The 226105-nt window shown below is 51.6% G+C and overlaps 12 protein-coding genes across 20 annotated transcripts; 8 read left to right on the top strand and 4 right to left on the bottom strand.

Moving 5' to 3' along the window:
* Nucleotides 1–7459: 7459 nt before the first annotated feature.
* On the top strand, nucleotides 7460–15183 carry FAM221B (family with sequence similarity 221 member B; the record flags this gene model as incomplete). The annotated part of the gene is made up of 7 exons (XM_083353532.1): nucleotides 7460–7952; nucleotides 8100–8264; nucleotides 8450–8593; nucleotides 8994–9104; nucleotides 12283–12486; nucleotides 14256–14375; nucleotides 14984–15183. The coding sequence occupies 7 exons, from the start codon at nucleotides 7460–7462 to the stop codon at nucleotides 15181–15183; spliced, it is 1437 nt and encodes a 478-aa protein (XP_083209658.1).
* Nucleotides 15184–21724: 6541 nt separating this feature from the next.
* LOC310636089 (sperm-associated antigen 8-like) lies at nucleotides 21725–25546 on the top strand. Of its 2 annotated transcripts, XM_083355608.1 has the most exons (4): nucleotides 21725–21861; nucleotides 24848–24965; nucleotides 25067–25129; nucleotides 25369–25546. In XM_083355608.1, the coding sequence occupies exons 2-4, from the start codon at nucleotides 24891–24893 to the stop codon at nucleotides 25522–25524; spliced, it is 294 nt and encodes a 97-aa protein (XP_083211734.1). In that variant the 5' UTR covers nucleotides 21725–21861; nucleotides 24848–24890; the 3' UTR covers nucleotides 25525–25546. The 2 variants fall into 2 exon arrangements, with proteins under 2 accessions (XP_083211734.1, XP_083211733.1); XM_083355607.1 differs by lacking the exon at nucleotides 21725–21861 and having other exon boundaries at nucleotides 24512–24965.
* A 16748-nt stretch (nucleotides 25547–42294) lies between these two features.
* LOC310636084 (avidin-like) lies at nucleotides 42295–66354 on the top strand. Of its 2 annotated transcripts, XM_083355595.1 has the most exons (8): nucleotides 42295–42358; nucleotides 42846–43050; nucleotides 43371–43448; nucleotides 44255–44290; nucleotides 46879–47025; nucleotides 64921–65119; nucleotides 65369–65489; nucleotides 66195–66354. In XM_083355595.1, exons 2-8 carry the CDS (start codon nucleotides 42871–42873, stop codon nucleotides 66226–66228), a joined length of 795 nt encoding a protein of 264 aa, XP_083211721.1. In that variant the 5' UTR covers nucleotides 42295–42358; nucleotides 42846–42870; the 3' UTR covers nucleotides 66229–66354. The 2 variants fall into 2 exon arrangements, with proteins under 2 accessions (XP_083211721.1, XP_083211722.1); XM_083355596.1 differs by lacking the exons at nucleotides 42295–42358; nucleotides 42846–43050; nucleotides 43371–43448; nucleotides 44255–44290; nucleotides 46879–47025 and adding an exon at nucleotides 64106–64435.
* A 3845-nt stretch (nucleotides 66355–70199) lies between these two features.
* Nucleotides 70200–75188, top strand: TAF1C (TATA-box binding protein associated factor, RNA polymerase I subunit C; the record flags this gene model as incomplete). The annotated part of the gene is made up of 11 exons (XM_083355573.1): nucleotides 70200–70622; nucleotides 70741–70811; nucleotides 71025–71260; nucleotides 71356–71487; nucleotides 71580–71697; nucleotides 71871–71942; nucleotides 72277–72412; nucleotides 72556–72684; nucleotides 72918–73095; nucleotides 73192–73329; nucleotides 73987–75188. The coding sequence occupies 11 exons, from the start codon at nucleotides 70200–70202 to the stop codon at nucleotides 74991–74993; spliced, it is 2640 nt and encodes an 879-aa protein (XP_083211699.1). The 3' UTR covers nucleotides 74994–75188.
* Nucleotides 75189–75311: 123 nt separating this feature from the next.
* On the top strand, nucleotides 75312–76869 carry HINT2 (histidine triad nucleotide binding protein 2). Of its 3 annotated transcripts, XM_083355605.1 has the most exons (5): nucleotides 75312–75418; nucleotides 75726–75860; nucleotides 75943–76047; nucleotides 76268–76340; nucleotides 76720–76869. In XM_083355605.1, exons 1-5 carry the CDS (start codon nucleotides 75353–75355, stop codon nucleotides 76809–76811), a joined length of 471 nt encoding a protein of 156 aa, XP_083211731.1. In that variant the 5' UTR covers nucleotides 75312–75352; the 3' UTR covers nucleotides 76812–76869. The 3 variants fall into 3 exon arrangements, with proteins under 3 accessions (XP_083211731.1, XP_083211732.1, XP_083211730.1); XM_083355606.1 differs by lacking the exon at nucleotides 75943–76047; XM_083355604.1 differs by having other exon boundaries at nucleotides 75726–76047.
* A 7481-nt stretch (nucleotides 76870–84350) lies between these two features.
* Nucleotides 84351–87059, bottom strand: LOC310636092 (uncharacterized protein). Of its 2 annotated transcripts, none has more exons than XR_014491601.1 (2): nucleotides 86855–87059; nucleotides 84351–84547 (listed from the first exon to the last, which is right to left on the bottom strand). XR_014491601.1 is itself a non-coding variant. In XM_083355612.1 (2 exons), exons 1-2 carry the CDS (start codon nucleotides 86983–86985, stop codon nucleotides 85416–85418), a joined length of 369 nt encoding a protein of 122 aa, XP_083211738.1. In that variant the 5' UTR covers nucleotides 86986–87053; the 3' UTR covers nucleotides 85402–85415. The 2 variants fall into 2 exon arrangements, 1 of the variants encoding a protein (XP_083211738.1); XM_083355612.1 differs by lacking the exon at nucleotides 84351–84547 and adding an exon at nucleotides 85402–85653 and having other exon boundaries at nucleotides 86855–87053.
* Nucleotides 87060–87136: 77 nt separating this feature from the next.
* Nucleotides 87137–93855, top strand: SPAG8 (sperm associated antigen 8). Its single transcript, XM_083355597.1, has 7 exons — nucleotides 87137–87244; nucleotides 87385–87652; nucleotides 88079–88253; nucleotides 90282–90327; nucleotides 93099–93216; nucleotides 93322–93384; nucleotides 93625–93855. Exons 1-7 carry the CDS (start codon nucleotides 87231–87233, stop codon nucleotides 93733–93735), a joined length of 795 nt encoding a protein of 264 aa, XP_083211723.1. The 5' UTR covers nucleotides 87137–87230; the 3' UTR covers nucleotides 93736–93855.
* A 519-nt stretch (nucleotides 93856–94374) lies between these two features.
* NPR2 (natriuretic peptide receptor 2) lies at nucleotides 94375–130708 on the bottom strand. Of its 3 annotated transcripts, XM_083355572.1 has the most exons (22): nucleotides 129940–130708; nucleotides 106557–106759; nucleotides 105126–105239; nucleotides 101987–102122; nucleotides 101618–101712; nucleotides 101292–101418; nucleotides 101022–101106; nucleotides 100406–100526; nucleotides 100180–100254; nucleotides 100012–100089; nucleotides 99774–99878; nucleotides 99607–99678; nucleotides 99195–99354; nucleotides 98928–99089; nucleotides 97975–98143; nucleotides 97060–97206; nucleotides 96839–96962; nucleotides 95597–95665; nucleotides 95311–95485; nucleotides 95125–95223; nucleotides 94634–94725; nucleotides 94375–94490 (listed from the first exon to the last, which is right to left on the bottom strand). In XM_083355572.1, exons 1-22 carry the CDS (start codon nucleotides 130694–130696, stop codon nucleotides 94431–94433), a joined length of 3225 nt encoding a protein of 1074 aa, XP_083211698.1. In that variant the 5' UTR covers nucleotides 130697–130708; the 3' UTR covers nucleotides 94375–94430. The 3 variants fall into 3 exon arrangements, with proteins under 3 accessions (XP_083211698.1, XP_083211696.1, XP_083211697.1); XM_083355570.1 differs by having other exon boundaries at nucleotides 100012–100254; XM_083355571.1 differs by lacking the exon at nucleotides 94375–94490 and having other exon boundaries at nucleotides 94498–94725.
* Nucleotides 130709–142225: 11517 nt separating this feature from the next.
* On the bottom strand, nucleotides 142226–161949 carry RGP1 (RGP1 homolog, RAB6A GEF complex partner 1). Of its 2 annotated transcripts, none has more exons than XM_083355594.1 (8): nucleotides 161885–161949; nucleotides 152172–152308; nucleotides 148282–148365; nucleotides 147931–148080; nucleotides 147702–147851; nucleotides 147000–147127; nucleotides 146738–146915; nucleotides 142226–146556 (listed from the first exon to the last, which is right to left on the bottom strand). In XM_083355594.1, the coding sequence occupies exons 1-8, from the start codon at nucleotides 161932–161934 to the stop codon at nucleotides 146333–146335; spliced, it is 1101 nt and encodes a 366-aa protein (XP_083211720.1). In that variant the 5' UTR covers nucleotides 161935–161949; the 3' UTR covers nucleotides 142226–146332. The 2 variants fall into 2 exon arrangements, with proteins under 2 accessions (XP_083211720.1, XP_083211719.1); XM_083355593.1 differs by lacking the exon at nucleotides 161885–161949 and adding an exon at nucleotides 161210–161343 and having other exon boundaries at nucleotides 142229–146556.
* On the top strand, nucleotides 161470–171254 carry GBA2 (glucosylceramidase beta 2). The gene is made up of 17 exons (XM_083355574.1): nucleotides 161470–161770; nucleotides 161881–161972; nucleotides 162072–162187; nucleotides 162312–162530; nucleotides 164957–165196; nucleotides 165467–165569; nucleotides 165643–165796; nucleotides 166235–166360; nucleotides 166705–166880; nucleotides 166995–167099; nucleotides 167306–167413; nucleotides 167899–168050; nucleotides 168135–168241; nucleotides 170040–170182; nucleotides 170273–170388; nucleotides 170468–170659; nucleotides 170743–171254. The coding sequence occupies exons 1-17, from the start codon at nucleotides 161532–161534 to the stop codon at nucleotides 170971–170973; spliced, it is 2619 nt and encodes an 872-aa protein (XP_083211700.1). The 5' UTR covers nucleotides 161470–161531; the 3' UTR covers nucleotides 170974–171254.
* A 5328-nt stretch (nucleotides 171255–176582) lies between these two features.
* On the top strand, nucleotides 176583–178963 carry LOC310636091 (avidin-like; the record flags this gene model as incomplete). The annotated part of the gene is made up of 4 exons (XM_083355611.1): nucleotides 176583–176684; nucleotides 177221–177431; nucleotides 178052–178172; nucleotides 178930–178963. 4 exons carry the CDS (start codon nucleotides 176583–176585, stop codon nucleotides 178961–178963), a joined length of 468 nt encoding a protein of 155 aa, XP_083211737.1.
* A 31669-nt stretch (nucleotides 178964–210632) lies between these two features.
* Nucleotides 210633–216505, bottom strand: CREB3 (cAMP responsive element binding protein 3). The gene is made up of 9 exons (XM_083354598.1): nucleotides 216204–216505; nucleotides 215877–216123; nucleotides 213489–213577; nucleotides 213299–213391; nucleotides 212890–212996; nucleotides 212664–212732; nucleotides 212338–212422; nucleotides 212114–212198; nucleotides 210633–211478 (listed from the first exon to the last, which is right to left on the bottom strand). The coding sequence occupies exons 1-9, from the start codon at nucleotides 216297–216299 to the stop codon at nucleotides 211075–211077; spliced, it is 1275 nt and encodes a 424-aa protein (XP_083210724.1). The 5' UTR covers nucleotides 216300–216505; the 3' UTR covers nucleotides 210633–211074.
* Nucleotides 216506–226105: the final 9600 nt, after the last annotated feature.

Here is a 226105-nt window from a genome sequence, read left to right as displayed (position 1 = left end):
TCTTGCATTTCTTTTTCTTTGGGATGGTTTTGGTTGCTGCCTGTTGTACAATGTTGCGAACCTCTGTCCATAGTTCTTCAGGCACTCTGTCTATCAGATCTAATTCCTTAAATCTATTTGTTACCTCTACTGTATATTCAACAGGGATATGATTTAATTCATACCTGAGTGGCCTAGTGCTTTTCCCTACTTTTTTCAGTTTAAGCCTAAACTTTGCTGATCCACAGTCAGCTCCTGGTCTTGTTTTTACTGACTGTATAGAGCTTCTCCATCTTTGGCTGCAGAGCACATAGTCAATCTGATTTCTGTGTTGACCGTCTGGTGATGTCCATGTGTAGAGCCGTCTCTTGGGTTGTTGGAAAAGAGTGTTTGCTATGACCATCATATTCTCTTGACAAAATTCTATCAGCCTGTGCCCTGCTTCATTTTGTACTCCAAGGCCAAACTTGCCTGTTATTCTGGTTATCTTTTGGCTTCCTACTTTAGCATTCCAATCCCCCATGATGATAAGAACATTATTTTTTGGTGTTAGTTCTATAAGGTGCTGTAGGGCTTCATAGAACCGGTCAATTTCATCCTCTTCAGCACCGGTGGTTGGGGCATAGACTTGGACTACTGTGATATTGAATGGTTTGCCCTGGATTCGAACTGAGATCATTCTGTCATTTTGGGGATTGTATCCCAGTATTGCTTTTCCTACTCTTTTATTGACTATGAAGGCTACTCCATTTCTTCTGAGGGATTCTTGCCCACAGTAGTATACCTGATGGTCATCTGAATTAAATTCACCCATTCCTGTCCATTTTAGTTCGCTGATACCTAAGATGTCAATGTTCAGTCTTGTCATCTCTTGTTTGACCACGTCCAGCTTTCCTTGATTCATGGATCTTACATTCCAGGTTCCTATGGAGAAAAAATCTTTACAGCATCGGACTTTCCTTTCACCACCAGACATATCCACAGCTGAGCATCCTTTCGGCTTTGGCCAGGTCGCTTCATTCTTTCTGGGGCTACTAGTACTAGCCCTCTGCTTTTCCCCAGTAGCATACTGGATGCCTTCTGACCTGAGGGGCTTATCTTCCAGCGTCATATCGTTTTGCCTTTTAGTACTGTCCATAGGGTTTTCATGGCAAAGATACTGGAGTGGTTTGCCATTTCCTTCTCCAGTGGATCACGTTTTGTCAGAACTATCTGCTATGACCTTTCCGTCTTGGGTGGCCCTGCACGGCATAGCTCATAGCTTCATTGAATTACGCAAGCCCCTTCGCCACGACAAGGCAGTAATCCATGAAGGGGCTGGATGGCTTACAATGTAATAAAAGTTAAAAAGTTCTAAAAACAATTGAAACTAGAATAAAAAGATTTAAAGTTAAGATCCAAGGTGATGGACAGCCTGGGGGTAAGAAACATCTCTACCCCATGAGACACCCCCAAGGTACCCTACTCTGTCAGGGCCCCAGGCTGAGCAGCAGAGCTAGGTTTTCAGGCTCTTCCAGAAGGCCAGGAGTGTGTGGGGGGGGGTTGAGGGGGAAAATCTCACCATTGATGGTAGAATATTCTTTGGGGGGGGGTGCACAGAAGAAAAGGCTCTTCTCCTGGAGCCCAGCAGCAGAAATTCTTTGGCTGATGGGATCCAAATTAGGCTGCTTTCACTGGAACGAGAAGGACCAGCTAGTCCAAGTGGGGTGAGGCAGTTCCTCAGATACCTCACCTTCACTAAGAGCACCACCCCCCCATGCTTATTATGGGTGTTACCCAGCTGCATGTGTCTTCAGCAGATCAGGAACAGGTAATGAAATACCAGGAAATTCTCATCTGTTTAGGACTTACATTACTTTTATTACAAAGTTACAGTAACAGAACTTTGCAAGGCTGAATCCACCTCCCTCTCTTCATCTTTGTGAAAAGGAAGAAAGTCCTTAGGTCTGAGACCCTTCCTCAAATTTCATTTCCGCCTTGGACACATTTTTCCCCCCAGAGATCATCATCTCTGTTGAGGCTCTTCCTCCTGTTTCCTCTTGTAGCCCATTACATCACCATGGAGGTGCACCAGCAAATAGGTAAGCTGAGGCACAACTGGAACAGATGCTCACAAGAGAAGATAAAAGCAAAGGAAAAAGGTGGGCAGGCGGTTCGCTGGGTCAGTCGTCCAAGGAAGGGAAAGGAAAGAGTGGATCTGCTGCCAGGAGGACCTGGTTGGAGATGAACAAGGAAGATGATAAGGTAAGGTGAGATGAGATGAGATAGGACAGGACAGGACAGGACAGAACAGGACAAGACAAGATAACCTCTATTGTCATTTTTTTACTGTGGGCACAACGGCACACATCAAAAATGAAATTTAGTTGCCCGCTCTCAAAGTGAAACACATACATGACACACACCTAAAACATACTATATACAACATATGTATAGACCCACACCCCTACATATGCATAACAATAAAATATTAAATACTGTCCATCTTGAATATATAACGGAAGGAGGAAGCTTGAGAGATCACAAGGTTAATGCTGTATGGAATGAAACTATGGCTGAATCTGGATGTTCTGCTATGGATACCACGAAGCCCCCTCCTCCCAAAAGGTAACAAGGAAAACAGGTCGTGAAGAGGATGTGTAGCGTCCCAGACAATCTTGCGGACCCTGCTCATGAGACGCAGAAAATGCAGGCGCTGCTGTGCCCGCTTCACCAGTTTCTCACTGTTGAGCGACCAAGCCAGCCTACTGGTTAGCTGCACAGCCAGGAATTTGATGCTGGTAACCATCTCCACAGGTGAATCATTAATGCACAGAGAAGTGTGGCTGTGCCTGCCTTTTCTGAAATCGACAATCATCTCTTTGTTTTTTCCGGTATTTAAAACTAGGCTGATTTCCTTATACCAGTTCACCAACCCTTCAACCTCCTTGCGGTAAGCTTCCACCTTGTCATCATGAATAAGGCCCATGACTGTTGCATCATCTGCGAACTTCACAATATTGTTGGTGGCAAACCTAGCACAACAGTCATGGGTCAACAGGGTGAACAGCAGCAGACTTAGGACACAGCCTTGGGGAGAACCTGTGCTCAAGAAAATGGTATTAGAGGTATTTGTTCCAACTCGCACATATTGGGGCCTGTTGGTAAGAAAATCCAGAATCCAGTTGCACAAAGGAGTGTTTAAGCGTAAAAGGCCAGTTTGTCTACTAGATGCTGGGGAATGATTGTGTTAAACGCCGAACTGAAGTTGACAAACAACAAAGGCACATGAGTATTTCTTTCCTCTAAGTGCTTCAAGCTCAGATGGAGAACGGAAGAAATAGCATCCTCCGTAGAGCGATTTGGTCGGTAGGCAAACTGAAGCAAATGCTGGCAGGAGGCTAGATACAATAATGTCCTTTATCAGTTTCTCAAAGAATTTTATAATGGTGGATGTCAGTGCAACCAGATGGTAATCATTGAGGGCTGTAATTGTGGACTTTTTTTGCCACTGGCAAGATGATGGCCGTCTTAAAGCACAATGGGACCACTGTCTGCTGCAATGAGAGATTGAAAATATCTGTGACAACACAAGCCAGCTCATCTGCATATTCCCTAAGTTCACGTCCCGGGATATTATCTGGGCCTGCTCCTTTCCGAATGTTAAGTTTCTGGAGTGTTTTCCCGACAGAGGTCAGGATGGGAAACAGTTTTCGTGGCAGGAGGGCAAAGAGCAGAGCTGCTGCTTCCCTGGGTCTAGATGGAGCTGGGCAGAATCACCAGCAGGAATCAGGAGACAAGAGAGAGGGAGGGGGAGGGAGGAAGGGAGGGGGAGAGGGAGACAGAGACATAGACAGAGAGCATAGGTGAGTCGAAGTCTCCAACTCAGGTTGTCCAGGAGTCTGGAAGGAACTCGTGGGGGCCATCTCAGACCCATCATATTTTAGTGCTTAGCAAGACAAACATGGGTTTGGGGGTGACCCCAAATCAACTTGATATTTTTTGACACGCTCTCTGATTTAGTTGATTATGGGAATGCAGTGGACATAATGTACCTTAACGTCAGCAAAACTTTTGACAAATATCCATGAAATCCCGGTGAAAAAGAGGAAGGCAACTTGTGGCTGACCTACGCTACCATTAAATGGTTTTAGCCGGTGGAGAGATCAAAGCCAACAAGGGCGTATCGAAGGCTCCAGAATATTGGACACTATAAATTTCTGTTCCACCTAACAGAACGTTGGCCCTGGTTTTAGACCTTAATGGGTTTAAAGGCCCCCCCCTTTGGGGACCCACTACAAGGAGGTCTTTTTGCTACCTCTATTAGTGTTCCCCCCCCTTTTTTTGGCTTTATAGTTTAAAAGCTTGTTTATCAAGTCTCCCTGACCAGATCAATTTTTAATCTTGTGCTAGTAAAAATGTGTCACCCACACTGTTATGGCACAAAGGGGAGATTGTGGGAAGTCAGTCCCTCCCAGAGAAAGAAATATTTCGGGGGATATTAAGAGGCAGAATATTATATTTCCCCAAAGGATCTTAAAGGCAGAACCCCCCACCCCCCAAGTCTCTCTGCCCCAAACAGAAACCAGGCCTGCAGAAATGCAGATGTGATAATTTGTCAGAAAGATTGAAGCCAGGAAGATGGGATTAGAAAGAGAAAGATCCCTAGAATCAACAATCCCTCAAACCAAAAAATCCAATACAGGACATAGTCATCGACCACAGCCGCAGGGAAGCAGGATATGACCTTTGGGACATACCAGGATTGACCCACCACCATCAGAATACCAGAAAGGTACACTCAGACTCAGGTCAAAGTTCATGCCACAGGAACAACTCCAAACAAAAGCTCAAGAAGGTATAAAAACCCACCACTCCCTACTACAGGTGTTCAGCTTTTCAAGAGCCATCTTTCTGTCTGGCTCTCCTCTTCAATAAACTACAACCTTCTTTCTAAAGCAGTCTCCATTTTGTTTTTTCCCAGCTTGGACCCTGATGAAAAATTTTCTTTCAACACCTGGAACCCAGCTGGCCGCTGCTATGCCAATAAAACAAGGCTTCTGTTGCCCTGGAAACGTTTCCTCCCCCCACCAGGGAATCCAGGCCTCTACACCACCGCTGCTCTTCTGCCCAACGGGGAATCCCACAAAGGTAGAGGAGCTATGGGGGTGGATGAGACTCCTGTTCACCTTCCACACACCCCCAGCTGCCCAATTCCGCCCCCTGTGCCCCTCCCGGCCTGGTAATTCACCTGTCCTCTTCACTGCATTGGCAGGAAAAGGCACCTCGGAGTGCCTGGAAAGTGTCCAATTGCTCCACTGGCAGGCAGATCACAAGGCCGGACTGGGGCTCGGGGCTCAATGGGCTGGTAGTCGTCTCAGGCAAGGAGGCTCTGGCGTTCACACCACAAGGGGCAGAACCCAGCAGCAGAAAGCCTACTAGTGGGCTTTGCATGATCTGCTGGACGTAGAACACCCAGAGGGAGCTGGTTCCCTCAACTCCCTATGGGAGAGCCCGGCTGCCCAGGGATCCTTGGCCAGGCACAAATTTTTATTTATTTATTTATTATTTGGATTTATATACTGCCCCTCTCCGAAGGACTCAGGGTGGTGTACAGGGCAATTAAAACACTATAAATAACACATAATGTATAAAAATTAAAATAGAATTAAATTAAATAGCCCTAAACAATAAACACATTCTAAAATTTAAAATTTTTAAAATCTAAAATCCCAGTCCCTCAGTCCAGGCCGGCAAGTTTAAATAGCCAAGTCTTCAGGTCACGGAGAAACGAGCGAAGGACGGGAGCCATCCGGAGCTCAACCGGAAGCTGATTCCAGAGGGCAGGCGCGCCCACAGAGAATGCTCTCCCCCTGGGGGCCGCCAGTCGACATTCCCTGACCGACGGCACCCCGAGGAGCCCCTCTCTGTGGGAGCATACAGGGCGATGGGAAGTTGACGCCGGCAAAAGGTGCTCCCATAAATAACCCGGACCCATGCCATTTAGGGCTTTATACGTCATCACCAGCACCTTGAATCTCATCCGGAAGACAACTGGAAGCCAATGCAGCTCGCGGAGAAGAGGTGTTACATGGGAGTATCGGGAGACCCCCATCACAACTCGCGCAGCCGCATTCTGCACCAGCTGGAGCCTCTGAGTGGTACTCAAGGGCAGCCCCATGTAGAGAGCGTTGCAGTAGTCTATCCGAGAGATCATGAGCGCATGAGTGACTGTGCGCAGAGCATCCTGGTCCAGATAGGGCCGCAACCGGCACACCAGGCAAACCTGGGCAAAAGCCCCCCTGGTCACAGCTCCTATATGATCTTCAAAATTGAGCTGTGAATCAAGGAGGACGCCCAAGTTGCGAGCTCTATCTACGGGGGGTAACACCTCACCCCCTATAGATAAAGATGGAATAGAATGGACAACCCGAGATGCCGGTATGCACAGCCACTCAGTCTTGTCGGGATTTAGACGAAGCCTGTTCCTCCCCATCCAGACCCTCACCGCCTCCAGGCAACGGGACATCACGGAGAGGGCATCACTGAGTTGATCTGGGGTGGAAATAAAAAACTGGGTATCATCAGCGTACTGATGATACACCACCCCAAAACCACGAATGATCTCACCCAGTGGCTTCATATAGATGTTGAACAGGAGAGGCGAGAGGACCGACCCCTGAGGAACTCCGCAAACGAGAGGCCTCGAGGTCGACCTCTGTCCCCCTGCCAACACCGACTGCGAACGACCCAGAAGGTAGGAGGAGAACCACAAACAGTGCCACCCACTCCCAACTCCCTGAGGCGCTGCAGTAAGATACCATGGTCGATGGTATCAAAAGCCGCTGAGAGGTCTAATAGGACTAGGACAGAGGAGCAACCCCTGTCCCGAGCATGCCAGAGATCATTCACCAGTGCGACCAATGCCGTCTCCGTGGTGTACCCAGGCCTAAAGCCCGATTGGTAGGGGTCCAGATAATCCGCTTCCTCCAGGAACAGAGGAAGCTGATGAGCCACCACACTCTCAACAACCTTCGCTAAAAAGTGAAGGGTGGAGACCGGACGGTAGTTATTCAAAATGGCCGGGTCCAGAACAGGCTTCTTGAGGAGGGGCCTCACCACCGCCTCCTTCAAGGCGGGGGGGAAGCTACCCTCTCTCAAAGAAGCAGTTATTACTGCCTAGAGCCAGCCTCGTGTCCCCTCCTGAGCTGCATAAACCAGCCAGGAGGGGCACGGGTCCAGTAAACAAGTGGTGGAACTCAGCTTCCCCATGATCCTGTCCACTTCTTCCGGAGTCTTAGGATTGAATTCTTCCCAAGTAATATTCCCAAGACTGCTCGATTCCCCATCGTCAGACTCTGCCCAGTCGGAGTCCAAGCCGGCCCGAATCTGAGCGATCTTGGCCTCTGCCCAGCTCCCTTCCACCGAACTCTCCGTGTACCCTTGCTATGGCCATGCGGCCATCCGATTGCATCTCCTGCTTGTATCCAACAGAACCAGCATGGAAGTGGAACCCATGGAAGCAACGTCTCAGTCTTGGGAGGCAACAGCAGTGGCGGCGGAGGAGGAGGAGGTGGTGCCGATGCCCAGCAGCACATCACCCACGGCTCGTGAGGTAGAGGAAGAGCTGATCCTGCCCACTTCCACCTCCCTGCAGAGCGATGAAGACACAGTCTTGCCGCGCTCGACCTCCTTGGAAGGGGAGGACGAGCTCCCAGACACCTCTCTGCCCTCCTCGTCCGAGTGGCCAGAGCCACAGGGCATGAGTCTCAGCGAGCCATCCTCTGTGCCACTCGAGAGCTCCCCTCTCACCTTCTCCTCACTTTCACTCTCACCATCGCCACTGTCCTGGAAGGAGCCCTCCAACGGGCTGGCGCCACAACTGAAAAAAACAGAAAGCCATGGGGAGCAAATCAGTGCCCCGGCTGGGTTGGACCTGGGTGAGCAGACGAAAGGCAAGAAGAAGGGTCCACCAGCGAAGAAGGCCATGCCAGGTCAGTGGGACTCGGCCAGGGCAATGGCCCCCCAGAAGTGCAGCCAGTCCCAGGGCAGGCATAGCTGGTGGTCAGAGGGGGGGAGGAGAGGACAGAGTGCCAGAGCTGTGGCTCTTTGCCCAGATTGTGCTTCCCTTTGGCTGCCAGGCTGGGCTCTGACCAAAGAACAGTGGGGAGTCCGGCAGCAAAGCGCGTGGTTTCTGACAAAGGCCCAAGCCCAGCAGAGGACAAAAAGGGCACCCACCACCCCGGGCAGGAAGCTTCAGGGACAGGGAGGGGAGAGGGCTGCCCTGGGGGAGAGACCGAAGCAGGGTAGCAGTTTCCACAGCCCCCCAGAAGCAGCACATAGGCAGGGAAGGGAGCAGAAGGAAGGCGGGGCTGGAGAGCAGCAGTGGGAGCGAGGGCCTCTCTGGGAGCCCAACACTGAAGGCAGCAGACACAAAGCAAGGCTGGGAGCCAGGCTGGGGAGCTTCTGAGGCCGGCTGCTCTCCCTACAGGCTACACAGTGAGGACCATCGTGCCAGCTGAGAAGGAGGAACTGGTGTCGGTGGCCAAGGCCATGCACCGAGAGAAATTCACCAAGAACACCAAGGAGCTCTTCCACCTGGAGAAGGAGGCGGCCCTGAAGTCCATCCAGACAGGTGGGTGGGAGCTTCCCTGCAGGGACCCACGGAGGGAAGGCGCTAAGAGTCTCTGTGGTGATGCCAGCCACAAGGACCCTCAGCAAGGACCCTCTTCACAGAATTCTGGGCAGTTGGGCACAGCAACCAGGGGCTGCTTTCTGAGAAGCAGCTTGCATGCTCTGCTTCCTTCTGGTGATGATGAGGAGGAGGACACTGGGCAGAATCCAAGATGTTTCCTAGTCTGGCATCTGGGATGCCCTCCTCCTCCCTCCAAGAGAGAGGAATGAGTGTTGAGGCTGCTGGGTGGGATTTGAGCTAGCTGAGCCAGAGATTGGGCCCCTAATGGCCATCCAAACAGTCCCCCAGCCTTCTGCAAGTCCCCCCCCCCCACTGAGCTGGCCCCACTGTTCCTTTGCAGGTCTCTACATTGGCTGGCGCTGTCCTGAATACCTTTGGGATTGTTTCCGGGTGGGTGATGAGTCCAAGTGCTTCTGTGGGCACCTGCTGAAGTTGCATCAGGTGAACGTGGGTGAGTATCAAAGCAGGAGATGGGCAGGAGAGGGCCTGGCTGAGAGTGGTGCCTTGCATCCTGCATAAGATGTCAGCTGTTTTCAGGATGCCCAGATAAGGGAGGGGAGCCCAGACATGGAAGAAGCCTCAGCCACCAAATAAGCCGAAAGTCAGGAGGAATCTGGCTCTTTTGCCACCATAGATGAACATGGCTTTCCTCCGGCAGAATCCACGTTTTTGTTCTTGCTGTCTATTTTAATGTCCTTTCACACTTGTTGTTGTTGGTTGCAAAGTCCTGTCTGACCCATCGCAACCCCATGGACAACGTTTCTCCAGGCCTTCCTGTCCTCTACCATCTTCTGGAGTCCATTTAGGTTCACGCCTACTGCTTCAGTGACTCCATCCAGCCACCTCCTTCTCTGTCGTCCCCTTCTTCTCTTGCCCTCAACCTTTCCCAGCATGAGGCTCTTCTCCAGTGAGTCCTTCCTTCTCATTAGGTGGCCAAATTATTAGAGTTTCAACTTCAGGGACTCACTGCAAGTAGTCCTTGGCTTACAATGACTGTGACCATACTGCTTAACAATGGCAAGTCCCACTTGTGGTCATTAAGCTATGACAGCACTGTTGTAAAGGCAGGACTTATCAGTTCTGCTCTGCAACACATTGCTTCTTTCCCCGACCCTGCCATTTTGGCCATTCCACACTCTGCTGCTGACCCTTGTCTCTTTGCTGCTGGCAGCCAGCTGTCTTCCTCCACCTGCTGCTGCTGGCCTGGGATCCAGGCACTGAGCCAGGGTGCAACGCTGAGACATGCACAGTGAGCTCAACAGGGTGGCGGAGCTTTGTTTTCCAAAGGGAGGTTGCAGATGGGGAGGGGGCAGTGGGACAAGGGGCTATGGTAGCTCATGTGGCTAGGACACAGAGTCTGAAGACCCTTCTATCGAAGGTTGGAGGAAAACCCAGTGCTGGTGGAGTCTACTCACAGGCCCTCTGCTTGCTCTCAGCCCTGCCTGCCTTCCTCCTGCAAAGCCTTGCCAACGGCCAGCAGCTCTGAATGTGCTGAAGGCCACAGACTGGCTCTCCAGGAGGTCTTCTGCTACATGCCCCCACAGCTCCTGTTAGGCACTGCTGGCCATTCTCCGTGGGTGCTTCTGGTGCACACACTGCAGCTCACTCGGAGGCTGCAGTGAATAGGCTCTGCTGGTGCGTGGCTGGCCTTCATCCCTTGTGGAAGCCCACGGGGTGGGGGGAAGTGGTTTGCAGAAACATCAAATAGGCCAGACAGAGCTGATAGACCATGTGGTGGTCCTCCTGGAGGAACAGAAGGCAGACATGACTAGGGAGGCCTTTGACAGACAGGTGGTGCCCATTCCTGGACTGGGACCCATCGTTTACGGTTGCTCATGCCTTGGTCACCTCCTGGTTGGACTATTGCAACACACTGGACTTGAGATTGTCTTTGAAGACTATCTGGAAGTTACAACTGGTTCAGGACAGCTCATATGGTACTGGGCACTCCCCAGTTTGGCCATATAATACGGTGGCCCCCAGTTTCCTCCTGGGTGGAACTGAAGGTGCCCTTTCTATCTGTTATGACCTCTGGTGGTGCAGTGGTTGGAATGCAGTACTGCAGGCTGCTTCTGCTGATTGCTGGCTGCCAGCAGTTTGGCAGTTGGATTCTCACACCCTCAAGGTTGACTCAGCCTTCCATCCTTCCCAGGTTGTAAAATGAGGACCCAGATTGCTGGAGGCAAAAGGTTGTAAACTGCTTAGAGAGGGCTGTAAAGCACTGTGAAGGGGTATATATATATATATCTAAGTGCTATTGCTATCATGCTTAAAGCCCCACGTGGCAGTCAGTCAGGTCATCTGCACTTTCCTAAGGATGTCTTAGGGCTTTCTGTCCAGGAGATCATATGGATGAGTGAATGTTGCTGAGGGAGACGGAGGTCTGGTTCTTATGTTCTTATCCTGTTGTTTTTATTGTTGTCATCGCTGTTGTTAGGTTCCCAGAGTTGTGTGGTGCAAGACGTGTCCTATAGAAATCTTTAAATAAATACAGGAAGTGGACTTACGAAGGTTGCTTAGTGACCATTCAGGGTTATGGGGGTTCCCCCCAAAGTTACTGATGACCTGATCCTAAAGTTCCAAAGGTGGTCCCACTTCCCACAGTCACATGAGCACATTTTGGGCACTGGGCAGCTGGCCTGGATGGATTTCTGGGCCTTTGCAGCATCCTCCAGACCAGCAATTTGCAATGTTTCTGGCAAAAATGCCCCATAGTGAATAATGGGCTCACTTAAGGACCATGGCATTCACTTAATGACATTAACTGGATTCTTTTAATGACCATGGTGATTTGCTTAATGGCCACCGCAGAAAATGCTCGTAAAATTGGTCACATGATGATTGGTGTTAATTATAATGATCATGACATGACGTTAATGGTCAGGCTCCATTGTGGTCATAGGTTGAGGACTTCCTGTAACTAAATTTCCAGCTCAGATTCAGGCCTGTTATCCGATGGAAGGGATCCATTGTTTCTTCCAAGGGAGGGTGGGAAGCGATGCCAGCCTGTGCCGCAAGTCTTAATGCACGGGGCAGCAGACCTGCGTCTCTTTCCCAAATGGGCAGAAGAAGGCAGAGCTGCCTTCCAACTATCCAAGCGGTGCTGTTTGCCTCCGTCTGCAAGCCATCGTGGCTGTTTCTGTTCCAGGGAGTCGGGTGCATTCCTGGGTCTTCGGAACTGAGCTTCTCTGGTCACAGGCAGGAACCGGCTGCCACAACCTGCTTTCCGCTCTCTCCACCATGAGACTCAAGGATGCATATAGGAGAGACAGGCATCTTGTGGAGCTCATTACCCAGCCCAGAGATTCTGGAGTCTTAAAAAAAAGGGGCACCCAACAATGGCCTTAATGAACCCTCGCCCCCATCTTGAATGCAGGGTGGGGCTTTTAAGAGGACTTTACATACCGCCTCTTCCTCTGTCAAATACTGTACCTTGTCCAAAATAAAGCCAAATGTGAGAACTCGAGGGTCCTTTGCCTTCCTGCTTAGAGGGGGGTCTTCAGCCAGCTGGCCAGGGTCCCCCCTCCAGAGGAGGCTTTGGGGCCCAGAGGCACCCCACTTGCTTTGCCGGGAGACTTGCCATCCTTCCTTTTGGATTCTTCTGCTGAGCGGCCTGTTCTGTGTTTCAGAGAAACGAGCCACTGTGCCCTGCACTGTGGCGGGCTGCCGATGCCAAGGATTCCTCTTTGTTCCTTCATGCCCCGAGGAGGTGGGAGAATTCTGGCTTCGGAGAAGAACTGGCTTTAACGTGGCAGACTGGCGAGCAAAATGCCGGTGCACACACACGCATGAAGAACATGCGCCCATCGGAACACGGGGATGCTGTGTCCAAGGTGAGCTGCTGGCTCTCTGGCCAGTTTGGGCACCTTCCTCCTCTTAGTGAGCATCTCGAGCAGAGAGGATGTGCCCCCGTGCCCTGGGGCTGCTGAGCATGTCCGGAATGCAATCCCGGTTGCTGCAGCCTTTTTGGACTGGGTTGAAGCCACCTTTATGAGCTCATTGCTTTGGTAACTGCCCTTCCCTCCATCTGCTAAGACCACCCTCTCTATCCAACACACCCCAGCCTGCTGCTCCTCTGCTTCCAGCCCCATCTTGTCTTATTCCAGGGTTTGCTCATCCTGACACCTATCTCTCACCAAGGCAATGTAATGTCCAGCAAGTCCAGGAGCAAATCTGAGCCTCTTCCAGTCACCTCTTCCAGCAGAGCTCAATTGGCGGACATAAATGACCTTTGTTTCCTGTGGCCCTGGCAGCCTGTCAATTCCAAAGTGGCACCATCTCCCTGAGCTTCACAGCTAGAGCCCCCCACCCCCAACCCCCAACCATCCCAGGCATAGACACTCCGCTCTGATCTGGGCACCGTCCCGCAGGAGCATTTCACTTGGGGCAGCAGCTACTGCAAAGGGGCTCCCCTCAACAAGCCTCCGGGAACCGCCTGAATAGCAGCAGCAGCAACCCATGCCTGACAGCACTGGTGGGGGGCTCCTTTCTCCCTTCATCCACCCCCTCTTCCCGGGCTGAGAGATGGGACGGGGGGGGTTACTTCTGATGGTGAGAGTGGAAAGTTATCCCTCTGTGCAAAGCTTGACCAAGAGGCAAGGACAGCCCTCCTGCAGGCAAAGTGGCACCCAGCTGAGGTGGGGGGAGGGGACAATCGGTGCCAGTTCAGGGTCCTCCTGGGGGCTTTGGCATCTCTTCTTGCCTTCTGGCCAGGGGGCTCTTGGCTTATTTTTCCAGGAGAGGAAAAGGAAAGGAGTGGAGGAATGCATTCAGACAAGAAGCTGAGCCTACCAGTGCATTTTTATTGTGAGGCTACATTAAGAGAAGCTTGCAAGACTCGAAGTAACCCTGACCCTGACCCATCTCTGAAGATCATCCCCACATACAATTCAGCTGGCCCTCTCAAAAGCTCTGCAGCAGCAGGATGGGAGGCCCTCCTTCCCACCCACCCCCTATTCTGAATCAGGCTGACATGTGATAACCAGCAGACATGTGATAACCAGCAGACATGTGCAGAAGCTGGGAATTATTAATATCTTCTGACTATTCTGAATCAGGCTGATTGTATGTGAATAATCCCCTGTAGTCTATATAAGCAGATGCCATCACCCTTAACCGCCCTCTTCAGATAGTTGAACTCATGGAAAACACCTTTATCATCTAGAAATACTTTTATTGCATGTAGAGTAACTTACAGCATGGTGAGTTGCATTAAGATGATGTTGGTAGTATTTCCAAGGTCAGAAGATATTAATAATTCCCAGCTTCTGCACATGTCTGCTGGTTATCACATGTCTGCCGGTAATGGAGAAAGAGAGTCCCCAGGGGAAAAAGAAGGAGGAGCTCCATCCCAGCAAGGGGAGGGGTGTGAAGGCACATGGTTAAGAAAAAGAAGAAATACGTCATAGGGCAGCCACAGGGCAAAAGGCTCTGGCTGACCACATTAGCATATTGTAATTTCCCCTAAAACTTGGTGGCAGCACACCCCCACCCCTGTGCATCTCTCCAAAAGGCTCTGTGGTTGCTTCAGGTGCCAGGCACTGCCCCCCCACCTGTGCCTGACTATGCTGACCCTAACTTGGTGGCCCTCCTGTCCCACCAGGCTGTTCCTGCATGGCCTTCACCTCCAGCTTCCTGTGCGCAGCCTGCGACCGACGCTGGGAGGAGCACGAGACCTTCTTTGAGTCAGAGGAGACGCGGCGCAGAGGTGGCCGGCCTTATGGTATGGGGGTGGCAGGCAGGTTGTGGCCCCTCCCTGACCCAGTCCCTGCCTTCTTCCCACCCTTTGCCCTTTCCTCTGCTACCCAGTGGCAACTGCAGGTCTTCCTCCAGTTGGGGGGGGAAGGGGTGTCTGTTCCTCGGGCCTTGGCAAGGACCTGCCCACATCTTAGCAGCCATTCCTGCCAAGCGTGGCTCCTTCCTCTCATCCGTAGAACCGCTAGCCAGCTCCTTCCTCCTCCCCCTTTCAGCAGGACTCTGCTGAGTCTTGTGACCCTCATCCAGGGCTGTCCCAGGGAGAGCCCCTTCTGGGGGTCTAGCCCTGGGGTTTGCTCCCTGCTTGTCCTCCTTGTTGAGGGAGCCCAAGCTGCCCAGGCGAAGATGCAAAGCGAGCCATGCCCTAGCTTTGTGGGGCCAGTGGGTTTGAAGCCCTTTTGGCTGACCCCAGCTGGATGAAGACCTGCTTATGAGCTGAAGCAGAAACCTCCAGGGCCGCGGGTTCGTTGGATGCGGGAGCCAGGATGCAGGCTGTTACCTGGGGGCCCATGTCTGCAATACTGTATTGGGGCCCTCCGTGGGTGTGTCCCACACCTGTGGCCTCTCTTCCCCCAGGAGAAGCTTACCTGCCCTTTGCCGAGCTGCCCGAGCTGCGTGGGGCCGTGCTGACGGGGCGCTCTGAGGACCCTTCTGCCTCCAGGGCTCTGCAGGGCCAGGCCTCTCAGGCCCTGGCCACCTCCTCCGGCTCAAGGGCTCTGCCTCTTCCCCCCCCAGGACCCCGGCGGTTCCTGCAGAAAGACGACAAGAAGGCTTGAGACGGCCTTCTCCGCCCTATTTCCTGCTGCACATTGGAGGCACAATAAAGAGAGCTTACTCGGTGGGGGTCTTTGTGGCTTTGTCTTCGGAGTCCCGAGTGGGGGGGTCTGAGCTTAGTGGGGATTCAAGACTGAGGGTGGGATTCTTCTCCCTTGAGAGGTGGGGGCGGGGCTGGTAGGATCCCCTTCTGTGCCCAGCAGGATGTGAACATCCCCTGCCCTAGCTGCCAGCCCTGCAGGGATGTTGGGAGGGAAAAGTGACTGTCCTCCCCTTTAAAAAGGAGCCCCGCCCTCTGGCACTGCTCTGTGCTTACTAGGGTGGTGGGTCCTGAATTCTCATGGAGCCGTATCCCCCTTCCACCCCAGACTTTCCACTATCAGGGCAAAGGGGCCCTCACCTTGGCTGGAGTCCAGCCACTCTGCTTTTGTGCAGCTCCAGAGAAGCTGCAGCATATCCAGCTGAGGAGCTGCTGCTGCCCTCTGGCCACTAGTGACCTGGCCACTTGTGACCACAGGGGAAGGGTCCTGGGTCTGGCCCGGTGAGTGTAGCTGGCAGCATGCAAAACTGTTGGGTTAGTTCAGGCCCTCCCTACTGCCCAGTCCATTGAGAGCCAATCCAGGGGTGCGAAGGTGTTGTGAGAATTTCGAGCTGGGAAAGTAATAAGAAGTGGTTCTAAGACGCCTCGACCTTGGTTCTCCGGAGATGAAACAAAACAGATGGCCCAGGCTCATCCCTCCCCTCTCCCATTTCCCTAACCACACAGAAGGTGCCCCTAGTGGCCAACAGGAGAACTTCCCCAAAGTCTCTGACCACACAGAAGGCACCCCCTGGTGGTCAAAGAGCAAAGTTCAACGAATTTAGTCAAAAATATCTAGGAAGTTTTCTGTATCTGTCCTAGCCATGGCAATTGATGAACTAAACCAGCAAAGAGATCTCCTAGTGCAAGATGCAAAGAATAAGGCAAAAATCCGTATTGCTGAACTGCAGGAGACCAGATCCCATAGAACCACATCAACTAAAGTCACAGTACGCTCTGCTAGATCCTCTCGCTCCAGGACTCCAACAATAAGTAACAAGTTGGCAGAGGCACGTGCACACCTAGAAACAAAGAAAGTACATGCTTCCTTTGCCAAACAGGAAGCAGAGATGGAAGCACAGGAGAAAGCCCATCAAGCAGAGTCAGAAGCCAAAATAAAGATTCTGCGAATTGAAGGGGAAGAAGCAGTTGCCCTAGCAAAGCTGAAGGCCTATGAACAAGTGATGCAGGAAGGCACCGATCCAGATTGTTTCATCTCATAGATGTGGAAGATCCAATGGAACACACCAGTAAATATGTGCTAGAGCATAATATTTGCAACGATGCAGAGCCATCTTCCACTCTGCCTACAAACATCACAGAGACCCCACAACTGCAAAGGCCTTGTACTCCTTCAGCACCACAACACAAGTGCATCCTCTGCACTTCCCACTCACCACTCAGAGACCACAGAACTGCAAGGGCCTACACCTCTTCAACAACACAGCACAGGTGCGTCAGCTGTGCTTCCTACGAACAGCATAAAAGTCCCGCGCCTGCCAAGGCCTACACCTTCTCCATGCCTGCCAAGGCCTACACCCTTTCCACGCCTCCAAAGGCCTACACCTTCTCCACGCCAACATGCAGGTGCATCAGCTGTGCTTCCTACGAACAGCACACAGACCCCAAGCCTGCAAAAGCCTGTACTTCTTCAACGCCCAGAAGCAGGTGCGCCAACACTTCAAACTGCATCACCTCTTGCCGATGACAATGTAATTTCCAGCAATGATCAACGGTTGAATCGACAACCAGCACAAACCTTACAGAATACACTGCAGCTGAATGCTTTTACAACATCACTCTATCCTGGTGCACCTCATCCTTATTCACCAGAGAATCTCCACACCCAAGGGGCCCAACAAGTTTATTTGGCATCAAGGAGTGAGGGGTTAGACCGTTATGACCATGCCAGGTACATGATTCGACAAGAGCTTCTCAACTCTAGCCTCTCAAAGTTTAATGACCATCCAGAGACCTACAGATCCTGGAAAGCAACCTTCAAAGCTGCTATTGCTGATCTCAACTTCAACATCAGAGAGGAACTCGATCTACTCTTTTCCTTCCCCCCATTCTTATATTTTTTGCAGGTTCATAAGTCACCATGCCTGGACGAACAATGACCCCAGCTTCAACTACCCTGAATCCAGTGTGCCTGCTCCATTACCATCACCAAGGTATGTTAACACAGCAGCTCAACACAAAGACTCACGTGGAGCTGTGTCTACAAGAAAGACGGACATTTCACCTCCTGTATCATCTTCTCCTCAATGGAGTGATTCAGGTGGTGGCAACTCACATCCTGTACCATCTCCTCCTAAATGGAGCGATTCAGGTGGTGGGGATGAAGATCCCAATCGTCAGTGTCCTATTCACAAACTGCCTCACCCTCTTAGAAAATGTCATCAGCTTAGAGCAATGACTATACAAGAGCGGAAAGAGGTTCCTCAAAACTTGGAATATGCTACAGGTGCTGTGCTTCATATGACCATTTTGCTAAAAATTGTAAAGCCTTCATCAAGTGCACAGAATGTGGTAGCGACAAACACAATACAGCTATGCATCCTGCTCCACTTCTAGGCAATCCACAGCAACCACCTGTATCCAACCCTGCTTCAAATTATGGCGGGGAGCAACACGGCGGGGAGAATCAGAGTCACGCTCCAGTCACAAAGGTCTCATCTTAACTCCTATCTTCAAGTTAGAGACCTTGTTCTGTTTAAGGACCAACGACCTCAAGAATCGAAGGGCACCAAAATCTTTCATCAGACCATCGCAGAACTTGTGCTGCTTTGCCTTGAAGACTGAACTCGTTGTTTTCCTTGTTTGAATCCTGACCTCAAGAAGAAAAGAGCCTTCAACGTGATCTAGACTATTGAGGCCTGAAAAGGCAATTGTTATTATTGCAATATATATGCATGTTCTTTTATATCTTTCAGGTCTTGAACACAACAAGCAAAACCTCAGCCTGAAATGGCAGTTTTTATTATTGCAATATGTATGCATGTTATTTCTTGTATCTCTCAGGGTTCATGTCTTATATATCTCATGTTTTTTTATATCTTTCAGGTTTTATGCCTCATATATCTCATGTTGATTTTTATATATCTCTCAGGTTTACATTTTATATGTATGCATGTTTATTTTTTATATTTCTCAGGTTTATTACTTATATTTCTTAGGTGTTTTATGACAACAGCAAACCACAAACGTGTATTTGCATTTGTATAACTACCGTTATACGTCTTTATATGGTGGTATTATGTAATACCAGATGGGGAGTGTGCTGCCACCATGTGGCTGTTTTGGAGAAATTACAATGTGGGCAGTCAGACCCTCCTACCCTATGATGTATTTCCTCTTCCCTCCCCTTTCTGGGATGGACTTCCTCCTCCTTTGTCTCTGGAGAGAATCCCATCCTTCATTATTCAGCTAACATGTGACAACAGCAGACTTACACAGGCGCTGGGAATATTACCATCTTCTGACCTTGGAGATACCTTGGAAATATCTTGGAAATGCTGTACAAACGTCATCTTAATCTACATGCAATAAAGGTATTTATATATGATAAAGGGTGTTTCCGCGAGTTCAAACTATCTGGAGAGAGCTGTTAATGTTAAGGAAATCTGCTTATCTAGACCATAGAGGTCTTATCAAGAGATTAATTAATGCACAATGGCTTTGGATCCAGAATATGTTGTCTCCCTGGAATAAAAATCAAAGATATAATGGAGAAACTTACTAAAATAATCAACCCCACAGATAACTACCCCTTTCTTCTCCTATACTTGGGGACTAATGGTACAACAATGAATCTAAAAACAATAACAAGATATCACCAGCAGCTAAGAAAGACAGTTGAAGAATTGGGAGCTTGTGGTGTTTTCATCTATATTTCCAACAAAAGGCCAACATCCAATGAGGGAGCAAAGGCTTTTAGAAATGAACCACTGGCTTAAAAATTGGTGTCCTCAAGAGAACTTCGATTTCCTAGACCAGCATTTCCCAACCTTAGGAACTTGAAGATGCGTGGACTTCAACTCCCGGAATTCTCCAGCCAGCTTCTGGGAGTTGAAGTCCACGCATCTTCAAGTTCCTAAGGTTGGGAAACGCTGTCCTAGACCATGGTCTGCAAAACCTAGATGAAGGGCTACTGGGAAGCAACGGAGTGAACCTCACAAGAACTGGAAATAATATATTTGGAAAATGACTGGTTCATCTTATTAGAAGGGCTTTAAACTAAAATTGGGGGGGAGAGGGGGCAATCTTCAAGACCTTTAGAATCTGATTCCAAGCAAAAACCACTAGATAACCAATCATATAAGGAAGCAGGGAATAAAGAGAGAAGAAGGAGGAGGAGGAGGAGGAGGAGGAGGAGGAGGGGGAGAAGGAGAAGGAGAAGTAGTAGTAGTAGTAAAGAGAACTAAGGAGAAACTTCCTGGCAGTTAGAACAACTAACCAGTGGAACAACCTGCCTCCAGAAGCGGTGAATGCTCCAACACTGGAAGTTTTTAAGAAGAGATTGGCCAGCCACTTGTCTGAAATGGTATAGGGTTTCCTGCCTGAGCAGGGGGTTGGACTAGATGACCTCCAAGGTCCCTTCCAACATTATTATTATTAATTAATTTATTATTATTATTATTATTATTATTATTATTATTATTATTATTAATAATAATAATAATAATAATAATAATAATAATAAGAAGAAGAAGAAGAAGAAGAAGAAGAAGAAGAAGAAGAAGAAGAAGAAGAAGAAGAAGAGGAAATACAGTGAAGTAGAGAGGGATGGAAAGGATGGAAAACTCAGATACAAAATAGGAAAGATAAGAAACATACCCAAGATCCATAAAGGACTCAGATGCCTATACACGAATGCTCAAAGTTTAGGGAACAAACAGGGTGAACTTGAAATACTATATAGGCTCTCTTGCTTGAGCAGGAGGTTGCATTAGAACAGGGCATTTCAACCTTTTCACCGGTTGTACCACTTTTTGGATATGGCAATATTCAAGTACCACCTAGCAAGGTGTCAAAAACTTGATGATCCCCCCCTCAAAAAAACAAACATGCAGGCCATTTAGCGAAGCCAGTGAAGGGCCAACGTTGGGCCAAAGAGGGTGCTGGCTAGGTTAGCCCCGGCACCAATGACAGGAGCCAGAATCTCTTCAGGAGGAGGAAAAGGCAGTAAGCAGTAAGGACGCTGCTTGGGCCTCAGGGCTGCAGGTAACAGCCCACCCACCCCTTTCAGCCCTTCTTTCTCTTTTACTTTACTCTTCCCTCCTTGATGCATGAGTGCGTGTGTGTGCACACACGCACGCAGAGAAACGTGAGGTTACAGGACAGTCCAAACTCTCTCCACGGAACGACATGTTAAAAACTGGGTAGACTTTAAATCGCACTGTCGCAACTGCCATCTTCCCTTTTTTTGACCGTGTTATTTTACCGAAGACAAAGAAGCGACGACCCCCGCCCACCAGAGCCCCCAAAACCTCCAGGCAAGCAGCAAAAGTCAGCACAAGCGAAGCCAGAGACGCGGGAAGCACGTAAGAAGCCACCCGCTGGGCCTCCGCTTCTGGGAGGGGCAAGGCTCAACTGCAGCCGGGCGGGGCAATCCCTCCCGGGACCGGAGGCAGCCGGGTGCCCTGGACCTCGCCTCCTTCGGGGACTCTCCGGGCCCGCCGGGTCTCCGGGCAGCGCTGCCGGCTGCTTCGCTTCATCCACGCGGGGCAGGGAGTCGCGTCCTGAGCCGGTTGCTCCGACTCGCCTCGCCCTGCCCTGCCTCGCTCACCTGCGCCGGGCGGGGTGGAGGGCCCGGCAAGGAGGGAGAGTCCCGAGGCCCCGCCCCCTGCCCCTCCTCCTCCTCCTCCTCGCCCTCGGCCAACCAACGGTCGCGCCGGCCGCTCGCCCGCCTCCCAGGAGGACCGCCCGCGGTGGGCTTCGCGTCTCGTGGAGACCAAGCAAGCGCAGGAGCCGCCATGGAGCCGGACAGGTGAGCCGGAGCGCGACCCTCCCCTGCCCCGTCCTGCCCGCGGCTCGGGGAGGGGGGCCCGCGGCGCTCTGGGCAGGGCGCTGGTGCGCCGGAGCAGCCGCGGCCCCTTCCCAGCGGTGTCCCGTCTCTTCCCTGGCCAGAGCGCAGGTGCCGAGCGGCGGAGAGGCCGGCCCGACCAGCGCGGAGCAGCCCCGCGGGAGCCCGGGGGAGATGGCGCCGGAGCCCGAGGAAGAGCTGCACACAAACACACACACACACACACAAGCGCAGCCTCTCCAGGGGCTGGAGCAGGACCCTTCTGCTCCTGACCTGCAGAGCGAGAGGGCAGGAGCCAGCTGTGCCCTTCCCAGAGGTTGGGGCAGAGCAAGTGCCCTCCCCCACCCGTAGCCCCAAGAGGAAGGAGCATCCTTTGTTTTCCTTTTTGCTTTCCCCAGAGAGCCACCAACGATCTGGACCTCGTGCCAAGACCCAAGTATGGCACCGAGGGGTTCTTCCACCGGCACGGGCATCCTGGACTCCTCACGCTTGACTTCGGCGCCGGCATGCCCGCGACCACCACCATGAAGGACTCCTACCCTCCTCCCGTGAAGACGGGGCTCCCTGTGCGAGGTGGGCAGCAGGACAGTAGACGGGCAGAGGCCAGGAGTGGAGCCCAGGATGGGCTTAGCCAACAACACCTGCGCAGGGATTGGAAGGGGGTCCAGCTCAGGGTTGGTTGCAATGCTACTCCGGAGGATTAGTTAGGTGGAATTCCTTCTCCCCACACTTGAGGCACCTTGTTTTCCACTCACATTAGAAAGCCAGGCAGACACACACACCCAGCCCATCTCGAGGCAGCAATCGGTGAGTTTGGCTGTTCCCTTTGGGCAGCCCAGGTGTGCAACTGCGGCCCTGCCCACTTCTTGGCCTTTCCCCCTAAACAGCCCCCTCCGCAAGTCTGTGAGGCTTTCAGTCATACAGGTCAGGGTTGTCCCACAGGTACCAGAAACACAGGTAAGGAACAGGACCTTCTCCGCCCCTCCCGTCCCCCCATACACTTAGCAGCCAGGTCTTGTTGTGCGCCTGTCAAGGTCAAAGGGTGGCCTCTTTCCTCCAACTGGTCTGGACTGTGAACTTGCTCGGCCCTTTTCTAGAGCCACTTGCCCTATTGCAGATCAAACCCTGACCCAGAAGTAGAGGAGCCTGGGGGTACCCAAGGCCACAGAGCTGGAGAAGACAAGAAGACCTCCACCTTAGCCATTCTGAGCACTGTCCTCCTGGGTCAGATTGCTGGGTGAGAGTTTAAATACCGTACCAGCCTGGGAGTCCTCCTCCACTGTATCTTCAGGGACTTTCCCAAGCCTAGGTGGAGATCTTGAGCCAAGGCCACCTTGCTTCAGAACAACAGAGTTGGAAGGGACCTTGGAGGTCTTCCAGTCCAACCTCCTGCTCAAGCAGGAGACCCTGTACCATTTCAGACAAATGACTGTCCATTCTCTTCTTAAAAACCTCCAGCGATGGAGCCCCCACAACTTCTGAAGGCAAGCTGTTCCACTGGTTAATTGTTCTATTAGGAAATTTCTCCTTAGTTCTAGGTTGCTTCTCTCTTTGATTAGTTTCCATCCCTTGCTTCTTGTCCTGCCTCCAGGTGCCTTGGAGAACAGGTGGACCTCGTCGTCTTTCTGACAGTCCCTTAGATATTTGTAAGGCTGCTATCCTGTCCACCCTAGTCCTTCTTTTCATTAAGCTAGATATACCCAGTTCTTGCAATCGTTCTTCATCTTCAGCTGCCTAAAAAGGTTTTCTGGGGTGATAATAGCTGGCACCTTTGAGCCTGCTTAACAGCTCCTCCCAAAGGGGAAGCCTAGGCGTGAGCGGTCGAGTGCCAGCCTGAGGTGGTTGGTGCAAGGACTGAAGCTAGAGAGTGGGACTACACGGGCATTTCTTCCCTTGGACAAGGGAAGAGCCAAGGTCCTCCGAAGGCCTTTTGCCTGGCAGCTGAGCAGCAGCCGCCACCACGGAAGGCCACTGCCTCCTGTCTTGCCCAAAGACGGGTGGGACGCGTGGCCTCACTTTGGAAGATGAAAGGGGGATGAAGGGGAACCAGGGAGAAAGGGCTAGGGTGGGATGTGGGACACGGGAGCGCGAAAGTCAGCGGGGCAGAGCAGCAGCAGCACCACAGGAGGACCAGGGTGCAGAGAACCATCTCCAAGGCAAGCAGCATCAGGAGGATGGTCCATTTCCATAGAACAGCCTTGGTGGAGCAGTGGGCTAATGCCTCCTTAAGTAACACCAGCTGCCTGCAATTAGTGCAGGTTCGAGTCCCACCAGGCTCAAGGTTGACTCAGCCTTCCATCCTTCCGAGGTAGGTAAAATGAGGACCCAGATTGTTGGGGGCAATTAAGCTGACTTTGTAATAATGCCGCTTGGGGTGTGTGTGTGAAAGCCCTAATAAGCAGGCATATACATAGAATGAAGGCTACTGCTAAGCTTGTAAGCCACCCTGAGTCTTCGGAGAAGGGCGGGATATAAGTGGAATTTTAAAAAAAAATTTAATTTTTTTTTTTAAAAAAGGGACGGGCTGTTCCCACAAAACACACCGTCTCCCCTCCCATTCGATTAGGGTTTCCTCGAGTTGAGACAACCTCAGCAGGCCGATGGCTGCAGAAGTCCACTGTAGCTGGCACACGTGCAAGAACACTCCCCGTGGCTTGCTGCAGCTGCGGGAAGGCATCTGAGGAGAGCAGGTTGGAAGGTGGAGCCGTGCAAAGGAATTCACTCCCCCCCACCATTTTCACAAGAAGTACTGGAGCCGCTGTGGCTTTCCCTGCTGAAAACAACTGATCCGCGCGCAAGGCCCTCTTTTCCCCCAGTCACAGAGGGGGGGACCTTGGGCCTAGCAGAAGCTCCCTTCAGTGGTGCTGCTACTGCTGCTCCCTGGTCTTTTCTTGTTGCCCTTCTCCCCCAACCGGCAGGCAGGGTGGACACCATGGCACGAACCAGCAAGGGCCGTGCCAGCCCTTTACACAACCTTTCCCTGTGCCTGAGGGGAAATCCCGCCCCTTGGCTGTGGCGATTGGACGACAAAGGAGGCAGTCAAGTTAGCACTTGGACATACAGCCCAATAAATATTTGCGGTGTTGCTCCCAACCTTTTACCCAGCCTGAGTGGCAGTCTTTGAGATTAGCGCACAGAAATACTCCCAAGAAACGCTCCGGCAGTGCCAAAACCCATTTTGTTTTGGGAAACCATTGAAATAACCATGCAGGGTGCTCTCTTTTATTCATAAAACACTTGGGACCAGCTGAAAAACGAAGCCTCGTCCTTCTGCTCTCTGCCTAGAAATTGAATGTATAAAATCTCTCCAGGGTGAGGTTTCCATGGGGCTGGGGGCTGCACTGTCCCCACTCCAGCCTCCCTCCCTCCCTCTCTCCACCGCTGAGAAAAAAAATATATATTTTCCTAGGTTCAGTCCCACAGGAAGCACTGTCACTCCCCCAGGTGGTTTCTGCCCCAGGGTGGGGGTGGGGAGGCAAAAGCCCTCTGTGCCCAGCCCCCCCCCCCTTCTGCCAGTGCAGCTCCTGGCTCATCTGCTGTTGTCCCTGTTGATTTGCAGGACGAGCCTCCTAGCAAGCGAAAGGTACCCTCCGCCTGCGCCCATGGAGTCCCTCTCCATCACCCACCGGGACTACAAGCAGGAGGGCTTCCGTTCTGTGCCCCTGCCCCCCACCCAGGTAGGGGGCCTTGCAGGCCAGAAGAGCAGCCAGACTCCCCACCCACCCACCCCTCCTGGACACACCCCAGCTGCTCCCTGTGACTTCCTCTCCTCTTGCAGCCCCATGACTACCGGCTGGAACAACCGCAGACATTCTGGCTCGAACTTGCCCAGCAGGTGCCGGTGAGTGCCATCCTGTCCCACACCAACCTGGTGCTGCCATGCCTTTCCTGCCTCCTCCCATGAGGCTTGTCTTTGAGAGGCTGCAAAGGACATGGCAGGCAGCCCGGGCACCTGTTGTTCTAGCATGGAAGGTATGTTCTGGCCAGGAGCTTGAACCCACCCAGGAGGGTGAGTGACGCACGTCTGGAGGGCAGCTCTGCCCATTGACTGCTCTTCAGCTTCTTTACCCCTCTCCACAGGGCACCTCCAGCATCCGAGCCCAGAAAACTACCCCAAGCTCTGAACATTACCTTGCCGCCATCTGGGCCAGTTGGAAAACACCAAGCCGTCTTCTCTTCTCCCAGCAGCCAATGGGTCCTCATCTTCCCTTTGCCCTGCCAGAAAGCAGACACTAGAAGGGCTCTTGCCCCCTTTCTTGAAATGCATCCCCCCCAAGAGCAGTGAGAGTGAGAGGCGCACCTCCACTTTGCACTCCTTCCTCTCCCCCCTGCCCCAAATGCAGGGCCCAGCCCCTTCCTTCCCATACGCACTTTCATCTCTATGTCCCCCCAGAGCTCCAGCAGAAAGCAGCCAAACTCATCCAGGATCTCCTTGGTGGCGGCAGAGATGTGGATCTTCAAGGCTGGAAGGAACAGGGGCAGGAGAGTGAGTGCCCCCCACAATCCCCTGCCAAAGGGGCCCAGTGGCCTACTTGGGAGTCTCGGGGTCCACAGCAATTACAGAATACCACAATAAAGTTGATTCGCCTAAACTAGTGAAGCTTTAACTGTTCCTGATGGGGCCCCTCTTGCCTTCAGGAGGCCCTCAAGGAGAAGCAAGGTCTCAGTCCCTCAGCCTCCCAGAAATGGGGCACAGCTGGGCTGGATTGCATCCCACTGGAGCATCTACCAAAGGGGAAAGAGTGCACAAGGAAGCAGGGGCGGGGGGGGGGGGAGGCTAGAAAGAAGGCCGGGTGGGGAGAAGCACCAGTAACAGGCTCCAAGGGAGGGGAGGTAAGGATACACTGGCCCTACACAAAGAGCATTGGGGGGGGGCTATCTCAGCCTCACCATTGGACTCCATACTGCCCAAAGAGGCAGTAGCGTGGCAACAATTTTACCTTAATTTTTTCTGACCTCGGAAGGATGGAAGACTGAATCAACCTTGAGCCGGTCAGGATCAAACTGCCAGCAGAATTGAACTGCTGGCAGTCAGCAGAGAGCCCGCAATACTGCATTCTAACCACTGCGCCACCATGGTTCTTGACAGATAGGAAGCAGCACATTATATCCTGAATGAAGACAGATATAGGTATCCCAGGATAATGTTGCATGGTCCAATCTGAGTCGGTCATTGGGACCAAAAGTTGATTCTTCCAAGTTTTCAGGCTCATGCTGGAGCCCATGCTCAGAGAACTCTCTCTCCAGAATATGTGCCCTGGACTGTTCTACGCATTGTATTTATATGGTTGCTGGTTGTGTGTAGCTTTTAGTTATTAATTAGGGTCTTGGTGGCTTGTTATTAAGTCACGGTTTCCTTGTGACTCCTCGCTGGTAGGCCAGTGGCAAATCAGCACTCCTATTCACTGACAAGAGGCCCATTTCCCAAACTTCAATAATTTGTCTGGTTATTTTTGTTCCTGCTTGGCCAACAATCTTAGTAGCTGTGAAACTGAATGCATGTCCTTGTTCATTGCAATGTGAGGCTACCAATGAGTTCAGGTCTCCATCTAACCACTGGCTGGTGTTCTTGCAGTCTGGTGGTTAGCTTCCTCCCCACCTGTCCTACATAGTCACAGGAGCAATACGTGCAGGGAATCTGGTAAACTACCTTCAAAGTTTCTCCCACTTCCAAACAACCTTTGTAGTGCACGATTTGTCCTCCTATGGTTAGCCTCTGGGTGTTTAGAGAAGCCCACTTGCGCAGCGATCCCCAACCTTTCTGGCTCCGGGGGGGGGGGGAGACCCGTTTCAAAAGAAAAAAATGGAGCTGAGGGTGAGAAATAGGAAGGAGCCGATTCCCGGGACGTTTTGAGCAAGCGAGAGAAGACCCGTCAAAGGAAAGGAAAACGCCTTTAAAAAGCGAGGCTGCTGCGGATTCCGACGTTAGGAAGAGGGGATGATGAGACTCTCAGCCGACACAGCTAATGGGGAGGGAATACCTCCGCTTTCTCACCTCCCGTGTCCCTGGCGAGCTTTCTTCAGCGGAGCGCTTTGCATTCTGTCCTTCACTCGCTCTGGGTTTTTTTCGGAGAAATTGCCAGCCCCCACCCCCACCCCCCCCACCCCGCGCCAAAACGGCAAGGTTAATAACGAACCGATCAGGCTTCGCTGCAGGGCCGCAAAATCCTGCAAGGCCAATATTTCCTTCCAGATATTAAGGAGAAACAGCAACGCTGAAACAATTCCCAATTCCTTCAAACGGCAGGTCTTTAAAGGGAGAATCCGCAATCGGAAGGAGGCAAGACAGCGGGCAAAAAAAAGATCGGCTACTTTTGAGTGAAGGGTTAGACCAGGGGTCTTCAAACTTGGCCCTTTTATGACTTGTGGACTTCAACTCCCAGAATTCCTCAGCCAGCAGGAGTTGAAGTCCACAAGTCATAAAAGGGCCAAGTTTGAAGACCCCTGGGTTAGACCCTAACCCACGCTGGCTGAGGAATTCTGGGAGTTGAAGTCCACAAGTCATAAAAGGGCCAAGTTTGAAGACCCCTGGGTTAGACCCTAACCCACGCTGGCTGAGGAATTCTGGGAGTTGAAGTCCACAAGTCATAAAAGGGCCAAGTTTGAAGACCCCTGGGTTAGACCCTAACCCACGCTGGCTGAGGAATTCTGGGAGTTGAAGTCCACAAGTCATAAAAGGGCCAAGTTTGAAGACCCCTGGGTTAGACCCTAACCCACGCTGGCTGAGGAATTCTGGGAGTTGAAGTCCACAAGTCATAAAAGGGCCAAGTTTGAAGACCCCTGGGTTAGACCCTAACCCACGCTGGCTGAGGAATTCTGGGAGTTGAAGTCCACAAGTCATAAAAGGGCCAAGTTTGAAGACCCCTGGGTTAGACCCTAACCCACGCTGGCTGAGGAATTCTGGGAGTTGAAGTCCACAAGTCATAAAAGGGCCAAGTTTGAAGACCCCTGGGTTAGACCCTAACCCACGCTGGCTGAGGAATTCTGGGAGTTGAAGTCCACAAGTCATAAAAGGGCCAAGTTTGAAGACCCCTGGGTTAGACCCTAACCCACGCTGGCTGAGGAATTCTGGGAGTTGAAGTCCACAAGTCATAAAAGGGCCAAGTTTGAAGACCCCTGGGTTAGACCCTAACCCACGCTGGCTGAGGAATTCTGGGAGTTGAAGTCTATGAGTCATAAAAGGGCCAAGTTTGAAGACCCCTGGGTTAGACCCTAACCCACGCTGGCTGAGGAATTCTGGGAGTTGAAGTCCATGAGTCATAAAAGGGCCAAGTTTGAAGACCCCTGGGTTAGACCCTAACCCACGCTGGCTGAGGAATTCTGGGAGTTGAAGTCTATGAGTCATAAAAGGGCCAAGTTTGAAGACCCCTGGGTTAGACCCTAACCCACGCTGGCTGAGGAATTCTGGGAGTTGAAGTCCACAAGTCATAAAAGGGCCAAGTTTGAAGACCCCTGGGTTAGACCCTAACCCACGCTGGCTGAGGAATTCTGGGAGTTGAAGTCTATGAGTCATAAAAGGGCCAAGTTTGAAGACCCCTGGGTTAGACCCTAACCCACGCTGGCTGAGGAATTCTGGGAGTTGAAGTCCATGAGTCATAAAAGCGCAGAGTTTGAAGACCCCCTGCCCTAAGCCCTCCCCCTCCCAAACGGCTCTCTCAACAGCCCCGCAGGTGATTTACACCCACCCACACCGGCACGGAACCGCAAGCGAGGACTCTAAGGCCTTCGCACCCCAAAAACTTCGACAGTGGGGTAGATGGGAAAGCGAGTATTTTGCCTCCTGGTGAAGAAGGGAGAAATTTGAACCTGGTCCCGCGACAGGTTGGGCCAACAGGGGTCGGAGGGCGAACTCGTCCCGAAACTGAAAGGAGACAAGGGAGCTTCCCCATTCTCCCCCTTCTCTCTCCCCCCCCCCCCGCCGTCTCTTTTTTTTTTAATCTCTTCCCACTCCATCCACGTTTCGCTGGAAGGAAAGGGGAGAAGGGGGAGAAAGCAGGGCGTGTGTGTGTGTGTGTGTGTGTGTGTGTGAGAGAGAGAGAGAGAGAGAGAGAGAGAGAGAGAGAGAGAGAGCGCCAGGAGGGAAGAGGAAGAGGAGGAAGGCGAGGAGCTGGCCAGCAAAGCTTTAGAGAACCGGGAGACTCACAAAGGGAGCAATCAAACTTACAAAAAAAGGGGAGCTCCCTCCCTCGCTCGCTCGCTCTCTCCCTCCCTCCCTCTCCCTCTCTCTCTCTCTCGCGCGCACACACCATGCTTTCTCCCCCTTCTCTCTTTCTCTCTCTCTCTCCAAAGGCACCTGGACGAAGAGGGTGTGTGGGTGCAGCCATGCAGCCTTATCGGATTGTTATTAAACATGTCATTATGGGGCGGGCAGCTTCCTGAAAGGCTGTGAAGAGAAAGGGCCTGACCCTGATCCCCCCCCCTCAACCCGACACTGCTTTTCCCCCCTCTCCTCTCCTTGCGTGCACATCAAAGCAACGTCCCCGTCTTCCTGCCTCCCAGGCTCCCCATCCCTTGGCGTGTGGGTTGGCCTGCCGGCTGCGCGTTTAAATGTCCCACGCAGCCAAATAGCCTTAGAAAAAATGTCCCTTCGTGAAACGGCCGGGAGGAAGGGGCGAGGCTGGAGCGCTGGTGGAGAGCCAGCCGAGTAAGAATGCCCGAGTAAGAATGTTGTTGGGTCAGCGGCGGTGGGGTGCCCGAGAAGAAGTGCCCCCCTTTGCTGCCGAAGCGCTGCTCAGCGTTAACAGCAGGGCTGGCGATTTCTCAGAAGCGTCCGCCCCTCGGGCGGGGATCCTGCCCCTCCCAGACGCGGGTGTGTGTGTGTGTGGAGGGAGGTGGCAGCTCAAGTGGAAGGGGGGTGGAAGAGCCGGTGCGAGCGGGACTTTATAAGGGGCATCCCTCCTGGGGCTGGCACCTTTCGATTCCTGCAGATCACCATGGCGATTGGCCTGGCAGCTCCGGTGCTCTTCGCTTTCCTGCTCGGCTGTCCCGGAACATTTGCCGAAGCCCAAAACTCGAAGCCAGCCGCCAAGGTAAGAAGCGGGATGGCGGGCGAAGGGTCCCAGCTTCCCCCGTGGAAACCACCCCCGCCACCATCCTCTGCTCGGATGGGCGGCAGGAGCAGCTGTGGGAGTCGGCGGGCTGCACAGAGGATGCCGCTTCCTCGGGGTTGATCGCACCCGGTGCCGTCGCGCTGAGCGCCAGAGGCCCTGGGTCCTCGACGGACGGACGGCCGAGGGTGTCCTCCTCCGTGCTCGGCCGGGACTTTGGCAGCCTGCCGCCGGGGCTGGTGCTCTCGCTCGCTGCGCTGATGGCAGAGCGATCCACCCGCGGGGGGTCCTCCCGGAGGCGGTCTGGCAGTGGCCTCGACCGACGGACTTGGGGATGGAAGCCTTTGCCAGCCCCACCCGGCGTGGGCATCCCCGGGGGACGGGCACCTGGGAGGAGCGGGTGTTTTCAGATCGCCTGGAGAAAATGGAGCCAGAGTCTTTACCTGTTGGACAGCTGGGCTTGGCTAGCGCCGTGACCCGTTTTCCTCCCCGCTCCTTTAGTGCGTCCTGACTGGCAACTGGAGGAATGAACTCAACTCCACCATGGAGATCAACACCGTCGTTAAAGACGGGGTGTTCAGCGGTGTCTACAGAACGGCAGTCTCGGCCTCCACCAATCGCATCCAGCCATCCCCGATTGTGGCAGTCGAGCATCTGGGGGACCCGTCCCTCTTCGCCTTCACCGTCAACTGGAATTTCGCTGGTAGAACCACTCACTATTTGGTGTAGAAGAAAATAGAACGGGGGGAGGGAATCTAGTGGATCCCCCCCTTCCTTAGATCTACACCTTGCAGATTATTTCTCTGAATGTCCTCCCTCCCACCCACCCCCCATCAGCGGGAGCTGCCGATGGTTTTTCAAGCCCATAAAACATTCCCAATCTAAAGGTAGCATATGTGAGCGGGGTCCTTATAGGAAATATCCCCCCCCCAACAACTGGTACCGCAACTTTGACCTGCCAGTGAGTCTCTGGCTGATTCCTCCCTCAGAATCCATCACCGTCTTTGTGGGTCAGTGTCTGCTGGACAAGAACGGAAAGGACCAGCTGAAGACAACCTGGCTACTGCGTGAGAAAGTGGAATCCGCGGCAGAGGAATGGGGCGCGACCCGGTAAGGAAACACAGGGGCTGAACTGCTGTGCCCCCTAACTGGAAGGGCCCTGGGGACCTCTCTTTTTCTCTCTCTCTTCCCTCCCCTCCCAAAGTGGCTCTTGAAAGGACAGCCCAACGGTTTCCCCCTCTCGGGGATCTTTCCGCATCCAGGGCTGAGCAGCTCCTGCGGGAGAGGCTGGAGACTCCGGTTCTGCCACTTCCCCCACAGAGAAACACAGCAAAGCTTTTGATGAGGTTCCCCAGGTCCCTCTCACTGAGAAGTGTGGTTTGGGTGGCACCACAGTCTGGGTTGCCCACAGCTGGCAACACTTGGAGAGTTGGCATGAATTGCTATACTCAAATTGGAGAGCAGTAGCCCAGCACGGGGGGGCCCCCATGTTTGTCTGGGGCAAAGAGGCCACCTGGGTGCCTTCCTGGCCTACAGCTCTTCTGCTCCTCTCCAAAGAGGCCACCTTCTTGGCCATCTGGATGGAACTGCTTCAAGGGAGGCCCCCAAAGGCCGAGGAGAATTTGCCCAGCCTGCTTTGGGTCAGTGTCCTTCCCCTAATCAGACCTGGCCTTCAATGTGTGGTTGGGGATCTACCTGGCCCTGGCCACCCCTGAGAACCAGCAGCATCCATTTCCTTTGGCCCCCCTTTTCGTTATCACTTGAGTGGGTGGAAGGAGGGAATGGGGTGGGAGTGGGTGTGATGCTCAGCGGGGGGGGGGGCAGGGAGAGAGAACAATATTGCCACCATGAATTTTGACATTTCCCTCTTTCCTGCTTCATTGTAGAGTTGGCACAAACACCTTCCACCGCAGCAATTGAGAGGATGAAGAGAGCAAGGTTTCCCCATTTCTGCCTTGGGGGGCCATGGGGAGGTGACCCTTCCAACATCACCCATCAGATGCTGTTCTCCAATAAAATGTTTGCCTGAGCAGCCTCGGCCTCCCTGGTCTTTCAGAAGCTCCCTGGGTGTCAGTCTGCAGGTTTGCAGGAATGGCTGGTTAGGACCCCCCCCCCCCATCTGGAGGGGGGGGATCAAAACTAACCCTGCGGTACAGAGGCTCTACTTGTCTCTACTACTGCTCTGCACTTTACACACACTTTTGGAAACTGCAGCTATTCCACTGAGGATCGGCCTTATTATTTATTAGGAAATTATTAAAGGGTTTTTGCAAAGGAGCCATGAATTAGCTTCAGCCAGAGCTGGTCCATCTTAAGCTTTGCTTGATAGAGTCATTTTGAGAACCAGCAGTTAGCTAGAACCTATTTGGACACTTACCTGAATAAGCCAAAGAGGTTGGCCACAAAGGGTTCAGTTATAACAATTGGATTTGCAATCAAGAATTTTTTAAGCGGGGCCGTTAGAGGAACAAGAAGAAGTAAGGTGGCATTTTTGCTTAAAGGTCCACAGGCAAAAAGCTGCCCCTTAGCATGTAAAAAAAACACCCCCAGAAGTGGAGAGCTTATTTTATACTGCAACTCGGGGAGGCTTACAGTGTAATAAATGTTAAAAAGTCCAAAAAGAATTGAAACTAGAATAAAAAGATTAAAAGTTAAGAACCGAGGTGATGGACAGCCTGGGGTAATCTTCTCCTCTACCCCATGAGACACCCCCAAGGTTCCCTGCTCTGTCAGGGCCCCAGGCTGAGTGGCTGAGCCAGGCAAAGAGCAGAGCTGCTGCTTCCCTTGGTCTTCTCCAGATGGAGCTGGACAGAATCACCAGCAGGAATCAGGAGACAAGATAGAGGGAGGGAGGCAGAGAAAGAGAGAAAGAGAGAGATGGAGACAGAGAATGAGTTGAAGTCTCCAAGGCAGGTTGTCCAGGAGCCTGGAAGGAACCCATGGGGGCCATCTCAGACCCATCATATTTTAGTGCTTAGCAGGAGCATCAAGGGTTTGGGGACGACCCCAAATCAACCTGATATTTTTTGACACACTGACTGATTTAGTTGATTATGGGAATGCAGTGGACATTATGTACCTTGACTTCAGCAAAACCTTTGACAAATATCCATGCAATCCCGGTGAAGAAGAAGAAAAAGAAGGCAACCTGTGACTGGACTACGCTACCCTTAAATTGTTTTAGCCGGTGGAGGGATCAAAGCCAACAAGGGGTATGGAAGGCTCCAGATCTGATTGAAAGGAAGTGAGGAATTGCAGGGCTCCATTATAGACTTTGAGCTGTTTGACATATTTATTTATAATTAAGTTAGTGCGGGAGTTAGAAAACATTGTAATCAGTTTTGGACTTGATAGGAAATGGCGGGGGGGGGGGTGTAAAATACTTCAGAGGGCAGAATGACCATTTCAAAGGATCTTTAAAAGCTGGAATAATGGGCAAAAGTCAGGAAGATGAATTTCAACAGGGATAAATGCAAAGTCCAACATTTGTGTAGAAAGAAGAATGGAAGGCATTAATGCAGGATGGCAGGTAGTAGAGAAAACCTATACGGGATCATGCCGAAGGAGGTTACTATGGACCCTCTGGGCAGGCAGAAGATACAGGACACCAGGTCTTTCTGCCTCAGATGAGCAGAGAAGCTTTCAGAGAGGCAGGCAAGAGTGATGGGCTGGGTGGGGGCAATTATCCCAGCATCCTGGTCCTCCCTTGCTGATAACCTCATTTAGTGGAAGAAAGAGCAAGAGGAAATGCGATCCTGGACCTAATGTAGAATCCCAGGCCGAGTTCAGCACCTCGGAGCTCCCTCTGGCTTTGCATGATCTGCTGGATGTAGAGCACCCGGAGGGAGGGGGTTTCCTAGACTCCCCCGTGGGAGAGTCCGGCTGCCCAGGGATCCTTGGCCAGGCGCACGTGAGTAGTTTTGGCCTCTGGCTGGCTCCCTTCCACCGAGCCCTCCCCGCACCTTTGCCCGGGTCACACGGCCCGCCCGATCGCCTCTCCTGCTTGCATCCAGCCGAGCCAGCATGGAAGTGGAACCCACGGTGTCGTCTCAGTCCTGGGAGGCGGCGGTGGAGAAGGAGGAGGAGGAGGAGGAGGAGGAGGAGGAGGAGGAGGAGGAGGAGGAGGAGGAGGAGGAGGAGGAGAAGGAGAAGAAGGAGAAGGAGAAGAAGAAGAAGAAGAAGAAGAAGAAGAAGAAGAAGAAGAAGAAGAAGAAGAAGAAGAAGAAGAAGAAGAAGAAGAAGAAGAAGAAGAAGAAGAAGAAGAATGAAGTAGAGAGGGATGGAAAGTATGGAAAGTAGGAAAGTAGGAAAGATAAGAAACATACCCAAGATCCATAAAGGACTCAGATGCCTATACACGAATGCTCGAAGTTTAGGGAACAAACAGGGTGAACTTGAAATACTATATAGGCTCTCTTGCTTGAGCAGGAGGTTGCATTAGAACAGGGCATTTCAACCTTTTCACCGGTTGTACCACTTTTTGGATATGGCAATATTCAAGTACCACCTAGCAAGGTGTCAAAAACTTGATGACACCCCGCCACATCAGCACGTCAGCACACACACACACACACACACACACACACGTCAGCACGTCGCCCACGGCTCGCGTGGTGGAGGAAGAGCTGATCCTACTCGCCTCCACCTGCCTGGGAAGCGACGAGGACACGGTCTTGCCGCGCTCGACGAGCGCCCGGACCCCTCCCTGCCCCGCCTCGTCGGAGTGGCCGGAGCCGCAGGACGCGCGCCTGAGCCAGCTGTCCTCCGCACCGCTCAAGAGCTCCCCTCCCACCTTCTCCTCGCCCTCTCCCTCTCCTGGAAGGCGCCCTCGGACGGGATGCGTCCGTGGCTGGAAGAGGTGGAAGGCCGCGGGGAGTGGGAGTCGGCCAGCCCAGCAGCCCCACCAGGGCAGGGAGTGTTGGTGAGCGTGGGGGAGGAGAGAAGAGAGAGCGCCGGATCGTCGGCTCTTTGCTCAGTTGGTGCTTCCCTTTGGTCGTCGGGCTGCAGTGGATAGGATCTGCTGGTGCGTGGCTGGCCTTTAACCCTTGGGGAAGCCCACGGGGTGGGGGGGAGGTGGTCTGCAGAAACCTCAAACAGGCCACACAGAGCTGACAGACCTTGTGTGAGGGTCCTCCTGGAGAGCAGTGGCAGACATGTCTGGGGGAGGGGGGGTTGATAGACAGGTGGTACCCATTCCTGGATTGGGGCCCCTCGCTTATGGCTGCTCGTGCCTTGGTCACCTCCTGGTTGGACTACTGCAACACGCTGGACATGAGATTGTCTTTGAAGACTACCTGGAGGTTACAACTGGTTCAGAACTTGGTAGCAGTAAGAGGGCAAAACATAATTTCTTTGAAAACGCTAACTAACCGGGTAGGTGGTGAGCCTACAAATTGAAAAAAGAAAGAGAGGGGGGGAAAAGATTAATAAACCGCAAGACTGAAAAGGCGAGTTACCGTTCCAAAATGACATAATTAAAAAAATAATCAAAGATTTTTATGAGACACTTTATGACACAGAAGAAACTTCTCAAGAAAAAATAAAGCAATATATAAAAAGGCTGAGTTACGAAAAATTCCAGAGAATATACAACACATGCTAAATGAAAAAATATCAATGATGGAAGTAATAGAGGCTATAATAAGGCAAAAAATGATAAGACTCCGGATCCAGATGGGCTACCTGCAGAGTTTTATAAACGTCTACAAGAGGGGTCCCCAACCTTGACCACTTTATGACTTGTGAACTTCAACTCCCAGAATTCCTCAGCCAGCCTGGCCAAGGTTGGGGAACCCTGGTCTACAAGATACATTAAAGCCAATAATGAAAGAACTGTGTAATGAAGTCCTCTTAGAGCAGGGGTGTCAAACTCAATTTCATTGAGGGCCGCATCAGCATTGCGGTTGCCCTCCAGGGGCCGGGTGGGTATGGCCAGGGTGGGCGTGGCCTACTGGGTGGACGTGGCTAGAGTGCATATGGCCTGCTGGCTGGGCCTGGCCAGCTCTACATCGTTCGCATCAAGGGTGCCTATGGGGGCCTGGGCAGGAGTGGGACAGATCTGAGGGTCTCTGGCAGGAGGAGGGTCTCTGGGCCAGGGCCAAGGCAGTGGGGGCCGTTCCCTCACTGTTTCCAGGATGGCTTCGCGGGCCACATGAAATTACTTCGCGGGCCGGATCTGGCCCCCGGGCCTTGTGTTTGACATGTCTGTCTTAGAGGCTAAAATACCAAAACCGTGGTTAGAAGCCAACATTACTTTAACACCTAAAGAAGATTCAGATTTGATGCAAATAAAGATTTATAGACCAATATCTCTTGTAAATGTGGACTATAAAATTTTTGCTTCAATAATAGCAGAAAGATTAAAGAAATTTCTGATTGAATTTATACATACAGACCAAAGTGGATTTTTACCTAAGACACAAATAAAAAAATAACTAGAATGAATTTAGATATTTTGGAATACTACGAAATGCACCCAGGGAAGAAAGATGGCACTAATATTCCTAGATCCACAGAATGCTTTTGATAACCTAAATTAGCAATTTATGATTAAACTAAATGAAATGGATTTTGGAGAAAACTTTATAAACATACTTAAAACAATCTATCATAGACAAATATCTAAAATAATCATAAACGGGGACTTTACAGAAAACTTTAATATTAAAAAAGGCACAAGACAAGGATGTGCATTATTCCTATTATTATTTATTTTAACATTGCAAGCATTGAATAGAAATCTTAGGCAAGACTCAGAAATTAAATTATTGGAGATAAAAAATGAAAAATATAAGCTACAAACATTCACAGGTGACTTGGTCTTTGTGTTAGAAGATCTGCTTGAGACAAGCCTCAAGCTTATGAAAAAGATAGAAGAATTCGGAGAAGTGGCAGGACTAAAATACAGAAAAGACCAAAGTGATAACTAAAAACCTTACAGATAAACACAAAAAAAATCAATTGTCAGATAGTTAAGAAAAAATCAAATACTTGGGGATATATTTCATAGCAAGACGTGCAACAGTAAAAGAAGACAACTACATAAAATTATTAAAACAAATAAAATTAGACTTGGAAAAATCTACAACTAGGGAGAATAGGAACGGTGAAGATGAATGTTTTACCAAAACTACCCTTTTTATTTCAAGCAATACCTATGAAACTGGGGAAATTTATTTTTGATGGATTAAATACATTGATTTTGAAATTTATTTGGCAAGGAAACAAAGCTTGAATAAGATTAAAAATGCTACAAGAAGCAAAAGAAAATGGAGGATTTGGGCTGCCAGATTGGGCTTCATATTATCAAGCGTCTGTATTGCTTAAAATAATGGATAACTCTTAGACATAAAAGATTACTATACCTAGAGGGGCATGACCTACAACTGGCATGCCTTTTTATGGTAAAGGTAAAGGTAAAGGTTCCCCCGCACATGCGTGCTAGTCATTTCCAACTGTAGGGGCCGGTGCTCATCTCCATTTCCAAGCCGAAGAGCCAGCGCTTGTCCGAGGACGTCTCCGTGGTCATGTGGCCGGCATGACTAGACGCCAAAGGTGCACGGAACGCTGTTACCTTCCCACCGCAGTGGTCCCTATTTTTCTACTTGCATTTTTACGTGCTTTCGAACTGCTAGGTTGGCAGAAGCTGGGATGAGTAACAGGTGCTCACTCTGTTATGCGGCACTCAGGATTTGACCCGCCAAACTGCCGACCTTCTGATCGACAATCTCAGCATCCTAACCCACTGAGCCACCGCGTCCCTCTTTTTATGGTATGGGAAGAATAAAATGCATAGATGCTTTCAAAATCACTACATAAGAAACACACTTCTCTGAGAATGGGAAAAAGTGAAAATTTACGTGAAGATACCTGGATGGCTTTCAACAATGGAAACGTTTGTTCACCCAAACGTAATTAACTATAAGGAAATTGAGACCTGTAAAGACATTGTGAATACTGAAGGGAAACTAAAACCCAGACAACAAATGGTAGAACAGGGCACTGATTTATCATGGTGGCCATACCTGCAAATTCAAATGAGGTATGAAAAAGAGGTTAAAACATCTAGATTTTATAAAGAACAGACAGAATTTGACCAGATGTTATTGACATCAGAGGAAAAACTGATTAAGAAAATGTACAGGTATATGTTAAGTTTAAAGATGGACGATGAACAAGTTAAAGAAACTCTGGCAATATAGGCAAAAAAACTTTGGGCATAACATAGTTAGAAAGCTGGCAAAGCCTTTGGGAAAGAAATTGTAAAATAACAAAGGCCGTGATTTACAAAGAAAACCTGTACCTTAACGCTTGTAAGGTTAGCGAAAATGTTTAAAAGTATGTCTAGCTATTGTTGGAAATGTAGACAAAAATGAGGCATATACTATCATCTTTGGTGGTCATGGCCTAAAGCCAAAAGATTTTTGTCAAGAATACATTGTGTTGGGGTTTTTATTGTGGATTTTTTATTACCATCTATTGTTTTAGCTCGGGCTCCTATTTAATTCTTTTTTAATTTTTGTATTCTGTATTTTTATATGTGCCCTGTTCACTGCCCTGAGTCCTTCGGGAGAAGGGCGGTATACAAATATAATAAATACTAAATACTAAATACATATATGGTTAGAGAAAATGACTAAAAAACAGATAGATTTTTAAGCCAGAATTATTTTTGTTAGCTATAATTGTAGGAAATTGTGAGAAGGAATGGGTATATTTAATGTTGCACGTATTAACGGCAGCAAGAATTGTATTTGCTCCACATTGGAAAGAGGAAGAATTACCAGGGGAGGAAGAGATAATTAAGAAATTTTTAGATTGTGCAGAAATGGACAGATTGACACTGAAAATGAAAGAGAAAGAAGATTCAGAATATATCAGAACATGGAACACATTTTATCAATGGCTAGTAAGCTAAATATTGAAACCCAGAGAATATCTTGCTGATAAAAAATTAAGGAGTTGTGATTATAAAAAAATTAGTGAACTATTGAACAACAAAAAAAAGAACTTGGTAGCAGATATGGTAATGGGCACCCTCCCAGTTTGGCCTTGTTACACGGTGGCCCCCAGTTTCCTCCTGGGTGCAACTGAAGGTGCCCTTTCTATCTATCATGCGCCGTGGTGGCGCAGTGGTTGGAATGGAGTACTGCAGGCTGCTTCTGCTGAGTGCTGGCTGCTCGCAGTTTGGGGGTTCGATTCTCACTAGCTGACTCAGCCTTCCATCCTTCCCAGGTCGGTAAAATGAGGACCCAGATTGCTGGAGACAAGAGGTTGTAAACTGCTTAGAGAGAGTTGTAAAGCACTGTGAAAGGGTATATATATCTAGGTGCTGTTGCTACCTGGCAGAGAGTCAGGTCATCTGCACTTCCCCAAGGATGTCTATCATTCTTCTAGACTGGGTGCAGCAGGCATGTGCCATTTTGTTTGACCTGGGAAGTCACCCTTGGCAATAGCTCCCTTGCCCTGGGGAACCACAGGCCCCCATCCTCATGGTTTTCCAAATAGCTGGCAAGAGCTGGGTTGCCCCCCAGATGCTGGTGGGGTAGGGCTGCTGTCCAGGGGATTGTATGGACGAGGGAGTGTTGTTGAGTGAAAAAGGAGGTCTGGTTCTTATTTTCTTATTGGGTTGTTTTTTATTGCTGCTTCCCTGGGTATTTTCCCCCAAGACTCCAGATGGAGCTGGGCAGAATCACCAGCAGGGACCAGGGGACAAAATAGGGGGTGGGGTAGGAGGGAGGGAGGAAGGGAGAGAGAGAGCATGGGTGAAATCAAGTCTCCAACTCAGGTTGTCCAGGAGTCTGGAAGGAACTCATGGGGGCCATCTCAGACCCATAATATTTTAGTGCTTAGCAAGACAAACATGAGTTTGGGGGTGACCCCAAATCAACTTGATATTTTTTGAGACACTGTCTGATTTAGCTGATTATGGGAATGCAGCAGACGTAATGTACCTTGACTTCAGCAAAACATTTGACAAATATTAATGCAATCCCTGTGGTGGTCTCTCATGAAAAAAAAGACAGAGTCTTTCCTGCCTCGGGATGAGAGCCCAGAGCAATGTCCAAAGCTCCCTTTTATTCACAAGGAAATCACACTCATTGGATTGAGCTCGTGTATAACAAAAAAATCCTTCTTTCCCATTGGCTCTGAACCTCCATGATAGTCCCCCGGCTTAGTTATGTCAGCTGCATCTTAATAGCCAACAATTAGCTGATTCACCTTGTGCTGAACAGGTGGTTTATCATGGCTTGTTTCAGGAGACTGAAAAACAATTGTTTCAGCTGCGCTTCTGCAGCCTGCAATAATTTCCCTACACAAGAAGGCAACTTGTAGCTGGCCTACACTACCATAACATGGATAGAGCCGGTGGAGAGATCAAAGCCAACAAGGGTGTATGGAAGGCTCCAGATCTGATTGAAAGGAAGTGAGGAATTACAGGGCTCCATTTGAGGCTCAGTGGATTAGGATGCTGAGCTTGTCAATCAGAAGGTCGGCAGTTTGGAAGGTCGTATCCCAAGTGCTGCGTAACAGAGTGAGTGCCTGTTACTCATCCCAGCTTCTGCCAACCTAGCAATTCGAAAGCACATAAAAATGCAAGTAGAAAAATAGGGACCACTCCGGTGGCGTCTAGTCATGCCGGCCACATGACTATGGATACGTCCTCGGAGGGCAGAATGAAGATTTCAAAGGATCTTTAAAAGCTGGAATAATGGGCAAAAATCAGGAAGATTAATTTCAACAGGGATAAATGCAAAGTCCAACATTTGTGTAGAAAGAAGAATGGAAGGCATTAATGCAGGATGGCAGGTAGTAGAGAAAACCAATAAGGGATCCTGGCGAAGGAGGTTACTATGGACCCTCTGGGCAGGCAGAAGATACAGGCCAGGTCTTTCTGCCTCAGGTGAGCAGAGAAGCTTTCAGAGAGGTGGGCAAGAGTGATGGGCTGGGTGGGGGTAATTATCCGGGCATCCTGGTCTTCCCTTGCTGACAACCTCATTTAGTGGAAGAAAGAGCAGGAGGAAACGCGATCCTGGACCTAACCTAGAATCCCAGGCCGAGTTCTGCACCTCGGAGCTCCCTCTGGACCTTCTCAGGGCGGGGGTGGGTGGGAGGGGGGAGACTCTAGCTCAATCTTCACTCCTGGCTGCCATTGTCCTCCCTCCGCTCCTCGCGGCCCGCCAATTCGCCCTACCCTCTTCACCGCCTCGGCCAGAAAAAGCACCTCGGGGCGCCGGGAAAGAGATCAATTGTCCCGCTGGCCGGCAGATCGCCATCGTTTCGGGCAAGGCGGCTGTGGCGTCCGAACCACAAGGCGCGCAACCCAGCCGACGGAAAGCCTACCGGAGGGCTTTGCACGATCTGCTGGACGCAGAGCACCCAGACGGAGGGGGTTCCCTCGACTCCCCAGTGGGAGAGCCCGGCTGCCAGGCTCGCGTGAGCCGTCTTGGCCTCTAACCGGCTCTCTTCCACCGAGCCCTCCCCGCGCCCTTGCCCGGTCCACGCGGCCCGCCCGACTGCCTCTCCTGCCTGCATCCACCAGAGCCAGTATGGAAGCGGGACCGACGGAAGCGTCGGCCTCGCTGCTGCCTAAGCGGTGTGCTCTCAGTCCGGGGACGCGGCGGCGACGGAGGAGGAGGAAGTGGTAAGAATGCCCGTGCTAGGTCAGCCGCGGTGGGGTGCCCGAGAAGAAGTGCCCCCCCGCCCCTCTTGCTGCCGAAGCGCTGCTCAGCGCTCGCAGAAACCAGCGATTTCGCAGAAGCGTCCGCCCCTCGGACGGGGATCCTGCCCCTCCCAGCCCCTCCCAACCGCGGGGGGGGGGTGGAGGGAGGCGGCAGCTCAAGAGGGGGGGAGAGAGCCGGTGCGAGCGGGGCTTTATAAGGGGCGTCCCGCCTGGGGCTGGCACGTCTAGATTCCTGGAGACCACCATGGCGATTGGCCTGGCAGCTCTGGGGCTCCTCGCTTTCCTGCTCGGATGTCCCGGAACATTTGCCGAAGCCCAAAACTCGGAGCCAGGAGCCAAGGTCAGGTGCGCGGTGGCGGGCGGAGAGCCCCAGCCTCCCCCGTGGAAATCCCTCCCCCCCCCACCAGCCTCTGCTCGATTGTGGAGCAGGAGCAGCTGGTGGGAGCCGGCGGGCTGGGCAGAGGGTGCCGCTTCCTCGGGGTTGATCGCGCCAGTGGCCCTGGGTCCCCGCCGGCCCGCCAGCCGAGCGTGTCCTCTTCCGTGCTCGTTGGGGACTGGTGCTCTCGCTCGCTGCGCTGATGGCAGAGCGATGCGGCCACGGGGTGTCGTCCCGGACGCGGTCCGGCAGGGGCCTCGACCGACGGACTTGGGGATGGCCGCCTTTGCCAGCCCTACCTGGCATGAGCAGCCTTGGGGGTCGGGCACCTGGGAGGAGCGGGTGTTTTCAGATCCCCCGGAGAAAATGGAGCCAGATTCTCTACCTGTTGGACAGCTGGGCTTGGCTAGCGCCTTGACCCGCTTTCCTTCCCCCTCCCGCTCTCCTTTAGTGCGTCCTGACTGGCAACTGGAGGAATGACCTCAAGTTCACCATGGAGATCGACAACGTCGATGAAACGGGGGTGTTCAGCGGCGTCTACAAAACGCCATTCTGGAACTACATCAGGCCTCACCCCCCAGCAAACCCGCTTGTGGGCATCCAGCACCAGGGGCGCCAGCCCGTCTTTGGCTTCACCGTCAGGTGGAAAGTCCCTGGTACAGCCACTCACTATTTGGTGTGGAAGCAAATAGAACGGGAGGAGGAAATCTAGTGGAGGAGAAAATCTAGTGGATCTCTCCTTCCTTAGATCTGCTTCTTGCAGATTCTTTCACTGAATGTCCCCCCCCCTCCGTCCCCATTAGCTGAGGTTTCCCAAACTTTTGGAGCCCATAAAACTTTCTCAACGTAAAAGTAGCATCGGTAGGTAAGCGGGGGTCTTAATGAGGAATATATTCCCCCCCACAATTGGTACAACACCTTTGACCTGCCAGTGAGTATCTGTCAATTCCTCCCTCGGGATACACCTCTCTCCCAGGAGACACCTCGTCTTTGTGGGCCAGTGTCTGGTGGACAAGGACGGAGAGGAGCAGCTGAAGGATTGGGGGGCGACCAGGTAAGGAAAAGCAGGGTCTGAACTGCTGTGCCCCCTAACTGGAAGGCCCCTGAGCACCTCTCTTTTTCTCTCTCTTCCCCCCGCCCCCCCAAAGTGGCTCTTGAAAGGAATCCCCAGTGATTTGACTTGGGGCGGGGGTGGACCTTGTGGGAAAGGCTGGAATTTTGAGTCTAGGAGACTCTGTTTCTGCCACTTCCCCCACAAAGAAACACAGCAGAGCTTTTCAGGAGGTTCCCCAGGTCGTTCTCGCTGACAGGTGTGGTTTTGGTGGCACCGCAGTCTGGTGGCCCAAACAGCTGGCAACACTTGGAGAGTTGGCATTAATGGCTCTACTCAAGTTGGAGAGCAGTAGCCCAGCACAGGTCCCATATTTGTATGGGGCAAAGAGGCCACCTGGGTGCCTTCCCTGAGCTCAAAGCCTGCAGCTCTTCTGCTCCCCTCCAAAGAGGCCACCTTCATGGCCACCTGGACGGAGCTGCTTCAAGGGAGGCCCCCAAAGCCCCAGGAGGCTTCACCCAGCCTGTTGTGGGTCAGTGTCCCTCCCCTCATCAGACATGGCCTGCAATGCATGGCCAGGGACCTTCCTCGCCCTGGCCACCCCTGAGAACCAGCAGCATCCATTTCCTTTGCCCCCCCTTTTCATTCTCACTGAGTGGGTGGAAGGAGGGAATGGGGTGGGGGGTGGGATGCTCAGCCTGGGGGGGGGGTTAACACCAATCCTGCCACCATGAATTTTGACATTTCCCTCCCTCCTTCTTCATTGTAGCATTGGCACGGAGACCTTCTACCGCACTTCTTCATTGTAGCGTTGGCACGGAGACCTTCCACCGCACCGAGTGAAGGTGAAGAGAGCAAGGCTTCCCTGTTTCTCCCTTGGAGGGTCCTGGTGGGTGGGGTGGCCCTTCCAACTTCTCCCATCAGATGCTCTTCTCCAATAAAATGGTTGCCAAAGCAGCAACTTTCTCCCTGGGTGCCAGTCTGCAGGTTTCCAGGAGAGGCTGGGTAGGAACCCCATCTGGAGGGGGGCCTCAAAGCTAACTCTGGGGTACAGAGTCTCTACTTGTCTCTACTATGGCTGTACTATTGATCTACACTTTACACAGCCTTTACCCTTGAAGACTTTGGAAATCTGCAGCCAATCCACTGAGGATCTGACCTATTAATTTATTAGGAAATTATTAAAGGGTTTTTGCAAAGGAGCCATGAATTAGCTTCACCCAGAGCTGGTCCATCTTAATCACTTGGCTTTGCTTGATAGAGTCATTGTTAGAACCAGCAGTTAGCTAGAACCTATTTCAACACTTACCTGAAGAAGCCAAAGAGGTTGGCCACAAACGGTTCAGTTATAACAATTGGATTTGCAATCAAGAATTTTGCAAGTGGGGCAGTTAGAGGAACAAGAAAAAGTAAGGTGGCATTTTGCCTAACGGTCCAGAGGCAAAAAAAAACCCTCCACCTTAGCATGTCAAAAAAACACCCCAGGAGAGCTTATTTTATTTTAATAACATTTTATGCCACCCACCTCACTAATACAGCAACTCTGGGTGACTTACAATATAATAAAAGTTAAAAAGTTCAGAAAAGAATTGAAACTAGAATAAAAAGATTAAAAGTTAAGATCCAAGGTGATGGACAGCCTGGGGGTAAGAATCTTCCCTATCCCATGAGACACCCCCAAGGTCCCCTACTCTGTCAGGGCCCCACGCTGAGCAGCAGAGCAAGGTTTTCAGGCTCTTCCAGAAGGCCAGGATTGTGTTTGTGTGTGTTTTGGGGGGGGCAACCTCACCTCTGTTGGTAGAATGTTCTTTCGGAGGGCACAGAAGAAAATGCTCTTCTCCTGGAGCCCAACAGCAGAAATTCTTTGCCCAATGGGATCCAAATAAGGCTGCTTCCACTGGAAGGAGAGTAGCCAAAGGATAATAGCCAGCTAGTTCCGTTGGAGTGAGGCAGTTCCTGAGATACCCCAGAACTTCACTAAAGTGCACCACTCCCTCATGCTTGTTATGGGTTGTTACCCATCTGCACATGTCTTCAGCAGATCAGGATGAAATACCAGGAAATTCTGATGTGTTTAGCACTTACATTACTTTTACGACAAAGTTGCAGTAACAGAACTTTGCAAGGATGAACCCACCTCCCTCTCTTCATCTTCCTGAAAGGGAAGAAAGTCCTTAGGTCTGAGACCCTTCCTCAAATTTCATTTCTGCCTTGGACAGATTATATTTTTCATTGAATCCTCATTTAGTTTGAGGCTCTTCCTCCTGTTTCCTCTTGTAGCCCATTATGTCACCACGGAGGTGACATGAGTAATCTGAAGCACAACTGGAACAGATGCTCAGAAGAGAAGAGAAAAGCAAAGGAAAAGGGTGGGCAAGGGGTTGGCCGGATCGGTGGTCCAAGGAAGGGAAAGGAAGGGGTGGATCTGTTCCCAAGAGGACCTGGTTGGAGATTAAAGGCTCCAGATCTGATTGAAAGGAAGTGAGGAACTGCAGGGCTTCTCTTTTAGGCCTTGTGCTGTTTGACATATTTACAATAAAGTTATTTCAAGAGTTAGAAAACATTGTAATCAGTTTTGGACATGATAGGAAATGGGGGTGGGTGGGTGTAAAATACTTCAGAGGGCAGAATGAACGATTTCAAAGTTGCGGGTAAGGGGGGAGGCATTGAGACTCCTACTCAACCTCCACCCCCGGCTGCCCCTGTCCCGTCCATCCCGCGGACCTGCCCATTCGCCATGCCCTCTTCACCGCACCCGCAGGAAAAAGCACCTCGGGGCGCCGGGAAAGTGTCCAATTGCCCCGCCGGTCAGCAGATCGCGAGGCCCTCGGGGCTCAATGGGTCGTGATCCTCTCGGGCAAGGCGGCTCTGGGGTTTCCGTCACAAGGCGCGCAAGCCAGCGGCACTTCGCACGCTCTGCTGGACGTAGAGCACCCGAAGCGAGGGGGTTCCCTCGAACCTGGATTCCTCGGCGGGGGTAGGAAATCTTTCCAGGGCTTGCGAGGGGGTGGGTGGGTGGGAGGGAGGAAGCGTGTATGGGGCAAGAGAAGCCTTGTTTCATTGGCATAGCAGCCGCCAGCTGCGTTCCGGCGTTACCGCTCCGCTCCTCCCGCCTCTTTTCCCGCCGCCGGAACCCGGGGTCCCCGCCTGCCCCTTTCCGAATTCAGCCCCTGCTGGGGCACAGACGGCACCCACAGGAATGAGGCGGCTCGCCAGCACCAGCCCTGCCCCGCGCCCCACAGCAGCTCTGTGAAGGTTTCGGAAAGGAGCCCAGCCTGGGGAGGGCAGCAGAGACCGCCCTGAGAAGGCCCAGAGGGAGCTCCGAGGTGCTGAACTCGGGCTGGGATTCTTCACGCCGGGGAAGCCAGGTTCGAGGGAACCCCCTCGCTTCGGGTGCTCTACGTCCAGCAGAGCGTACAAAGCCCTCCGGTAGGCCTTCTGCCGCTGGCTTGCGCGCCTTGTGACGGAAACCCGAGAGCCGCCTTGCCCGAGAGGATCACGGCCCATTGAGCCCCGAACCTCGGAGGCCTCGCGATCTGCTGACCGGCGGGGCAATTGGACACTTTCCCGGCGCCCCGAGGTGCTTTTTCCTGCGGGTGCGGTGAAGAGGGCATGGCGAATGGGCGGGCCGGCAGGTCCGCGGGGGGGGGGGACGGGACAGGGGCAGCCGGGGGGTGGAGGTTGAGTAGGAGTCTCAATGCCTCCCCCCCACCCGCAGCTTTAAAATCGTTCGTTCTGCCCTCTGAAGTATTTTACACACACACCCCATTTCCTATCATGTCCAAAACTGATTATAATGTTTTCTAACTCCTGAACTAACTTTACTGTAAATACGTCAAACAGCACAAGGCCTAAAGAGAAGCCCTGCAGTTCCTCACTTCCTTTCAATCACATCTGGAGCCTTTAGTCTCCAACCAGGTCCTCTTGGGAACAGATCCACCCCTTCCTTTCCCTTCCTTGGACCACTGATCCAGCCAACCCCTTGCCCAACGCCTCAACACCTCCCCCCCACCCGCAGCTCCTCTACCTTCGTGAGGTTCCCCGTCGGGCAGAAGAGCAGCCTCGGCCTGGATGCCTGGATTCCCCGTCGGGGGTGGGGGGTGGGGAGGAAGCGTTTCCAGAGCAAGAGAAGCCTCGTTTTATTGGCATATCAGTTGCCAGCTGGGTTCGGCGTTACTGCTCCGCTGCTCCCGCCGCTTTCCGGCCACCTAATCCCGGAGTCCCCGCCTGGCCCCTTCCGGATGAGCCCTGCCCCGCACCCCACGGCAGCCCATTATTGCCGATTATTCCAGTGTTTAAAGCTACTTGGAAATTGTTCATTCTGCCCTCTGAAGTATTTTGCATCCCCCCATTTCCTATCATGTCCAAAACTGATTACAATGTTTTCTAACTCTTGAAATAACTTTATTGTAAATATGTCAAACAGCACAAGGCCTAAAGAGAAGCCCTGCAGTTCCTCACTTCCTTTCAATCAGATCTGGAGCCTTTAATCTCCAACCAGGTCCTCTTGGGAACAGATCCACCCCTTCCTTTCCCTTCCTTGGACCACCGATCGGCCAACCCCTTGCCCACCCTTTTCCTTTGCTTTTCTCTTCTCTTCTGAGCATCTGTTCCAGTTGTGCCTCAGATTACCCATTGGGTGGTGCACCTCCTGGTGACATAATGGGCTACAAGAGGAAACAGGAGGAAGAGCCTCAAACTAAATGAGGATCAAATGAAAAATAAAATCTGTCCAAGGCAGAAAGGAAATTTGAGGAAGGGTCTCAGACCTAAGGACTTTCTTCCCTTTCAGGAAGCTGAAGAGAGGGAGATGGGTTCATCCTTGCAAGGTTCTGTTACTGTAACTTTGTAATAAAAGTAATGTAAGTCCTAAACACATCAGAATTTCCAGGTGTTTCATCACTTGTTCCTGATCTGCTGAAAAGAGATGGTGCTAGACCTCCGGAGGAAAAAGGGGGAACCTGCCCCACTTTACATCGGGAAGGACTGTGTGAAGACAGTTTCCTCCTTTAAATTTCTGGGAGTCTACCTCTGTGAAGATCTGACCTGGAAAGTTAATACAACCCAGGTTGCCAGAAAGGCCCAACAGAGGCTTCACTTTCTCAGGATCTTGCAGAAGAACAGGGTAGAACAATGGCTAATGACGCTCTTTTACCGGTCTACTATAGGGAGCATCCTCTCCTATGGTATTGTGGTTTGGTATGCTGGTCTGAGAGCCGCGGATAGGAAAGCATTACAGAGGGTGGTGAGCACAGCACAAGACATTGTGGGCTGCCCCCTGACACCACTAGATGACCTCGCCAGGGCTTGCTGCCTTGGAAGAGTGAGGAAAATTCTCAGGGATGACTCACACCCTGGATGGTATCTCTTTACTCTCCTACCATCGGGTAGGAGATATAGGAATATAGTCAGCCGCACCAACAGGCTGAAGAACAGCTTTTATCCATGGGCTGTTAGGCTTTTGAACGGGAAATAATTTTTATAAATTTTATGCATAATTGACTTGCGAGGCCGGTGTGTTGTGCAATTAGTTCACATGGTGTAATAAGATGGAGGGTTTGTGTCACTGTAAGTTGGGGGGTGGGGCACAAAGGGAGGCTCAGCCAATCTCTTTTTTTTATTAAAGAGATTTACAAAAACAAAATTTTTCAATATATCCCCAAATCCCCCCACCCCAAACCCGCCCACTTCCCCCCCCCCCACTTCCCAGAGCTAAATACAGGATTATAGTTACAATAATCATATTCTAAATAAAAATTATGCATAATATACAATTAACCAAATTCATAATGTGCTTTAACTCCCCTTTAACATAACTACAAACAAAGTACCAATAACAATATCCCACTAAAATCTACTCATAAGCTAAATGGAACTTTTTAGTCCCATATTTGTTCTGAATATAATTTATCCATCTCCTCCAAACTGAAATATATCTTTCCTGTGAATGATCTTTCAAATAAGCAGAAATCTTAGACATTTCTGCAAGATTTGAAACTTTAAACACCCATTCTTCTATAGTAGGCAAACTATCCTTCTTCCAATATTGTCCCACCAGTAACCGTGCTGCTGTTATCATATTCAACATCAAGTTAGTTTCTTTAACATCACAATCTACAACAATACCCAATAAAAACAATTGCGGAGAAAACTTTATCTTTCTCTTAAAAATCTTTTGAATGTTCCACCAAATTTTGATCCAAAAAGCTTTTATATTTCTACAAGTCCACCACATGTGAAAATAGGTAGCTTCTAAACTACCACATCTCCAACATTTAGACTGTAAATTAGGATACATGTTGGACAACTTCTTGGGATCCAGATGCCATCTATAAAACATTTTATAAAAAGTTTCTCTTAAGTTTTGAGCCTGAGTAAATTTAACATTTCTGACCCAAATTATCTCCCAGGTGTCCAACGAAATTGGTTCCTGAATATTTTGTGCCCACTTTATCATACAGTCTTTAACCAGTTCCGTTTCCAAATCCAATTCAATTAAAGCATTATATATCCTCTTTATATGTGCACAATTTAAGTCTCTAATTTGTTTTACTAAATTTTGATCTGTAATTGTGATGCCAACCTTTTGATCTGACTTCCACCTAGCTTTCAATTGGGTATATTGAAACCAAGAGTAACTTAAGTTTTCTTGTCTTAACTCCTCTAATGATTTAAGTTGCCAATCATTCCCTTGCAATCTAAGTAGTTCCTTATAAGAAACCATATCCATACTTACTCCCATAGATACGCCCTCTATCGTGTGTCCAGGAATTCCCCAAATCGGTCTTTTATAATTTAACTTATAATAATACTTTTTCCAGACACGCAATAAAGCACTTCTAAGAATATGGGATTTAAAAGCCCTGTCCACCTTATCGTAAAGCAAATATGCATGCCATCCATATACCAAATCCCATCCCTCAAGATGAAGTATTCTCTTATTAGTTAAATTAAGCCAATCACTAACCCACGTCACGGCAACCGCATCATAATACAATTTCAAATTCGGCACCTTGAGTCCCCCTCTTTCCCTGGCATCTTGTAAAATCTTAAATTTAACTCTTGGTTTTTCCCCGCCCAAATAAATTTATTAATACCCTTCTGCCATTGATCAAGGTTGGCATCCTTTTTCAATATAGGTATCATTTGAAACAAAAAGAGAAACTTTGGTAGAACATTCATTTTAACAACTGCAATTCTTCCCAGTAATGATAATTGTAATTTTTTCCAATTATTTAAGTCCCTTTGTACCTTCAACCATAGTGTTTCATAATTATTCTTATACAATTTTACATTTGAGGCTGCAATATATACTCCTAAATATTTAACCTTTTTCACTATTTCAAAACCTGTTAATTTAGATAACATATCCCTTTCACTCATAGATAAGTTCTTAGATAATATCTTAGTCTTATTACTATTCACCTTGAACCCAGAAACCTTACCATACTGAGTTATAATTTCCATCAAATCTATAACTGACTGTAACGGTTGGGATACTGTCACAACCAAGTCATCAGCAAAAGCTCTCAATCTATAATCATTCTGTTTTATTTTAATTCCCTTTATCATAGAGGACTCTCGAATTTTAATTAATAAAATCTCTAATGTTAAAACAAACAATAATGGTGATAGGGGGCATCCCTGTCTTGTACCTTTTTCAATTTTAAAGGTCTCTGTTAATCCCCCATTAACTATAATTTGTGCAGTTTGTTGTTGATATATAACTTTAATAGCATGTAGAAAACCTTCTCCAAAATTCATCTCCTCAACAACTCTCAATAAAAATTGCCAATTCAATTGGTCAAAGGCTTTCTCTGCATCCAAAAATATCAATGCTGCGGGGACTTGGTTGTTCTTATCCAAGTATTCAAGCAAGTTTACAATTTGTCTTACGTTATATTTCATATACCTCCCAGATACAAATCCCGATTGATCACTATGAATCATTTGTTTCAAAACTTGCATTAATCTGTTAGCCAATACTTTAGCAAAAATCTTGTAATCTGTATTTAAAAGCAATATAGGTCTATAATTTTTAGGTTGAGTAAGGTCTTGATCCTCCTTTGGAATCAACGATACAAAAGCTGTCCTCCATGATGGAAGAACTACACCTCCAGTCTGAATTTCATTAAACAAAATCTTTAAGGGTTCAATCATTTCAGGCAACAACTTTTTATAGTAAATTGCTGTTAATCCATCTATTCCCGGAGCCTTGCCCAATTTCAACTGTTTAATAGCTAAAGAAATTTCTTCTGATGTAATTGGGCAATTCATCTCAAGTTGTTGTTCTTTTGAAAGTCTTGGAAAATTAGCTCCCTGTAAATACTTGTCTATATCTAAAGCTTGTATATTTTCTTTAGAATATAATTTCGAGTAAAAATCTAAAAAACTCCTCTTAATCAAATTTTGTTGGTAGACTTCTTTTCCTTTATATTCTATTTTATCTATAGTACGTGATTTCTGTTTTTTCCTTAATTGATAACCCAACCATCTACCAGGCTTATTAGCGTTACAAAAAGTATTGTGTTTGGCATAGCACAAATTAGTTGCTACTTGATCAGCCAGTAGCATATTAAATTGTTCTTTCAATAAATGTATTGAGATCCTTAAATTATTATCCAATGGATTCAAAATAAACTTTTTCTCCTTAGTTTTAATCTCTTCCTCAATATCTAAACGTTTTTGCATTTGCTTACGCCTATAGGCATTATTCATATAAATCAAAACCCCTCTCATATAGGCTTTACTAGCATCCCAAACCATTTCCATCGAGGTACCTTTATGCATATTTGTAACAAAAAATTCTTTCATATGTTCTCTACATTTCTGAGGCTCAGCCAATCTCAATGTATACATGGTTGTACTCTGACAATAAAGGTTCATTCATTCAAAACAAATGCAGGTGGGTAACATCCCATAATAAGCATGGGGGGTGCACTTAGTGAAGCTGGGGTATGTGCGGAACTGCCTCACCCCAATGGGATTAGGTGGCCCCTCTCCTTCCAGTGGAAGCAGCCTAGCTTGGATCCCAAAGAATTTCTGCTGCTGGGCTCCAGGAGAAGAGCCTTTTCTGCTGTGCACTCCCAAGGAATATTCTACCATCAGAGGTGAGATTTTCCCCCCCCACACACACACACACACACAGACACAAACACAATCCTGGCCTTCTACAAGAGCCTGAAAACCTGGCTCTGCCACTCAGCCTCTGACAGAGTAGGGTACCTTGGGGTGTCTCATAGGGTAGAGAAGATTCTTACCCCGAGGCTGTCCATCACATTGGTTCTTAACCTTTAATCTCTTTATTGTATTTTCATTTCTTTTTAGCACTTTTTAACTTTTATTACACTGTAAGCCACCCAGAGTTGCCGTATTAGTGAGGTGGGTGGCATAAAAACTTATCAAAATAAAAGAAGCTCTCAGTTATGGGCTTAATTTTTTGACATGCTAAGGTGGAACTTTTTCCCTCTGGATCTTTCACCAAAATGCCACCTTACTTCTTCTTGTTCCTCTAACTGCCCCACTTGGAAAATTCTTGATTGCAAATCCAGTTGTTATAACTGAACAGTTTGTGGTCAACCTCTTTGGCTTCTTCAGAAAAGTGTTGAAATACAGATGAAACTCGAAAAATTAGAATATCGTGCAAAAGTTCATTTATTTCAGTAATGCAACTTAAAACGGGAAACTAATATGTGAGATAGACTCATTACATGCAAAGCAAGATAGTTCAAGCCGTGATTTGTCATGATTGCAAAATTATCACTTGCAAAATTCTTGATTGCAAATCCAGTTGTTATAACTGAACGGTTTGTGGCCAACCTCTTTGGCTTCTTCAGAAAAGTGTCGAAATAGGTTCTAGCTAACTGCTGGTTCTTTTTTTATATATATAAAGGATTTTATTGAATTTTAAATTATTTAAAAGAAATAGACTAAACAAAAGAGGAGGTGGAGTTGCTCTCTATATAAGAAATAACTTTATCTCGACAGAAATAGAGCACAACAATGATGAAAACTGTAAACTTGAATGTATTTGGGTCAATATAAAAGGGAGAAAAAATGACATTGCCATAGGTGTATACTATAGGCCGCCCAACCAAACAGAGGAAATAGATGAACTTTTTGCTAGTCAGTTAACTAAGGTATGTAGGAAGCGCATCACAATAGTAATGGGGGACTTTAATTACCCTGATATCAACTGGGAGACAAATTCTGCACCAAGTGGAAGATCTAACAGATTCCTGACAAACCTAGCAGACAACTTTCTCTCCCAAAAATTAGAGAAGGGAACTAGGGGATTAGCCATATTGGATTTAATTCTCACTAACAGAGATGAAATGATAGAAAGTGTCAAAGCCACAGGAACCTTGGGGGGAAGTGATCATGCAATATTGGAATTCAACATTATGGAAGCACAAGCAATAGAATACAGCCAAACTAGAGTCTTGGACTTTAAAAGAGCTAATTTCAATAAACTTAGAGAGACCTTGGGAAGAATTCCATGGATGAGAATCCTAAAGGGGAAAACAACTCAAGAAGCTTGGGAAATTTTGAGAAGTGAGATAATAAAGGCCCAGTCTAGCACAATACCAACAAAGAAGAAAAATAACAGCTTTCAAAGGAAACCAGCATGGCTGCATAAAAAACTCTCTGACAAACTGAAAGATAAAAGGGACAAGTATAAGAATTGGAAAGAGGGGCACATAACTAAGGCAGAATATCAGCAAACAGCCCGTGCCTGCAAAGATGAAGTGAGGAAAGCTAAGGCTCAAAATGAACTAAGGCTTGCGACCAAAGTCAAAAATAACAAAAAAAGCTTCTTTCAACATATAAGAAACAAGAAAAAAGTTAAGGAAATGATTGGTCCATTATTGGGGGAAAGTGGGAAGAAGGTGACAAGCAACAGGGAGAAAGCAGAACTATTTAATTCGTTTTTTGCATCTGTCTTTACACAAAGGGAAAAAACAGTCCAACCTACCAAAACCAGTGCCATAAAAAACAGAATAGAAACGCAAGTTAAGATAGGCAAGAAAATGTTAAGTGAGCACCTGTCCAGCCTAGACGAGTTCAAATCACCAGGACCAGATGGATTACACCCCAAGGTTCTCAAGGAACTGGCAGACGTGATCTCAGAACCACTGAACTATATTTTTCAAAGATCCTGGAGCACTGGGGAACTACCAGAGGACTGGAAGAGAGCTGATGTAGTTCCCATCTTCAAAAAAGGGAAAAAACAGATCCAGGAAACTACAGACCTATCAGCCTGACCTCAATACCTGGGAAGATTCTGGAAAAGATAATCAAACAACAAATCAGCGAACACCTTGATGTGAACAAAGTTATCACTAAAAGTCAATATGGGTTTGTCAAAAACAGATCGTACCAGACAAACCTTATTGCATTCTTTGACCAAGTGACAAAACTAGTGGACCAGAGGAATGCTTTAGATTTAATTTACTTGGATTTCAGTAAGGCATTTGATAAAGTAGATCACAATCTACTACTTGATAAGATAGAAAAATGTGGGTTAGATAGCATCACCACCAGATGGATTCGTAGCTGGCTGACAGTCCATACTCAGCGTGTGATCCTCAATGGAACTGCATCTACATGGAAGGAAGTGTGTAGTGGGGTGCCCCAGGGCTCTGTTCTGGGCCCAGTGCTCTTCAACATCTTCATCAACGATTTGGATGAGGGGATAGATGGGGAACTCATCAAATTTGCAGATGACACCAAGCTGGCAGGAATAGCCAATACTCCAGAAGATAGGCTTAAGATACAGGAGGATCTGGACAGACTCGAACACTGGGCACTATCTAACAAAATGAAATTCAATTGTGAAAAAAGTAAGGTTCTGCATTTAGGCAGGAAAAATCAAATGCACAGGTATAGTATAGGTGGTACCTTGCTCGATAGTAGTAACTGTGAGAGGGATCTCGGAGTCCTAGTGGACAATCACTTCAATATGAGCCAGCAGTGTGCTGCAGCTGCCAAAAAAGCCAACACAGTGCTAGGCTGCATTAACAGAGGAATAGAATCAAAATCATGTGAAGTACTAATACCACTTTACAATGCGTTGGTAAGGCCACACCTGGAATACTGCATCCAGTTTTGGTCACCACGATGTAAAAAAGATGTCGAGACTCTAGAAAGAGTACAGAGAAGAGCAACAAAGATGATTGGGGGACTGGAGGCTAAAACATATAGGGAACTGTTGCTGGAATTGGGTATGTGTAGTTTAACGAAGAGAAGGGTGAGGGGTGACATGATAGCAGTGTTCCAATATCTCAGGGGCTGCCCCAAAGAAGAGGGAGTCAAGCTACTCTCCAAAGCACCTGAAAGCAGGACAAGAAGCAACAGATGGAAACTAGTCAAGGAGAGAAGCAACCTAGAACTAAGGAGAAACTTCCTGACAGTTAGAACAACTAACCAGTGGAACAACCTGCCTCCAGAGGCGGTGAATGCTCCAACACTGGAAGTTTTTAAGAAGGGACTGGACAGCCATTTATCTGAAATGGTATAGGGTTTCCTGCCTTAGCAGGGGGTTGGACTAGATGACCTCCAAGATCCCTTCCAACTTATTATTATTAATTATGATGATGATGATGATGATGATGATGATGATGATGATGATGATAGGGATAAAATAGGATCAGGTTAGGGATTAGGGTTTAGGGTGGGGTTGGGATCAGGATTGGGGTTAGGATTAGGGCAGGGTTGGGATCAACATTGGAGTTGTTCCCCCAATAACACTTTCATTCTTTTACAAACAGGTTAATGTCCGTATACATATGTGCAATTAACAATAGTTAATATAGTAATAAATGACTGTAGAAAATGTAATAAAGAATAATTGAAAACAATATCAGTTAATCAATACATGTCATTCTTCTTACATATATATATATATATATATATATATATATATATATATATATATATATATATATATATATATATGTTTCAAATGTTAACTATTTAGATATATATTTGTTGTTGTTGTTAGTTGTGAAGTCGTGTCCGACCCATCGCAACCCTATGGACAATGTTCCTCCAGGCCTTCCTGTCCTCTACCATCTTCTGGAGTCCATCTAGGCTCAGGCCTACTGCTTCAGTGACTCCATCCAGCCACCTCATTCTCTGTCGTCCCCTTCTTCTATTGCCCTCAATCTTTCCCAGCATTAGGCTCTTCTCCAGGGAGTCCTTCCTTCTCATTAGGTGGCCAAAGTATTTGAGTTTTAGCTTCAGGATCTGGCCTTCTAAAGAGCAGTCAGGGTTGATCTCCTCTAGGACTGACCAGTTTGATCGCCTTGCAGTCCAAGGGACTCGCAGGAGTCTTCTCCAGCACCATAGTTCAAAGGCTTCAATTCTTTGGCGCTCAGCCTTTCTTATGGTCCAGCTTTCACTGCCATACATTGCAACTGGGAAGACCATAGTCTTGAGTATACGCACTTTTGTTGACAGGGTGATGTCTCTGCTTTTTAGTGTGCTGTCTAGATTTGCCATGGCTTTCCTCCCAAGGAGCAAGCGTCTTTTAATTTCTTGGCTACAGTCCCCATCTGCAGTGATCTTGGAGCCCAGGAAAATAAAATCTGTCACTACCTCCATTTCTTCCCCATCTATTTCCCAGGAATTGAGAGGGCCAGATGCCATGATCTTGGTTTTCTTAATGTTTAGTTTCAACCCAAGTTTTGCACTCTCCTTCTTCACCCGCAACAAGAGGCTCTTTAGTTCTTCTTCACTTTCTGCCATTAGAGTGGTATCATCTGCATATCTTAGGTTGTTGATGTTTCTTCCGGCAATCTTAATTCCAACTTTTGATTCATCTAGCCCTGCCATGATGTCGTGAGTTTGACATGTCTGCTCTATACAGTCAGTAAAAAGAAGACCAGGAACTGACTGTGGCACAGACCATGAGCTTCTCATTGCAAAGTTTAGGCTTAAACTGAAGGGAAAAGCACTAGGCCACTCAGGTATGAATTAAATCATATCCCTGTTGAATATACAGTAGAGGTGACAAATAGATTTAAGGAATTAGATCTGATAGACAGAGTGCCAGAAGAAGTATGGACACAGGCTCACAATATTGTACAAGAGGTAGCAACCAAAACCATCCCAAAGAAAAAGAAATGCAAGAAAGCAAAATGGCTGTCTGAGGAAGCTTTGCAAATAGCTGAGGAAAGGAGGGAAACAAAAGGCAAGGGAGAAAAAGAAAGATACGCCCAATTGAATGCAGAATTCCAGAGAATAGCTAGAAGAGATAAGAATGCCTTCTTAAATGAACAGTGCAAAGAAGTAGAAGAAAACAATAGAATAGGGAGGACCAGAGATCTTTTCAAGAAAATTGGAGAGATGAAGGGAACGTTTCATGCAAAAATGGGCATGATAAAGGACCAAAATGGCAGGGACCTAACAGAGGCAGAAGAGATTAAGAAGAGGTGGCAAAATTACACAGAAGCACTATAAAAGAATGAGTTTAATGTCCCTGATAATCGCAATGAGGTGGTCACTGACCTCGAGCCAGACATGCTAGAATGTGAAGTGAAGTGGACCTTAGAAAAGCTGAGCAACAACAATGCTAGTGGAGGTGACAGTATTCCAGCTGAGCTATTCAACATCTTAAAAGACGATGCAGTAAAAGTGCTGCACTCAATTTGCCAGTAAAGTTGGAAAACTCAAGAGTGGCCACAGGATTGAAAAAGTTCAGTTTACATTCCAATTCCAAAGAAAGGCAGTGCCAAAGAATGTTCAAACTATTGCACCATTGCACTCATTTCTCATGCTAGTAAAGTTATGCTTAAAATCCTACAAGCTAGATTCCAGCAGTATTTGCATTGAGAACTACCAGAAGCACAGGGTGGATTTCAAAGAGGCAGAGTAACTAGAGATCAAATTGCCAACATATGCTGGATCATGGAGAAAGCTATGGAGTTCCAGAAAAACATCTACTTCTGCTTCATTGACTATGCTAAAGCCTTTGATTGTGTGGATCACAACAAACTGTGGCAAGTTCCTAAAGAGATGGGAGTACCAGACCGTCTTATTTGTCTCTTGAGAAACCTATATGTGGGCCAAGAAGCAACAGTGAGAACTGGACACAGAACCACTGATTGGTTCCAAATTGGGAAAGGAGTCCAGCAAGGCTGTATACTGTTGCCCTGCCTATTTAACTTATATACAGATGACATCATGAGAAAGACAGGGCTAGATGAATCAAAAATTGGAATTAAGATTGCTGAAAGAAATATCAACAACCTAAGATATGCAGATGATACCACTCTAATGGCAGAAAGTGAAGAAGAACTAAAGAGCCTCTTGTTGTGGGTGAAGAAGGAGAGCGCAAAGGTTGGGTTGAAACTTAACATTAAGAAAACCAAGATCATGGCATATGGCCCTCTCAATTACTGGGAAATAGATGGGGAAGAAATGGAGGTAATGACAGATTGTATCTTCCTGGGCTCCAAGATCACTGCAGATGGGACTGTAGCCGAGAAATTAAAAGACGCTTGCTCCTGGGGAGGAAAGCCATGGCAAATCTAGACAGCACACTAAAAAGCAGAGACATCACCCTGTCAACAAAAGTGCGTATAGTCAAGGCTATGGTCTTCCCAGTTGCAACGTATGGCAGTGAAAGCTGGACGATAAGAAAGGCTGAGCACCAAAGAATTGAGGCCTTTGAGCTATGGTGCTGGAGAAGACTCCTGCGAGTTCCTTGGACTGCAAGGCGATCAAACCGGTCAGTCCTAGAGGAGATCAACCCTGACTGTTCTTTAGAAGGCCAGATCCTGAAGTTAAAACTCAAATAGTTTGGCCACCTAATGAGAAGGAAGGACTCACTGGAGAAGAGCCTAATGCTGGGAAAGATTGAGGGCAAGAGAAGAAGGGGACAACAGAGAATGAGGTGGCTGGATGGAGTCACTGAAGTAGTAGGCTTGAGCTTAAATGGACTCCAGAAGATGGTAGAGAACAGGAAGACCTGGAGGAACGTTGTCCATAGGGTTGCAATGGGTCAGACATGACTTCGCAGCTAACAACAACAACTTTAGCATTCCTTATCATCAGATAAGGACCCAGATTGTTGGGGGCAATAAGCTGACTTTGTAATAATGCCGCTTTGGTGTGTGTGTGTGAAAGCCCTAACAAGCAGGCATATACATAGAATGAAGGCTACTGCTAAGCTTGTAAGCCGCCCTGAGTCTTCGGAGAAGGGCGGGATATAAATGTAATAAAAATAAAATAAAATAAAATAAATAAATCCAAATGATGATAAGAACATCATTTTTGGTGTTAGTTCTATAAGGTGCTGTAGGGCTTCATAGAACCGGTCAATTTCATCCTCTTCAGCACCGGTGGTTGGGGCACAGACTTGGACTACTGTGATATTGAATGGTTTGCCCTGGATTCAAACTGAGATCATTCTGTCATTTTGGGGATTGTATCCCAGTATTGCTTTTCCTACTCTTTTATTGACTATGAAGGCTACTCCATTTCTTCTGAGGGATTGTTGCCCGCAGTAGCATACCTGATGGTCATGTGAATTAAATTCACCCATTCCTGTCCATTTTAGTTCGCTGATACCTAAGATGTCGATGTTCAGTCTTGTCATCTCTTGTTTGACCACGTCCAGCTTTCCTTGATTCATGGATCTTACATTCCAGGTTCCTATGGAGAAAAAATCTTTACAGCATCGGACTTTCCTTTCACCACCAGACACATCCACAGCTGAGCGTCCTTTCGGCTTTGGCCCTGTCACTTCATTCTTTCTGGCGCTACTAGTACTAGCCCTCTGCTCTTCCCCAGTAGCATATTGGACGCCTTCCAACCTGAGGGGCTCATCCTCCAGTGTCATATTGTTTTGCCTTTTGGTACTGTCCATGGGGTTTTCGTGGCAAAAATACAGGAGTGGATTGCCATTTCCTTCTCCAGTGGATCACATTTTGTCAGAACTCTCTGCTATGACCTGTCCATGTTGGATGGCCCTGCATGGCATAGCTCATAGCTTCATTGAATTATGCAAGCCCCTTCTCCACAACAAGGCAGTAATCCATGAAGGGGTCAAAATAGCATATCACATTCATTTCTCACTTGTTCGTTTTCCTAACCATTGGTAAAAATTATCCTATGTTCTATAACTAACTGAATCTTCTTTGTCTTTAATTACTAACATCAGTCTATCCATTTCTGCACATTCTAATATTTTCTTAATTAAAACCTCTTCAGTTGGTAAGTTTTCATTTTTCCAGTATTGGGCAAATGCTATTCTCACTGCTATCAGTACGTGCAATATTAAGTATTCATTCTCCTTCTCCTAATTAGATCCTAATATTCCTAATAAAAACAATTCTGGCTTAAATTCTATCTGTCTTTTAGTCATCTTTTCCAATCATGTATGCATCTTAACCCAAAACCTTTTTTGCTTTAGGGCATGTCCACCAGATATGATAGTAAGTACCTGGCCTTTGTTTGCATTTCCAGCAATTATTTGAAGTGTTTTTAAACATTTTCGCTAATCTTACTGGTGTCTATTTATTTATTTATTTTATTTTATTACATTTATATACCGCCCTTTCCCGAAGGACTCAGGGTGGTTTACAGGGTGATTAAAAAATAAAGATACAAAAGTTAAAAACAGATTTAAAAAAATTATATTCATCCCTGCATAAATAAAACCCCAGTTAAAATTAAGATTAAAGCTAAAATTAGAATTCTCAGCCTGGGCCAGAGAGCTCGAAGAGCCAGGTCTTCAGGTCCCAGCGGAATGAACGGAGGTCGGGGGCAGTCCTCAGCTCCACTGGCAGCTGGTTCCAAAGGGCAGGCGCACCCACTGAGAAGGCCCTATCCCTGGGTGTCGTCCGCCGGCAATCTATATGCCATCTGTAAAACATTTTATACAAGTTTTCTTTATATGAGACTGCTTTAGTCCATCTGATGTTTGCATCCCATAGTTTCTGCCAGTCTTCCAAGTCTATAGAATATCCAAAGTTTTTTGCCCATGTTATCATTATTTCTTTTACTTGTTCTTCTTCCATCTTTAAATTTAGCAGAAATCTATAGAGTTTCCTAATCAAGTGTTCATCTGTTTTTAACAATGTTTGATTGAATTCTGTCTGTTCTGTATAGAATCCTGTTGTCTTTAGATCTTTTTCATATCTCGTTTGAATTTGCAAATATGGCCACCATGTTAAATCAATACCTTGTCATTGTAAATCTTCTCTATATTTCAATTTCCCTTCGTTATCCAAGATACCTTTACAAGTCACAACTTTGTCATAGTTAATTAAATTTGGGTGAGCAAAAGCTTCCATTGTTGAAAGCCATTCAGGTAGCTTAGTATAGATTTTCTTCTTTATTCTTTCCCATTCTAAAATAAGTGCATTCCTTATAAGGTGGCTTTGAAAGTATCTGTGTGTTTTATTCTTCCTGTACCATAGGAAAGCATGCCAACCAATTTGTAAGTCATGTCCCTCAAGATACAGTAGTCTTTTATTTCTCAGTGTTATCCATTCTTTAAGCCATGATAGAATAGCTGCTTGATAATATAGTCTCCAATCCAGGAGGAGTTACATATCTTGCTGTTAAATAGATTCCTAGGTTTTTAACTTTTTTAGTTATTTGCAGATTTGTCTTTTTTGTAAGTTGACTTTTCTGTTTATCTGTTAAATTCTTTGTTAAAACTTTAGTCTTCTATTTATTTTCGAGCCTGCCACTTCTCCAAACTTTAGGCTTGTGATTTATATTCTTGATCTTTTATCTTCAATCCTTTGATTTCTATATCCTGTCTAATATTTCTAGTCAATACTTCCAAATTATTATTATAGTATAAATAACAATGGGGATAATGGACATCCCTGTCTTGTACCTTTTTCAATGTCAAAGTTTTCTGTATAATCTCCATTCAAAATTATTCTAGCCCTTTGTTTATGGTAGATTGTTTGAATTGCATTTATAAAGTTGTTCCCAAAGTCCATTTCCACCAATTGCTGGAACATAAATTGCCAGTTTAGATTATCAAAAGCTTTCTGCACATCAAGAAATATTGGTGTCGTTTGTTTCCTTCCTTGGGTGGTGTTCGTAATATTCTAAAACATCCAAAATCATTCTTAAATTATTTTTATCTGTCTTTTAGGTAGAAAGCAATTTTGATCTGTATGTATAAATTCAGTCAAAAATTTCTTAATTCTTTCTGCCATTATTGCAGCATGCAGGTCTTTATTCTAATGGTGCTTTTTGACATTCTAAGGTGGAGTTATTTCCTCTCTGGATCTTTAAGCAAAATGCCCCCTTACTTCTTCTTGTTCCTCTAACTGCCCCACTTGCAAAATTCTTGATTGCAAATCCAATTGTTATAACTGAACCGTTTGTGGCCAACCTCTTTGGCTTCTTCAGGTAACTGTCGAAATAGGTTCTAGCTAACTGCTGTTTCTGACAATGACTCTATCAAGCAAAGCTTAGGCCAAGTGATTAGGATGGACCAGTTCTGGGTGAAGCTAATTCATGGCTCCTTTGCAAAAACCCTTTAATAATTTCCTAATAAATTAATAGGTCAGATCCTCAGTGGACTGGCTGCAGGTTTCCAAAGTCTTCAAGGGCAAAGGCTGTGTAAAGCACAAAGCAGCAGTAGAGCAGAGACAGGTAGAGACTCTGTACCCCAGAGTTAGCTTTGAGCCCCCCCCCTCCAGATGGGGGTCCTACCCAGCCTCTCTTGGAAACCTGCAGACTGACACCCAGGGAGCTTTTGAAAGACCAGGGAGGCCGATGCTGCTCTGGCAACCATTTTATTGGAGAAAGTGTCTTATGGGTGAGGTTGGAAGGGTTCCCCCCACCATTTCCCCCCAAGGCAGAAACGTGTCAATGCTACAATGAAGCAGGAGAGAGGGAAATCTCAAAATTCATGGTGGATCCCGGGTTCCTGCGGCAGGAAGAGAGCCGGGAGGATCGGAGGAGTAACGTCGGAACTCACCTGGCGGTTGCTATGCCAATAAAACAAGGCTTCTCTTGCCCTAGACACGCTTTCTCCCCACCCCACCCCACGCCAAGCAGGGGAATCCAGGCCTCCAGGCCGCCGCTGCTCTTCGTGGGGAACCCCACGAAGTTAGAGGAGCTGCGGGGGGCCGGGGAGACGCCCGCTCAACCTTCACCCCCCCCTCCGGCTGCCCCTGTCCCCCTGCGCCCCTCTCGGCCCGCTAGTTCGCCCTGCCCTCTTCACCCCATCGGCAGGAAAAAGTACCTCGGGGCGCCGGGAAAGAGTCCAGTTGCTCTGCCGGCCGGCTGATCGCGAGCCCTGCGGTTGTTTCGGGCAAGGCGGCTGTGGCGTCCGAACCACAAGGCGCGCAACCCAGCGGCAGAAAGCCTACCGCAGGGCTTTGCACGATCTGCTGGACGCAGAGCACCCAGACGGAGGGGGTTCCCTCGACTCCCCCGTGGGAGAGCCCGGCTGCCCAGGGATCCTTGGCTAGGCACGGTTGAGCCGTTTTGGCCTCTAACCGGCTCCCTTCCACTCAGCCCTCCACACGTCCTTGCCCGGCCCACGCGGCCCGCCCGATGGCCTCTCCTGCTTGCATCCAGCAGAGCCAGCATGGAAGCAGAACCCACGGAAGCGTCGGCCTCGCTGTCTCCAGCGGTGAGGTCTCAGTCCTGGGCGGCGGCGGCGGAGGAGGAGGAGGAGGAGGAGGAGGAGAGCAAGAATGCCGATCTTGGGTCAACCGCGATGGGGTGCCCGAGAAGAAGTGCCCCCCTGCCCCCCTTGCTGCCGAAGTACTGCTCATCCTGCCCCTCCCAGCCGCGGGGGTGGGGTGGAGGGAGGCGGCAGCTCAAGGGAAGGGGAGAGGCGGTGCGAGCGGGGCTTTATAAGGGGCGTCCCTCCTGGGGTTGGCACGTCTAGATTCCTGGAGACCACCACGGCGATGGGCCTGGCTGCTCTGGGGCTCCTCGCTTTCCTGCTCGGCTGCTCGGGAACCTTTGCCGAACGCCAAAAGTCGGAGCGAGCTGCCAAGGTCAGATGCCCGGTGGCGGGCGGAGAGTCCCAGCCTCCCCCGTGAAAAGCCCCCCCCCAGCCTCTGCTCGGGTGGGCGGCAGGAGCAGCTGGTGGGAGGCGGCGGGCTGCGCAAAGGGTGCCGCTTCCTCGGGGTTGATCGCACCCGGTGCCGTCGCGCTAAGAGGCCCTGCGTCTCCGACGGCCGGCCGGCCAAGCGTGTCCTCCTCCATGCTCGGCCGCGACTTCGGCAGCCTGCCGCCGGGGCTGGTGCTCTCGCTCGCTGCGCAGACGGCAGAGCCATCCGGCCGCGCTCTGGCAAGCGCCTCGACCAACGGACTTTGGGATGGGCAGCCTTTGCCAGCCCCACGCGACGTGGGTAAGCCCGGGATCGGGCAGGTGGGTGTTTTCAGATCCCCTGGAGAAAATGGAGCCAGAGTCTCTACCAGTTGGACAGCTGGGCTTGGCTAGCGCCATGACCCGCTTTCCTCCGCCCTCCGGCTTTAGTGCCTCTTGACTGGCAGCTGGACGAATGACCTCGAGTCCACCATGGAGATCAACGTCGATAAAACGGGGATGTTCAGCGGCCTCTACAGAACGAAAGTGTCGAGCTCCGGCAAGCCCATCCCGCCGTCCCCGCTGCAGGGCATCCAGCACCAGGGGCACCAGCCCACCTTTGGCTTCACCGTCAGCTGGGACGTCACTGGTAGAGCCACTCACTATTTGGTGTAGAAGAAAATAGAACGGGGGGAGGGAATCTAGTGGATCTCCCCTTCCTTAGAGCTGGGATTTTTTCACTGAATGTCCTCTCTCCTTCCCCCCCCCCCCAATCTGATGGATCTGCCAAATATTTTGGGTAGCATCGGTGAGCGGGGTCCTTATGGGAAATATATCCCCCCTCAATCGGTACAACACCTTGACCTGCCAGTGAGGCTCTGGCCGATTCCTCCCTCAGGATCCACCACCGTCTTTGTGGGTCAGTGTCTGGTGGACAAGAATGGACAGGAGCAGCTGAAGACAATCTGGCTACTGCGTTCGAAGGTGGAATTTGCATCAGATGATTGGAATGCGACCCGGTAAGGAAACACAGGGGCTGAACTGCTGTGCCCCCTAACTGGAAGGGCCCTGGGCACCTCTTCTTTTTCTCTCTCTCTTCCCCCCCCCCCCAAAGTGGCTCTTGAAAGGACACCCCAACGGTTTCCCTCTCTCGGGGATGTTTCCACACCCAGGGCTGAGCAGCTCCTGCGGGAGAGGCTGGAGACTCCGTTTCTGCCACTTCCCCCACAAAGAAACACAGCCAAGCTTTTGATGAGGTTCCCCAGGTCATTGTCACTGACACGTGTGATTTGGGTGGCACCACAGTCTGGGTTGCCCACAGCTGGCAACACTTGGGACAGTTGGCATAAATTGCTGTACTCAAATCAGAGAACAGTAGCCCAGCATGGCCCCCATATTTGTATGGGGCAAAGAGGCCATCCCTGAGTGCAAGGCCTGCAGCTCTTCTGCTCCCCTCCAAAAAGGCCACCTTCTTGGCCACCTGGAGGGAGCTGCCTCAAGGGAGGCCCCCAAAGGCCGAGTAGACTTTGCCCATGCCGCTTTGGGTCCATGTCATTCCCCTCATCAGACGTGTGGCGTCCATTTCCTTTCCCCACCTTTTTTGTTCTGAAGGGAATGGGTGGAAGAAGGGAATGGGGTGGCGGGTGAGATGCTCAGCCTGGGGGGAAGACATCGATCATGCCACCATGAATTTTGACATTTCCCTCCCTCCTGCTTCTTTGTAGGGTTGGAACCAACATCTTCAAGCGCACCAAATGAGAGGGTGAAGAGAGCAAGGCTTCTGCGGTTTCTACCTTGGGGGGCCATGATGTGTGCGTGTGAGAGAGAGACCGTTCCTACTTCTCTCATCAGATGATCTTCTCCAATAAAATATTTGCCTGAGCAGCCTCGGCCTCCCTGGTTTTTCAAAAGCTCCCTGGGGTGCCAGTCTGCAGGTTTCCAAGAGAGGCTGGGTAGGACCCCCATTTGGAGGGGAAGGCTATGGGGTAAAGAGTTACCCTTGGCTGTACAACTGCTCTACTACTGCTCTAGACTTTACTCATCCTTTGCCCTTGCAGACTTTGGGAACCTGCAGCCAGTCCACTGAGGATCTGGCCTATTAATTTATTAGGAAATTATTAAAGGGTTTTTGCAAAGAAGCCATGAATTAGCTTCACTCAGAGCTGGTCCATCCTAATCACTTGGCCGAAGCTTTGCTTGATAGAATCATTGTCAGAACCAGCAGTTAGCTAGAACCTATTTCGACACTTACCTGAAGAAGTTAAATAGGTTGGCCACAAACGGTTCAGTTATAACAACTGGATTTGCAATCAAGAATTTTGCAAGTGGGGCAGTTAGAGGAACAAGAAGAAGTAAGGGGGCATTTTGCTTAAAGATCCAGAGGCATGTCAAAAAACACCCCCAGAAGTGGAGAGCTTATGTTATTTTAATAACTTTTTATGCCACCCATTGCACTAATACAGCAACTCTGGGTGGCTTACAATGTAATAAAAGTTTAAAAATTCTAAAAAGAATTGAAACTAGAATAAAAAGATTAAAAGTTAAGACCCAAGGTGATGGACAGACCGGGGGTAAGAATCTTCTCTACCCCATGAGACACCCCCAAGGTACCCTACTCTGTCAGAGCAGCAGAGTAAGGTTTTCAAGCTCTTCCAGAAGTCCAGGAGTGTGTTTGTGTGATTTTTTTTGGGGGGGGAATCTCACCATTGATGGTAGAATATTCTTGGGCTGGGGGGCACAGCAGAAAAGGCTCTTTTCCTGGAGCCCACCAGCAGAAATAATTTGGCTGATGGGATCCAAGCTAGGCTGCTTCCACTGGAAGGAGAGGAGCCACCTAATCCCATTGGGGTAAGGCTGTTCTTCAGATACCCCAGAACTTCACTAAGTGCACCCCCCCATGCTTATTATGGGATGTTACCCAGCTGCCTGTGTCTTCAGCAGATCAGGAACAAGTGATGAAATACCAGGAATTTCTCATGTGTTTAGGACTTACATTACTTTTATCTTCCTGAAAGGGAAGATAGTCCTTAGGTCTGAGACCCTTCCTCAAATTTCATTTCTGCCTTGGACACATTTTTTTTCCATCTGATCTTAACTTCTCTTGAGGTCCTGTTTCCTCTTGTAGCCCATTATGTCACCACGGAAGTGTACCAGCAAGTAGGTAATCTGAGGCACAACTGGAACAGATGCTCAGAAGAGAAGAGAAAAGCAAAGGAAAGGGGTGGGCAGGGGGTTGGCCAGATCGGTGGTCCAAGGAAGGGAAAGGAAGGGGTGGATCTGTTCCCAAGAGGACCTGGTTGGAGATGAACAAGGAAGAGCCAAACATCAGAGCTGCTCCTTCCCTGGGTCTTCTCCCCCAAGGGTCCAGATGGAGTTGGGCAGAATCACCAGCAGGAAGCAAGAGACGAGAGAGGGAGGGAGGGAAGAAAGGAAGGAAGGAGGGACAGAGAGAGGGGGGGGGGGACAGAGACAGAGAGATAGAGACAGAGACAGAGAGCATGGGTGAGTTGAAGTCTACAAGGCAGGTTGTCCAGGAGTCTCAAAGGAGCTACACAAAAGTTGGACTTTGCATTTATCCCTCCTAAAATGAATCATCCTGAATTTTGCCCATTATTCTAGCTTTTAAAGATCCTATGGAATCGTCATTCTGCCCTCTGAAGTATTTTACACCCCCCCACCATTTCATATCATGTCCAAAACTGATTACAGTGTTTTCTAATTCCTAAAGTAGCTCAATTATAACTAAATATGTCAAACAGCACAAGGCCTAAAATGGAGCCCTGCAATTCCTCATTTCCTTTCAATCAGATCTGGATACGCCCTTGTTGGTTTTGATCTTTCCACCGGCTCTATCCATTTAATGGTAGCATAGGCCAGCCACAGGTTGCCTTCTTCTTCACCGGGATTTCATGGATATTTGTCAAAGGTTTTGCGACGTTAAGGTACATTATGTCCACTGCATTCCCATAATCAACTAAATCAGACTGTGTTAAAAAAATATCAGATTGATTTGGGGTAACCCCCAAACCCTTGATGCTCCTGCTAAGCACTAAAATATGATGGGTTTGAGATGGTCCCAGGAGCTCCTTTGAGGCTCCTGGACAACCTGCCTTGATGCTTTCAACTCACCCATGCTCTCTCTCTCTCTCTCTCTCTCTCTCTCTCTCTCTCTCTCTCTCTCTCTCTCTCTCTCTCTCTCTCTCTCTCCTCCCTCCCTCCCTCCCTCTCTTCTGGGGTATCTGAGGAACAGTCTTACCCAAATGAGACTAGCTGGCCCCTCTCTTTCCGGTGGAAGCAGCCTAATTTGGATCCCGTCGGCCAAAGAATTTCTGCTGCTGGGCTCCAGGAGAAGAGCCCTTTCTGCTGTGCCCCCTCCAAGAATGTTCTACCATCAATGGTGAGATTCCCCCCCCCAAACACACACAAACACAATCCTGGCCTTCTGGAAGAGCCTAAAAACCTGGCTCTGCTGCTCATCACAAAAAGACGCGAGGTTCTCCCCTCCCACCAGAATGGCAGCATCTGGATACGGATCTATGGGGACCTGACAATTTGGGCTGTTTAGCGTAGACCCTCTGTCACTCACAAGCCAGGAGCTGGCACCAGTTAAGGAAGTGCTCGGAAGATTGGGGTGGGTGGGCAGGACAAGAATCTCCACATTGCTCCCTGGAAGCAGCAGTGGGCTTCAGCCTTCCCTCCTGGAGTCCCGCTGCACTTGGCTTTGGGAATTGTCTTCTGGGCAAGCAAGAAAGGAGTTGGGGAGGGGGGCTAGGCTGAAAGAGAAATTTTGTTCCAACGGTCTTGAGCACCACCAGGAGTTGTCTGGCTTGTGGGTTGAACTGCTGCTTCCCTCCCCCCAAACTGGCCCGCATTTCTTTGCTTTGGATTGGGTGATATTGGGGGGGGGCGAATGGAAAGAAGGGGCTGAGCCACGGCGGGAAAGGAGAGGCTCCAGGCCGGCCCGGGTGCAAATGGCCTTTTTCTACACCCGAACTTACCTGTGGAGAAGAACAGCGCTAATGGGGGGGGGGAGGAATGCTCCACGTTTTGCTCTGTTTCTTTCCTGGACGTCCTAGCATTTTTCCCTTGAAAGAAAGCTTTCGGGTTGCTCAGCCGTGACAAGCAAAGACAAACGGAGCAGCGAAACTTTTAAACGCTTCTCTGGGTTGAGCCATTTTTTATTTATTTTATTTTTTATTTTTAATCCCATTTATATCCCGCCCTTCTCCGAAGACTCAGGGCGGCTTACAATTTAAGCACCAACCAATGTGCTTAGCAATAGCCTTCATTCTATGTATATGCCTGCTTATTAGGGCTTTCGCCCCCCCCCAAGCGGCATTATTACAAAGTCAGCTTATTGCCCCCAACAATCTGGGTCCTCATTTTTCCTACCTCGGAAGGATGGAAGGCTGAGTCAACCTTGAGCCCGAAGGGATGCGAACCTGCACTAATTGCAGGCAGCTGGTGTTACTTAAGGAGGCATTAGCCCACTGCTCCACCAAGGCTCCATTTCCCCTGCAAGATTTCCTGAGTTTAAAAAAAAATAAATCCCCCGGCCACTTTCCTCCGGGCGCCGCTTTTTCGCCCGCCTGCCTGGCCGTCTGGAATCAGCGATTCGGGGCTTTGCAGGCGGACGGCGGGCTCGCCCCGCCCCTCGCTCGGAGATCTCCAGCGCCGCCCTCTGGCCGCTAGGGGGGCGCAGGCGAGACCGTGGCGCGGCGGCTCCAGGCATGCGCGGCCGGGCAGTCCCGCACGTGCGCGCGCCCATGGCGGCCTTCCCTGATGCTCTCCTGCCCGGCTTCTTCCGCCCGGGACCGCCGGGGCGCGAGGGTCGCGAGGCCGGGCTGCGGGTGGCCGGCTGGGGCCGGTGCGGGCAAGTGGGCGTCGCGGCGAGCCAGCCGGGAGCGCCGCCGCTCTTCCTGCCCCGCCGCTGCCGGAAGGCGCGGGAGAGCTGGTTGCCCGCCGAAGCCGCCCCGCTGCCGCTGAAGCCCCCGGACGCGGCGCCCCGAACCGACGGCACGCCCGCCGGCCCGGCCCTGAGCGCCCTGGGCTCGCAGCTGGGCCGGCTCTTCCTAGACCACCCGGAGGCGGCCTTCGGGGCCACGGCCCGGCTGCTGCACCAGCACGTCTACCTGGGGGACTCGACGAATTGGGGTGAGCGGCCGGGGGAGGGGGCGGCCGGCCGGCGGCTGCTTTTCCTCCGTGGAGCCCTGCGGGGAGGGGGACCCCCGCCGGCTCCTCGTCACCCCCGACGGCTTCTTTCTTCCGCAGCGGAGAGCCGGAGGCGTCTGCGGGATGACCCGCTTTCTTCGCGCCCTGGAAGGCCGGACGCGAGGCGGCAGGTAAGCGCCTTCCGCGGGGCGAGCGGCGGGGGGGGGGACCCCGGGACGTGGTCTCGGCCAGCGAGCCTGCTTCCCCGAGCCGCCCTCGGGATGGGAGGTGGGGGGTGCCTTGACCCCGCCCGTCCGGCTCTCCCGAGGATTCTTCTCCCGTCGCGGCCGTCGGGGAGGCGGGGACGGCGTGTGACTGGCGGCTGCTCTGTGGTCCCGTTTCAGCGCCAGGCTGCCTCTCTGCGGCGTTGCCTCGCTGTGCCGCGACTGGCTCTCCGAGCTGCCCCTGAAGCTGGTGGCCGAGTGGCTCCACGAGGACCTGGCCCAAGGGCAGCAGCGCCTGTCCTTCGACGAGACCCCCACTGGCGGCGCCTTGGCGTGGCTGCCTGACCGCACCTGTGGAGAACCGGTGCGCCGGGGTTGTCTGGTGTTCCCTGCCGGGGAGGCCGCCAACCAGCTCTGTATCCTCCGGCACGAGGGAATGGGGCGGGGGTCCGGGGCCGCGGGCATCTTCAGCCCCCTTCGCAGCGCGGCTTTTCCTTAGCGGCCGCTGCAGGCTTCCAGGAGGCGGTCCTGAGACCAGCGGCCGGCAACAATACCCTGAGACCCAAACTCCGTGGCTGCCCTGCCCAGTTCGAGCTGAATGGGGCAGTCCGGCAAGTGGCAGCCGCCCACCTGGAGGGCAGCGGTGGGTACAGCAGTTACCTGAACGGTTGGATGTGCTCTGCTGTTGTTGCTGTTCTGATCCTGAAGGGGGGTTTTCTGCTTCATCCATCCCAGACTTCCTGGGGGTCCGCTCGGACCATTTCTGTGCGGCATGGAGGCAGCAGCATGGAGGAACTCCCACCCCTCTCCAAGTGATTTGCACAGAAGCCCCCTGCTCTTCCATCGCAGTCAGGTATGTGGCCTCTCTCCAAAGGGGGGCTGGGCTGGGGGGGGTTCGCGGAGCTATCTGCTGGTGGGACAAGGGGACATGTGTGGCTGCCCGGCAGCTTGGGGGGTAGGGGCAATGGACCTCTGGCCAGGAGGATGGTCTTTCTGCCCTTCCCCAGCCCCGCTGTCTCCTTGCAGCCCCCACCTACCCGGCGAGCTGTCCTTGTGCACCCTGGAAGGGGAGCTGTACCTGTGGAACGTAGAGACGGGGTGAGCCAGGTCAGGGCTGATGGCCTTTATGGGTGGGGCCCCAGACTGGAGGGGTTTGGTGGGAGAATCTTGCAGCCCCTAAGGGGAACGTGCTGCTTAGCTCTTCCGGGCCCGGAGGAGGGGAATGAGGTTCAAGCAGCTCTGGCCCAAATGTGTGGGGGAGGGGGGGAGCCAGAGAGAATAGCCAATGGGTCAAAGAGTCTCTCCTGAACGCATTGAAGTGGGAGGGAATGTGCTCTGGCCCTGCTGCTTCTGAAGGCTGGGTGTTGCTTTCTTGCCAGCAGGCCAGTTTTTGGTTGCGAAGGGGGCAGGGACTAACCACGTTTCCCACCAGGCTCCAACGGCTGCACCAGGACCGCGACAGCCTCTTCTTCCGGGACCCTTCCCCTTGGCGCTGGAGTGAGTTTTCTGCCCACCCACGAGTGCTGACTTTTGCTGACCGCACCGGACTGAAGGGTCTCGACCAGAGGGTAAGGCTTGAGTGGGGGGGGGCAGGGGGTGCCCTTGAGCAGTGCTCCTTCCCCCTTGGGATGGAGGGGCTTCTGGGAAAGGCCCTAGGCCCTGGGGGGGAGGAGCCCCACCTGGCTGCTGACCTTCCTGGCCTCCCCCCCAGGTGTCCTCCGGCGGCTCCTTTGAGCTCTTCAAGGTAGGGAGTGAAGCGGACTGCCAGCGTGGGGAACGCCTGCTTCTCTCCAAGTACTTGGGCCATTCAGAGCCCTTCCACCACCTAGTGACCACACAGGTAACAGAGAGCAGTGTGTGTGTGGGGGGGGGGGGAATTGGGGGCACCTTCCCCCGCCCTCTCCATCTCCTGCAGAGACTGCTGGGTCACCTTCCCTGTTGTCTCTACCCAGCTGGCATGGCTCGGCAGAGGCAGGCGATTGGTTCCTTGATTGGAGTTTCCCTGTGCCTGGGAAACACCCTACACACACACACACACACACACACACACCCTGCAACATTCTTCCTCCACAGTTTTCGGTGTTTGTGCTGGACGAACGCTTCCCTCTGGTGCCCGTCCTGCGCTGGGAACACATGATGCAGTGGCCGCCCATCTACGCCCACCTCACGCCCGCCGGAGCTCCACAGCACAACCACAAGGTGCTCCTGGGCGCCCACCACTCCCAGGAGCTGCTCCTGCTGCAGTACTCAGGTGGGCATGGCCTTTCACTGTCTCCTGGCACTGGGGCAATTATGCCCGGCTGCCTGGGGGCTGCAGGACTCTGAGGTTGCTGGGCTGTCTCCACAGGTGGCCACAGCCTGCCTTGCCAGCTCCAAGGTGCGCCCCAGAAGCTGCCATCCATCAAGGAGTGCCTGCCTCACTTCCCTGTGCAGGTGCCTGTGAGGCAGAGCGCCCTCAGCCAGCGTCTCTCCGTCCCCATGACAGGTAGGGGCCAGGCGAGGAGGTGGGGCTGGCAGGGACGCCAGATGGAGGGAACGGGCTCTGCATTCCGAGGAGGCTGCAGCAAGAGGGCTCTGGGTCGCCTCCCTGCAGCTCCAGAAGAGAGGCTGCCCCCCCCCGCAAGATCCAAGGAAGAGGCGCTCTTCCGTTCTGCAACCCAGAGCTGGCTGGGGTGCCCACAGCCACCCTCAGCTAAGCATATACTACGTGGGGGGGGGGGGAGGGAGAGAAGAGAATTTCTCCTTTTCCCTTGGTCCACCGCTTGCCCTCCCTGCCAACCTCCTCAAAACTTCCCTTCAGCTCCTCTTCAGCCTTTCTGCACGTGGTCAAGCATAATCTAACACACTTTGCCATCTCCACAGCTGGGTCCATTTTGGGGGGGGAAACATGTGATGACATCTTTCCTAGGAGTCATGGCCTCCCCCCCAGATGGTCAGGCTGCCCTGCAGATGGTCCTCTTCTCCTGGGCTCAACGGAGGACATCCTCCTGGGGGGGGGGGTGTCAGGTCTTCCCTTCTTGTGAAAAGACACCATGTCTGGCCCAAGCCTTTGAGCTGTCCCTTTGCCATTTCCAGCTGGGCTTCAGGAATGATTCCCCCCCTTCCATCTCATCCCTCCTTTTGCCCCCCCCCCCCCATGCAGGCATTGCAGCAGCCCTCGGTCAGCAGGATGGCATCCAGACACTGCTGGTCTTCCAGCTTTCTGAGGCCGGGGACCTCTTCTACCAGCCGCTGCTCCCACAGGCCAGTGGGGAGGAGGCCGGGGGGCACGCTCCCCCCGATATGGACCGGGAGGCCAGCTTCGGAGAGGCCGTGGTGGACAGAGCCTGCCAGGACCCCATTTTGCCAGATGGAGCAAAGACAGCTTGTAGCCCAGTAGCCGCAGCCTTCTACCGGCGCTGGCTGAGGGCCTGGAAGAGGGCCGCCCTCCCCGCCCAAGACGGGCAGTGCCCTCCGGCCACGCTCAACCAGGGCTGCCTGTTCGCCCACCGAGAGACGAGGGGAATGGAGGGGAGCGTCCCGTCCTCTCCAGAGGCTTCCCGCTGCCTGCGCTCGGCCATGCAGGAAGGGCGACTCTTCTGCTCCTGGGGGGACGAGAGTCGGGTCCCCGTGCCTCCTGCCCCCCAGGGCCCCCCGGGAGAGCTTGGCCAGCGGCTGGCAGCTTCCTGGGCCGGCGACTGGGCGGCCTGGTGGCTGGAGAGACTGGGCTCCACCAAGGCCCGGCAACAGCAGGCGCTGAGGGAGAAGCGGAGGCGAGCCAAGCGGCGCAGGGGGACGCGGAGCCTCTCCGGCAGCTTCACCTCCTCTACCAGCTACCAGTCAGAGCTCAGCGATTGGTCCGGGAGGGACGGCAGGGCCCCCAGGTCCCCTCCGGCTTTGCCCACGGAGCCCCCCTTCCAGGCTCCCCCCACTCTGCCGCCCAGTTCCCAGGAGGACTCGGAACTGCTGTCCTCGCAGAGCCTGAGCGCCCGGGGCATCCCCAGCGAGCGCCGCCAGACCCTGCGAAGGTACCTGGCGGTCCTGGACCAACCCCCGGAGCCCCCCGAGGACGACCTGCCGGCCAGCCAGTCCTCGGCCCTGGGCAGCAGCCAGCGGGGCCCCTCCTCTTCCCAGGGGCCCCAGCAGAAACGGGCCCGCATGGGCTTCTGAGACTGTTGTCTGTCTAGGCCAGGGGTAGGCAACCTCGGCTCTTTTATGACTCGTGGACTTCAACTCCCAGAATTCCTGAGTCAGCATAGCTGACTCAGGAATTCTGGGAGTTGAAGTCCACGAGTCATAAAAGAGCCGAGGTTGCCTACCCCTGGTCTAGGCACAGCTGAGCATCCGGTGAATAAAGTCTCCCTCCCAGCCAGGCTCTCCGTCTTGCTGTTGTTTTTTTTTTTTTTTTTTTTTTGGGGGGGGGGGGGGGCAGGGAAATCCGCTGGCCCTGTAATTCCTAGTCCTGCCGCTAGGTGGGGAGGCGCGGGAGTGCGCCTGCGCTTGGCCGGGGGGGGGCGGTGCTAGCAGGAATGGCGCTGGTGGTGGCGGTGGCGAGGAGGGGGCTGCTGGCCCGTCCCTGGGGGCGCCCGGGACAGGTAGGGGGGGCGGGGAAGGGCTTTTCCGGAGCCCACCTGCGGGATTTCCCGGGCTGCGTCCCCGCTGCAGTTGCGGGGGGAGGAGGGAACCGCGGGAACCCCCTGGAGCAGGGGGGTCTTCAAACTCGGCCCTTTTATGACTCGTGGACTTCGACTCCCAGAATTCCTCAGCCAGCGTGCCTGGCTGAGGAATTCTGGGAGTTGAAGTCCACGAGTCATAAAAGGGCCGAGTTTGAAGACCCCCTGCGCCTGGAGAGCCGTCTAGGGCTGAGCTGCAGCGGGTGACCGGCCGCCGTCTATCCGGCAGAGGGGCTCGGTGGCGCGCGGGCCGGACGAGGAGGTGGAGCGGGCGCAGCGCGGGGCCGAGCAGCCGGGCCCCACCGTCTTCAGCCGGATCCTGGACGGTTCCATCCCGGCGCACGTGCTCTATGAGGACGACCAGGTAGGCGGCGCGGGGGAATGGGAGCTGCGGCCGGAGGGTCGCCCACCCCCGGCGCAGGAGGCTCACCGGGCTCTCTCGCCAGTGCGTGGCCTTTCGGGACGCGGCGCCGCAGGCTCCGGTGCACTTCCTGGTGATCCCGCGCCGCCCCCTCGCGCGCCTCAGCCGGGTGGCCGCGAGCGACGCCCAGGTGAGCGGGGATCGGGCGGGCCCTTGGTGAATCTGGGGGTCACGGGCAGGGATCGCCCCCCACGTGCCCGGCGAAGAAGCCCCCGGGGCTCTCTCCGTCGATGCTTTCCTGCTTCGTTGTTGCATCTCAGTTCTGAAGCCTGGCCGGGAGTGGCGGAGGGGGGGAGGCGGGAGGAGGGGCTGTGCGACCCCCACTCGGATCTCCTTCCCTCCCTGCCCAGCTCCTGGGACACTTGCTGGTGGTGGCCAGCCAGACAGCCAAGGCGGAGGGCCTGTCGGAGGGCTATCGAGTGGGTGAGTAGAAGGCTGCCTGGCTGGGCAGGAGCAGTGCCAGGAATGGGGGTGGGTGGTGGGGGCTGTCTTGCCTGATAATTCCTGAGGCCCAGTGAGGGGAGACAGATGCGCACAAGTCCTCTGGAAGGGCCCCCCCCCCGTTGCTGGGCTGCCAGTGTTTCGTCCTCTGAACCCATCTTTTGGATCTGTTTTGGACCTCGAACGGGGCTGTGCTGAGAAAGATGTCTCCCTCCCCATGAAAAGCGTGCGAGGGGCCCTGCCCCAAACAGAGCTCAGCTGGGAAGCCCCACCGTTGGTTCTTCATCCTGCTGCAAGGGGTCCTGGCGCTTGCCCAGTGTCGCCCTGTGCCTCCTCCAGCCCTTTCTCCCTCCTCTTGCAGTCATCAACGAGGGCAAGCACGGGGCGCAGTCCGTCTATCATCTCCACCTCCACGTGCTGGGGGGGCGCCAGATGGGCTGGCCGCCCGGCTGACCAAAACTGCCCTGGACAGAAGCTGCTCTCAATAAAGGCATGCGCTGGACGGGCTGCAGGAAGTCTGCGTGGGCCTCTTTCTTCCCAAGGGGATGGCCTTGCTGGCTGTGGCTGAGTTTGGCTGATGGGGACCGTCCAGAGGCCTCAGGGCTTTGATTAAATTGGGAGTTGGAAAACGAAGCAAGGAAACTTTGCCAAATAGCGGTGCAAAAAACACAAAGTGCCCAGGAGCCACCCTGGCTGCCCCCACCCCCGCGGCCCCCCCTCCCCAGGAGCACGCTCTGGGGGTTCACAGCTGCTACTGCATCTTCTGGGGCTTGGCCAAATGACCATCTGGGGCAAGATGTGGGGCCGGATTCTGCAATGGACACCTGGGAACTGGTGGATGAGAAGGAGGCGTCTTTCCTCTCTAGCCACGATGGTTCATTAATCAGATTTCTAGCCTGGTTACCACTGGATGGCTTGTCGTATAAAAAACATAAAATCAAGAATTAAAACCCAAAATAGGAAACAGAAGACAGCCGACATGAGCAGGCCCTTGGGAGTGTTGCCAGTGCCTTTTAAAAGCAGAGTTCCCCACCCTTTCTGGCTTTGCAGACTGGCTGCGGGGGGTGGGTGGGGGGGAAGGGATGGTTCTGCGTGTGCCTGCCACTTACTTTAAATGGAGTACATTCTCACCCGCTGCTTGCGCAAGTGAGGATTCGTGTGCGCACACGTGTGCTCGCCAGCCATTTCCGCAGCCCGGTTGCAAAGCCCTCGCAAACCCACAGGTTGGGGACCCTTGTTTTAAAGGCCCTCAAATGGGGGGGGGGAGAAAGAACTGGTTTCTGGGGTGAGGTTTTTTGAAGGGGTGTGTGCAGACTGTGAATTTTATAACTGCACATCTTGTGCCACACTGGGCAGTTCAGAATATGGATACCTGACCTCAAACTGACAGGTGACCCCGACGCAGAGTTCTCGCGCAGGAATTAAATAAAAGCTCTGAGCCTCGCGCTTGGCCGTCTCTCACCAACATTGATGAGCCGTCTCTGAAGAAAGGAGAACCACTTTATTTACTTCATTTATCAATTATAGCAAGCACAAATTGTCCACAAACATCAAAAAAGCTCCTGCCTGAAAAGTGTCTCCGTCATCCATTCTTTCTGGGACCCTCTGTAACAAGCCCAATCCCCACCTGCAGCCCTCCCCCATAAGAGGCCATTGGCTGCAGGGAAGGGCCTGTGATGGGGAAGGGGCACTGCTGCCTCTCTGCCCAGCACACGCACTCTTCCCCCAAGCAGGCCACGGTCATTGCATGGATCCACCTGGCCTTCCAGGTAACCTGAGCCAGCCGGGAGGGACAGGAATTTCACAAGAGTCCTGGGTCTTCTGCTCAAGTGCTTTCCAGGTCAGCCGGCAAGATGGGCAGAACCAGACCCTGCGACCGGGCCAGCTTAGTCCAGCTGGATCCAAGCCGCTTCCTCTGCCAGGCTGCTCAGCAGGTGCCCTTGAGGCTCTTCCTCCCCCAAAGGGTTGCTGGTTGAGTGCACAGACATGAGAAGAGTGGAGAAATCAGTGTTTAGTTACAGACAACCCCACAGTGTTAATATGGCTCTCGCACATCTCTGGTTGGACTTGCCATTGCGTTGCTTCCCCCCTCCCCCCCCCTCCATGGTGCTTGCTGTAGCCAACATTGATGAGCCGTCTCTGAAGAAAGGAGAACCACCCAAACATCAAAAAAGCTCCTGCCTGAAAAGGGTCTCCGTCATTTATTCTTTCTGCAGCTTCAACTGAACCTCTTGCAAAAAGCAGGGAGGGCCCTCCGCCCCCCAGGAACAACCAGCCATGAAAAGCTGCAGGAGAGCCGTTCGCTCCCAGGCAGGCCCTTCCTGTCCGTGCCAGGCAGCAACTAGCTGACTTTTAGGTGCCCAGCAGGTCCTTGGGGAACATCCCAAGGGCCCTCGGAATGCCTTCAGGGTCCTGCCAAGCCCCTGATCCAACAGGCCCCATCATCCTGCAGGGAGCGGGAGCCAGCACCACCAAGCCGAAAGCCTCCAGGAGGATCTGCCTGCGTCAGAACACAGGCGTTCCTCCAACCATAGATTTCATCACAACCGCCCTGAGAACCAAGGTAAGTCAGGTGTGTGAGTGCTGGCAGGTGTGCGGTCATCTCCCACCCCCCACCCTCCCCCAAAAGGCATGGAATCTGGTACAAGGTGGACCTGGAAGGTGGAGATGGCAAGCCAGGTCACTTTCCAACAGCAGCCAAGCAGGAACTGGGCGTCTGGGTGCCACCAAACTGGGTTTCTTCATGGGCTTCTGCTGTAGTTCCTGCCAAATGCACATCCGAGAGGGAAAAGCTGCTCTGGGGCATCTCCTCCCCCCAGGTGTGAGGGCGATGGCAGCCCTTAGGCCCCTGATGTGTCTCTGTAGGGGGCTGAAGGCTTTGCCACACCCAGAGCTCTGGAGGAGAAGCCCAGGCATGTGGTGGTGCCCATTAAGGTCTGAGGAGCTGGCAGTGGCAGCCCTTTAGATCAGACATGTCAAACACAAGGCCTGGGGGCGGGATTCGGCCTGCAAAGTGGTTTCATGTGGCCCGCAAAGCCATCCTGGAAACAGTGAGGGAACGGCCCCCACTGCCTTGGCCCTGGCCCAGAGACCCTCCTTCTGCCAGGGACCCTCAGAGCTGTCCTGCCCAGGCCCCCATAGGCACCCTTGAGGCAAACGAGGTAGAGCTGGCTACGCCCACCCAGTAGGCCATACGCACTCTAGCCATGCCCACCCAGTAGGCCACACCCACCCAGGCCATGCCCACCCGGCCCCTTGAGGGCAACCGCAATGCTGATGCGGTCCTCAATGAAATTGAGTTTGACACCCCTGCTTTAGATAGTCTGGGCCTGATCTTTGCAGCCCCCCCCCTCCTGATTCAGTGATCTCAATTGGGGGCCTCCAAGAAGTGCTTGAGCCCCATCCAAAGCTTGCATCCCAGCAGCCTTGAGCAGATTCAGGCCTTCCAGTGCCAGTTCCTATTGAGCAGAGCAGCTGTGCTCACCTGTGCCTTCCTGGTGGGGGCTCCTTCCACCTAAGGATCACTTCAGTACCCCTCACCTGTCCTGGATCATGAGGTCCCGGAAAGCCACAAGAAGCTCCCTAAGGACTGATGGGTTGGAAGAGGGCATGGCACCCGAGAGTTGACAGCAGAGTCCACATTCACAGGCAGATCTGGGCTACGGTGACCCGCCATTCTATACTAATGCAGAAGTTCAAAGCAGAAGCCGGTCAGAAGAGCGAGTGAAGGCCGGTGTTCTTAGGGGAACTGAAGCATCAGCATCCAGTGTCTCTGTGGCCAGCCAAAGATTTGTACCAGCAAACTTTCTCAACAGGCATCTCTGGATAATATTTGAGTGCAAGATGGGTACAGGGCTCTCGGCACCTGCTGATGGCTGGGTTCACACAACACTCTTAATCCAGATTCAGTAAAAAGCCTCAAAATGAAAGCATTTTTTTTTGTGTGTACAGGTAGTCCTCCCTTAATGGCCACTCATTCAGTCACAGTTGGCACCTACGTTAATGGCACCTACGCTGTCCAACATATCCGTTCGGTTAGCAGAGTTAGGGTAGTTAAATTGATTTGGAAAAAAAATAAGCCAAAAAAGACAAAATTGTGCGTTATCAGCTGACTAGTAATAACACCAACATGCAAGGTCCTTGTAGTTGCGGCCGTTACAGTACGTGATCACAAACAGTGCTGGGGAACTGATCCACAATTCTGACCACTGCAGCATCCCATAGTCCAGAACATAATATGTGGCCTTCCCTGCCAGCTTCCCACAAGCCAGGTCAAAGGGGGAAGCTGGCAGGAAGTTGCATGTCGCAGCCATGTGGCATCCTTAACCGCTGGGGCTGACGTTGAGGTCATGTGTCATCTTAATGACTGTGCCTCTTAGCGATATATTTTCTGGTCCCAATTACCTTCGTTAAGCGAGGACTACCTTTAGATAACAGAAGACGTCATTAAAAAGTACCATAAAATATCAAGATACGTGCTCACAGCTGCAAAGCGCAAATTTTGCCCAACTTTGGAGAAAAGACACAATCTCTGATTGGAGAAAATGCAGCAATGGTGAAACTCATTTGTAGATACAATAGAAATTTGCAAGAATTTAAGAACGGCAACACAAATACAACGTGGTTTCTAAAGTTTTATGTTAAAAAATAATAATTTATATGCCGCTTCACTCCCAGCAACTCAATACAAAAGCTGCAAGAACAACCCAAGAGAAGAGAAGGATGTTGGCACAGAAGATGAACCCAGAGAGGAGGGAAGGGGGGCTTTGGTGGTCCTTGGGTCCAGGTGCAGAGCCATGTCTTTAGGGCCCTTCAAAATCCCAGGAGGCTGGGAGCTGTTAAAATTGGGGGAAGGGAACCTCGCTCCAGAGGGCAGTGGCTGCTGGAGTCCCCATAGTGGCATTGCTGACTGCAGGGCGCTTGGAAGACGCCAACCAGCTGGCCACTGGCACATGGGGCACGAGAGAGGCAGACATTCAACACTTCTCTATACTATTTGGGTGGGGTTTTGCCAATTGCAGATAATAAATAATAAACCTTTATTGTCAAAGTACAACATGTGTACATTGAGATTAGCTGAGCCTCCCCCCCCCGTGCTCTCTCCCCCCAACACACAGTGACCACAAACCCTCCATCCCACCACACTATGTGAAACAACTACATCACACACCGGCCTCCCAAGTCAATTCTGCATAAGATTATGTCCCATTTAAAAGCCTAACAGCCCACGGATAAAAGCTATTTTTCAGCCTGTTGGTACGGCTGGCTATATTCCTATATCTCCTACCGGATGGTAGGAGAGTAAAGAGATACTGTCCAGGGTGTGAGTCATCCCTGAGAATCTTCCTCACTCTTCCAAGGCAACGAGCCCTGGCGATGTCATCCAGTGGTGTCAGGGAACAGCCCACAATGTCTTGTGCTGTGCTCACCACCCTCTGTAATACTTTCCTATCTGCGGCTGTCAGACCAGCATACCAAACCACAATACCATACAAGTGGACGCTCTCTATAGTAGACCGGTAAAAGAGGGTCATTAGCTGTTGTTCTACCCTGTTCTTCCGCAAGATCCTAAGAAAGTGGAGTCTCTGTTGGGCCTTTCTAGCCACCTGGGTTGTGTTAACTTTCCAGGTCAGATCTTCACAGAGGTAGACTCCCAGAAATTTAAAGGAGGAAACTCTCTCTACACAGTCCTCCCCGATGTAAAGTGGGGCATAATAATAATATAATAATAATAATAACAATAATATAATATAATAATAATATAATAATATACCGGAGATTTTAGGACTGCACAGAAAGGTTTATACTTGGTATGATACTTTTATATCATTTGTTAATGTTATGCTGAGCATCACTAGTGTATGTAATTATTTTTAAGTATTGGTATTCTTTTGACTCTGTGTCTTTTTAAATAAACATTAAAAAAAAGGCAGCAGCAATGTATGGTTAAACTCATGGCTGGAATCCAATAAATGCTTGAATTCAAGGACCTGGTCTGTGTATTGCCCGAACAGGGTCTCTGTGGGAAGACAGGAGAAATAAGCAGGGAACTCACACCCCCGGTCGGTTGGGGCCCCTCCTCCCTTGCTTCTCTGGGGCGGGTTCGAGTCCCGCGGCTGCGGGGGGGGGGTTCCACCTCCCCGCCCCAGTCTGGACTATGTCAAGAGTCTCCTCCTGTGCCTGTCGTCACACGGCTGCCTTTCCCTGAGCAGCCCACCGGGAACCCCTTGCTCCGCCCCAGCTCGTCTAAATTTAACCGCTTGGACGAGGCTGCAGCCGCGGGAGGAAAGCCGGCGGGGCGAGGCTCGGGCCCTGCGGGGAGCAGCGCGGGATGAAAGACCCTCTTGTTCTCGCGGAGTGGGCCGTGCGCGGAGAGGACGCCAGGGGGCGCTGCTGCGCTGCAGGGAGAGCGGAACGAGCCCGCCCGGGCTGCTCAGGGGAGGAGGCGGTTCTGGCCGAACCCTCCGCGCGTGGGGGGGGGACTCAGGTGGGCCGCGCTTCTCCGGTTTCTGCGGCCACCCTGGAAATGAGGAGCCGGGAGCCAGGGGGAGGAAGACCCCGGGGTTCCCACACCGGGGTCCCCCGCGACCAATTGCCGATAGGGAGCCAAAGGATCAGGCGGGTTTGGGACCGGGACCTCCGGGGGGGGGGCGAGGGGGTCCTCAGCAGCGGAGCAGGCTCGAAGGCTCGTCTCCAGCCGTCTCTCCGGACGTGTCTTTGGCTTGGGTGGGCCTGGCCGTCGGAAGGGGCGGGGAGTCCCTCTCGGACGACCCCGGGAAGCCACGAGAGCCCCTCCCGCGGGTCCCGGTTTTTTTTTTATTATTTATTTTAATTCCATTTATATCCCGCCCTTCTCCGAAGACTCAGGGCGGCTTACAAGCTTAGCAGTAGCCTTCATTCTATGTATATGCCTGCTTATTAGGGCTTTCACACACACACCCCAAGCGGCATTATTACAATGTCAGCTTATTGACCCCCAACAATCTGGGTCCTCATTTTACCTACCTCGGAAGGATGGAAGGCTGAGTCAACCTTGAACGGCCTCTTCGCTTGGAGCGATCGGCTACGTGCAGATCCCTCGGCCCGCAACCGGCGGCCAAGACGAAGAGCCAGGCGGCAGATGCGCCCGCCAGAAGGCCCTTTCGCCCCCCGCGCTTCCCCATCCCGCAAGGGGAGCCGGGGGGGGGGCTGGAGCGCTGCGGACGTGCCGCCTGCAACGGCAGGTGCGTCTGTTGGCCGCCAATTAGGGGCCGCCCGACTAATAATAGCCTGGCGGGCACTGACGGGCAACCCCCCCCCCCCCGTGGGCTGCGCCCGGCTGCTCCGGTTCTCCTGGAGCGGCTGGCAGAAACGTCGAGGAACGAGGACCCTCGTCCCCCGCCAGCGAGCCCTCCTTTGCCCGAGGCGCTCCTTGGAGGAAGCGCTTCCTTGCCCAGCCGGCCCGTGATGCCGACGGCCAGGCTCCCAAGCCAAGCTCGAGGGGGGGGGAATGGTGGGCGATCGTGTGCAGAAGGCGCTGCTCTCCGATGACCGCAGGGAAAGTTTGGGCTGGGCCCCGATCCCGCCTCTCTCCACCAGCACCCTTTAGACGTAGGCAACTCCGGTCAGGCAGGGGAGGCAGGGCTGGTGGGGGTCAGGACTGTGACAGGTTTTGAAACTCTGCTCTTGGAAGAGGGGGGGGGGGTCGTGGCCCCTGGCCTCTCAGAGGCCAAGAAAAGCCAGAAAGGATGTTCCCAGAGTCTTGGTTTTGGAGAGGCGCACCTGAGCACCTGAAGTAGACTTAGACATATATACTTATATACCGCCCTGCCCTCCTCCCGTAGGACTCAGGGCGGTTCACAAGGCTTTTTTTAAAAAAAAAAATAACAATACAACAATTACAAAAATTAAGAACAGTTAAAATAATTACATTTAGTCATTAGGACATATGGCGGGACCCTGTATGTCTTTTCTGACTTCTGTTGATGGTTCTCCTGGAGGACGGATCCATTCCATTCTTCTGGCTGAGGTCGCCCACCTAGGTGGGTTTCAGATCCCTGGCAGCTCCCAGGAGGGACACCTGCTGGGGTGCCTGAATCGCGCTGGGACAAGGAGGAATCAGAGGGTTGAGGCTCCCTCCTCTATTTTTAAATGGCACAGGCTTAGGCGGAGAAGATAAACTGATGAACTGGAGGCCTCATTAAATCCTGCTGCATATAAAGGACAGGAAATAAGGCAAAGCCAGAGTAACAGAATGCAAGAGCTGGAGGTCTTCTAGTCCACCCTATTTTCCTTCTTTCTTCCCTCCTTTTTTCTTCCTTCCTTCCCTCCCTTCCCTCCTATCTTTCTTTTAACTGAATTATTTTATTATTATTATTATTATTATTATTATTATTATTATTATTATTATTATTATTATTATTATTATTATTAGAATACCAGAGCTGGAAGGGACCTTGGAGATCTTCTAGTCCAACCTGCTGCTCAGGCAGGAAACCCATTATTCCAGACAAATGGTTGTCCAATCTCACAAATGCCTAGACAACAAAATTCTACTTTTTTTTTGCCCCTGAATTAGTGAGAGCCAAAAGCCCATTTTAACGTAGCATCATTAAAAATCTTAATATCCATTAAAGGCGGTGTGTTACTTTGTGGGCCTCTTGGACCACCCCTGTTTATTTCTGAGCACTTTAAACAGGGGGGGCTTCATTGTGCATACGGAGTCTGGTTCTTCCTTCCACGACGATGCAACTGATTTTTTAATTAATTAATTAATTTTATTTGTATACCGCCCTTCTCCCGAAGGACTCAGGGCGGTGAACAGGGCAATACATGTTAAAAAACAGAATACAAAAATTTAAAAAAGATTAAACAAGTGCCCAGAACTCTTAGATTAAAACGCATTTAAAAGTAATAAAAACCCAACCCCCTCTCATCAGGCCAGGCCAGCTTGTTCAAAAAGATGATGATGATGCACGTGCGCCCAGAATCCCAAATGGAAAGGAATGGGATCAGAGCTGGCAGTGTCAGACGAAGAAAGAGAGAAGTTGGGAGTAAAGGGAAACAGTTCAATGGTGTCTACACATTGAAAAAGGCCAAGGGCAGGTAGAAACGGTATTGAAAACAGAGGTGCCGTATTAGGATGGCCTGGCATGAACCAGTGCTGCGATCACATCTGGAACATTGTGCACAGTTCCAGGGCTCCACCTCAGAAGGAACATTGTGGAGCTGGAGAAGATTCCTTGCAGGGAAGGCAGCTTCCTCGGGGACGGGCAGCTTCCTCGGAGGAAAGTGGGGACGTTGGGGGCTTTGGGCTCTGGAAAGGTGAACAAGAGGGGACCGGATGGAAGGGATTGAAGGAAGTGGAGAAAAGAGAAACTTATGTTGGAATGGTTGGAAACTGGTCAAAGAGAGAAGCAACCTAGAATTAAGGAGAAACTTCCTCACAGTGAGGACAATTAACCAGTGGAACAGCTTGCCTCCAGAAATTGTGCGTGCTCCATCACTGGAGATTTTTAAGGAGAGGCTAGACAGTCACTTGTCTAAAATGGCATAGGTTCTCCTGCTTGAGCAGGGGGCTGGACTAGAAGACCTCCAAGGTCCCTTCCAGCTCTATACTATTCATATGTTCCTCTTCCAAAATACTAGGACCACAGGCCACCCCTTGGAATGCAATCCTGGAAGAATCAGGACAAACAAACAGTTTATTTTTTTTACATAATACACAAACTTTGGAATGTGCTACTGTGAGGCAGGGTGTCAGCTAGCAGCCTGCCTGCTTCCCAGGCGGATTGGCCCAATTGAATGGCAGTCCTATGGGTCAGTGGCTCCTGGCCTCAGTGGCGGTGGGCAGCCTCTGGAGGCATCTGCTGGGAGATCAGAGGGCTTCCTTGGGCAGTGAGGACTGACTGCTTGGGCTAGATGAGCAACCTAAACCTACACAGGAAGACTACACCAAAATTAAACACAATAGAGAGCAAGCAGCTTCTTTTTTTAAAAAAAAATGACCCCATATAGCAGGGGTCTTCAAACTTGGCCCTTTTATGACTTGTGGATTTCAACTCCCAGAATTCCTCAGCCAGGCACGCTGGCTGAGGAATTCTGGGAGTTGAAGTCCACAAGTCATCAAAGGGCCAAGTTTGAAGACCCCTGCCATATAGGAACAAACAGAAGAAAACCTATACATCCAAATTGAAAACAATAGGGAACAAACAGTTTCGGGGGGGGGGGAATGACCCTATTCATACACCCAAAGAGGAAGATGGATGGAAACATGTCACTTTTAGAAGAAACCAAGCAAGCACAAAGCCCCTACTACCTACCCCTAGTATCCAGCGAAGCCCCTCTGGAACTAACAATTTAACCGAAGACAAAGAAGCGACGACCCCCCCGCCCACCAGAGCCCCCAAAACCTCTAGGCAAGCAGCAAAAGTCAGCACAAGCGAAGCCAGAGACGCGGGAAGCACGTAAGAAGCCACCCGCTGGGCCTCCGCTTCTGGGGGGGGGGCAAGGCTCACCTGCGGCCGGGCGGGGCAATCCCTCCCGGGACCGGAGGCAGCCGGGTGTCCTGGACCTCGCCTCCTTCGGGGACTCTCCGGGCCCGCCGGGTCTCCGGGCAGCGCTGCCGGTTCCGACTGCTTCGCTTCATCCACGCGGGGCAGGGAGTCGCGTCCTGAGCCGGTTGCTCCGACTCGCCTCGCCCTGCCCTGCCTCGCTCACCTGGGTGGAGGGCCCGGCAGGGAAGGAGAGTCCCGAGGCCCCGCCCCCTGCCCCTCCTCCTCCTCCTCCTCGCCCTCGGCCAACCAACGGTCGCGCCGGCCGCTCGCCCGCCTCCCAGGACCGCCCACGGTGGGCTTCGCGTCTCGTGGAGACCAAGCAAGCGCAGGAGCCGCCATGGAGCCGGACAGGTGAGCCGGAGCGCGACCCTCCCCCGCCCTGCCCTGCTCGTGGCTCGGGGAGGGGGGCCCGCGGCGCTCTGGGCAGGGCGCTGGTGCGCCGGAGCAGCCGCGGCCCCTTCCCAGCGGTGTCCCGTCTCTTCCCTGGCCAGAGCGCAGGTGCCGAGCGGCGGAGAGGCCGGCCCGACCAGCGCGGAGGAGCCCCGCGGGAGCCCGGCGGAGATGGCGCCGGAGCCCGAGGCAGAGCTGCAGGCCGGAGCCACGCACCCGGTGGAGCTGCCGCCCTGTCACGGCGTGCCGGGGCCCTACCTGGGGGAGCTGCCGGCCGCCGATCTGCAGCCGCTCCCGCCCTGCGTCCCGGAGCCGCCGGCGGAGCCGCCCGGCCGCGGCCAGTGCCTGATGCACAACTGGCAGGAAGAGGTGAGGTTGTTCTGCCGGGCTCCTCGCCCCCCAGTTGGCGGTCTGGCACGGGCAGTGGGAGGTCGGGGCGGCGCCCCGGCCCTGCAGCCCCTTGGCAGGCGCTCCCCACCCGGGCCCTCCGCAGCCCCAGCATGGCACACACAGACACACACACACACATACACACACACACACACACACACACACACACACACACACACACACAGAGCTGCTCCAGGGGCTGGAGCAGGACCCTTCGAGAGGGCAGGAGCCAGCTGTGCCCTCCCCAGGGGTAGGGGGAGAGCAACTGCCCCCCCCCCGTAGCCCCGTTGATTTGTGCTTAAATTGTAAGCCACCCTGAGTCTTCGGAGAAGGGCAGGATATAAATGGGATTTTTTTTTAAAAAGAGGAAGGAGCATCCTTTGTTTTCCTTTTTGCTTTTCCCAGAGAGCCACCAACGATCTGGACCTCGTGCCAAGACCCGAGTATAGCACCGAGGGGTTCTTCCACCGGCACGGGCATCCTGGCCTCCTCACACTTGACTTCCGCGCCGGCATGCCCGCGACCACCACCATGAAGGACTCCTACCCTCCTCCCGTGAAGACAGGGCTCCCTGTGCGAGGTGGGCAGCAGGACAGGAGGCGGGCAGAGGCCAGGAGTGGAGCCCAGGATGGGCTTAGCCAACAACACCTGCGCAGGGATTGGAAGGGGGTCCAGCTCAGGGTTGGTTGCAATGCTACTCCGGAGGATTACTTAGGTGGAATTCCTTCTCCCCACACTTGGGGCACCTTGTTTTTCCACTCACATTAGAAAGCCAGGCAGACACACACACCCAGCCCATCTCAAGGATGCGGCTGGCGTTAGCAGCTGGAACCGAACTCCTTGAACCCCAGGCAGCAGTCGGTGAGTTTGGCTGCTCCCTTTGGGCAGCCCAGGTGTGCAACTGCGGCCCTGCCCACTTCTTGGCCTTTCCCCCTAAACAGCCCCCTCCGCAAGTCTATGAGTCTCTTAGTCATCCAGGTCATGGTTGTCCCCCAGGTGCTTTTTCAGAAGGCAACTGGAAGACATTTTGCTTCTCATCCAAGAAGGTTTTTCAGTTCTAACTGAATGGTGGAGAAAGGAAGAATTTATATTCTTTGCAGTCATCTGGTCTGGCACTCTTTCTGATCTGCCACATCTAGCACTCTTTTCTGAGAGTCATTGAGGCGACTTGGAAGACACAGATAAACCTCCAAGTGGCCTCAATGACTCTCAGAAAGAGAGCTAACAACTAGATGATTGCAAGGAATATAAATCCTTCCATTCCCCAAAGCGAAACATCTTCAAGGGGGGGGGGGGAATCCAGTTGCCTTTTGAAAAAAAACATCTTTGGGACAGCCACTTCTTTGGTCAATTGCAACTCCTTCTGAAGATACTTCAAAAAGACAATTTGGCTTCTAGTCTCACACACACACACACACACACACACACACACACACACTCACACACACTTTTTTCTTTTCCTTTAAAGCACCTAGGGATTGTTTTTTAAATTTGATGGTAGTGCTCAACTTACGACCATTTGTTTAATGACTGCTCAAAGTTACAACAGTGCCTCAAAAAGTGACCTACAACTGTTGAAGGATCCTTCCTGTGATCGCCCTTTGCAACCTTCCCAGACAGCTTCTGACAAGCAACTTCTGTGGGAAAGCGGGAAGGGGAGGTTGCAAATCACAGTCATATGATGTCTCTCTCAAGGATGAAGTTTCCAGTTCCAAGGATGGACATTAAGTCGAGGAATGCCTGTACTGTAAAACTGTGTAGAGGGACAGCAAGCAATCTCTGACATTCCTTGGGATGGTAGATTTTTGCGTTCGGTCGGACTCCTTGCGGTGGGGGGGGTGGAGGGGACGAGCAGAGACAAGAAGCAACTTCTAGGAAGGGGGCTTTAATTTCTCAAGGTTGGAATGGATTATGCCAGGCCTGCAGAGCTCATTGAGCGGAAGGGGCCATGGGGCTCAGTTAAAAATCCTGGGAGGGCCCTAAGAAACAGCTGGCGTGTAGATCAGCTGCTCTGTGGCCAGCAGGGCATCTACAGGGCTGGAGCTGGCAGCTGCAGTGAGTCTCGGAGGCCCTTGGCAGCAGATCCTTCCAGAGTGTGGCTGTGAATGTGCTACTTTTTTAAAAAAATGGGGGCTCCATGGTGTTTTAAACAGATAGGAGTCCACCCAGAGTCTCTTAAAATGGGCTGTGCGTGGTCCCCAAGTCATGTGGGGAGCCACCTAATCCTCCCTCCACCCCGGGAAGTAGAGCCTGCTTGAGCCCCCAGCCGGCCTTCCGGTTCTCCCTAGAACAGGGGTAGGCAACCTCGGCTCTTTTATGACTCATGGACTTCAACTCCCAGAATTCCTGAGTCATAAAAGAGCCGAGGTTGCCTACCCCAGCCCTAGAATGAAGCACAGAGAGTTAGAAGAAGGTTGGCATCAATATAGTGCTGGCTCAATTCAGGGCACTGGGTGTGTGTGTGTGTGTGCTGGTGGGGATGTCTCTCTCCCATCTCCCTCCCTGCGGAAGACTCAGGGCCCACCTTCCTGTTTCCATCCCTGGGCGAGGGTCTTTTCCAGCCACTCCATAGATGCTCCCCACCCCACTTGTCTCCTTTTATCCCCAGGGAAGCGAGAGGCCATGATGGAGCATCTTCTGTACCAGAAACACAGGTAAGGAACAGGACCTCTCCCCCCGCCCCGCTTTGGGCAGCCCGGGTGTGCAACTGCGGCCCTGCCCACTTCTTGGCCTTTCCCCCTAAACAGCCCTCTCCGCAAGTCTGTGAGGCTTTCAGTCATACAGGTCAGGGTTGTCCCACAGGTACCAGAAACACAGGTAAGGAACAGGACCTTCTCCACCCCTCCCATCCCCCCATAGACTTAGGAGCCAGGTCTTGTTGTGCGCCTGTCAAGGTCAAAGGGTGGCCTCTTTCCTCCAACTGGTGTGGACTGCAAACTTGCTTGGCCCTTTTCTAGAGCCACTCGCCCCATTGCAGATCAAACCCTGACCCAGAAGTAGAGGAGCCTGGGGGTACCCAAGGCCACAGAGCTGCAGAAGACAAGAAGACCTCCACCTTAGCCATTCTGAGCACTGTCCTCCTGGGTCAGATTGCTGGGTGAGAGTTTAAATACCGTACCAGCCTGGGAGTCCTCCTCCACTGTATCTTCAGGGACTTTCCCAAGCCTAGGTGGAGATCTTGAGCCAAGGCCACCTTGCTTCAGAACAACAGAGTTGGAAGGGACCTTGGAGGTCTTCCAGTCCAACCTCCTGCTCAAGCAGGAGACCCTGTACCATTTCAGACAAATGACTGTCCATTCTCTTCTTAAAAACCTCCAGCGATGGAGCCCCCACAACTTCTGAAGGCAAGCTGTTCCACTGGTTAATTGTTCTATTAGGAAATTTCTCCTTAGTTCTAGGTTGCTTCTCTCTTTGATTAGTTTCCATCCCTTGCTTCTTGTCCTGCCTCCAGGTGCCTTGGAGAACAGGTGGACCTCGTCGTCTTTCTGACAGTCCCTTAGATATTTGTAAGGCTGCTATCCTGTCCACCCTAGTCCTTCTTTTCATTAAGCTAGATATACCCAGTTCTTGCAATCGTTCTTCATCTTCAGCTGCCTAAAAAGGTTTTCTGGGGTGATAATAGCTGGCACCTTTGAGCCTGCTTAACAGCTCCTCCCAAAGGGGAAGCCTAGGCGTGAGCGGTCGAGTGCCAGCCTGAGGTGGTTGGTGCAAGGACTGAAGCTAGAGAGTGGGACTACACGGGCATTTCTTCCCTTGGACAAGGGAAGAGCCAAGGTCCTCCGAAGGCCTTTTGCCTGGCAGCTGAGCAGCAGCCGCCACCACGGAAGGCCACTGCCTCCTGTCTTGCCCAAAGACGGGTGGGACGCCACGTTGCCTCACGTGGCCTCACTTTGGAAGATGAAAGGGGGATGAAGGGGAACCAGGGAGAAAGGGCTAGGGTGGGATGTGGGACACGGGAGCGCGAAAGTCAGCGGGGCAGAGCAGCAGCAGCACCACAGGAGGACCAGGGTGCAGAGAACCATCTCCAAGGCAAGCAGCATCAGGAGGATGGTCCATTTCCATAGAACAGCCTTGGTGGAGCAGTGGGCTAATGCCTCCTTAAGTAACACCAGCTGCCTGCAATTAGTGCAGGTTCGAGTCCCACCAGGCTCAAGGTTGACTCAGCCTTCCATCCTTCCGAGGTAGGTAAAATGAGGACCCAGATTGTTGGGGGCAATTAAGCTGACTTTGTAATAATGCCGCTTGGGGTGTGTGTGTGAAAGCCCTAATAAGCAGGCATATACATAGAATGAAGGCTACTGCTAAGCTTGTAAGCCGCCCTGAGTCTTCGGAGAAGGGCGGGATATAAGTGGAATTTTAAAAAAAAAATTATTTTTTTTTTTAAAAAAGGGACGGGCTGTTCCCACAAAACACACCGTCTCCCCTCCCATTCGATTAGGGTTTCCTCGAGTTGAGACAACCTCAGCAGGCCGATGGCTGCAGAAGTCCACTGTAGCTGGCACACGTGCAAGAACACTCCCCGTGGCTTGCTGCAGCTGCGGGAAGGCATCTGAGGAGAGCAGGTTGGAAGGTGGAGCCGTGCAAAGGAATTCACTCCCCCCCACCATTTTCACAAGAAGTACTGGAGCCGCTGTGGCTTTCCCTGCTGAAAACAACTGATCCGCGCGCAAGGCCCTCTTTTCCCCCAGTCACAGAGGGGGGGACCTTGGGCCTAGCAGAAGCTCCCTTCAGTGGTGCTGCTACTGCTGCTCCCTGGTCTTTTCTTGTTGCCCTTCTCCCCCAACCGGCAGGCAGGGTGGACACCATGGCACGAACCAGCAAGGGCCGTGCCAGCCCTTTGCACAACCTTTCCCTGTGCCTGAGGGGAGATCCCGCCCCTTGGCTGTGGCGATTGGACGACAAAGGAGGCAGCCAAGTTAGCACTTGGACATACAGCCCAATAAATATTTGCGGTGTTGCTCCCAACCTTTTACCCAGCCTGAGTGGCAGTCTTTGAGATTAGCGCACAGAAATACTCCCAAGAAACGCTCCGGCAGTGCCAAAACCCATTTTGTTTTGGGAAACCATTGAAATAACCATGCAGGGTGCTCTCTTTTATTCATAAAGCACTTGGGACCAGCTGAAAAACGAAGCCTCGCCCTTCTGCTCTCTGCCTAGAAATTGAATGTATAAAATCTCTCCAGGGTGAGGTTTCAATGGGGCTGGGGGCTGCACTGAACCCACTCCAGCCTCCCTCCCTCTCTCCACCGGTGAGAAAAAATATATATATTTTCCTAGGTTCAGTCCCACAGGAAGCACTGTCACTCCCCCAGGTGGTTTCTGCCCCAGGGTGGGGGTGGGGAGGCAAAAGCCCTCTGTGCCCAGCCCCCCCCCTTCTGCCAGTGCAGCTCCTGGCTCATCTGCTGTTGTCCCTGTTGATTTGCAGGACGAGCCTCCTAGCAAGCGAAAGGTACCCTCCGCCCGCGCCCATGGAGTCCCTCTCCATCACCCACCGGGATTACAAGCAGGAGGGCTTCCGTTCTGTGCCACTGCCCCCCACCCAGGTAGGGGGCCTTGCAGGCCAGAAGAGCAGCCAGACTCCCCACCCACCCACACACACCCCCTGGACACACCCCAGCTGCTCCCTGTGACTTCCTCTCCTCTTGCAGCCCCATGACTACCGGCTGGAACAACCGCAGACATTCTGGCTCGAACATGCCCAGCAGGTGCCGGTGAGTGCCATCCTGTCCCACACCAACCTGGTGCTGCCATGCCTTTCCTGCCTCCTCCCATGAGGCTTGTCCTTGAGAGGCTGCAAAGGACATGGCAGGCAGCCCGGGCACCTGTTGTTCTAGCATGGAAGGTATGTTCTGGCCAGGAGCTTGAACCCACCCAGGAGGGTGAGTGACGCACGTCTGGAGGGTAGCTCTGCCCACCCGGCTGCTCTTCAGCTTCTTTACCCCTCTCCACAGGGCACCTCCAGCATCCGGACTGGCGACACCCCTTTCAGGAAGTGCGCAACATTCACAACTCCCATGTCCGAATACCTCGACCAGCCATTGCCGTACAGCCCAGAAAACTAACCCAAGCTTTGAACATTACCTTGCCGCCATCTGGGCCAGTTGGAAAACACCAAGCTTATGCAGGCGGAGGGGGGTGCTAAGTCCCCTCCTCAAAGTGTTGATTTCCCTGATAAATTCCTGCAAGAGCTGAAGGCCCAACCACCAGTGTCCTTTCCAGGAAGCTTCCTTATGGTTCCCCTGCCACAAAAGCAACCGGGGCTGGGCGGACCGTTTGCCATCCTTTCTCTTGCTAAATGGAAAGCAGAGGGGGGGCTATTCTCCCCTCCTCTTTCTGTTTGGACAAAACTGCTTGCCTGATTCCCAGATTTGCAACCAGAGGGGGAAAATTGAGCGTCAGGGCTAGAAGTCTGGCTCAGCCTGCTGAGCCAAGGATGTGTGTGTGTGTGTGTGTGTGTGTGTGTGTGTGTGTGTGCATCGATTGGGGCCAGGAACCCCAGAGTGCCTCAGCAGGTGGGTTCCCAAATGCCTGCTGCCTGGCTGTTGCTGACAGGGAAGACCCCTTGATGTCCAGGGCAACTAGAGCCCCCATCCTCGCCTCCAAGCATAGCCACTGCCTCCCTCGGGCAAAGCCATCCTCGCCTGCAGGTTGGCCGCCTCTCACCCACCCCCCCTCGCTGTTGCAAGGCAGAGTGAATACCCTGCAAGTTCATGGGAGCAGTTGCTGCTGCCGGGTCCCTGCAGAGGGAGGGGCCCCCTCAGATGACGGCCGTCTTCTCTTCTCCCAGCAGCCAATAGGTCCTCATCTTCCCTTTGCCCTGCCAGAAAGCAGACACTAGAAGGGCTCTTGCCCCCTTTCTTGCAATGCAGCCCCCCCCAAGAGCAGTGAAAGTGAGAGGCGCACCTCCACTTTGCACTCCTTCCTCTCCCCCCCCCAAATGCAATTCCTTCCCATACGCACCTTCATCTCTATGTCCCCCCGGAGCTCCAGCAGAAAGCAGCCAAACTCATCCAGGATCTCCTTGGTGGCGGCAGAGATGTGGATCTTCAAGGCTGGAAGGAACAGGGGCAGGAGAGTGAGTGCCCCCCACGATCCCCTACCTAAGGGGCCCAGTGGCCTACGTGGGAGTCTCGGGGTCCACAGCAATTACAGAGTACCACAATAAAGTTGATTCGCCTAAACTAGTGAAGCTTTAACTGTTCCTAATGGGGCCCCTCTTGCCTTCAGGAGGCCCTCAAGGTCCCTCAGCCTCCCAGAAATGGGGCACAGCTGGACTGGATTGCATCCCACTGGAGCATCTACCGAAGGGGAAAGAGTTCACAAGGAAGCTGGGGTGGGGGAGGCTGGAAAAAGTCCGGGTAGGGAGAAGCACCATAGCCATCTCCGAGGGAGGGGAGGTAAGGATACACCGGCCCTACATAAAGAGCATTTTGGGGGGGGGTTAATCTCACCCTCGCCATTGGACTCCATACGTGAAGCCGTGTTGACCGTGTCCCCAAAGAGGCAGTAGCGTGGCATCTTGAGGCCCACCACTCCCGCACACACTGGCCCTGCAGTGAGGTAGAAGAGGACAGCTGAACCGCTAGTGCTTTGTGCATGCTCAGGAAAGGTAGACCGTGCTTGCCCGCCTCACTCACCAGAGTGGACCCCGATGCGCAGGCACAACTGCTCACTGGGACGGTGCCGGATGCGAAAGGTCTTCACAGCTTCCAGGAGTGCGAGGGCCATGCGGACGATCTCGTGGGCGTGGAGCTTGCCATTTCGAACAGGCAGGCCGGACACCACCATGTAGGCATCACCAATGGTCTCCACCTATGGCCAGGGCCAAGGAGCAGGGTGAGCTGGGGGCGGGCCTCCCTGCAGCACTGCTTTGAGCTGGGCGTCAGCCAGGAAGTCACCCCCTCCCATCCCAGCAAAGCTCACCTTGTAGACATCAAAGTTGTCTATGATGGCATCGAAGCAAGTGTAGAGGTCATTGAGGAGTGTCACCACCTGGTGATTGAGATAGGGAGAGATGGGTGAGCTGGCTGGGCAGGTGGAGGGAGTCTAATCTAGCAAGAGCAGTTGACCGCCAGGGGCAAGACCAGATGGGACTGTGGCATGGCAGTGCTTGCAAACAACCAGGGCGGATGGGAAAGCGAGTAAAGACCAATTGATGAAGTTGAACAAGAAGGGCCAAATTGGGACCCCACACTCGTGCCCCGCAGAAGGGATAAGTGAACATTGGGAGTGTAATTAATAGCAAGCTCTGCCTTTCCTCTGCTTCCCAATAGCTGTGTTGACACAATACCCAAAACCCGCAGTGAAACTTGATTGCTGTGTCGATGTAATACGTTATGCCAAAGCAATGATCCACAGGAGAATGTAAAAGTAGCAGCCTGATTCATAATCATCCTAAACCCTTTTGTAAGAACATGGAAACTTAACTCTATCAGCCATGGTCATAATCATAGATCAGTGATGGTGAACGGGCTCAGCATGTCAAAAATTCAGAATATACCTACCTTGACTCTGTGCCATGTAACCCTCCACATTCACTCTGGTCAAAAGAGGCGTCTCCAGACCTCCCTCCCTCCCTCTTCCCTCCCCTTCCCTCTCATCTGGACTATCAGAGAACATTTAACTTCCAGAGTTTCTGGAGGCCTGGCATGTTAACATAGCCATTCCACTTTTTTCAGCAACTGGTAGGTAAGTTCTAGTCTTCTGTAATGTGCCAGCCATGTTTGGTTGCAGCACCACATGCAAGAAGGACACGGCTCCATATCTACATTGGGTGAAGAAAACAAGCCATAGCCCAACCCAGATTGTTGGGGGCAATTAAGCTGACTTTGTAATAATGCCGCTTGGGGTGTGTGTGAAAGCCCTAATAAGCAGGCATATACATAGAATGAAGGCTACTGCTAAGCTTGTAAGCCGCCCTGAGTCTTCGGACAAGGGCGGGATATAAGTGGAATTTAAAAAAAACAACTCTTAAGCGGAGGAACCAGGGAGCACCTCACAGTCATGGGAAAGCTGTAGAGCGGGCATCTGTCCTTGGACCTGCTTCAGCCAGGGGGTGGGCTGTGTGGAGGAGACTTTTCCAAGCACAAACCAAGAAGGACTAGAGTCAGCCACATCCATTTCAGACATGCAAGATACTGCCCGCCCGCCCATGCTGCAGCCTACCTGCATAGGAGTGCTCTCTGCTGACAAGGAGGTGAACCCTACAATGTCGCTGAAGTAGATGGTGACACAATCGAAGGCTTCAGCCTGCACTGTCTCACCCCGCTTCAGCTGCTCGGCCACCGAACTGTGGAATAGAAAGGACAGGAGCTGCTGACCCTCCAAGCGGGAGATGGCCTCAAGCTACAGAGCCCTGGAGGGAGGCATACGGGGGCTGGACTCACTGGGGCAGGATCTGGTAGAGTAGGTTCTCTGCCTTGCGCTTCTCCTCCAGGTAGGCCTGCGTGCGCTCTTCCACCAGCTTTTCCAGGTTGTTGGCATACTGCTCCATGCGTGACAACAGGTTGTCCAGAATGCTGGTGCTTCCTTCCCTGAGGCAGAGGGGGAGAGCAGGGTCCACAGTGGTGTAGGTAGGCAGGGTGAGGGGAATGGAGCCAGGGCATGGCGGGTGCTGTGTCATTACTTCCCCCACGCCTGAAACCCTCACTCTGAAGCCTTTGGACGATAGGCAATACTCTGCAGGTTGGGGACTGAACCTCCTCCCCAAGAATAAGGGAGCATCTGCCCAGCTGGAGTCAGCTTCTGTATCTATCCCCCACCCCCCACCCCCCACCCCTGACCTTCTGCAGACAGCCCATCCTTGAATCCTGTAGGTGGGAAGAGTGCCTGCCTCTTGGACGGAGGGGGAGCTATCTGTCAACTGAGCCACAGAAGTGCCTCAGAGAGCCAAGCTGGCTAGATTTGGGGCCTGGGCCCAGTCTGGGAGACCCTCCTTTCCCACAGCCAGATTCATTTTCTGCCACAGTGAGCTTCTCCTGGATACCACACACTCATCCTGTGGCCACTTTGTCTCAGGGATCCAGCAGAAGCCACAGGCTTTTGGGGGACTCCCCATGGAGACTCTCAGCCCATGTTTGATAGGAATAGAAGGAGATTCTCTCCAGGGCCAACTTGAGCCTTTTTGAGGTACACGTGCATCTCATGAGAAGAAAACATTGCCTACACCCCTGAGAGGTTCTCCAAGGCTGTGTGGGGAGGAGACCTTCTGCGCTTCCCCACCCAGAGGGGCATAAGCTGAAGCAGGTCTCTTGCTGCCACCACCGCTCCCAATCCCCTACGATGGGAGAAGAATACTTTACCTGTTGAATCGCCGGACAAAGACTTTAATCTGGGCAAAATCTGGGCGCTCGGCCGGGTGCTGAGCCCAGCAGCGTTCCATCAGGACACCTAGCTCCTCGCTATGCAGGCGGGTGTTGATGGTGGGCCGGAAGTAGGGTGGCTGGCTGTTGCACACCTTCTGCACAATCTCTGGTGGGGAGGAGTGGGGTGGAATGCACAGGAGTGAATGTGGGGATGATGGGATGGAGGCGCAGCTGACTTGTGTGGGGAGATGGTGACTGGCTGCTGGGGCAATGAGGAGAGAGAAGTGAACATGGCAATCCCGAGGGGTGGTGGAGGATGAGGATGAGCGGGGAGACTGGAAAGACAGAGGTCACAGGGTCAAACCTGCATCATCACAAGCAGCAGAACCTAGCCAATGGCACAGGCAGCAGCATCACCCCTTTACCATTCTCTGGTGTGGAAGCCTTCATCTTGAATTCAGGCAGTACCATCCTCTCGCTCCACCCAGGTGTGGCCATGGCAGCCAGAGCCCGGATGAGCTGTTGGAACAGGCTGGATGTGGGCTGGGGATACCTCCGGGGGGTCCCTGGGTGAGAAGCCCTTCCCTGCTCTCTGGGGAGCCCCTGAAGATGTAATTGCATCCCGATTGTTGCTCCCCTTGGAGGGGCTCCAGGCAGTACCTCTCTGAGGAACCCATAGACATTACTTTCCCTGCCCCTCCTGCAGCACTGCTAGAGGGCCGGCCCCACTGCTGAACCCATCCAGGCTGGAGGACTCCTCAGCTGCAAGAGGTCAACGCAGGGCATGGCAGGAGGGAGAGACAGACAGCCTCCGCTGCTGATCTTTCCTGATCCTCTTTGGGCTAAGCAGCATCCCGCTTCCTGTCAGTGCAAGCTGTAGGTGGGCAGGGCTGGCATTTGCTAGGCTCCCGGGCTGTAGGCTTCTGCTCAGACCCCTGGCCCCTTCTCACCCTTGGGACTGAGCTCTATGCCCTCCACGTAGAAGGCGCTGCTGCGCAATGCAATCTCCTGCAGGATGATCCCAAAGCTGTACACGTCTGCCTTCTGCATGGCCGGGGGGAGCAGGTGCAGGGTCCCCTTCTGCAGCAGCTCTGGAGCCGTCCATAGCTTCTCTGAAGCAGGAGCCGGAGAGTCTGGGGTCAGGGGGGCACAGGGCTCAGGCTTCCCCAGGGGATGGGAAGGAGACCAGGCTCTAGGGGGGCTTGCTGGGCACTCACTGGCATAGAGCGCATGGCTGCCCTCACTCTCATGGCCCTGACGGAAGCTGGCCAGGCCATAATCTGTGATTTTGAGCACGAAGCGGCTGTCCACCACGCAGTTGGAGGACTTGAGGCTGCCATGGTAGCCAATGATGCTGTTGTGCAGAAAGGCCATGCCCTGTGTGGGGCAGAGGGGGAGAGAGGGGACAAGTAGCTGCTGAGTGTAGAAGGAGGTCCCCAAAGGATGGAGGGAGGCCCACTTGAGGTTGAGCCCCATCTCAATGGGGGGGAACGTGGGGGTCCCTAGGATACCCAGCCAGAAGCCTGGAGAAACTTGCAGAGAGGAGGAGTTCTGGGGTGGGGAAAACAACATGGCAGCCCCCCCCCCCCGCAATCCCTTTGCTCGAGTGCCAGAAGCCCCTTTCCTCACCTTGACAATGTCGTTGATGAGAGAGTAGCGGAACATCCAGTCCAGATTGATGCTCTCGTTCTCCAGAATGTCCTGGGCAGGCCGAGGAGGGGCACAGGTCAGCTTTGCCTATGGCCCAGCAGGGGAAGCCCTGCCCCCTGCCCCGCCATACTGGACAGCTGTCTCACCTGCAAACTGCCACGAGGACAGTACTCAGTCACGATGCAGATGTTGGGTGGGTCAATGCAGGCCCCGATGAACCGGGTCAGGTGGTTGAACTGAATATCCCGCATCTATGGGGCAGCGAGTGTGGACCAGTGGAGCGGAGGCCACTGCCAGTGTCTTCCTGCCTGGCAGTCCCTGCAGCAGAGGCTTCCACCCTCCACAAGACCCCCAGAGCAGTCAGCCCTGCCCCCCAGTACATACGTGCTTGAGCTCAAAGAGCACCTGCCTCGTCAGCTCAATCCGTTTCTTATTGACATGTTTAATGGCCACCACATTTCCCTGGAAGGCAAGAGAAGAGCGGGGGAGGGGCATGAGCTGGCTGGGCCTCCCACAGAGCTGGGGCTTGGGAGGGGGACGGAGGGAGCTCACCTTGAAGAGTCCTGTGTTGGCAAAGATCTGGTACTTCCCATGGGCCGTCATGAGGGAGCCATAACTGGAGCCGCGCTGGAGAGAAGCCAAGGCAGAGAGTCACAGCCAACTGAGGCCTAGTGGGCAGGAGGGGGAAAGGGCCCCATCAAAGCTGAGGGGTTGGGGAACAGGTGGGGGGGGATCTGGGCCTTGGACGGATCCTCTGTGGGCACCCCACAGTACCTACCAGCGAGAGAGTGAGTCGGCTACCTGCCCCCTTGTGGCAGCGCTCTGAGCCCCCAAACTGTAGGTCCTCCCAGCGTATCCGCCACAACATGCTGGCCAGCTCCTTCTCCAGCATCAGCTTCCTACCAAGAGCCAGAGCAGCTCCTGAGCTTCCTGACCCAGCCATAGGCCCCCAGCCCCCCACCACCACCCAAAGTGCCCTGCAATTGGACCCAGCCTGGACTCATGGCTGAGTCCACAGTGCAAGAGCCTAAACTGCTGTGGCCTGAGGCACCTACTGCACCCCAGCCCTAGAGCCAACCAAGAACACAAAGGACCAGCCAGTTCACCCCGGGCAACCTGGCATATGTGAACAGCCAGACCTTCCTCTGGTTTAGCCCACTGTGTAAACTTCTCTCAGAGGTTGTGGAGGCCCTTCTGGGGCAGCCCAGCCTCCAACAAAGGCTGAGGAGGAAGCACTTGGCTAAGCCCAAACTGCCTTTGACCACACATCACACAGGTGGTCACTGCAACAACGACCTCCTCCTCTTCCTCCTCCTCCTCCTGGGCTGCACACTGCCTATCTGGCCAGGGCACCACCCTTTCTTGCCCCGCCCCCAAAGAGTTTGCTCAGGCACCTGAAGATCAGGAAGCTGGAAACCCCAAACATGATGAAGGTGAGTCCGGCCCCCAGGGCTAGGATCGCCAGGGTGCTGAGTTCACCTGCAAGGACACAGCAAATCAGGGAGGGGCTCTGCCTACCAGCCGCACCCAGGAAGGCACCCTGAAGGGCACAGGAAGGCAGCTGGGTGTCATTGAGGGTGGTCTTTCTCCCAAGCTCTCCCAGGGTCAAGGGAACCCTGTCTCTCCCCCAGCTTTCTTCGGGCAGCAAGTCCACAGACACCCACTTTTGTCACAGGAGGGGTCATCCATGTCAAAACAGGGGGGGTTATCGAGAGGCGGTTGCCCCTTCACCCAGTGGATGGGCCCCAGCCACTTCAACTGCTTGTCCGATCCCACGTAGTGTCCCACCACCTGTGGGCAGAAAGCCTTTGGCTCACCTGGCCAGATGTTGCTGTTCTTCACCACCCCCCCCCTCCGGCCAGGAAAATGGAGGGGGATGATTGCCCCAGACTTTCTCCCTCCAGGAGAGAAGGCCTGGTGTCTCCTGGCAAGGGAGAACTGGGTTGCTGGGTGGGCTACGGTTAGGGATTGCTGGGGGGCTCCAGCCTACCTGGTACTCGCCGCTATCCCCCTCCACCATGGCCCAAAGATTGAAGTCTGTGTCGCGGTCATTGTTCTGATCCATGCTCACAATCCCAGTGATTCCTGGAGGGGCAAAAGTGACTACACGTTTGGGTCAGGCCCCTAGGAGCAGTTGGGGCCAGCAGCGCTGTCACCCTCGTAGATGGAGCTGGGGACAGGTCACCTCACCCAGGACACCTCACCCAGGCGAGTCTGGGCCCCAAAACTGGACCTCCCCTCCAGCCATTCCAGCCCCCCCCCCCGACCACCTAATAAGGAAGATCTTCTAAGATCTCTTTTGTACGATCTTCAGCCTCGCCCTGGGTCTGGGAGCCCCCCCTCCTTGCAACCCCCGTACCCTGGAACCTGCGCCCCTTCATCTTCTCCAGGATGCGGCTGTTGTTAAGCTTTGTGTCGCCCTCATGGAGGGTCTCGTTCAAGGCCAGGGCGTAAAGGAACAGCCCGTCGTAGAAGCAGCCCGCCACAAGGTTTTTCTGTTGTGGAGGAGCCAAAGAGGGAGACAGAGGCATTGCTCAGTGCCCTTCGAGGCACCTCCTTCTAACCAGAGACTAGGAGAGCCACACAGCTGAAGGGCCCACCCTTGGGAAGACCCCCTTGACTAGGAAGGCAGCAGGAATTTAACCTGGCACCAGTTGTGAGGTAACTCCAGATACTCCAAATTCCCCGTGGTCCCAATCAACAGCAAGCAAACATTTCTAAATGCCAGAACACAGGAGCCCTTCTCTGCTTGGAGACAGAGGGGCCCACTTGCAACCTGGGCAAAGGAGCCTCTCCTCCAGTGCATCCCTGTGGTCAGGAGGGAGCCGGTGACTGCAGGCCCTTTGATCCAGAGGCTAGAACTAGGGACGTTTTACTCTTATTTCAGGGTAGAAAACATGAAATTGTCTATTTCAGAAAAGGGCAGCGAAATCTTTCCGCTGCCCAAAAGGAGACTAGGAACAGCTCCGGTTGTGAGCTTAGCTTTTGCCGGCAACCCATAGCCTGAAGAGTCTTTAGCCTGCTGTCTTCCTGGGCCCCACAGCCCTCTGTGGGAGGAACCAGTCTCCAGTGTCCCTCCCTAGCTGGGTTCACCCAACAGGCTGGGCTCAGCTGAACCACAACTGGGTGCTTCAAGGTTCTTGCTGTAGAAGGCCCAGAAGGTGGCAGTCGATGGGGGGTTCACTGCTGCAGACCCCTCAGGGGGTTGAATGCAGCCAGCAGGTCCTGCGGACTCCTCCGTGCTTGGAGGCCGCCAATGAGCAGGCCCAGCTGTTTAGCCAGTGGGTTGGTCAACAGGTGAACAGCCAATCTGGAAACAGGCTTGCTGAGTGAACAGTGAGAGGTGTGAATGCAGCCCCCCTTCTCCTTAATGCCTTTTTCTGCCTGCCTGTGGGTTCCTGGGAAACTACATAGAAAATGGGGAGGGGAGCCTAAAAATAGAAGCAGCCCTGTGGGGAGGGGGCAGGATGTGCGTGGGAGGTGGCCACTATTTCCTGTCTGCACCCAGAGTGGCTTCCGAAGTCTGGTATAAAGGGGTTCCTGCTGTTCTCCCCCCCCAGAAGGAAAAGGTTAATTACTTTCACCCACCTCTTTCAGAAGGGGACTCTATGATCCCCCCCTCCAGTGGTGGCCCTTGAGAGGCACCTGCTCTATCAGAGGGCTTCCAGGCCAAACACTTCTCCCTAGGAGGCGCCAGTCATCTAGGCAGTGGGGGGGGCAGGCTATTCCTCCATGCTAGTAGCTCAAGAGGGCAGGGCTGGTTCTCTTTCCGGAAGAACACTCCTCCTCCCATGCCAATCAGGACGGGCATAGTGAAGCTTATCTTGGGGGCAGCTCCAGTTGCCCAGTACAGAACAGCCTTCAGAGCAGAACCTACTCACAGCCCTGCTTTGGACGAGGGTAGCCATGCGCCTAGTTGATGGTAGTTGATGGTAATTCCTGTGCCATTGCAGGCAGAAGTTGGGCAGAGACCTCTGCCCTCAGCCTAGGAGGATGGGTGTGACACACACATACACCCCTCCCGCTTCTGCCCAGGCCCTCAGACTAGTGGTTGCCTGGACCAATTGGGAGTTCCCTCCCTTCCCCAGCCCCCCAGAGTTGGCTTGGCTGGCTGTAGGTCCTGAAGAGGTCCTGAAGAGGTTCCACTGTGGCTTCTCTCCTCTAGGCAGCCCATAGCTTGTGGTGGTCCCCCTTCAGCTTCTCAAAGCTTGCTGCAAGCAGAGGCCGAGGAGGCCAAGAAAGACCCTTCCACCGCCACATTCAGGGCTTCCTCTGCCAGCTGAGAGTCCCCCCCCCCTCAAAGTGGGAGGCAAAACTCTCTGGATCCCACTCTGGAGACCTCCACCAAGGGGCACCTTTGGTGGGGAAGGATCCCATTCATTTTCTGGGCTTTCATGCTCACAGACGGGGGGGGGAGGGTCTGCCTGGACTATTTGGAAAGCTCTACTGCAACTTTGGATTGTCATAACATACAACCCATGTGTCTCCCGCTACTCCTAGTAGAGGCCATCACACCCAAGGGGGTGAAAAGGACAGAAACCTGTAGACAATCCTTGGGAGAGGGAGAAGAGAGAAAAAGGCTGGAGGGTCTGGCACAAACGCCTGGAAAGACACCAGCTGGGGAGGGACTAGACAACTTGCAGAGGGGATTTTCTCCCTCCCTCCCTCCCCTTCCCCCCACCACCAACAACAACGAGAGTGCGTGAGTGAGTGTGCGGACTCATTCGAACCGCCTTGCCTCCTAATTTCCTGCGCTTGCTGGAGGGAGCCCTCTGCACAGCAGGTTAGCGTTTGTGCGAGGTTCCTAAGGCCATGAAGCAGTCAAGTCCTCCCCAGGGTTGCTGCAGCTGCTTCCAGCAATTTGGCTGACAGCTCCAGCCGAAATGGGGCACCACGCTTTGGGCAGACCCTCAAAGCAGCTGCATCAAACCCAGCTACTTAATGCATCGGGAAAGGAGCTCCGGAGCCAGGCAGTTTCTCTGCTCCCTTCAGCCAGGACCTGGAAACGGAGATGGGACCCTGTTACAGTGTCAATGGTTCAATCCGTACTCGGGAAGACCGGGAATGACCTCAAGCCCTAAGTACTCATTCGAACCGCCTTGCCTCCTAATTTCCTGCGCTTGCTGGAGGGAGCTGCTGCTGCTCACTGGGTGACGCACCCCTCCTCCCCATGCAAAGCTACAGCAGGCCAAGGGACAGAGAGTGCTTCTCCCAAAACAGCGAAGGCTGAGGCCAGCCCTGCTACCAGCCACCTTCCCAAGCAGGCTGGGAACCATCCCACCGGCTTTCATTCTGGGAAGATGCGTATGGCCAGTTGCTCTGTGCCAAGGCTGCCTGTGCTGGCCCAGCATCACTCTGCGTGGGAGGAGAGCTTGCCCTGGTCAGCCTCCAGGCAGCCTTCCTTTCTGTCAGAGGCTTTGGCTGTGGGGGAGTCCTCTTGCCCAGCTAGAAGCTCAAGAGAGGGGGAAGGGGTGCCAGAGGGATGGGAGGGGGCTTACCAGTGAATCACTGAGCTCCACCTGATAGTGCTGGCGAGCCCTCAGGATCACCTGGTTCTGGAAGTTTCGGTACTCAGAAGTTTGGGGCTCATGGTAGGTGATCACCAGCACCGTCTGCAAGAAAAGCCATTGGCTGAGGGACACGGGAGCCCATGTGCCCCTGCTGGTGAGGCACCAGCCTTTTCCCTCTCTGCAATCTCTCTCTCTCTCTCTCTCTCTCTCTCTCTCACACACACACACACACACACACACACCGTGCTTCCTGCACGTAGCTGTCTGGAAATCTCACACCAGGCTGCAAGATGACGCCCATCTGCCCTTGCTGGCACAGCTAATAGGTGGGGGCTTTGCAACCTCTGGGGGCTGTATGTGGCCCCCCCCCTTGCCTCAGGCACTGGCCTCCCCCCTCCCTTGCCCATCCTGCCTCTCCCCATCTGCTCCTGAGCATTTCTGCAAAGCCTGCAGCCTCTTTTGGGGGGGAGGGGCAGAGACATGCTCCAGACTTGCATTTGGAAGTAGCTGAGAGGAAGGGGCAAGGAAGCCAGTCTGCACTTCCAGCAAGGTTTGGCTTTACACATACACCCTCCCCCCCCCGCCACACACACACACACACATTTTGAGGAAAGCTGATATTGGCCAGGTAGAGGCCTGGTTGGCTGCTCAGGGCCACAGACACCCAGGCAATAAAAGCAGCTCAGGGTCTGAAGCTGGCTGCTCTGCAGGGGCTTCTGTTCTGCTCCCCCACAGCATGCCTACCCCCACCCTGCAGCAAAGGGTTGAATTCCTGTCCTCGCCCCCGCCCGCCCCCCCAATCTGTGCCCCTCTAAGCTCCTCTTGAGGAAGAGATCTGGGATCCTTGCTTCTTCCTTGCAGCGAGCAGAGGAGGTGCCAGAATAGGCTGCTGGGGGTTTATGCACAGACTGGGTAGCAAGTGGTGGACCACCCACCCCCGATGCATCCCCTCTGGCACTCCACACTGGGCACCTCAGCTTTTCTAGCCGTTGAGTTCCTGCCAGGCCCTGGCCAGAAAAGAGACACGCACAGCTCCCTGCTTAGAGGGCTGGGACCCACAAGTCCTTCCCCTCTGAGTAAGAAAGGGCCCAGCCCCGGGGAGAGATCCCAAGAGCAGAGAAGGAGCTAAGGGTCCCAAAACTGCAGGGGAGGTGGAGGCTTCACCCCACCCCAGCCCTATACAGACAGACACAGTCTCTGAACCGTTGTCCTTGAGGGTAGAGCCAGCCACTCAGCATCGGGTTTCCAGAAGAGCAGCTGGGGGGTGGTTCCCTCCTCCCCAGCCCAGGCCCTCAAAAGGCCAGAGGCCCTTCCTTCCCCCAAGATGGCAGCCTCGGCATCCCTTGCTGCTCCACTTCAGCCCTCCCCACGCTTTGGTGTCCAAGGGTGCAGGCTCCTTTCTCCGGCTACTGGGCTGACCTGGAAGGCCTCCCGCAGGGTGCCCGAGTCCTGGCCCTCCTTGCTCTGCCAAGGTTTGGCAGACCCCTGGTGCCCGTCCCCCTGCAGGCTCTCTCCAAAGACGTCCACATAGAAGAAGACGTAGTCACCGTTGGTCATGCCCTCCGACTGGGCCCGACGCATGACTTGGTGAAGCATCTCCAGGGGGCCGCAGATGTAGATGACTGCCAAGAGAAAAGGCAAGAGGAACCCCCTTGGATCAGCTGCTCTTCTGTCCCTCTGCGCTGGCGCTCTCCCGCAACCCCGCCACCCACCCCGTGGCTGACAACAGAGCTCCCCGGGGGGGGGCTCCCAAGGGTCTCTAAAAATTCCCCCTACGTGGCCATGTTTCTGGTTAGAAATGGGGAGAGCTCGTACTCCATGGGAAGCATCAAATGTAACTGTATTTAGTGAAGGCGAAATATCGCTCACATTTAAATCTGAGAAAACAAATTTATTGCTTTGATCCCAACTTTTTGGCTTGCAACTCAAAGGCCCCCGTGCAGCCTCGTTCCTGGGCAGCAGAAGGAAGGCTGGCATGGCCACCCCACACACGGAGCCCCATGTAGAAATGTGGACCAGGGCCCTCCTTCTGTGGTGGACCCTGACTGCCAGCCACCCTCCAAAGCTGGACCTTTGCCCCCTCCCCCAGAAAGGCGAGTTGGGTGGTCTGGTGAAACCCCCAGCCGGGTTCCACAGAAAGTTATCAGGGCTGAGCAGTGGTGGGATTCAAATAGGTGAAGAACCAGTTCTCTGTGTGTGATGCCGCTTCCGGAAGTCCATTCTGGGCCTGGGCAACAAAAAATTAGCTACCGGTTCTGCTGGTGCGAACAGGCTGAATCCCATCACTGGGGCTGAGCCCCACCTGGCCCCGCTGCTCCATCTAGGGCTGGAGATATTTCACTGAATTATTTATCGTTCATGCTCTAGCAAAGACATTTGATCCGCATCCAATACTCAGCTACAATAAATACAAATAAGAATCTTTTTTAAAAAAAATTAAAAAGAAAGAACCTGATATTTTATAACATTGTATTCTGTAAAAAAAAAATCCAGACAGAGAGATGCACACAAAGCATACACAAAATGTTTTCAAGCTAGAGTGTAAAAATGGATCCTTACATTCTTGAAAGAAGCCAAAGCCAAGGCAAAGGGCGTGTTCAGGGCAAGGAACTCCCTGATTTCTAAAACCCCCATCCAGAAGACCGCTTGACCCCAGCTGGTCTTCTTCCCAGATGGATGGACAGAGGAGCCTCTGCAAACAAACCTTTTGCCAAAGATGGCAGCTGCTGGGGACAGTGCAACGGGGGTGGAGGGTGGGGGTGGGTGGGAAGAACTGTTCCTCCAGAAGGGCAGGCCTCAAACCTTTTAGGGGCTTCTGCAGAGTGACAGGTGCTTGCAGAGAATCCCCACCCCCACCCCCAGAATCTGAGTTTTCCCCCATGTGGTGCACATCACAATCCTCCCACTGGGGGGGGCGGCCACACATGGACACCAGGGACCCTTCTGACCTCTCCAGGAATGGAGGCATTGAGACAGCCCTCTCTGCCCACTGCAAATAGTTCTTCTGTGCCACAAGAAGTATTCACAGGGGGGGGGGCGTTCCCCCAGCAGCAAGCACCTGCCTTCAGTGGAAGAAGAGCTCCTGGGATGTGCAGGGGAACGGAACTTCCCCTCGATAGCCTGACTCCACCCGTCACTCTTCGCCATCAGGTGAGAGGGCAGCTCACCTGCAGCTGGGCTTCCTCTCTGGCCCAGGTAAGAGAACAGAGAAGCTCAACATGATTTCCCCCCCTCCCATCTGACTCCCAAACATCCAGACTGCAGCTCTGGGGAGTCAGAGGAAGAAGAGGATGGGGAGGGGCACCCCACGGCACCAGCTGAAAGGGGCTCAGGAGCTGGCAAGAATAGGAGCATCAGAGCTGCGCAAAGAAGAACGAAGGCCAAGAAACAAAGAGAGATTTAGGCAGCCTCAGAAGACATGCAACTTTTATTATCACATATGGTGGACATGTAAAAATGTTAACGCCTTTTGGATAAAAATATGGTGGATTTTTCAGAAAGTCTTTAAGAAAAAGATAAGATTTCCTCCGCAGCTATTCTTATTGGGGATTATTTCGGATTGTACTGTTATAGAAACTAAATTAATGTTACACTTAATAACGGCAGCCAGACTGTTAGTGGCGCAACATTGGAAGAAAGAAGATTTACCTGCAATAGAACAATGGATACTTAAAGTAATGGACATAGCTGAAATGGCAAAGGTTTCAGCACATTTGAAAGAACAGTCACAAGAAAAATATATTTTGGAATGGAAAAGATGGATTGATTATATTCAGAACAAATATGGGACTAAAAAGTTTCAAATAGCATATGAATAATTTTTACAATTATAGAAGTGTTATTATAATTAGTTTTGTTATAAGGGAGTTAAAGGGTGGAAGGTTTGTTAATGTTGTAATAGATATTTAGCATATGTTTGCATAAGATTGCTATATGTAATACCCTGTATCCTGCTTTGGGAAGTCCGGTGGGGGGGGGAGGGAAGGGGGGAGGGTTGATGGGGAGGGGGGGTTATTATTAAAAATTTTGTAAAACTTTTCAATTAAAAAAAAAGAAGACATGCAACTCCAGGTGATTCAGAGTCAACCTGTTCTCCAAAGCACCTGAAGGCAGGACAGGAAGCAAGAGATGGGAGATTATCGAAGAGAGAAGCATCCTGGAACAAAGGAGGAATTTCCTGACAGTGAGAACAATCAATGGAACAGCTTGCCTCCTGGGGTTATGGCTGCTTCATCACTGGACGTTTTTAAGAAGAGACTGGATAGCTGTCAGGACCCACCCCAAACCACGTCTTAGGAAGACAAAATTCTTGGAGTCAAATCTATTCCAAAAAGAATCTTTACTATGACATGCTTGGTTGTAGGAACGAGACAGGACTTAATATTTTTCCACGAAGTAAACCCTTATAAAGAGTTCCCGGTTTAACCCCCCCTTAACCCCCATTTGGTCAGTCCCCCATCCTTTCTCTCGTATCCTCCATCTCGTGGGAAAAAGGAACTTAGGACCCTTCATGTTTATTGCTGTCTTCCGTGACAAAAACCAGATGCTAGCCCCCCCTTTTGTTTCCCCAGTTCAAACGGCTTCTCCTTTCCTTTGAAATGCCTATTGCCAGTTCAATACACATCTATTCTCTTCTCTTCGGGAGATGGCAGAATCCATGGAATAATGTTTGAAACATTCCATTTATTAATATGATATAAATGGATTCTGACAATAGCCATTTGTCGGAAATGGTATAGGCAGGGTATAGTCTCTTGCTTGAGCAGGGGTTTGGACTAGAAGACCTCCAAGGTCCCTTCCAACTCTGTTATTCTGTTAAGATCCCTCAAGTTCTTGACAAGGAGAAAAACGCAGATATCCAGACAAAGAAGAGGAATTCCCTGGTGCTCTCTGAGCTTGGTTGTTTCCTTGCAGATGTTTCATTACCCAAACTAGGTAACATCATCAGCGCTGGTAAGGGGTGCGGTTTGAGGAAGCAGAGGACCCAAAGACACAAAGGCTGGACTAACTGCGAGAAATTGCCAGTTAGGTTTCAACAGACAAATGTGAAGAATCTACTGTGCAGTTTACGAGATGCACACAATCATCTTAGCAGAAGCAATTTACTGCAAGCAGGGGAATCATGGAATGGTAGAGCAATTAAGCTACCGAGCAAGTCACTTCCTTCCTTTGAAGGGAGAAGACAAGAGGAAAAGGCCCAATTCTGGACACTGAAGCCCCAACAGATGGTGGAGGTCGCACCACTGGGGGTTTTTTTGCCTTATGGAAATGGCGAATGTGATCTGGATGGGGCGGGGGGGGAGATTGTCTCACCATTGCCCTTGTCTCCCTTCCAATTGCTCTGGAGTGCTCCGAGTGCTGCTCCCCAACTCAGCAAGGAAGGGCCTCCTTGCCCATGCTTGGCACCTGGTGGGCCCTGCTGGCTTTCAGTGGGAGCTGGCGTTGCTCAGCCACCGCTTGGAACGAGAGGAACCACCCAACTTAGGCAGCCTCTGACTGGAGCCTCCAGGATTTCTCCTGAATTTTGGAGAAGCCCTGAGTGACAAAACTGGGGAAATCCCCTGAAAACAAAGAATGAATTTTGACAGAGCCTTTATTAAGGACCACCTCAGGGTGAAAAGAGCAGCAAAGGTAAGTAAGTCTGCAGAGAGCCGACCGGCAGCCCTGCTCAAGGGGACCTGGTGCCTCCTTCGAAGTGGGAAGGAACATCAGCAGGACTGCTGTGAGGAACATGCTCACATCTCTCGGATAGAGTCACTAGAATTGGCTCCAAGTTGGAATTTGGCTATGCAGGTCCTACAGAGCATGGCCTGGCTTGGTTGTGTTGGAAAAAAAGTCTTCATCATAGTTCCATCCAAGCCGGGGATAAACAACATGGCAACTGCTTTGGGAAGAGGGTTACAGTTTATTGCAGAGGAAAGCCAGACAGGAAGATAGATCCAAAAAAAAGGACTGACCACATGTGGGTAGTGTTTTTTTAATACTCCCTGGACTCTATTGTTTGGTTATTTCCTGTTCCTGTTTGAGGCTATTTCCTGTGTCCCCTTAGTCCAGGTGGGCCCATCTAGGAATCTTGCTGGTTGTGGGTATGGTATGTCCCAGCCCCTGCTTTCCTGGAGCTAGGGTATGTCTTTTGCCTTTCCTAAGCGTCTAGCTCCAACCTTTTCCATGGCTCACATTTGCATGTCTATAGAACTGGTTTTCTGCTTGGGTGGGGGGAAGGAGACCTGAAACTATTAAGAAAACTGGGCATGCTTTCCTGGTTCTTCAATTTCTTTTTAGGAAATATATTTTTCTGCCCTTTAAATATTTCCTTCTCTGGGGAGCTGACTTCCCTCAGTTGTCTGGGAAGAATTTGAGCCTGTTAGTCCCGAGGAAGTGGGCACAGTCCCCAGGATGTGACCTTGGCCACGTGCATTAGATCCATATTCTAACTCAGGTCTTCTGGGAGATGATGCGTGCTTGGGCCCAGGTACAGAGATAGCCTTGATCAAATTAAGTGGCAGCTGTTACAAAAATATCAGTTAAGCTGAGGAGGACAGAAATTAAAAGATGCCCCTGCTATAAGAGGGAGGGAAGAGATGCTCACGGAGATACTGTCATTATAGCCTATATAAGCAGAGACCAGGTGCAGCTTCTGGGGCCTATTTCCTTACCAGGCCTGTCCTGTGGGGCAATACCAGGGCTTGGACTTCATCCTTGATTGAGGGAGAAGGGCATCCACGCAAAAGACCCTCACTGGATCCAAAGTTATCAGACTAACTAAAGAGAGAAGCAACCTAGAACTAAGGAGAAACTTCCTGACTGTTAGAACAATTAATCAGTGGAAAAAACCTGCCTCCAGAAGCGGTGAATGCTCCAACACTGGAAGTTTTCAAGAAGAGACTGGCCAGCCATTTATCCGAAATGGTATAGGGTTTCCTGCCTGAGCAGGGGGTTGGACTAGATGACCTCCAAGGTCCATTCCAACTTCTTCTTCTTCTTCTTCTTCTTCTTCTTCTTCTTCTTCTTCTTCTTCTTCTTCTTCTTCTTCTTCTTCTTCTTCTTCTTCTTCTTCTTCTTCTTCTTCCTCTCTACCCTTTGTTTCCTTCTTAGGGAAGGTTCTTGAGAAGGTATTAGGTCTGCTACGTCAGAGAGTTCTGGGAAAAATGGATTGCATGGGCCCCTTTCAGTTTCAGGGTGCAGCACTGAGACAATAATCAATCGTGCTTCTACTGTGTAGATGACCTCTGGTGGGAGAAGAAAGTGGATGGCTCACCCATCCTGGTTCTCCTTGATCTCTCAGCTGCCTTCAACACTACCGATCCTGGTGTCTTTCTGAACCAGCTGAGATATGAGCAATAGTGGTGTTGCAGTGGTTCTCCTTATAATAATAAGTTGGAAGGGACCTTGGAGGTCATCTAGTCCAACCCCCTGCTCAGGCAGGAAACCCTATACCATTTCAGACAAATGGCTGTCCAGTCTCTTCTTGAAAACTTCCAGTGTTGGAGCATTCACCGCTTCTGGAGGCAACTTCTGTTCCACTGGTTAATTGTTCTATTAGGAAATGTCTCCTTAGTTCCAGGTTGCTTCTCTCCTTGACTAGTTTCCATCCGTTGCTTCTTGTCCTGCTTTCAGGTGCTTTGGAGAATAGCTTGACTCCCTCTTCTTTGTGGCAGCCCCTGAGATATTGGAAGGCTGCTCTCATGTCCCCCCACCCTTCTCTTCCTTCCTCTTCTAGACCCAGCTGGTGTTTAGGGAGAGGGAGGGATCAGGCTGCAAGCTAGCTCTCAGGGCTGTATGCCTTTCCACTCCTCGTTAGCATCTACATGAAACTGATGGGCAAAGTCACTGGCACGGAGTATTTATTTATTTACACACATCTACTCCAGGCCAAGGAATGCTGTCAACATCCTCCTAGTCTGGAGGATGGTCAGAGACAGGATGATGGTCATCAAGAACTGTCAGGTAGAGGCGAGTTATCCAGCACTGTCAGCTCCTTGAAGGAGGGGCCGCACAACTGCTTGCTTTGAGGCTGAGGACCCCCTCTCTGAAAGATGCTAAGAGCACAGAATGAACCCAACTACAAGTCACCTCCCAGGCAGCCTTAACAGCCCGGAAAAGACCTAGATTCCCTAGCAGTTGGGCAAACTCTTGGTTCAGACAACCCTGCAAAAACAACCCTGGCCTTCTCTTTTTCTCTACAACCTGGGTCTGCCATCAAACTGGCTCGTCTCTTCCTGCGAAACACAAGAGTTTCGAGGGGATGGAAAAAAAAACCTCAGAGAACAGTCTTGAAGAATGTTTATCTCCAGGACCAATATGGAGAAGGAACTATGTTTTGGTCTATTTTCGAACCACCAGAAGCACCTGGGATGGTCACCCTCAGGAACCAGCTGCTGGACCTTAGCCTGACCCAGCAGGACGAATCTCAAACTCTTCAGAGACACAGAAGTTCCCTCCTGAAGGCCTTTTCCTAAGCTACCGAGTTGGGGGTAGCCCTTACTTTCTGCAGGGGTTGATTTCACAGACTGACCGGGCGCCACGGAACAGAGGCTGCCCTTCCATTTCAACTGCAGTTCTCAGGACAAGCCCTCGAGGTGCCTGTCAGTAAAGACAAGGAAAAAGTGCCACTTTCTCCAATAGGCCTTTGCCACGTTCTCCTCAGCACGTCTTTTTCGCCAGCCAGCCAGCCAGTCCTGCTTTCCTGCGGTTATTCTGCTTCTTCTTTTTGAGATCTGGTAGCCACAACAGCTCACACAATACTTGGGTCACTTGTAGTAATCTCGTAATCACGTTGCACTCATGTGCCAAACCCCAAACCAATCCAGCGGGTTGGATCTGCAACCACATAGCCAGCCTCCCCTTGGAGGAGAGCCTAAAGAACCAGCCCTGAGATTCTGCCCAAGCAAGCAAGCAAGCTTAGCAGAGCTGCGGGCGCCAATTCCCACATCGCTCTCAGGCAGAGTGCACTGGTAAACCAGCCAATGCCCTGGCACACTGGCATGGTCATCTGAAGCCACGAAGGTCTGAAAGGCAAGCACGGCAAAAGCCTCCTGCTCTGGCTTGAGTTGAGTTGAGGGGCTCAACTACTGGCGTGGCTCAAGAGAAGGGAGAAAAGGCCAGCCCTTCGTGGCTCTGTGGAAGGTTCCCCCTTTTTCTTAAGATCCCCACTTTGAATCCCTCTGGTTCGTAGCTGCCAAGCACAGGACACGACTGAGGAGCTCCCTTAGGAGCGCCCTGGAAGTGCCCAATTGCTTTCCTTTCCTTTTTTTTCATTTTTTCATTTTTATTAAACAAATTTTATTATTTAAAACTTTGGACAAGGTGTTAACGGTCTGACATTCCTTCTAGTCTTACATCATTTTTGTTTTATATACATATATACACTTTATGTACATATCATTTATATACAGTTATAGAATATTCAATCTTAAAAGATAAAGGTAAAGGTTCCCCCGCACATGCGTGCTAGTCGTTTCCGACTCTAAGGGCTGGTGCTCATCTCTGTTTCAAAGCCGAAGAGCCAGCGCTTGTCCGAGGACGTCTCCGTGGTCATGTGGCCGGTATGACTAGATGCCAAAGGCGCACGGAACGCCGTTACCTTCCCACCGTAGTGGTCCCTATTTTTGTACTTGCATTTTTACGTGCTTTCAAACTGCTAGATTGGCAGAAGCTGGGACGAGTAACAGGTGCTCACACTGCTACACGGCAAACTGCCGGCCTTCTGGTCGACAAGCTCAGCGTCCTAACCCACTGAGCCACCGCGTCCCTTTTCAATCTTATCAACCACCTTATTCAAGTAATATGTGAGATCAACATCCTGTGTCTTTCTGTTGTGACTTTCCTTTCTGTTCCCACCATAAATAAAACTTATTCCAAATTTTGTAATCTGACTGATCCTTATTTTTAATTTCCAGAGTTAACTTGTCCATTTCTGCACACTTCCAAATTTTATTTTTTAAAAAATGCTTTTTCAGCTCAGTTGGCTGGAATTCAGAATTAGGCCACTCTGCACTAGCTCCTCGGTGGCCATGGGGCAAGGGAGTAAAATACGAGGTGAATTTGCCTCAGGCAATTAATCCTCTGTGGACACCCCACTCCCCCACTGACCCTTACGGAGTTTTAGATCAGGGCTTTTCAACCAGTGGTGCGGGTACCACCTGTGGTACATTGGCACCTGGCAAGTGGTACGCAACCATCCTAGAAAAGTGGCAGCTGGGGAGGGGAATGAGCTGAACCGGTGGCAGCACCGCACAAACCTGAGTGAGAGACGGCTGGAGCTGCAGGGCTGTCAGGGCTCAGCGGAACCGCCAGGATCAGTGCTTCTTCAGGGCTGTCAGGGCTCAGTAGAAGCGCCAGGATCAGCACTAGTCTCCAGCTGAGCCCAGAAGAAGCACCGATCAGCTGGAATGTTGCAGCATCTCCAGGGTCTTGTGATTTACATTCAGATGCTTGGCAACTGATTCATATTTATGATGGTCACAGTGTCCCAGGGTCATGTGAAGTGACCAAAACCTGCTGCAACCACCCAGCAGATGGGTGGGGGAATAAAAACCAAACACCCCCAACCCCACCCCCGCTGCCAATCCTTAACAACCACAATCCTTTCACAACAATGAAAACCTCAGACAGGAGGAAGAGCGCCGCCGGACAGGCAGGCAGGTGTCTTGCTCGGCTGTGGCTTGGGGGGCACTTTTTTCAGTGCCATTGTAACTTTGAACTTTGAACTCTTGTAAGTCGGGGACCACCTGTACTTCATCACTTTTTTTTTCTTTCTTTTTTGGGGGGGAGGGGGGGTCATCAAGTTTTTGACACCCTGCTAGGCGACTGGTGGTACTCGGATGTTGCCATATCCTAAAAGTGGTCCAATGGGTGAAAAGGTTGAAAAAGCCCTGTTGTAGATTACATTCTGTGAGTCAAACAAGAGGAGAATTCCCAGAAGCTACCAAACAAAATCTCACCAAGGTTGAAGCTTGACCCATGAGTGGTTCAGGTTGAAACACAAATGTGTGCAAACACAGCTGGCGCCTTAATGTTTACATAACTTAAAACTCTGTTACTTCAAAGCTCTCTCAGGTTCTTTCGCTGGGGGGGGAACACAGCACCGAGCCCTCCCCTCCCTTCCCCTCCTTGCCCTTTGCGCAAATTCAATTTTTAGCAACCGCTGCACAAAGCGGGCTGGAGGCATCCTGGTCCCTTGCCACAAGGCCGCCTTCCCCACTTTCCCTAATGCAAGGCAAACCGGGCAGTTTTTATTTTATTATTTTATTTTATTTTATTTTATTTTATTTTATTTTATTTATTTTATTTTATTTTATTTTATTTTATTATTTTATTTTATTTTATTTTATTTTTTTATTTTATTTTTTTATTTTATTTTATTTTATTTTTTTATTTATTTATTTATTTATTAATGGGACATATCCCGCCCTATCTCCCGAAGGACTCAGGGCGGCTAACAACAATAACATACAATAAATACAGAAGTTAAGATAAAATTAAAATTAAAGGCTTCTGTACAATACATTAAAATTAAAAATTAAAATAAATTAAAAATTAAGAGTTAAAAATTGTAAACATAATTGCGGAAAGCTGGATAAAAGCCAGTCCCGGGGAGTTGGGTGTGTGTGGGGGGGGGGAGGGGGAGAGATCGGTGCCGGCGGGATCCCGCTTGGATGTGCCGGAGGCTGCCGGCTGCCCTCCAGTACCGGCGGCCCAGCCGCGCAGCTGGAAAGGGGTCGCCGGGCCGGCCCTCCTCCTCAGCCAAGAGGCCGCGCCCGCCGCCCCGGCACGCGCCTACTCCCCCCCCCGGCCCTGCGGGATCCGCCCGGCTATCCGGGCCGGCGCTGCGCAGGGACTGAGCTCCGCGACGGCCGCGCCCCGACGGAGATGCCGGCGGAGCGAGGGAGCGCGCCGCAGCCCCGGCCCCGCGCGGGAGGCCTGCAGCCCGCGGCCACCCAGCTGGCGGGGGAGAGCGGAGCTCAGGCCCCGCAAAGGCCTCTCCCCGTCCCAGCCGCAGCCCTCAAAGCGGAGCAGCCAAGCCGAGGCAGCCGGCGGTTTCCGGCAGGAGGGAGCCGCGCCGCCTCGCCGCGCAAGCGGGAAGGCCTTTTCCTTCCAGCGCTAGCGGCAGCGCCAGGAGGCCGACCCGCTCGGTGGAGGAGCGGCTCGGGGCAGAGACCGCCGCTTGGCCCGGCGCCTTTCCAGGGCCGAACCCGGCGTATAGAACATAGAACCCTTGGGCTGGAAGGGACGTTGGAGATCTTCTAGCCCAGGGGTAGGCAACCTTGGCTCTTTTATGACTCATGGACTTCAACTCCCAGAATTCCTGAGTCAGCATAGAATTCTGGGAGTTGAAGTCCATGAGTCATAAAAGAGCCAAGGTTGCCTACCCCTGTTCTAGCCCAACCCTTTGTTCAAAGGCAGGAGGCTTTCTTATACCATCCCGATGAAATGGCGGTCCATTGAAAAGCTCCAGGAATGGAGCACCCACAACTCTGGGAGGCAAGGCTCTGCCACTGACTGATTCTTCTCACAGTCAGGAAGTTTTTCCTTATTTGTAAGCTGCTTGTCCTGCCCTCTGGTGCAATAAGGACCCGGCCTTTGAGAGCAGGCCCAGCTCTGCTGGGCTTGGCCACAACATCCTCCCCCGTCCTCTGGGATTGCAAGTGGAAGGCTCCCCTGCCTGTTCCCTGCTCCTGGCAAGGCCGCCCTCGCTCCGTTTTGGGGCCCTGAGGTCCGGAGATCTCTTCTGCCAGGTTGCACATCTGAACACTTGAACACTTGTGAAGACTCATCTTTTGTACTGGATGCGAAAAGGCAACCTGGCATAATACTGCTCTGCAGAGTCCAAGCAGCAAAACCTGGCTTCTGAGGACTCTGCAGGGGAAATGTGATTTCCAGGACAAAAGTAAAATTGTAGGGAACACGCAACACTGCCTAATGGAGTCATGAACGCAAAGACAATCCTCAGTAAAAGAAGACAGTGATCTCCAGGGAAAGATGCAAGAGTCTGTATGCCTTTATTTATTTATCACATTTTAAAATGTAGCAGGTAAATGTTGGAAACGTAAACATAATTTAGGTACGTATTATCATATTTGGTGGACATGTGACAAAATAAAGGCATATTGGGGGAAAATACAGGCTTGGCTAGAAAAAATATTAGGAGAACATGTAGTATTTAATCCTGATTTTTTTTATTAGGTATAGTACCAGAAAAGATTAATAAACAAAATCTATATTTGGTTTTACATATTATAACCGCAGCAAGAATAAGTTATGCACAATGCTGGAAGAATGAACGAATACCTTCAGAAGAAGAAGTAATAAAAAAAGATACTGGAATGCGCGAAGATGGACAGACTAACTATGAGGTTGAAAGATAAAGAAGAAATGGAATACTACCAAAGCTGGAATTTATTCTACAAATGGCTAGAAGAGAGAACCAAAGAGTAGGACTTGACTTTGTATTAGTGTTATATGAACCCAGATCACACGCTGTTTGAAAAACTAACATATGTATGTAAAGGAAAAAAAACAATAAAAAGCTTATATATATATTTATCACATTTATATGGCTGCCCATCTCACAAGAAGCGTCCCTGGGCAACATACAGGAAAAACATATAAAACAGTAAACGTGTCAAACATAGTCATATTTAAAATGTTTCTTTTAAAAAAAACCACACACACACAAAATAGGGGCACCCAAAATGTGACCAATCCCCAAGGCCTCCAGACTGGATGACAAAGCCAGAACTTGAGGGAGCTGGCCTCACTTGAGGAGGGGGAAATGCCCCATAAAAGGCGGGCAGATGGCAGAGAAGTCTGCCTGCTTGGCCCGCCAAGTGGGGCTCTCAGCCAGACGGGACCCCTGGCCAAGTCTGATGGGACGAGTGGATTAACTGGGGAGAGATGCTCCCTCAAAAAACCCAGCCACGTGAGTATGCTCAACCAGCCCATGAAAGACCAAAAAGACAGGCTAAACCTGCTTAGTTTTAACCTCGGTTAGTGACATTATTCAGTAAGGTAAAGGTAAAGGTTCCCCCGCACATGCGTGCTAGTCGTTTCCGACTCTAGGGGCCGGTGCTCATCTCCGTTTCAAAGCCGAAGAGCCAGCGCTTGTCGGAGGACGTCTCCGTGGTCATGTGGCTGGCATGACTAGACGCCAAAGGCGCATGGAACGCTGTTACCTTCCCACCATCATGGTCCCTATTTTTCTACTTGCATTTTTACGTGCTTTCGAACTGCTAGGTGGGCAGAAGCTGGGACGAGTAACAGGCGCTCACTCTGCTACGCAGCACTCGGGATTTGATCCACCAAACTGCCGACCTTCTGATCGACAAGCTCAGTGTCCTAACCCACTGAGCCACTGCGTCCCTATTCAGTAGTGAGGTTTAATTCTCTTCTGCAAATGCTGAAGAGGAATAAGGAAGTATTGCCCACAAGGAAGGGCATACGGATGGCTGAGAAGTTTTTGCCAACCTGGGGCAGATGTTTGCCTTCCAGAGGGAAGGCACAGAGGGTCAAGAGCAAAGGCCACTGGCCAGATGATCCCCAGCAGCCCTTCTTCCTGGGAAGGAAGGCCTTGGGGCAGACTCCCCATTTGCTCACCCTCCCACCCCAGAGCTAGGGTTCCCAGCAGCGTGGCCCCCTCAAGCATTAGGCCCAGCCAGCCTGATTGTGAAAATGGGATCTGTAGTCTGACCTCAGGAGCAGTGGGGCAAGAATGCAAGGTCAGGGAGCACCAAGGACTCCACAACTTCAGCTGCAAAGATTCCCTCCGGCTGGGAGCACAAACTTCACTTGTGCAGGGCTGGGAATTCCAACCGAGAGGGGCTGTTTTCAGCCTCCTTTCATCCTTGCAGCGACAGGACTGGAGACAGGTCAGGGTCCGGAGAAGATGCCCTGCCCCTGAGGTCACAAGGTTGCCTGCCCTTCTTCACAGAGGGTAGGGGTGGGCCTGGCTGTGCGCCAGTGTGGCAGGTATTAGAAGAGAAGGTGGGACTGGGTGTCAGCTGAGCTGCACCTGGGAGAAAGACATGCTCTGCTCGGGAGGCACCGTCTCTGGAAGCACCGGGAGAGAAACGCCAACTCTTGAGTTGCATCTGAAGAAATGGGGAAAGTCCTGCCAGGAAATGGGCACCCAAGCTTGCACGGGCAAATTCACTTTAGTAGATCTGAATGTGCGGAAGTAGCATAAATGAAACAGCTGCCTAGTCAGTTCTGGCTGAAATAAGGAGAAACGAGGAGAGAGCCAGCAATTATTTGGCATGCACTAAACTCCAGTTTTTGTTAAATCATCTGAACAACCTGTTTCTCTAATTCAGGGGTAGGCAACCTCGGCTCTTTTATGACTCATGGACTTCAACTCCCAGAATTCCTGAGCCAACATGGCTCAGCTTGGAAACCTCTCTCTTTCCCCTCAGCATGGCTGGCTCAGGAATTCTGGGAGTTGAAGTCCACGAGTCATAAAAGAGCCAAGGTTGCCTACCCCTGCTCTAGTTTATACTTCAAAACCACAGCTGGCAAAGTGTGACTACTTTCTCACAATAAAGGAAGCCCGTGGCAAGCTGCTTGTGTTGTGATTTCATGCAATGGGTGAGGGCAAGGAAAGGGCCTCGGGCCGAATCCAGCTTCCGCTCTGGACTTCACTACCTCAGTCGACTGAGACAGCAAGCCTCCCTCACAATCAGATGTTAGAAAAAGAAAGCGAAGCGTCTGCCAGAGCGGCAGAAGAGTCAAATGGCTGTCAGGAGGAAGAGTATGTGGTCAAGTCTGAGCTATCGAGCCACAGTGGGGGGGAGGGGGGATCTGGATCCAAGCCAGGGACTTTTGACCTGCTGCTCCAGAGGGAGCCATCTTGGATAGCTAAGCCAACATCCTAAATGTGTGAAGCCAGCTGGCTTCAGTCAAGAGTTCCTGACCGAATGCAAAGCTGGGGAGTCCATCTTGCCACCGGCACCCTTCACCATGCCATCTTTGTTCCCTCGGGCAGATCACGTATTCAGGAAAAGCTTGTGACTGGGGCCAGCTGCCCTAAGAGCAGCTGTGAGCTGGACTGAACCAGGCTGGCTTCCATGAACACCTCTCCCCCCCTCAATTGGCAGCAGACCTGAGGAACGGCCTCTTTCAGGTGCACAGCAGAATAAGCTTCACGGAGCAGAGATGGCACCACAATAAGGAGAGCCGGCTCTCCAAGGGTTGGAGAGAAGCCACTTCGTGCAAATTCCCAGAGAAAGAAGCAAGCTGATGAGGTCTGGTCCAAGTAGGACTGGGTTCTTCTCCTGAAGCGATTGTTTGTTTCTAATAAGGAAGGCGGGAAAAGGTGATGTATTGTGTGTAAGCCAACGTAATAAATTGCTCGCTTGGCTATACACTTTTGTCTTCTCCTTTAAGAGCGCATTGCCTGGTTATAAATCAGTGAACAGCTTCAAAGCTCTCATGGTCATTGGTTTATTTGCCCTAACTTGGGTTCCCACTGCTGCTCCCTGCCCAGGTCCTGCAAGGCCAGTCTTTCCCACATGAAGGGCCTCTTCTGGGCCAGTTGTTAGGTGTCTAGGGAGCTTTCCTAGAGCTGGAGAGGGGAGGGGGAATCTCTGTCTTTCCCTGAGCTCGGCTGCTCTGACTCCTGTGCCGGAGACCACTCAAGTGGCCTGAAGGATGCTCAGCCATTGTCCTGCTGATGGCTTCTCAGGTCCATGATTCAGATCCAGGATATGAATGGGCTCCAGTTCCTGGACTCAGCTGCTTGAAAGAACTCGGGAGTTATGGAATCACCCTATGACCCCAGTCATAGAATCCAACCTCTGCTCAGATCAGGAAATCTCAGAGATGGCCACCCAGCATCTGTTTGAAGGCCTCTACTGAAGAACTCACCACTCATGTGGCAGTCTGTTCCCGGGGCTACTAATCCTTCCTATGTTCCTCCTGATGTTTTGCTTCAACTTTCTTCCTTGCCGTCTTGACTCATGGCTTCTGGCCTCTGGGCAGCAGAGACGTTGTCCCTCTTCTTGGTGGGAATACTTCAGATGCCTCCAACCCCAGTTCTCCTGCAGGCTAAATCCTTCCTCTTTAGGCTTGGTTGTTGGGCCGTTTTGGAATTTGCTCCTGTTCAACCTCCCATTGGCCTAGCCACACATCAATCAAGGCAGAAAAGGAGAAGCTCTGGAGCTGAAAGGCGAGGCTCTGCCCTCCTTCATCACCTCAGGGGCTGGGAATGGGGAGTCAGGACCACGCTTGCTCCTGTCCCCACTTGTGGCCTGCAGCCCTAAGCCTGGATTCTGCCCGCAGAGTGAAGAGAAGGTGCTTGAGAGGCTGCCAGACCATGTTCTCTTTCTCCCCGGCTTCATTTGTGAGGCAGGGATGGGCAGAGAGAGTGACGGCTCTTGGTATAGGGCAGGGCTAGGCAACCTTGGCTCTTTTATGACTGGTGGACTTCAACTCCCAGAATTCCATGCTGAGGGGAAAAGGGAGGGTTTTCCAAACTGAGCCATGCTGGCTCAGGAATTCTGGGAGTTGAAGTCCACAAGTCATAAAAGAGACAAGGTTGCCTACCCTTGCCTTAGACATATGGACTTCAACTCCCAGAATTCCTGTGCCAACCATGCTGAGGGGAAAAGGGAGGGTTTCCAAGCTGAGCCATGCTGGCTCAGGAATTCTGGGAGTTGAAGTCCACGAGTTATAAAAGAGCCAAGGTTGCCTAGCCCTGGTATAGGGTCTGGACTAGAAGACCTCCAAGACGCCTTCCAGCTCTTGGTGTTTAGCCGCTCCTAACCAGGAGACATCAAACAGCTCAAGGAAGAAGACATCCCAGAAACCCCCAGTTCCCTTTGTGAAATGGGCAGGGAGGGGCTATATCAGGCTCCTTTGATCAGCAGAGGGGGAGGGGAGCTGCCCGAGCAGCCCAGCAGCTGCTACCAGGAACCCTGGAGGGCTATGACTTCACCCAACCGCACTGGGAAGCCATTTCAAATGCATCTTCCACAGATCAACCTGGCCCCCCTCCCCCTCCCTGTCTTTGCTATCACCACCCACCCACCCACCCCCGCACAATTGTAACATTTTGAGCAGCAATACGAGCTGCTTATTCCCCTTGTCTAGAAGCCAGCAGAATCCTGCTCTCTGCCTCTGCCTGAGCCCCAGGTGCGGCCAGGGCCTCGCTGGAGCTGGTAGCTCCTGCTTGCCTCCCTTCATTTCTCCCGCTGTGTGGAGTAGAACTGTACACAACCTTCTAAGGGCGCCCCACACCCCATGCGTTGTATAAAAGCACAGTGTGATGTTGGCAGTGTTGTCTCTTTACCACAGCCACACACTAGGTCACTGTTTCCATTAAGCTCCACTCCAATTCCAAAAGGCCTCTCCTGGCCAGTCTGGCCCGCTCCCCTCCCGGGGCTTGGTTGGTCCTCCCTCAGTGATTTGGGGCTGCTGGCTCTTGCAGCTCCCAAGGATTCGTGCAGCCCCTGGGAGGCCCCAGCAGTTGACATAAGGGCCTGGGGAGGACACCCACACATCCACACACCCGTCCAACTGAGCTAACGGAAGTCTGAAGCGCCGCAGGCAGAGAATCCCACCCTGGTTTTGCCCCTTCGTCCAGTCAGTGAACCACTGAGAAGCTGCCTTTGTGCGCTGTGTTCAGGTGGACCTTGAATACTTCAGTCAGAATAAAGCTGGAAGGGACCTTGGAGGTCTTGTTTTTTTTAAAAAAAAAACTAGAATAGAATTCTTTATTGTCCAAGTGTGATTGGACACATAAGGAACTTGTCTCCGGTGCGTAAGCTCTCACTGTACAGTACATCCAAGCAATAAGTGATAAATCATTGTAAAAATGCATTCATCATAAGATACGACACCTAGTGATAGTCGTAGGATACTAAAATAACCGATCGACATGAATCATACTAGGACGCTAAATAAAACAATATAAATTGTAAGGTGCAAGCAACAAGTTGTAGTGAAGCTAGGCAAAATCACAACACATACCAGCACAATTAGCCCAGCCCACCCCCACCCACCCCAACTTTTCTGTCTCTATACCAATGACTGCATCTCAAAAGACCCTTTTCTTGAGATGCACTCAAAAATGAGGTTTGCAGATGACTGGTCTCATTTGAGACAACGAAGAATTGGCATACAGAGAGGAGGTTGAACTACTAGCCGAACAATCTTGAATTAAACATACTCAAACTGTAGAAATGATAGTCGATTTTAGGAAGAACCCTCCTATTTACCACCTCTTACAATACTAGACAACACAGTATCAACTGCAGAGACCTTCAAGTTTTTAGGCGCTATAATATCTCAAGATTTAAAATGGACACCTAACATCAAAAACGACATCAAAAAAACACAACAGAGAATGTTCTTCCTGTGCCAACTCAGACAGCTCAAACTGCCCAAGGAGCTGCCGATGCAGTTCTACAAAGGAATTATTGAGCCTGTCATTTGCACCTCTGTAACTGTCTGGTTTGGAACTGCTACCAAACAAGACAGACACAGACTTCAACTGACAGTTAGATCTTAAAAAAAAAGGCAATTGCTACCAAACTGCCTTCCATTGAGGGCCTGTATAATGCACAAGCCAGAAAGAGTCTACGGACCCCTCACATCCTGGACGTACACTGTTTCAACTCCTCCCATCAGGATGTCGCTATAGGGCATTGCATGCCAAAACAACTAGACTGTCAGAATCCATTTATATCATATTCATAAATGTATGTTTAAAACATTATTCCATGGATTCTGCCATCTCCCCCGAGGAGGAAGGAACGAATGTGGATTCAGCCTGCCTTAGGCATTTCAAAGATTCAGAGAAGCCTTTTGAACTGGGGGAACAAAAGGGAGGGCTAGGATAGGAGGCATCTGGCTTGTGTCTCCTTTTGAAGGAAAAGAGCAATAAAATCCAAAGTTCCTTTTCCCACGAAAGGGATGACACGAGGTAAATGATGGGGGGCTGACCAAATGGGGTTAGGGAAGGAGGGGTTGAACAGGGAACTCTTTATAAGGTTTCAATTTGTAGAACAATATTAGATCCTGTCTTGTTTTCCCACAGCCAAGCATGTCATAGTAAAGATTTCTTTTTGGACTAGAATTGGCTCCAAGAGTTTTGTCTTCCTAAGACGTGGTTTGGGGTGGGTCCTGACAGTAGACAAATTTTCCCCCATGCCATCATTCTGCTAAATAGCTAATTTCAGACAAGTGTCTGTCCAGTCTCTTCTTAAAAGCCACAGGTGATGAAGCACTCACAACTTCTGAAGGCAAGCTGTTCCAGTGATTAATTGTTCTAACAGTCAGGAAGTTTTTCCTTAGTTCTAGGTTGCTTCTCTCCTTGATTAGCTTGCATCCATCGTTTCTCGTCTTGCTTTCTAGTGCTTTGGAAAATAAATTGACCCCCTCTTCTTTGTGGCAGCCCCTGGAATACTGGAACACTGCTAGCATGTCCCACCTAGTCCCTCCTTTTCTCTAGACTAGCCAAACCCCAATCTTGCAACCATTCTTCATCTGCTTTAGTCTCCAGGCCTTTAATCTTCTTAGTTATTCTTCTTTGCGCTTTTTTTTTCAAAGTCTCAACATCTCTTTTGTGATGTGGTGGCCAAAACTGGATGCAGCATTCCAGGTGTGGCCTCACTAAGGCTTTATAAAATGGTACTAATATTTTGTGTGATTTTGTTTCTATGCCTCTGATTGTATTAGGTTTTTTGGCTACTGCCGCACACAGCTGGCTCATATTTAAGCGATTGTTCACTGGGACCCCAAGGTTCCTCTCACAGTTACTGTTTTTAAGTCAGATTTTGCCTAATCTGTACTTGTACTTTTTTTTTTCCTAAGAGTAAAACCTTGCTTTTCTCCACATTAAATTTCATTTTGTTGGTAAGGGCACTTTCCTCCAAGCTGCTAAGATGTAGGTAACATATCTTTGCTTGTTACAGACCTTAGATTGCCTTGGATAACATGAGCATGTTTGGGGTAAATGTGGGCTCGGGTACACATGTCACAATGGACTCAATTTGGGCCTGTGGCCTGGATGCCACTAAGGCTGGTTACCTAGTTTACACTTCCTCTTTGTTACTAACCATGGTCATGTAAAGCCCTGGTTGACCGAAGCCACAATGGGCAACAGAAGCCAACATTGATGGGCCCATCAGAAGCAGCCCTCAGACAAGTCGGGATGGAAGTGGGGGGGGGGGATGGCGAAGGGCATAGATTAAGTAAAGAAAGGAATATGGGTCTGTGAAACTGTGAGGAAAAAGGGAAGGATATAACGCAGCCAAAGGAAGCCAACTCGACCTTATGAAATAATGAACATCTATCTGCAGGGAACTTAGACCAGAAGGGCTAAACATATCAGAAAGGAGGAAGTGAGGTTATGTACAGTTGCAAGAAAAAGTATGTGAACCCTTTGGGATTACGTGGAGTTTTGCATGAATTGGCCATAAAATGCGCTCTAAACGTCATGTAAGTCACAACAATAGAAAAACACAGTCTGCTTAAAATAATACTACACAAACATTAGCTGTTGTCATGTTTTCATTGAACATAAGATGGAAACATTCACAGTGCAGGGTGGAAAAAGTATGTGAACCTTTGGCCTTAATAACTGGTTGACCCTCCTTTGGCAGCAATAACCTCAACCAAACGTTTCCTGTAGTTGCAGATCAGACCTGCACAACGATCTGGAGTAATTTTGGACCACTCCTCTTCACAAAACTGTTTCAGTGTAGTAATATTCTTAGGATGTCTGGTGTGAATTGCTCTCTTAAGGTCATGCCACAGCATTTCAATCGGATTGAGGTCAGGACTCTCTCTGGGCTACTCCAGAAGATGTATTCTGTTCTGTTGAAGCCATTGTTTTGTTGAATTACTTGTATGCTTTGGGTTATTGTCCTGTTGCATCACCCATCCTCTGCGGAGCTTCAGTTGGCAGACAGATGGTTGTACGTTTTCCTGCAAAATGTCCTGATAAACTCTGGAATTCATTTTCCCATCAATGACAACAATCCATCCAGGCCCTGAGGCAGCAAAGCAGCCCCAAACCGTGATGCTCCCTCCGCCATGTTTTACAGTGGGGATGAGGTTTTGATGTTGGTGTGCTGTGCATTTTTTTCTCCACACATAGTGTTGTGTGTTTTTCCCAGACAACTCAGTTTTGGTTTCATCTGTCCACAGTATATTTTGCCAGTAGTGCTGTGGAACATCCAGGTGCTCTTTTGCAAACTTCAAACGTGCTGCAATATTTTTTTTGGACAGCAGTGGCTTCCTCCGTGGTGTCCTCCCATGTACTCCATTCTTGTTTAATGTTTTCCTTATTGTAGATGTGTCAACAAAAATGTTAGCATGTGCCAGAGATTTCTGTAGGTCTTTAGCTGACACTCTAGGATTCTTCTTTACCTCATTAAGCATTATGCGCTGTGCTCTTGCAGTCATTTTTACAGGACGACCACGCCTAGGGAGAGTAGCAACAGTGCGAAACTTTCTCCATTTGTAGACAGTCTGTCTTACCGTGGACACATGAACATCAAGGCTTTTGGAGATACTTTTGTAACCCTTTCCAGCTTCATGCAAGTCAACAATTCTTGATCGTAGGTCTTCTGAGAGCTCTTTTCTGCGGGGCATGGTTCACATCAGACAGTGCTTCTTGAGACCAGTAAACCCAAAACAGGTGTGTGTTTTTAAAGGGCAGGACGGCTGTCAGCAACACATCCAACACCATCACACTGATTGGAGTCAAGGTTGGCTCACTCCTGGCTCCAATTAGCTCTTGGAGAAGTCATTAGGCTAGGGGTTCACATACTTTTTCCACCCTGCACTGTGAATGTTTACATGTTATGTTCAATTAAAACATGACAACAGCTAATGTTTGTGTAGTATTATTTTAAGCAGACTCTGTTTTTCTATTGTTGTGACTTACATGACGTTTAAAGCGCATTTTATGGCCAATTCATGCAAAACTCCACGTAATCCCAAAGGGTTCACATACTTTTTCTTGCAACTGTATGTTGTGGGTGTGTATGTGTCTATTTTCATACTCACCCACAACACACATAATCTCCTTGAGTTGGGTCAGAGTTACGCTTTAGTGAATGCTGATCACTGAAAAACCTGAAATAAATTTTGGGGGAAAAATTGAGTAACATCCTGAATGAATGTCTATGGAGATCATCAGTCATCCAGATCATGGCTGTCCCAAAGGTGTTTTTCTGGAGGCTGCTGGACTTTCTTGGTTTACTTTGAAAGAAGTTGCCTCCTGAAAAAGCACTTTGGGGAGACCCTGAATTAAACTGAAAGAGGTTTCTGCTAGAGAACTGCTAGTGGATGGGGCGGGGCAAGGACAAGGATACAAGAGCGGGCAAGAGGGCAGGGGCCGTTGGGCATGCATCTGCTTGGGGAAAGCCTCTCTCTTTCAGGTAAGAATGCAGAGCTGCCCAACTGCCAACTTAGGGACTAAATGAAGGTAAATCTGGAAGCACAACAGATTCGGCAGTTTTTGACCACAGACTGAGAGGATTACTATAGCAAGGTACCGAACAGCCATCAGATTACAAATGTGGCATCTTGGGAAAGCAGTAAAAATGCTGGAACAGCTGGCAGAAGGGAAAACTGTTGCTGGATGGGCTCTCCAAAGAAGATGAGGGGAAATTGGTTGTTCAGGCACGGAAGGCGGAAGTTGCTGGGTTTGAGTGGAAAGGCCCCTGTTGCGGGGTAACAAAAGATGTGCGATGCGAGTGGGAAATGGGAAGGAGGAGGTTAGGTGGCAATGTTAAAGTTGTGGGTTTTCTGTAAGACAATCCCTAACTTAGCATTGCGACCTAGCCGCCTTCTTCCCTTCTCTCTCTTGACAACCCACATCACAGGGTCGTTGTGCGGAAAAATGGGGAAAGGAAAGTTTGTCGGATATGTTAACCACCCTGAGTTATTTATAAAAATAATAAAGCCAGGATTAAAATCAACAGCTCCCTCATCCTCCTCCTTCTTGCAAATGGCTTCTGTTGCCACCATTTTTCGGCAGGGCAACCTCTGGGCGTGGGGTGGGGGAGAGGGGCCTCCGGACCTTGCTGGTCCCTTGTCCTCAGATCCACCTCGAGGAAGATCATATTTCTGATGGAAGACGGCGCTTATGGGGCAGTCTGAAGCCCCCGCTGGGGCCACCAACCGCGCATCCCTGCTCGCCTTCCCCAGCCTTTCGGGGGCATTATAACCCCGGCAGAGCCGGGGGCCTCGGCAGTCTGCAGCGCTACGGGCCCGACGGCCACCCGGTCCGGAGCCTCTGCCTCTGGGCTGACCTCCAGATCCGCCGGCGGGCGAGCCCGTCCAGGCCTCCTCCAGGAAAGACGGGGGCGGTGGAGCAGGCAGGCAGCCGTAGCGGCGGCATCTAGGTCTTCCACCGGGCCGTCCCCGGCGGTTTCCTGCCCGCCCCAATGACAAAGCAGCTCCAGAGGCAGCCGCCGCTAAGATGGAGGGGCGCAGCTGCAGCAGGCCGACGGATCGATCAGTGCCTCCGGGGCCGGGCGACGACGCGCAGGGAAGAGCTGGCGCCGTCCGGCTGTTGGCTGCCCGGCCCCTCCCCATTCCCGGCCTCGCCCCCGCCTCGCCCCCTCCGTCCGCGGGCCGCCTGCGTCCCGAGCCCCGACGGAGGAAGGTCCGGGCCTTCGGCAAGAGGACCCGCGCCCTCCCCAGCCGGCCCCGCGGCTGGCACAGAGGTCGAGCTCTCCGCGGGAGGAGGAATGGCGAGCCCCACCCGCCCTCGGGCTGCGCTCCGGGCGCTGGGCTGGGCAAGTCCTCGTCGCCGGTGCCGCCCCCGCCCCGCTTCCGTCTCGACTCTCACCTCGCCCGTTAGCCCGGATGAACTGGACGGCCGCGTCCGGGCCCCCCGCTTCGTCGCCGGCGGCGCTGCCGTTGTCCCGGGGCGCGTAGATGTGGTAGCCGACGATCAGGCTGGCGCGACGCAGCTCCTCGTAGACGCCCTCGATGGTGAAGTAGAAGGGCCGGTCGTCGGTCTTGCGGTCCACGTAGAGCAGGGCTGCGCGCGAGCTCCAGTTGAAGTGCCCGTGCAGGTGGGCCACGAAGGCGCCCAGCTTGGGGGCGGACGGGCCGACGCGCACCATGGTGCTGAAGTGCTCCTGCTTGCGGCTGAAGTCGGCGGCCACGGCGCCGGCGGTGAGCAGCGGCAGGCTCCAGTGGGAGGCGAAACGGCCCACGGCGGCCGCCGGGTACACGCAGCCCGGCCCCAGCAGCACGTCCGGGTTGTGGTACAGCTTCAGGTCCACGGCCTTGAGCGGCGCCACCGACTCCGAGCAGGCGCCGTTCAGCTCGGAAGTGGCGACCACCTTCTGCACCGCCAGCCCGGCGGCCCGCAGCTCCGGCTCTAGCGCCTCCAGGGCCAGGTCCACGGCGGGGCCCACGCGTGGCACTGCCCACGGGTAGTTGGGGTTGTCCTTGGGGAGCACCATGGCCACCGTCAGGACGGTCGGGGCCGGCGCGCTCCCGTTGGCTCCGGGCGGCAGGGTGGCGCAGGGCGCGAGAGTCGCCGAGGCGGCCAGCAGCAGCAGCAGCGGCAGCAGCGCCGGGGCCGGCGAGGCCATGGGGTTGGCGGCCGGCGGCGGCTGAAGGAAAGCGCTCGCTTGCTCGCCCGCTCGGCTCGACTCGACTCGGCTCCTGCGCGACCTCCGCCGGCGGATCCCTCTGCGGGGCGGGCTGTCCCGCTCTCCCCCCGGAGAGGCCGCCCCAGCCGCCCACCCTACCCTCCCTCCGGATGCCTTGCCCGCGCCAGGAGGAGAGGTGGGCGGGCAGCGCCCCCTGGCGCCTCCCTCGCCTTCCTCGGGCACCAAGAGCCCGGGCGAGGGGGCCGTCCGCGGCGCCGTTGTCTTTGGCCGCCGCCCCGGCCGGCGTCGCTTCCGCAGAGGAGAGGCCGGCCGGCCGGCGTCTCCGGTGCATCATAGAAGGCCCCGGGGCTTCAGGCAGGCTCGCGGCGGGACCGGCAGCGGAGCAGCTGTCTGGCACCGCCGGACCCTGCCCTGCTCCGCGGCTCTTCGGCCGGCAGAGAGAGGCTCCCCCGGCTAGATTCGGCCCCAGTGCAGGGCGGTCGCCGACCCCCGCCGCCTGGGGAAGGAAGCCAGCGAGTGCCCCACCGCAGCGCCGCGAACGGGATCTGAGGCCGCCCGGCCGCCCGCCCGAGGCCTCGGCGGAGCGGAGGAAAGCGTGCAAGCAGCTCCCGCCCCGCCAGGGAGGAAGGCGGGCTGTCCCGGAGGATGCCAAGAGGGGCCGTGGCGGTGGGGGGGGGGAAACGGTGGGGAAACGGTGCCTCTCGTCCCCTACCCCCCACTCCCCGGGTGGGGAACTCCCCGTCGGAGCCCGGAGGCTGCCTGCCACCTGGACTCGGTCTGGAACGAAACTGGGCAACTCCTCCTGCCAGGCGCCCAGCCGTCTCCAGCCCTGCCGAGGGGGGGAATGTTGGGTGCAGAGAACTGAATGGCTCCGATGGAGGGAAGTTGGCTCTGAATAAAGCACCTTGGCTGAAATTTTCTGGAGCAGGAGAAGAGCAGATGCTTCGGCGGGGTTTCCAGGAGAGAAGAGAGGCACAACAGAGAGACACACCCGCGGGGCGCGGATTCCCAAGCCTCTGAAAAGAGTTTCTTATAAGATTAGCCTTCCAAATTCCCCCAGCAGAGAGGCCTGGCTCTCCTCGGAGTTGGCTGACATCGGCTGGAGGCTTCTGCCTGTTGGCAGGGGTATCTTACCCAGCCGGCCACCTTATGGAGGCCAAATGGGCAGCTCTGGGCGCCTGGAGAAACTCAAGAAAGTCGAGCTGTCCAGGATAGTCCCAGCCTCTGAACATCCCCCAGCCAGTCTCTCTTGTCTGTGATCCCCCTCTGGGAGGCTACCTCAGACCCAGGATGGCAACAGCCCCGGCTCATGGGAGGGGGAAAGAAGGGAGTAGACAAATGAGTGCATTCAGCACCCCAGAGCGCCCCCCCAATCAGAGACAGGGGAAGGGCTGACCAGTGCTCTGTAGCTCTTTGAAGAAAGCTGGCAGCTACTGAATTCCTGGCAGAGAGGTGGCAGCACCCAGGCCACTTTCTGAGCATTGGGTGCCTGGGCTCCAGGTGCATGGTGGTGCCAGGTCTCACCAGAACAAGCAAATTGGGCAAAGGGTGGTTGTCGAACCAATCAGCTGGCAGCCATCTTACGTCAAGCCCCAAATGAGCCTTGGTGGAGCAGTGGGCTAATGCCTCCTTAAGTAACACCAGCTGCCTGCAATTAGTGCAGGTTCGCATCCCACCAGGCTCAAGGTTGACTCAGCCTTCCATCCTTCCGAGGTAGGTAAAATGAGGACCCAGATTGTTGGGGGCAATTAAGCTGACTTTGTAATAATGCCGCTTGGGGAGGGGGGTGAAAGCCCTAATAAGCAGGCATATACATAGAATGAAGGCTATTGCTAAGCAAATTGATTTGTGCTTTAAATTGTAGGCCGCCCTGAGTCTTCGGAGAAGGGCGGGATATAAATGGGATTAAAAAAATATATAGGACTTTGCTGTTGCAGTGCAGAAGGACTTCCACAGCCTCTTGCAAAAGAAGCCTGCGCCTCCCACTCCTGGCTTGGGCCCCCTTCTGGTCCTGCCCTGCAGGCATTGGGGTCAAAGGGCTCCATTTGAGCAAAGTAGCCTTTCCCACATCCTCCGGGTATGACAAAGAAAGTATGGATTGGAAGGTCTTGGAGACCATGTAGTGGCCCAACCCGCTGCCCAGCACAGGAGTCTACTTTTGCAGTAATCCCTCCTCTTCGATCTCTCCCAGGACAGAGCATCCCTTGGCTCCTGACCTAGGCAGTCTCTTCCACAGCTTCCTCTTGAAAGTCCCAGCTTTGCCGATGTTCTTCCTAAAATGCAAATGGTGCCCGGAATATTTCCCATAGAGAAGAGGTCTGAATCATAAGAGTTGGAATGGACTTTAGAAGTCATCTCATCCAATCCTGTAGAGCAGACATGTCAAACACAAGGCCCGGGGGCCAGATCCGGCCCGCAAAGTGGTTTCATGTGGCCCGCGAAGCCATCCTGGAAACAGTGAGGGAACGGCCCCCACTGCCTTGGCCCTGGCCCAGAGACCCTCCTTCCAACAGAGACCCTCAGATCTGTCCCACTCCTGCCGAGGCCCCCATAGGCACCCTTCATGCAACGATGTAGAGCTGGCCACGCCTACCCAGTAGGCCAGGGGTCTTCAAACTTGGCCCTTTTATGACTTGTGGACTTCAACTCCCAGAATTCCTCAGCCAGCAAAGCTGGCTGAGGAATTCTGGGAGTTGAAGTCCACAAGTCATAAAAGGGCCAAGTTTGAAGACCCCTGCAGTAGGCCATATGCACTCTAGCCACGCCCACCCAGTAGGCCACGCCCACCCAGTAGGCCACGCCCACCCGGTCCCCTGAGGGCAACTGCAATGCTGATGTGGCCCTCGATGAAATTGAGTTTGACACCCCTGCTGTAGAGGACCATCCGGCCTCTCTTGGAAGATCTCTAATCAAGCGGGATGACAGCCTGTGCTTCTTCTCTTGCTGTCTTCCGAAACAGTCAGGACGTTTCCAGCACTGGTTGCCACATCTAGAGCCCTAGCCCAAACCCTGGCTCCCATGGTTTCTGCCTGCCTTGGTTGTTAAGTGAAACCGGGGTGCTCCTGCTCTCATCCATAGAACGGCCATTGCTGGGATCTCTGCCCCTCTCCTGCCCTGCAGAAGCCCAAAAGGTTCCTACCCGACTCTTCTCTAGACAAACCCTTCACTTCTGTTTTTCTCCCCAAGCTTTGGGCTAGGATGGGGGTTGGGGGGGGGAGGCGGCTGCGGCAGGATATAGTGGTTGTAGAGAATGTGCAATTTTCCTTCTGAATGAAGCACCATCTTTGCTTAATTTCCTTTGTTGTGTTTATTTCTACTGTTGCTCAGAGTCATTTGGAGTCAGACAGCCTCATAAACATCTTTCATAAATGTTAATAAATAAATGAATTCCTCCTGGTTATCTAGCCTGAGCCTCCTTCCTTAGGTTTGAACTCGATGGGTCCGGTCCTGCCCTCTGGGCCAAGACAGAATCGTCTCATCTGCAAGCCGACCATATCCAGGCCCTTTGGCCTTGTTTCCTCCCTCTACTGTTGTTGTTGTTAGTTCCAAAGTTGTGTCTGACCCATCGCGACCCCATGGACAACGTTCCTCCAGGCCTTCCTGTCCTCTACCATCTTCTGGAGTCCATTTAGGCTCACGCCTACTGCTTCAGGGACTCCATCCAGCCACCTCATTCTCTGTTGTCCCCTTCTTCTCTCACCCTCAACCTTTCCCAGCATTAGGCTCTTCTCCAGTGAGTCCTTCCTTCTCATTAGGCGGCCAAAGTATTTGAGTTTCAACTTCAGGATCTGGCCTTCTAAAGAGCAGTCAGGGTTGATCTCCTCTAGGACTGACCGGTTTGATTGCCTTGCAGTCCAAGGGACTCGCAGGAGTCTCCTCCAGCGCCACAGTTCAAAGGCCTGAGTTCTTTGGTGCTCTCCTCCCTCTGAGCAAACCCCAATTTGTCTCCTTCCTTTTAGACCTGGGACAGCCAGAACCCAGCAGACAGTCCGCCATTCCGAGGGCAACTTCTCCGTTGAAAGCAGACCTGCCCCAGGGTTGTCTACTGATATAGTAACTCTTTCAAATGAGATTAAGGCCAGCCAGGCCTGTGTTGTTTGCAAGCTACACATCCTGACTTCTGGAAACATGGAACCACACTTTGCTTACAACCACACCGCTCGATGATCAGTTGCAGGACCTTGCTCAGTAAAAGATGTCAAGTAGGCAAAGCTGCATTCTATTCCTCACCATTTTGAACACGGGGGTGTCATTTCCTCTCCTCCAGTCTTCTGGGGGGCCTCCCCAGGCCTCTAGCACAGGGCTTTTCAACCTTTCCACAGACTGTACCACCTTTAGGACATGACAATATTTGAGTACCACCAGTGGCTTAGCAAGGTGTCAAAAACTTAATGACCCAAAAAAGAAAAAGAAGAAAGTGTACCCATTTACCACACTTTCAATGGGAAACTTGTGCCTGCTTCTCTGCCATTAATCTTTGCAGTCGTGGCTGGAGAGTGCTTACTGACAGAAGTAAGTCAGATTACAGCTGAAGGCAATTCCTTTCCTTAGTTTTTATACATGTTGAGGAAGAAAATGCCTTCTCGCACAAGTATGTGGGACCAAATGACAGTAAGGCTGCAGTAGCCTTCCCCCCTCCCCGCCCTCCCCCCTCCCCCCAGCTTCTGGATACAGTTTTGCAGCTTGGCTTTAGAACTCGGTCAGTGTTTTTTCATTAAAAAGCTCCTTCAAATTGCGGTTTGATGTCAATTCCAGAAGTGCCTCTTGCTCTGGAGAGGAAAGGTCAAGAGTTCACAACATTGTCCATGATGTACTACCTAGCAAATTCTAGTATCACATCCTCTTGACACGAATGGAAAATACAACGCAAACTCTGTGTGCAATTTTCCCACATGATTTTTGATGGCCGTTTCAATGCCCTCAGTGTCAACAATAGAATTTAGTTCAATAAAGTCTGACCCATCGGAAAATGAGGCAATATTTCTTTTTTTTTACTTGTCCTATCCACAGGGAGATTTTTTTTTGTGGAAGGCACAAACTTTGTCTTCCATAACAAACACGTTATGACCGTGGCCCTGCAGCAACCGATGAAGTTCATTTAGCTTTTTAAATATGTCAGCCAAATAGGCAAGGCGGGATACCCAAAAGACATTTTCAAACTTTTCTGCTAGGGGTGATGAAACATTTGTCAGGAACAGGTGCGTTTCATCTCGTAGCTCGAATAATCTCAATAATGTTTCACCTCTTGACAACCAATGAACTTCTGTATGAAAGAGAAGAGTGTTGTGCTCAGAATCCAAATCCTTGCATAATTGCTGGAATAAACGTCCATTCAATGGCCGGCTTTTGATGAAATTTATTATTTTTGCAGCATCCTCCAAAGTCTCATGTAATACTGGGCTCATCCGTTTAGAAGCAAATGCATGTCTATGCTAGATGCAATGATTTGAAACAATGGAGCTGTTTCTTGCCTTATCGTATGCTATCACCCCTGAAGCTCTTCCTGTAATAGCTGCTGCACCATCAGAACAAATTCCTACACACTAAGTCCATAATATTCCATATTCACTGAAAAAAATTGTCGATTATTATGAATGTTTCTTCCCCAGTTGTTCTGCCAGGTAGTGGGCGGCAAAATAATAGGTGTTCCAGGATATCGTTCGAATCAGGAACACGCACAAAGAGAATTAATTGCGCTTTGCCAGTGATGCCAGTGCTTTCATCCAATTGAAATGCAATTTTTTCTGCTGCTGTGAATAACATCTGTGGCCATATCTTGTATTCGTCTTTGGATGGTGTTATCAGAACATGGAATATTACGAATAGCATCGGCCATTTTTCCATCAAAGAGAATCGAAGCAGTTGCAATGGCAGAGGGAACCACGACTTCTTCAACGATTGTCTGAGGCTTATTTCTTTCAGATGCTATCAAGGACAATTCATAAGATGCTTCCAGACATTTTTTTTAGAGATAGTAGTTGACCATGAAAGCAGCACGGCGTTTTATGAGTTCATCTCTCTTCTGCACAAAAAATGCTACTGGCTTTTCAGTGTGCTTTTTATGTTTTGTTGTAAAATGTCTCTGGCGCAAAGAAGGGTTCATGGAATGCTTGGATAATACTTCACTGCAGATAACACAAACAGGAAGCTGCTGATCGTTCTCTTCCAGGAAATAAAATCCAAACATCAAATAATCTTCACTGTATTTTCAATTTGGTGCCAGTTTTGATTTCTTTGGTGGTGATTCCTTTGCTGAATCACTTTCCTTTTGCACTGATGAACGTATGATGAATTTCTCCATATTAATATGCACCACTATCTTGATGGTCAGGTGGCTGGTCGGCTGTTCTCCCCCCCTTCCCCACTGTAATAATTAAGATGAGCCGTGTTGAGTCCAATATAAAGGAATGACTAAATCTCTTGATACAGGAACAGTTGCAAAAACTGCATGCCAAGATTTTGGTGCAAGAAATCTCAGCCTATGTGTAAGAACCACAACCTCCTAGAGCAGGGGTAGGCAACCTTGGTTCTTTTATGACTCGTGGACTTCAAGTCCCAGAATTCCTGAGCCAGCCATGCTGAGGGGGAAAGGGAGAGGTTTCCAAGTTGAGCCATGCTGGCTGAGGCATTCTGGGAGTTGAAGTCCACGAGTCATAAAAGAGCCAAGGTTGCCTATGCCTATCCTAGAGTCTAGGAGTCCTTCTCGGGTTCAGGGACAATGGCTATGCAACCATCTCTGATACTTTCTCCAGTATCCTGGGATGTAAGGCATCTGGCCTTAGAGAATTGAATTTGGTTTAAGTAGCCCCTTTTCTTGTCTTTCCTAATCTGGACTTCCCTGCTCCTCCTGCTTCCCTGATCCTTGCCCTCCCTTCCTCTCTGCTCCATCTCCACCCCTCCCTCCCTGCTTCTGTCCCAACTGAAGGCAGAGAAATCTGTGTTTCGTACATCCCTTGTTACAAATTCCCCACTTTGTCAGCATATAGACTAACAAGAGTTGGAAGGGGCCTTGGAGGTCATCTAGTCCAACCCTCTGTTCAAGCAGGAAACCCGCTACCATTCCAGACAAATGGCTGTCCAGTCTCTTCTTTAAAACCTCCAGTGACGGACCACCCACAACTTCTGTAGGCAACTTCCAAGTTCTAAATGTCAGGAAGTTTCTCCTTAGTTCTAGGTTGCTTCTCTCCTTGATTAATTTCCATCCATTGCTTCTTGTCCTGCCTTCAGGTGCTTTGGCAAATAATACACAATATAATACATAAATTTATTATATTATCTATATTTCCTATTTGTTAATTGTCCATTTCCCCCAGTTATATATTTTATTCTATGTTTTATTATAGCAAGCTCAAAAATTAAAAAAGAACAAGAGGAAATACAAACACTTTTAGATGAGATAAAAATGAAAGAAGAATTAAAGACATCCCCAGTAAAGATAATTATTTCACAACAAATGAAATTCCTACAGTAGCAATTGTCCAAGTTAACATGAAGGGAAGTTGATGTAAATGTGAAATAAGGAAAAAATAATAATTTTGTATTTTCAAATAAGCTAGGGAAACGTTTGGCATATAAACTGAGGAAAGAAAAAATATTGTTACAATTACAAGATGAAAATACCATAACAGATAATTTATGTTGCAAATAATATTTTATCGATATTACTGTAAAAGAGACAAAAGCGTAGAAGTTTCTCTGGCAAAGGTTGATGAACAGTTAAAGAAACAAAATTTAGCAAACATAAACAGTTGCCTTATATGGGCAGGGTAAAAACAAGCAAACAAGTACAAATTAAAAAATTGTATTCTCTAACGAACCTTCCCAAATTAAGGTAAGTTTAAAGGTAAAGGTTCCCCCGCACATGCATGCTAGTCGTTTCCGACTCTAGGGGCCGGTGCTCATCTCCGTTTCAAAGCCGAAGAGCCAGCACTTGTCCGAGGACGTCTCCGTGGTCATGTGGCCGGCATGACTAGACGCCAAAGGCGCACGGAACACTGTTACCTTCCCACCGTAGTGGTCCCTATTTTTCTACTTGCATTTTCACGTGCTTTCAAACTGCTAGGTTGGCAGAAGCTGGGACGAGTAACAGGCGCTCACTCTGCTACGCGGCACTCGGGATTCAACCCGCCAAACCTTCTGATCGACAAGCTCAGTGTCCTAACCCACTGAGCTACCGCCTCCCTTAAGGTAAGTTTGTGAAGCCTTAAAAAAAAGATCAAAACAAGGAAAGAGCAGATGGTTTAATCATCCTCTTATTATAAACATTTTTCTACCATGGAACCAAAGGTGGGATGACTTTTTCCCCTATGTATCTGAGCCCCTTTCTTTCTCGGCAGCGACTATCTAATAAACACTGCTGGGAGCCTCCATTATTTGCTTCTTGCCATGGGCCTCAGGTTACTTCCTGCCCTTCTGTTATCTACAAAGAACAATCGTTATAGTTAGGAGAAATATTTGCACCTTGAGTTTCAGGGGTTGCAATGGAAATCTCCTGATTAACAACGCACAATGGGCTGCTGTGAATTAGGTGTTGCAAGGTCACATTCTTTACCTCCCAATTTATCTTAAACTCTTCCATTCACCTGAAAACTCATTTTCCACACAGTTTCCCCCCCCCTCCGCCCTGGACTTCTTGGAAGGCAAAATGTGTGTCTGAAAGGACAGGATTTAGTCTTCTACTCTTAACCGTTACTGTGACGAACTATAAGCCATTGCCCAAAGTCATGGCAAAGTCATAGGATAATGCCGGCCGAAAGAGTGAGCCAAGTTTCATAAGCAACCTGTTCCAGTAACCAGGAGGTAAGCCAAGTCTATACAGTGAGGGGGGGAAAGTATTTGATCCCCGGCTGATTTTGTACGTTTGCCCACTGACAACGAAATGATCAGTCTATAATTTTAATGGTAGGTTTATTTTAACACTGAGGGACAGAATAACAACAACAAATCCAGAAAAATGCATTTTAAAAAAGTTATAAATTGTTGCATTTTAATGAGTGAAAGAAGTATTTGACCCCTTATTAAAACATGACTCAGTACTTGGTGGCAAAACCCTTGCTGGCAATCATAGAGGTCAGACGTTTCTTGTCGTTGGCCACCAGTTTTGCACACATCTCAGGAGGGATTGTGTCCCACTCCTCTTCATGAAGGTTTCGAGGCAGCTCCAACCTTCAGCTCCCTCCACAGATTATCTATGGGATTAAGGTCTGGAGATTGGCTAGGCCCCTCCAGGTCCTTAATGTCTTCTTAAGCCACTCCGTTGTTGCCTTGGCCGTGTGTTTTGGGTCATTGCCATGCTGGAATACCCATCCATGACCCATTTTCAGTGCCCTGGCTGAGGGAAGGAGGTTCTCATCCAAGATTTGACGGTACATGGCCCTGTCCATTGTCCCTTGGATGCAATGAAGTTGCCCTGTCCCCTTAGCAGAAAAACACCCCCAAAGCATAATGTTTCCACCTCCATGTTTGGCAGTGGGGATGGTGTTCTTGTGGTCACAGGCGGTATTCCTCCTCCTCCTAACATGGCAAGTTGAGTTGATGCCAAAGAGGTCTGTTTTGATCTCATCTGACCTCAACACTTTCACCCAGTTCTCTGAATCATTCAGATGTTCATTGGCAAACTTCAGATGGGCCTGTACATCTGCTTTCTTGAACAGGGGTACCTTGTGGGTGCTGCAGGATTTCAGTCCTTCACAGAATAGTGTGTTACCAATTGTTTTCTTGGTGACTATGGTCCCAGCTGCCTTGAGATCATTGACAAGATCCTCCCATGTAGTTCTGGGCTGATTCCTCACCGTTCTCATGATCACTGAAACACCACAAGGTGAGATCTTGCATGGAGCCCCAGACCGAGGGAGATTGACAGTTATTTTGTGTTTCTTCCATTTGTGAATAATCGCAGCAACTGTTGTCACCTTCTCACCAGGATGCTTGGCGATAGTCTTGTAGCCCATTCCAGCCTTGTGTAGGTCTGCAATCTTATCCCTGACATCCTTGGTCTTGGCCATGGTGGGGAGTTTGGAATCTGTTTGCTTCTGTGTCTTTTATACAGGTAACAAGCTGAGATTAGGAGCACTCCCTTTAAGAGAGTGCGCCTAATCTCAGCTCATTACCTGTACGAAAGACACCTGGGAGCCAGAAATCTCGCTGACTGATAGGGGATCAAGTACTTATTTCACTCATTAAAATGCAAATCAATTTATAACTTTTTTGAAATGCGTTTATCTGGATTTCTTTGTTGTTATTTTGTCTCTCACTGTTAAAATAAACCTGCCATTACAACTATAGACTGATCCATCTCTTGGTCAGTGGGCAAACGTACAAAATCAGCAGGGGGTCAAATAATGTATAAAGACTGTAGGTACTGGGCTTGTTCCCTAAACTTTGCTGAATGTTACCTAGCCTGGTAAAGAAAAAAAACCAACCCTTAATCTCGGAGAACGAACCCCCCCTAACTGTTTTTTTTTTTTTTGCAAGGGATTGTCAGTGAAGGACTGTGGGATTCAGGGTTTGCGTGCGTGAGAGAGAGAGAATGAGCACCAAAAAATTCCAGAGGGAGGGAGGAAGTAAATTAAGGCTGATCAGAGGGGGTTGCCGAGAGGAAGAGGGCGGCTTTCCCATGCAGCCCTCCGTCCTTCCCTCTGCCAGAATCCTTGCAGAGAAGGGCGGGCCACCTCAACCATAAAAGGCCACTGCAGGAAGGGATCCAGTCTTCAGCATTGACCTTTCTTGGCCCTGGCTTGCAGTGGGAGAAGACCTCTGGGCACAGCTGACAAGCAGCAGCTACCGCAGAGAGGAAAGGGCTACTTTGGAAGTGTCCCCAGCTGCCCTGAAAAGGTCACATGTGAATGGCATCATGTCCAGATGCTGAGAGAACAGGCCTACTTAAGCAAAGAAGAAACTGCAAGAGGAGATAACTGAGCACGAAAAAGATTGGGGGGAGGAGGGGGGCTGTTGAGAGGGTGGGTACAGAAGCTCCGGATGTAACAGGTTCTTTGGCCCCAAAATGTGCGAGTTGGAACAAATACCTCTAAAACCATTTTCTTGAGCACAGGTTCTCCTCAGGGCTGCATCCCAAGTCCGCTGCTGTTCACCCCGTTATGCTAGGTTTGCCACCAACCATATTGTGAAGTTCACAGATGTTACAACAGTCGTGGGCCTTATTCATGATGACAAGGTGGAAGCTTATTGCAAGGAGGTTGAGGGGTTGGTGAACTGGTGTACGGAAAACAGCCTAGTTTTAAATACCGAAAAAACCAGAGATCATTGTCAATTTCAGAAAAGGCAGGCCCAGCCACACTTCTCTGTACATAAATGATCCACCTGTAGAGATGGTTACCAGCATCAAATTCCTGGGTGTGCAGCTAATGCAACAGTGAGAAACTGGTCAAGTGGGCACAGCAGCACCTGCATTTTCTGTGTCGCATGAGAAAAGCACATCTTCCTTCCCCTGTCCTGACCACTTTCTACAGGGGGACAATTGAGAGCATCCTGTCATACAGCATTGCAGTCTGGTTTGGAAGCATCACTGCTTCAGACAGGAAGGCGCTGCAGTGTGTGGTGAGGATGGCCGAAAAGATCATTGGCACTTCCCTCCCTCCCATCCAGGACATAGCGCAGAAGTGTTGCTTGAGCAGGGTCCGCAATTGTCTGGGACACTACTCATCCTCTTCATGACCTGTTTTCCTTGTTACCTTCTGGGAGGAGGGGGCTTCGTGGTATCCACAGCAGAACATCCAGATTCAGTCAGTTTCATTCCATACAGCATTAATCTTGTGAACTCCCAAGCTTCCTCCTTCCATTATATGTTCAAAATGGACAGTATTTAATATTTATTTGCTATGTATATGTAGGGGTGTGGGTCTATACATATGTTGTATATAGTATGTTTAGGTGTGTCATGTATGTTCCACTTTGAGCGTGGTCAACTAAATTTCTTTTTGATGTGTGCCATTGTGCCCACAATAACAAAATGACAATAAAGGTTATCTTTTCGGTCCAGGTTCTGGAGGAAGCCTTCGCTGCCCTCGTGGATGATCTCTGGAGGTCCCACGATGGAGGGGATGCAACCAGTGGTGGGATTCAAATATGTGAACCACCGGTTCTCTGTGTGGATGCCACTTCCGAAAGTCCATTCTGGGCCTGGGCAACAAAAAAATTAGCTACTGGCTTTGCCAAAGTGGTGCAAACCAGCTAAATCCCACCACTGGATGCAACCATCCTGGCCCTCTTGGATCTCTCAGTGGCTTAACTTAGACCAGGTTCCGTATTAAAAGTACTTTGTTAGAAGATTGGCAGTATCTACAGGACCAGAACCTTGCAAGTTTGATGATACTTCCCCCTCCTGAGTTGCTTATTCTCCCATGGAGCAGGGAAGTGTCCTTCTCATGTTTGCTGATGCCTTCTTAGGGTTTCCCTCCCTATTGCTTTGGTAACAATCTTCCCTTTATCCAGGCCTTTTGTCTTTACTCTCTACAGCATCACTCGGGACCAGCTCCGTAGCAGATTAAAAGGAAACTGCACCCCCTTCTATTGGCTTCCATGTCCCCCTTTTCTCCTTCGCCCAATCTCACTAAGCCCGGACCACCCACCTCCAATCACCACCAGCAGGGGGAGCCAAAGGAAGGGAAGTTCTTCTGCTTCCTTGCTCCTATCCAGCCAGAGGGCATCTCAACCACGGAGGAGGACAGGGCAGTGAGTGAGTAAGTATTCTCTGGTCCAGTGAGGACTCCTGCTTCCCTCCCTCAGTGTTCCTGGACTCCCTCCCTTCCTGGCTGCTTTTACCTCTTCTGGAACCGTTAAAGAGATACAATAAGGAAAGAGGGGCAGACAAGGATTAACCTAGCAGTCACGGAGCCTCTTAGTGAGTGGACAGCATCGGTTCCCTCCATCCCAAAAGCAAGTGGAGATTTTGTGTCCATCTGTGGAAATCAAACCAAGTCAATAAATTTGATAATTTATCATTCGAAACAGGCACCTACAACCTTCTGCCTCCACGGAGCCTGATGGCCAAACACCAGCAAGACACAACCCCATAGCGTTGCTTCCATTCATTTAGCGATTTGTTCAATTAAATACGCAAGGAAAGACACACTTATACTAAAATTTCTTTCCTAAAAAGGTAAAAAAAAAAGTAACTGAGTTACGGAGCAATTTAAAGGCTGTAAGAAAAGGCAAACTCTTCACTGACCAAAATAAGATTGGACTACAAGATCTAAAGGGCTCGGCTACGTTCTTGCAGAACCACACAAGACACAATACAAAGCAGGTAAAGGTAAAGGTTCCCCCGCACATGCGTGCTAGTCGTTTCCGACTCTAAGTGCCGGTGCTCATCTCCGTTTCAAAGCCGAAGAGCCAGCGCTTGTCCGAGGACGTCTCCGTGGTCATGTGGCCGGCATGACTGGACGCCAAAGGTGCATGGAACGCTGTTACCTTCCCACCGTAGTGGTCCCTATTTTTCTACTTGCATTTTTACATGCTTTTGAACTGCTAGGTTGGCAAAAGCTGGGATGAGTAACAGGCGCTCATTCTGTTACGCGGCACTCAGGATTCAACCCACCAAACTGCCGACCTTCTGATCGACAAGCTCAGCGTCCTAACACACTGAGCCACCGCGTCCCTTTTTAATACAAAGCAGGCCTGGGTTCAAACATTAAACCCAGGAACACCCCCCCCCATACATACACACACACACACACACACACAGGCTATTAAATGGAACACAGCCCACACTGCAATCCTGGTCGGAGCTCAGTTGTCGGGAGCCTCCAGTGGGGGGAGGGACTTTGTGCCTCCTGCCCCACCCCAGCAGGCATTTCTTTTCAGATGGGGAGGGCTGCGGAGAGGCATTAATATTCTCGGAAACCAGAGTTGCGTCAGGGCCCGGGAAAGGAGCCAAGCGGGGAAGGGTCCGGGAAGCGAGTGGCCAGACTGAACTGTTTTCCCTCGAGACCCCACCGTGAACCAAGCAGACCCCCCCCAAATGCCAAAGAAGTATCCAGGTTAGCAGGAAGTGAAACCCACAAAGGCCTGGATTGCATTTTAGGGCAGGTGGGGCTGGGTCTACCAGCCAAAGCCCCTTAGGGTGAAGCCCGATGCTTCGGAATGAAGCCCACCACTGCGCCACCCGGGTCCTGCCCACCAGAACCACGGGGGCTCCAGGCCCTGCCCGAGTCCTCCCTCCAGCAGGAGGGGCTGCTGGGATCAAGGCCTGGGCCTTTGCTCCTCCGGTCTTGGCCCACTCGGCCAACCGGTGCTGGGTGGGAGAAGGGCCCGACTGGAGAAACCTCTTCCCAGGTTACCAGGAATGAAATGGAACCCATTAACCCCAGAAGCCTTCGCTGAGCAGGGATCCAGCCCTGCCAAGACCCCCCCAACTGGGACCCTGCCCCCTCAGCGGCTCCTCTCCGGGATGAAGGCCAGGTGGAGTCTGGGGGAAGCTGATGGTTTGCACGCGAGACGTGAAGAAATCCAACCAAGGCAAATGGTCACCTAGCTCTGTGCACGGCAAACGCAGCCAGGGACCCCCTTTCGTGAGCTGCGCACAGCACCCTCCCTCAGGCACCAGAGAGAATAGCTCAGGCATGGGGGGGGAGGGACATTTTAGCTGGATTTCCATAAGAGAAGAAGCTTTTTTTTCCCAGGGGCAACAACCTGGAGCCAAAAGAGAGGCTGAGGCACGGAGGCCCCACAAGAGCCGCAGGTTTAACGTTTTGTCTATTTGCGTGAGGCCGAAGAACCGACCACTGTCCTCAGCTGTGCTGGCCTTGCAAGAGGAGCCGTCTACTGGCCCCGTGGCCCCATCTGGCCCTGCCCGCACAGGGCTGCCCCCTCCCGGAGCAAATGGGTCCACAGCGGAGGCATCGGCCGAGGGGCTCTGCTGCCTCCACGCCAGGATCTGGCTTGGCTCAGCTAGAGCAGACTCTGGCAGGCCCAAAGGACGCTTGCCTGCTTGCTGGGGGTCCCAGGGTGCTTTCAAGGGGACCGGCATGAGCGTTGCCTCCTTCCTCAACCAGATCCCTCCTGCCAGCCACAATAAATATGGAAAATGGCCACTACGTCCCGCTCTGTTCTCCTCCTAAGCCCCAAGCCCAGCCCGCAGCCCCCCTTGCTCCCCACTCCTGGGCACACGCAGGGTGCCCTCCGACACTGCTCCCCAGTCCCAGTTGCCAGGTGGGTGGCAGGAGAGGGCAGCCAGGGACTGTCCTGGGCTCCTGCTCCCGAAGTGGGGCTGCTGGGTCAAAGGGCAGGACTCATCCTCCAGCCAGGCGGGTGCCCCCCCTGCCTGCTCCCCTTGGGTGGGGAGGCTGCCATGGGCACACGGGGGGGGGGGGGGGGGCAGGAGAACCATTTATTGACAGACACAAAACAGACTTGTTGGGTGGGGCAGAAGAACAGAAGAGAGCCCCTTCCCCTTTCAGCCTGGCAGCTGTTTCCTAAGGTACAGGGCAGGGCGGGGGCTTCACTGGGTCTCCATGGGGAGGGAAAACGCTCCAACCAGAAGATGGGCCAGGTCTTGCCGGCCACGGCCTGCCAACGGAGGAGGAAGAGCCCCCAGGCTTCAGGCAAGTCTCAGAAGGAGCATTCCGGGGCCACCCAGCTCCTCTCCTGCCGGCCCGTTCAGATGGTGAGAGCGCTGCAGCTGGGCAACTGCGAGACGGAGGTGGCCAGCAGGGGACTGGTGGGCAGCACCTTGATGGGCAAGTCCCAGCTGAAAGTGTCCACGTCCATCTGCTCCACTCCTGTCCAGCCGGCGGCTTCCGACGGGTCCTTGGGCGTCACGGGTGCCTCGGCCACGTCCCGCAGAGTGACAAACTCAAAGTGGAGCCTCCATTGGAGGGACACTGTGGAAGGCAGGCAGGCAGGTGGACACTCAGGGCAAGGGGAGGCAGGCTGGCCTGCTCATCCCCCCCAGCCATATGAGGTTGTGAGAGCAACCCCCCCCCCCATTGCCTTAGCTCCTTTCTGGGAGGGCTCCCCCAGGAGACCAGGGCTGCTTCAGGAGTTCCGACTCTGCAGGCTCACCGACGTTGGTGCTGAATCCCGGGGCCGAGCTGAGGGGGATGGGCAGGCTGAAGCTGGTCCGGGCTGTGTGCAGGCAGGACTCCTGGTGCCGGGCGTGGGTGCTATAGGACGCAGCTTGGCCCCGGCGGCGCTGGAAGGCGTCCTGGACCCGCTCCTCCGTCTGCAGGCTCACCAGGTACTGGCAGGGACAGAGACTATCAGCAAAGGTGCCCCCCCCTGCTCCCCCGTCTGCACAGCCCCTGGGTAGCCCCCCTCCCCTCACCTGCAGGCACGGCGTGTCCCCCTCGGAGAAGCTGAAGGTCCCCACCACGTCCTCCCCAATCTTGTAGATGGTCTTGAAGATGCAGAAGGTGGCCACTCGGCCCCGGGCACTGCTGATGTTGAACAAGTCTGGGGACGGAGAGCGCTGGCCTAAGACCGGGGTTGGGGGGAGCGGCTCTGTGGCCCAGCACAGGCCCCAAGTGAACCAGCACTGCTTATACCAGGGGTAGGCAACCTTGGCTCTTTTTTATGACTCATGGACTTCAACTCCCAGAATTCCTGAGCCAGCACAGCTCAGCTTGGAAACCTCTCCATTTCTCCTCAGTATGGCTGGCTCAGGAATTCTGGGAGTTGAAGTCCACAAGTCATAAAAGAGCCAAGGTTGCCTACCCCTGTCTTAGACAGAAGAGGGAGTCGCCTGGGCTGCAGGGGTCCCATGTGGAGCTGCCTCCTGAGACTGACAGAGGTGTCCAAGATGGAAGGTCAGGGGTTGAGGCCTGATGTGCTCAGCCTCACAAGGAGAGTCTGGCATCGGCTGCTGGACTCTTGCAGGCCTGCTTCCAAAGGAACCCTTGGGCACAATGGGAGGGGGAGCCCCCTACAGGGGACTGGAGACCAAGGATGGGGCCCACAGCCACAGAGGTCCCTGTGGGTTTTGGTGGGGGCCACAAGGGACGACTGTCTGGTGGGAGAGGGGACTCACGCAAACTCCGCCGCGAAGTCGCAACCGTCAGAAGCTCTGTGGCCAGGTCCGCCAGGCGGGATGTCTTCTTCACGCCGCCCTCTTCCTCCTCCAAGAACGGGTTAGAGGGGGCCACGGCCTCATCCTGGGGGAAGGGGTAGTCTCTGAGCCCTGGGGAGACGGGGGCACAAAGTCAGAGGTCTGGCAGGTTGGAGTTCCAGGCGGAGGCCGGGGGGGGGGGAGCGCTTACCTTGCAGCACCATCACTCGGAAGGGGACCCGGAGCAGCTTGATGGCCGAGTTCACCCGCTGGCAGCCGATGGTCAGCTTGTAGACGTACTTCACTGCCTGGCCACGAAAGGAGGGCGGCCCATCCACCGGCAGCGTCTCACAGTAGGAGTCTGGGGGCAGAGGGAGGGGGCCGCTGAGCCAGGCCAGCTGAGGGAAGGGCCGGGGGGCTCTGGGGCAGGCAGGGAAACTGCACCTCGCCAGGGAGGTTCTGCTGTCTGCCCCTCCTCCTGCTGCCCATCTGCAGCTCTGGGGTGGCCACCCACCCTCATCCCCCCTCTGTCCAACCCGGGGGGGGGGGACATAGAGCTCACAGCTTTTGGACTCGCCGGGATCCAGCCTCAAGTCACAGAAGAGGATCTTTGGGGGTGTCGACAGGATGCACTGACCACGCTCCCCTGCAAGGCAACGCATGTCACCAGCCCACAGCAAGGACTTCCCCTTCCTGTTCTGGTTTTTTTTAATGCAACTTTTACTGGTTATAATAGCTAAGTCTAATACAAACTAGGCTTAAAGGAAAAAAAATACAAGAAAAAAGAAAAACAAGAATGCAATAAAGAGGAAAAAAAATACGAAGCGACTTCCAACCATCATCTCAAGCATAAAGAAATTTAGCCACCCCCTCATCCCCCTGAAGGCCACAAATGTTGATCTCCTCATCCCAGATCCCTTCTCTTGCAATCTATGTAATCCCCCTCCTTGGTGGGTCCTGGTGCCAGCAACCAGCCTGCCAAAGATGATCAGAAGTAACAACGTACAAGTAACCCTCGACGTACAAGCACGAATCGGACCGAAATCCTCTCTTGCTGAACAAAGCAATCGTTAAACGAGATGCCATGCGACCCACTTCGCTTCATAACTGCCATCTTGGTTCTTCCGCTTGTGGATACGCAAGAATTGTGGTCTATTAAGAGGGCAGAGACCCCAGGTAAGGATTGTGGGAGTGGCTCAAGGGGTGGGGGAGGCCTGGCACAGGCTCTGTGCGCAAGTGGGGGGGAGGAGGAGGAGGGGGCTGCATTGCAAAGCCGCAGCTGCCCCAGCAATTGCCCCCCCCGCCTATTCTCCCCACCACCTCTGCCCTTTGGGGCTACCCTGCCGAATGGCATTCGGTGGCAGCGTTGGGCGGGGGGGGGGGGGGTCCAAAGTAGAGACTGAAGATCTTCAGCAGCCAGTTGCCCCCAGGCCCAGGACTTGCTTTCAGCTCCAGTCCTGCCACTGCCCCCCCCCGAGAAATGCCGCCTCAAGCCGCATAGCCAGCCTGAGGCATGCCAGGGCCCTTCAGGTTTGGAACAGGGGAGGCAGAGTTCAAGACCAAGCCCCCCCAACTGATCCTAGAGCAAGGAGAGCAGAGAGAACAACATAGGCAGGCTCAATTGCTCAGGAAGAGAACGTCCCGCCCCACTCCACAAGGCACACCTGGGGACTAAGATATAAGGAGACGCTGTGGGGTGCTGTGGGGTGGGGCATTTGCCGGGAACAAAGGTGTTATCTTGGGACAAACTGTGAACTCTGCTCTCGTCTTTGATTAACCTGGATAACCTGAATACTGGACCGGTTGGTTTCCTGCTTTACGACTGCAGACTGCATTTCAGAGTCTCTCCTTGCAGACTGAAGGCAAGCTGAGATTAAAAAGGACTCATTAAGTTTCTGGTTTTGTTTTTGTGTGTGTGTGTGTGAAAGAGAGAGAGAGAGAGAGAGAGAGAGAGAGAGAGAGGGAGAGAGAGAGAGAGAGAGAGAGAGAGAGAGAGAGAGAGAGAGAGAGAGAGAGGGAGAAAGCGCTTTGGTTGAAGGCTTGTCAGCATATGTGGGAGCTTTTGGGGAACATTGGCAGTTATTAAAGGACTGTTTCTCTTGCCAGCTGACTGCTTTGCCTCCGTGCGGGGCCCTGGGTCATCACACCAGGTTTCTGCAGCGACCAGGCTTGCGCGAGGCTTTCTTCCCGAGACCGCCTCACGTCGTTCTCTAGGGGGTGAGGGTGGGGATCTGGTTCTTTCAATCTTTGGGAAGCGTCATCGCAGGATATGGAGGCAGCAGGGGGACTGGGGTTTCTCCTGTTCCCGCAATCCTCCTTCTCCAGGACGGGCCTCAGAGGCTCCGGATGGGCCGCAGTGACTTCTCGTGAGCAGCGGAGGGGGAGGAAAACAACAGGAGGGCAGCAGACCCTGCGGGGCGCAGGGCAATTGGGGATCAGGGGAACGTGAGGAGGGCTGGGGGGCAGTTGGTCCTCCACTTCAGTCCCCCCCCCCCCCGCCGCTACTTCTGACAGGGAGGCCTAAAGGGCACAGATTGGGGGGGTGAAGGCAGGCGAAGGGAGGGATTTGCGAGGTCTCTGTGGCTGCAACTGCAGGAAGGCTGCCAAGCGCCCACATTCTGCCCTCGGGATGGCCGTAGGGGCCCTGCCAGGGCTCCGTCTGCGGATAAAGGTACTGCTGTAATTCTGAACAGTGACTGGAACTAATGGTCATAAGTTGAGAACTCCCTCTATTTTGTTTTAACCTTGATGAAATAAACCAACTTCGTACTTTTCCGTTTTACTTTTAACAGTCTTAATCTTTCGTTCATTCAAGTGTTACCGTAATATTACACCTCTCTTTTTGCCTTCCTTGTCCTGTCGCTCCAGAGGTCTTCAAAGGCTTTAACAAGTCTCTTCTGAGAGAAAAATGACCCAAGTCGCTCTCACGGTGCGTCAATTGTATTTCCTTTGTCAAGTATTAAACATCAGCCAATTTCTTTTGTAGATCCAGTGAAACATCCTTTTCTAAATCATTCTACTGCCGTGGCCAGCCGTAAATCCACTTTCAACACCATCTCTGATCTTGACAGATGAAATTTTCCCCCAATAAAGGTTCCTTTTTGCTCGCTCTCTGAGCTTGGCTGTTTTCTTGCAGACGTTTCATTATCCAAACTAGGTAACATCACCAGTGCTAATTTCTTCAATAGCATCTTTTGAAAGTGGTCTATCCAGAGAGGCAGATATCATTCTGACATCCTGTCGATATCGTGGCTGCTCTTTCCAGTTTCCTTCAATCTTTTGTTAGAATATTTTATGGGCTTGTAAAATCTTTCTCATACCTTAACAGCTTTACTCCCCCCGTAGCATCCAGTTTTTGAAATCATAAAATTATTTTTGTTTTGTCTTGTAAAAAACAAGCCAAAATCTGTTTCCTGTAAGAAACTGCTTGTTCTTTAGCATTACTTCCAAAATTTTACTGTATAACTTTCACTATTTCATTTTTTTCTGGATCCTTAGTCCTGGTATACTTTTCTATGACCAAAATCTTATTTAGCTTTTTGCTGTTTATTTCATATTCTTTACGTTCTTATGTTTATGATTATTATTATTTTTTGATTCAGGATTGAAGGAAGACTCATGGTCCAAAAGCCTTTAATAGCTTATGAGGAGTTAATGGGCAATTTCCAAGCGTAATTAGCAAGTGAGGCTTGCAAATGTCATGTCTGTCAACTCTAGGACGAACCTGGCTGCAGCCATCTTGCTCGTTCTAGGTTGCCGCCTGAAAAGGAGGGGGTGCAGAGTATTTTTGCTAGTCTAAACAATTGTGTCCCGTGGGAACCAAGGTCATTCTATCAGTTCTTAAGAGGGTTGGGCGTTTTGTTAGAAAGCCCGCCAAATTATTCTATTACATAGCCGGCTGCATAGCACTAGGGTGGGAAGTTTGACTTTGTCTAACACTTTGGAGGGAATTTCAGACTTGGCTTCACTTTTGCCCGTGCAGATGTTTTGTAAGCAATAAGCATGTTCTTTGAGGATACCTCTAGCCTCCGAGTTCTGATTTAATTGGTCTTAGCATTAGAACCATGACAATGTCCTTTCAAAGTCTCTGCAGCAGTTGTGACCAAGAGATTCCTTTGTCTCCTGGCACCCAAAACCACAGAAAAGCACCTCCCTGCAGCCTACACTCCTGAGAAGTAGTCATCCAAAGCCCATGCAGGTGATCTCCCATCCTCTCCTTATCCAGAGAGGCTCCAAGGAAACGGTCCACTGGTTGCTTCTGTGGTTTTTGCCACGACTGTTGGCTTCACTTTCAGGGCAGTCTTCAGTCTGTCGTACCTCGCTTGGAAGACCGACAATGGCCTCCCTTTCCAAGTCCCAAGGGCTCCCACTTTGACCCTCTGGGGGTCAGGCAATAGATACCAGCCCCAGCAGGGCCCCCCCCCAAGGCTCCCTCCTTGAGATGCAACTTACCTCTATTGGGCACAAAGACAGTCTCATTTTCCGCCTGGGCATCATAGCTGTTATCTTGTGAAGGTGGTAGAGCAACCCGGCTCTCACTGGTGTGCAACTGACAGTGAATCTGAGCACTGGCCCAGGCCAGAATCTCACTGGAAGAAAGAGGACAGGATCGTCAGGAAGAGGAAGGCAAGCGAAGGCCAGGGCCAGGCCACCTGGCAGGTCATCGCTAGACCTTCAGAGGGCCAGGTGGACCTTCTCACAGCAAATGCCATTTTCTACATAAAGTTTGCGCCGGCTCCAACACTTGGTTGCCTTCTCACCCTCTAGGACTACAGCGCCCATACTCTGCTCTACCCTTTCAGCAAGCCCCCTTTGGAATTTCTGAGGCCGCACTGGCTGCGCCCAGGATGCTGGAAGAGAACTGGGCATGGGGAGGGCGCTGGGCCATTCAGCCCACAAAGCCCTCTAACCAGCAGGTACCTTTTGCGCTTTGCCCAAGAACCCATTTCTAGTGATATTATTCCCTCCTACAACCCTGATGCCGGCCTCCGTTTGGCCCCATCTAATGGAGGGTCTGGGGCACTGGCTCCTCTCAGGCCCCCTTGGGACCCTGCCTTCCCTGGTGCTTGAATCCTGCTCAGTCTGGACCGCTGAGGGGCCAGCCGTCTTCCGAGGTCAGGCTGCCAGCCAAGCTGCTCAGGAAAGCTGACGGTCCCCCTTGGAAGGGGTGGGGGACGGCTTTTGGCCCGGCTATAGCTCGCTTCATCACCAATCAACACCTTTTTTCAAAGGTTTTGCTTCCTGAAAAACGTTTGGTGGTTATGACAGGCCCTTCAGACTAAACACCGCCCTGAGTCCTTCGGGAGAAGGGCGGTATAAAAATATAATAAATAAAATAAATAAATAAATAAATGCAAATATAATTTCAGAGTGACTGTATCACACAGGAATCTTGAGAAACGTGGTTAACTTTTAATGACTATAACACGTGTTGACTGCATAATATTTCTGACACTCTGCTTGAGTTCAGCAGGGTTCTGTTGAAAGCGTTCATTTGTACTTCTTGTCCAATCGTCCGAGGACTGTTCATACCGAGTTCCTGCCTGCGGTCCATCATTTTCACCTGGAGCGAGTCCCAGCTGATCCTCCTGGCTGCTCTACGCGTTTATGTCGCCCTTCCTGATGTCCCTGTGGGGCGGGCGAGGCTCCTGGGCAGCTTCAGGGGCCGCTGCATCACTGCGCAGGATATGGAGCTGGCACGCTCTGCCCCACCCAGGGTGGCCACAGTCTTTGGTGGAGAACCTAGGTGACTCAAAGGACGCTGCCTCCTCCAGAGCCCCAACTTCAGCTTGCCAGGACTCTGCTCGGGTGATGCGTGATCACCCTGTGGCAGAGTTTAGATACAAGCCACGATCAGCCCAACCAGTTAATCTTGGCCTCCGGAATTCTCTTGCAGAACACGAAAAGCCGCCCTGCTGCCCTGTTCCTGGGTGGGTGACGCTTGCAACCCTTCCTCAAGAAATGGGACCGACCGACAAGAGGCCGCCCCAGCCGCCCTTGCGCTCCTCTTTCCCAGACTGTCCACCCTCTTTGCTTCGCGCTGGGCCTCTTGACTGTCCATTCATTAACCTGTTATCTGATTGGCTCAGCTCAAGGCCAGTCATCCAGCACCTGGTCAACAGAGAAGCTCCCTTTTCCAATGGGTTCTGGTTCACATCCTGCCTTTTTACAGCGTCTCTCTTCCTTCTTGCTTTCGGCCTGTCCTTACCTCCGTGCTACAAAGGGTCCCAGTTCCATCATCATCATTGCAGCTCCCGGCTCTGAGGAGGCCAGAGTTGCAACTGCCAGACCTCCTGCAGGAAGGCAAGAGTCCAGGGAGCTGCCAGGAGCAACGGGGATGCTTCACACCCCAAAGGCCCGGAGACGGGAATGGAAGGTGGAAATATGTAGTTTTGGGGTTTGGGATTGGACAGCTGCGTGAACTTAGCTAGGATGGGTTGCATATCTCAGCACATCTTGGGCAGCAAAAGACAGTACTTGGCCGGGGCAGGGGGGGGGAGTGATGACCAGGGCTTAGGGGACAGTATCAACAGTGAATGCGTGCAGATGGCCCTTCTCTCTCTGGTCACTTGCAGGCTTCTGAATGCTGGGTCATGAAAGGACAGCAAAGGAAACATCCAATATTCTAACCCACCCGGGGGACAGCTAAAGTCTTGGGGAAACACCCAAAAGGAAACATGCTAACTACGCCTGCCTTCTAGTTTCTTATCTACAGCGTACCTGCCCTAAGGGGCGAAGTCTCTTATGTGTGTCAGCTTTGCTGGGTGAATTGCTTATATAACCAAAACTGGTATAAAAATAAGACATTTTTGCTACGTGGAGCTTTTTCTCTTTTTTTTTTAGAGAAGCCCGTCTCCATTCAGCCGAATGAACACGGACGTTTGAAGGCAACTTCTGGTTTCCTGTATTTTGTTATCAAGGAAAACCTCAGAACTTGCACGTCATTTTTGGTGAGCCATCCAGGAGAGGTGCTTGGTCCTAGGAAGGCTCAGGACAGGGAAGGCGCTGAGCACGCCCTGGGGTTTCCTGGAGGTGCCCCTTCCCTGTGGCTTTTCTACAGAAACTAGGTTTCCCCCCCCCTCCTTTTTTTTGTTGTTGTGGTTGTTGCCTTCACTTGGTTCCTGCATACTCAGGAAGGCTGAAGCTAAGGTAAGCGTACGTTACACAGGCTTGCCCAGGGGAGTGTGGGGTGTGTTGGTATGGGTGTATAAACATGTGTCTGTTTCCTTGAATCATTTCCCACTGTTGACCAGAGCTGGGCGGAAGCTCCAAGGGCCTGAAAAACAGTGAAAGCCCACAACTGATCCAGTCAACGTGTGAAGCCAGTGAAGTGTTGTGTGTTTTCACAAGTATCTGACAGCTCCATCCCACAACACCACACTGAAGAACAAGCCTGCTCTTTGCATACTCTCCGGCCAAGGCTCCCATTGCCGCAGCCATCCTCTTTGCTGCCTGTCTGGTTGGCATGGGGAGGGCTGCTGTGCCCATGGATCTGCGCCATCCTTAATCCTTGCAAGCAACCTGCAGAACAGCCCAGGAACCTGATTAGGGAGAGTGACCGGCCGGTCTTGTCTTCCACCAAGAGCCTTGGTGGAGCAGTGGGCTAATGCCTCCTTAAGTAACACCAGCTGCCTGCAATTAGTGCAGGTTCGAGTCCCACCAGGCTCAAGGTTGACTCAGCCTTCCATCCTTCCCAGGTAGGTAAAATGAGGACCCAGATTGTTGGGGGCAATAAGCTGACTTTGTAATAATGCTGCTTGGGGGGGGGGGGGCGAAAGCCCTAATAAGCAGGCATATACATAGAATGAAGGCTATTGCTAAGCACATTGGTTTGTGCTTAAATTGTAAGCCGCCCTGAGTCTTCGGAGAAGGGCGGGATATAAATGGAATTAAAATAAAATAAAGAAAATAAATGAGTCATAAAAGAGCCGAGGTTGCCTACCCCTGAACTAGACCATCAAGTCTGCAGGCTGCAGAGGCTGGTCCTCCTGCTCAGGATCCAGGTAGGATCTGGGCCTGGAGCTACAGCTCAGGGTAGCAAGCTATGGCCTTAGAGGGTCTCTGAAGGAAGCCTGCCCAGAGGAAGTAACCTTCAGGAGGAAGAGCTGAAACACACACAGACACACACACAGACACACACCACTGCGCATTTTGTGCCCAGGACTTTTCTTGCTGGCTGCAGGCCTCAAAAGGCCGGAAAAGAAGCAAGGGAGGCTGCAGAGCATGACAGAAGAACCAAAGAGCCACATCTGGATGGTGCTTTTTCCTTTTGAGGAAGTTAAGATCACAGGGGCTCCTGACAACCAGTAAGACAAGCACATCTGGAAAACTACTTCCTGTCTTCCTGCAGGAGAACCCCTGGCATACGCTTGCACAACAAGTACAGACATCACAGACCTTGTGCCCCCAAGACAGACACCTCCAGCAGGAGCTCCCCTCCCTGAAAAAGTGTGGCTACCTGAAGCTTAAGCCAAAGAGGACACCTGGCAACTCCAATGGCCAAGAGCAGGTTTTGGGGCCTTTGCACACACACACACACACACCCCTTTCTGGCGAGTGGAGACTGTGATACAGGAGAACAGAGTTTCCCCAAGGCCAGGAGGGGAACCGCCAAGTTCCTGGGGCAGGCAGAGAGGAGCTTGGCAGCTGCTGATGCACCACTACCAGCACACCTGCCCGCGTTGCATTCATCGCTTCACGATGCTGGGCATCGTTCAGCAGCAAAGGGCAAGAACGGGGCAGAACTGCTAACCCAAAGGCTCACTTGAGGCCGCTTACAATCATCACTTCCTGTTAATCCATGTTGGGGCAGAGCATGGAAAGAATGTGAGCACGAAACCTCATAAAACCTTCTCCTTCAAGTACTCAATGAGCATTTTGGAAATGTTTCCACATGGGGGAAAAAAGCTAGTTGTACTGCCTATGAAACTCTGGTCAATGGCGCACAACGAGACTGTTGCACTACAGAATCAGGGACTCCAACCCCCTCCCGAAACCTCAGACCCCACCCTCACCCCCTCCCCAATAACTGGCTATCCAGCCTCTACCTGGAAATCTCCCTGAATCCAAGAGATTTGGAGCTGCTTCAGAGCTCTCAGCCGCAGGAATTGCCACCTTATTTTGAATCTGGATCTCTCCCTGTTAAGGCCGCTTCCTCCCATGTTCCCTGGGGCTGGGAAAGCTGCTCTTCCGCCTCTTTCTTAGGCTAAACACGCCCAGGTCTTGCTCCCTGTAGGGCTTGGCCCTCAAGACCCTCTCCAGCTGTCATGCCATAACCTGCCCTCCTCCCTTCTTTTTAGGGTGATGAGTAGAACCGGAGCCGGTGTCCAAGGCGTAGGCTGAGCAGGGCACAAAAGACGAAGCAGAACTGTCTGGGATCTCAACACTATCTTGGAAGCCAACGTTACATCTTTCGACAGCTGCAGCACACTGTTGGCGATGCTCAATGTTGGTTTGCCGGGACACCCAGCTCCTTCTCACGCACACTGCTGCCAAACTCTGTATCTCCTACTTTGTACCTGAGTAGCAGATTTTTCCTATTAAGCGCAACGTGCTACGTTCCTCGGCACGTAAAAGCATTTTGTTAGAGGAGGCACAATATTCAAGTATTTCAATATACTCCTGAACTTAGAATCATAAAAGCATAGGGCTGGAAGGGCCCTTGGAGGTCTTCTACTCCAACGCCCTCCCCGAGGCAGGAGTCCTTATAACATCCAGGAGAAATGGTTGTCCAATCTTTTCTTAAAAAAAAACTCCAGTACCCATAATTCCAGGAGGCAAGCTGTTCCACTGATTAATCATTCCCACTGTCAGGAAATTCCTTCTTATTTCCATTTCCCTCTGAGGAGCTTCTGCCCATTGCTTCTTGCCCTACAGCAGGGGTAGGCCACCTTGGCTCTTTTATGACTCGTGGACTTCAACTCCCAGAATTCCTGAGCCAGCATGGCTCAGCTTGGAAACCTCTCCCTTTCCCCTCAGCATGGCTGGCTCAGGAATTCTGGGAGTTGAAGTCCACGAGTCATAAAAGAGCCAAGGTTGCCTACCCCTGCTCTAGAGAATATATCAATGCCCTCTTCCCTCTGACAGCCCTTCAGATATTGGGGGACAGCCACTGGTATCAGGTCTCCCCTAAGCCTTCATTAAGCTAAACACACATACCTGTAGTTCCCTTAACTGCTCATTGTACAATTTAGCCTCTGACAATTTAGGTAAAAGGTAAAGGTTCCCCCGCACATGCGTGCTAGTCGTTTCCGACTCTAGGGGCCGGTGCTCATCTCCGTTTCAAAGCTGAAGAGCCAGCGCTTGTCCGAGGATGTCTCCGTGGTCATGTGGCCGGCATGACTAGACGCCAAAGGCGCACGGAACGCTGTTACCTTCCCACCGTAGTGGTCCCTATTTTTCTACTTGCATTTTTACGTGCTTTCGAACTGCTAGGTTGGCAGAAGCTGGGACGAGTAACAGGCGCTCACTCTGTTACGCAGCACTCGGGATTCGACCCGCCAAACTGCCGATCTTCTGATCGACAAGCTCAGCGTCCTAACCCACTGAGCCAATTTAGCCTCTTATAAATTACGGAAGTGAAAAATATGTGAAAGATTAAAACAAACTGACATTAAAATGTTACTAAAAACTGTGCTAAAACCACAGCTACAAGAGCCAAGATCATCTTTGTCGTTCTTGTCTGCATGTTTCCAGGGTCTCACCATTTTTGTACCGTGGTGACCAGAACTGAATGTGGTACTCCCAATGTGTCCTCACTAGCACAGAATAAAATGGTGTTACCTCTTCCAGTGATTTTGATACTGCCCCTCTGTTGATGCAGCATTGCAGAACTGCATTGGTGTTTTTGGCAGCTGCAGCACATTGCTGACACATACCGAAGTGGTTGCGCACTAGATCCCTCTCACCACTGTTCAGCCAGGTACTGCCTGTCTCCTACCTGTGGATCTGGTTTTTCCTGCCTAACTGCAGGACATTTCTTTCCTCACCACTGAACTGCATCTTGTTGAATAGGGCCCAAAGCTCAAGTCTCTCAAGAGCCTCCTGAAATAATCTTCAGTCTATCTTCTAAAGTTTTAGCAGTCCCCCCCTCCCCCCCAGGTTTCTGTCGAGTTTGATTCTGCCTTTTTAGTTATCAACAATGCTCCTCCATTTCCAGCCTCGTGTCATCTGCAAATTTGAAGAACATTCCTGGTTTTTCCTGCCTAACTGCAGGACATTTCTTTCCTCACCACTGAACTGCATCTTGTTGAATAGGGCCCAAAGCTCAAGTCTCTCAAGAGCCTCCTGAAATAATCTTCAGTCTATCTTCTAAAGTTTTAGCAGTCCCCCCCTCCCCCCCCAGGTTTCTGTCGAGTTTGATTCTGCCTTTTTAGTTATCAACAATGCTCCTCCATTTCCAGCCTCGTGTCATCTGCAAATTTGAAGAACATTCCTTCTACTCCCTCCTCTAGGTAATTTATTTATTTTTGGTTATCAAATTTATAGGGCTGCCCATTTCATACAAGGGAACTTTGGACAGCGTGCAATAAAACCAACCATTAAAACTGAATATAAAATCGCAAGGAAACTCATGGCACAGAGGTTCAGCACATACCTTCCTAGGAACATCCAGAACTCCCACACCACTGCACTATGCAGCAGCCAAAGCCTCTGGACCAGGCATATCAAACTTGTGACGTCACACGATTTCCCCCCCATTGCCGGCAATGGGGTGGGCGCGGTTTTGGCGTGATGCATCCGGACCATGGGCTGGCAGTTTGACATACCTGCTCTGGAAGTTCCTCCAGGGCAGCCCCATACAGATCGCGGAGGTGACCAAAGCAGGAGGAGCCTCATGCCCGAAGATGAGTGCCCCACAGGAAGTTGCGCTAAGGCCCTCCAGCCCTTCTGCTCCTTGAGCAGGAGTCATGAGTCCAGAAGGACCCCCAAACTGAACATTGGGGTCTATTTGGGATAGTATAACCCCTTCCAATACTTTATAATTTGCTTAAACGATATATATGGTTCCCCATCTCAGTCTAATGATTTTTGGTTATCAAGAGCAATTTAATAACACGCTCTACCTGGGGCTGCCCTTGAAGAGTATTCGGCTGGTGCAACTGGTGCAGAGTGCAAGGTGGGCGTGCGCAGTCTTGGCAGCCCCTCGGGTTGCACATCTAACACAAGTCAGTGTGCGAGCTGCATTGGTGGCCAGTTTGGTTCTGGGGGGGGGAATCAAAGACGGGCTTACTTGTCTGGGGGCCTCTGAGGGGAGAGTGCAAGAAGACCCCATTCCCCTCCCACCCACCTCTTTTGGTTCTTGCAGGTGAGCTTTTAGCAGTTTTGAACATTTTAATGCCAGTTCCTCTTAAACTTTTAAAATTATTCATTTGTTCCTATAATTTATAAGCCACCCGGAGTCACTTTGCAGGGCAGTGGGGAGCATAGGAACCTAACAAGCAAAGCATGCAAACGGGACCCCTCACCCACCCAAGATTCTGCCTGGGGCCCAGTTTCCAACACCACCATCCTTGTTTAGCTGACGCCAGCCAAGGGTGCCGGGCCCACCAAAGACCCCCCCCCCCGGAAGAGGTCGCTGCCGCTGTCCCCCCCGTCACCTCCTCGAATGCGGGGCCCCTTCCAACTGACCGGTGGGGGGAGCAGCTACAACGGGTCTCTCAAGAGCAAAGGTTGTGTTTTTTGAGGGGAGGGGGGGGTCTCCCAAGCCGCAGAGTCTAGGGTAGGGGGCTGGCTGAGGAATTCTGGGAGTTGAAGTCCACGTCATAAAAGGGCCAAGTTTGAAGAGCCCTGGTCTAGGGGCAGGGGTAGGCAACCTCGGCTCTTTTATGACTCACGGACTTCAACTCCCAGAATTCCTGAGTCAGCATAGCTGGCTCAGGAATTCTGGGAGTTGAAGTCCGTGAGTCATAAAAGAGCCGTGGTTGCCTACCCCTGGTCTAGGGAGTCCACCGAGCAGGATCTCCGCAGACTTGAACCCCAGAGCCTTGCCCGGCCAAGGGGAATTCGAGGTAGAGCAAAATAAGGCTGGAAAAAGAAAAGAAAAAAAAAAGAACGACGGTGTAGCTACAGCCAGCCACGTCCAGGCAGCCTCTTCTCCGCATTCCTTACTCGGGAAAGAAGAGGGTGGACCAGATGACCTTCGGAGGTCCCTTCCAGCTCTGAGATTCTGTTACGAAGGGGGACTTTAAAGAACTGCGGGCGGCGATGCCGGTGGGGCGGGGCAACACCCGAGAGAGCAGCGGAGGCCCCGAGAGCCTGGATCAGGGGTCGGCAACCTCGGCTCTTTTATGACTCGTGGACTTCAACTCCCAGAATTCCTGAGCCAGCATAGCTGGCTCAGGAATTCTGGGAGTTGAAGTCCACGAGTCATAAAAGAGCCGAGGTTGCCGACCCCTGGCCTGGATCAAGGACCGCCCGCCTGCAGCGGGTCGTCGGGGAGGGAGCCCCCCCCACCCCAACCCCCTTGACACCCCCCCCGGGGCGGGTACCTGGAGGCGGAGGTGGCGGCGGGCGGGAGCGGGTTGCGCAGCGTCACCACGCACTCCAGCGCCTCCCCCGCCAGGAACGCGGCGCCCCGCTGCAGCGACGCCAAGACCTCGATCATGGCCGCGCGGACGGGGGGGGGGGCGGGCCACGTGGACACGGGCGCACGCGCACGCGCACCCTCTCTCTCTCTCTCTCTCTCTCTCTCTCTCGGCGGGGCGGGGCGGGGCGGGGCGGGGCGGAGCCGCCGACCACGCCCCGCCCCCTCCCCTTTCTGGCTTGGCGACGCCGGTGGATCGGCTGGTTGCGGCGCTGGCCGATCCAGCCATGGCGACGCGGGGCTGCGCGGGCTGCGGGCGGGGGGACACTGGCGGGGCGGCGGCGGCGGCGGCGGCGGCCGAGGAGCTGCTGATGAGCCGCTACGAAGGCCGGGCGGCGGGTCGAGGCGTGCCGCGCTTCGGCTGGCGGCTCTGCCTAGCCCACCGCTTCGCCGAGCGCAGGAAGCCCCTGCAGGCCGGGGACGTCTCCCCCGGGCAAGCCCTGCGGCACCTGGGGCTGGCCTTCAGGTAGGGGGCGGCCCTTCCCCCGGGAGGGAGGGGAGGAGGCAGGCGGGAGGGGGGGGGCGCCCCTCCCCAGGCCTGAGACGCTGCGCCCTCCCTCCCTCCCTCCCCGGCAGGTACCTCGGCTGGTGGTACCGGAAGACGCGCGTGGAGAAGCGGCAGCCCTTCATCGACCTGCTGCACCCGCAGCCCCTGCGCCCCATCTACGGTAGGGCCCGCCCGCTCGGAGGTGGGGGAGCGAAGACGCGCTGGGGCCGCTGACCGCCTTCCTCCTCTTCCTCTTCCTCTTCCTCTCCCTTCTCCGCAGGTTGCCCGCTGGGGGGCCTGGGCGGCGGCACCGTCACCCGGGGCTGGCGCGGGGACTTCTGCCGGTGGCAGCTTTTGCCGGGCCTCTACCAGCACCGGACCGTGGTGGCCGACCAGGTTTGTCGGGTGGGGTGGGGGTGGAAAAGCAAGAAGGAGCGCCCTGGGGCTCCTACCCCACCCGGTGTGGCCCTTCGCCGCGGCGCCTTCCTCACGGGTGGGGTCTCTTGCCTTCCCGCCCCAGTTCACGGTCTGCCTGCGCCGGAAGGGCCGGACGGTCTACCAGCAGGTGCTCTCCATCGGGCGACCCAGCCGGCTGCAGGGCTGGAACTGGGGCTTCTGCGGCCACTACGCTTTCTACCACGCGCTCTACCCCCGCGCCTGGACCGTCTACCAGCTGCCCGGGCAGGAGGTTGTGCTGACCTGCAGGCAGATCACGCCCATTATTCCGCACGATTATCAGGTAAGCACCCCCACCCCCGAGTCGCGGCAGCGGGGAAGGGCGGCCCTGGCAGGGCTTTGCATTATGAGCCCCAGGCCCTCCTGTACGTGGGACATGACCCTGGGCCTTTCCAGGGAAAGGGACCCCCCCCCAGGCCTTCCTGAGCCAGGACCTTCCCGCAGAGACCCCCTTAATTGGAGCGCCCCCTGCGGAGGAAGTCCCGGTTCTTCCCCCCTGCAGTTGCAGCTCTGCCTTGTGCCCCTCCCATTGGCTTCCCAACCACACACCTGCTGGAGTTACCTGCTCCAGCAAATTTCCTCATTTGGCGCTGCTGCTTGGAGAGAATATCCCTCCTCGGGCTCTGTTATTTTTAATCGCTCTCAAAATCTTTCTGAGTGATTATATTTGAAGCGCAACTTCAGGTTTGAGGTTGCAATGTAAAAGGTAGCTGAGCCAGCCGTAGAGTGAAGCAGGCTGTAGATGTGCCCTTCCAGGTGACCACGGTGCCCCCTTCCTCTGGCCCTTTTCCAGTTCATGGAAGTCAGGGGCCAACCAGGAGCAACAGGAAGGGGTCAGCCAGCAAGAGCAGTATTGCTTGGGCAGAAGGGAGACTGTTGTTGCCCCTGCCCTGGAGCCGTCTCCTTGTCATTCTAGCGGGACAGAGATGCCCTCCATGAGAGGCAGTCTGTCGGATCCCACGCAAGGCTTTAAAGGTGGTAATTAGGATTTTGAATTGCGCTGGAAAAGCACAGTGGCGATGTATGTGGAAACCCAAATTACATGCGCCATCGTGTTCTGGGCTGGTTGAGGTTTCGGGGGGTGTCTTTGGGGGTTGCCACATGTACAAAGTATTGCAGGGGTCCAAACAGGAAGCGACGGGGGTGTAGGTAAGAACAAGTGGGGCCTCCTGGTCCAGGAATGGGTGCAAACACAGTGCAAGATAATCCTGGATAAATGTCCAGCAGGAGCTTGAAGTTCAGGCACCCCCCCCAGTTAACGTGCACACCCATTGTGTGGAGGAGTGCTTTCTCCTCGAGAGTTAAGGGTAACGACTCTCCAGATTCTGGGAAGATCCAAATGCCCAGAGCCCCTCTGTCTTGCTAGGATTGAATCCATGCCCCCCAGCCAGACGGTCACAGCCTCCGGGTACTGGAGAAGCCCCCAAAGGGCATTGCCCATGCAACGGGGGACAGAGATGCAGAATTGAGTGTCATCCTCAACCCCATGGTGTTGAATAACCTCCCCTAGGGGTGTAAAGGGGAGCTGAGAGACGCACACCCCTAGACACGCAGATAAATGGGCCTTTCCATTCCACCCCCAACCCAACTGATTCTAAGTGAGGAGGAAGAGCGTCTCAATGTGGGGTGCCCCCACTCCCTTCCCCTGCAGTCAGCCCAACAGGATGCCTTGTCTGATGCCAATCCAAAGCCTCTGGGAGATTCAGGGGGACCAGGACGAAGGCAGCACGCTCCTTAGGAACTCTCTAGAGCAGCGTTTCCCAACCTTAGGAACTTGAAGATGCGTGGACTTCAACTCCCAGAATTCCCCAGCCAGCTGGCTGGGAAATTCTGGGAGTTGAAGTCCACGCATCTTCAAGTTCATAAGGTTGGGAAACGCTGCTCTAGAGGTCACCCACAAGCACAACTGGGGCCCTCTCAGCAGCATAACCAGGCCTGAAGCCCATCTGTCTTTTGGGCAACCCGGCCATCCTGTTGGCATGCTGCATGGTGAAAGCGGCAATAGGGTTGATGTCTCTACGGTGGGTTTCCTAATCCAGGCCTGGCATGGTGCAGGAGCTGGTCTCTGGGCTGCCTGGAGGTGTTGCAAGTTAGAGCTGTGGGATGCATGAGAGGGGTGGAGATTTGGAGGGGAAGGAAAGCAGGCAGGGCCGCCCGAGAGAGGCAGTAAAAGGCTGCACAGGCAGTCTTCGACCTACGACCACAATGGAGAGCACAGAGTTTGTTAAATGAGTCGCATCTGATTTTGTGATCTACCACCATAGATAAGCGAATCACTGCAGTTGCTAAGCAAATCATCTGCCCTCCCACCCCATTGACTTTGCTTTTCGGAAGCTGGCTGGGAAGGTCGCAGAAGAGGACCACGTGATGTCAGGATGCTGCGACCGTCGTAAACACGTGCTGGTCGCCAAGCGCCTGAATTTTGTTAACCTGGGAGTGCTCCCATGATGGTTGTGAGCGAGATCAGTTGCAAGTCTTTTTCCAATGACGTTGTAACTTTGGGCCTCTCAATGAACGGTTGTAACTTGGGGGACTATGGGGTGGTCAATGCTTTCTAGACAAAAGTAGACTTTCTTATGGATGGGGGGGGAACACATTTGCTTCTTAATCTGGTTGCACCCGGGCGCCGCTCCTGGAAGGGGTGGGGAGGATCAGGCTGGGCAGCCTGTGGGGGCTCTGACCCCACACGCGCCAACTGTGTGTGCTTAGGATTCGAGCCTCCCGGTGGGCGCTTTCGTCTGGGAGGTGGAGAATGAGAGTGCGGAGGAGGTGGAGGTCTCCATCATGTTCACCTTCCAAAACGGCACAGAGACCAAGGATGACCGCCAGGGCGGCCACTGGAACGAGCCCTTCTGCGTGGAGAAGGAGGGCTGCTGCGTCCGTGGGGTGATGCTGCACCACGTGACCCCTGCCAACCCTTACACCCTGGCCATCTCTGCCCGGGAGAAGGTAGGCCCCTCGGAGATCCCGCAAGACTTAGGAACGGTCCGTGGGCAGCAGCTGGGACCAGACCCTTCCATGCCCTTTGGGGCGCTCTCTTGCAGGCGTGCAGGGAGGCTTCTTGGAGTGGCAGCAGTGACCCATTGTGGCTTCTTTGCCACCTCTCTACTTTCGAGGCCCCGAGGCGGGGTGGGTGAATTCCCCACCTCTGGTGCCTCTGGATTCTAGAAGGCCTATTCTTCCCCTATATCGTTCCCTTCTTTCTTGTTCCTTCCCCAGGCAGGTGTCACTGTTACCCACCTCACAGCCTTCAACCCTGCTGGCACTGGGCAAGAGGTTTGGCAGGATCTCTTGGCAGATGGCCGGCTGGCATCTCCTCAAGGTGAACTCTGGACTCTAAGGTGGGCAGAGGAAGGCAGGAGGCCAGGCTCCTGACGCTCACGGCTCTCTTGTAGGTCAGAGCCCCCCTACTGAGAAAGGGGAGGTGTGTGCAGCAGCCGTGTGCGCCACGTGTGTGGTGGCGGCTCACGGCCACGGAGTGCTGGAGCTGGGCCTGGCCTGGGACATGCCTCGTGTTCGCTTTGGATCGGCGGAGAAGGAGCATCGCCGGTGGGTGCCTCTTGGGAAGGGCTGGCTCCCGGGGGTCTCTCTGCTTTGGGTGTGGACACACTTGGGCAACTCACACAGCTCTGCCTGTGGAGGGTCTCCAGGGCTGGGCCACCATGCAGCACACTCATGAAGCCAACCCTAACCTGATCTAGAAGATGGGGCTGTCTCAGGATCAAACTGTGGGGCGGAGGGGGCAGCCCTGCTTGGTGCAGACATCCTTTCGCTGTCCCTGTCCAGCCTGCCGGGTGGGGGCAAAATCCATGGCAGCAGCCCCACAACAGTCCCAGTTTCCCAGGCAGCCTCTGGGAAAATTGCTTTCTCCCCCACCCCCGATCTGGAGGGTCCCCTGTGTGTGACGGGGACGTGGCCTCTGGGTGGGCTGTCTTTGCTTCCTGGCTCATGCTGTGGCTGAGGGTCCGTCTTCCTCTCTGCCCGCAGGTGGTACACCCGCTTCTTTGGCAGCGACGGGAACGCCTGCCCGGCACTCTCCCACCATCTCTTCAGCCGCTACAAGGCCTGGGAGGAGAGGATTGAGGCCTGGCAGGGCCCCATTTTGGCAAACAGGTAGCACCCTGCGGCTGAGAGGCTTCTGAGGTGCAGGAAGGTGCCCAGGCCGGAGTTTTCCCACACTCCCTCTACTGAGGTGCCGCCATGATCCACTCCAGCCAAACTCAGCTGCTTCCAGGCTGTCTCCTCCCTCCGCCCTCGGTTCCTTCCCCCCCATCTGTGGCTGTCCAGACTCTCTGAGCGTTGGGGACTGCCTCATTCCTGCTGAGTGGGTGGCTGCACCCACGCTCTCCCTGGGTCACCAGGCCAGGTGGGCAGGCCCTCTGGGGGGGTGTCTCCGGGCAGACTGAGATTGCCCCTGGGAGGGAGCCCCACTGAGGACCCGCATGTGCCTCTTGCAGCGACCTGCCCCCCTGGTACAAGTCAGCCCTCTTCAATGAGCTGTACTTTCTGGCCGACGGAGGCACCCTCTGGCTAGAGCTACCACCCAAGGACAGGGATGCCCTGCGGGACACCCAGGGCCTCTCCCAGCTGCTCCCAGTCTTGCAAGAGTACGGGAGGTTTGCTTATCTGGAAGGTGAGGTTTTGCTTTGGGGCCCAGGTGGGGCATCCTGGCTTACTCCTGGAGTGAGCTCCAGGTGTTTCCGGCATGGCAGTGTGATGCGCAGCTGCCACTACTTTCTGCTTCCAGGCCAAGAGTACCGGATGTACAACACTTACGACGTACACTTCTACGCTTCCTTCGCGCTCGCCATGCTGTGGCCTAAGCTAGAGCTCAGCCTGCAGTACGATGTGGGTAGGTGCCCTTCCCCTTGAGCTCTGAACATTGGGGGGTGGCCTTCCTCGGCCAGCATTGGAAGAGGTCTGGGCTGGAGGGGTGCCCCTGGCAGGGATGGGAGGAAATGCCCACCCCTCGAGCTGTGTTGAATCCTCCTGATGGCCTGGCCTGTGCTTGGCTGGGTGTTTGGGCTGCTGCTAACTGCCCTGCCCTGCCTGCCCCAGCTGCTGCGGTGCTGAACGAGGATGCTCGCCCTCGGCAGTACCTCATGAGTGGACAGACGGCCCCGGTGAAGCTGCGCAATATGGTTCCGCATGACATTGGAGACCCAGGTAAAGCACCTCGTGTCCGGATGCAGTTCAGGCCTCAATCTGCAGCTGCACGGATAGCGAGCTCACAGCAGCTGCCCTTAGCAAGGACTTCAGCAGCTGGGGCTTGGGGCCTTGCTGCGTGGGGGAGGGTGTGGACCTTCTTGGGGCTGGGCCTCAGGAAGGTGGCTGTCTCCAATTTGCTTGAATGCATCCCCAAGACAACTTCCCCTGTGGCCGCTTTTAGGGTGAGCGGGGCTGTTGGGGAAGGAGATTGTGCACGCACACCCCTTCTGTGACCCTGGGTGGGTGGGAGGAAGCCTTGGGCGTCTCGGCAAAATTCCCTGAGAGCCTGCAAGCATCTCGGAGGTCAGCTGGTCACAGCCTTTGGGTTGTGTGGTCCCTCCTTGGGCTGCGGAGGAAGATGGTGGGGCCTCTTACAAGCTGGGAGGGGGTGAGGCTTTCTGGGAATCAGGGCTGCCACACCTTCCCCTGCTCTCTTCGGCCAGACGACGAGCCCTGGCAGCGGGTCAATGCCTACCTGATCCACGATACGGCCACCTGGAAGGACCTCAACCTGAAGTTTGTGCTGCTGGTGTACCGGGACTACTACCTCATGCAGGACGTGGCCTTCTTGCGGGACATGTGGCCCATCTGCCAGGTGCAGTGGCAGGGAGGGCGGGGGCTGCCAGCTATCCAGGCTCCCCCCCGCAGACCCCTCCTCAGACTCCTTTGCTTCCTTCAGGCCGTGGTGGAGTCGGAACTGAGATTCGACACAGACGGGGATGGTCTCATTGAGAACTCGGGTTTTGCTGACCAAACCTATGATGCCTGGGTGGCCACTGGAGCCAGGTGGGTGATGGGGCAGGAGCCTTGCCCTCCTCCCACATCCTAGAATCCAGCTCAGAAAAGCCTCTTGCTGTGGGTGTCAGGAGCCCCTCTCCAGCCTCTGTGTGGAAGGGCTGACAGAGCCCTTCTCCTCGTCCCCTCAGCTGTTGTGTGGCCTGGGGCTGTTTGATGTAGCCTGGCACCTGTTTCTTGCTGTCCTTTTATATTTCCTTTCCCCTAAGTAGCAGGGGTGGGTGGTCTTCTCTCAGGGGCTTTGAAACATGATCCTGAGACCCGAGTGCCCAGTGCTGCGCCCCATTTCCAAACCTACTGTAGCCTTTCTGGAAGATTCTTTGACTCACTGAGCCTGTCAGCCAAAGACCCTGTGCCCAGAGGGAGGTCCTGGTGGCGGACCCAAGCAACCAGATCCACAATTGTAGAATTCAAACCAGCTACTTTATTATAGTCTGTTATATAGGAATCTTCCCAGACTGCTTGCCTTCCCTTGGAAACAGACAGATAAGGTTGCATGGACCCCGGGGTGCAGGGGAGGGGTCAGTCCTGGTTCTCTTGCGGCTGTGCAACCATTCAAAGCTAATTCCTGCTTGAGTTTCCCCCCTCCCCTGAGCCCCTCCTTCCCCAGAGTGCCTTGCTGCCTTCCCTGGCTGAGGGAATTGCAAGGACCGCCCCCCCCCCCGCCTGCCTCCCCTGCACAACACCCCTGGTGGCTGGGTGCCCCGATGTGACGCTTCCGTGGAGAGAATGGCTGTCCTGCTGATGGGGCTGGGCATTCTGGTGCCCTGTCTGGATGAGGCCAAAGAGGAGGAGAGAGGTGGGTGCCCTGCTCTGCGGAGTTGGTAGAACTAAAAGGGGAGGGGGGAGCAACAAGCCTTGGTGGAGCAGTGGGCTAATGCCTCCTTAAGTAACACCAGCTGCCAGCAATTAGTGCAGGTTCGAGTCCCACCGGGCTCAAGGTTGACTCAGCCTTCCATCCTTCCGAGGTAGGTAAAATGAGGACCCAGATTGTTCGGGGCAATTAAGCTGACTTTGTAATAATGCCACTTGGGGGGGGCGAAAGCCCTAATAAGCAGGCATATACATAGAATGAAGGCTATTGCTAAGCACATTGATTTGTGCTTTAGAATTGTAAGCCGCCCTGACTCTTCGGAGAAGGGCGGGATATAAATGGGATTAAAATAAAAATAAATAAAAAAACAAGTCCCATGGCCTTGATCCAAGGGCTTACTCCGTGGCCTCTGCCCCTGTAGTGTCAGGGAGGGAGAGGATGGTGGCCTGGTGGGAAATAGAGGCGTCAGGAGGGCCAAGTGCTCCTGAAGAAGGTTGCGCCAGGAAGAGGCTTTCCCCCTCCCCCAATTCCTTGGGGTGGTTGGGGGAAGTAAAGCAACCTCAGCCTTGTGGGATTCTGCTGCCAGTCGACACCAGCCCTGCAAGGTGGATGAGGACACAAGAGGGACAGAACTGTCCCTTTATGTAGATGGGCTGTGGGGATTGATCCCGCTTCAGCCTCCGGGGGTTGGCCAGTAGTGCCTGGCTGAGCCACTCCCAAGGGGTGTCTCATTGCCCCATCGGCTCTCTTTGCTCCTGTTTTCTTCGGGGTCCCCTGCCCGACCCTCCTCACCAGCCCAGGGAGTGCTGCTGGCAGAAGCAGACTCCCGGGGCACAGCTGCCTGGCCGTCTGCCCTCCTGATGCCAGGGAAGAGTGCTCAGCCGCCGCTCGGAGGGATGCAGGAGAAGTGGGGACAGGTGCCTCTCTTCCCCCCCCCTCCTTTGGGCAACCCCCTCCTCTCCTTTGCTTCACCAGTGCCTATTGTGGGGGCCTATGGCTGGCAACCGTCTGCATGATGTGTAGAATGGCGGAGGCCTTGGGAGATGGGCCGGCCCTTGAGACCTATACGGGCATCCTAGCTAAGGGCACGGCAGCATTTGAGCGGCTGCTCTGGAACGGTAAGTCCAGGCAGGGCAGGGGGCTCCTGTGGAGGGGTCAGCAGGGCTGGAAAGAGCCCCTGGCCACCATCTCCCCCTTCTCTCTTGCAGGGAAGTACTACAACTATGACAGCGGCCGCGGGCCCTCTTCGGACAGTGTCATGGCCGACCAGCTGGCCGGGCAGTGGTTCCTACGGGCATGTGGGTTGGGCGAGGGGCAGTCAGAGGTGAGAGCAGGGGCCATGAGCCTTGGAGGGGTGGCGGGGCTGTGAGTCGAGCCTCCACGAGTCTCCCTCTGGTCCACAGGTGTTCCCTCGCAGCCACGTGCTCAGCGCCTTAAAGACCATCTTCGAGCTCAACGTGCTCAGCTTTTCAGGGGGATCCATGGGGGCTGTGAACGGCATGCACCCCTCGGGACTGCCTGACACCTCCAGCCTGCAGTCGGACGAGGTGTGGGTGGGTGTGGTGTATGCCCTGGCCGCCACCATGATCCAGGAGGTGGGTAATGGGGACGGGGGAGGGTGGCAGGGTGGGTGCGGGATGCCAGCCCAGCTGACTGGGCTTCCTCTTGCCTGGCACAGGGCCTGGTGCAAGAGGGCTTCTGCACTGCCGAGGGCTGCTACAGGACCGTCTGGGAGCAGCTAGGCATGGCGTTCCAGACCCCCGAGGCCTACTGTCAGAGGAAGGTCTTCCGCTCGCTGGCCTACATGCGTCCCCTCAGCATCTGGAGCATGCAGCTGGCCTTGGAGCAGCGGGCAGCGCAAGGGCAGCCCTTCCCAGCTCCACCTGCGGCCAAATCCAGTGGTCCGTGAGCCAGGTGAGGCGGACAGGCAGTTGCCTCCACTTGACCCTCCTAAGCCAGAGCAGGTCCACAGGTGCCACCCGGGCTGCCCTGGGTGTGATATGAAGGAAGCCCCGCTGCCCCTCCACCCCTGAGACAGGGCAGAGCTGAGCTCTTTGGCAAGGGGGCAGCTTGGACGTCTCGGTCTTCGTCTATCTTCAACACCGCTTAGATTTTGCACACAATCACGCTCTGTATAATCTGAAGTTATTTTTAGATGATGAGTAATTTTAATTTAAAATAAATTGAACTTGGCAAGAAGACTTTGCAGAGCCCTTGATGATGACCATGACATTAGAAGGCAGCAGGGGCGTTGTTGCGTGGGTACCCCCGGCCAAGTGTAGGTGGATCTCCTTCCTGCAGACTGATCTTTCCTGGCTGTGTGTGTGTGTGCTTCTCTTTCCTTCCAGGGCAAGGGGTTTGCTGCAGCCCTGTTGCAAATCTCTCTGCCAGGGTCCTGCCAGCCTGTCCAACTGCTCCCAGGACCTCTGGAGACTCGGGCACAGGTGTGCTATCCACTGGGAGGGGGCAGGGCTTTTCAACCAGTGGTGCAGGTACCACCTGTGGTACATTGGCACCTGGCAGGTGGTACGCGACCAACCTAGAAAAGTTGTAGCAGGGGAGGGGAATGAGCTGAACCAGGCAGGACTGCACAAGCCTGAACGAGAGACGGCTGGAGCTGTAGGGCTGTCAGGGCTCAGCAGAAGCGCCAGGATCAGCGCTTCTTCTGACCTGTCAGGGCTCAGCGGAAGTGCCAGGATCAGCGCCAGGCTCCAGCTGGAGCTCGGCGCTGATCCTGGCCCTTCTGCTGAGCCCAAAAGAAGCGCCAATCAGCTGGAATGTTGCAGCATTTCCAGGGTTTTATGATTTACATTCAGATGCTTGGCAACTGGTTCATATTTGTGACAGTCCCAGGGTTATGTGAAGTGACCAAAACCTGCTGCAACCACCCAGCAGAGGGAGGGGGGAATAAAAACCAAACACCCCCCCCCACCCCTGCTGCCAATCCTCAGTGGAAATGCTCACAACAATGAAAACCTCGGACAGGAGGAAGAGCGCCGCCAAGCGGGCAGGCAGGTGTCTTGCTCAGCTGTGGCTTGGGGGGCACTTTTTTCAGTGCCATTGTAACTTTGAACAGTCACTAAGCGAACTGTTATAAGTCGAGGACTACCTGTACTTCATCAGTTTTTTAATTTTTTCCTTTTTTGGGGGGGGTCAAGACACCATGCATGTTGCCATATCCTAAAAGTGGTACAATGGGTGAAAAGGTTGAAAAGCTCTGATCTAGCAGACCAGGCTAGGCTTGGGCAAGGGGGGAAACTGGCTGCGAAGGGCTGACGTTGCCTTCTTCCAAAAATATTTGAAGTTTGGCCAGTCCCACCTGTGAACAGTGGATGTTGCCCCAGAGTCTTGCTCTGCTACTTTTCCATGTGCCTGTAAACCTTTTTTGTGGTCTCGTGGGCTTAATCTTTCACCTGTGTTCATTCACACAAACGCAGAACGTGGAACTCCATGTCATTCTTGCCCTGTGCAGTCAGCATGCCTGCCCTGACCCCGCCATCATTCTGGGTGTTCGGGTGTGGCTGAGATGTGGTCCTTTGGCACCTGGGAGCAGGGGACCTGTGAAGGCCGGACCACGTGAGTGGTTCCAGAGGGGGCCCTAGCTGGGAGGGGAGGATCACTCAGCGATCCACCCAGGAGAGGAGCCGTTGCGTGCCTCCTGAAAAGCTTGGCAACAGGATTGGGCCCTGGGCACCCTGAAGGCTTCATGGCAAACGTGCTGCATCGCTCGGCCCCAGCCCCTAGGGCTTCAGCAGCCTACAGAGAGACCCACCTTCCTGGAAGGTCAGAAAAAGCCTCTGTGCTTCCCCACTTTTCCCAGGGGGAGGTGAAGCCTCCTGTTGTGGGGCTCCCTTCACCCCAAAGCGTGGCTCTTGCGACACTGCATTGCAGAGGATGAGGCCCTGGTTAGCAGCGCCCTCTGGAGGCTGAGGTGCGACCCCATGTGGTTGATCTTAATGCTGCACCACCTGGTGGGGAAAACCTCTGCTCCATCTGTGGGGTCTGGAACAGCCCCCCCCAGAGCGAGCCAAGGGGACCTACAGAATGTGACACTTCCCCTCCCGCTGCCATTGCCCAAAGGCTGACCTCATGCAAGATGCCACCTTGCCTGCACCCAGCCCTGCCCAGCTGCCAGGAACCCCAGCACTGGGCAGGAAGGAGACTGCTGGAGCAGCACCCATTTCTGCATTGCCAATGGAAAGTGCCTTGCCAAGACTCCCTGCTGCTGCTGCAGAGCCCAGGGGAGCGGGGGGGGGGGGAAGCGAAGCCTGGGTGGTCTTACTGCTTCCCAGGCTGGGGGGGGGAAGCTCCAGGGCCTATAAGCCCCCACCCCAGAGGAGATGCCCTCAATAATTAAGGGAAATGACATTCTTGCTGGTGGCCATTGTGGCTGCCTGGTCAAGTCAAGCCCAGGCGCCAGGTACTTGGGCAAAGGCAAGTGTGTTTTTGGCAAAGGGACCAAGCTGGAGAGAAAGCCATTTGGTGGCCACGGTTTGAAGGCGTCTCTTCAAAGCAGCAGTGCAGGAGTCCCCCATCCAGAGAGCAAAAGAGTCCCAGGTCAGTCCTGCAGCCAGCTGGCCAGTGCTTGGCCCAAGAGTAGGAGGAGGGGGCGCATTGGCTCCCCCCTTCTGAAAATGAAACCAATGCCTGGAGGAGGAAAATGGGGACTGCAGAAGTGCTGTGAAACCGCAGCCAGACACCACCACCACACCTGGCAAAGGACAGCTTGGAGCTAAGGGGAGGGGGATTGGGGGCCATGTCACTTGTGTGCTATAGAAGGGGAAGGGGAAGGCCACAGCCTGGTCTCCCTGGTGGGGGGAGAAAGTGGGGAGAGTGCCCAGTGCATACTGCATCGTTTGTCTGCCTGCAAAGGAACTTCTGTTGCATCCCCAAGATGACTTGGGGGAGGCAGAGTAGGGTCACTGCAGGCTCCTCCTGGGGGCTGCGTGGCAACTTCTTCCAGGCTCCCAGGACGGGCCGTCTCGGACGTCCTGGCCCTTGCTTGAACTGCAGCCAAGGCACTAGTGGCTCCATACGATTGCCAGACTGTATGAAGATTACCAAGAACATCTTGCTTTCCAAAATCTCACTGACACTAAAAGTAAACACCTGAATAAATAAAGGAAGCCTCCCCCTCCCCCAGCGATGCTCAACACAATTCTCACTGCCACTTTGGGTTGGTTGTTGCTCTCTGAGCTTATTGGTTATTTTCTTGCAGACATTTCCAAAGAACCTCTAAAACCAGCCCCAACCAACACCCACAGGGCAAGATACTACCACAGGGGTCTTTAAACTTGGCCCTTGTAGGACTTGTGGACTTCAACTCCCAGAATTCCTCAGCCAGCATGCCTGGCTAAGGAATTCTGGGAGTTGAAGTCCACAAGTCCTACAAGGGCCAAGTTTGAAGACCCCCTGCACTACAACAGGGGTCCTCAACCTTGGCAACTTTAAGACTTGTGGACTTCAACTCCCAGAATTCCTCAGCCAGCAAAGCTTGAAGTCCACAAGTCTTAAAAGTTGCCAAGGTTGAGGACCCCTGCACTACAATATTAAAGTGAGAGGAAACCCTACTCCTTACTGGCACTGATGAAATTATCTAGTCGGGTCATGAACACACACACACACACACGCGCGCGCGCTTACCTGTCGGAGGATATGAGCTGTTTTAAATGCCCTTGTAAGAAGACAACCTTCGCAGCAAGCAGAAGCGCCTCACCCCCTACCCCCACCCCCCAAGTGGCGACAGGGAGGCGTCTCAGCCTGGAACTTCTGGCCCAGAAAGCCAAAATATTTTTGTTCGCTGACCCGATCTCAAGGATGGTTTGTCTTTATGCCGACCTAGTAGGAAGGGATGATGATGATGAAAAGAAGGTCACAGAGATAGGCTGATTTAAAACATTGCAATCTGCCTTGGGCTCCCCCCCCCTTGGATGAAAATGAAACCAACGCCCGGAAGGGGAAAACCGGGCCGAAGGTGTTTGAGCAGGGGTCTTCAAACTTGGCCCTTTTATGACTTGCGGACTTCAACTCCCAGAATTCCTCAGCCAGGCATGCTGGCTGAGGAATTCTGGGAATTGAAGTCCACAAATCATAAAAGGCCGCTCAACAAAGCCTCCGAGCCCCCCTGGCGGGGGGTTTCACTGCAAGTGCTGCATTGTTGCTTATCTGCACGTAAAGTAACTTCTGCTGCGTTCCCTCTCTCCACCCCTCACCCCCCCCCGTGCGATTCGCTCGCTTCAAGAGAGCCAGGGTTGGGCCACGATGGGCACGGTAGGGTCCCGAGGCTGTGTGGCCCTTGCGCCCAGAGGCTCGTTCCGCGGATCAGCTTCTCCCGGAGATCAACCTGGCCTGAAGGGGCATGGGTTGGGTTTTTATGTCATTTTTAATATCTGTATTTATTGTTTTTAGCTGGGCATATGTTTAATTTTCTTTTAACTTTTGTATTTTTGTATTTTTTATATATCTGCCCTGTTCACCACCCTGAGTCCTTCGGGAGAAGGGCGGTATATAAATAAAATTATTATTATTATTATTATTATTATTATTATTATTATTATTATTATTATTATTATTATTATTATTATTATTTATTCGCTGCTCGGGATCGGTCCCCCTCTCTGAATGGTGCTCATCTCCTCATCTGGGCGCCGTCGTTCCCGCAGAGCGAGCGAAGTAGCCAGCGCGGGGTGTGGGGGTCCCGCCGCCGCTCCTCTGCCTTCCGAGGCTGGGCGGGCGGCGGAGCGAGCGAAACTTCAGGGGGAGCTCCAGGAAACGGCCGAGGCGACTCGACCCTCTCCCCCATTCTTTGTACGAGTTCGGGACCTTTTTTGGAGAAATGGCAAGGCGCCCCCGACCCCCGCTTCTTCTCCCCAGGCGGACTGCAGTAGGTTTTTTTTTTAAATTCCATTTATATCCCGCCCTTCTCCGAAGACTCAGGGCGGCTTACAAGCTTAGCAGTAGCCTTCATTCTATGTATATGCCTGCTTATTAGGGCTTTCACCACCCCACCCCCCAAGCGGCATTATTACAAAGTCAGCTTGATTGCCCCCAACAATCTGGGTCCTCACTTGCTTCCCTTCGGACCCCACCAGGCAGGCCAAGGAGTAACTCGGGCAACGATGTGCGGGCTGGAAGGGGGGAGCGCGGGGGGTGGGGGGCGGCTGGCTTAACGCGGAGCGAAATCGCTGAGCGAAGCAGCCCGATCCTTCGCCAGTTTTCTCCAGAAGCTGAGAAAGATTTTCCGGCAGCAAACCAAGAAAAGAAAAAAAAAAGGCCTGGAGACCCTCAGGATGGCCTTCGTGGTCTGCCCCCCCTTGCTGCCGAAGTGCTGCTCAGCGCTCCCAGAAGGCCAGCGATTTCGCAGAAGCGTCCGAGCCCTCGGCCGCGGATCCTGCCCCCCCTCCCAGCCGCGCGGGATGGAAGGAGGCGGCAATTCGGGGTGGGGAGAGCCGGTGCGAGCGGGGCTTTATAAGGGGCGTCCCGCTTGGGGCTGGCACGTCTAGATTCCTGGAGACCACCATGGCGATGGGCCTGGCAGCTCTGGGGCTCCTCGCTTGCCTGCTCGGCTGCTCCGGCACCTTTGCCAAACCCCCAAATTCGGAGCGAGCCGCCAAGGTCAGATCCGGGGTAGCGGGCAGAGGGTCCCAGCCACCCCGGGAAAACTCCTTGCCACCAGCCTCTGCTCGGGTGGGCGGCAGGAGCAGCCGGTGCGAGTCGGCGGGCTGCGCAGAGGGTGCCGCTTCCTCGGGGTTGATCGCACCCGGTGCCGTCGCGCTGAGCGCCAGAAGCCCTGGGTCCCCGACGGACGGACGGACGGACGGACGCCCGCCCAGCGTTTCCTCCTCCGTGCTCGGCCGCGACACCGGCAGCTTGCCGTCGGAGCTAGCGCTCTCGCTCGCTGCGCAGATGGCAGAGCGATTCGCCCGCGGGGTGTCGTCCCGGACGCGGTCTGGCAGGCGCCTCGACCGACGGACTTGGGGATGGCCGCCTTTGCCAGCCCCACCCGGCGTGGGCATCCCCGGGGGACGGGCACCTGGGAGGAGCGGGTGTTTTCAGATCCCCCGGAGAAAATGGATCCCGTCTCTCTCTACCTGTTGGACAGCTGGGCTTGGCTAGCGCGGTGACTCGCTTTCCTCCCCCCTCCCGCTCTCCTTTAGTGTGCCCTGACTGGCAACTGGGTGAGCGACCAGGGCTCCAAGATGGTCATCTCCGACAGCAATAATGCTGGGATGTTCAGCGGCTCCTACCTGACGGCCATGGCTGCCACCGACAACACCATCCGGCCCTCCCCTCTGCAGGGCATTCAGCACCAGGTGGAGGAGCGGGGCCAGCCCACCTTTGGCTTCACCGTCAACTGGAGCTTTGCTGGTAGAGCTACTCGCTATTTGGGGTGGAAGAACGGGGAGGAGGGAATCTAGTGGATCTCCCCTTCCTTAGATCTGCTTCTTGCAGGTTCTTTTACTGAATGTCCCCACCACCACCATTAGCTAGAGCTGCCCATAAGATTCCTTCAGCCTCCGGGTACCACTGGCCTGGAATAAACCATTGGGAGGTTTATTATTTATTTATTTATTTATTTATTTATTTATTTATTTATTTATTTATTTATTTATTAATGGGACTTATATCCCACCCTGTCTCCCGAAGGACTCAGGGCGGCTAACAACAATAACATACAATAAATACAGAAATTAAGATAAAATTAAAATTAAAGGCCTCTGTACAATACATTAAAATTAAAAATTAAAATAAATTAAAAATTAAGAGTTAAAAATTGTAAACATAATTGCAGAAAGCTGGATAAAAGCCAGTCCCGTGGAGTTGGGGTGTGTGTGTGTGGGGGGGAGAGATCGGTGCCGGCGGGATCCCGCTTGGATGTGCCGGAGGCTGCAGGCTGCCCTCCAGTACCGGTTGATCTATGGAACACCTCCCCCCCCCTTCCCAAGTGCATTACCTGCCGGTGAGTCTCTGGCTGATTCCTCCCTCAGACTCCACGACCGTCTTTGTGGGCCAGTGTTTCCTAGATGAGGACGGAGAGGAGCAGCTGAAGACAACCTGGCTGCTCCGTGCGGAGGTGGGATCCGTGGCAGAGGAATGGGGGGCGACCAGGTAAGGAAAAGCAGGGGCTGAACTGCTGTGCCCCCTAACTGGAAGGGCCCTGGGCACCTCTCCTTTTCTCTCTCTTTCCTCCCCCCCCCGCCAAGTGGCTCTTGAAAGGACACCCCAACGGTTTCCCCCTCTCTGGGATCTTTCTGCACCCAGGGCTGAGCAGCTCCTGCGGGAGAAGCTGGAGACTCCGTTTCTCCCACTTCCCCCACAAAGAAACACAGCAAAGCTTTTGATGAGGTTCCCCAGGTCCCTCTCACTGAGAAGTGTGGTTTGGGTGGCACCACAGTCTGGGATTGCCCACAGCTGGCAACCCTCAGAGTTGGCATTAATGGCTCTACTCAAATTGGAGAGCAGTAGACCAGCACAGCCCCACATTTGTATGGGGCAAAGAGGCCACCTGGGTGCCTTCCCTGAGCTCAAGGCCTGCAGCTCTGCTGCTCCCCACCAAAGAGGCCCCCTTTGCCGCCACCTGGATGGAGCTGCTTCAAGAGAGGTCCCCAAAGCCCCAGGAGGCTTCACCCAGCCTGTTGTGGGTCAGTGTCCTTCCCCTCATCAGACGTGGCCTGCAATGCATGGCCAGGGACCTACCTGGCCCTGGCCACCCCTGAGAAACAGCAGCATCCATTTCCTTTACCCCTCCCCCTTTCCATTCTCACATGAGTGGGTGGGAGGAGGGAATTGGATGCTCAGCCTGGGGAGGGGACATCAATCATGCCACCATGATTTTTGACATTTTCCTCCCTCTGCTTCATTGCAGGGTTGGCACGGACACCTTCTACCGCACCAAATGAGAGAGTGAAGAGAACCAGCCTTCCGCGGTTTCTGCCTTTGGGGGGAAATGGGGGGGGCTGGGGGGGCCCTTTCTACCTCACCCATCAGATGCTTTTCTCCAATAAAATGTTTGCCTGAGCAGCATCAGCCTTCCTGATCTTTCAGAAGCTCCCTGGGTGCCAGTCTGCAGGTTTCCAGAAGAGGCTGGGTAGGACCCTCACCTGGAAGGGGGGGGGCTCAAAGCTAACTCTGGGGTTCAAGGCCTTTTCTGGTATTTTCCCCCTTATTTTGTCTTGGCTTCTCCCTGGGGGGAGACTGTTTTCTGCATGCAGACAGGCTTGATTTGAGGAGCCCTCAGAAAATGGGGGTGTAAGGGAGGTTATTCTCTGGTCTCTCTTGTCTTTAAATGTCTATGAAGATTCTTAGTCATCCAAGTCATAGTTGTCCCAAAGATGCTTTTTCATGAGGCAACTGGACTTTCTTGTTTTTCCTTTGAAGAAATTTCGCTTCTAATCAAAGAAGCTTTTCCAGCTCTGACTGGATGGAGGGGAATGGAAGGGTTTATACTCCTTGCAGACAGCTGGTCATTTGCATTCTTTTTGAGTGTCATTGAGGCCACCTGGAGGTTTATCTGTGTCCTCAGGGTCACCTGAATAATGCAAATGAGTGTGGAGCCTTCTTGGAACTGTTGAAAGGACTGTGTTGTAGACTGGAGATAGATGTCGTATCTCTCCCCCTCTGTTGAGAGACATTTTGGACAGAGCACCACCGCTTTGAAAGGGGGGGTCAAAGAGGCCATCTATGTCAAAACTGAACAGCCATCTCTCAACAGAGGTGGGTGGGAATACGTCCACAAGGCACTTGGAAGTTTCCCAAACAAGATAAGTACACAACACAAGACAATTCATTAGGCAAGAAAAGTCCAGGGTTCACAAGGCACGATCCAAAGTCTAGGCATGGTGTCAATCCAAAGCAAGGCAGGATTCATAATGACCAGGAAAAAGCCAAATAGGAAATGCATTGGTCCCAGCATCGCCTCCATCCATCTGCTGTGCTAAATAGCCAGCTTCTGGTGCAAGCCATCAAGAAGGGCGAGGCTTTCTCCTCATGAGTAATCTGGCTGACCTTCTCTGCTCCTGCCTTTTCTCTGCCCTATGTGTTCTTGGATCAGGTGCAGAAGGCACTTCCTCTTCCTCATTGCTGACAGCTGCAGCTGCATGCTTTCCCCACCTGAAGCCTCAGGGCTGTCCTGCTGCAGCTGTGCTTCAGCCAATCCTCTCAAACCGTTCCATTGACCAACTCCCCTCCAGATGTGCCTGGGACTGGTTCATCCTCCTGTTGTTTAAAATATAAATTATTGCAGCCTTTTTCTTATTTTCTTCTTGTGATAACACAGGAGCATAAATACCTGACAGTGGTTTGTTAAAAGAATTGTAGTTTAATATACAATATGAAACAACAATGTTCAGGGAGCAATATACAGAATGCAAGATAGTCAGTTATATTCAAATGGTTGAAGTGAGCAAACAGGTCCAACTGCTATTCTCCTCAGACAGTCTCTTAAAGAAATACTACCCCCAAATACTCTGATGACTCATTATCTATATATCACTTCTGCCGGTCAGCTACTAAATCATAATTACCTTGACACTCCTTCCATTTAGAGCTGAACGGCTGCTAGTCTGAATGCCTTTACCCAATTATGATGCTTGTCTGAACTCAAAGGCTTCGTTAATATATCAGCCAAATTATTTTCAGAATGGAAATGCTTTAACTCCATTAGTTTATTCTTTATTGCCTCTCTTGCATTGCAATATTCGTTATCTATATGTTTACTCCTGCTTCCGATGCGTCCTCCTGTTGCCATTGTTATACATGTAACATTATCTTCCCATACTGCAGGGGTGTCAAACTGACGGCCCACGGGCCGGATGCATCATAGCGAAACCGCACCCACCCCATTTTTTGCCAGCAATGGCAAAAAAGTTGCGATATGTCAGATCACGTGACATTGTGAGTTTGACACCCCTGTTGTGATTCAGGGTCAGCCTGTGGGTTCGGCAGTTGGGTCGGACGACTCAGAGGAGGAGGGGGGTGTTGAAGACCTTGCTGAGGGGTTTGAAGATCTTGCTGATGAGAGCCCTCAGCCAGGCCCCTCCCACTTGGTCACCACGGAGACCAAGCTGTGTGAGCCTGACAGCGTGGATGAAGATGACCCACAGCTGGCCCTGTTCAAGGACGCCCGACGCAGGAGGCAGTCAATTAGGAGTAAACAGAGGAAGGCAATGGGGCTCCTCGGAAGGAGGCAGAGAGAAGCCATGCCCTGAACTCTATATAAGGGGAATGTGTGGGAGGGCTGGTTTGCTGAAGGCAACCGCTTGGATAGTTCCTGTTTCTTAAAGCTCCTGTTTCTTGGTTTGTCTTGTTCCATTTGTTTTTGTTGCAATAAATTTGGCAGGCGTAATTCCAGCCTCTTGCCTTCTTGTAAAAGGGGTTGTCCCTGCCTTTTCTGCAGGGCCGGTAGCAGGCTGGTACAGAACAACCCCTGCCCTACTGCTATAGCCCCTTTTTTTCAATATTTACATCTTTTAGTAGTTGTACATACCAGGTTAACTCCAAACAGGCCTCTGACAATGCTATAAATTCAGCCTCTGCAGTTGAAAGTGCCACTGATGTTTGTTTTCTAGATTTCCATCCAGTTATATTGCTGGCAAATAATATTACAAAACCTGTGTTTGATTTTCTATCGTTCATATCGTTTGCCCAGTCACTATCACATAGCATTGTATCAATAGGTTATTAGATGATCTTTGTTGTGATTCAGGATCAGCCTGTGGATCCGGCAGCCGGCTCGGATGACTCGGATGACTCAGACGAGGGGGAGGAGGAGGGTGTTGAAGACGAACTTGCTGATGATGGCTTGGAGGCTTCGCAGAGCCCCCAGCCAGGCCCCTCTTCTCAGCTGCGCGAGCCCGACAGTGCAGATGAAGAGGACCCACAGCTGGCCCTGTTCAAGGACGCCCGACGCAGGAGGCAGACCAGTAGAAGCAAGCAGAGAAAGGCTGTGGGACTCTTCAGAAGGAGGCACAGGGAGGTCACGCCCTGAACTCTAATAAAGGGAGTGTTTGGGGAAGGGCTGGTTGCTGAAAGCAACCGCTCCGTTTGAGGATCAAAGTTCCGGTATCTTGTTTCATGTTTTGTTGCTTGTTTGTGTAATAAATCTTGGCAGACGTTTTCCAGCCTCAGACGCTCTCCAGCCTCTGCCGTTTGTACAGGGGTTGCCTTTCTGCAAGGCCGGTAGCAGGCTGGTACAGAACAGTTTGCTTTCAGCCTCCCACCCCTTACAACTATTATGGAGCAGCTTCGTGCCGAGAATGCTCAGCTCACTCAGCAACTCACTTTGCTGGCAGCTCAGGTGGCTCAACTGCAAGCACAGGTTCATGCTGCACCCCCACCCAGGAGAAAATGCCAGGTAGCAATGCCGGACAAATTTACAGGTATTCCTGAACTGTTTCCTGCTTTCCTGGGACAATGCCAGCTCTTTATCAGCGTGAGAGCAGCTGATTTCCCCACTGACCAGGATAAGGTGGGGTTTGTGTTAAGCCTTCTTTCGGGGGATGCAGCTCGTTGGGGCACGCCTCTGCTGGCTCAACCTAGCCCATTGTTGGACAACTTTGTGGGGTTTTGTGACCATATGCGTCTAATGTACGAGGACCCAATTAAGACGCAGACTGCCACCCGACGCCTGAAAGCTCTGAGGCAGGGTCAACGCCCCCTACAGGCCTATATCAGCGACTTCCGGCTGCTTAGCCAGGATTCCGCCTGGAATGAGGCTGCGCTCGTGGATGCCTTCCAGGATGGATTGTCGGAGGAGATGTTGGATGAGCTGGCCCGTGTGGACATTCCCTCAGACCTGAATGGGCTGATCCATCTTTGCCTGCGGATCGATGCTCGGTTGCAGCAGCGAAAGAGTCGCCGTGCCACCCCACAGACCCCTGCCGCCCCTGTTGTGCGTGAGCCCCCAGTCCAAAGGGAGGAGCCAATGGAGCTGGGTGCCGCCAGGTCTCGTCTATTGGTGACGGAAATGAACAGACGACGATCGGGGGGGTTGTGTTTTTACTGTGGGGACCCTGGACATTTGGCTGCTTCTTGCCCAAAGAAGCGTCAGCGGGCATCAGTGACCAAGCCTGCCCCGAGAAAGTCCCCTACTTTGCTGTTGGGAAACGCCCCGAGCCCGATCTAGACGGTGTGATAGATTGGGCGTCCCACAACAACAACACCGAGCGACGCCGTTCCGATGGTGCCTGTGAACCTCCACGGCATTTGATTTTGGAGGCACGTCTGATCCTTCCTGGCAAGCCAGAGGGGATTCCAGTCCATGCCTTAATTGACTCTGGGGCTACCACAAACTTTATGGACTCAGCCTTTGTGGCCAAATGGGCTGTTCCCCAGTGTCCGGTGGATCCGCCCATGTTAGTGGAGACTATCGATGGTTGAGTGCTCCTGTCCGGGCCTATTACGGCCGCCACGCAACCAGTATGTATGGCCATCAGTTCCCATGTGGAGGCCATCCAGTTCTACATCACTTCGGATCTGCACTTCCCCGTGGTCTTGGGACTGGCGTGGCTCCGGGCGCATGATCCACAGATCTATTGGTCTCAGAACTTGGTCACCTTCCCAAGCTTGCAGTGCGTGGACCACTCCCGCCATATCTGTGCCGGCCAGGTGGAGGGTTCCCCAGGGGTTTCCTTGCCTCCCGAACTGTCCGACTTTGCTGATGTGTTCAGCGAGTCAGAGGCGGATCAATTACCCCCGCACAGGCCCTATGACTGCTCCATTGACTTAGTCCCTGATGCGCCTCTCCCAGTGGGGCGTTTGTACTCCATGTCGGAGCCCGAGTTGGCTGCATTGCGGGACTTCCTGAAGAAGAATTTGGCTCGCGGTTTCATCCGGCCCTCGTCCTCGCCAGTGTCTGCACCCGTGCTCTTCGTCAAAAAGAAGTCGGGCGAGTTACGGCTTTGCTGCGACTACCGGAAAGTCAACGCCATCACGGTGCGCAACCGTTACCCGCTGCCCCTCATCCCCGAGCTCTTGGACTGACTCCGGGAGGCTAAGATCTTCACAAAACTGGACCTGCGTGGAGCTTATAACCTCGTCAGGGTTCGGCCGGGTGATGAGTGGAAGACGGCGTTTGGTACTCGCTATGGACATTTTGAGTACACGGTGATGCCGTTTGGTCTGACCAATGCCCCCGCTGTGTTTCAGCATTTTATGAACGACATCTTCCGAGATCTGCTGGACCAGTTTGTCGTGATCTATTTGGACGACATCCTGATTTACTCCCCGTCGCGTGAAATGCATCATCAGCATCTCCGTCAGGTCCTGCAGCGACTCCGAGATCATCGGCTGTTTGCCAAGTTGGAGAAGTGCCAATTCTACCAGGTGACCATCGATTTCCTGGGTCACCGCATTTCTCCTGAGGGCATCGCCATGGAGCCGAGTAAAGTTGAGTCGTTGCAGAGTTGGCAACCCCCGCGTCGCGTGAAGGATGTTCAGCAACTTCTTGGATTTGCCAACTACTATCGAACATTCATCCCTGGCTTTGCTGCCTTGACAGCCCCCCTTACCCGGCTCTTGCAGAAGAAGACTCGGTTCCAGTGGAACGCACCAGAACAACAGGCGTTCCAGGCTTTGAAGGAAGCCTTCATGAAGGAGCCCATCTTGAAGCATCCTGACCCGCAACGGCCGTTTGTCGTGGAGGCGGACGCCTCCGACATTGCCATTGGGGCAGTGTTACTCCAGGCAACGACGCCCAGCGGTACCCTTTTCCCTTGCGCGTATCACTCCCGAAAGCTGAACCCCTCGGAGCGCAACTATACCATCTGGGAGAAGGAGCTGCTGGCCATCAAAGCGGCGTTCGAGGCCTGGAGGCATCATTTGGAGGGGGCGCGGCATCAAATCGAGGTCCGGACAGACCACAAGAATCTGGAAAGCCTGCAGACCGCTCGGAATTTGAACCAACGCCAGATCCAGTGGTCTCTTTTCTTTGCGAGGTTTGACTTCCGGGTTCGGTACATACCAAGCGGGCACAATCAGAGAGCGGATGCTCTGTCCAGGAAGCCCGAATATACCTGAGTGGAAGACAAGCTTCTGCCCAGGACAGTGATCCCCGTCGAGTCTTTTGCTGCGGTGCGGGAGCCAGTTGATATATGGGCTCGGATCCGGGAGGCACAGCAGCAGGAGGCGTGGGTGGCTCAGCGGAAGGAAGAGGTGGGGCCAGATTCGCCTTGGTCGGTCACGGATGGACTTTTGTATTATCGTGACCGGCTCTATGTTCCGGGAGGGCCACTCAGGGGACTCGTCCTCAGCCAGTGTCATGATAACCCGGCTGCGGGGCATTTTGGCCTGTTCAAGACTCTGAACCTGGTTGTTGTGACTCAGGGTCAGCCTGTGGGTCCAACAGCCGGCTCCGATGTATCGGAGGACTCAGATGTGGGGGAGGAGGGAAACGAACCGGCTGATGATGATTTGGAGACTTTGCAGAGTCCTCAGCCGGGAACCTCTGCTCAGCTGTGTGAGCCCGAGAGTGCGGAGGATGATGACCCACAGCTGGCCCTGTTCAAGGACGCCCGACGCAGGAGGCAGTCGAGCAGGGACAAACAAAGAAAGGCTATGGGACTCCTCGGGAGGAGGCACAGGGAGACCACGCCCTGAGCTCTCTATAAAAGGAGTGTTTGGGGAGGGGCTGGTTGCTGAAAGCAACTCTTTTGCTTGAGAAGATTAGCTCTTGTGTGTTTACTATTAAATCTTGGCAGAAGCCTTTTAGCCTTGGACGCTTTCCAGTCTCTTCTTTTGAAATAGGGGTTGAGAGAAGAGGGCTGGTTCAGAACAGTTTGCTTTCAGCCACCCACCCCTTATTACTACGATGGAGCAGCTTCTTGCCGAAAATGCCCAGCTCAACCAGCAACTCACCTTGCTGGCCACTCAGGTGGCACAACTGCAGGCTCAGGTACATGCTGCCCCCCCACCCAGGAGGAAATGTCAGATAGCTATGCCGGATAAATTTGCTGGTAATCCAGAACTGTTTCCTGCCTTCCTGGGACAATGCCAGCTTTATATCAGCGTGAGAGCAGCTGATTTCCCCACTGACCGAGATAAGGTGGGATTTGTGTTGAGCCTTCTGTCGGGAGATGCAGCTCGTTGGGGCACGCCTCTGTTGGCACAGCCTAGCCCTTTGTTGGATAACTTTGGGGGGTTTTGTGACCATATGCGCCTAATGTACGAGGACCCGATTAAGGCGCAGACTGCCACCCGACGCCTGAAAGCTTTGAGGCAGGGTCAGCGCCCTCTACAGGCCTATATCAGCGATTTCCGGCTGCTTAGCCAGGATTCCGCCTGGAATGAGGCTGCGCTCGTGGATGCCTTTCAGGATGGCTTGTCAGAGGAGATGTTGGATGAGCTGGCCCGCGTGGACATTCCCTCAGACCTGAATGGGCTGATCCATCTTTGTCTGCGGATCGATGCCCGGCTGCAGCAGCGTAAGAGTCGCCGTGCCACCCCACAGACCCCTGCCGCCCCTGTTGTGCGTGAGCCCCCAGTCCAGAGGGAGGAGCCAATGGAGCTGCGTGCCGCCAGGTCCCGTCTATCGGTGACGGAAATGGACAGACGACGATCGGAGGGGTTGTGTTTTTACTGTGGGGACCCTGGACATTTGGCTGCTTCTTGCCCGAAGAAGCGTCAGCGGGCGTCAGTGACCAAGCCTGCCCCGAGAAAGTCCCCCGCTTTGCTATCGGGAAACGGCCCGAGCCCGATCTAGATGGTGTGAAAGATCGGGCGACCCACAACAACCACACCGAGCGACGCCGTTCCGATGGTGCCTGTGAACCTCCACGGCATTTGATTTTGGAGGCACGTCTGATCCTTCCTGGCAAGCCAGAGGGGATTCCGGTCCATGCCTTAATTGACTCTGGGGCTACCACTAACTTTATGGATTCGGCCTTTGTGGCCAAATGGGCTGTTCCCCAGTGTCCAGTGGATCCGCCCATGCTTGTGGAGACCATCGATGGTCGAGTGCTCCTGTCCGGGCCTATCACGGCCGCCACGCAACCCGTGTGTATGGCCATCAGTACCCATGTGGAGGCCATTCAGTTCTACGTCACTTCGGATCTGCACTTTCCCGTGGTCTTGGGACTGGCGTGGCTCCGGGCGCATGATCCACAGATCTATTGGTCTCAGAACTTGGTCACCTTCCCAAGTTTGCAGTGCGTGGACCACACCCGCCATATCTGTGCCGGCCAGGTGGAGGGTTCCCCAGGGGTTTCCTTGCCTCCCGAACTGTCCGACTTTTTTTTTTTTTTTTAAATTTTTTTATTAAATTTATTATTTAAAAACATTGGACACAGTACCAGCGAGCTGACAAACCTTTTTGTCTACAATGTTTAAATATATATATATATACATGTATATATGTACATCAAAAATACACTTAAATACACTTAGATTACAAATCGGTGAAATACCACAATATTTAAAACAGTGAGCTAGTCTGTAAAACCTAATAGAGACCTTTCTTTTTATCCATCCAAAGATACAATTTGTTCCAAATTCTATAATAGTCTGATTGATCTTTATTCTTTAATTCCAAAGTTAATTTGTCCATTTCAGCGCAATCCCAAATTTTCCTAATAACCTCTTTTTGTCCTGGGATCTCATTCTTTTTCCATTTTTGCGCAAATGATATTCTAGCTGCTGTGATAATATGGATCGTTACGTATAGCACATCTTTAGGATATTTCTCTTTCGTGATTCCCAACAAGAAAAGTTCTGGACTAAACTCCAGATCTTGTTTCAATATTTCTTTCAGCCAAATCCAAATCATTCTCCAAAATTTTTGTGTTTTACTGCAAGACCACCACGTGTGGAAGTATGTGCCTATCTCTTCAGAACACTTCCAACATTTGGGAGATGCTGTTGTGTACATTTTTGCTAAGCGGGCTGGGGGAAGGTGCCATCGGTAAAACATTTTAAATAAATTTTCTTTATACGATGAGGCCAGTGTTATCCTATTATTCCTATCCCAAATTGTTTGCCAAGTATCTAGGTCGATGTTATGTCCTAAATTGTTAGCCCAGATCAACATGGGGTCTTTCACTTGCTCTTCAAACAGCTTATATCCCAAAAGTAATTTATAAAAATTCCTTATTTGTTTAGAGTCCGGTCCCAATAATATTTTGTCCAATGCTGTTTCAGAGGTATATATCCCCCATTCATTTTTATCCTTCCTAAATCTCGATTGGATTTGTAAGTAGGCCCACCAATCGAGTTTTATACCTTGTAATTCTAGTTCATTCCTAAGTTTCAATTCCCCCTCCTCATTCAGAATATCCTTGTATGAGATTATGTTACCCAAATCAAACAGATTTGGGTAAACTATCGCTTCAAGGGTGGATAGCCAGACCGGTATTTTGGTGTAATTGTGAGATCTAATTTTTTTCCAAGTATTGAGTAGCGCTTGCCTGATCCGGTGTCTTTGAAAATGCGAGAAAAGACCTTGTTTCTCCGTCCATAGGAAGGCATGCCAGCCATATTGCAAATCGTGACCCTCTAAAGTTAATAGTCTTCTATTTCTCAAGATTACCCATTCTCTAATCCAGCTCAGGGCCGCGGCGTGGTAATATAATTCCCAGTCTGGCAATCCAAAACCCCCATTTTCCTTCGTGTCTTGTAAATATTTCAATTTAATTCTTGGTTTTTTCCCCTGCCAAATAAAATTTAGTGATAATTTATCCAAATTTCGAAAAAATTTAGAGTCGAGTTGAATTGGGATATTCTGAAACAGAAACAGGATTTTAGGCAGAATATTCATCTTAATGACAGCGATTCTTCCCAATAATGAGAGTTTTAGGTTTCCCCATCTTTCCAGGTCACCTTTTATTTGATTCACTACACTATCATAATTATCCTTTTTGAGTGAAGTGCATCTAGCCGTAATGTTAATCCCTAAATATTTTATTTTCTTGACTATTTCTATATCCGTGATTTCGGCCAGATTACCTTTTTGTTTATTGGTCATATTTTTAGCAATCATCTTGGTCTTATTTCTATTTATTCGCAGTCCGGCAACCTCACCATATTTAGATAATTCTTCCAATAGCTTTGGTCCCGTCTGACATGGATCCTCCATAATAAAAACTAGATCGTCCGCGAAAGCTTGCAATTTAAAGGTTTCCTTTTTAATGGTTAATCCTTTTATCTTTGGGTCGTTTCTTATAGTTCTCGTTAATACTTCAAGAGTCAATATAAACAGCAACGGTGATAAGGGGCAGCCTTGCCGTGTTCCCTTTTGAATTTGAAACTTGCTAGATGCTTCCCCATTAATAATTATTTTTGCTTCCTGATTGTCATAAATTGCCCTAATTATATTTATAAATTTTTCTCCCATATTCATAAAGCTAAGCTGTTGGCACAAAAAAGACCATTTAACATTGTCAAATGCCTTTTGGGCGTCTAAGAAAAGTAATGCCATCTGTTGTTCGCTATGTAATTCATAGTACTCCAATGTATCTAATATTATTCTAATGTTGTGCTTAGTGTGTCTCTTAGCGAGAAAACCATTTTGATCTGCGTGTATGAAATCATTCAGAAATCGTTTCAATCGTTCCGCTATAATTGATGTAAATATCTTGTAGTCCGAGTTAAGAAGTGATATGGGTCTGTAATTTTGGATTAATGTATGGTCTGTGTCATCTTTCGGAATAAGGGTTATGTTTGCCTCTAGCCAGGATTTAGGCGTCCTTGCGCCTTCTAATACTGCGTTAAATACCTCCACTAGGGGTTGAGCTAGGATATTTTGTAATTCTTTATAAATCTCTGATGGAAGACCGTCGGGTCCCGATGCTTTATTATTCTTTTGTGCATTAATAGCTTTTATCACCTCAGATAGTCGAATTTCCTCGTTTAACATATTTCTGGTATCTTCTGTGACCTTAGGTAGTTTGGCTCTTTGAAAATATTCCTCCATTTTCTCCACACTTGCCTGGCTATCTTCTTTATATAAACGTTCATAAAATTCCTGGGCTATAATTTTTTTTTTTTCCTCCTGGTGGAATATTCTCCCTTCCTCATCTCGTAGTTCGTGAATCCAGTTTTTCCCCTTTTGTTTTCCCAATTTGTATGCGAGCCACCGGCCCGGTTTATTTGCATTTTCAAAAAAATTTTGTTTCGTGTTTCTCAATTGTTGTGCCAATTTCTCTTTGTCTAGAATGTTAAGTTTGTGTTTAATCAGATCCATAGATTGCTTGATATTCTCTTTTTGTGGATCTTGTTGGAGTGTAACTTCTAAGCTCTTATATTCCTCTTCTAATCTTTCCCGTTGTTGTCTTTTCCCCTTATTTTTATATACCATATATGCCCTCGCTACCCCTCTCATCACAGCCTTAGCTGTATCCCAATTGTTTTGTACTGAGGTGTCTATAGCTTTATTTTCCTTAAAGAAAAAACTTAGTTCTCTCTCCATCTTAGATTTGAATTCGTCTTCTTTTAAAATTGCTCTTTGAAGCGTCCATCTGGATATTTTTTTGGAACCTTTCCAGATAAGTTTAATAGGATTGTGATCTGCCCAAGTACCTGTCGCTATATGTACCTCATCTATTTCTGAACTAATTTCTTTCGTCATCCACACCATGTCTATTCTAGACCATGAGTTATGTCGGTTGGAGTAATATGTATATTGTCTAGCCTTACGATTTCTTTCCCTCCAGACATCTTGGATATTTAGTTCCTCAGCCAAGTTAAGAAAAGATCTCGGTAGAGTTCTTCTCTTCTTTTTCCTAAGCGTCTTTCCCATATAATCCAAATTTATATCTAGGATAGCATTAAAATCTCCTATTAAACAAATCTCCTCATAATCAATGCTACATATCTTATTGTGAAGTGTTTTGAAAAATTGTTCTTGGTTATGGTTTGGGGCATATATCTCTACCATCATGACCTTCCTGTGATTTATTATAACCTCGACTATCAGTATTCTACCCTCTTTATCGTTATAAATTAGTTTTGCAGTCAATTTTGGGTTTACATATAGTGCCACTCCTCTCTTTTTCTTGTGTCGGTCTAAGGAAACGAATAGGTTCCCTATTCTTGGTTGTACTAACAAATATTTTTGTTGTTCCTTTATATGGACTTCTTGTATTGCCACGATATCCAATTGTTGGTGAATAAGCCTATTAAAAAATTTCCGCCTTTTCACTGGCGAATTCAATCCATTAATATTCACAGACATAATACTACACTCACCTCCCTTCATCTTACTTATTTCTGGTTTTTGTGGATCTCGTGATTCGGGGCTCTCTCTCTTCCTTGTCTCTAGTTCCATGTTTCTCTGTTAACTCACCGGATTTGTTCCTTCTATCCTCTGTAGCTAAGATCTTCCCATCCATTGCCACACGTATTGTATCTCTTTCTCTTACCTCCCTTCCATCTTGATCTTCTAAATCTACTTCCTCTTGGCTATGGAAGTGGCGTTTGTAAAAATCTTCTGCCTTCTCTATCGTGTCCAGTCTATGCCTTCTATCCTGCCACGTAACAAGAATACCCTCTGGAGTTAGCCATCTAAAGTTTACATTTTCTCTTATTAGTTTGGATGTTAAGAATTGATAGCCGCGTCTCAGATCCCTCATCCTTTTAGGTATCTGTTTAAGGATGGTGATTGGTTGGCCCCGAAATTCTAATGGTTCCTCTCTAGATCTATGCAGAAGCTCATCCCGAATTGATTTTTTAACTAACCTTACATGTACTTCTTTTGGGAGGTTGTGCCTTCTCGCATAATTAGTTTGGACCCTGTATGTTTCATCAATTTCCGCCAGCATTTCCTCCTTCCCTACACCGAGTGCCTTTGCCATCAGTTCTGCCATCATGACCAACAGATCTTCCCCTCTTTTTTCTTGAACATTCTGGAAGCGTAGATAATGAGCAGCCTTTTCTGCTTCCAGAAAAATGACTGTTGTTTCTAATTCCTTATTAGCCTGAAGGAGTGTTTCATTTAAATCATCTACTCTCTTTTCCTCTTTTTCCATATCTTGAAGTCTTTGTTCATTTTTGACTAATTGCTGTTGAATCCCTTCAAATTTATCATCTATCGCTTGGATTTTCCCCTTTAATTCACCAGTGTCGTTTCTTATTTGGCCTATTTCTCTCTTCATCTCCTCGTGGTTTTTGGCCATTGCCTCGTGTAGGTTTTGCAAAAGGGCATGTAAATCTTCAAAGGAATTCGAGTTAGATCTTTCCCTTTGCAGCATATCCTCTATAGATTTCTGATTGGAGGGACTTGAGGCCATCCCCTGTCCCTGTGCTGCTGCCTTTTTGCCAGCGCTAGGCTTAGTTGCTCCCGAGATACTTGTCATGTTTCCCCAATTATAACAGCGTTTTATCAATGTATAATACCCTGAGTCTTATATAAACCTTTTAACTCTATGACAAAAGATATATAAAACAGTTACCACCAGATACTTATTACCAACTAAGCAATTTATATAATAGAATTCTATAGTATGAACTGTCCGACTTTGCTGACGTGTTCAGCGAGTCAGAGGCGGACCAATTACCCCCGCACAGGCCCTACGACTGCTCCATTGACCTAGTCCCTGATGCGCCTCTCCCAGTGGGGCGTTTGTACTCCATGTCGGAGCCCGAGTTGGCTGCATTGCGGGACTTCCTGACGAAGAACTTGGCTCGTGGTTTCATCCGGCCCTCGTCCTCGCCAGTGTCTGCGCCCGTGCTCTTCGTCAAAAAGAAGTCGGGCGAGTTACGGCTTTGCTGTGACTACCGGAAACTCAACGCTATCACGGTGCGTAACCGCTACCCGCTGCCCCTCATCCCCGAGCTCTTGGACCGACTCCGGGAGGCTAAGATCTTCACGAAACTGGACCTGCGTGGAGCTTACAACCTCGTCAGGGTTCGGCCGGGTGATGAGTGGAAGACGGCGTTTGGTACTCGCTATGGACATTTCGAGTACACGGTGATGCCGTTTGGCCTGACCAACGCCCCCGCTGTGTTTCAGCATTTTATGAATGACATCTTTCGGGATCTGTTGGACCAGTTTGTTGTGATTTACCTGGACGACATCCTGATTTACTCCCCGTCGCGTGAAGCGCATCATCAGCATCTCCGTCAGGTCCTGCAGCGCCTCCGGAAACATCGGCTGTTTGCCAAGTTGGAGAAGTGCCAGTTCTACCAGGTGACCATTGATTTCTTGGGTCACCGCATTTCTCCTGAGGGCATCGCCATGGAACCGAGTAAAGTTGAGTCGTTGCAGAGTTGGCAACCCCCGCGTCGCGTGAAGGATATTCAGCGACTTCTTGGATTTGCCAACTACTATCGGACATTCATCCCTGGCTTTGCTGCCTTGACAGCCCCCCTCACCCGGCTCCTGCAGAAGAAGACTCGGTTCCAGTGGAACGCCCCCGAACAACAGGCGTTCCAAGCTTTGAAGGACGCCTTCATGAAGGAGCCCATCTTGAAGCATCCTGACCCGCAACGGCCGTTTGTCGTGGAGGCGGACGCCTCCGACATTGCCATTGGGGCCGTGTTACTCCAGGCAGCGACGCCCAACGGTACCCTTTTCCCTTGTGCGTATCACTCACGGAAATTGAATCCCTCGGAGCGCAACTATACCATCTGGGAGAAGGAGCTGTTGGCCATCAAGGCGGCGTTCGAGGCTTGGAGGCATCATCTGGAGGGGGCGCGGCATCAAATCGAGGTCCGGACGGACGACAAGAATCTGGAAAGCCTGCAGACCGCTCGGAATTTGAACCAACGCCAGATCCGGTGGTCCCTCTTCTTTGCGAGGTTTGACTTCCGGGTGCGGTACATACCAAGCGGGCACAACCAGAGAGCGGATGCTCTGTCCAGGAAGCCCGAGTACACCCGAGTGGAAGACAAGCTTCCGCCCAGGACCGTGATCCCCGTCGAGTCTTTTGCTGCGGTGCGGGAGCCGGTGGATATACGGGCTCGGATCCGGGAGGCGCAGCAGCAGGAGGCGTGGGTGGCTCAGCGGAAGGAAGAGGTGGGGCCAGATTCGCCTTGGTCGGTCACGGATGGACTCCTGTATTATCGTGACCGGCTCTATGTTCCAGGAGGGCCACTCAGGGGACTCGTCCTCAGCCAATGTCATGATAACCCGGCTGCGGGGCATTTTGGCCTGTTCAAGACTCTGAACCTGGTCTCCCGTACATTCTGGTGGCCCCGAGTCCGACACGATGTTCAGTCTTATGTCACCTCCTGCGTCCCATGCAGGCAGGCCAAGTCAGCGACAGGGGCCCCGCCTGGTTTACTGCAGCCTTTGCCAACGCCCAAGAGACCCTGGGGGGCTGTGTCCATGGACTTTCTGACGGATCTACCCCCATCCTCCGGCTTCACGACAGTGTTTGTGGTGGTGGACATGTTGACCAAGATGGCGCACTTCATCCCCTGTCGCGGCTTACCGTCAGCTCGCGCCACTAGTCGCATGTTCATCCAACAGGTGTTCCGGCTGCACGGCCTTCCCGATAGAGTCGTCTCCGATAGGGGGGCCCAGTTTACAGCCCGCTTCTGGCAGGAGTTGATGCGGGCGTTGGACATTAAGGTTTGCCTCTCGTCCGCGCATCATCCTCAGACCGACGGGGGTACCGAGAAGGTCATCGGCATCTTAGAGCAGTATCTGCGCTGCTACGTTAACCTGCAGCAGGACAATTGGGTGGACTATTTGGCCATAGCCGAGTTTGCCTTTAACAACTCGCAGCACACCTCCACGCAGATGACACCGTTCTTGGCCAATGTGGGTTATCACCCCCGGTTTTTCCCCCTTTCTCCCGTAGACTCACCGGAGCCGGCAGCGAACGAATTCATGGCGGAGTTACAGGCGATCCATCGGTTGGTGCGACGGCAGCTGGAGAAGGCCAAGGCCGACTACAAGAGGTTCGCCGATCGGTCGAGAAGGGATACGCCTCCACTATCGGTGGGGGATCGGGTCTGGCTGTCCACCAGGAACCTACCATCCACTCGGCCGGCGAGGAAGCTGGACCACCGATACCTTGGACCGTTCCCCGTCGAGGCCGTCATCAATCCGGTCGCCTATCGTTTAACTCTGCCACGTTCCCTGCGCGTGCACCCCGTCTTCCATCGGTCCTTGTTGGTCCCCGAACAACCGGCTTGTCCACTTCGCCAAGCGGAACCTCCCCCATCAGGACCTCGTGATGGCGACAGCACCCCCGAGTACGAGGTCGCCAGCATCAGGGATTCCCGCTGGCTGAAAGGTCGCTTCCAGTACCTGATCGAGTGGAAAGGGTACGGGCCGGAGGACTTCACATGGGAAGACGCGACCGCCGTTCATGCCCCTGCGTTGGTGACTGCGTTTCACGAACAGTTCCCATCCCGACCGCATCCGGATCGGCAGACCCGGGGGAAGGGCCCTGCGGTGCGGGATAGTGTTGTGACTCAGGGTCAGCCTGTGGGTCCAACAGCCGGCTCCAATGTATCGGAGGACTCAGATGTGGGGGAGGAGGGAAACGAACCGGCTGATGATGATTTGGAGACTTTGCAGAGTCCTCAGCCTGGAACCTCTGCTCAGCTGTGTGAGCCCGAGAGTGCGGAGGATGATGACCCACAGCTGGCCCTGTTCAAGGACGCCCGACGCAGGAGGCAGTCGAGCAGGGACAAACAAAGAAAGGCTATGGGACTCCTCGGGAGGAGGCACAGGGAGACCACGCCCTGAGCTCTCTATAAAAGGAGTGTTTGGGGAGGGGCTGGTTGCTGAAAGCAACTCTTTTGCTTGAGAAGATTAGCTCTTGTGTGTTTACTATTAAATCTTGGCAGAAGCCTTTTAGCCTTGGACGCTTTCCAGTCTCTTCTTTTGAAATAGGGGTTGAGAGAAGAGGGCTGGTTCAGAACACTGGTCTCCCGTACCTTCTGGTGGCCCCGAGTCCGACACGACGTTCAGTCTTATGTCACCTCCTGCATCCCATGCAGGCAGGCCAAGTCAGCGACAGGGGCCCCGCCTGGATTACTGCAGCCTTTGCCAACACCCAAGAGACCCTGGGGGGCTGTGTCCATGGACTTTCTGACGGATTTACCCCCATCCTCCGGCTTCACGACAGTGTTTGTGGTGGTGGACATGCTGACCAAGATGGCGCACTTCATCCCCTGTCGCGGCTTACCGTCAGCTCGCGCCACTAGTCGTATGTTTATCCAACAGGTGTTTTGGCTGCACGGCCTCCCCGATAGAGTCGTCTCCGATAGGGGGGCCCAGTTTACAGCCCGCTTCTGGCAGGAGTTGATGCGTGCGTTGGACATCAAGGTTTGCCTCTCGTCCGCGCATCATCCTCAAACTGACGGGGGAACCGAGAAGGTCATCAGTATCCTGGAGCAGTATCTGCGCTGCTACGTCAACCTGCAGCAGGACAATTGGGTGGACTATCTGGCCATAGCCGAGTTTGCCTTTAACAACTCGCAGCACACCTCCACGCAGATGACACCATTCTTGGCCAATGTGGGTTATCACCCCTGGTTTTTCCCCCTTTCTCCCGTGGACTCACCGGAGCCGGCAGCGAACGACTTCATGGCAGAGTTACAGGCGATCCATCGATTGGTGCGACGGCAGTTGGAGAAGGCCAAGGCCGATTACAAAAGGTTTGCTGATCGGTCAAGACGGGATACGCCTCCACTATCGGTGGGGGATCGGGTCTGGCTGTCCATCAGGAACTTACCATCCACACGGCCGGCGAGGAAGTTAGACCACCGATATTTAGGACCGTTCCCAGTCGAGGCTGTCATCAATCCGGTCGCCTACCGCTTAACTCTGCCACGTTCCCTGCGCGTGCACCCCGTCTTCCATCGGTCTCTGTTGGTCCCCGAGCAACCGGCTTGTCCACTCCGCCAAGCGGAACCTCCCCCATCAGGACCTCGTGATGGAGGCAGCACCCCCGAGTACGAGGTCGCCAGCATCAGGGATTCCCGTTGGCTGAAAGGTCGTTTCCAGTACCTGATCGAGTGGAAAGGGTACGGGCCGGAGGACTTCACCTGGGAAGACGCGACTGCCATTCATGCCCCTGCGTTGGTGACTGCTTTTCACGAACAATTCCCATCCCGACCGCATCCGGATCGGCAGCCCCGGGGGAAGGGCCCTGCGGTGCGGGATAGTGTTGTGATTCAGGGTCAGCCTGTGGGTCCGGCAGCCGGCTCGGATGACTCGGATGACTCAGACGAGGGGGAGGAGGAGGGTGTTGAAGACGAACTTGCTGATGATGGCTTGGAGGCTTCGCAGAGCCCCCAGCCAGGCCCCTCTTCTCAGCTGCGCGAGCCCGACAGTGCAGATGAAGAGGACCCACAGCTGGCCCTGTTCAAGGACGCCCGACGCAGGAGGCAGACCAGTAGAAGCAAGCAGAGAAAGGCTGTGGGACTCCTCAGAAGGAGGCACAGGGAGGTCACGCCCTGAACTCTAATAAAGGGAGTGTTTGGGGAAGGGCTGGTTGCTGAAAGCAACCGCTCCGTTTGAGGATCAAAGTTCCGGTATCTTGTTTCATGTTTTGTTGCTTGTTTGTGTAATAAATCTTGGCAGACGTTTTCCAGCATCAGACGCTCTCCAGCCTCTGCCGTTTGTACAGGGGTTGCCTTTCTGCAAGGCCGGTAGCAGGCTGGTACAGAACAATCTTATCCATAGCACTAGGTCTATTGTTCCTTTTAAATATCGTAATACCCTTTTTATTGGGACACGGTGGCTCAGTGGGTTAGGACCCTGAGCCTGTCGATCAGATGGTTGGCAGTTTGGCTGGTCGAATCCCGAGTGCCGCGTAGCAGAGTGAGCGCCTGTTACTCGTCCCAGCTTCTGCCAACCTAGCAGTTCGAAATCACATAGGGACCACTACGGTGGGAAGGTAACAGGGTTCCGTGCACCTTTGGCGTCTAGTCATGCCGGCCACATGACCACGGAGTCGTCCTTGGACAAGCGCTGGCTCTTCGGCTTTGAAACGGAGATGAGCACCGGCCCCTAGAGTCGGAAACGACTAGCACGCATGTGCGGGGGAACCTTTACCTCTTACCTTTACCTTTAATACCCTTTTCATCCCTATCCAGTGTTATCGTTTTGGTGCTGACGTGTGTCTACTCAAAATGCTAACTGCATTGATTTCATCAGGCCGTGTCCACTGGGATAAATATAATAAACTACCGATCACTGATTGATATTTCTTTTTATCATATTCTGTGTCATTTTTTTATCTCCACATTATTCTGGAAGCCTAAAACCATAGGAGTAGATTGTTACATTCAAGCATGTCATGCTTTTCCAATAGCTGTTTTATCTTTTTTAATTGGCTTATTATAAATCCTCCATCTTTTAGGGTTTTTTTAAATCTCTACACTCAGGTAGTACTTTATCTCTCCTAAGCTTTTTAATTTAATCATCTTTTCCAGTTGTGTGGCAAAAGAGTGGGCCTGTGAATGATGTTTTGTAACTACACATATATCATCTACATAGGCCAACCTCAAGCATTCTGCACTCTCATATAGCGCAGTGTATAAACAGGGATCTGCTTTACTGCTTTTAAATCCTAATTTCTTTAGAGCAGTGTCTAGACCAGGCATGTCAAACTGTCGGCCCGTGCGCTGGATGCGTCACGCCAAAACCATGCCCACCCCATTGCTGGCAATGGGGAAAAAGTCCAAATATGTTGCAACACATCACGTGACATTGCAAGTTTGACCCCCTGGTCTAGGCACTGATTCCAGTTCCTAGCTGACTGTTTTAACCCATAGATGGCTTTCTTCAATTTGTATATGTATCCAGGTTGCTTTGTTTCATAGCCTGGAGCTTGTGTCATATATATCTCCTCTTCCAATTCAGCATTTAAATTTGAAGTGGAGCTATCATAATGGTATATGACATAATCACGTGCAACAGCTAAAGCTAATGCTAGCCTTATTGTTTCACTCTTAACTGTTGGTGCAAACACCTCAACATAATGAACATTTTTTCTTTGTGTGAATTCCTGTGCTAGTAGTCTTGCCTTGTATTGCAGTTCATTATTTTGTAACACCTTCTTTTTCTATACCCACTTACATCCCACAGCCTTTTTTCCTTCTGCTAATCTCATGGGTGAGAACACTTGATCCACATCCTTAGATTCCATTTCCCTGTCCATGGCTTCTTTCCATTTTTCTCATTCTGTTTTCAGTAAGGACGTCATTTCTTGGTAATTGCGAGGTTCATAACGCATGCTACATACTACTACTACTAATAATAATAAGTTGGGACCTTGGAGGTCATCTAGTCCAACCCCCCTGCTCAGGCAGGAAACCCTATACCATTTCAGACAAATGGCTGGCCAGTCTCTTCTTAAAAACTTCCAGTGTTGGAGCATTCACCACTTCTGGAGGCAGGTTGTTCCACTGGTTAATTGTTCTAGCTGTCTGGAAGAAGCCTCTAGCCTCACTTGCCTTGTATCTATCAGGAGGTACTCCTTTATTAATTCATTCTGACCTCCTTGGTAACACCTGTTCCCAGGGTTTTTTTTCTCTCATAGAACGCTCAGAACGGAGTTCCGGCACCTTTTTGGGATGGAACCTTGTAGGGTAGGCAAGGCGGGTTGTATGACATGTTTGAGTTCCGGCACCTTTTTCTTTTACAAAAAAAGCACTGCCTGTTCCTGTTCTGTGTCTTCACTTTTTATGTCAGGTCTCTCCTCTTTTATGTTTAGTTTCTGACCTGCTACCCATTTTCTCTGATGATGGGTCTTCTGTAGCTTCTCCTTCCTGAGATCTATTACTATGTGATGGAATAAACCCCCTGTGTTGGCATGTACTCTATCCCAATTACTATACTCTGCAAACCTGGCAGAACGTGAAATCACAACTTTCTGAGTTCCATCAATAAACCTATATCCCTTGGAACCTGGCTCATATCCTATAAACCTCAGTTTTCTGGTCTTCTTCTGTTCTTTCTTTCTAGAGCTTTTAGGATTATGTACCTAGGCATAACTACCAAAAATTCTTAGGTGAGCTAATGAGGGTTTCTTACCATATAACAAAAAAAAATGGAGTTTCGTTCACAACAGAACTCCATAATCTATTTATTAAATAGTTAGCCATTTTTATGACTTCTTCCCAGTACCCTCTACTCATGCCTGCATCTGCAAGTAGTGAGTCCTTCATTGTCTGTAATACACCACTTCTTCTTTCAGCTACTCCATTTTTAGCTGGTTTACAGTATATGGTTTTGTTCATCTGTGTCTAATACCTAGACTCCTAAGCCAACATCAAAAATTGTCGGATATAAATTCTGCTCCCCTATCTGTCTGCAGTTGGCATACTTTACCACCATATCTGTGTTCCACAAATGTCACCCATTGTTTAAGTTGTTGCAATATCTCTGTTTTGTGTTTGAGTAAATAACAAAAACCATATCTGGTATAATCTTCTACAATTACCAGAGCATACCTTGCTCCTCCAATACGTGGTGCCATAAAACCTATTAAGTCAGCGTGGTACTAATTGTAAAACTTTCTTTGTCTTTCTTAAGATTTTCTTGCTAACAGGATAAATCCTAGATTTTGACTCCTTACACACGGCACAATCTAGGTACGTATCACAGTTCTTCATTTTCAGTCCTTCTGCTATTTCTGGCATTTTCTGTAGTACTCTAAAGCTGGCATGACCTAATCTCCTATGCATTAGATGCACACAGTTATCATGTGTGGGTGTGTTTGTCAGAGTACTTGCACAAACATCCTTCTGTTTTCCTAATATGTATAAACCATTCTGTCCAAGGCCCCGTGCACAAATCCTCCCATCTTTCTTGATAGTATATTGCCCTCTAGGAAACATTACTTTATATCCCTCATTATCTAGATGTGCAACACTTAGTAAATTATGGTCTATGTCCGGCACATATAACACCTTTTTCAATGTTACCCCTAGTTCAGGTACACAGAAATTTCCTTCCCATTTTACTGCTGACCTTTGTCCATTAGTCAGGCTGACAAAATCCTGGTTAGTTGGTCTTAAACCAATAAATGCATATGGGTTTGCTGCAACATGCTGGCTTGCCCTACCGTCTGGTAGCCACTTGTTGCCCGAGGTTTTCTTCATTGCTGCCAAGGTAAATAATAGCCCATGTTTGGTTGGTTGCGTAGTTTTATATCCTTGTCTTGGTGTACCTGTGTTTTTCCTCTCAGGACAGCGTCTTTGGAGATGTTCTGTTGAACCACACGTGTAGCACATTTTACAGTGCAAGTGGTCTCAGCTCCTCTTTTTCCTTTCTCTGATGTTGCTGTCATTGTTCTGGTTTGAGCGTTTTCTCCTCCCTTTCCTCGCTGCCTATCCAACTGTTTCTGTTCTTCCTCCAGTAACCGGCCAGTTAAATATCTCAGAGTTAAATCCTGTTCATTCATGGATTCTAAACTTGTTACTAGAACATCCCATGAATTGGCCAATGAACTGAGCACCACGTACACTTTGTATGCCTCAGTAAAGGTCATTCCTCTTTCTTTTAATTCTAGGAATGTTTTTCTCATGTCCTGCAAATGCTTAGACATGCTCTCTCCCTGATTAAATTGTGCTTCATACAGTCTCCTTGTGAACATTCTGCTGAGTTGAAGTCCACAATTCTTAAAGTTGCCAAGGTTGGGGACCTCTGTCTTAAAGGATACTACCCCAAAATACTCTGCTGACTCATTCTCTATGTATCACTTCTGCTGGTCAGCTACTAAACCATAATTACCTTGATACCTCAGAGCTGACATCTGGAGAGGTATCAGGGGAGGTTTGAGGGGGGATGGGAGGAATCATCACAATTGGTCACCCATGATGCACAGGGGGTCATCCTGAATGAATGATTTTCCACTGTTATCTATGAAGTTCTCCAGCAATGGAGCATCCACAACTCCAGGAGGCAAGCTGTTCCACTGATTGATCACTCTACCAGGAAATTCATCTCTATTTCCACATTGAATCTCCTTCTGACAAGCAAGAGAAAGGCAACATGACATACAACAGGACAGAGACTGCATCGGTCATGCTTGTTGGTGACCTGTGCTGAATTTCAGATTCTCTCTCTCTCTGTCACACACACACACACTGAAAAGGATGTGCAGAGCTACTCTAAAAAAACAACAACACAAGAGCTTGCACGGAAAAACAGGATTGTGAGAGTAATGAATTGTGTACAGCAACCACACAGATACACTGAGTTGTGTAAAGAGATTACTTGTAGGATAAAGTAATAGCACAGTCCAAGAAACAGTCCAGGTCATACACAGATACTTAAAATATAGCCAATAGCAACAGTCCAAGGATTATCCACGACAGAGTCATCTTACCAGGCAGTAAGTCAAAACACATTAATCACAGTTCTTCAGGTTCTGCATACAGTAGCAAAGCAAACCACAAACCACGACAAACAGTAATCAATAGCAAGCGAGAGTGAACGTAACAGAGAGAGAGAAGCTATGTCTCTAGCTCCCTCTTATGGCCATAGGAAACAATGCTGGCCAATCATTAGAAGTTATGATGCAATGCATTACATAGTTAAAGTGATACATTACAGTTCTATAACAATGATACAATCGTAGTTCATATATATTGCCAACCCAACCAGTTAGGCCACAGACATATACCTAACACACACAAAGTTACTATGAGATAATAGTAAGTTACTCAAGGCTGAATAGTTAAATAATAGATGAGGAAAGGAATGCAAGTCAAAACAAAGTCTCTTGGAAAGAAAGCTTGCCTGCTGAGTTTTATTTTCAAAAGGAACCTAGAGAAGTGAAAGCTTAGTAGTCCAAAATTCAGAAAGCCAAGCCAGATTCTTCAGCCTCCCCCAAAGCCAGAATTTCAGGGGATTTTACATGACCAGACTACACAGAAACAACATTTCAGCCAGCAATTATTTCCAACAGAGAATATGGGTCAGGACTGTTTGTTAAACCAAGCTGCAGCCAGCTCTTTAATTAAGAGAGTTTCTTCCTCCCTTGGAGGAGCCTGGCCGAGTGTCTTTGTTTCTCTACACACCCGGCTTGGAGGGCTCTGCCTCATCCTCTGATTCCTCCAGCTTTTTCTGAGTTTGCCTGAGTTTGAACAGTGACTCCCTGCTTGGTATTTGGCTACCCTAAAGAACAAGTGAAACGCAAGGGGTTGGGTTCTGGCCCGATTAAGCTACAAAGGCGGCATGAGTCCTGCTTGTGGACTGAAGAGCTCAAATTGAGGGTGCTGCATTCTTCCTGCCCCCCCAATCTCCCTGAGGTTTTTCACACCATCTGCCACGCTATCCTACTGGGTTGACCCTGGGTGTGGGAGGTGGGGGGGCACTATGTTCCTCATTCAGGCCTAGGCCCCTGTTATGTGGGACACCCCAGGGCCTGGGTCACTCACCTCTGCTGTTTCACACCCACACAAGCTCCTGGTTAAGTGGCTCAGCCGCATGGGGTTCTTTGATGATATTTGGTGGGCCATCCCTGCCCTAGGATACACAGATGGCGTTGCTCAGGTGCTTCTCCAGCGCCCGGAGACTGTGACAGTTTGGGTGGGTGGGAGGTTGGCAGGGACTCAACCCTAGCAAGACAGAGGGGCTCTGGGTAGTTGAGTCTCCCCTAAATCTGGGGAGTTATTCTCCTTAAAAGCACTCCTACACAGGGCTGGTGTGCAATGGGAGAGAGAGAGACTCCTGGACTTCCGGCTCCTGCTGGAGGAATAGGTGGCAGCTGTGGCCTAGGGCAGGGCTTTTCAACCAGTGGTACGGGTACCACCTGTGGTACATTGGCACCTGGCAGGTGGTACGTGGCCATCCTAGAAAATTGGTAGCAGGGGAGGGGAATGAGCTGAACCTGTGGCAGCACTGCACAACCCTGAGCGAGAGACGGCTGGAGCTGCAGGGCTGTCAGGGCTCAGCAAAAGTGCCAGGATCAGCGCCAGGCTCCAGCTGGAGCTCGGCACTGATCCTGGTGCTTCTGCTGAGCCCAGAAGAAGCACCAATCAGCTGGAATGTTGCAACATCTCCAAGATCTTGTGATTTACATTCAGATGCTTGGCAACGGATTCATATTTATGACAGTCACAGTGTCCCATGGTCATGTGAAGTGACCAAAACCTGCTGCGACCAGCCAGTAGAGGAGGGGGGGTAAAAACCAAACACCCCCCACCCCACCCCCGCTGCCAATCCTCAACAGAAATGTCACAACAATGAAAATCTCGGACAGGAGGAAGAGCACTGCCGGGCGGGCAGGCAGGTGTCTTGCTTGGCTGTGGCTTGGGGGGCACTTTTTTCAGTGCCATTGTAACTTTGAACAGTCACTAAGTGAACTGTTGTAAGTTGAGGACTACCTATACTTCATCACTTTTTTTCTTCTTTTTTTGGGTCATCAAGTTTTTGACACCTTGCTAGGCGGCTGGTGGTACTCGGAAGTTGCCATATCCTAAAAGTGGTACAATGGATGAAAAGGTTGAAAAGCCCTGGCATAGGGCAGCGGTAGGCAACCTCGGCTCTTTTATGACTCATGGACCTCAACTCCCAGAATTCCTGAGTCAGCTGACTCAGGAATTCTGGGAGTTGAAGTCCATGAGTCATAAAAGAGCCAAGGTTGCCTACCCCTGGCCTAGGAGGACCTTTTACTCGGTTCTGGACTGGGAGGTCCTGCCTACATGCGCCTCCGTCGCTTCCAAATTAGACCACCGCAATACTCTGTTCATGCAACATTGCAACACTCGGTACAAAGACAACGACCAGGAGCGGAGACATCCTGCAGAACTCCCGAGGGCAACGGTGGCGGGGGTGGCCTGCCTACTCGTGGCTGGTTGCTGCTGCTTCCTGTGGGGTGTATTTCGCTCCCGGTGGTGCAATTGATCAGCCACGGAGTTCTGCCGGTAAACCATGAGACGCCGAAGGATGCCCTGCTATTGTATCTAAGGAAGGAGGAGGAGGAAGAGGATTGATGAACGGCAGCGTGGCGCACGGACGTCTGCAACTTTTCCTCCCGCAGTGGCTGCAGGAGGAGGAGGAGGAGGAGAAAGAGGCTGTAAATCTTTCTTGTGAATTGAATTATTTCCTTCTTTGTGAATGGTCTTTCTTTTCCTTTTCCTTTTATGGGTTTATTATTATTATTATTTCTCTGTCTTACAAACTGTTGAGAGACTTTCAGACAAAGGCATGATGTGATTGGTTGAAACGATCACATGATTTGCCTTGCTTCGTTATTCCTGGGGGTTATTTCAACACCAAGCACAAGAGGGAGCAAGATAGTAATTTGTATCAGGAGAAAAAGAAGAAAATGAAAAAGAAATGCAAGAAACCAAAATGGCTGTTTGAGGAAGCTTTGCAAATAGCTGAGGAAAGGAGGGAAGCAAAAGGCAAGGGAGAAAAAGAAAGATATGCCCAATTGAATGCAGAATTCCAAAGAATAGATAGAAGAGATAAGAATGCCTTCTTAAATGAACAGTGCAAAGAAATAGAAGAAAACAATAGAATAGGGAGGACCAGAGATCTTTTCAAGAAAATTGGAGAGATGAAGGGAACGTTTAATGCAAAAATGGGCATGATAAAGGACCAAAATGGCAGGGACCTAACAGAGGCAGAAGAGATTAAGAAGAGATGGCAAAATTACACAGAAGAACTATACAGGAATGAGCTTAATGTCCCTGATAATCACAATGAGGTGGTGGTCACTGACCACGAGCCAGACATCCTAGAATGTGAAGTGAAGTGGGCCTTAGAAAAACTGAGCAACAACAAAGCTAGTGGAGGTGACAGTATTCCAGCAGAGCCATCAAAATCTTAAAAGACGATGCAGTAAAAGTGCTACACTCCATTTGCCAGCAAATTTGGAAAACTCAACAGTGGCCACAGGATTGGAAAAGATCAGTTTACATTCCAATTCCAAAGAAAGGCAGTGCCAAAGAATGTTCAAACTATCGCACCATTGCACTTATTTCACATGCTAGTAAAGTTATGCTTAAAATCCTACAAGCTAGACTCCAGCAGTATGTGGATCAAGAACTACCAGAAGTACAGGCAGGATTTAGAAGAGACAGAGGAACTAGCGATCAAATTGCCAACATATGCTGGATCATGGAGAAAGCTAGAGAGTTCCAGAAAAACATCTAGTTTTGCTTCATTGACTATGCTAAAGCCTTTGTGTGGATCATAACAAACTGTGGCAAGTTCTTAAAGAGATGGGAGTACCAGACCATCTTATTTGTCTCTTGAGAAACCTATATGTGGGCCAAGAAGCAACAGTGGTCTTCCCAGCTGCAATGTATGGCAGTGAAAGTTGGACCATAAGAAAGGCTGAGTGCCAAAGAATTGAGGCCTTTGAACTGTGGTGCTGGAGAAGACTCCTGTGAGTCCCTTGGACTGCAAGGCGATCAAACCGGTCAGTCCTAGAGGAGATCAACCCTGACTGCTCTTTAGAAGGCCAGATCCTGAAGTGGAAACTCAAATACTTTGGCCACCTAATGAGAAGGAAGGACTCACTGGAGAAGAGCCTAATGCTGGGAAAGATCGAAGGCAAGAGAAGAAGGGGACGACAGAGAATGAGGTGGCTGGATGGATTCACTGAAGCAGTAGGCGTGAACTTAAAGGGACTCCAGAAGATGGTAGAGGACAGGAAGGCTTGGAGGAACGTTGTCCATAGGGTCGCGATGGGTCAGACACAACTTCGCAGCTAACAACAACAATCAGGAGACTGCTAAAAACTATAAGGGAGTTCAGATTTACTTAACATTTTTTGTGAGCAAAATCCTTTTTTTTTAATCAGAAGGCTGTTAAACTATCTATAGGAGTCCAGGTTTACTCTTATTTAACTTTCTGTGAGCAAAAGACTTTTTTTTTAAATACAAGACTGTTTTTATCAGGAGCTCAGACTTGCTTTTATTTAACCTTTTTTTGTGAACTGAGTGGCGTTTTTTTCCTTCTCTTTTTTTCTTTTCCTCAATTGCCCTGACTACTCTGGTGGATTTATAAGCAGTGTTGCAGGATTAAGTCTTTGACACACAAAACATTGCTTTCTAAAGAGACGGTTTGCCAGCTTCCTGTGGAGTTATTAACCGCCAGGATACAAAAAACACATTGCCTGACTTTTCCAACTGGGGGAGAAGCAGGCAGATTGGCACTGGTTTGCCGGTTCACATGACCTGCCCGTTTCAGCCACTTGCTGCCCCCCTCCCCCGAAGGAGCTCCTCAGCTTCCTCTTCCTTGCTGCAGAAACGGGGGCTGTCGGCCTGTCTCCTCCTCCTCCTCTTCCTCCTCCTGCAATTCTTGCAGGGTTAAGTCAATGCCTTCACCTCCATAACTTTAAATTGGAATGTTTTAATAAGTGAAACAGAAACCTAATCCTGTTTGAATGAATCATGTGGTTAGCTTCACATAATCAGATTTGTTTTGAGTGTTGCAAGATAGCGCTTTAAGTTAACAGGTGCCAGGTTCAAGGAAGCCCAGGTGAAGAACACATCTGCACTCCAAAGGATGTAACCATGTGCTATACGCATGTGATTTAAATTGGGGGTGGGGGTGGGGCTGGGGGAAGTAAGTGAAGCTGAGTGAAGATATTCCAGGGACTGACAGTTTGGGGTGTACGTGAATCCGGTTGATCATGAGCTGGAGCTGGTATTAAGGGTTACCTGGTGACAGAGAGAGCAGCGAAGCGTTAATATTTCTCCACTCTTATTGCATCTGCAGAGATGACCCAGACCTGCCTGGGGAAGGCTGGATAAAAATTGCTCAGATCCATTCTCAGTTAGGTACCAAGCGAGGTGCAGATCTGTTGGAGATGCCCGGGGAGCAGTTTGATCCTGTTACCTGGGAACAGTTTGATCCTGTTTTAAGCAGAGGCTCCTTTCGAATTAGACCGGTGCCCCTTCTGGCTGGTCAAGTCTACCTGGGAAGGGACATCGGGTGGGTCCTAGTGAGGAGAGGGTGTTCTTGGCACCATTTGGTGCTCTCTCTCCTTTAGAAGCGCCCCTGGGCCCTTCTGGAAAATTTTCATCCAGGAGAGGAGGTTGTGCTGCAACTTGAGGACCGAGGATGAAATGGACTGAGGCCCTTTTAGAGTTTATGCAATGGAGGCAAATTCCTTGTGTGTCCAACCATACTTGGCCAATAAAGAATTCTATTTTATATTCTATACATTCTGTGTTCTATTCTATTCTATCATTATTCTGTTCTATTCTACAGTATTTCTATTCTAATTCTATTCTATTCCATTCCATCATTATTCTGTTCTATTTTATTTCTATTCTATTCTATTCCATTCCATCATTATTCTGTTATGTTCTATTCTATTCTTATTCTATTCCATCATTATTCTATTCTATTCTATTATTCTATTCTATTCTATTCTATTCTATTCTATTCTATTCTATTCTATTCTATTCTATTCTATTCTATTATTATTCTGTTCTATTCTATTCTATTCTATTCTATTCTATTCTATTCTATTCTATTCTATTCTATTCTATTCTATTCTATATTCTACAGAGGTAGGGCATCCATCACCTTGAAGCTGGTCCCAATTGGAGTTGATAGATAGTGAGAAGTCCCACTGTGCAGCCTGCCTCAAGGGGTGTCGCAGGGCTTGGTGCTCTGTCTCTGCTGCTGGATGAGACCATCCATCCACGTGGGATGAGCTACCATGAGCAGGTGGGTAGCACCCAGGCAGACACCTCCATCCCAGGGAAAGTAAGTGCTGCTGTGGATGCTCTCTTGCTGTGTTTGGAGGCGGTGGGGAGGGGATGGGGCACAGTAGGCTTCAGCTGGCTGTGGGCAGGAGTCTGTTGTGTATCTGCCCTCTTTGGTCCTGGGCCAGGTTGCCCTGCTTGAGACAGACCTGATGCATAATCTAGGGGGGGGGCAGTGCCCCACCTGGCCAAGGATCAGATGGCAGCGGTGGCTCGGAGGGCCCTTACTCAATTTCACGATGTAAATCAATCACACCCCAGTTTGAGAGTCCCTTCTTTCAGCTACTCATGCCCTGGTCATTGCCCCCATATTGACTACTGCAAATGGGCTCTACTGGGGCTACCCTTGAAAAGTGTCCAGAAGCTGCAACTGGTACAGAATGCAATGGCACAAGCAGTTTCGGGTGCCCTGAGGGTCACACATATAACACCTCTGCCAAGTGACTGCATTGGGTGCCAGTTTACTTCCGGCTCCAAATCAAGGTGTTATCACTTTTAAAGCCCTGCGTTGGCCTTGCACCAGGTTATCTGAGGAACCATCCCTTTTTCACCAGCCCACACTACTCAGGCAGGCAGGCAGGGCATGGGTCTCCTCTCCCTCCTCCGGATGAGCACAACTTTGACAGGGGGTTTGTTCCAAGGCACGCCCAAACTCTGTGGCCTTTCTCAATGTCATCTCACAGCCACCCCCCACATGCACTTATGGGCAATCCCAGGTTCTCTGGCCCAATTGTTCCAAGCCACGAACCACATACCTTGTGTGTGTATCCTGAATACCTGCCTGGCCTTTTGCCCTGTGGAAGGACATCCTCCAAGGTGCCCGCCCAGGCTGCTCTCTCATTCCGCCTTCCTGGGCAGGGCCAGATCTGACCACATTGTGCCTCCTGCACCCCAACAGTCTCCCACTTGTCTGAGAACAGTGACGCAGATCCCTGGGGGAGCCCCTCAGCTACGGCTCTGCCCTTGGAGGCCCAGCCATTCACACCAAATGGGGGCACTTGCCAGTGGTGCACATGGGGCTGCTTTGGCCGGGGCTCCTTCATATGTTATAGATCTGCAGCAGCCGAAGGTGGAGAAGGGACCAGTAACCAAAATCGGACCCTTTTTCTGAGTTCCCACAGGGAACTAAAACCAAATCATACAAGGTGCTTTCTCTCACCGTGCCAAGCCGTGTGAAAACTAACCTGGTTAGTGGTGTGTTAGTCTAGCCGTTAAAGTCTTTCACAAACCCACTTAATCCTCTTGTAACCCCCTCCCTCCCCTGCTGTGAGGCAAACCCGAAAAGCCTGAGGAAGACCTGCTAGCTACAGCCTACAGCACAACTCAGCTGGGTGGGCAGCCCGAATGAGACCCTTTCAACCTGGGACTGCAAAGGAGCATTCTGCCTTGCGCACCTGGCCCCAAGGAAGGTGCCTGATGCTCTCCAGGTGCCACGGAAGGCCCGATGCTGGGCAAGGAACAAAGACTATCCACAAGTCTGGGGACAGTCCCAGTAGCGATGGAGACACCTAGGGCAGGGGTAGGAAACCTTGGCTCTTTTATGACTTGTAGACTTCAACTCCCAGAATTCCTGAGCCAGCATGGCTCAGCTGGGAAACCTCTCCCTTTTCCCCTCAGCATGGCTGGCTCAGGAATTCTGGGAGTTGAAGTCCATGAGTCATAAAACAGCCTAGGCCAGGGGTAGGCAACCTTGGCTCTTTTTTGACTCGTGGACTTCATCTCCCAGAATTCCTGAGCCAGCATGGCTCAGCTTGGAAACCTCTCCCTTTTCCCCTCAGCATGGTTGGCTCAGGAATTCTGGGAGTTGAAGTCCACGAGTCATAAAAGAGCCAAGGTTGCCTACCTCTGATCTAGGGAGAAGGCTGGGGACGGATAATCCTAGAGGTGGCCCACCAAGGCAGCCACAAAGGCGGTGCATGATCCACCAGTGGGAAATGAGGGGCTGGGCTTCCTCTGCAAGGGGCAGCTAGGGAAGACACAGGCCACTCCGGAGTGTGTGGCAAGGAGGGCCTCCCCTCCTGAGCCATTTATTGTTGCACTGCACAAGAACATGACACAAAGCAGGACTCAAGCAAACCTTCCAGGGTCCTTCCTCTTCAGCCCAGGGTCCAGCTCTGGGTTCGGCCAACCTCTGCCCTAGCCTCATGCTAGCTAGGGTGAGGGAACCCCCAGAGAAGCAGGGCAGATGCCTAGGATGGGGGCAAAGAGGCTGGGCAGCATTTCCTGCTGGGGCCCGCGGCGGCCCTTCTTCTGAGCGTGGGGATCGTCGGTGAAGGGAAAGCCGCAGTTGGGGGAGCCCTGGCAGGGCAAAGCCTCTGTTGCTCAGCGGCCCTGGTTTTCCTGCTCCCCCCCCGGGCCCCCCCGCCCTGTCCAGACTATCCCCTACTGGATCTTGGCATCTTCATGCTGCTGGCAAAGTAGCCCAAAGCCTCAGACCTCACATTTCATCGGTGCGATGGGGCTGGAGGATGACGCTGGTGGTACCATCTGCCCAGCCAGGCTGCTGGTTGACGGAGGTGGGCGGGAGTGCCCCCTCCTTCCCTGGAGGAGAATGCTTGGGGGCCAGGAGGAGCCCCTCCAAGGCGGGAGAAGGTGTGTCCAAGGAGGAGCTGCCGTTGCTGGCAGAGGGGGGCCTGGCCCCCGGGGCGTTCCGTGGGCCCCCCCGAGACCCGTTGAGACTCCCTGAAGCCGCAAAATCTTCGGGGGACACAGCTTTCTCTGACAAAAGCAGCCCGGGGGACCCAGGAGAGGGAAGGGGTATCGTCGCTTCTGCTGACTGGGGGGCGCCCGCCAACGTCCGGGAAGCCCCGCTTGGGAACTCCCGCAGCTTTCGGGACAACACTGAAAGAAGAAAAGGGGGCAGTTACAGCACTGCAGGGGAGTAGGGCTGCCCCCCCCCGGGGTCCCTGGTGGCTTCCCCTTTTCCTGCCTCCTCCTCCTCCTCCCTTGGAATGAACTGCCCAACAACTTTGTGCTTTTTAGAAGGATGGCATCTCCTGTTTGCCCCTTTCCACTGCCCCCCTTTGGAAGATGTCATGGGAAGTGACCCCAAACCACTCCTGTCCCACTGGGGAGGCCATCCAGCCCTTGGCTACGGAAAAAATAAATCCTGCAAAGATGTCTGCTGAGGACTAACGACTCTCGGAGGCTGCTTGACTTAAATCAGACCCTTCCTCTTTATGTCCAGTGGAGGAAGTCAACAAAGCACCCCCTTTTTGTCACCCATACGCCAAACTGCTGCAACTGGCAAACCTTGGTTCTGTGCCAACTAAAGCCGGCCAGGCTGCCCAAGTGCCCATCTCCAGCCACGGGATGGCAAAGGCCATTGGAGGGGGGGGACTGTAGCCCCCAGGAGTTTGCTCAGTCTTTGCAGGAGCTGCTGCCGAAAGCACAAGGCTGTCTTGGGGTGGGGGGTGGGGGCTCCACTCTGATTGGGCTTAGAGGTTGCAGGGGCCAACTCAGCCCCGGAAACTCACCTCCATGCTGCCCCAGCGGTTGCTTCTGGCCACCCAGAGGATAGAGGCTGGGCAGGAGGACCAGGCAGAAGGAGAAGAGCAGCACCTGAGCAGAGAGCCGTTGAAGGCAATCAGACCGCAGCTTGCATGGCTGAAACGTGCCCCCTCCCTGCGGCTCCCATTTTTGGCCCACTGGAGGGGAGCAGGGGAGAGCTGGCCAGAGGACTAGACACATGGAAACTCACCATGACGCAGGTGCTGGCCGCAGCTGTCTTGGTGGATGAGTTCTGGACGAGCGCTTGCAGCTTCCTCAACTGCTCAAGCAGGGACCTGCAACGTAGGACCCTCAGCTGCACCACTGGGGTCTCTCACTGCAGCAGGCAGCCCCCTGCCCTGAACCAGGCTCCTACAGACTCAACTGAGGGCCGCACCCCTCTCGAGTGGGCCAGTCTCGATCATCGTTTTCGATCCGTGTGTGGGCAACTGAACAAAGTGTGGGGTGGCTACGGCCAGTCCCAATTGGCTTGCAGAACCCTCGCAGCCTCCCCCGCCCCCCCCCAGCCCAACTCACGTGTTCTGCTTCTGCAGCAGCTGCACCTTCTTCTGGAGCTCACTGTTCTGGGCTGTGCAGGCCAGCACCCTGCAGAGAGATGGGTCAGCGGGGGAAGCCCAGACAGTATAGCCCCCTTGGTGAGGAGAGGGCAGAGGAAGCAAGGAACGCCCTGCTGCCTCCTGCAGAAGGGGGGGCGTGCTCCCAGACCCCTTTCCCCACCCCTCTGCTCCCCAAGGCTCCCCACCTGCTCTCCAGGTTGTCCATGTAGACCTTCTTCTTGCGGCGGCTGTCCTGGGCTGACTGCTTGTTGCGAATCTTCCTCCGGACCCGTTTCAGGACCCTCTCCTCTGCCTGGCAGCACACGTGTCGGGGGATGGTGGTTAGCCAAGGGCCCCCCCTCCCCTCCCCTGGGCAACCCTTGCCTTTCAGCCTGCCTGTCAAGGCTTTGTCCAGCCCTTAGCCCTGTGCCCCTCCTCCACTGCTTGGGGGGAACACCAGGCTGGCCACGCTGAAGGGCAAAGGCCAGGCTGCTCTGTCCTCCGTCCCCTCCTGGAGCCAAGATTGGGGGGGGGAGGGCTTTCCCTGTTGGGCAGCACACATTCATTCTCCTCCCTGCCTTTGGATCTCCCGCAAGCCAGGTGAGGAAGGCCCACCTTGGTTAGGGGCAGGTGGCAGGGAATCGAGACACCCTCCTTCTCCAGAAGCTGCTTCTCTTCATCCGTCAGGACCAGCGGTGGGAAGTCCAACTGGAAATGCAGGAAAGGTGGTGCCTGGTCAGGGCCAGGGCCTGGGAAGCACCAAGGATGAGGGGCTCCAGAAGAGCGGCTTGGCCAGGCTGCTTACCTGCATGCCTGCTCCTACCAGGGGCTCCGCTGTGAGCGCTGCAGTGGGAAGACTGAGGCCCTCGGCGGTCTCCATATCTGCCCACATCTCTGGAAGAGGAGAGAGGACTGTCAACCTGCAGCACTGTGAACCAGCCCCTCCTTCCCCCCCAGTGCAAACCTCACTGCTGCCCTGGTTCGGTGGCTGGGTTCGCACAAGGCACCAAGCTGGCTAGAGCAGGCCTGATTAGTAGGAGGCTCCAGCGCATTGGCTTGTTAGCAGAACCAGCCGGCTACTGAGGGGTTAGGGGTCCTGATCGGCCCCAACCTGGGATGTCAGTGTGGTTAGTTGATCCAGGGCTGGGGGGAAGCCAGCTGGGGTACAGAACCATAGGAAACCCCTGCAAGGCTAGCCGAGCTCTGAGAATCCAATTTCTGACACGAGTCAAGGTTTTGTGTAATAATGCCACTAAGAGCATCTCGTGAGTCAAACCCTCAGATTAGCCTCTCTGGATCCAGGGTGATTTGCTAAAATCGTACCCTCCACATTTCCTTATAGAGAAGCAAGCAGCCCCTTTGCCAGAGTCCTGGCAAGTCTATAAATCTGAATGTCTACATTTTAATATTCAAAGCTAAAAGCAAGGCTTTTTTCCCCCCTGTATTGGGAGGTTTGGTAGGAGAAGGCCAGATCCTCGGTCTCCTCACCTAACCTATATGACCTTAAAAAAACATCTCATTGACTTTGGCCTGTGCAAAAGTCCCTTGCTAGGAGGCTGGTACTGAGTTAGGGGCCTCTTTGCAAAGGGGGCAAGATGGCAGGAAGTAGCAAGCCACTGTCCCAAAGGGAGCAGACTGGAGCTAAAGGACCAGAATAATAACCTTGTGAGAGATCTTGGAGGTCATCTAGTCCAACCTCCTGTTCAAGCAGGAAACCCTATGCCATTCTGGACAAATGGCTGTCCAATCTCTTTTAAAACTCCAAGTGTTGGAGCATTCATAACTTCCAGAGACAACCCGTTCCATTGGTTAATTGTTCTGTTAGGAAATTTCTCCTTAGTTCTAGGTTGGATCTCCCTTTGATAAACTTCCATCCATGACTTCTTGTCTTAACTTCAGGTGCTTTGGAGAATAGGTTGGCACCCTCCTTTCTGTGGCAGCCCCTCAAATATTGGAAGACTGCTATCCTGTCACTCCTGGCCTTCCTTTTCAGTAGACTAGACATAGCCAGTTCCCCCAATTGTCCATTGAGTCACTTTCTCTGCACTCCTTCCATCCCAGCATCTTTTTTGTATTGTGGTGACCAAAACTGGATACAGTATTCCAGATGTGGCCTTGCCAGAGCCGCAAATAGCAGTACTAACACTTCACACAATCTTGACGCTATCGCTCTGTCGATGCAACTTAGGACCATGTTGGCTTTTTTAGCAGCTGCTGCGTACGGCTGGCTCATACTTAAGCGGTGGTCTACCAGACACCTGGGGCCCCCTCACTGTTACCACTGTGGAGCCAAGTTCCTCCTGCAGTATGCAATATCTGTGCATCTGAATTTTCTGCCTAGATGCAGGACCTTACTTTGCTCACCAGTGAAATGGGCATTGTTGGATGGGGCCCAATGCTCAAACTTGTCAAGATTCTTCTGAATCTTGAGTCTATCATCTAAAGCACACGTCAAACTTGCGACATCATGTGACATCATGCGACGTATCGGAGCTTTTCCCCAATTGCCGGCAATGGGGTGGGCGTGGTTTCCTGGTGATGCATCCAGCCCGCAGGCTGGCAGTTTGACACCCCTGATCTAAAGTATCAGCAATTCCCCCCAGCTTGGTGTCATCTGAAAATGTGATGAGTTCCCCTTCTATTCCCTCATCCAAATCATTGATGAAGATGCTGAAGAGTCCCGGGCCTAAAACAGAACCTTGGGGTACCCCGCTGCACACTTCCCTTCACGTAGATGCACTTCGATTGAGGACTACATGTCGAGTAGGATTCTTCAGCCGGTTAGGAATCCACCTGGTGGCGATGCTGTCTACCCCACCATTTTCTCTCTTACCAAGAAGCAGGTTGTGGTCTACTTTATCAAATGCCTTACTCTGGCAAGTGGGAAAGCGTTCCTCCCCTCCCTGCCAGAGAACCAGGGCGGGAGAGGCTGCTTTCCCCCCCGAGATGGTTACCTGCCTTGGGCTCAGATGGCTCTTCCGGGTTGCTGCGGCCGTTTCTCCCTCCTACCTCGGGAGGTTTCCCTCCCAGCCATTTCACCATCCCCTGCGCCACAGCTCAAGGACGCCGCAGGTTGGGCCGTAAGTTCGCCGAGAGGACCAGCCCAGCTTCGCTCTCAGCCCACGGAAGCCCCCCCCGACCCGTTGCCCAGCTCAGCCCGGGCCCTCGGGAAGCCTCCGCCAGCCCCGCTCACCCAGATCTATGGCCACGTCGCCCTCGCCCGCCGCCCAGGTGGGCGCGGCGGCATTCAGGTGTAAGGAGTAGTTGTGCTCCGACTCCACGCGGCCCGAGTCGGGGAGGCTGCCGGCGGGAGACGGGCTCCGGTCCTCGGCGAGACTGCTCTGGCCGGAGGGCTCGGCGGAGCTGTCCGAATCCTCCCCGAAGGGGCTCCAGAGGCACCGCAGCAGCTCCTCCACCTCCTCTTCCAGCCCGTCCGGGACCTGCGGGGCGAGAGGAGGCAGGAGCAACCAGGGCCAGCCGAGGGCACCGCCCGCCCGCCCTTGCCCGGCCCGCCGCCCACCTGCGGCTGCGGGAAGCCCCACGGCTCCGGGTCCGGCTCGTTCCCCAGGAAAAGCTCCTCCTGCAGGAGGAAGTCCAGCAGGTCCTGCTCGGCCATGGCCGCCGCACAGCGCCCGCCAGGAGAACCGCCGGCAGGGCGTCCACTCCAACCACTTGCGGAGCGACCCCGAGCTGGATCCGCGGAAGGGAAACCGGCTCCCGCTCTGCCGCACCTGCTCGGCCGCTGCGGCTGCTGGCCCGGACGAGCCCGCCCCTTCCAACACAGCAGAGATGACGTCACCCGCCAGGAAGTGTCTCGCGGCCTGCCCGTCTTCCTCTTGTCCCGCCTCTCCCGCGGCCTCCCACTGGCTGGCGCCAGCGTCACTCGCGCCTGGGGAAAATCCCGCGGCTTCTGACGTCATGGGGCTCGGGCGCCGTGTTCGCCCTCGGGCTCTTCCGGTTGCTCCGCGGATCCGTGGCGGGACCGGCGCCGGGCTGAATGGCCAGGGCGGCGGGGAACTCGGAGATCCTCTAGTCCAGCCCGCTGCCCCGCGCAGGAATTGCAGAATGGCAGCCCGATCTTGGCTTGTCTCCCCCCCACGCCTCCCGCTGGACCCCTGCCTGACCTCAAGAGGGAGTTTATTTATTATTTATTTGATTTATTTGATTTATATACCGCCCTTCTCCCGAAGGACTCAGGGCGGTGTACAGGGCAACAAAAATATGAATACAGGATGCAAGATTTAAATTTAAATGATTGTGTCCAATGTAGTAGGTTATCGCAGCCAGAAAATCCCCCTTACTTTTAATGGCTGTTCTTTTTCCTTTTCTTTTTAAGATAGAATAGAATTCTTTATTGGCCAAGTGTGATTGGACACACAAGGGATTTGTCTCCGGTGCAGAAGTTCTCAGTGTACTTACAAGCAAGAAGTGATAAATCATGAGAGCAATAGCAATAAAGACTTACATACTGCTTCACAGTGCTTTACACCCCCTCTCTAAGCGGTTTACTGAGTCAGCTTCTTGCCCCCAGCAATCTGGGCCCTCATTTTACCAACCTCGGAAGGATGGAGTTAACGTTGAGCCTGTCTACATCAAACTCCTGGAGTGAGCAGTGAGTTAGCCTGCAATACTGCATTCTAACCACAGCTCTATCATAATAATCAAATACAATCATAAATCATCAGATACAACACTCAGTCATAGGATACTAAATAAGCAATCAACATGAATCATAATAGGATACTTAAATAGAAATGATCAATGTTTCCATTGCTTGTGAACTGCTTAGGATAGAGATTTTCAGTCATAAGTGCCTTCAGATGTGTGGATTTCCAGAAGTCTCCAGCAGACCTGTTACGTTTTTTAATACTCGTGGCTATGTAAATCTTGATGATGATGATGATGGTTGGTCCCAGACAGCCAGATGTTTAGACTAGCTTTGGCATTCTTGTCCACTACTGAACCCTCCCCAAGGATCTGGGATAGGAAGATGTTGTTTGATGGTGTTAAAAGTATTATTACTATAAATGAGAGGCAATGTAGCCAATGGATTCAATAAATAAATAACGTTTGGCTGTCCCTGTGTCAGGGCCTCCACCGGTTGCTGCTTGTCCTGCCTTTGGGCACTTAATACACCCACAGCCCCCCCCCCAACTGGCCAGAGCGTGTAATCTTCAGCAAAGCACTTTCTCATTCTGAGAGCAAAGGAGGGAACAGTTGGGCTGGGTGACAAACGGAGAGACAGTTGCTCAAAGGTTGTCCTCATCCACAGTACTTGGTGAGAGGGATCCAAATTGAATCACCACAAGGATCAGTCCAGTCCCATCCCTCCGGCCTTAGAGTATCTTCTCACCAATGAAGGAGAATATTTGCAGCTCAGGGTTGAAATGAGGAGTCCTTCTTAGTATCTTCTCAGAAATGATCAGGAGGAAGAGGGGAATGAAGGTGCTTTTTTGATTTGCCGATGACCCTGCACTGGGTGGGATAGTTGCCACCCTAGAAGACAGAAATAGATTTCCAGCAATCATTCCACATTGTCAGGATGAGCTGAAAGTAACAAAATTAAATGTTAACAGAAAGAAGTGCAAACATATTCCCTTTGGAAAATGAAAGCTTAATGCGGGTTGGGGTCCCTGGCTTGGCAATGATTCCTGTGAAAAAGCCCTGGAAAGTTCTTGGGTTAACAGGACAATCAGGCCCAGAAATTCTGTTACTAAGCAAAGCAGTCCTAAAGGGTGATGTCCATATTGCTATCTTAACTCATTCAGAGGACCTCATGTGACCAGAGACCTAAGCAAGCAGGCTGCTGGGCAGGTGGGTGAATGCTGCATGCAGGTGCTATTATAGAGCATGTGTGGGTGAGTGGTGGGTGGCTGTATTCTGTAGGGGGCTGCTTGGGAGAAAAAGGGATGGGAGCAACTTATGGGGGCGACTTGGAGGCTCCTTGCTGGCTTCCTCATTAACTTTGTGGAAAAACAGCAAGAAGGTTGCAAATGGTGATCACATGACTGTGGCTTGCTGGATCATGTGTCAATGATGACATTGCAACAGCTGTAATAAGGTAAAGGTAAAGGTTCCCCCGCACATGTGTGCTAGTCGTTTCCGACTCTAGGGGCCGGTGCTCATCTCCATTTCAAAGCCGAAGAGCCAGCGCTTGTCCGAGGACGTCTCCGTGGTCCTGTGGCCAGCATGACTAGACGCCAAAGGCGCACGGAACACTGTTACCTTCCCACCGTAGTGGTCCCTATTTTTATACTTGCATTTTTACGTGCTTTCGAACTGCTAGGTTGGCAGAAGCTGGGACGAGTAACAGGCGCTCACTCTGCTACGCGGCACTCGGGATTCGACCCGCCAAACTGCCGACCTTCTGATCGACAAGCTCAGCGTCCTAACCCACTGAGCCACCACGTCCCTAACAGCTGTAATACTGAGGACCAATTACAAGTGCCCCTCATTCAGCTCCATTGTAACTTCACGTATTAATCAGTTATTTTAGGCTGTATCAACAGAAATACTTCATTAATTGCAGCAAGCAATGCATCTTCATTTTGTTGGTCAGACCCCCACCTCCAGGACTGTGTTCAGTTGTGGCAACAGCATTTAAGAGAAGTGGGAGTCAGTTCAAAGAAGGGCAACAAGGCTGAAACAAGGAATAGAAACCAGTGACTATGCAGAAGAATGGAAGGGAGTGCAGGATCTGATGGCTTCCAAAGACCCAAAGGCCAAAAAGCTTCCCTTTTCTCATTCTGGTGTGCCAGATGCAGCTCAGTGGATATAAAAACAGATTCCAACTGATCCACTGCTTGGGAGTAATGATGAAAGAGGGTGAGAGCTCTCATTTTCTGCTTTTGAGCATCCAAGAAAAAAAAACGTTTTCCTGTGGGAAAACTTGAAATCGATTGAATGGGCTTTTGGTATACAAAAGAGACCTGGTTACAGATTGCATTGTGCCTCAGTCACAGCCTCTGTTCACCTTCTCTTGCTTCAGATTGGGTTTTTTTGACTTTGCAATGTACTATGTACTAAGATACAGTGTTAGAATAAGATAGTTTTGAAATAGAATATGGAGCAGCTAAGCAGTATACCAAGGTGCTGTACTTTTTAGTGGTATAGAACACAGTATATGTGAGGAATAATGGACTAAAAAATAGAAATCAGAGTTAAACTGAATCAAATATGTTAGATGTTCTAACAGCTGAAAGCAAGGAAAACACATGCAATCTCTAATTAAAAGAACAGAGTGCAAATCCAGTCCACTGCTGCATTTTCAAAGCCAAGTTCATGTCAACTGACAATGGCAATCCAATAGGAATAAGTGAAGAAGATAAAGTAGCAACAAGGGAACAAACCCCACACTCACACTGATGGTGTTACCTAATTGGGTAATGAAAGTTCTGCAAGCCAACAACCATGCTCAGAGAGCAGCAAGGACCCCACATTTGAAAGATGCATATCCCACTGACATGTTGAATTAACTAGACACAAATACTCCTTGACTTGAGACCATTATTCGGACTGGAATCTCAAGTCATTGAGTGAAACACTTGTTCAGCAAGACATCTCGTGACTGCTTAGCTCAACTGCCATCCTGGCATTCCAGGTTACAGTCATTATCTCATGGGTTGTTAAGCAAAGTCCCAGATCAGGAGGAACCCGGTGTTGAAAATCCTCCTTGGATTTTTGGCAGGAAGGATTTTCAGCCCAGGTAGAGAGAGACACACTCAAGTCCGGATTGTGCCAGCTCTCTTGAGTCCTTACCCACCACCACCCAAGGTACTCCACACTTATCTAGGAGCAGAAAATCTTCCCTGAAATCCAGTCCAAGAGAGAGACATGTGCGGCCTGCACTGGGCCTCCCATACCTGTCTATGGCACCCCATACTCCTAACTGCACTGCCTATCAGCTCTGGGGCTGAAAATTTTGCTTAGATTTTGGCTCCCTCTGTCTCTGGGGACTGGCCGAAAGAGCTGTCTCCCAAAGGATTTCAGCTCTCTGCCATGCAGAGCTGAAATATTTGGCAGGCTGCAGGAATGGTGCTGAAATCCTTCAGCAGACAACTCTTTCAGCCAGTGCCCAGAGAAGAGACAGTAGCAGCTTGCAAACTTCCCTGCTGGCTTCCTCACATGATCACGGGGCACTTAGTATCTGGTCCTAAAAGTAAACAGGTTATCAAGCATCCAGACTGCGATCAAGGGATTATTTGTGTATGTGTGTACACCCCATTTTGCGATAGTCCAAAGTGCTTTACAGGTAGTAAAGCATTCTTTCTGAGGCTATCATTATTTCAAACTATTGTTAAGCAAATGGCCATAAGTCAATGATCATCTGCACCTCTTTCTGTGCTTTCAGAAATAATGTTAAAGGACATGTATAGTATTGAGACTTCACTAATAAAACCTGATACTTTTGCAAATTCCTCCAACTCTGTCCTAATATATTTTATAGAATGCCCTATATTTGAAAGAGGAACATGTCAAATAATGATAATAATAATAATAATAATAATAATAATAATAATAATAATAATAATAATAATAATAATATAATGATAATAAAAATAAAAGTTGGAAGGGACCTTGGAGGTCATCTAGTCCAACCCCCTGCTCAGGCAGGAAAACCTATACCATTTCAGGCAAATGGCTGTCCAGTCTCCTCTTAAAAACCTCCAGTGTTGGAGCATTCACTACTTCTGGAGGCAGGTTGTTCCACTGATTAATTGTTCTGTCAGGAAGTTTCTCCTTAGTTCTAGGTTGCTTCTCTCCTTGACTAGTTTCCATCCGTTGCTTCTTGTCCTGCTTTCAGGTGCTTTGGAGAATAATTTGACTCACTCTTCTTTGTGGCAGCCCCTGAGGTATTGGAACACTGCTATCATGTCACCCCTCAACCTTCTCTTTGTTAAACTACACATGACATGCCCAATTCCAGCAACCGTTCCCTATATGTTTTAGCCTCCAGTCCCTCAATCATCTTTGTTGCCCTTCTCTGTACCCTTTCTAGAGTTTCAACATCTTTTTTACATCGTGGTGACCACAACTGGCTGCAGTATTCCAAGTGTGGCCTTACCAAGGCATTGTAAAGTGGTATTAGTACTTTACTTGATCTTGATTCTATCCCTCTGTTAATGCAGCCTAGCACTGTGTTGCTTTTTTGGCAGCTGCAGCACACTGCTGGCTCATATTGAAGTGACTGTTTACTAGGACTCCAAGATCCCTCTCACAGTTACTACTATTGAGCAAGGTACCACCTATACTATACCTGTGCATTTGATTTTTCCTGCCTAAATGTAGAACCTTACTTTTTTCACCATTGAATTTCATTTTGTTAGATAGCACCCAGTGTTCGAGTCTGTCCAGATCCTCCTGTATTTTAAGCCTATCTTCTGGAGTATTGGCTATTCATGCCAGCTTGGTGTCGTCTGCAAATTTGATGAGTTCCCCGTCTATCCCCTCATCCAAATCGTTGATGAAGATGTTGAAGAGCACTGGGCCCAGAACAGAGCCCTGGGGCACCCCACTACACACTTCCTTCCATGTAGATGCAGTTCCATTGAGGACCACACGCTGAGTACGGCCTGTCAGCCAGCTACGAATCCATTTGGTGGTGATGCTATCTAACCCACATTTTTCTATCTTATCAAGTAGTAGGTTGTGATCTACTTTATCAAATGCCTTACTGAAATCCAAGTAAATTATATCTACAGCATTCCTCTGGTCCACGAATTTTGTCACTTGGTCAAAGAATGCAATAAGATTTGTCTGGCATGATCTGTTTTTGACAAACCCATGTTGACTTTTAGTGATGACTTTCTTTGCATCGTGTTCACTGATTTGTTGTTTGATTATCTTTTCCAGAATCTTCCCAGGTATTGAGGTCAGGCTGATAGGTCTGTAGTTTCCTGGATTTTTCCCACCTTTTTTGAAGGTGGAAACTACATCAGTTATTTTTGACTTTGGTTGCAAGCCTTAGTTCATTTTGAGCCTTAGCTTCCCTCTTCATCTTTGCAGGGACGGGCTATTTGCTGATATTCTGCCTTAGTTATGTGCCCCTCTTTCCACTTCTTGTCCTTTTTATCTTTCAATTTATCAGAGTTCTTTATGCAGCCATGCTGGTTTCTTTTGAGAGCTGTTATTTTTCTTCTTTGTTGGTATTGTGCTAGACTGGGCCTTTATTATCTCACTTCTCAAAATTTCCCAAGCTTCTTGAGTTGTTTTCCCCTTTAGGATTCTCATCCATGGAATTCTTCCCAAGGTCTCTCTAAGTTTATTGAAATTAGCTCTTTTAAAGTCCAAGACTCTAGTTTGGCTGTGTTCTATTGCTTGTGCTTCCAGAATGTTGAATTCCAATATTCCATGATCACTTCCCCACAAGGTTCCTGTGGCTTCAACATTTTATATCATTTCATCTCTGTTTGTGAGAATTAAATCCAATATGGCTAATCCTCTGGTTCTCTTCTCTACTTTTCGGGAGAGAAAGTTGTCTGCTAGGTTTGTCAGGAATCTGTTTGATCTTCCACTTGGTGCAGAGTTTGTCTCCCAGTTGATATCAGGGTAATTAAAGTCCCCCATTACTATTGTGATGTGCTTCCTACATACCTTAGTTAGCTGACTAGCAAAAAGTTCATCTATTTCCTCTGCTTGGTTGGGCGGCCTATAGTATCACCTATGGCAATGTCATTTTTTTCACCTTTTATATTGACCCAAATGCATTCAAGTTTACAGTTTTCATCTTTATTGTGCTTTATTTCTGTGGAGATAAAGTTATTTCTTATATAGAGAGCAACTCCACCTCCTCTTTTGTTTAGTCTGTTACTTTTAAATAATTTAAATCACGCTAGATGTGTGTTTCATTTGTGGGTTTTGTCCCACCATGTTTCCGTAATGGCAACAATATCATATCCGCCCTCATTTACCTGAATTTCTAGTTCACCCTGCTTACTGTTCATACTGTGCATTGGTGTATAGACATTTGAGTCCTTTATGACTGACCTGTGTTTACTTGCTACATAACTTGTGTGGTGCCTGACTTCCCCTATTTTCTTAGATTGCCAGGGGACAGTGATGTTCTGTATCAATTAACTCACTGTCCCCGTTGTTTAGTTTTTAAATGTCTCCAGAAAAGCTGTGAATTTATTGCCAAGTAACTCAGTCCCTTTCTTGGATGGATGCAGACCATCTCTTTTGTACATTTTTTCATTGCACTAGCTACAGACATTGTGACTAATATAACCAAAGCCTTCTCCTTTACACCACTCCTTTAGCCACATATTAAATTCTGCTATACGCTGGCCTTTTCCATTTTGCTCCTACACTGGTAATAGCCAACAGCCTATTCTGCTGAGTTCCTGCCCCAAGCTCTGGAAATCATTCTGCACACAGAGTACATCCTTTTGGGTGGCTCAGTGGGTTAGGACGCTGAGCTTGTCGATCAGAAGGTCGGCAGTTTGGTGGGTCGAATCCCGAGTGCCGCGTAGCAGAGTGAGTGCCTGTTACTCGTCCCAGCTTCTGCCAACCTAGCAGTTCGAAAGCATGTAAAAATGCAAGTAGAAAAATAGGGACCACTATGGTGGGAAGGTAACAGCGTTCTGTGCGCCTTTGGCGTCTAGTCATGCCGGCCACATGACCACGGAGACGTCCTCAGACAAGCGATGGCTCTTCGGCTTTGAAACGGAGATGAGCACCGGCCCCTAGAGTCGGAAACGACTAGCACGCACGTGCGGGGGAACCTTTACCTTTACTTAGTAAGTAGTAGTAGTAAGTAGTAAGTGTAGTAGATAACTTCCTTCTCCTACTTTAATCTCTTTTTAATTTCTGTGTGGTCATGCAATGCTATTGTTAATATTTCTATAAGAAAATCAGATAGCAAAGATGATAGCACTTAGCAATAGCACTTAGATTTATATACAGCTTCATTGTGCTTTATAGCCCTAAGTGATTTAGAATCAGCATTTTGCACTCTCCAACAATCTGGGTCCTCCTTTTACTGATCTTGGAAGGATAGAAGGCTAAAGTCAACCTTGAGCCAGTCAGGATTGAACTCCTGGCACTGGGCAGAGTTTGTCTGCACTGCTGCATTCTAACCACTGTGCCACCATGGCTCATGATAAAGGTTAACCTTGATTTGTCCCTCTTGAAAGTGAAAATTATTCCTGAATGTTCCTTACACACCTTATAAGCCCTTATAAATAATAGAACACTGACATTGACATCCCCTAAACTCTGCTGAAGATGTTACCTAGCACGGTAACAAAACATTCGGAAGCCAACCCACAAGCTTGGAGAACGAACCTTCATCCTCATACAATTAGATTATATAAAACACTAAAACACACATTTAAATAGCATACAAATTTAAATCAGTTAAAATTCCATTAATCAAAATGAAGGGAGCAAAATGCAAATGGGAATGAGGTGGGGGGTTTGAGGAATCCATTAACTAAGATGCCATTCTCCCATTGGGGCTGGTTCCTCGGATTTCATTTCTTTATTTCTTTATTTCTTAATCCAATATCTATAGCTGCCCAACGCAATCAGGTGACCCTGGATCCATGCCATGAAGGGCTTTAACGGTGCTAACCTACACCTTGAATTGGACCCTGAAACAAACTGGCCACCGGTAGCTGCAAGGGCTGCCCAAGAACTGCTTTATGTTCCAGGTTCCTAATGTAATTTTGTCTTTGCACCTACGCATTTTCTTTGCTTGCACAGCAGCATCAGCAACTAGAGGTTCTGGAGGTCTTAGACCACGGTAAACACCATTAGAGCCCTGAAGGACCCTCAGCTCTTCCTTGGCAGCATGTTGTGAGAGTCAGACGAGCCCCTTGTCCGGCAACATCATCAGCGTCTTGCCCACCGGGGTGTTTTTCTATACTGCCTGCTCCGGTGAGGCCTCGATCGCCGCCTCTGCCGGGGTCACCAAAGCAACCTTCCTCCGTTGTTGCTGCCCCAGGGAGGTCGCCGCCTGCTTTATCGGGGCAGCCCCGGGAAACTTTGCCCAGGGCATCTTGCAGAGGTTCTTCGCTCGACGCCCCAGGGACAGACGCCGGTGCGGAATCCAGCAGCACAGAAGGGGGGTGGGGGTGGGGGCTGCATTCCGATATTCTCCACTCACTTAAAAGCAACAAAAGCGCGGAACCGAACCTCCAGACCAGGGGTCTTCAAACTTGGCCCTTTTATGACTTGTGGACTTCAACTCCCAGAATTCCTCGGCCAGACACGCTGGCTGAGGAATTCTGGGAGTTGGAAGTCCACAAGTCATAAAAGGGCCAAGTTTGAAGACGCCTGCTCCAGACAGAGCACCGCTTGGCCAGTCTAACACGGACGGACTTCAAACTCCCAGAACTCCCCGGCTTGAAAGCGAGCTTCTAGATCGGCCAAGGAATTCTGGGAGTTGAAGTACCGGGAGCAAGAACTCTTCGAAGACCC

This window comes from Vipera ursinii (genome assembly GCF_947247035.1).
Source record: "Vipera ursinii genome assembly, chromosome: 2".
NCBI classification, from domain to species: domain Eukaryota; kingdom Metazoa; phylum Chordata; class Lepidosauria; order Squamata; family Viperidae; genus Vipera; species Vipera ursinii.
The sequence above is the reverse complement of the archived record's forward strand: the minus strand, read 5'-3'. Positions and strand labels throughout refer to the sequence as shown.

Bases quoted from the DNA above. Each gene is read 5' to 3' on its own strand.
- LOC310636089 (XM_083355607.1), top strand. From the start codon at position 24,612: ATGGGGCTGGGGGCTGCACTGTCCCCACTCCAGCCTCCCTCCCTCCCT. The intron at 24,966-25,066 runs GTAGGGGGCCTT...CTCCTCTTGCAG, and splicing joins TGCCCCTGCCCCCCACCCAG to CCCCATGACTACCGGCTGGA. The intron at 25,130-25,368 runs GTGAGTGCCATC...CCCTCTCCACAG, and splicing joins AACTTGCCCAGCAGGTGCCG to GGCACCTCCAGCATCCGAGC.
- LOC310636084 (XM_083355595.1), top strand. From the start codon at position 42,871: ATGACCTCAAGTTCACCATGGAGATCGACAACGTCGATGAAACGGGGG. The intron at 43,051-43,370 runs GTACAGCCACTC...CCTCTCTCCCAG, and splicing joins CGTCAGGTGGAAAGTCCCTG to GAGACACCTCGTCTTTGTGG. The intron at 43,449-44,254 runs GTAAGGAAAAGC...TCTTCATTGTAG, and splicing joins AAGGATTGGGGGGCGACCAG to CGTTGGCACGGAGACCTTCC.
- HINT2 (XM_083355604.1), top strand. From the start codon at position 75,353: ATGGCGCTGGTGGTGGCGGTGGCGAGGAGGGGGCTGCTGGCCCGTCCC. The intron at 75,419-75,725 runs GTAGGGGGGGCG...TCTATCCGGCAG, and splicing joins CCTGGGGGCGCCCGGGACAG to AGGGGCTCGGTGGCGCGCGG. The intron at 76,048-76,267 runs GTGAGCGGGGAT...CTCCCTGCCCAG, and splicing joins TGGCCGCGAGCGACGCCCAG to CTCCTGGGACACTTGCTGGT.
- LOC310636092 (XM_083355612.1), bottom strand. From the start codon at position 86,985: ATGAAGCGAAGCAGTCGGAACCGGCAGCGCTGCCCGGAGACCCGGCGG. The intron at 85,654-86,854 runs GTGAGCCTTGCC...TCACCTTTCCAG, and splicing joins ATTGCCCCGCCCGGCCGCAG to AGCCCAAAGCCCCCAACGTC.
- SPAG8 (XM_083355597.1), top strand. The intron at 87,653-88,078 runs GTGAGGTTGTTC...TGCTTTTCCCAG, and splicing joins TGCACAACTGGCAGGAAGAG to AGAGCCACCAACGATCTGGA. The intron at 90,328-93,098 runs GTAAGGAACAGG...GTTGATTTGCAG, and splicing joins CTTCTGTACCAGAAACACAG to GACGAGCCTCCTAGCAAGCG.
- NPR2 (XM_083355570.1), bottom strand. From the start codon at position 130,696: ATGGCCTCGCCGGCCCCGGCGCTGCTGCCGCTGCTGCTGCTGCTGGCC. The intron at 99,679-99,773 runs GTGAGACAGCTG...CGGCCTGCCCAG, and splicing joins GTCCTCGTGGCAGTTTGCAG to GACATTCTGGAGAACGAGAG. The intron at 95,224-95,310 runs GTGAGTGAGGCG...ACCTCACTGCAG, and splicing joins GCGCATCGGGGTCCACTCTG to GGCCAGTGTGTGCGGGAGTG.
- RGP1 (XM_083355593.1), bottom strand. From the start codon at position 161,325: ATGATCGAGGTCTTGGCGTCGCTGCAGCGGGGCGCCGCGTTCCTGGCG. The intron at 147,852-147,930 runs GTAAGCGCTCCC...CCGTCTCCCCAG, and splicing joins CCGAGTGATGGTGCTGCAAG to GGCTCAGAGACTACCCCTTC. The intron at 146,557-146,737 runs GTGAGCCTGCAG...TGCCTTCCACAG, and splicing joins GGGATTCAGCACCAACGTCG to TGTCCCTCCAATGGAGGCTC.
- GBA2 (XM_083355574.1), top strand. From the start codon at position 161,532: ATGGCGACGCGGGGCTGCGCGGGCTGCGGGCGGGGGGACACTGGCGGG. The intron at 166,881-166,994 runs GTGAGGTTTTGC...TTCTGCTTCCAG, and splicing joins GAGGTTTGCTTATCTGGAAG to GCCAAGAGTACCGGATGTAC. The intron at 167,100-167,305 runs GTAGGTGCCCTT...TGCCTGCCCCAG, and splicing joins CAGCCTGCAGTACGATGTGG to CTGCTGCGGTGCTGAACGAG.
- CREB3 (XM_083354598.1), bottom strand. From the start codon at position 216,299: ATGGCCGAGCAGGACCTGCTGGACTTCCTCCTGCAGGAGGAGCTTTTC. The intron at 216,124-216,203 runs GTGGGCGGCGGG...CTCGCCCCGCAG, and splicing joins GGGGCTTCCCGCAGCCGCAG to GTCCCGGACGGGCTGGAAGA. The intron at 212,733-212,889 runs GTGGGGAGCCTT...ATCTCTCTGCAG, and splicing joins ATGGACAACCTGGAGAGCAG to GGTGCTGGCCTGCACAGCCC.